The sequence below is a fragment of the Myiozetetes cayanensis genome, unplaced genomic scaffold, assembly GCF_022539395.1.
Source record: "Myiozetetes cayanensis isolate MyiCay16 unplaced genomic scaffold, myiCay2020 scf12, whole genome shotgun sequence".
Classification (NCBI taxonomy): Eukaryota; Metazoa; Chordata; class Aves; order Passeriformes; family Tyrannidae; genus Myiozetetes; species Myiozetetes cayanensis.
The window spans coordinates 2,019,473-2,263,265 of record NW_026086826.1 but is presented as its reverse complement, the minus strand read 5'-3'; the positions used below and the strand labels follow the sequence as shown (position 1 = coordinate 2,263,265).

The following is a 243,793-nucleotide window of genomic DNA, read 5'->3' as shown; positions in this document are numbered from 1 at the left end:
GCACAGCAAGGCACAGAAACGCCAGCAAATCTTTTCAAGTGACAATTATTTACTAACAAAAGCAACAGAAACGTGTTTACCCAACCTGTTAAAACCTGCTGCTGGTTGTACTCTGACTTTTAGGGACACACACATAGAAAGTGCAAGTACATGGAAAGAAGGTAGTGGGTGGAAAACGTGTGTCAATGGTCAGACCCCGGGAAGTGAAAGTGTACATAAAGTGGAATCGCTGGGGAGATGGAAAAATGTACTAAAAGCCTAATTACCATCAGGGTTTAGTAGAGCTTTATGTAAATCCTCTGCACCCTTCCTAAACATTGGGAATGTGACAGCACTTGTTTCACTCTAACCCTTCCCCTAATTCCAAGCACACACCCCGGTGACACAAAGCCCATTTAATAAAATATTTTTGAATCACCCCCCCAAAAAACAGCCACAAAGGAAGAATTGTGTTTAAAAGTACCATAGGTAATAGATAGGATACATTTCATTTTCAGAAACAAGGTGCAGTTTGACTGCATGATGTGCTCTATTCCAGAGCCTGGAATGCACCTGATTCCCTGGCTCCCTGGAATTCATCCTTGGAGCTTTGCTTCTCTCTAACAAAATCTTCTGAAAGACTTTCACTCTAGCTCAGTTTACTTCTACTCCATCATTACACACACATAAAGGCAAGTCAAAGACATTAATTCTACAATGAAGATTCTATTCAAGTTATCTTCAATATTACATTACAGAAAGCTTTAACAAATGTTTTCTGAACACACCCTTTAATTAATATATTTGCTGCGGTCTTTTAGCTAAATCTTACACCTGTTAATCCACTAATTACATTTTTTGCTCCACCAAGTTGTTTTGGTTTGGTTTTTAAACCATGGCCATTAAATTACAAAAATCTACAGGTGAGGACAGATCTAATGCTCACATGTCATTCTGCCTCCTAGGCCAAGGACAGACAAACCAAACCTCTACCACCTCTAAAAGGAGGTTATTTAACCTTTTCTGGAGCTTTCAGCACTCCATATCCCATTACCTCCCTCAGATATTTAACCCTGGGATTACCTAACCTGGATAGATCATCTTTCCTGGAGCTGGAATGATTCCCTGACATGGAAATCTCCTTTTGCACTCTTTAGGACTATTATTGCTTGGCCCACCTAGAGAGTCTGTAGCAAATTTAATGTATTTGCAGCCCATTATTATGTTATAGACTAAACAAGGACAATTCTTTCAGTCCTTCCTTAAAGGTCATTATTGAACTGTCTGTAAATCCTCCTCAAATCTCTTTGAAGCAGAGTAACAAAACCAGAGCCAGCCCATCATCTGAGGCCCTGCCCTGGGTGCTGCAGAAGCATTTCCATCCCAAACTCCACAACAATCCCGGTCATACATCCCAGGAGAACTCCTTCTGTGTTCATTTTGTGTCACAGTTTGCAGAACCCTTGCCCAGCCAATCGTTTCTCACATTTAAGTTTATTCTGGCTCCCCAAAGGTATTATTTTTGTGTTTTCTCTTTACTGAACTGCACCCCAGAGAGTTCAGATCCTTCATCAAACTTATCAAAACCTCACTCTTACGCTTGTATTCCTTCCCAGGCACTCAGTAAATCTGCTTTGTTCTATCACCCAGCTCACAAACTGACAGACAGGAATTAATTCAGAAAATACACCTGCACCATTCACACTCGTGTCCTCCATCCCCAGTGTCCTTAAAGCATTTCATTAATAAGTGATTAAGCAGCACGGCAAATCCTCTCTGACAGCATCTATTTCTGTGTTTGGAGGTTCCTCCTTAGCTGTGGGGGGAGCATTTCTGACTTCCACACCTGCTGCACAGGCAGAGTGTGATTCCCACCCAGATTTCCAGGGGAGGCTCTACCAACCCTCCCCTTTAATTGATGTGTGTGTGGCACAGTGACCCAGTTGTCAGCTCCTCCGATTGGGAATTCGGGTTATCCTGGGATTCTTTCCTGTACCGGAGATGCTACAGAGACACTTCAATTCACACAACCCCCCTCCCCCCCCTCACACCACTAACTCAGACCATCTACACACCCATAAACCAAACCCACGGCCAACAAAAGGCAGGATGTTGCCATTTACACACCAACAGGTAAACTCTCAGGAACGCTCCCTCACTGCCTTTTTGACTTGTACATTTTCAAACCGAAGTGTTTGCTTCAAACAAAGTTTCAATCACCCCGAATCAGCCATTTCTCATGACAAAGAGGCTGCCAAGATGCCACTGCCAACATTCCTATTCCCAAATCCTGGGATGAAGTTCAACAGAGCAGAGAAGTGTTCAGCTCTGCATTTCTCAAGTGTCTTTGATGAGTAAGAAGCTTTTCCAGAAAACTAAACCTACAACGATGGTTCTTCTACAACCAAAGCGGTTTTTGAACCAGCAACCATATTTACAACGTTCTTAAAACCAGAAGAATAAACCCTTAAGTGTCAGTGCAAAGTTTACCAGGAGTGAGTTCTTAGCAGCAGCAGCAGCTTGATTTCCAGCAAGGAACACTTAATTTGGAAACTAAAAAAAGAAAAAAAAACAGCCCTTCCTCACCACAGAAGTGAGAAAGTTTCTCACTTTCTGCAACTTCACTCCCGCCTACAGAGGTGGCAGGATTTTTCCTCTTCGAGGTTTTTAAGGACAAGTTCTACAAATATCTGTCTGGAATAATCCAAGCAGTTTTAAACCAAGCCAAAAGGAAGGGAGCAATAGGTCTGCACTTCCAGCACTGGGAGTGCAATGGAAATCTGTGGATAGAAGTGCTGAATACTCAATAAATAAACTACCTCTTGCAAAATTTGGTTCTTTATGACCAGAGGCACCTGTGTCATCACTTCCCACATAATGCAAAGACTTCCATTTTTGAGAAGACCAGAGCAAAGCAAACAAATTAAACAAAGCAAAAACCAAGCAAGAAAAATCCCACCACTGGAAGCGGGGGCAGAGAGCAAAAACTTTGGTTCCAACTTCCCCAGTATTTCAGAAACACTGAGCAAACATTTCTTATTTCCCTTCTGCAACAAGGTGGTGAAAGAGCAGGGTCTTCCCACTTTTGCATCAACCACTCAACTGCTGCTGGCCAGAAGTCAACCCAAGCACCTGGAATGATGTAGGAGAACCACAACCAACCAACCAACCAACAAATCTTCAAGTCTCCTGGAAATATTGGGAGAGCAAAGCCCTCACTCTGATGAGACCGTGGCCAGCAGGCTGTAATCTCAGCACAGAGTATGCTGATAAACATCAGAGCTGTCACGTGCTGTTCAGCTGGAGAACAAAGCCCTTATTAGGACACATTCCCAAATTCTGGGAAATCAAGAGCTGCTTATCTTTGCACATTCAACCCCCCAGCAGTGCCCAGCAGAAGAATCCCACTCGCTATTTCTCTTTTCCTAGAAGTGGTAAAAATAAGGAGAGCAGCCCCAGGGCTGAACTTCACAACCAAAGCTGTTCACAGGTCACACTGAATTAACCTGCTTAGACCATCTAAGGGCATCAGGAAGTTCCATTTTTCTCCCTGCCGTTTAACACACACCATTTTTCTTCCTTAAACTCCCACTTTTGATTTTAGCAACTACTAATAATCCAAAAGACAGCACAGCCAGGTTAAAAGATGCCTGAAAACAAACCACAAGAGTAACTTGTCAACACCTTGTCTGAAAAGTTGCACTTGACAATGTAAGGAATCACATCCTGCTAATCCCAAAGCTACCAGTCCCTGCTGGATCACCAGTCCTGGGAGCAGCTGGGAGGGGAAGCATAATATCCAACCACAGGTTAGAAATACACCCAAAAAACCATCTTCTCAAAAGGTTGCACAAGTCAGTAAGTTTGTTCTAATGTAAAACACTTGGAGCTTCTCCTGAAAGCTTCAGCAAGCAATCACCGTGTCATTAGTGCAGCACAAAGAACACACCGATGGGAAACCAGCAGGAACAGCCACTGAACAGCTACTACAGGTTGTTTAACAGCAACTGCAAACGTATTTCAAAAATAAAATCTGGAACTCCAATGCCTAAAGAACGCGTTCCTTTATAAAATAATTAGTGCTAGCCCAGAACCGGATTAGTAAAATACCCCAAGACTACAGAAACTGCCAGCGTTGGTGGATAATCAGGGAGGGAACACAAAACACCATAAGGAAGAAGCAGAACCATATGCTCTCCCCTCGGAGAGATCGGGATTAGGAGACAAAGGGGATACTGCTGAGCTAGGACACTTGGGTACCACGGGAATCGTTTTTGCAAACACACGAGAGAGCAGCGCTGTGTTTCCCAAGTTTGGGCGATAGCGGGACACGTCCCAGGGGCTGCAGCGGGAGCAGCTCGGGGTGTCACGGAGATCCCCGCACCCCACACGGCGGGGCAGGAGCAGCCCGGGCTGCCCCGCACACACCCGAGGGTGCCAACAGCGCGGGCAGGGGGGACAGGGCCGGGGACAGGGCCGGGCTCGCCGTGAGGGGGCAGCGAGCGGGGCCGGGCCGCGGGCAGGGCCGAGGGGAGCGGCGAGACGCGGCGAGCGCGGGGCGGGGAAGGGAAGAGGGAGGGAGGATGGGGGTGCGGGCGCGGGGTGATGTGAGGTGAGGCGAGGGGCGGGGCAGGCGCCGGGGCGGGGGCGGAGGCGGCTCCCGCGGTGCCGCCCCCGGCCCGGTTCCTTTACCCGGCGCCGCCGCCATCCCGCGCCCGCTCCCGCGGGGGCCTCGCGAGACTTCGCGCCTTCCTCCTCCTCCTCCTCCTCCTCCTCCGCCGCCCCCCCCGTGCGCGCTCACGGCGCGCGCTCACGGCTCGGGCCCCAACATGGCGGCGGCGCCGCGCACGTGCCGCGGGCGCGCGCACACGTCAGGGCCGGGAGGGGGCGGGGCCGGCGCGCACGCGCGCGGCGCGCGGGCCGGCCGCTGATTCGAGCGGGGCGCGCGAGCCGCCGCCTCCTCCCCGCGCGCGCGCGCGCGGGTCACGTGGGGCTTCCCCGCGCGCGCGCTCCTCCGCCCCCTTCCCCGCCCCGCGCGGGCCGCTCGCGCCGCCGGCCCGGCCCCCCTTCCCCTCACCCCGCTCCCTTCCCTCCCGCACGGGACGGACGGGCCCGGCCCTCACCTGGCGGCCGCTCCCGGAGCGCCGGGCCCGCGCAGCCCCGCGCGCCGCTCGGCTCGCTCCGTGCCGCCCGCACCAGGCGGCGGCGGCGGCGGCGGCGGCGGCTCCGCACAGCGCCTGCTCCCCTCGGCGCGGCGGCGGCTCCTTCCGCTTCCTTCCCCTCCCCCCGCGCTGCGGCGGCGCCCCCAGCGCCCCCTGCCGGCCGAGCGCGCCGCGGGCGGGGCAGGGGCCGGGGGGGCCTCAGCGGGAGGAGGGCGGTGAGGGAGCCCCGGGAGGGCTGAGGGAGCCCCGGGAAGGCTGAGGGAGCCCCGGGACGGCTGAGGGAGCCCGGGAACGGCTGAGGGAGCCCGGGAAGGCTGAGGAGCCCAGGAACGGCTGAGGAGCCCGGGAACGGCTGAGGAGGACGGCTGAGGGAGCCCGGGACGGCTGAGGGAGCCCCGGGAAGGCTGAGGGAGCCCGGGAAGGCTGAGGGAGCCCGGGAAGGCTGAGGGAGCCCGGGACGGCTGAGGGAGCCCCGGAAGGCTGAGGGAGCCCCGGGAAGGCTGAGGGAGCCCCAGGGCTGCTGACCGGGAAGGGCGCGGGCTCCGCGGGTCGGGGCTCAGCCCCGGCCCCCCCTGCCGCTCCTGAGCCCCCAGAGCGGGGCCGCTCCGCTCGCAGCCCCTGAGCGATGCCCGGCGCTCTCCCCCGCCGTGGCTCAGGCGGTGCCTCGGGTCGGGCTCCGTGGGGCACTCCAGCCCTCTGCACTACGAGTAAAAAGGAGCCGGTGGCGCTCTCCAGTTCGTTTGGTGCTGCCTGGTTCTCACCGGTGTGCGATCACCAAGGTACTGCTCACCACCCCCCCTCCTACCCAGGAGCCGCTATGTATCTCTGACCATCTTTAACTATTATTTTTCCTGAATCGCCACCGGTAAAATGCATCTACAAGAGCTTCGTGTGGCCAAAAAAACAAGAGGCTCAAGTTTTCTGCTAAGTGCTAACGAAATTCAAAGAACCTTTCCACTAGGAGCAATTAACAAAATTCCAAATTGCTAGAAAATCCTTAGCTTAACCAGAATATTTTCTGCTGCTTTTAAAACTAGTTACTGACTGTGTGGCAATTCGACCGATCGATGCTTTTGTGAAGGAGAAAGCAGATGTAATAAAACCCTAATTGCCCGAATTGCAAGTCTGGTCGTACAGACACTCCTTCTGCAGAGTCTGCAGGAAAAAAAACCCCGCGGCTCCTCCACTTTCCCGATCGGTTCTCGGGACTTGGAAGTCTTTCTGCTGTGATGGGACTCGCAGCCACACGAGAAGGGAGGGGAATTTTTTTTGTCCCCCTGCCTGACCCGCTCCACAGCGAGAGCCCCTGGGTGTTCCAGCCGTGGGGTGTTTCTTCCCGGTCGTGAAGGAAAGTGAAGGAAAAAGAAGCCCTTGTGCAGTAAGGACTGGGATCCAGCAGGCTTAATAAGACCTCCACCCAAGATTTCCATTTAAAGCTGGAGAAAGCTGCTTGCTTGGAAGCTGGCTGAGGCTCTGTGTCCATTCTGATGTCCCCACTCGTGCAGTCCTTCCCCAAAGTATCCTACAGCAGGATTAAATAATTCCCCAGGGTAAAGGGACATGCTCCTGCCTAGCAGCACCACACTGCCTTCTCCAACACATCTGCACTTCCAGTTGGTCTCCCTTGCTCCTCACACACCCCACCCAAACTAGATATTCACAGTCCTGATTCTCGTGGCTGCAGCTTCCTCTGTGCTGCAGCACCTGCCTTGTACCAGTGACTGGGAGTTGTGTTTATTATGGGCAGCCTGGAGTGTTACCCATTTACAGGGCAGTAACAAATCCTTTGGCCTCATCAGTGCGGGTAGTGGGGAAAAAACACACCAAGCACAAAACCAAACAACAAAACCACCTCCTGTTCTGATCGAGGGCTGTTAGTGACAGCTTTTGAGCAAGTTACCATGAGACAAGGTGGAAGACAGTAGATCAGCCCCCTCCCAAGTCAGCACTTCCTACAAAATCAGGGGCTGAAGTGCTGTTTTATATCCCTGCAGGTCACTGAACCCTCAGCTCGTGTTCCTGCCTGGAGAAGTGCCCAGGACTGCAAGGCCAAGGTTCCTGCTTTCAGCAGCAGCAGCAGCTTCTACCCATCCAAGTAAGACTGCTGAACTGCTTCCCCTGCACTTAGAGCAGATATGTCATCCCCCCAGCTAAAGATTAACCAGGTTCACTCATCAGAACCCAGAGCCACTGCTCCCTGCCCGACTTACAGAAAATAAAGTTACAAAGGGAAAGGTTTTGTTGAGCCAGACAGAAAGAAACAACAACAAAAAAATTAACAGAGTGAAATCCATTTTCTGCCTAGATATGCTGTGCATCCTTCCCCAGGATCACTTCATGTTTTGTTACAGCTCCTGTTCTGCTGCTCAGTCCTGCCTGCCTCATTCTCTGGACAGCCCAGCCCTACACTCTGATTTTTTTTCCCCATTCGTGCTACCACATACACAGAACAAATATGAGAAAGGCTGGATTGCCCTTAAGATCACAATCAACAAAGTGTTCTCTGTTTTCACCTGAAGCAAAACGCTTGGATAAACAATTTTGGTTGGTGTCTAACCTTTAACAAAAGGAAAAGAAATTCTGCCTGGAGACAAACCCCCCTGACTCACTGAGGTGTGGTTTCAGTAGCCAGTTTACAGGAGGGACTACAGGCTTTGTGCCACAACCTTTATTAAAATTTACAGTCTTACCAATTAGTGCCCTGGTAACAAAGTGCACGCATTTCAGATTGTTTTTACTACACGAAATACTACTTGGACCAAGACTTTACAGCCAACATGTCAAAAATAACAATAAAATATTACTAAACACGTAATTGGAAAAAAAATGCAATATGTGGCAAATTGCACATAATTGGATTTGGTCATCTGGTCTAATAACTACTGGAATTAAATCCACTCCAGCCACAAATTTAGAATGCCTGGGTTTTATGCTTATTTTTTTGTTTCTTTTGGGTGGGAACAAGTTAGGGGGAAATAAGTTTTAGCTCTTCATCAAAGAGAAGGAATCTCCAGTCACTGAGAAGGGATAAGCACATCAGACAATTCAGGAGTCTGAGAACCCACACAGATCACTGAGAGCTGACCCTGGCCACTGAAATATTTGATATTCCTTGTTGAAAAAGCAAGCTGCCAATCCCAACAGTTACCTGAATTTCAGAAGTTAACAGCTTCTTTGCATTTTATGCCTGTATATTTAAAACAGCAGCAACCTCATCCAGATCGGTCCAAGAGGTTGCAGTAAAGGAATCTGATACTTATTTTTCTTAATTACATTAATTAGATTATATTCAGTCCCATGTACAACCACTCCTCACATATGAGGCATTCCCATTTAAATGGCTTTTTCTGGTTTCAGCAGAGGCTTCAAAGCCATGGAGATATGAAATGCTAGCTGGATTGCAGCATTTATTAAAAAAAAAATCCAGATTGGAACTTCTCAAACATAAAAGCAGCACAGCAAGAAGGAAGCCCTTTGCTTTTCAGAAGATATTCTTCTTCTTAGTTTTTACTACTCAAGAGTGAGGTTTTCTATTTGCAAACTGAAATACTGCTATCTAAGATATTTCAACAAACTGCATTTTTATTTGCTTCACTGCTGCTACCTGGAGCACGTTGTTATTCCAGTGCATAAAAATCTGACTCCAGCTTCAGGAACACAGCAAGAACCTGGAAGTGCCTGGAACATTTCCCACGTGTGAAACAGGAGTTTGGACTAAATGGGATTAGAGGGGGAGCTGGAAGTGCCGGGGCAGTGTTTCCTCAGCTCCATCAGCACTGACACTGAGCTGTCCCACCCCAGGGCTGTCACCCCTGACAGTGGCAGAACTGTCCAAACACTCCCTTTCACCTCTCCTTCCTCCCTCTGTTGCCTGATGGAGCCCCCTTAGGTATCATTAATACTGTGAATTGTGGATAACCCACATGCAGATGTGTCAGGTCACGGAATATCCCTGCTCCTGTTTTGACTTCCTTGCACATCCCTCCAGGTTCTCCAGCAGGAAAGGGCTCCTCTGTCACTCCAACCCCAACAGCAGGTGTAGTGTGTTCAGTGTAATCCAGTTGGAAATTTCCAGCTAACTGCCATCATCCAGGGGTTTAGGAAGGGGAGATCCCTGTTCAGGGCTCAGCCCCAGAGTGGAGGGCAGGCACTGTTCAGATTGAGGGTAAAAGTGTGACCAGCAAATTCCCATGTCCTGGGGAAGGTTTGCAGAGCAGGAGCCCAGGAATTGCCTCCATTATCCATAGCTTTTCCAACATGTCCAGAAGGAGCCCAGGCAGCCCAGGCTCTGCACTGGAGTGTGCAAAGTCAAGGTCACACAGCGAGTTCACATTACTACTGACCTACTTTAGGAGACAGATTATCTCCACTACACTGCTTGGGTGGAAAGCAAATTAATTACCCTCCAAACAAACGAGGTGAGAGAGAGTGCACTCCCCTCACTGAAAATTATTCACTCAAAGAAGAGTTCACAGCTATAAAAACCAGAGGTGGGGAGATAGAACAGCCTTTCACAGGCCAAGGTCAGCAATAAAGGTCTTATTTCTTGCTTCTAAAGTGTAAACTGGCTGAAAGATGGAATTGAAAATACTGAGTGGATGAACAGTTGCCAGCTGATTAGCATTTTGGGGGGGGTGAGTGTATTCCCTTTGATACAACTGAAAATCTCAGAGCAATCTCCTGGTCCTAAAGAGCAAGTGTGTGCCTTGGTGGAGACAAAACTGCATTCCCAGGGTGGGCAAGGGCTGCATCTCTGCCCACTGGGGTTTGGCATTTACAGACACCCACGGGAAGTTGGGGGAGGAAAGCAACGAATCCCCATGGAAACCAGGACATCTTGGTTCAGCATCTGCATTAACAAACACACTGGACAGAACTAACTGAGCCATCCAGGAAAATATTCATTTCTGGGCAAAGCTATGCAGGGACAATGCAAATGAAAAGCTCTTGGCAGTGTCCTGTGAGACATGAGACAAAAATGTTGTCTCTGTTTCCATTTTTTGACTGCTGACAGTTGAAGTTCTTTCTTACTCTTTGGAATCAAATTATTCCTCTCCTCTGCTCTCTTTATCCTTCTCAACAAAGTACTTTCAGATTTACTTCCTCACCAGGGAAGTTATTCCAAAAATGTATCTTTAACTAAAGCTCTTAATATATTTTATTTATTTTTTTTTCTATTTTCTAACCTGCCAAGATTTGGAAGGCTGATACAAACCCAGTTTGTTTGCCACCAGAGTCATTTCTGTGCAACATCACTGGAAGTGATCTGTCTGTGACACTTCAGAAACCCCCAAGTCTTCTTTTGCTTCCTGCTCTGAATTGTCAGCTCTGGATGGCCAAAGTACAGGGGGGAGCCAGAAAAGCCATCTGCTTGGAAGAATCAGAAAGCCTACTTGTTCTCCTCATTTCCTGGGCAGAAGGAAGAGCTGAAAGGTTTTCAGTGAGAAAACTGCTTAGGCTGCACTAAGCCAGATGTATTTAGAGAATCCAAACCAGAATTCTCTCAGTTCAGTAGAAAATATGAAGAAAGCATTTGCCCCTTTAATCAAATAATCTCTGAGTTTTCCTGTAAATTTCAGGAAAATTAAAAAAAAAAAAAAAAATCTCAGGTTTGCTTTTCCAAATCAATTTGAATTATGAATAACAATCAAAAAAAATTCAAATATCAGCACTATGATTATAAATCAATACCTATAATACTAATTTGAAAGAAACATTGACTTTAGCCCTTTTAGGACTAAATATATCCTTTTAGGACACATTGTGCTGGGAAAAGCCAATCACTGTGTAAGTTCTGAAGCTGAGAAGGAGGATTCTTCAATGATGCATTAGCATAGAACATCAAATTACACCAGACTTCCTAGGGAAAAATTCAGGCCTATTGAACTTTTGCTCCACAAATGCAAACTTGATCCAGATAATGCATATAGAGCTAAAACACCTGACAGCACCAACTCACAGAAAGCTCTAAATGGATATTCCCTGATGGCAGTGAGTGCTGCACTGTGCTGGAAGCTCAGGAAGGTCCATTATCATCCCATTACATCCCAGTAGCTCCCATCTTCTGACACATCTGCTCGGGGAGCTTGGCCAGGAGTCGATTCCTCCCGGCACAGCCCTGTCCATGGCACAGGAAGCATCTCCCACAGCAAACACGATGCCAGCAGGGAGGAGAAACACATTAAATATGTAAAAAACCCTAAATAAATCAGCTACCAAGCAGGTTGGGTTTATTTGTTTTACTAAGCAGATAGACTATTAGCTCTCACCTATGAAACACACTACAAAACTCTCTTATTTTACTGTTCAGTAACTCAGTAGTTGTTCTGCTGTTCCTTTTCCCTCCATTTACACAGTATCTGAAGCACTCTCCCTGATGGTGGGTGTCCAGATGAACAATCAGCTGTATTACTTGCACAAAAAAAAAAAAAGAAAAATCAGAAATGGAGAGAAATCAAGCTTGGAGCTGGTAAATCCCTGACAGCCCCATGCAGCTGTCCCAGGAGAGAGGATTGGAGTTCCCAGCCTGACCTGCAGGCTTTCAGCACCTCACACCTGGATTTCCACACCTACAGCAAGGACTCTGCTGCATTTTTCCCTCCTTGAAATGACATTTCCTGGCACCCAAACACATTGCTGTGTTTCCTCAGCTGGGAACAAGTGAACAAAGAACCCAAACAGTCTGGAGAAAGGCTTATGGAAAACAATCATCTGCCTTTTTGCAGGGTGATGGAGGCACTGCACAAACTCTGCTGGCATCAAGGGTTTAGGATGATGTTTGACTGGGGTTCCCAGACACTGCCAGAATATTTCCCGATTCCTAACAGGCTTCCCAAAGGCAGCTCAAGTCACCACTGCTCGAGCTAAAGCCGAGGCAAATATCCCTGCTCACCTCAGGAAAGCTGGTCACTGATCCAGCAATTCTCACCCTGCATCTTCAGCAAGCCTTTCAGGGAGCAAACAGCTCCTTTTTAACACCCAGTCTTGTTGCTTCTCCCTAAAATAACCTCTCCTCAACCTGTATTTATCATCAAACAGCACTCAGAGGGGAAGAGCGCAGATGAGACCTCAGCACAAGCACAGCACCAAGTAGAGCAGAATAATCACCTCCTGTGCCTCACATCTGATGCTTTTGTTACTGCTGCCCAGCCCAGGTTTTGTTTTGGTGTCCCTGTGCTTTAACTCTTGGTGTGATCTGCTTTAATGCCCCCTGGCACAGAACTGCTCCATTCACTCAATCCACTTTTCTCGGGCAGATTTTACAGGGCCAGTCTGTTCCACCATCCAGACCATCACTGAAAACACTGAGTAAATTCACAAACTTGCTCACCACACTTGATCACTTGCTTTAACCAAGAAAACATCTCCCAGGTTTCCACTTAAGAACACCAGGTAGGAAAAATTCTTCTGTTACCGAGCTTGAGTAAATCAGAGAACCTCAAATCAAAGACAACTTCAGTTAAAATAGGACAGCACAAACCCTGGTTCAGTTTATGGCAGAAAGGACAATGAAAACAGAAATGGGAAGTTAGAAGAGCTTTCCCCAGGCCAAGATCAGTGTTCCCACTGACTGTGGACAAGTCTTACTTGCAGCACTGTGTTTTCAGCTGTGTCCTTGTCAGGTGGGCTGAGGAAGAAACCAAGAGTTACACCCAGACAGAATTGACACCCCTTCCCACCAGCACTTGTATGGGTGTGAGAGCAGCCCCCCAGCAGCACTTCAGAAGGCTTTATAATCACATAACAAATGAAAAACATTTAGAAAAGCTCCCCCCACCTATTCCACAGGTAATTTTGGTTTTTTTTATTGATCCAGTCTTGAATAATGCTGCTTATTTGGTAACAGTATCAGGCAAAACCACGAGCAAGTGCCATTCTGCATTCCAATAAAATTCATTCCATGAAGTTTTGCAATATATACATTTCATCCAGCTCCTGACATTAAAGGTCATCATGCCAAGGGAAATTTGCAACAACACAATCAAACCCTTCAGATTGAAATGCTTATGAATGCAATTCACGAGACCAGACAACTTCATTTTCTGGAATTTATATCACTCACGTCCATAATAATTTTACATTTCACACTTCATGCTCTCAAAGGTTACCCTAGAGAAGACTAAATCTTTTTTGCCACATTGAAGACACTAGCCAGGTTTGGAGAGTTACAGAGGACTATAATAAGATGGAAAATGTAATAAGTTAGGACATTTGCTGCCTAAAACATTCTTCAGCCTACACTAATGTTTGCTCCATTCACACACAGTGTTTGCATGTTATATCCTACCCATCTCACATACTTACAGTGCAAAAGAAGTGACAATTCTTTTTTTCCTGAGCGTTTAGGAAATGAAAATCCTTTTTTCTTTATCACTGCTTGCAGTGCATTTCAAATACACTCCTCCCACAGCTGCCTTTGTCCAGACTGTACAAATCAGGACAGGCAGAGCTTTGTGGATATCAGAAGCCCACTCAGGGATCAGAAGGGTTACTGAACATCTCTAAAATTTGTCCCTGTTTTTCAAGTCTAAGGATGGAACAGGATCATTTCTAAATTCAGAAATTACATCTTTTTCTTTTTTTCCATTGACCAAACATTCCAAACTGTACAAACCACGTGGCTTCCAAAGCAGAGACACAGCTGCTATTCCAAGAGATTGCAATACAGATTTCCACTTATTCTGCAGTGAATGGAATGCCCAGGGAGCTGTGCCTCCAACAGACACCAGGGAATCAAACCTTTAGGAATGCATTTTGGGCATTTTGTAAGGAAAGCTGGATTCCTTACAAGTTCATCTTTCTGTCAAGAGCTACAGACCATGAGTTTCTAATTCAATCTTCTCCTCTGTCTGCAATATATCAGGTTCAGCTGGAGGAACAGGGGGTCTGAGTATAATCTCTGGACCTCCACCATAGATTGACTGGAGAAAATTCCATGTTTCTTCAGATATTTGTCCAGAATCTGCACCTGAAAAATGTTTAAAATTTAATTACTATTCAGAATAATTATTTTATTATTTAAGTCTGTAACAGATACAAAAAGAAAAAAAATAATATGGATTCCAATTTAAAACTGTAAACTGCATTTGTGCTTTATCTTGTACCAACTGCCAAACCCAACTGATTAATAAACCCAACAGATTTCCAAATTCCAGCAAATACACCCAAATTCCCAACTGCTGGACACCCACCTTGTTTGAGCACAGCATTGCCACATTTGGTCACTGCAATCTTGGCATTATCAATGGGACCTGGAGGATCTGGGGTGACAGAAAAAAACAGGAAAACTGGGAGAGCTGAAAACAAACAGCAGCTTGGAGGTTCTGTTTGCAAACGGGAGGAGAAGCAGCTCCTTTGTTCACTGCTTGTCCCTGTCCTGCTCAACAGCACCTTCTGAGTTGGGAAAAGCAGGGTTTTAATTAGGAGCACGTTTTACCAAGGCATTGCTGATTGCAGGAAGTCTTCAAGCAACATCAACCACAAATTAATCCTAATTCTTACCCCTAGCAAAGTTGTCCTAAGGCAGACTGGGGCAGGATTGTAGAACATTTTAGCAGTGTTTCCATTTCCATTTTAAAGGCACCTGAAGTGACATCACCCCAGTGTAACTGAGCTATCTGTGAGTGCAGCCTGTGACACGAGGTCACCTCTCCTGCACAAGCTGCAGCTTTATCTGCCAGTTTGCACAGCAAAATCCATCTCCACTTGCACTTGGATACAATTTTCTGCTGCAGCAAACAGGCAACTTTCTTTCCACAAGTGCCCCATTATCCCATTGCTGGGAATGATTTACCTGCAACCTGTAAAACCACCCCAAACCATCCCCTGCCTTCTGAACTGGAGCACAACTCACCACTGTCTTTGCCCTTCACAAATGCTTCCCACTCTCTGAACCAGTGCATGCTGATGCAGTAAAATGTGGATGGAGATTCTTCTTCTTGGAATGCTCTGTTAAGCTAAAAGGGAAAAAATAAAGCGGTTTTTTTTCTTTTTTTTTTTCTTTAAACCCCTGACTTCTCTTCACAATTATTAACAGAGTAACGTTATGCTGCTACAGAACATTTTAAAACAAAACAGTGTTTTCAAAGAGTTTCTCCACGGTTTTATGGAAGGTTTGTTTTCACTGGAAAGGCACTTGTTTTCACTGGAAACTTCAAAGCACTTTTTTGGTTTGAGAGTTACAAAATTCCTGCCACTCGTTATTTTACCACTCAGACTCCAGCACATAATCATCCAACTCCTGGAAAACACAGCAGCTCCTTGATATTAATTTTACAGAACCATATTTACTTCACACTGAACTACTTACATTTATGTGCCTAATGCCTTTTTTCATAAATTAGAATCAAAGGTTCTGATTACATTTTTGCTGGCACAGAATTATTGTCCTTAAGCCTTTGCCCAGTGTGTGTAAAGAACAACTGCTCTATAAAATAAACACTATAAAAAAGCCATTTGGGAAACACATTAAAAGCACCTTTCCATGTAAATTATCTGGGAGATCACAAGAACATTAGTGCTGCCACCAGGAATGAAGGGACAGTGCACAGGTCCACAGACACTGAATAAAGTCCATTTCTTTTGGGGCTCTCCTGTGCAATCCTGGGAATGCCCTGGGGCCAGTCAGGAACCAGCAGAATGGAGAAGTGTTTATTTTTTTTACCCGAATAAACATTTCCAATTCATTTTTCCTCCTTTTCTCAATTCTTTCAGACTCTATTTGGCAGGTGTGACAAACATACAGATGGTTCACAGCTGGGCCTCCTCCGTATCTGCAGCAGAAGTTAAAAAAAAAAAAAAGGCATTAACCTTGTGAAAAATACCATGCTGAGCAATAACAATTCATAGCTCTTTTCTAAATTCATATTTTCTTCCCTAATACCCCAATAACACCCCACTTTATGGAGCCTTTTAGCACTGCTTTGCACAAGAAAGTTAAATTAATTGGCTTTTTGCAAGCCCTTCCCTCAGCTTTGTGCCTGGAGTATTTTTTCTTTCCTCAGCCCCTGATTCTGAGGTCTGATGTTGCTGCTTGGCACGTTATTTGCTCTCAAACTGCAGCACTGGGTTTTTTTTTCCCAGTGATGGTTCCAAACTTACCTGCTGTACAGATTATCCCATATATTTTGAGGTAGCATCACAACCAGGTCCTCTATGAAGGTAGCTTTGTGTGGGGGAACACCTGCAGCAGGAGCAAAAGCAAGCAAGAAAATCAAGCAGTCAAAATAAATAAAATAAAACCTGTCAGTGAATGCAGAGAAATCACATGAAACAACTTTTACCACAGTATGACTGTATTTACAGAGACCACTCTAAATTTTAGCCTTTCATGAAGCTGAAAAGTTTATATAAAAAAAAAAGCAGGAGCAAACTCCATGAATGGCAAAAATTAAAGAGCTAGAATCCATTTTAGATACTGATTTCAAAAAGCTGAAGGTATACAGTTAAAATGTTAGTGATGAAGTTTTTTCTTTATGCATGTGGACACATTAACAAAATGCCTGCTCAAAATTCCCTTCTTTGCTGTGAGCTTTTGGAATTGCTTCAAACAACAGGAGTTCCTGAAAGCAGGGAAATGTTCAGGAAGGCAGAAAAAGAGGGGTTTGCAGAGCTGAATGGGAACACACTTGTTTAGGAAGCAGCAGGTGAGCCAAGCTGATCCTCTCTGGGAATGAAGGGAGTTTAAAAACAAAACCAAACGTGCAGAGAAGAGAAAAAAATTAGGATAACTTCACACAGTATCATTTCCAATTAGTCAGCTACTACAATATGATAAATAATTCACTTAGAAGTTATAATTTACCTAAGAAGTTACAATATGAAGTTAGCAGAGTCAAATTCCTTTAACTAAAAGAAGTGTACACACCCCCCAGAGCTGCCAAAGTGTTTTGAAATGATTGCCAGGGACAGCCTCACCTCCGTGCACACACAGAAAGTCATGATTTGAAATCGGTCCTGGCTCTGCAAAGGTCTTGAATTTGTTGAGCCACTGCCTGGAGATGTAGAACTGCAGCAGGCTGGGCTCCATCATGTTCAGCAGGCTCGAGATCCTCCGTCTCTCTCTCTGAGCCTCCTCACTGCTCTTCCTGTCCCCAACACACAGAGCACCAGGGCAATTTACAGCACAGCAGGGCAAGATCAAACAGCAGGAGAAAACAAAGGCTGGGAACCCCATTAAAATACATTAGCTGCTTAAATTCAAATCAAAATTATTTAACAAAACCCTTAGAAGTTGGAATATTAAATCCCTTACACTGAAGACGATAACAACGTGACTTCTCACCTTTCCATTTTCAAGAACAGAGTAGCTTATAAATTCCCTGCCATTAAATTACAAGGCAGTAAAACCTCTGCTGTTCCACATCCCAACCTGAAAAAGCCTTTGCACAGTCCCATTCAGAGCTCTAACAACTAAAAACCTTCTGTGAGCAAAACCTCCCCTTGAGCAGGATCCCCTCCCTCTACCTGAGAACGAGGTAACTGCTGGCAAGTTCTAACTGCTGCTTCAACTTCTCTCTCCATTTACCTCACTGGGCTTTATCTGGGCAGGTTTTCATTTTCATTTTAACTTCCTTTTAGCACTGACAGATGTTAAGGACATGTTGAAGGATTAAGTTTCCCTCCAGCACAGGCTTTTCTGGTTGGTCAAATTGCTCCATTATAATTCTTGTGGGGCAGTTAAAAAAAGCTGCCCCCAATGCTTAAAAATGTAGTTCCACACCTGAGTTAAGATGGATCTCAGCCTTTGTTACCTGTAGAAGAGAACATAGGCTTCTGCATTCTGCACTGTGGCTTCTGACACCTCTGTGACGCTCTGGTCATCAAACTCGTACCACAGATTATTCAGGTTGTTGCGACAGTAAGCTATGTAATGTCCACCTGCAGGGGCACAAGAAAGAGCTGGGGAAAAAGAGAGCTGCCCATTTTACTCTGCACTACATGAAAAGGAGGTTAAGTCCTCAAAACCAAACAAAAAACCTCAAGTTTTAAATGGGAGAAACACAGAGTTGTTAGCAGACAAAACTTGGATATCTTCTTTCTTGGATATCTTCTTTCTAACTCAACATCAGCTTTTTTTTCTGTATTTCTGTCAGGGGGGAGTTGAACACCACTGCTTTCAGCATGTCCAGCTGCCAGTAGGTAAATGATCAAGTGTGTGCTAAACTGATGACATGAAGCACCATTTAGCAAGCACTAAATGGAAGTTGAAAAGGTATCCAGGAAAAAAAAAAAAAAAGAAGAAAAACTTCATTCAAGCTATGGAGACCTCAAGTTTGAGAAATATGAGGGGGTAATTTCTATAATAATCTATTAACTTACTGGCTTAAAAGGTCTCTTTCTCCTATTTTCCAAATCTTACAAATACTAAAAGCATCTGGGCAGATGTGACCTTGGCACGTAGCAATAACATGTTTATTCAGCTCCTTACATCACCACCCACAAAGAGCAGTTCCTGCCTGTTTTTGGGGGGTTAAATGGCAGTGATAATCCACCTTTTAAAAAAATTCCTGGCTCCTCTGGGATGGTTTGTAAGCCCTTCTCAAAAAAGGCATTTACCGTGCAGTAAATGGAACCGCCCTCCCAGGGAGGGAGCTCGTACTCACTGCTGGCAGTGCCGTGGTGGCAGATGACAGACAGCAGGTCGTAGGTGACGATCTGAGCTGGGCTGTCCTTGGCCAGGAAGGGCTGGAGATCCAGCCCCTCCAGGGGGAAGGACACGTGGGTGCCGATCTTGGTGGAGAACATCAGCTCGTGGCGGAAGCGCTTGAGATGGATGCACAGGATCTGGGAGCAGCAGGGACAGGCTCAGTCAGGAACTGCACAGGCTGTTAGGTGTTAATAACTGAGCTGTGCCTTTTATCAGCCAGGAATCCTCCTCCCTGTGACCTGAAGCAACTATTCCCAAGCTGTGTGTTCCACAGAGTATTGTTTTGTAATCAATTGTGGTTTCTAACACCGAGGCAGCAGTGAACAACACACCTTTCCTCTTCCTCAGAGCACACACTGCACAATCTTGGCATGAGGGACATTGGTTCTTCCTGATTATTGCAGCCATCAGCTCATACTTTGAAGCCTAAGACTGGATCACTTTTAAAACAAAGTTACTAGAGTTACTTCTAGAAAAGATTTCCAGCCTGGCTGTGGTGTTTAATTCTGTGCCCTACAGTATAAACTTTAGTATATATAATAACATAAATAAAATGTTGTTACTGCCTGAAAGCTGACAGTAACAGCAGGGGAAAATCCCATTCCTGTAACTCTACGTGGCATTTACAAGAGTCGTTTTCTTACAGGGTGAATAATCAAATATTGCTCAAACATTCTTAAACAAATGCCATATGAAGACAGGCTTTCATCAGCATTACAAGCACAATTTACTCCACACAGCTCATCAGCCTTAGCACGTTCCTAATCATGCAGAAAAAAGTGCTTTGAAGTGCACGTTGTAACTGTACCTCAGGAAATTTTTGCACTTTGCAGAATTTCACTCCATTTCTCAACCTAAGCAAAGAGAACAAAACACAACAAAAACAACCAGTGCTTAGCTCTGAACACTTTAAATTTCACTGTGCCAGATCAGGAAAAGTCTGGGCTGAACATGACATCAGTAAACCCAAAATATTTCTGGAACATGGACTAGACATGGAGTAGCCAGGACGATACAAATAACGATGCTTTAGGAGACAAGACAATCTGTGCTGCTGGAAAATTGAAAGCAGCAAACACAGATCATCAAGGCCCAAGGAGCAAACACTTTCTCTTGGCATAAAGGGAAGAACTTTAAGTTCCACGAGAGCTGATTGTTCAGCAAAAGAGGAAAAAAAAAAAGCTAAAAGCTTTTATTTTATCAATCAAAACCAACTCAGATCTAAAACTGTGAGGGCACGAGAAAGAATTCAGCAGATGATTTGGTGTGCAATGGGGTACAGTAAGTCAGTGTTTCTTGACCCCTGCACCTCAGGAACATTAAATTTTTGACAGCCAGAACACAGGATAATATCAAAAGATGATTTCCAACAGAAATAAATGCCTCTTGACTAACAGGGACATTAAAAGACCTCAAAGTTTTAAAACAAAGGTAAAAGCCAACCTACTTTTTACACCTTCCACAGCTGTACATGTTATCACCTGCAAATGTCAGGGAGAAGAAATTCAGCCATTATGCTCCAAATCCAGACAGTTACAGCCTTCAAGTGCATACATTTAAACATTTCACAGGAATTTATCTCTGGGTTGCATTCAATATTTAACAGCTGTAAGAGGGCTGACACAGCAACTACAGAGAAAGCTTCTTAGGTTTTATGTTTTCCACTATGAAGCTGCACAGCATAATCTAAAGGGATGATGCTAAGTAATTTAAAAGGGAAATAATTCATTAGGTCCATATTAAGCTTATGAAAATGACTATTAATGTCGTGGGCTTTGACATTTTTATGAACCTCCAGTTTATAGAATTTCACTAAAGCAAATTCAGACCTACTTGACATTTCTAAAGCAGCTTTCAGGGCATTTCTTATTTCAAATACTCAAGTGAGTGAGCAGCTTACCTTTTGGAAAGGAATGATCCCAAAAGAACAAGCAATGACTGTACAACAGCCTAACAGGTGGCCTCTGCTTAATTGAATCAAGCTAAGAAGATATTAATCATCTTACTGGGATAGGAGGAAAAAAAACCAACCAACCCAGAAGAAAGGTGTTGATGGAATGAACCTCTTACCCTTGAGCTCATCTCTGGCGAAAAAGGCAGCAAGACAATCTTGTAAGGTTACAACTGGACCCCAAAACCAGCTAGGAACACATGAGACAACAAACCTGAAACATCATTGACAGAGAAGAAAGAAAACCAACAAATGTTCTGCCAGAAGAGCAGAAACTAGAATGTCAAAATAGGCAGCTGAAGGAAACAAGGTAAATATTGTTTACCTTTTGAAATATTCCATTAAAAAGGCTATCCAGCCCTGGGGGGCATAGGCTTCTCCACATGACCCTGTCTTGACTAGAGATGTCTGATGGCTTGCAGAGTGGAGTTTAGCAAGATCTTCCTTCCCTGGAATAGGCAAGGACAGATCCTGAAAGGTCTCCAGAGTTACAGACAGCTAAGAAAGGAAACAAATGAAACACAGTGGAGTTAACACAAGAGAAACTGCAATTAAATTCAATTCTCTAAAGTTCACCAGCAGCTACTAAGTCACTGTACAACTGAAAATTCCACAGGCTAGCAAATGAATTATAAATAAGGACATGAATAAGCATTCATTGTCTAATGAAAATTTATATTTGTTTTTTTCAACTTGCTCACCACATTAGCAGCAGGTCTCAGGATTTTAGATCCCAAACAAGAGAAGCAGCAAAGGCACGGAGCTTTAGCAGGGTTAGCTTTAAACCTCAGTGCTGAGAAAGTTGGCCCCAAGGATTTGGATATCCCATATTTGATACAACTGCTTTGGAATTAAAGTGGTCCACTGGGCCATGTTTTTTGAGAGACATGAATTTTGTTAGCCCCAATCTACCTGACAAGACTGTTCCAGCAGTATGATCAGACTTCTGTCTTATCTTTTGTTTGTAACAACAGGTACCTGAGAACTTAGGACAGCAGCAGATATTGAGGAGATTGAGATTATTATTAAAAACTAATCCTACCTAAGTGAAGTTGGAGGGCAAGGCTCTTTCTCCACCCTTGCTGTAAGCCAATTCTCACAGTGTAAATACCCAGCTCCATGAACACCAGCTGTGCTAAGCACTAAGTGCTGGTGGCAGCTACCACAACAATCTGAGTAAACAGGCACAAAACCACCTGTTCTGAGGGATCTGCCCCAAAAGAACACAAAGGCACTTCCTCTCCTCACTCACCCGGTCACAAGTCAAGCACTGCACTGAGCTTATGATGGTGCCATCAAATATGTCAGAGATGACGCTCCGGTACCTCTTGCGCCTCTTCCTCTTGGGGGAGGACACGGCTGGAGCTGGAAAAGGACAGAAATAAAATGCTGCAGGAAATCAAACCACAGCAGATTCCCTTCAGCTCTGTATTGCTGGAAGTCACACATATTTAGGGTTAAATGATGAGCTGAGCCCTGAGTGCTATTTACTAAATATTTCCTAGAAATCACCCCACCAGACTGCCGCCAGTGCCAGTCAACACATGTGGGTTCCTCATGCAGTTTATGGGGGACAAACACCAGGAACTTTGGCCTCTGGCAGTGGAATTCCAACTGCCAGTTTTGATACCACAGCCCCCTGCCACGAGAGTCATCCTGGCAGCAATCCCCCAGGGAGAAGGTCAAAAATCCTGCCTGACACTTCATCTGATCACAGCTCCCCAGCAGGTTTAACCACGCTGGGCTGCAGAGCTCACACACACAAGGTTCCTGTATCCCAACACCAATCACAGGGGTTGGAGCAGAATAAATGTGCTCTGGAGTCCAGCCTAACACCAGGTTATTGAAAAAATCCAGGCTTTTCAACCTCTCCTTGTGCAGGACAGGCTCCAGCCACCCAGTACCCCTTGTGACAGACCTGTTCAGTTTATCTGAAACTCTCCTGAAATGGTGAAGCCCAAACTGGAGACAGGGGTACAGATGAAGTGTCACCACTGCTGAACAACTGAACTTCAAACCAGAAGGATGTCAATGATTGAAGTCCATTAAAGCACTGTCATTCAACATGAAATTAAAGCATTGAAAGGACAACATGAAGATGGTCAGAACTTCTCCTGGCCAGCTTGCTGAATGACAGAGGGTCACAATATTCAAGGTGCATGGGTTTTTGGTTCTGGGGGTACTACATTCTTAATGTTTCTCCTCTCTCCAAGCCACTGCAATTGAGAAAATTGTCTACAAGTGTTATTCCATCCTCCCAAAACAGAGGTGAGTGTTATTCATGCTTCAGGAGAACCAGAATATTACAGAACTACAGGGAGGGATGTTTTATGTCCAGCTTACATAGCGCTCTCCTCTCTCTCCCCACGAGAAATAGGCCATAAAAACCCCCTCAAGAACAGCACTGCATTGTTACACAAGACATGAGGAACAGATGAAAACTGTAAAACAGAGTAATTCATTCCAGGGGGGAGGAAACAAAGGGCCTGTACCTTTTTTGTGGACTGGGGCCAGCGAGGAGCACGATGAGAAGGATTTGGGAGGGCTGTTTGACAAGCGTGTGTTCATCCCTTCTGCTGAGGAGGGGGTTGGGGCTGCAGACACGTCACTCATGTGGACATCACTGATGTATTCTGCAATTAATACTGCCATTATTGCATAAAGTCTAGGGGGGAAATGACTGCAGAATGAACAGACAATGATCGTGTAACCCAACTGACCACACTGCCAGGTGTGACACTCAGGGATGAGGCACCATTTCAGTGCCTCTGAACTCAAAACCCAAAAAGCCCACCCCTCTGGACTATCTGAAACCTCACCCAGTACAAACTGTTGGCTTTTCAAGGGCATTAAATCGAATTCAGAACACCTGAACTGAAAAAATAAACTAATAGGTACATTGTTTACAATCAAATCACCCACCCTGCTTGACCTGTACCTGTAATACATTCCCTAACTCACTTCCACTTCCACAGATATCCTGACAATGGGACTCCTTCAACTGCAGCCCACTAATGCATTACCTGAGAACCTGCTGTGTATCTGCACTTTGACAGTTCCTTGATTATTCAGGAATTCAGTGGTCTCTGAGGCAGTGTTTGTGTCTTTTTCCAAGTCTTCCAGGGAGTTTGCTCTTTTCAGCTTGTTGCTCGGTGCTTTCTCTTTCTGCCAGTCTTTGGATGTGAGCGAGTTGTTGTCATCCTCCTGGATCAACATGGTTGTTTCTGCAGGATCCTCTAACACAGGTTTGAAAAGAGCCTCACTGTCTGCTTTCTCACAGTTGCCACAGGATTCACAGGGCTGGAAGCTGAGCTCTGACTGGCTCTTGTCCTCCTCCATGCTCTCCTCAGCACTCAGAGGTTGGGAATCTTCCAGTTCCACAACCGGCTCTTTGAGCTCCTCGTGCAGCAGATCCATCAGACAACGCAGGAATTCTTGGGCATCCTAGGATTTGGAACAAGGTTTACCATCCTAGGCCATTTGGACTTGGAAGGTATTAAAGTAATTATCAGGAAAAGATGCAGATAATGAAAATGAATTATATATATATAAATAAACTACAGCTGGCTGTTAAAGAATAAGGACCACACATGTTTCCTGCAGCCATTTGTCATCAAGATTTCAATTCTTCTTCCAAAGCCTCAACAAGACTCCCCCACTGCAAGTGTTTCTCCAAAGGGCTGTCTAGAATTACTCCAAGTCTAATCTGTGTTTGGAAACATCTTAAAAGCTGCCAAATTGCACCAGTCCAGGCAGCTGCCTGGCCCTGGGCAACAGAGAATCTGTAACAAAGCAGGTGAGAAAAAGCAGCCTTTTCTGGGCAACCAGTGCTGCTTCTGCTGTCTCCTGGGCTCCTTTTTGGATTTGGGGGTCCATTATTCTAATTTCAGCATTCCCATCCCTCATAATAATTATTAAGCCACAAAATGTTCTTTTTCTTCGAAACTACAACTTTCAGGCTTGAGTTTGGGGTCTGGGTAATAAAAAAACCCTAGGATGCCTACTTTGCTGGCAATCCTTTTACAAATAAATATATATATCTAAAATAATATATATCATTCCTTTTTCCTCCCTGAATATTGGACAATGACTTTACAGCCCCATGCAGCATTTGATCATTAAATATGTGTTCTAATCCTCCAACCACAAGTATGAAGCACAGCAACTGAAACAGCAAAATTCCCTTTAATAAACACAGGTCCCTGGAAGGCACCATTAAGCTTTTCTAATTACAGGGATTGAAATGTTTCATCTCACCCAAAAGCTTTGAATGAAGGGCTGCAAACTGTGTGAATGCAGCAAGGTAAAAGCCTGGAGGATCAACTGAAGAATGCCTTGGAATATAAAATCCATGTGTATTTAACAACTTACAGTTCCCACAACACAGCTTCTCAAACACACAGTGGTGGGTCCTTTGCCCAAAGATGCCAAATGAAAATTGCATATTATTTAATTAAAAAAAACCCCCAACATCATTGGTAGAGAAATATATAAAAATAATCTGTTATTTCTGAACACCTTTATCTTGTTTAACCTGACTTAACCTGCTGATTGTTCCACTTCAGATGATCAGCATTTCAAGCACATCAACTCAAATTTACAGGGCATTTGCTTCAAACAAATACAGGGAGGATGGGCTCTCCAGCTTTAGATTTCTGCCTCAGCTTTTCAGTGGCTTGGGCAGATTTCAAAGACATCAGACAGTTTTACCTGCTGGGAGTAGCCTCGAAACATTGGATTAACAGTTTTAATTCCTTGGAATAAACCAGTAGGAACAACAGATCCAGGCCTGAAAAAAAAAAAGATTTAAATACATAACCATTAAAAAGCAAGCATTTAAGTGGAATTTTCTATCTTTATTTGGAGTCTGTTTGTTATTATTTCATCACCCAAATGATGCAATACCTGCTTTTGTGCCAGAGTTCTGTCATCAGCTTGAGGTAACTCTTACAAATTGCTGGTTTCTTATCTGTTCTGGCTAAGCCTCCACAGTCCAGAAAAAAGTGTGTCAAAGGTGGGCTGAAGGAAAAGAAAAACACAGAAGATTTTTTTTTTTTTAAGGTGGTTAAAATATGAGAGGAAATCCCCATTTCCTCCAGGATCATTTTCCCTACCAGTTGGAAAGGGCCTGTAGAGCTGCATTCATGTAACAAGTGTTTCCAATGTTTTTTAATCCTGTTAGACCTGAAAAACAGAATGAACATGCTCAGCAATCCAAAACATGTTAAGGAAAATAACTTCCTAGAAAATACCTGCTCATCAAAATACTCCTGGAACACTTGGGGTGCCCCTTGTAATGCAGAATTGTAACTAAAAGAAACCCAGGATCCTAAAGAATGCTAATCTAAGTAGGAACAGTAATTAGTGGGTTGATTTTGGTTGACTGAAGCACTGCAGACAGGTGGATTGTATTTCATCCTCCCAGCTTCTGGTGGTTAATGACACCTGCAGATTTTCATTTAGAATATTTTCCTCAATATTTAAGTTTTACCTCACGATTTATCTGTTCAGTTAAACTGTTGCTGTGCTGTCAATGTAATCTCCTCACCCTCAGCTTGTCAAAGCCTTTGTTCTTCTGTCCCCAGTTCCTGCTAACAGTCAGATTGTGCCAAACATTCCAAAGCTGCTCAGTGATCACCCCAGAATCACAATTACAACCACCTGCCATCAGTCCTTTCCTACTCCAATTCTATACCTTTAAGATCAACATACATATTCTTTCTGTGATTATTAATTATGCTATTCATGGCTACTGAAGTGTCACACCAATGAAGTCATTAAATTCAAAATGAAACAGCTTTTCTATGAGGAGACAGTAACATTTCTGAGCAAAAAAAAATCAGCAGGACTGGAAACACTCAGCAATAAACTCTGATGGCTCTGTGCAGTTCTTGAAGTACAGGAACAACCCCAGTTGTTTTATTAGACTGGGGCAGGAAAAGAAAACATACTAAGAAAATCTTTCTAAAACACAGAACCTAAAAATTGAGTTTTAAAATATCCTTCTATCTAAATGGAAATACAGTCCTGCTTCCTGTACCTGAACCTGCATTCTGCCCTTCCAATTCCTGCTACAGAAAGAACAACCATTCTGACTAAAACTGCAAAACAAGAACAGTCATAGGATTTTAACTCCCTGAAAATTTGAATTCAATTTTTTTTAACAGCAGCAGATTATCAGGAAGATATTCTCACTGTGTTTTTCCAGCCTGTAACATTGCAAGGGAAGCTTTCAAATAGACTCCTTTGCTTCACCAAAAGCATTTCAGAAGAAATTTGAAGAACAAAGTTAAAATTAAAGCTGAAGAAGTTTCTTCCTTTCAATTTGATAAACGTCTTAACGTAGACACATCATTTTTTCTGGGACCTTCAGTGCAACTGTATATCCTTGTAGATTATTCCTACAAGGCTACATTCCCCAAAATATTAACAGGACAAGATGCAGAGCTCTGCAAATCCACCCACGGGCTGGAGAAACTAGCCAGGCATCAAACACATGGCTGCATGATTGAAGGGCAGATGGTTAATTAGGGGGTGATGACACAGCCAGAGACTGTGCCAGACAACAGAAGGGACAGGGCAGGCTGTGTGAGCAGGGCCAGCAGTGAGGGGAGGCTGATGGCAGGTGAGTGGAGCAGCACAGTGAGGGGAGGCTGATGGCAGGTGAGTGGAGGAGCACAGTGAGGGGAGGCTGATGGCAGGTGAGTGGAGGAGCACAGTGAGGGGAGGCTGATGGCAGGTGAGTGGAGGAGCACAGTGAGGGAAGGCTGATGGCAGGTGAGTGGAGGAGCACAGTGAGGGGAGGCTGATGGCAGGTGAGTGGAGGAGCACAGTGAGGGGAGGCTGATGGCAGGTGAGTGGAGCAGCACAGTGAGGGGAGGCTGATGGCAGGTGAGTGGAGGATCAGTGACACCCGTTGTTGTGGTTTAACCACTCAACCCCCCCGTGGCTCCCTCCCGGGGGCAGGGGGAGAGCTGGAAGAGTGGAGGTGACACAGGGCTCCATCACCAGCACTGGGAAGACAAGCACCCTAACCCTTAAAATCCCCCTCTTCCCTCAGGATATGGGCTGGAACGTCCCTGTCCCAGCTCCTCGTGCACCCCCTGCCCATTCACTGGTGGGGCTGAGTGAGGAGCAGGGAAGGACTGAGGGTAAGCCCTGCTTGTCAACAGCTGACACATCTCTGTATCATCAACACTGTGTCCATCACAACTCCAAACCACGGGCCCACAGCAGCCACCAGCCAGAAAATTCACTCTGGCTCAGCCAAACCAGCCAAATCAAACCCATGCATAAATTAGAATAAGTTATTTTGTCATCACTGATGGAATACAAACTGCCCTGACACATGCACTGGCATCTCCAAAACGACAGCTCAGCAATCTGCTGGCCAGGTTTTTCCTAAGAAAATGGTACTTTGAAATATTTTCTTTACCATCAAACACATATATCCTTTTCAGAGTGATCACTAAGGATTTGAGACTTCCAAGAAATAATAATTACTGCATTTTGCTTTGATTACCTCTAGTCTTCAATTCATCTTCTTCCACTTCTATATCCAAGTCATCAAACACAGCTGCCAGTGGAATCTTCAGTGTGGGATTACTGGGTATTTTAAAATCCTTGTAAGGAGAAAAAGAAAAAAAGTATTTTTACTTGTATTTGTCACTTTTCTTCTTAATTAAGCTCCTGTATAATTTTACCAACAAATGCAGAAATCATGTGAATTCATTTTGAAATCTCACTGCACATGAGGGGACAACACCAGGGTTCCACAGGCACCCTGAGAAAGTTTACCAAGAAACCCCCAGGCTTTTGTTTTCAGATCAGTATTTTATAACAACAGCTGAAGAATCAAAAAACAAAGCCAGGGATAGAATTCCTCCCCCTTGGATAAAAAAAAAAAGAGCTGACACAGGAGCCACCACACAAACATCAGTGAAGGTGTTTCTGATGTGCCACCAGATGGCTCACTGTGGTTAATGAAGGCAAATTAAACCCTTGGAAGAAAAATGTACAAATAGACAAAGAAAGTATCAGGCAGGCAGGCATTTACTGCATGACAAGCTCTTTCTATAAGCACATAAATAAAAACCCTAAACAAAATGCTTGATAGACTTATTTTTCTGTATATATATATATATAATCTTCTTGGAAGATTAAAGCAGGTTAATAGAACACAAGTTCAGAAGCCTGAACTCAGCTTCATTCCAAGTGACCAGAATTTCCAGACAAGAGAAATTTTAAAAAATTCCAATGGCACTATTCCAGTTGAGCAGCTGGAATTTTATGAGAAAACAATCAGATTACGTTCATATTAAATACTAAACTTTGAAGTGAAAATGTTAAAGGGTATTTCCTCTTTACATGCACTGAAAAGCTGCCCATCTTTCTGTCCAACCTGGGCATAATCACGATCCTAAGGCTGTGTTTAATTAACTAACATGAACTCCCCAGATCCTGCCCATGTTTTTGCTTGGCAATCCCAACTGCCCCAGAGCACTGAAGCATTCTGTCCATCTCTAGTTTGCTCTGTGTTTTCCTACATGAACCCAACACAACATTTTTGTCATTCTGCACCAAAATTTCACCCATTTTTGGAACATTTTCAAGAGCTGGGAGCACAGGTGAACTACTGCAGTTTTGTAACCTTAACTTAACCCTGTGCCTTTCTGTGCCTTACAGTTGATTGTAGATTACAAATTAGACAAGAAGATGAAAAAGTATTGTCAGGAAGCAAGCAGTACACAGAGGCAGGACACAGAAGCTGGGCAATATCTCTTTAAAAAATTCTATTCATTCCTCTCCATTTTCATAAAAAACGTTCAGCCATAGGAACGGAGGAAAAGTCAGTCTCTCTCCTGGGAGAAAACACAATATTTACTGCAAAGCTACAGCTGCCTTTGCCTCGCTGGGTTAAACAATACCTGCACACTATTTTCTTGTGCTTGCTGGGACAATCTGGCACTTGGCAGTGGAGAATGAGATCCCAGCTTCCTGTCCAGGAACACTTCCTTACTGCAGGCATAGCACCAGACTCGCAGGGTGGTGAGGTTGACAGTCAGACAGTGCTTTGTCTCCTAAAACAGACCACAAACCAAAACTGGGATTCAGAAACTTGGAATAATTACAAGCAAGCTACAACTGAGGTGTTATAATTCTAGATACATGACTTGACTGAAGTCAAAGGTCTCTGATTTTACTTCCCTGTGTTACAGGTAAATGCACATACCTGGGAGTGGGTGGTGCTGTGATCCACGTGGGATTCTCCACAGCCAACGTAGGTGCACCTGTTCTGTTGAGCAAGAGATGGACAAGGACACAGAATCAAAAAGGGGTGGCAAAGAGCTTTGCAGAACAGGAACACACTGCCAATCCCTTTAAAATTCACTCCAATGTCAAACTTGCAGACACCAACCAAGAGACATGCACAGTGAGCATTAAAACAAGTACAGTATCACCTAAAGCAAAAAAAAATGCTGCAAGATTTAACTCAGCTTCTCTCACTGATGAGCAGTGTTAGACAAATAATGTGCTTGGAATATATTTTTTGGCCATTTTTATATGTTTAATCATATTATTGTCAACGTGTGTTTTTTACAAGTCACCATTTGGTAAAGATTGTTACAGAAAATACAAAGCTAATGCAAGATCTAAATGGTAAAACACTGAATGGCAACAGCCTCAAACATGACACATTTATCCAAAAATCCCTGTAAGCCCCCACCTGCAGTGCCTATTTATCACTACTGCTTCACAACCAGTTAGTTTCTTCACCTTGAAATGAGAGTTTCCAGCACTACAGAGCTAAGAAACTGCATTGTAGTCACGACATGCAAAATAACTGCTGACTTTAACCACGCTCACTGCAGAGCACGTTTGGCTGAGTGGAGCCTGCAATCTTGCAGCTGCCAATCTCCAAGCAGTTGTCATTAGTTCCTCGTGTGCACGAGTCAAGACAACCCCCCAGGAGGGCAGGGCAGGTTATCTGTGCCAGTCCCCAAGCAGGTTAATTTACACAGCGGAAGAGCGGCTGACCGGGGTGGATTTTCACGTTAAACACTCCCAGGTGTTTGTTAAGTCGCAGACAGTTGACATGCTGGCATCTCACCGGGGCTGTCTAGTGCAAAAGGTGGAGCCAAGGTGCCAGTTCATCCCAGAGGAGCAGTGTGCCAGCACTAAGTGTCCTGCTGCAACTACAAGCCTGTCCTACGGAAATGTTGGTAGGAAATGGAGGTTTTTCAGTGATGGCCTCAGGGCTCGACATCAGAAATGACAAACACGGTTGAAGCTGGACAGCATTTCCCCACCTGCCAGGCTGGTGCACCCCTGGACACCTCCTCCTGCTCCCAGGAGGGTTTTTATAGGTAATTAAACTCCAAGCCATCTAACAAAAGATATTAACTCTGTTTCTTTCTGCCTTCATCTCCCAGCGTTGACAGAAGGAGCAAAATAATCTGATCTCTTTACCATAATCCACTCAAAAGGGCAAAAAAAAATCCACACTGATGAAGTGGATTTTTAAAAAATATTCATACATACACCTAAAGCTTGGCACCTTAGCCTGGAGTTCTTCCTGACAGCACTGAAGGAAAAGTTGCCAAGAAATGAAGTCAAGGCTACAGGGCAATATTTCCATCTCTGGAAAGAGCTGTGAGTCCCAAGAACCCAAGACATTCCAAAATCTGAATTAGCCATGTGCTTTCCAGTTGGTATCACACGTCAATCAGTAGCAATATTTTCAGAGTTCTTTCTTTGGTTTTTTGTGTTTCTTTTGGTTTGTTTTTTTTTTTTAAATCCAGTGAAAATGACATTTTTTGGTAGAAGAGCAAGGCAAAAGCACAGTTAAGACAGAACTGTATCCAGGGTAAAGACTGCACAAAATTTGTGCAGAGTGTGCAGAATGTTTATACAACCTTCTACAAGTGTGAAAATAATTTATCTTTGTTCTGCTTAAGAATAAAAAAGTCAGAGTAGGTATTAGCCTGTAAAAAGTCAGCATTTACTGCTAGATGTTATTGCTACAAATGCTAAGAGAGGCTTATAAAAAGTAACTTAATTAACTCAGGAATATTATTTTTTAAATCTACACACCCAGGGCAAAAATTTAGAAAACCTCCAAAACTTAGAAGCAAAATATCATAACTCAAGAAGTTACTTCTTTAAAAAATCTCATTTTAAGCACATTATTCTTAAATTACAAGAAATAGGTACCCGACGGAGGGTAAATAATTTTAAAAACAAAAGAACTGCAGAAGGACTTTTGCTTTTAAATAATAACTTAAATAAACTGATTGCAACAATTTTATTATAGATTTTTCTTAAAACCAACCCACCTCTAAGCATGCCCAAAGGTTGGGTCCTCTGACTTTACAGTCCTGGCAAGTGCCCTGTTGAAGTTAAACACAAAAGCTAAGTATTATTTCACTTCCCTACACCAGCAAACCACAACTTCAAGACAAAACTATAAATAAGTTTTCATCTTAAACCAAAAAGCTGTTCTTATAAATAAGGCATAAACATATATTACATGGCATTATAATAATAATAATCATCATCATCATCAAAATTTGCCTTTCCTATAAATGTAACATAAAAAGAGATGGAAGTGATAGAACACCAGGGGAGAACCCCACATTTCTAGTTGTTGCAGACATTACCTGCAAAGGTTTACACAAAAAAAGATGCAACATTAGAAAAATGCTGCCCTCCTCAGCAGCAAATTCACTGCTGTTTTTCAGCTAAAGAAATTTAGCACCATGGACAGAAAAGGTTTGACTTTTCATCACCTCCCAGCTCCTAAAAGGGGGTTACAAGATCTTTTTTTGTTCCATTTATTAACACTTGCTTGAACCCAGGAGTTCAGGGAGGGGCAGTTTCTCAAACCCTGTCTCCTCTATCAAAACCAGAACTGTTACCCAAGGAAATCCCAGCAGGAATTCCTTTGTCACAGTTTCTACTGGAAGCCAAAGCAGTTGTACAATGTTACATCAACATCCCAACCAACCCAGTGCTGCAGTGGCAATGAAAATCCAGGGCAGCTTGGTGCTGTGCTAACTCTGGGAACTGATGTTCAACCAAAACATCACCTGCTTTGGAAAATGGTTTTTCAGCTTCCTCAAGTCCAGGATTCTTCCCACGTTTTGGTGAAACCTCCCTGTTCCAGTAGGGAAGACTTTTACTTATTTTTAACATTTAAATGCATCTTATGACTAAAACCACACTAAATTATGTTCCTAAAGTAACTGGCCAGTTAACATCCCAGGAAGAGAGGAAATGGCCACAACTCACGTGGGATTTCTGGATCAACTCCTCTTTTGTTATCTCCCCAACCGACTCCAAGTGTGGGCAGTCACTGCCAGCTGCTGACATGGTGGTGTTTCCTGAGATCCTGAGATCCCAGGGCTGGAATCTTCAGCACCAGGGAATCACCTGCCAGCAGGAGCGAGAATGAGCAAGAACCAATTCCTTACACCAATATGCAACATGTATATAACTTTTAAAACAACGTGTCTGTTTAGAGTAACTTAGTACAGATGACTTTATTAACCCATCCAAACCCTGCTGACTTGCAGGGCATAAAGTAACAAAATCCTGAAAGGAGCAGAGCTGATTGGGATTAATTATTTAACTTCCTGGACTCTGCCACGGCACCCCAAGGACATAAAAATTGCACTTTTCAAGCCAAGTGTGCTGAAGCTGTGAGGGCTCAACTGCAGGAGCACAGGGCTTGCTTATCACAGGATAAGGAAACTTTATCTTGGTTTTATTTATTTACAGAGGCATCCTGGATTCAGACATATTATATATCAAAAGCAAACTGACACTTGGCACTCCCAGGAGCACTCAGCGTGTCAGCCCTAGAGATACTGTTTTACAAATATTATTAAAGCATTTATATTATTTGTATTGGAAAAAATAGGTATGTACCTTCATATATACACTTAAATATATTTTCTTTACATATAAACAATTACTTATCTATAAGTATTACAATATTATTATATATTTAACATGTATATAATCTCATGTGTGAGTGTGCATCTTCATTGGGAAGGAGCTCTGCCCACGCCCCTTTCTGCTCCTTGGCTGAACCTCTCCTCTTTTAACAACCATCAGAAAGACCAAACCACGTTCCAGCTCATGTCCCTGGGGATGTGATCCCTACTCCTGCCCGTACAGAGAGCATCCCTCGTGGAAGTCCAGCGAATGACACAGATTCTTCACCTGGCATTACCTGAACAAAGCTGAATGGCCTTTCTTTCACCCTTTGCTAACCAAATTCTTGCACAGCTCCTTCCATCTGGCAGCACTGATAACTCACTGCACTGCCATCACACCGGTAGCTTAACATCACCCAACTGCAGAACCACAGTTGGTGTAATTTCATGTGCAAGTCTAAAACTGTAGAATTCATTTCAAACCCGTGACTCATCCTTCACCTCAGTCCTGCAATCCCAGGGTAGCCCCTCCCTCGATCCCTGCCCTTCCTCCATTTCACCACTTCCTATTTTATCTGAAGGGATTGCTTATCTTCCTCTCTGCTGCAGCTCATTAGCACATCTACTTCTCCACCAGCTTCTGCCCTGCCTTGACCTCACTCAGAAGTCGTTTCTCTGCATTTTCAGTAATCAAAAACCAAATCAAACCCTACTTTTGAAGTTCCTGCTGCACTGGATTTGATCCCCCCGTTCCAAAGCTGGAGTTTATCTCCATGGCTCCAGTGATATCCTGAGGAACAGAATGCTTTGGGCTGGAAGGGACCTTAAAGATGCCCTCGTTCCAACCCCTGTGCCAGGGCAGGGAAGCCACTCCCCACATCAGGCTGCTCAGGGCCCCACCCAGCCTGGTCCTGGACACTTCAGGGATGGGGCATCTACAACTTCTCTGGGCTACCCTGCTCCAGTGCCCCAGCGCCCCAGCACTCTCCCAGGGAACAATTTCTTCCCAATCCCTAATCTAACCCTGCCCTCTTACTGTTTAAAGCCATCCCCCCTTGTTCTACCACTCCAGGCCCTTTGCAAAGTCCTGCTGGAATTCTCTTGGAGCCCTTCAGGCACTGGAAGATGCTCTCAGGTTTCCCTGGAGCCTTCTCTTGTCCAGGGGACAGCCCCAGCTCTCCCAGCCTGTCTCCACTCGAACCATTCACGACCATGTTCATGCAACAAGCATCTCATCAGACGCTCCCCACGTGTCCAGGACAGAATTCTGCAGCCTTGAAGTCCAGTCTTGGGTTTTTTTGTGTTCCTGTTTAAGTCTTTTCGCTGACCAAAGTAATTTTTTCCCCCCTGAGCCATCAGAGAAATGGGAATCATCATTCAAAGCATCATGACAGCAACTTTATTTATCATCACAGACTTCTGTGGTGCCTCCTGTGGAAGGCCTATTACACAGCCCACAGAAAAACCCCATCAAACACCAGGGGAATTCAACTGATCTATGAAAATTATCTTAGGTTCATGCAGGGAGCCCGGTACCTCCTAAAGGAACAAAACACATTCGGAATTCCTTCAAAAAGTCTCGAATCAATGTTTTCACCTGCCCAGTTACAGCAGTGAACACTTCAGCAGATGTCACAGCAAACATATATATCAAATATTCCACTGCTGCCCCAAATATGGAGCCATTTTATCAGGTCATTTGACAGAGTTCAGCAAGGGAATGATGGCAGAAGATTTTAACAATAAAAGGATTATTCTGAAGACATCAATTGCATGAAGGAGCAATTGTATCTTCGTTAGAGGCTTTTATAATTTTGCCTGTAGAGCTCTGAATAACAGCCTATCAAACAGTAAGTTTAAAGTTCAGGCTCCTTCGTTGCACTCACAGTTATTTTACTAATGATGCACCGGAACAGTTTCATTTAACACATTTTTTTTAATGGCAGCAAGGCAAAAGTGACACACGGTGCAATTTTGTACCTGAACAATTAATTACTCAGAACACTAAAGAGCTCTGGAACTTCAGTAATTATTTACCACACTGATATTCTTCACACTTCAGGAAAAAACTCACCAGCATTCACTCCAAACTATACAGGCCCATTGGAGCTACAGCCTCAGACATATTCAGATTTGTAAGACATGTATTTTTCTAGTAGTTTTCTAATAGTTTTCTAAAGAACTGTGTTCTTTATAAACTTTGGAGAAATCACTTCATCATAACAATATACATGAATAACACCAAACTTGAAACTAGTCTTCTTAGCGTGTGAAATTAAGGTTAATCTTCCCAATTTCTCGGCTTAAATTCCTTTATATTCTGTTGATCAATAGCTGAGGTTTGAATTTCATCTCCCATCCCTCCCCATTTCTACCTTTTTTTAGCCTGTCAACTCTAAACGAGAGTTTTAAAAAAAAATTTATAAAAACGACAACGCCAATCCCAACTCTGATCGAAAACTTACTTCATCTGTTCAGCACAAAACCTGGTATTTTCCCAGCAAACAACAAGAGCACGTTCAGCAAGCTGGTGAGAGATTACCTGCTCCTCCTCCTCATGCACCAAGAGGTGCCCACTCAAGCAAGACACAATTTCCTTAAGCCACTTCCATTAGCTGTTTGGTTTTTTCTTTTCCCTGCCATGAAGTACTGTCGCCAAAGAGAAAGGCCATTTAAAAAAACACAAAAAAGCCTTGAGTCGAGGGGATGCCCCTTCCACAGAGCCAGGCATTTTTTATTTTACATCGCCTTTCCGAGGCACCCCGGCCCTTCCTTCATTTCCTCCTTCCACCGCTCCAAACCCCCACTGCGAAGCCCCTGAGCTGACCTCTATATTCCTAAGAGGATTTTCCCGGCCCGGGCTCAGCCCTCAAGCTCTGCAGGCGAAGCCCACGGTGATTTTCCACTGGGCGATACCCCCGCACGATACCCCCGCACGATACCCCCGCACGATACCCCCGCACGATACCCCCGCACGATACCCCCGCACGATACCCCCGCACGATACCCCCGCACGATACCCCCGCACTTTCCTTCCCCCCACCCGTGCGCAGGGGTAACCCGGGGGGCGAGCGGAGCAATTGACGGGTAAATCGCTGTTTTCAGGGGTCGCCGGTACCCCCCGGCACCGCAGCAGCGCCCGCGGGGATCTGAGGGCTCCGGGGCCGCCTCACGGCCGGTCCTGGCCCGCACACCCCCACCACAGGCCCGGCCACCGCCCGCCGCCCCAGCGCGGCCCTTCCCCTCTTACCGCAGCTCCGCCGGGAGGAAACGCCGCGCCCGCAGCGCAGCCGGGCCCTCAGGGCTCAGCCGGGCCCTCAGGGCTCAGCCCTGCCTGCCTGCGGAGCCGCGGCGGGGGCGGGGGCGGGGCGGGGGCGGTGCGGTACCGTGGCGGGGCAGGGCAGGGCACGGCAATGCGGGCAGGGCAGGATAGGACAATGCAGGCAATGCACGGCAGTGCAGGCAGAGCAGCAGGGCAGGGCAGGGCAGGGCCCGCCCCGCACACACACCCGCACACGCAAACCCGCACACACACAGTCGCACGCACACCCGCACAGAGGCGGGCGCGGCTGCCGCGGTGCGGGCGGGCAGGAGGATTCGCGCCCCGGTCAAAGATGGCGCCGCCGAACACCTCTGCCAGCCCTGCGTGAGCGCTGCCCCGCACAAAGATGGCGGCGCCAGGCCCCGCCCCGCCCGCAGCGCGGCGGGAGCCTGCCCGGCGCTAAGATGGCGGCCGCGGGCTCCTGAGGGCGCGGCGTTGTCTCCTTCTCTGCCCGCCTTCCCGGGCGCTGCTCGCTGTGCCGGAAGCGGATCCCGGCGGTCCCCGGGCAGCGCCGGGGCGGCAGCGGGAGCGGAGGGAGCTGTCCGTGGGCAGGTAACCCAGGGCGGCCCCGGGGAGAGGCGCGCCCGCCTTGGCCGGGGCTGAGGGGCGCGGGGGGTACCCCGGCTGTGCCCGCCGCCTGCCCGCGCTGCGGAGGGCTCGGCGGGGCCGGGCTCTGCCTCCATCGCCTCCCTCCCGCCGTGCCGCGGTGGCGGCCCCTGGTCGCGGGTCGGAGGCTCCGCGTTGTGCCGGAGCCGCGGGAGCGAGCATTGGGCGGGCATTGCGTCAGGCTGTGGGCTCGTTCCTCGCGGTGTGTCCGCCCAGGGACGGCAGCTCCGGGCGGCGTGAACTTGTCCTGCCTGCTCTCAGGGCCGGTAATTCTTCTGGCTGGCAAACACGGCCTTCCGGCAGCAGCGATCTGAGGAGCGGGGTTGTTGCCGCGCGTGATTTGGAGGATGTGGTCAGTGAGGTCTGTGGAGCCCGGGCTCGTCTGCAGGTCCGCCCGCAGCGGGCCCTGAGCTGAACCGGCAGGTTTATTTTGCTGTCTCCTCGCCCGGTCTTGCCCGTACTCAAGAGCATCAATCAAACAAGTCGTGTACCTGTTATGTAAGAGATTCGAGCTCGCAGAAGGAAAACTGTCCGGGGTTTTCTATTGCGTAACTTGGTGTGTATCCTTGCTTTGACAGAGCCTTCCGGAGACCGTCTGTGCTTGCTTTCGAGAGAGCTGCGCTTGATGAGGTTATGGGAGAGAAGGAGCCATGTCAGAAGAAGGGGTTACTGAGACACGATTTTCTCTCAAGACGGCAGCTTTGAGGGTGTTTCATCTCCCCCTTTCTTGGTATTATTCTCTTAACCAGGTAATAAATATATTAGCTAAATACTGTTGCTTTTGTCCTACGTACTCTTGTGATCTTGATGTGAATTAAATTTGTACAGAATGCCCTGGGGCTTAGTTTGTTCAAAACACTGAACTAACATAAGCAGGGCTTTTTGTCTATTTCTGCTAATAAATGCTTAGTACCTCATCACCCATCTGCTCTACCTGCAGTGTCTCTGTGGCTCCATTTTGTAACAGTGCAATGATTCTCACCAAATATTGAAATCCTGGTTTTTTCCTGTAGAATTTTGGGATATTCAAAAATTAAACCTAACTCACTAAATTTTGAATAATAATGTCAAATGTGGTGTGAAATACTTTATAGATTACCAGTGCTGCTTGCCAGATTAATTTGAATGATAATTCATTAATGTAAACCAAAAACCCTTATTCTAGCTTTTGAGTCACTTTTATTTGATGAAGTAAGGGCCACAGTGACTAAACCAAGATTCTTTAAAAGCAGACTGGTTTTTAAACACCCTCAGTCCTTTATGCTGGTTTTCTTTGTTCCATTTGACTTCTGGAAAGATTTCCTTCAAAGGAAATCTCAAGGCTCCATTCATCACACTGCTTCTGTTTACAGGTGGCCCTGGAGTCTGTAATGCAAAGGATGAGAAAAAGAGTTTCTAGTTGGCTGTGCAAAATATGGCCCAGTAGATTTCTTTTTCCCATTCTTTGTATGCTGAATGATTGACAAGAATAACTAGACAGAAGTTTATAATATGAATACAAATAGTATTTTTAATAGATGTTAGTTCTGCTTTCAAAACCCGTTTTTAACTGTTTATTTAGAGAAATGTGCTTAAATACATCTTTTTCCCGAGTTGAAACACCACACAAACGTTGTCCTTAGGATCCTTCACAGGGCAGGAAATTGTGTGGTTATGAGGGGTGAGTTCCTTCTCAATGTTTTTTTTGCTGTTAGAGAATTAATTGAAGCCCTGCATCGTCCTGGCATTAGGAAAATTAAAAAAAAAAAAACAAAAAAGGATTATTAGAAAGTTATTTGCTTAGCAATGTACCTCATAGTTCTTGGTGCTGCAAGCTGGCTCTCAGTGTGAGTATTCTCACCAAAGTCACACTTGTTTTCAGGTAAAGCTCTCCCCTGGGTTGAAGAAGCTCTTCACAGTCACAGCAGTGAGTGCAATATCAGTGATTTTTCTGGCCCATCACTTCAAAAGGAGACGGGGAAAGAAAAACAAGAAAGTGCCCCCATGGGAACCAAATCATCTGGTGTTGGAGTGCACCAAAGCAGCTGATTCAGAAAAAGGTACATCTTGGAAACCCCCAAGCTGGGGTTTTTGTTGTTGTTGTTGCTTTCTTGGAGAGGAAGAAAAGGGCTGTGAGGGGATGGGTGTGCATAGCAGGAATCAACCATTTATTTTCCTTTAATCATAGAATAGTTTGAGTTGGAAGGGACCTTAAAAGGTCATCCAGCCCTGGTGCCCGAGGCTCTGCTGACAGACCCCTCAGAGTGCTTTCTGAAAGGCCACAGGAATGGATGTATCTTAATACTGAGAAATGCAGATGAATTTTTATAGAATAGGGAAATAATTATGCTCCAATGCATAGTTGTTGTTATGGGTAGTGACTGTTCTAATGTGTAATTTTCACACAGAACTCTAAATAAAAGAACAGTTGTTTGCTTCTAAACTGGACTTTATTGAGAAGAGTAAATTCAATTCTCGTTAGAATTGCAAAGGATGTGATGTTTTGAGTTTGTGGGAGCTTGCAATAAAATGAGTGTCTCTCTTAGGTTCCAGTTGTTCCAGCAGTCGACAAAACCTGACCCTTTCTCTGAGCTCTGCCAAGGAAAAAGGATCTCAGTCTTGTATCTATGCAAATGGAGGGCTTTTCAGCAAATACTCTGGTTCAGTCCAGAGCCTGACCTCGGTAAGTGAAAGTGTTTCGAGGCTCCTGAGTGCCTGTTGGCTTGCACTGAACATGCATCCAAAGGTTCCCCTGAGCAAACTGCACAGGTGGCTGGAGATGCTGAGGTGCCAATTGTCCTTCCACAGTAAAATCAGCTTCCAGGCAGATGGCTGGGGTGTGATGTGGTTCCAGGGATCCTCTCTATAACAGCACTTCACAATCTGTGTTTGTGGTTTGTTTTTTTTAAGGTTCAGAGTGCCACCTCTTGTCACAGCTGTGCTTGTGCCAATTCTAATTCCTGGGATAAAGCGGATGACGATGACATCAAGCTTGTCAATATTCCAGTGACTACACCTGAAAACTTGTATTTGATGGGTAAGTCAGAATAGGAATATTCAGTAATGGATGTAAATAACTTCTTGGGTTTGTGGTGAAGTGAGACACAATATTGCTGAGCACATTTACATGAAACAATGAGATGCCCCTTGATGAGGAGTTGGTTGATGAGGAGTTGGTTGATGTGGGGTTGGTTGATGTGGGGTTGGTTGATGTGGGGTTGGTTGATGTGGGGTTGGTTGATGTGGGGTTGGTTGATGTGGGGTTGGTTGATGTGGGGTTGGTTGATGTGGGGTTGGTTGATGTGGGGTTGGTTGATGTGGGGTTGGTTGATGTGGGGTTGGTTGATGTGGGGTTGGTTGATGTGGGGTTGGTTGATGTGGGGTTGGTTGATGTGGGGTTGGTTGATGTGGGGTTGGTTGATGTGGAGTTGGTTGGTTGCTCTCCCCTAGGCATGGAGCTGTTTGAGGAGGCCCTGCGGCGCTGGGAGCAGGCGCTCACCTTCCGCAGCAGGCAGGCCGAGGATGAGGCCATCTGTGGCTCCATCAAGCTGGGAGCAGGAGATGCCATCGCAGAGGAAAGTGTAGAAGTGAGTACGTTCAATCTGCAATCTGGTGCTGCCCTTACAGTGTTTTATTGCCTCGTGTTTTATCACATGAATCGTTTAAAATCAGCGATTCCATTAGCAAACTTGAGAATTAATTCGATTTCCAGTTTGCTGGTGTTGCACTTAAAGCACATCTGACTTCATTCCTTTGGATTTTTTTTTTGGTTGGTTATCTGAAGGAGGGCGTGGTAAGAGAATTAGCATTATTTATTCTTTGGCAATTGCCACTGATGCATCAGTGTCTGCTTGTGGATTATTGTCGAGTTATCAAGTACTTCTCTGCACATAATCCCTTGGCTCATCCCTTTCTTTCATGATTATTTGCTTAGCAAAGGTAGGTCTCAGGAAGGATGATTAATTTGTGCATATTCCCAAATAAGATGCCTGAACTTTGTTCTCCTCCATTCCTATGAACTAAATGCTACAAATATTTTGGAGTGAACAGACACGTGTGGCTTTCATTTCCAGTGCAGTAAACAGGTGATTTAGAAGTATTTTAACATTCAGATTTGGGTTTTATTACACTACACAAAATAAATGTGTGCTCAGAAAAGTGTGTATGCTTTGGAAGTTGAAGTATCCACCTGACTGTTTGTAGGGGATTAATGTGCCACCCTCTGCTCTTTGAAGGCTTAACATGCTTAGATTTTCACAAAGCAGCCTTGCAGACTGTAAATGGGTAGGAAATCTCCTGATGTCTGTCTCCCTGCAGGATATCATCAGCGCTGAATTCATTCACAAGCTGGAATCTCTTCTCCAGAGAGCTTACCGCCTTCAGGAGGAGTTCGAGGCCACCCTGGGGGTCTCTGATCCTGCTGCTCTAGCAAACGATATCGGTGAGTGCTGCCAATTTACAGCCTTTTTGCTTCTACTGGTGGCTCTTGGTGAGGGGGTGGAACTGAAATATCCACGGGGCAGAATTATATTTATCAGTAAGTCAACAGGAAAATAAAAAAAAATCGTGTTCTTGCCATTATTATGTAGTGTTTGATGAAGTGCTTGTATTTTAGGTAACAATGGATTGAAAGGAAAGTATTTAAATATTTATCCAGTAAGATTATTTATCCGTTATTATTTAGACCCTTTTTATAGCGTGGGGGTGTAAGAGTGTTTTAGAAGTTTTATGCATCTTTTGAACTGCCAAACCGTGTGTGGTTTGTCACGATTTTTGTACCAAAAAAGAAAACCAAACTAGAAAGGCCTAATCTGAGCTAAATAATCGTTATCAAAGCCCTTATCCCTGGTGGTTGGAATTTATCACAGTTGTGAGTGACTAAACTGTTGGAATGGCAAACAAAATGAGGAGGTGCTGCCAGACATGCTGATTAAGTACTGATATTTATTGTTATTTGAGGGGTTGGTTTGGGTAGTTGTGCTCTCCCATAATTCAGGTGAAGCCTGTGGGCTCAAAGAGCTGCCAGATTTTAAGGGTGCAGGGTTAGTTTGGCAGGGTTGGTTGTTGGGGCTGGCACGAGGTGGCAGCACTGCCCTCTCTTACCCTGCATCCTCTGAGCAGGGGGGGAGTTAAATTTGGGTGCCTTTCTGACACTTGCAGACACCTGTGCATGTAATGCTTAAGGCAGAAACCCACCTGAATGTTTCATTTTAGACTTTCTGTCCTCAAAAAAAAAAAAAAAAATCAATAAAATGGTATTCAAAGGGAACTTCACATGATGTGCTTAGTTCTTGTTTTGCTTGGTTACTCTGCAAACATTCTACTAATAGTTTAGATTTTTAGGTGGGATAGCTGGATTCTTGTTTACCAAGAGCCTTCTGAGAATTTCATTCCTCCCGGGAATAATCAGTGATTTCTGGAGTTAGATGTGTGTTACTTTGTTATGGATTTTATTGTGCTGGGCAGATGAGCGATGGAAACAAGCAGTGAAGTGGTGTCAAACAATGTATCAAAGAATGCTCACTTTTCCAGAATGTTTTAGAGAGCAGCAGGACATCCCCTGCTTCCAAGTGCTGGGGTGCTCGTCAAAAAGAGTCAAAAAGAATCAGCAAGTCCAAGAAAATGGTGAAATCCCAGTGGTCAAAAGAAATGTAGTACAGCGTTCTTTACACTAAAAGAGGTGAACATTTCTATCAAGTTCTCACTTTCTGCTTTTTCTGGAAAGTTTTCTGTCCAACTGCTGGAGCTCCTGAACCCTCTCTCTGTCCCTGCTTGTCTGCTGGCCACAGGTGCTGCTCCTCCTCCTTTTCTTCTCATACTTGCCCTGACAGTTCTGATAATTACAGAATACTCAGATATTTCTAATTATTCAACTTTTAGCACTGCAGAAGATATAGGTATAAACAAATACATTTTATCCCTGGGATAGAATTCTATTAATGTAATAATTTTTTTTTAAAAATGCACATCATAATTTCCAACTCTGCAAGCTGTTTGTCGAGCTGTAAATGATTAATACAGGCCCTGGAAAGAACTTACATTTTAAATAGGTGAGTTATCATATAAACCAGCAGGATAAAAGAGGATTTCTATAGAAAAAAAATATATTTCTGGACATGAAAATTAAAGAAATAGGTAAGGCTAAACAGTGGTGGGTTTTGTGCTGTTCCTCTTAGTGCTGAGAATCAGCGTGGGGAGCCCACCAGTAATTTTCAGACAACATTAAAAGTAATCAATGCACACATTTGGATTTTTAAAACATTTTATTGTGTGTCACTTATGCAGTTTAAAACAAACAAAGTGCTGGAGCTGCTGCAGGAAAACCCCTCCCAAAGGTCTGTGCTGTGGGAGGGTTTTGGTGAAAGGTTTGTCTGGTTCTTTTTTTAATTTGCTTCTCACACTCCCAGATATGCCTGGCATTTTGGAGAGAATTAAGCACAGCCTTTAACCCAGTGACAAAAAAACTGTTTGAGAACTGATTCACATGTGAGGAACCTTTTTCTCCAACTGCTCTTAAAAAAACACCCAAAAATCAGTGAAGCTGTTGAAAGCTCATTTTTATATATTTTATTAACCCCGACTTCTGTAATGTTTTGCTGTCCATGGATTAATAACTAGATTAATAACTCTATTTTCCTTCCTGCCTCAAAAATGTTCCTGGAAAAATTTGAGTGTAGCATGTTTTATTTGATTATGCACAGGAAATGTTGTGTAATTCTCAGTCTCCAGTGAGGAGAGGAGCAGTTTGTAATAATTCATTTGCGTGTCCTATAAAATAATTTCAGAGTTGGGAAACTTTTTTATGCCAGCTGGAAAACTCCTGCTTGATTTGTGCTCCTTGAAGCACATTACATTAAATTGAATTAAATGACTTACATTAAATGACTTACATTTACATTAAATGATTCATTACTTCCTTGGAGAAGGACTAAACGTTTTTCTGATGGCTGAAACAGAGTTGAAACAGAAGAAATCAGCAGCTTTTTCTTTTTTTTAGGTGTAGAAATGTATTCATTCCTTGAAATGCTCATGTAAAGGATAGAAAGCATTACTAGCTAAGCCTGAAGAAAAGCCCAGAAAAGTGATTCCAATCCTCTTTTTAAAAAAATTACTGCACATTTTGAACACAAATTTTAGCTATTGAAGCTTGGTGAAGTTCAGTAACTGCTGAAAGAAATGGTGAGGTTTCTCAAATTGCAGCTTCTCGGTGGAACTCCTGATTTCTGACTCACAACAGAGTACACTCCAAGTGCAGATGTTTGAATTGGATAGTGTGTCTATCTGCAATATTTAAGATTTCTCTTTAAAGGCATGTTCTCCAATATTCTAAAAATGCAAAGCTAGCTTAGCATGGACGTGCAGTGAAGTTAATGGTGCTGAAAAATATTAGTATTTATAATATATGTGTCTCTGTGTTGGTGTTTGATAACCTGCAGTGGATCTTTGTGTTTCTCAAACCGTTTCAGCAGTGGCTCAAATGATGTTCCACTGTCCAGAGAGCAGCACTGGAGAGCTCAGGGTCACTGAGCCTGGAGGGTGGTGTGGACAGGGATTTACACAAACACTTCCACTGAGGTCACCAAGCCTGTCTCTGCTTTTTGAGCACCTTTGTTGCCGTTTTTCCCCAAGTGTGCAGCTATTTCTACACCCCGGGGCTTGCCCTTAAATGGCACCCCTGGCACTGCCTCCTTTGTGTCCACACCAGGGCTGGCTGAGCCCTCATCTCTCTCACTTCTTGTGTCCCAACAGTGTCCCAGCTGTTCCTGCTTTCCTCAGAACGTGTGAGCAGCTGCAATTGCCTCCTTCCCACACCTCTTTCAGCAGGAGCTTCCTGATTCCCCAATTACCTGGTCAAACTCTTAATTACTCCCTCCGTCTTTTACCTTTCTCTCTGGCCATCGGTTTTAAATCCCTGTTAAAAAAACCCCACATATTCACCTTGATTTAATAACCACTTGCCTGCCTTTTGAGAAGTGATTTATTGGATAGATTTATTGGATAGAGTGGAAAGAGGCTTCCAGAGGCAGGAAGTTGCTTTTTTAATTTCTCCTTTTGCGTGTTCTTGTGACGCATTCTTAGCGAGTTACAGTTCAGAAATTCTTTTTCTCAACTGAAAAAGGATGTACATGCACTTGTCTTCTGGGTGTTTACATACCTTGTGAGTATAAATGCTGGAGAGGCAGGGAAAATCACTGCAGACAGATGGCAGGCAGTGAGGGTGGGATAAGTGGTTTATTTTCCTGGCTGGAGAATGGCACTGTGAGGTTACATCGACTGAGGATCAAGAACGAGTTTTGGCCCACGGGGGGTCAATTCCTGTCTTAGAACTTCTGCTAAAAAAAATCCCTTCTTGCATTGCAGTCTGCTTTGAAGAGGGGCTTGCCTGAAACATTGTTGGGGTTGTTTTTTAGCACTGGCCAGGTAAAACTGTATGTGGGAGCAAATCTGGTTTGGGGGAAAGTTACAACCAAAGCTTCAGTGAACAGTAACAATGGGGGGAGCAACATTTATTATTTGTGTCATTTTTCTCTCATGCATGTGTTTGTGCAGTTGATTGCTAAAATGGGTTTTACTTAAACATGTGGTTTACTTCAATTCTGATGGTTCAAGCTAAAGCTGGGCTTTTTTTAACAAAGTGGTGTAAATTGTCTGGTTCCTTGTGGGATGTGTGGTGAGTGCACAGGTCCCAGCTTAGCTGATAATGCTGTGTGCTGTGGTGGGGCTGGCTCAGGAGCACATGTCGATCACACCAGGCTGTATTCTCTGCTCTATTTAAAGCTGCCCCTGTTCCACTTGTAGATATGTTGGGAATATTTAAAGTGTGCCCATTTGCAGATAGCGTGGCCCCATCAGCAGCTACTCCAGCAGGTGTAGGTAAAGTTGCCATCTATCAGTGTATCAGCATTTGGCAACCTTACTGTGGTTTTAATAAGTTTTCTTAAAAATTTGTTTGGTAACTGGTGTTTTTTAGTAAACTGAAGGTCCAGAGGAACTCTTCATTCTGGGGATAGAAGGTATCAGCCTTTTTTTTTTTTTTCTGATACTGCCTTTGTACATGGAAGTGGAATTACCAACTGCTGGACAGAATACTTGTCTTTTAATGGAAGAACAAAGGATTATTTGGGCTCCTTTTGCCAATCTGTCTCACTTGCTCTGGAGTGGCAGCATCCCTACAGTGTGATTTTTCTGCCTAAAGAAAAACCTTCCCAGAAATCTTGTGTTTAAAATCTTAACCAAGAACATGTTGGATGGTCCCATAGCCTTGTGCTGTGCCCAGCAAAATAATCTTTATGCTGGAACACTAAACTGTTTGTTCTTTCCTTTTTTCTATAACAAATTAGGAAACTAATTTGTAAAAAAAAAAAAAAAAAACCCTACAAAAAATAATTAGGATTGCAACAGGTTTCAGGAGCTGAGCAGCAGTTGCTGATTATTCTTGGCCTTTTCCATCGCCCCAAGGGTGGTCAGAAATGAAAATTTCCTGTAAAGAATAGGGATTTAAACCTGGAAATCAAGGCAGATCCGCTGATTTTGAGCTTTGAGGTAAAGAAAAGCTGTGTTAAATTGTAACCCTGTGGAAGTGTAGAACCCTATAACGTGCAGTTATGAGTAATCAGTTTCCATTTTGGAAGAAGTGAAAAGCTGTGCCAGGGGGAGCCCTAAAAGTGACGTGGAGTTTCCACAAGATCCAGGTCTCGGATGTGTTAATTCAGGTTATAAAATTCACGTTGGGTGGTGCTTTGTTCTCTCAAAATTCAGATTGCAGCAATCCCCACAGTAAATGTGTGTTTGCTCCCCTCTGCCCCAGGAGTGCAGAGCTCCTCGTGCTGAGAGGTCTTTCTATTTTGAGGGCTTGGTGTGGTGATAAAACCATCCTGCAGTGATTCAGGGACAGCTCTGCAATAAAGTATTTTTATCCTTTTGATAATTCCTTGGCTTAAAAAAAAAAAAAGGAAAAGATTGCGACTATCGGAAAATATTCCAGCCCAGTTGTCGAATTCATGGAAAAATTCATCAGCAGATTTAAATCTTGAAGGAAACATTGGATTTGTCACCAGTGCAGGATATCAAACCTCTCTGATATTTCCTAACACTCCCCTGTAGGTGAATGTGCTTGTGTCTGTGGATTACAGGCAGTAAATTGTATTTACGTTCCCTATTTTAGGTACACTTGGTTTTCAGGTGGAGAGACTGAAATGATTGCTTGTGCAGAAGCATTTTGTGCTCTGTTTGCCTTTGCTAGGTGAGACCATCCAAAAGGAGTTGATTTTACTGTTCCAGTATCCATGTTGGTTTGGTTTATTACACCATTTAACGTGTACTCAGCAGATAACATAACTTCATGGACAAAGTCAGCACCTGAATATCTCAAAATAACCAAATTATTATAAACATCACAGAAATTGCTATCATTTCTTTCCAAAGGACGTGGAAAATATCTTGAAGGTTATTGTAAGCATCTTCTCCCAGATGACAAATACTGCAAATCAAGTACATCTCCATTTTCAGGTGCATTTTATTGCCTGTGTGTGTAAACTTAGTGGGTTGCACTCTTAAACTCTTGAAGCGTTCTGTGCTCATGGAGAATGTGTTACTGTCATCTGTGCACCTGCTTTTAAATCAGCTTTTAATCAGCTGGACTACTCTTGTCTGAAGAACAGCATCAAAGTAATAAATAATAAATTTGGTTAGATGTTTTTAAAGACCCTGACCTGCAGTGCATTTTCACTCTGAAGGCAGTAGCAGCTTTGTTCATGTGCAGGTGGGTGAGATGATCCCAGATATTTATGTTAGGGGAGGATTTAAACACATCATTTAACAGGAGCTCTTAAACCCAGAATACTCTGTGTGGATGCCCTGCCCCATTCTTGGCTTGCCATTTTTCTCCTGTCATCAGAAGGTGCCATCTGAAGGGTTGGGGTTGTTTTCTTTTTACAAATAGGACAGAAAATTCCCTGCTTTCCGGTGCCTCCTGTAGACTCCATGTAACGCTGGAGCAGCTGCTTGGCTGGACTAATGATGCTTTAATGAACATTCAGTCAACACTCTCGGCTCTAACTATTTATAACTGTAAATAAAGCTGCTCTGGGCTGTCCCAGCAGCAGGGGTGACACACCACTGTGCCACTCGTGCCTTGCTGGAGGACTGGGACACGTTCTGGTGGATCTGCAGCGTGTTGGTTGGTGCTCCTGTGCTGTCTGACCTGGGTGGTTGTAATTCAGAGCAGCAGAGCACTGGGCCCTGCTGCTCTTGGGGGGCCCTGACCTCTCACAAGTGGATTCCTTTGCAAGGTTTTCTCCTCTTTGGAGTCTTTACAGTCCCTCCTTTCTCCTCTTGCTCTCCTGCTCGTGACGTGTTGACTGCTGTGATTTTCCACTGACGTGGAGGGCTGGGTGGGACAAGAACCCCTGGCTTTAATGGTGACACTCAGAGCTAAAATCCCAGGGAGTTCTTGGCCAGTGAGTAAGTGCTTTCCTTTTTTAAATGCTTCAGTAAGTGCCAGGCTGGCTGGGGAGCTCGGGCCGTGTTTCAGTCAGGGTTGGCAGGAAGATAACACATGAACACTCCTCAGAGCTCCAGCACGTGATGAGAAGGTGAATGCTTCCTGCTGGGATGCTGCAAAGTTAATTTGGGTGCAGTTCCATCTCTGAGGTGGGAGTTTGCTCTGAGAGTTTAGAGGGTTAGCTCTGTACTCTGTCTTACCATGCAAACCCACCAGAGCAAAGGCAGAGAAATATTCTAGACCAGTACACTGGGATGTGGCTTGATTTTTTTAAATCTTGTTTAATGTTCAATAGATAGTTGTTTGCAAAACCTTATAAAGCTAAGATTAATTTCACAGACATTACCAATGCTCTGCATTTTTCCATTTTTTAATGCCCTTAGTCTGACTTTATAACCACATTTTAAGTGCATTTTGAGGCACTACAACCACGAGCCTCGATGGCAATTCCTGTTGTCGTTGTCACATCTGAAACTCTCCTTCGTCCTCTTTGCCAGCAGAAGTGAACCCAAAATAACTGCTTGGCTTCTCCAATCAGTGAGGTATATTTGGGGCTCCCATTCTTGCTGGTGTCCCTTCCCTGAAGGAATTCCAATCCCTGAGGACTGGGATGAGTGTGGGGGCAGTGGCAGGCGCTGCTGGGCGGGTTCATCTGCAGCTGTTCATTCCAGGAGCCTCTTTGTGTCCTCCCTCCTGTTCTGGTGTCGAGGAATGTTCTCTTGCTGTGCTTGGTATGCCCAAATCACTTGCCAAAGGTGTTATTTCACTCAGCACTACCCACCTTCTTTTAATTTTTTATATTTTTGGGGGCATAACCTGCAAATTTTGTGCCTTTTTCTGCAGTAGTTGTGTTTTGTTTGAGTGAAAACACAGATATTCCATATTGAGCTGACTAACATGTTAAAAACATCCTGGCTGGGTGAGAGTTTCAGGCTGCACTAGAACACTTGGAATTGTGAGGTTTTCAAGAAATAAAGATGTATTCAAGGTTTTATCATCTCTGGAGCTTCATGTAAGCTATCACAGGCTGAATGCAAGACCTGCAGAAAAACCCCTGGTGCTGTGATGTTCTGGGCTGGGGTTCCTTCATTTACACCCCTTCTTTCTTTAAATACATGCAGAATAAATTTCAGTTCAGCAGCTCTTCTGTGAAAAAAGACATGAAAAGCAGAAAATGAAACAAATTCCAGTGAAGCTAAAACTTGGGGGTGTTTTTTATTCATGGACTTTTACTTAGAACAGTGTTTCTTGGTGACTGAAACACTGAGCACTTGTTACATAGCATGACCAAGTTAAAAACTTAACAGTGCTTAGATCGACATAGCAAAGAAATATAAGATAGAAAGATCTTCAGAAGTCTATAAAGGAAAAGGGAAAACCCCCTGGGCAAGTGGTTTTTTCCTTCTCCCAGTTGATTGTGGGTGATATTTGAAAGTCCACTTCGAAGGCAGAAAAATGCAGTCCCCTTGACACGTGTTAGTGGGTCGTAAAGAGAATTTACTCTCACAGCTGTCTATGTACTATGTTCAAGTATACATGAAACACACTTTCAAGGTGTAAATGGAATCTGATAAACTTTTTTTATTCTTCTTATTTTAAAGATAAAAACACAGACGTGACGGTGAAGGATAACGGGGATGATTTCTGCCTTCGGGACACGCTGAGCATTGCATCGACAGACTCCTTTGTCTCCACAGCTGAGGTGAGGCTGAAAGATTGCTCTTCTAAAGATTCATCAATCCATGTGAACAGTGAACAGAAGAATCCTGATTTTTTGCTAGTCGTTGTAAGCAAAAATGCATTCCTCTTATGTGGGAAAAAAAAGAAGCTTTCCAGGCTTAGCTGTAAGCAGCTTTTGGGGTTTTTTTTTTGAGCACTGGCAGAGTGTTCCCCCAACTCCTTGACAGTTGTTTTTGAAAAATACACCAGATTTTCATGAGAGAAGAAGCAGTGAGTTGAGGCTATAGTAGCTCCTTTCACTGTGAGCTGCATTTTCCTGTTCATCTTCCTCACCACACTGTAAAGATCTATGCAGAAGGCTTTGTATGTTTTACAGCTTTTTTGTTTGTTTGACTCTGGGGGGGGTGTGGGGAGTCAAGTGGGGCTCCCACTGGCTCAGAGGAGCCTCTGCTGTGGAGGAACCTCAGAAAGTCTCTGGAGCTGGGAATGGGAGTGCCAGGGAGCCTCTGGAATGGTCACACAGGGAAACTTCCCTAGCAAGGTAACACATTTCATCTAATTTTGTCTAATCTTCCTGGATAGGAGCACAGGGGATACATAAAGAAACAATCTTGGGTTATTGCCTGGCAGCTGAAGTCTGCTGCTTGAAGTGTTGGAAGCATCTCCCAGGCAGGGACACGCTTTGTGAGGGAGGAGTGTCTGCTCTTGGGGTCTCTTGAACAGCACTTTTCTCCAAAGAACAGGAAAGGCATCAGTAGGTACATTTTGTGATAGATGTTGCTCTCACATATGCACTGCAGCTCAGCTGCTGAAGGGAGAGTTGCATGCACATTCTCTGCAGTTATCATCTGACTGTCTGTTAGAGGGTCTGTTTTTCCACAGCACAGTCACCTTGATTTAGTCACTCACATTGTTGAGATGCCTGGCATTCGTTCCTGACACAGATATTATCTGCAGAGACTAGTTACTCTTTCCTGTAATCTGCACAAGACCACAGTTCAAGCTTGCTTTAACTCTTGAGAGGAGCTGTAAACCCCGGTAGTTTGTACGTTTTGGTTGTTTCTTTTTTTCCCCATGGACTTTCACAGTGTTTTTGCAGGTATGTGAAGATGCTCAGGTGGCTTGCTTGGCTTAAAAAAAACAAACAAACCAAAAGCAAGCAACCAAACAGAAACAGCCAGGATGCATCCCCTCAGTGGAATCATCATCCTGTCCTGAAGCTGTGCTGTCCCAGCGGGTGCTGAGGAAATGTTGGAGTCAGAACTGGCAATCTAATTGTCTTTACATATCCTGGAAACATCCTCTGCATTCTGATACCTCAGAGCCACTTCTGTCAACTCCTCCTTCCAGGACAAAGTTATGAGGGTGTTCTCTTCCTTTCCAGCTGTTCTGTAGTGCAAATATTTCTGGCAATGAGAAGGAGCAATAACTGCTACCCAGTGTGAGTGGAGAACAGTTCCAGCTCTGGTGTACCCGGGTTAGGATTGACACACCAGAGTCTGTTATTCTAGGCATGATGATAGCAGGTAGCTTCTTGTTCATCTGCTTTTTTCACCTTCTTGTTCTTGCACTAGCAGAAGAGTGGAGTGTTTTCATGTAGGCTAAGAGGGCTGAGCTTGGATTTGTCTCATCTTTGGATTTATCTCAGCTAAGGGCCAAACAGGCTTGTTCTTTCATCACAAGCTCCCTGATTGCAGTTACAATATTAATAGTTATTAATAAACTCCATGCCCTGATAGAAACGTTTAGCAAAGCTTTGAAATCTGAAATGGATACGTGTTTTATGCTGCTGTGTGATTTTTGCCCTACCAGGATTAGTAATTTCTCCTTTGCAGGGAAAGCAGAAGGTGGCACCACTTCTTGTGGTCACATCAGGCTGTGAGTTGTTTGTGTGGACACTCCCTTGTCATCCTTCCACATTGTGCCCTGTTTCAGTGCTGACACACAGTCAGATCAAATTTAGCTCCCTGCCCTGGGGAGGAATCAACTGTCCCAAAGCAAGGCCCAGATGCTTGGATGGCAGGTGACAGTGACACTGCTTGGATGGCAGGTGACAGTGACACTGCTGGGGAGGCAGCAGCAGTGCCGAGCTGTGCTGCTCTCCAACACCCTTAGGCTCTCAGAAGCACTGCAGAAGGGTGGTGAACACAACTGTTTGTCCTAATGAAGTCATTAATACTGTAGCCTGTGGTAAATAATGGCATCTTCTCCCCCGTTTGAGCCTGTGTGCCATCAGCCTGTGTCGATGAAGGTTGGTATCCTTTTCACAGTCCTGCTTTCCCATCTACTGTGATCAGAATAGCTGCCACCCTTGGCCAGAGCACAGCAGGGAGTGTGCCAGGAAAGGCCTCTGCCCTCTCTGTCCTGGCTTCCTTTTTCCATCTTCCTGACAGAAACTCCTCCCTGCTCTCCCTGGCAGCGTTTTCTTGCAGATCTCGGGTGGACCATAATTCAGTTTATTCAGGTTCTATCTCAGGTGTTTTCATTAGTATCACCATCTCCTCTTCCAACTTCCAAAGCCTGTTTCACTCTCATCCTGCAGCTACTTCTGGTGTTTTAAAACAATCTTTTCTCTGAATGTCTTTATCCTTTAAAGGGACCATCATCAGAATGTCAGGAATGCTGAGTGTTACAGTGCAGTGACCTTTTTATTAGGGGGAGCAAGCCAGAATTCCTCAAAGGTCTGGCACTGCTTATTTTGGTTGCATTCGTGTAGGTGGTTATTTTGGTTGGCAACAAGGTCTCTCGATGCACAGCTGAGAATTTTCTTTATTTATTAAGAAACAACTTGTGAGCAGCAAAGTAAATTAAAATTCCTGAGAATCCCAGGCTTTAAAAAACTATTGCAAGGTTCCAGAGGTTTGGTGCTTTCCAGCAGTGATTTCAGCATCTCTTTACTGGCAGAGGCAGCCCTGAAGCTGAAGTGTCCAGAGCAAACTGATTAGCACGTGAACCACCCGTGTTTCAATCTTCAGAGTTCAGTTACTTTGAGAGTTACTTTTTAAAGGCATTTCTAGGCTGTGTTTTTATAGCCTAGAAACACGGGTTTGTTTGCCCCGTGCAGGATATAAAAAATAAAAAGAGAATTAAAAAAATAATTTTTTTTTTGATTAATTCATTTTCTGGTTATTAACTAATCTGAATGATGTGTAAGCTTTTTTTCTTTTGCCCATTAATAATATGATGTATTTTTTAAAAAGTCTGTGAGTTCCCATTCATTGATAATGAAAATCACAGAATTAAAACTACCAATAACAAAAACCTTCTGGGAAGCCTGCCATACAACATTCTGAAATGCTGATGCTTCATCCCATGTGCTTGGGTAACCAGCAGACACATTTACCAGCCAAACAAAACCACGAGTGGGAGGATGTTCCTATTTCTGCCTTCCCAAAGCCTTGCACCATGCAATCATTCTGTGCTCTGTGACCTGGCACTTATTTTCTTTTAACATCTTCAAGACCCAGTAGATTTAACCAGACAATTTAAGAATTTACCTGGGCGAATTAAACAGAAAATCAAGGTTTAAAACTTGAAACTGTAGCTTGCAGATTTTAAGAGTGATGAAGCAAGTCCTGCCAGGTGTGGTGTACGAGTTGAGTGTTGCCCTGTCATTTAAGCAGAGGCACAAAAGGACCCACCTTTCAGTAGAGCAGCAGGAAAATCCGTTGATTTGCTCTTTAATGAACTTTTAATCAATGTTTTGGCAGCTGCCAGAGCACAGAGAGGCTCGGAACACCTTGGGGCTGGACTCCCTGTGCCACTGCCCGCTGTACGAAGAGGCCATGCACCTGGCAGAGGAGGGCAAGATATACTCCCGGGTGCTGAGGTACTGAGTGATGTCTCTTTAACTGTTTCCAAGAAAACCAAGACTTATACTAAAATATCCTCTCCAGAAATCATTGTTTTTAGGAGTTAATCGCACTAGGTTTGTTGTTTTGGTTTTTTTTTTTTTAAGAATTAAGACAGATGAATTTTCTGGTGCTTCTGTTCTGGGTGGTCTTTGAAAACTGTTCTGTTTTGTGCAGGACTGAAATGTTTGAGTGCCTGGGGGACAGTGACTTCCTTGCCAAGCTCCACTGCATTCGCCAGGCTTTTCAGGTAAATGAGGAGAGAGGGATTTGTCTGTCCTGTTAATCCAAACTGAAATCCGTGGCACTGAGTGCACTCTCTCTGTGCAAGCATTTTGAGAACTTGTTCTGTAATTAAATATTTCCTTCTTACTTTTGCATTTCTGTAGCTCTGAGGTGTATTTACAGAGGAACCCCAGTTTTATGATGAGCTTTGGAACCTTTGCACCAAAAGGTTTTTTTAGGAGCTTGCCCACTATATAGATAATTATAATTATATTGAAATGTTTAAGGTCGCTTATCATAACCTGTGCATGAACATAGCTGTATTTTCTGAACCCTTTTCTAGATAATTCTTTCAGAAACAGCAAACAGAATATTCCTTGCTGAAAGTGGAAGAAAAATTTTGTCTGCTTTGATTGTGAAAGCACGAAAGGTAAAAAGCCTTTTTTTAAAAAAAAAAACTGATGTTTTATTGTTTATGGAACTCCTACCAGAATTCACTTTCCACTGCAAATAAGCCAACATCTCTTGTGGAGTTTGCTTGATACTCATTGCTTTTACTTTCCAGAATCCAAAGAAATTTGAAGATGTCTTTGATGAAATGATATATTTTTTGGAACAAACAGATCACTGGGATAACACCGAAATGGAACTTGCTGCTCGAGGAGTGAGTCTGAATTTCGGAAAAGTTGCTTTTACCCTTAATAGGCTCTAAAGCCATAGAATCTAAAAATACAATTTTACAATTCAGAATTGTGGGAAAGGCAGCTCGCTCTTTGTTTGTGTTGCTGATTTAGAGAGCTGGCATCCACCAGTTTAGGACCAGAAAGTCATTTTTTTTTTAACTTCTCCTCTGCTGACATAGTATCTGTAATGCACTAGAAAGTGGTGCATGCTGAATTCCAGTGCTGGAACAGAAACTGGGTTACTCAGATCGTGTTCTCCTTCAACACAGGTGAAAAATCTGAATTTTTATGATGTTGTGCTGGACTTCATACTAATGGATTCATTTGAAGATTTAGAAAATCCACCCATATCGATACAGAATGTAGTAAATAACCGCTGGTTAAATTCCTCTTTCAAGGAAACTGTGAGTATTGATGTGCCATTTTCAGACTGATCCATCTGCAGTGTGGAGATGGTGTGATCAGTCAACAGTAGTGTGAGCATTCTGACAGAAATTCCTGTGTGTGCTGAGACTGCTCTGGTGCTCTGTGCTTTGTATCCTTACAGTCTAAAAACAAGAATAAATCCAACAACTGCAGGATAAAGGCTTTGTAAATTCCAGTTTAGCATCCAGTATAACTGAGTGTGCACCTGAAATACTCCTCAAGAGAATGAAACAGATTGTGTTATCGGGTTTTTCAAAATAGCAATTTAAAAGCTACAAGTCTGGGCCCAAAACACAGAGAATGATTAAACGTGTCAAAGAAAATACTTCAGCTTGTCCTGCAAAAAATACTCTCTGAAGGAGAGTCAGATGAGGACAGGAAGAAGCTCTGAGGGGGAAAAGCCCAGTGCTGATTATCAGTATATTGTATTTCACAGGTCCATATTTGGACAAAACTCCTTTGGCTGAATCTGAAGCTATTGCAAGAATGTTTTTGCTGCAGTGAAAAAGGACATTTCAATGTGTTCACATTCCACATAATATCTAAAATAGTTATTTATGTCTGAGCACGTGCCTTGGTGTAGAAGAGACTGGTCCTCAGTTAAACTAACTGTTGTAACTGTAAAATCAGCCCAGGATGCCAAATTACATTTGAACTGAACTAAAGAAAGTGTTTTAAAGATAGACCTGAGATAACAAGTATGAACTACCTATAAATTCAATTATTTCTATCAGCTGCTGTTTTGTAGTTTTAAACTTTGTGTTATCACAAGACTGGAACTGAGGAAAAGAGATGTCCCCAAAATATACAAGTACAGTATTCTGCAGATGAGTTCCTTTGAGATGAAAAATGATTTGGGCTTGCTTTTTTTTTCTTTTAACAATTAGGCTGTGGCTTCAAGCTGTTGGTCAGTCCTGAAGCAGAAGAGACAGCAAATGAAGGTAAGCTGCCCTTCAGAGTTACGTGGAACAAAGTTATTGATCAGCTCTGGAGAATTTCAACTTTAGACAAGAGGTTTCCAATTGTGGAAATGTAGCTCCTGGGGCCCTGACACCTGTTTTTTAGCAAAAACTGGAACTGAAAAGGTTTTTCAACCTGCTTTAGTGGTGACAGTAATTTCTCTGACTTGTCACCCCACACTGCTATCTCAGACTTTCACAGTCCAAGGTAATTAAGTTCATACCCCACCTGCTTATGGCAGGATTCTCAGCCCATCTCCCTGCATGATCTCCACAGTCAAATCCCATTCAATCCTCCCCTTTCCCCACCTGAAGATGAGTGTGTGTGGCTCTCATGAAGACTCACTGTTAAATAATGGAAATTTAGACTGAACTCGCTGTGTAACTTTTCCCTTTTTACATCCCCAGGTGCCTGATGGATTTTTTGCACATTTCTATGCCATCTGTGAGCATATCAGCCCAGTTTTGGCGTGGGGCTTTTTGGGCCCTAGGAATTCCCTTTATGACTTATGCTGCTTCTTCAAGGTTTGCAATGTTTGGGTTTTTTTAATTACCACTTATCTAAGTGAAAAAAAAAAAAAGCATAAACATTTCCATTTTCCTAAGATTAGGGCTAACAGTAAAGAACCATGAAAAATCAGTATTTTCTTATGAAATGTTTTTAAGCCTAGAACTGTTTTGTGCAAAGTCTCTTTTAGTCACTTCTATCTCAGCACCAAAATGGATGCTTTTGGGAAACACGTAACAGAAACAGCTGCTAGCATTGCTTACCTTTTTTTTCCTTTGTAAGGGAATAAAAAGGTTTTTTTCTCCTTCTTTTTTTCCCCCTCCTGCACTAGGATCAAGTGCTTTTCTTCCTCAAGGACATTTTTGACTTCGAAAAGGTGAGGTACTCGAGCATGGAGAGCCTGGCTGAGGATCTCACCCAGCTGCTGATCCGCCACACGGAGCTGCTGCTGGCCTACCTGGGAGCGGATTCCCTGAGACACGTGGGGGCCTGTGTGAGTGGCCACGGCCACGTCGTGACCGGGGGGCTCTTGGAAGCCAAAGTACAGTGATTCATTAAAATAAATCCGTGGCAAATGCCGGGGGGGTGCTCCTGTCCACCTTTCTCTCTCGTGCTGGAGCTGCCATGGCTCTTGGTGAGCGAGCCACTGGGAATGCATCGTGACACCGAGTGTGGAAAAGGACTCAGGGAGGTTCAAGGTACATCCAGGGAAAGAAATGGGGAGCGTGTTATTGTACATACCTAAATTAATTTTGCAGCCCAGCTGTCGCTGTATTTATACTTCATGTACCCCAGAGCTTTTTTCTGTAATATTTGGGTAAAGTTTATTTATGAGATACTGTACTTTTTGCACAGATGATTTGTAAGTGAAGCTGCTGGAGTTGTTCCCATTTAAAGGCTTTTACAGTACAAGGTGTTTGTTGCAGACTCTCATTGTTAGGTGTCCAGAAGGTGTTTTGACTGGGGTATCTGCAGTCTGGGATTCGTGTGACACGTGCAATAAAGCAGTCACACTCCCAGAGCTGGACATGTTGCCCCTGCCCTGGAATTCCATCTGTGTGGGTGTGAGCAGCAGTTCTGTGCTGCAGTGCAGGAAATGCAGGCACTCTGTGGGCAGGAATCACTGCCAGTGTGCATTTTGTACTTTGTTTTGTTGGAAAATATCTAAACATCACTAAGGTGTTTAAAAAATACTTATTTATATTTAAAAAGCTATGCTAGCTTCACCAATTAACTCACAACGTTTCCTTGTCCTAAAGCTGTTACTACCCCACGTGGTGGTAAATAAACCAATGCCATTCTCAGTCCATATGTAGCATTTCAAAATATATTTTTAAATAAGTGTGTACCATAAGATTTTGTTAATCATGAAACAGAATTGAAGGTGGTGCTTTCGAATTTAAAGCACTTCAGTCTTCCTCCCTTCTCCGTGGGAAGTCAGGTGTCTATTTAAGAAACTCAAATAATTGTTGGCCCTCTGTATGCTGTGGAAGCCTGAACTTCAGGCAGCACAGGCAGGAGGGAACTCACAGGGGTGGTTTTTCCTGTTCCAGGGGTAACAAATAACCAATGATGAGGCATAATCTTTGAATTTCTGTAAACTGAAGCGATGCTTCGTGGTTAGTTTAGGCTCTTAAACTGCACTTACATATGCTTTGCCACACAGAGCCAGCCCACCAGAATCTGCCCTGTGGCAAGGAATACTCCAGGGTAAGTAATTACAGAGCAATTCCAAATATTCAGGTACTTGAGAAGCATGTTGTTAAAAATCTAAGATATCAAAGCAGTCTTTGGCTAGAAACCTTTCACCTTTTGTTGCGAGCACAACCCAAAATGACGATATTCAAGAGGAGGACCTGTGTAACTGAATTTTGCTCCCTTGTTGTACTCATTTGATTAATACAAAACCAATGAAAATGTGTCATATGACTTGTGTGAAATGCCAACTGACTATAATTCATTTAACAGGAAAAAAAAAAAGTATAATTCTATGTGTAATAAACCAGAAATTCCAAATGCTGCTCTTGGCCTGTTTCAAGTTGCTGAGCTTGGCATTGTTCTCCATGCTGGAGTGTTTGGGTTTTTTTAATTTGCAATGTCTTCAGTGTGGGCATGTGAAGTTTTTTTCACCTCTCTCAACTTCTGAGCAGATAAGTACGTTTAAGCTATCTGTGTTTTGGCAGCTTATTGCAAGTCCGTGAATGACATGATATGGAACAGTAAAGGTGTCTTGTTGGGGTCATAATCGATAGGAATAGCTGGAAATTGTAGCAGAGCAAGTGGCATATTCCACAGCAAAGGCACTAGCTACGGGTAGCAAAGGAAACTCTTTGGTCTAATAAAATGATATGAAGAAAATTACACCTTAACACTCAGAAGTGCAGTTTCTCACAGAAGTAAATGTGTGTTGAGATTTTCACGTCATTTACAGAAAGCTCTTGAAGAAAGCCCAGCAGCACTGCCCACGAGGTTATAAATGTTTCCAGATACTTTAAAATTGGCCTTCTGTCAAAAACAAAAGGATTTTTTTTTTTTTTAAACAGAAGAATGAGAAAGTTCTGATGAAACACCAAAATATTTAGAAAATGGCAAAGAACTTGCTAATATCTGACTTGAAATAGGAGCACTTCCATGCACTCCTGGAGCTCTCAGCAGTCCACAGGATGGGGTTGGAAGTTGAACTGATGTCTTTCCCATCCAAAATAAGAAACAGAGGTTCAGGTTATTGTAGGATACCAACAAATACTTGACTCTCCTTGGAACACAGAACTGGCACCAGCTCTCTCAGAAGCTTCACCTGAGCTAGAGGTGTGTCCAGAGAACCTGCTGACAACCAGCCAGGTGGCCTGGGAATTTCAGAAGTGAAAACACAAGTGCCAGAGCTGCACCACAGCAGCGACAGGGTGATTCAAAATCAGAATTTCCACTATAATCTCTACATTTAGGTAGTTATGAATGCCACTTCCCATGCTAATAAGAACAAGCTAAATTTAAAAGCCATCTTCTTCTGCCATAACTGTGCTCCTAAAATCAGAAACGGTGAATGTGTAGGGATTATACACGAATCAAATATTTCTCTAATTTGTAATTTAGTTGTAATAACAATCTCACTTTTAATGTGTTCTTAATGATTATTATACTTTTCTTTTGTAGTCTCTGGTTTCTCTCAAAATGGACGTGTCAAACCAAGTGTCAGAGTAAGATCATTTGTGACCTTTCTATTGCCTAATGAAGTGCAGCTGTGTACATGAAATAAAATATTTCAGTGAAACAACTGTTGCTCATATAACTGTACCTAAAAAACTCGAATTTGCACGATTCTTGAAACCTGTTGCAAAATTATTCAATAGGGCAGGTGTTTTGATCCCAGCTAGCCACCTTGAAATGGGAATTTGCTGCCTGAAATCAACAAAAAGCAACTATGACAGAATTTATTATAGAAATGAAAATAATGTTGGATGGGAACAGCTCTTGGGGCTGTCCAGTTTGAACAAGTGTGGGGTCACTGAGAGCCCTGGTGGCCCTGCCTTTGCTTCAGTGCAGCTCCTCCGAGGGTGGCACTGGGGCAGAGTTCCTGTGCTGCCCTTCAAAAGCCAGATATGTTTTGTCTTAACTTCAGTGGCCGTTGTTTAGGTCTGCACAGCCTGAGGTCGCGTGGTTATTGTCTTATGTTTATAATCCAGCTGAAAGTCAAGCTCCAGACACAATACAAGAGAGATAGGAAGAATAAAGTTCTGCACTGGAGACCTCGCAGTTGAACACGTAGGGAACAAGTCATTTTTAAGCAGGAAAAGGAATGTATTCAGATGTAATAAAACCACGTTCTGCCACTGCCTTGTGAAGTTCCCAGAGAAAGGCGCTGCTTTGAGCCACCGCATCTGCCTCTCGCAGTCTGGCGCTCGGGAGACTCCATCCCGCTCCACCAGCGCTGTCACACTGCTATTATTAGTTGATCGCTCTCCATGTGCCATGAACCGACCCGGGACCTGAGGGCCGTAGGTATGAAACCTCCCCGCGGGACGGGCCGGGCCGGGCCGGGCCGGGGGGCTGCGGTGGGTGCGGGATCTCCGGGACGGGGCCGAGGAAAGCCGCGGAGCGCCGGAGCGGGGCGGGCAGGGCCGGGGGCTGCGGGTCCCGGTGCCCCCTCCCGCCCGCTGCCCTGCGGCAGGGCCAGCCGCCCCGGTTATTTATAGCTCCGCACCGCTTCCAGCCCCAAATTAGCCTGCTGCCCGCAGGGGGGTCTGGCAGCGCGGCGGGCGCGGGGCTGGGCTGGGCTCGGCGGGGCCGGGGCAGCTGCCGCGGCGCGGGGCTCGCCTGGAATGCGGGCGCGCGCCGCGACTTTTATGGAAACTTGCGGCGGCGGCGGCGGCGGCGGCAGCCAAGGGGCGCTCGGCAGCGCAGCCCGCCCGGAGCGCCCCGAGCCGCAGCGCGGGCAGGCGCAGGTAAGAGCGGCTCCGCCGCCGCCTCGGGGCTCCGCGGGCTCGGCTCCCCCGCCCCGCTCCGCTCCCCCGCCCCGCAGCCCGCCCCGCTGTCCCCGCTCCCTCGGCCGGACCCGCCGTCTCCTCCCGCCGCCCCCTCACAGCCCCGCGCGGCGCCCCCAGGCCGAGCACAGCCTCGGGGCTGGGGGCAGCGGCCGCTTCGCACCGCGGGGCTGCCGGGGAGGGATCCCGGGCTGGGGAGGGATCCCGGGCTGGGGAGGGACCCCGGGGTGAGGCGGGACCCCGGGCTGAGGCGGCAGCCGCGGGCAGCGCCGGGGCGGTGTCGCCGCAGCCGAGGCGGGCAGCCGCCGGGCAGCGCCGCGCGGGTGGCTCGCCGCACGGCCCGGGCGCGCGCACGGTCGGGCGCCTCACGGTCCGGGCCCCTCACGGCCCGGGCTCCCCTCACGGCCCGGGCCCCCCTCACGGCCCGGGCTCCCTCACGGTCCGGGCCCGGCGGGTGGACCCGCAGCAGTTTAACCGCAGCCCCGCAGCGGGGGTTGTGTCCCCGGCGGAGCGGGGGACCCGCATCGGGCCATCCCGGCCGGCCGCGATGGGCGGAGAGCGCGGGGTGAGCGGTGCGGGCGGCTCGTCGGGGCTGTGCGGTCCGTAAGAGCCACTTTAAAATCCCGTAAATGCCCGATTTTCGCACAGCGCGTGTCTCCGCTCTTCAGAGGAGTTCAGTTTTGGTCGGTGTGGTTTTCCGCTTCGCTCTGAGGGGATGGCTGTAAGACAGCGTGGGTTGGAAGAAAATATTGGGCTTCTGTGACAGCTTACGAACTATTTATTATCATGTTTGTTTTGGGTAAATAAGGACTTCTGTTAATGCAATAAGCATGGTTAATGAAACGCGTTCATTCGAAAATTAATCAGCAAGTAGCGGTGTGGTAGATAACATAGTACTCTTAACCTTAGATCTCAGGTCTTAAGAGACCTGATCTCTTAGATCAGCGCTTCATGTCCAGTATTTTATCCCTTGTTTCAGTACCTTAATCTCTGAAGTCCTGGCAGTGAAGGCAACAAGAGCAGAGCTGAAATCACACTGTGGGTCCTCAGCTGCTGTGACACAGCTGGGGATGAAGGAATTATAGTATGGGGCAAAATATGCTGATTTTTCTGTTGGGGACTTCAGTTCACAATTTACTGCCACCTGTAATCAGGATGAGCAGATATCGTGGAATATGAAGTCATGGGCCAGAAGATCCCAGCAGGATTTCCCCCTTAACAGAGTGCTCTCTCATCCCCCACTGTGTTTGCTCTGGAGCCTTAACATTATGGACCCCATAACAATAAGAAGAGAGTAAGAAATTAACTTTTCTACAGACAGGGGTGATTTAATTTTTTTAACAGCTGGACCGTGTGGCACTGTTGCAGTTTATAGTGACATAAAGAAACACAGGCATCCCCTATATTAAATATGATTTTACAGGTAACACCATATCTATAAGGACTATTTACAATATGAGACTCTCAATAAACGTTGAAGTGTGATAAATTCAAAGACTGAGGAAAAGGTTGTGCATGAGATTGAATTAGCTGGGTCAGTAGCTGGTAAACATTCTGGTCTTTAATTACCAAGACTTAGCGAGGGAAACACAAGGAAGTGCAGGTAGTTTTGCACTTGTATTATAGAAAATGCGAAGTTTAGACAGCTGGTGCTGATTGTCATAACTCACTGGCTTCAGTGGAGCTGACAGCTTATGCCAGCTCAGGATCTTCCCCTGTGCACGTTAATTTTAGCATCTACTTCAGTCTGTAATTTAGCACAACAACTGGTGGTGTCATTCCAGATCAGCTATGGCAAGGGCAGGAGTGAGGGACATTTCCCCTCCTCTTCCCCGTTCTGTTTAACATTTTGTTTAATATTTTAACACCGTGTGTTCCTCTCCTCAGTGAGAGCAGTGAGTTTCCAGCTCTGACACTGTGGTTTTCTTATATAACGGAGTCCTCCCTGCAAGCAGATCACAAAGGGGGGACAGATGGGAAACGTAACTTAGTGCCACCAGGGGCTTATTTATAACTGCCAGGAGCCAGCAGGAGAGCAGGGGCCTCCCAAAAGGAGGCAGCCCGGAGGAACTGCACCTCTTGGAGAGCCCTGGTTCCATATTCCTGCTGTAAAGAGTTAGTGTGCAGTTCAGGGAGATGCTGGGATTTTGTGTCTCGTGTGAGGATGTTAATCACACCTCTGAAAATCAAGGGTTTTTTTTAAAGGAAGGGAATTTTATTATTTATGGGAAGTCTGTTTTTTTTTTTAATCTGGTTAAAGCTGCACTTTTTTTTTTTTAAATGAATTGAGGACTCTGACCTCCTTTCAGAAATGGAAATTAATTAAATTTAAGGAGATGAATTTTAGGACTTGTGAGCCATCAAACCTGTGTCCCCGTAATGTTTTGGCTTTTTTTTTTTGGTGTTCACTTTATTTTACCTAAAGTAAGGTTTTAGGGAGGCTGCATAAAAAACTGAAAAAGTGCTGTGATCAAAACAGCACTTTTCATATCAGATCATATCAGAGGTGGCTGCTTATCATTTACAGCAAACAAGATACTTGAAAACACTGATTTTATTTATTTTTACAGAATATTTCCAATCTGTTACCTAGTTTCCTATGCATTATTGGTTTTGTATTAAATTTTCATTTTGAGATTTTTTTTTTGTTTTTTGAGTGGGAAGCTTCAATAAGGAGCTCTTACAGCTTCTCCTGAGGTGTGTTGATCTTGGGAAATAAAAGATGAGACTGGATCTTAAGCTTCATAATAGGAGGCAAAATAGTTTATGAGATATCTCTACGTGTTGCCTCAAAGAATAAGCATCACTTCTGTTAGATGAGCTCTGGGGGAAAATTCTTCCTGTATCTGTATATACACCCAAATTAAAACGATAACTGGTTCATCTCAGAAGGGAATTAGTAGGTCAAGGTTTCTTGGGTTGGTAAGTTTATCACTGCATACTTTTGCTGAGCTGTTGGCAGGTTAGGAAGTCACTCTTCTTCCATGACTTGTAGGTGTCGGGAGTTCTTGACGTAGTGCTCACTGCCACAGGGACCCCAGCCCCAACTCAAGGAGTGCTGCTTTTTCCTTAAACCCTTTGGATTGTGCCTCTTGGCACTGACTCCTCTGCCCCCAGGGGTGCCCAGGGCAGGTCCTGCTGCTGGTCCTGCTCCAGGTGCGATGGGCACAGGAGGAGCAGAGTGCCAGCAGGCTGCTATCGTGTTCAGCGGTGCCCTGTGCTCTGTACCCGTATCTCTCAGCATCAAAGCTGCAGGTGGGATGACCTGCCCAGCCTCGGAGCCAGCTGGCCAACCTTCAAGCATATTGAGAGCTGCTGATGCCAACCAGCTGGGCAGTAGCCCAGAGTAATAGCAGATATGGCAGAATTCCACTGGCAGGAACAGATCTGCCATCTCCCAGGCCAACAGCCTGTTGGACTGGCACAGTTTTGGAAGCTCGGGCAGCAGGAATCCACAAGGAAAATTTCTTCCAACATTTGCACTTTTAAAGAAAACGTCAGGTTTGTTATCCCACTGTCAAGGGGTTCAGGCAATTGGAGCTATCAGAGAGGTTCAAGACAAAGTGTTGACTCATAAACATCTTACAAGTAATTGCACAGAATAAATTGTGCATTGGAAAGGCCAGTTTTCCAATGACTTTAAGGTGAAGCCATATCCATTGGTTATGTTGCTGCAGTGAAGATTAGTGGTGACCTTCCCTTGAGTGTTCAGGTGAGATGGAATTTCTAGGGAAAGATTATCCTTGGGACTTCCTGCTCTGCTCCAGCCCTGTGTGAAGGCTCCAAGGTCTCCATGTCCCAGGCTCCTCCAGGGCATGGATTGCACCAGCAGCAAAAGAGAACAGAGAACTCTCCCTAAGACCTGCTTAGAAACATGGGGAAGCCAAGAGATTTGAAGCAGTTTTAAGGTTACACCGATCACAGTAGATGTGTGAGAAGTCAGCTGGAGCTTCCAGAGACTGCAGCCACTGCCCAGGACACAGATGTGTGCTGGAGCCTGCAGGGACCCTGAGACAGGGAGTGCTGATGCAATTCTCTGCCTTTCCAGACTCAACAGAGGTTTAATGTGCTCTTGCTAATCTGAGGCAGTCCCAGTGGGAACTACCACCTGGTGATTTTGTGTTCCTGTGTTCCCAAGGGACAAACTGAAGTGCCTTGGATTCCTCTGTGTGCAAAGGAGGTGTTTGTCAGCTCCAGCTGGGACTGGGGGGGGGTTGACTGTCCGTGCTAATTTGTCAACAAGTGTTCTCCAGAGCATCTCTGTTGAAGCCAGATCTGAAGGGTTTAGAGTTGTAAATCAGGGATGCTCTCCTTTCATGTGGTGTTGGAAGCCCATCCCAGGATCTCTCAGAATTCCACTCAGTCTGTACAACCACAGCAGAACTGGTGACATTGGTGACATCAATGTGTTTTTGAAGAGTCTGCATGAAAAGAACCCTTACCATTAATTCTTTTTAAAACCACATCGAAATTTCCACCTTCACAATCTGCTTGTTAATTCAGAATTAGAAAACTCGAAGAATAAGAACTACTAAGAATTTAACTAAGAACTACTAAGAATTATGGAAATTTAAGAACTTCCATACCGTGAAATCCCTGACTCCAGTTCCTCCAAGCCACAAATGAGCAGTCCCTTCCTTTAAGAAGTTACTTTTCCTTGGTTGCAGTTTTGCAACCCCCCCCAGGGCAGCCAGAGCTTGGCTCTGAGCTGCTGTTTTTTAGGTGGAAATTCAACCCCAATATCTGGGACTATATAGAGGAGTTATGAGCATGAATAGTGAATCATAAGCTTGTTCTTTTAATTCCTGGGGCAGACTTAGAACCTATTCATGCCTTCCAAAGCCTCCAAGGACCAAAAGTGAAACTGTGATACACTGATTTCAGCCTGGGCAACCTTATTTACAGGAAGATGGTCCAAGCATGGTTTAAAAAGGAAAAAGGAAGGAATATAACTACAACTGTTTCTTTCAGGTAGGATCTGAAAGCAATCCTAAAACACCCCGGGTGCAGAGCACAAAGCAGTAACCATGAATGACATTGCACAGAAAACCGAGGTATGTACCAATTTCAAAGGGGTCAAACCATGCAATAATTTACTACTGATGCTTGCAAAAATAGTAATTATCAAAAAAAAATGTAATAGGTGATTATAGTGGAAGTCTGCTGCTGTTGCTGTTATTTTAAGACAGTGGAAGGGGATTTTTAACTAACCTAAGATTTGATAGAGGCTGTGAGTTATGTCCTTACTGTTATCAGAAAAACATGCAGGAGGAAGGCAAAATAAAGGCAACAAAATATAAAAGAAACTTGCAGTGTTGGTGGGGAAATTCTGGACAACATTTCACCTGGGGAAAGGTGAAAAAATATGAAACATGGCATGTTTTCAGCCAGGTTTCTCGGTATTTTTGCTTTATTGAGAGCATTCCTGTCATCACCACTGTAAAAAGAGAAAACTTCCCAGCAGTTCTGAGAAGTGGGAACTCCTCTTGCTGTTTGGGCTCCCAGAGAGCAGCACTGGCACAGGAATGTGCATTTGCTGTGTCAGTATCAGAGTCCTGCAATCTTTGCACTCTGTGACACAAAATCGCTGGGATTCTCTGTTTAAATGTTATTAAACATGTAATTGGAAGTTTTAAATTAAGAAATGCTGCTATTTATGGAAAAACTATATATGGCTGTTGAAGTGTTGCAGAACCCCCCATAGATATTGGATTATTCATCTATGACTTGATCTCTGTTTTAAGTGTTGGGGGCAGAGGGGATTTTGGTGGCTGCTTGTGATTGAAAGCAACAATATAAATCTGTAATTAATGTTTAAAGGCACAATAACTGAGAATTCACACAGTTCATACCCTTAGTTTTGCAGCTGTTCCTTGCAATTACTTTTAGCCTAAGTTTAATGTAATGCTAAATGCTGCTTTGGTTATTTTAGCATTTATTGCTATTTATGGCTGAACTGATGATGGCTCATGGCACAAAGTTCCTGATACCAACTGCACTCCTGTTTTACGTTCTCACATTCTTCCTAATCCGATCTCTCTGAATATTTCTGTCCATCTGCTTCAACTTTCTTTTTCTTTTTTTTTTTTCTTATCTTCATTTCTTCTCTATCTTCACCAAGATTCTGCTCTCTTCATCTAAACCCGTCCCAAAGTCCTATGTGCCCAAGCTTCACAAGGGGGATGTGAAGGACAAATTTGAAGCTATGCAGAAAGCAAGGGAAGAAAGAAATCAAAGGAGATCTAGAGATGAAAAGCAAAGAAGAAAAGAACAATATGTTAGAGAGAGAGAATGGAACAGGAGAAAGCAGGAGGTCATTTTCTTTGCTAATATTTTGTGTTGTTTTGAATATTTGATGTTCTATCTGAAAAATCTATTCAGTAATATTGGGGTTTTATTGAAGTTATAAAGACAGTTCACTTGCTGTGTTTCATCAACCAGATGAAAGAGCTGCTGGCTTCTGATGAAGACGATGACACCAAACCATCCAAAGCAGAAAAAGGTTATGTCCCAAAACTAATAGGTAAGAGAGGCCAGGCTTTAAAGGCCCCATAATTCACCAGATAAGTAGTAATGAAAGTATTTATCAATGTGTTTCACACCCCCAGGAACTGTTAAAGGCAAGTTTGAAGAAATGGAGAAGCAAAGGCAAGAAGAAGAAAGGAAAAGGACGGAAGAGGAGAGAAAGCGCAGACTGGAACAAGATCTGATTGAGAGAAGAAAAATCCAGAGAGAACTGGCCAAGAAAGCACAGGAGGTAAGTGGATGTGACCACAGCAGTCAGGAGAGGTGGGGAGCAATAGCCACGAAAGGAAGTTTTGTATTGATCAGAAAGATTCAGTCTTAAGATTTCTGACAGTAGTGATTTACGTGGGAGATGCTCAGTGGGGTGGAAGTGGGAAATAATGTTCAGAGGCTCTTCACTTCTTTAGAGGAAATCTTTTTGTTAAGCTGTAAAATTGAGTTATAGATGAAACCAGGGAGGCAAAAATGTGGTAGGAATCAGGCACAAATTTCGGTGTCCTATGCAAACAAGAGTTTACAGAGTTTGCTAAATTAATTTTAAAATATTGCTTTTATTTTCCCAACCCTTACTTAGGCAACTCTTGCTTGCAGCTTAGTGAATACAGTTCAGTGATACACGAACTGAGGCAAGCAAGAAGCAGTAAGAAAATGCCACTGGCAGACAAAAATGAGAGGACATTAATGCAGTAAAAATCATAAATCATGAAGATCCAGAACTTTTTATTCCTCTGCCACTTAGTGAATCATCATTGCATATATATGAACAGACTGCAAGTTTTGTCGATGCCAGTAAAGCAAACTCTGTCTTGTGTAGAATTCAGTAAGTGGGTGTCACAGTAAATCCTTTTGCAAGCTGATTGCAGTGCTATGAACGCTGCAGTGAGAGTGAACATCCACATGGTACCCTAAAAACACGGGTGGATTTCCATTTAACCAAACCACAGTCATACTTGATTCAGGTTGGGATTTGTTCTGAGAAATGAAAACCAGGAGGCAGTTTTCAGATAGTCCTTTCTACTAAGGCTTTTAACATTGTTACAGCTGTGCTTTTAACTGGCAATGTATCTACCATAGATTTAATCTCCCCTGCAAGGCAGAACACACCCATGTGGAGTTCCAGACAGTTATGTCCCAGGCATACACAACATTTGGCTTTTTGAGGGGTAGACACTGCCCCGGACATCACAAACACTCCCCGGGCTTGCTCTACTTCTGTTTGCTTTTTTGTTTGCTTGGGTGGGTTTTGCCGTTGTTTGCTTTTGTTGTTTTGTGTTTTACACAATTCTGAAGACTGCCCATCTCAAAACCATTTCTCAGTTGAGCCCCGAGCTGCTAAGATGCTTTAGCACACTCTCTGCAAGGTGTTTGATGTCACTTTGCCTCTCCCCCCACGAGCCAAACTCACCTGAAGCATTCCAGCAAAGGTTCAGCGTGGTTATCATCACCTCTGAATTGAAGTGCTGCCTTCATCTCTCTGATACAGAAAGAATCTCCAGTTCTGTGTTTGCAAACTCTCTTAAGGCAAAGAGCCAAAGCAATGTAATCATGTGAAATTCTCATTTAATAGATTGGTGACTTTACCAATTCGGGGACTGACTCAGCAGCTGAGGTAATCAGATTTTTTTTAAAGAAATGTTCACCTACATTTTTATTCACTTTTGTTCTATTATTGTAATTTGGGTGGGGAAAACTTCGAAAAGGGCACACAAATACCTACTTAAAGTTCAGCCAAGGAGCTAACAGATATTTAGAGTATATGGAACTGTATGTCTGCACTGGAAATCAATATATTGAAGTTTGAAATAGAGCCTGCACTGTGGATGCTTTGTGGGTAGTTAAAAACATCTAAAATGTCAATATTCACTGGTAATGATACTCTAAGTCCTCTGGCTTTGGAAAGAATCATCTTAAAAGCTCTTTGCCTTAAACTTGAAATTAAAAGGGGCTTCTGACAACATACAGATGTTTGAACACATCACTCAGTTAACCTTTTTTTTTTTTTTTAAATTGAATAATTTACCATTTGGATTTTAAGTCTTGAACATAAATGTTTAATTTCAAAAAGCTGGGTCCAAAGTCCTATTGTCTTTCACTAACACAAGAAAATCACACTCCTACTACAGTTTGGGAAAGAAAAAAAACACCCCCCAAAATCCATTCACTTCAACTTATTTGCCAGTGTCCCTGTTAATCGTGGCATTTTGTGGAAAAAACAACAACAAAAAAAGGTAAAATGTATTTTGGCAAGCTGTAAAACCAGCTTTGAATCAGTAACTTCCTTCAGAAAACGATTACTGTGCCTGAGAAATTACAGATTGCTCTCCAGAGCCACTGGCTCGTTCCAGCCAGCGTGTCCTTTGCATGGGAAATGCTCAGACTGCAGGTGGAGTGTGATTACAACTGCTGTGTGTTCCAAATTACACCTGTCCTTTTCCGTCAGTTTTTGTAACTAACAGTTAATGGAAATGTGTAAAGAGATTCAGGTGTTTCCCAGCAGTTGTGTTGAAAGCATAACTCAGTCTCGACACTCCTCAGCTGTTACAAGGAAAGCAGTGAGTGCCTCAGGCAGTGGGATTTATTCTTGTGGTGGATGCTCAGTCTCCTGGAAGCTTTGGTGCTCACAGCTTACAACAGCAGTTCCATTAAGAAATGAGTTTATTTAGAAGTCGAGCTCCCTGAAAATATAATAAATATCTGCCTGGACAGGAAGGGGATGATTCACTGCTAGTTACAGTAGTGCCTGTGAAACCCACCAAGACACCTGGGAAGATGAAAATCAACTGTGAGAACACAGGAGAGGAGAGAGCAGAACAGAGACAGACCCCGGAGGAAGAGATGAAGAATGAAACCCAACTCCTGTCGTTTGTCACGGTAATCCCCCCATCCCAAACCACCCGAATAAGGGCATTGACCGGCTGCAGACCCAATGTCTCATTGCCTCGCACAGGGTGAGGATGGCAGCAGTGACGCCCCCGAGGCTGTGTCCCCCGGCAAGCTGCGGGTGACGTTCGAGGAGCTGGAGCGGCAGCGGCAGGAGCAGCAGAGGCGGCGGGCGGAGCAGCAGGCGCGGCAGCGGCGGCAGCAGGAGAGACGAGCCCTGCAGGGAGCGGTGAGTGCAGCTCTGCCCCAGACAGCACAGCTGCTCTCCCACCCCCTGACTGCACGGGGGGCTCTCAGCACTCTGACAATGCCTTTGGGCAGGGTGCATTTGGGGCCACCCCTTCAGTGACCCCAAAGAGACAGGAGCTTTCACTTTGTATCTGCACTTTGTGGTGCCCTCAGCTTCACAAAGGTTCCCGGCTGCCTGTTTTGTTCCCAAATAGTGCTGCAGATGTTTCAGTGACCAGTTTTTGAGGCAAACATAACAGAATCCTGGTTTTTATTCCCGTGTTTATTTGTAAACATGACAGAAAGAAACGTTGATTACAACTCTCCTCTGAGGAAGAAAGGGTAAAAAAGACAGCTCAGCTCCCTTGTATACATTGACATAATGTACAGTCATGATCACTGGGACTTTGTTCATTCACACACAAACAAGATTAACAAGAAATGAGGTTTTAATCTTCCACAGAAAGTTAGACAATATTATTTGATAGGACTTTGCTAACTTCAACAGACTGCAGTTATGAATGGACATTCTTAGACAAGCAGATCAAGATCACTATATTATATAAACATTCAAGAAATGTGTATTCTACAGAAACAAACCCAAACAAAACCAACACCACAGAACCTCCAGAAAGCTGAAACACAGAAATTCTCAGCTGGTCCACACTGAGAGGGTTCTAGGTTTGGGCAGATACCCAAATTGTAGTTTACTGTTTCACCTCCACCTTCACTTTTTCACACCACTGACATTCTCTTTATGTCAACAATGCACCTTTTTCTTTTTGTTTGGGGTTGGGCAGCAAAGGAGGAGAAAATGACATAGAGTGCCCTTGAAGGCACGGAGCTGTTCTAACTGAGGTGCAGTTCCCACCTCCCACCCTCCTGGACATGCTTTTATTTACCAAGTAATATAAAACAATGAACAAATCGGCTGCATCAAAAGAAATCTTCTAACATGCAGCTTCATCTGCTATGCAGTGTTTGTCCAAAGTTCGAAGTACAAGTTTTTCCCAGGTACTCTGGGGTGTCTCTGAAAGGAGTTTGGTCTTTTGTCCTTGACTGCAGTTTGCAAACCACAGGCTCCTCTTAGCAGGTGTGTTCACTGGAGACAAGCTACAGTGAAGAGATCCCAGCATCTCACTTCCCTTTCTTCAGTGGTGATTAAATGCCTAAAAAGAAAAGAAATAAAAATCTCAATCTGGAATAACAGCAAAGTGTTAATTAATTGACTCAGGTTTTCTATAAGACTCTACAGCATTTTTTCAACTGGTGCACTGCTGAGAACAATTTCTATGCCAACAAAAAACTTGATGATAGAAAGTCTATGAAAGTGATGTAAATAAATTGAATAGGGAGTGATTTACAGTAAAGATCCAACCTTGAGACCACGAAGTAAGTGCTTAACTGTGCAGCCTTTCCTGAGAACACACTGCTGTGAATTACTGTGAATTACACACCCAACAGGTTGTTGAGAACTCCAAACAGGGCACTGAAAATATCCCTTCTCCCTCCCCTGGCTAAAACCAAGACTGAAATGTTTCTCTCAGGAACCAAACTCTTGATATATTTTTTCCTCCGGGAGGAAACAATATATCATTTATAAGAGCTCAGAAAGGAATTACTGGAGTATTTATTTACTACAGAGAAAGTTTTTCTGTTTGGGTAAATCCCTTCTTTTTTTCCTCTCCCCCTTCTCTGCAGGTAAACGAAGGTGGCGATGAAGACTCCGAAAATTCCGTTCCGGAATTCCGCCCTGGGAAACTGAGACTGAGTTTTGAGGAGCTGGAAAGGCAGAGGAGGGAGGAGGAGAAGAGGAGAGCAGAGGAGGAAGCAAAACGCCGCATGGAGGAGGAGAAGAGGGCGTTTGCTGAGGCCAGGAGGAACATGGTATGGCAATGACCTCATCATTTACCTGACATTCCCACTAACTGCAAGGAAGGCTTTAAAAGCTTTAAACAGAGTTAGCAATGGGTGCTTCAGCCCCTTCGTTCATTACTTCACCTCCCCACTAATTAGAAGGTCAGGGGGTAACTAAGCAAGTTCATTCACCCCAAACCCTCACAGGACAATCCCTTCTCTCACCAAGCCTGGAGAGGATTCCAGCTCATTTATCCAACCCAGACATCCCATCCAGTGGCTGTTCCTATGCAACAAACTTGGAAAGCAGAATGTTTTCACTAGAAGGGTTTGTTGGTTTGTTTTTTTTTTGGGGGGGAAAAGAGCAATTCTTTCAACAGCTCCAGGTTTCTCTCCACACCTTTACAAGTGTCCACCAATCACCCCTTACAGCTAAAGCACAATTAATGGCACACCAGTCCCACCAGTGAATTATCCAGTCACCTGGGGCTCTTTGGGAAGGGGAAATGAGGAAAGGCTGAACCCAGCTAATTGAAATGCAGCTCTTAAAGCATTTCAGCACAAAAAGGAACCTGTGGCATTTCCCATCAGAGCAACTTTAATCTGGGTCTCCCTTAGACAAACGCAGAGCTCTGGGACATGCAAGGACTCCTGAAGTTTGAATTCAGATGATCCTGAAGACAAATTTTCAGGGACTTACTTGCTGCAAACTGGGATTTTTCATTAAATAGTTTACAGCTTTGTTTTCAGACTTCACTTTTCCATAACACAATTTCACCAGATGTGCTGATATCACACAAACCAAAGGAGGAATGGGAGGAATGGTGGGGCTGGAAAATTACTCAGAGGGAAAGTCTGGAGGGTGCCCCCAGTGAACAGCAGGATTTGAGTGGCACTGGGCTAAAAAACTGCTGAAAGAGCTGTGGCAAATAAAGAGGCTGTGGGCAAAGCAGGCCAAGGCAGGGATATGAACTGGGATGGCATCAGCAGCAGCAGCAGGCAGTAAATGTTTGAGATCTCTGGGTACCTGCAGGTACCGGCAGTGTCTGAGCAGTGCTGTGGTTCCAGCACAGGGCTCACCAATGCTCTGCATCCCCTGCAGGTGCTGGATGAGGAATCACCAGAAATGTTTAAAACATTCTCTCAAGAGTCCCTCGTGCCTGGGAAACTGGAAATCAACTTTGAGGAGCTGCTGAGACAGAAGATGGAAGAGGAGAAGAGACGCACCGAGGAGGAGCGTCGGCAAAAGCTGGAGCTGGAGAGGCAGGAATTCCAACAGCTGAGGCAGGAAATGGGAGAGGTTTGTACACCCAACAACAGGTTGGGTCTGATTAGTAATTATTAAAATCTCAGGTTAAGAGTGTACCTAAAAACCCCTTTAAGGGAAATGTTCAATAGACATGCTCAATATTATGTGAGAAGAAGGAGAAATAGAGACCCAGCTTTTGAAAACACTGGATATAATGATAATGGCATACTTTTATCACTAATCTAACCAGGGGAATGTTTTTATCTCTTGCCACTCTCAAAGTAAAACACAGTTTCAAATCTGTAATTTTATTTTCCAGTCACTTCTGGAAATCTCCATAGAGTATTACTAAAGCAATTAGACAATATTTACTGGATTGGGAGAACAGAAATCTCTAGTTCCCAAATGAAAATACAAAAATAAAGGTAGGGAAGAGCAAAAAATCCTGCTTTTCCTCAGGGAAATACTGTATTAACTAATGAGGAAAGAAACACAGAGGGCTCTTCCTCCTTGGTGTGTCCGGGCTTTGAAGACTGTTTGAAGCTGACTAAAAATCACACAATTTGCTTGACATTCCAAATGTTTTTAGTTCCAAATGAACTTTACACTTCAATTTGGCTGTGGGTGGCGATTCTTTATTATTCCCTATGGAATGTTCAAGGACATAATTTTTTTTTTGTTAAGCAAAGCTCAAGTGAGTAATAAAGGCTGTGGCTTGTGATGTTCCCAAAGCAATCCTGGGGAAGAAGGGAGGGCCAGGGACATCCAGCTAAAATACACCTTTACCATCAGCCACAGGTCACAAAAGGAGGGAGGAAAATATCAGTAATTAATTACAGCTTCATACATGGCTTGACTACAGGACCCAGAGCTGCCCCTTCTCTTCCAGCCATGACATCCTGAAATGTCATTTGCTTTTTACTGAATTAAAAGAAAAAAAAAGGAATAATTTTATGAACAAAATAGCTGTGTTTTAGAAGATTATTTCACATCATATTGCAAGTATAAAGGTGAATTTCTGGATCCTGGGTTACTCAGTTTTTCCTACTGGTGTCTGGTTTTCTGAGCACTCAGACACAAATGGAGGCATCCTGAGAACAGGGAGGACAGGAACATTCCAGGGAAAAGTCTCTGCTGATTTCAGTAACCAGGAGAACTGCAGTGCTTTAAGTGACACCTTTCTGGGGGAGAATGGGCAGTAAAAATAATTACACATTGTGTGATCTCTGAACAGCTGGAAGAGGAGTGTGAAACTTTTGAGCTGAGCAAAGAATACGAAGAACTGATCAAGCTAAAAAGAAGTGGTTCTATTCAGGCAAAGAACCTGAAAAGCAAGTTTGAGAAAATAGGGCAGCTGTCTCAAGCAGAAATACAGAAGAAGATTGAGGAGGAGAGAGCAAAGAGAAGAGCAATGGATGAAGAGATAAGAGAAAGGGAAGCTGAGAAATTCCAAGAGGTGAGTTGGACTGTGTGTGTGTCAATGATTTCACTGCCCAGCACGCTGAGGATCCAGGAGGGACCACGCTGCTGCTTTCATCAAACTTTGGTATATATTCTAAAATTATGTTTTCCCTTCTTTCCTGTTCCCTCCTTGGGTGCTTGAGGGCATCTCAGCCAGCACCCCTCAAGGGAACAGCACCTGCTTTTCTGCCCCAAATCCTCAATTCACCATCTTAACCTGCAACCTGCCAGCCTGGGGGCTGAGCACGTTCCTGCCTGAGGATCAGCCATTACCACTCCAACTGCTTCTTCTTCTGAGCTCTGATTCCTTCCCCACTGGATGAATTAAATCAAACCCACTACCCAACCCAAACAACCCATCTGCAGCCTTTTCCTCAGGTTCACTCTCTCCTCAGGGTAGAGCACAGGAGGATGCCAGGCTGGAACCTCACACTTTAAAAAAACCAAGGATTGGAGCCCTCAGCCTAAACAATCACACAATGGTCCCTGACCCAAGAGCCCCCTGGGAGCTTTCCTGCCACAACCACGGGGCAGTTCAGGATCCTGAACAACCCTGGACCAGCAGCACTCCTGACCTGAGCCTCAGCCCCTCTCACAGCACTCACAGCCTTTTAGTTCTGAGCTTTTAATTTAGGGATTGACACCAATTGTTTCTGTAAGATCAGCCTGAGGGGTTGAACCCACACCACCACCATGGTGTAAACCACTGAGGATTTACCACTGCCACAAAGTATTAAACTTCTTTATGAATAAAACTTCAGGAGTATTTTCTATCTATCATTTTTGAAATTAATTCTGCAAGTATTTTGCCCTATCCCTGAGATAAACTATGATGACTTTAGACCCACCATTAAACAAACCTGAGGAAAGCCAGGATTTTGTGTGGCTTTTCTCAGTCAAAAAGCACTGAGGGAACACCAGATCAGTGTTACCATCACACACACGTCCCAGGTGGTAAATGAGTCCTGTTTTAACGTTTCCTTCCCAAGGAGGACGACGTAGATGTGAGACCGGCCAAGAAATGCGAGGCTCCCTTCACTCACAAGGTGAACATGAGGGCCCGTTTCGAGCAGATGGCGCGGGCGCGGCAGGAGGAGGAGCAGAGGAGGATCGAGGAGCAGAAACTCCTGCGCATGCAGTTCGAGCAGAAGGAGATCGATGCAGCCCTACAGAAGGTACACATTGCTCAGCCCCAGCTGGCATTTACCTGTGCTTCTGATTGATTAACACTGATGACAGCACTACCAGACACAAAAGGAGCCTTTTACTTGTTTTAGCAGTGCTGGGAATTGCTGAGGTAACATAAATAACAGAAAATTGCATTTGGTGTTTACCCTTCATGGGGTTAAATACAAGGTTTGGGTTGGAAGGGACCTTAAAGATCCTGGATTTCTGACCATTGACATGGGCAGGGACTCCTCTCAGCAGACCAGGCTGCTCAAATCGCCCAGCCTGGCCTGGAGCACTTCCAGAGGAGATCAAGACATGCAAAGATAGGGTGGCACTGCCCCTGCTCCCAAGCACCATGACCTGTGACCAGATGTGCCTCACTGGCACTCACACTGCTACTGCCACTTCAATGTTCTAAACCAGCTTGTTTCAAAACAGAAAAGAGAAGAGGAGGAAGATGAAGAGGGAAGCATCATTAACGGTTCTGCTTGTGAAGATGAGGAGGATCAAGCTCGATCTGGAGCTCCCTGGTTCAAGAAGTCCCTGAAAAACACGTCTGTTGTCGATGGCGAGCCAGTGAGATTTACAGTGAAAATCACCGGAGAGCCAAAGCCTGAAGTGACGTGGTGGTTTGAGGGGGAGATGCTGCAGGACTCTGAGGACTATCAGTACATTGAGAGAGGAGAAACCTACTGCCTTTACCTGCCAGAAACCTTCCCAGAGGATGAAGGGGAATACATGTGCAAAGCTGTCAACAACAGAGGCTCAGCTGCCAGCACCTGCATCCTCACCATTGAAAGTAAGAGTTAGCATTTTCATCTGCCCAATTCTGTCTTCTTTGCATCTTTCCTGTTACCAAAACCTAATTACCTTTTTCTCTGAACCCTTCTTGTATTTTCTAGCTGATGACTACTAATGCTCTACCTTAGCTGGAATCTTTCTTCCCCTCAACCTTCTTACTGCATCATCTCTCTCTCTGATGGGGCCAACTAAAGAAAAGGATATGCAATTATTTGTCATTCCTGCATCACAATAACCTGCAAATTATGAGTGTGTCTGGATTCCCTTCGAGGCAAAAATCAGTTTTAAAGGCTAAAAAAAAAAAATCAATGTATGAAAGATCAACAAAGGAGAAAGCTGAATTAAAATAGTGCTCCCCCAGTAAAGACCAACTGCTGCCTAAGAGAATAAACTGAATAAGCAGCTGGAACTCTGTGTCCTGGTGTCAGTGTGTTGGGACATTCTGCATGAGCACTGAATATTTCAGCTCTTTATCCCACAGGCACTGAACTGGCAAAAGGAAATGTTTACTGATGATGGTCAGACACCCAAGTGCACTGTTTTTAAAGAATTAAAGATCACCCAAGTGCTCACCACTTTCCAAAGAGAATTACTTGTTTCAAAATGGGCTTGCACTTAACGTGCTGTGCCCTGCCCAGCCTGTGCAGATGATAATCCTGCAGCACAACATCTCCCTCAGGTGTGTTGTGGTCCTCACAATACCAACACTGTCTTGGAAAACTGCTGCTTTTCTCACTGATTAAAGGATGCAGGGACGGCTGGTGACATTTATGACTGGCTCAGATTTTAAGTTTAAAGAAACAAGCTTAAAAAATCTTGTCAGAAAGTGCCTGTTTATAATCTTAATGCAATGACTTTACTGCCCCATCTCTAAACATTGTCTCGAGGCCACTGGACTGTTTTTCTCTGACCCCTCCTGACATCAACATCCATGTCACTGTGCCATCACCATCTGACCCTGATTCAGCTTCTTTAGGAGCAACTTTACCAAAAAACCATCACATTTGAAATGACAGGACGTGTGCACAGCCTTGACAAAGCCAAGGCAAGCTGCAGTAAATGAAAGTTCTGCAGTCACTTCAAAAGGAAATCTCCCTGTGGCAGAACCTGCTGCTCTCTGGGCTGTTCCCTACTGGAATTCACTTCTGCCTCGATAAAAAATGGCCCCAAGTTTTCCATTGGTATTTCCCCCACGGGCCATTTAACCAGACCGTCCCTCATTTCACATGGGTGATGCCCATGCACTCGAGCACCAGGTGCTGCAACATTTCCCCTCTGAAGCTGTTATTTCAAACTAACACAGGCAGGGACAGGAGCATAAAGAAGACAAAACCATTGCTATTATTATCCATCAGTTTACATTTATTGAGAAAAAAACCATACAAAAGCCATTATACAGTTAATGTGTACCCATATTACATACAATGTCAATGCAAGCTCAAAACCACATTTTTGTAAAGCATTCAATTTACCTCAAGTCCAAGCTGCATCTCCCTAAGACACTGTTCCCATCACAGTTGCCTTTTTAAGCCAATCTTCGTTTTACACACGGGTAGTTTCTGCAGAGAACACTTTTCTCAGGACGAAAAGGCATTCACATGCACGCAAGAGAAATATTTGGGCACACATAAGAGTTTCACAAGCTAGCTATACTAGGGAAGAGGGGATCCTGGCAATTGTATGCTTGCTGAAAAGCCCAGGCATCCCTTCCTCCCCCCAGCTTCCAGGAAAAAAGCAAAATAAAGAGCTTTTAGCATGCAATGGAAAACTTAAAAGAGTTACTCTGGAAGAGAACAGGGGAGAAACAGCTTCTACCATCCAATAAAATACCACCAGAAACAGATGAAATACCTCAAGGTTAGGCTGTGCAAGTGAATCACGATCTGTCTGCCTGGACAAGTGCCACAGATGGCTGATGATCCAGCTACCCTGAAGATCATCTGCCTGCTGTTGTGGTTTCTGTGCTAATGGAGTACAGGCTGCAGCGAGTGACACAATTCCTACTGAACACCCTGCTGGCTTTTGCAGCTCCTCCCTCTCCTCACCTGCTGCTCAACCTGGGGGGCTCTAAAGGGGGGCTGGGCTAAGTGGGCAACACTTCAAGAGGCCTCCTGGCCAAGTTCACTGCATTTCTAACAAGTCCAGTTACCTTTCTGGCTACTGGAGAGCTCCAACCATCTGCTGTTCTCCCAAGAACTCCGAGTTTGGAGACAGAGGTGAAAAGTGAACACTATCTCAGCACAAACCAACATGTCTAAGGCCAGCAGTGAGAGCTGCAAGTCACACCCCCCAAACCCTGCACACCAGAACATCCCACCTTGCACACAGCACCAACATCCAGCCCACCGGCTGCTGCTTCTCTATCTCCTCCCACAGCCTAAATTAACAGCTGAGAGGCTGGGCAAGGGACTTGAGGAGCAACAGTGGAAGAGAAAAGTACCACGTAAAAAGGAAGTGAACAAATGGCTCATCCCCACACTAAATTCACAGTATCAAAACCTCAATGGAACACACCCTAACCTTTTCTCATGTCAAAAATGAAGTTAACATGTTAAACTACAGATGAAATAACTAAGTGGCTTGAGAAACTGAAGCACAACTTTTAATTTAGTTCCAAAATTAACTTGGCTGTTTAGAAGAATATAACGTGAAATAGATGGTTTATATTATTCAATCACAGTTAAAGTAACAGATTATGGAACATTTATGGTCAAACAAAGAATACTTCAGAGAATGAGCAGTGATCAAACCCAGACTTACACCCTGCCCCATCACATGGGAGACATTGCAGATCTGTCATTTGTGCCACTGTTACCTTGCACATGGAGCCCCTGTACGGTCCATGCTCATCGGCTGCCCCAAACACTCAAAGGTTCCTCTCACTATCTCAGCACCTGAGTCTATGAGCTAGCACTGGGTGCTTGCAGCATCTTCAGCACTGTGTGTGAAAATGAAGGCAGGGTTTTTGAATGCTTTTCTTGGATGTACAGATAAGCAGGACTTTTGAAAGAGGAGCAGCACATTTTAGAAACAGAATCATGAACGAAAAAAACCAAAGATGCTGCTTCGTGTTAAGCTTAAAAAAAAAAAAAAAAGGAAAACCAACAACAAAAACTGAAAACAAAAGCCTGTACCAGACCATCTGTAAGACATATAACATTTTATACTATCAAATATACAGCAATTCAGTAAAGTGTCAAACAGGATACACTGACTGCCAGAGCAATGCAATACTTGCTGTACTTTCACGTGTCAGTGGTGCTCGTTCAGCTCAGCGTGCTGAGCTCACCCTGCAGCATCTGCTGTCCTACCGTGGCAGGAACGAGCACACTGAGTTATCTCCAGGTCCCACTACCACTGCAACACAGGTCAGAGGCAGTGACAGCAACAGCATCAGATTCTGTACAGGAGCTCTTACGGCTTTCATGGGAATTGTAAATGGGAATTGCCCTACTATAAAAACATTTGTGAAGGCTGTTGACATTTCTAACCAAAGTAATTCCTGCATATTTGAAAAGGTTTTGATTCTTTAATTGCAACAATTAGAGCTATTTGAGGAAAAATAACCAAAATTACTTATTCTGATCAAGTTCAATTACTGCAATCTAATAATCTTTTCTAAAAAAAAAAAAAAAAAACATAAAAAAGAAAAAAATACATATTTACCTAGAAATAGAAACAGTTGTTTAAAAACTTAAGACTTTCCACTGAAATGGAACCGTGAGTAACAATGCATTTGGGGAAGCAGCAGATTGCTTTTCAATACACAACCACAAAGATCTCACAGGGACAACATTAATGTACTGAAATAGATTAATTTATATACTTCCTTAGGTTGTGCTTACCTGTTGCTTTTTTGCAGCAGAACCTAAGGTGGAAGGTCTGGGAAGGCACTGTGAAGTATAAATAATTGCACTGTTTGCAATTAATAAAGATTTTATACCTTAAATGAATCAAAATCAACAGCCTCCATTTTGTGACTGATAAAGAATCCAGTGAATTTAATTTTTGCTCAGTTTAGTACATAATAAATGCACCATTCTGTAAGGTTATCTACAAAATACCATGCAAAATACCTGAACTAATTAACTTAATGCCCTACACTAAAGATAGCAAATACTGTCCTAGCCTTTTTCAAGCTACCAGCATAATTCCTACTTTTAAAAGGGATAAAAATAATTCCTTCTATTTCTACAGCACAATACATACATTGCTGATTACCTGAATAAACTACTTCAGTTTTCAAGCCTTAACTTTTACTTCTCTGTGCAGCCACCCTAAAAAATTTAATTCTCAAAGCAACAACATGGTGTTCCAAAAAAAAAAAAAAAAAAATTAAGCAATTAACAGTTATAGAATTATTTAAAACATACCTACATCACTACATATCCACAAACTGGCTGAAGACAAAGACAACTTCTGGCTAACAAGTGGTTCCAAAGACTTCAATGTTACGATATGCAAACTTTAAAAACACTGAATGACAGCTGTCTCAGGAGTACTAATGAGAAAAGCTATTACTCAGAGAAACAGAAACATGATTTTCTTTAGCTAGTGCTAAAAGTTTCAGGAATACTTACCCACAAAACTCATATTATGTGTATGTATATATATATAAGAGAGAGATAAGCAAAGCTACGTTTGTGAACGAAGAAGCAATTAGGAGTTCCTAAGATTATCAGCACTGTATTCCAACATAATATCACACAAGTACATTTTGCATTATGTGGAACATAATTGACAAAAAGATACTGTTGCAGTTCATCCATTTGTCATTCTGATGTACTTACAGTGCAATGCTCCTTGAAGGAACACTCAAGGGTGATAACACAGCACAGTCCTCCTCACCCCTACAGAGCTAGTGCTACACTGGCTGGATCACCTGCACTCCAACAGACAATGCAAGACAGGCTGTAGTGCACAAATCTCACAAATGCAAAGAGCAAACAGAGCTTGTCACAACGAGCATTAGAGCAATAAGAAGTTGCAAGGAGATATATATATATAAAAAAAAATAATCAGTCGATTCAAAATAGTTGAATATTTACAAAACCAGAAGTTATCTGCTCTGCAGGAAGTTCTCAACCACTCCCACCGACAAAACAGCGTTTCGAGGACAGAGCAATTTTCTATCTGCTATGCAAACCACATTGACTTTCTACACTGCATTCAAAGTGGACTACTTTAAACTGAAGGCTTAAGCACATTACACTTAAAAGTCAGTTTTATAACTAGTCTGAAAAAATCCATCAAACAGTTATGCAGGAACAGTTTTGCAGTACTCGTTAAAAAACAAGAGTTATCTGTTACAGCAGCTGCACAGGTCTGAAACAGTGGTCATGGACAAAGGAAATGTCACTGTTAATGCAATGCAAGTTTGCCAAAAGATCACCTTCTGAAACACATGCACTTGGAATCAAATAGAAAGAAAATTAAGGTATCAAGATTACTGGTGCTAGGCAGCAATATACAACGAATGAGAGAGATCCTCCATCTACAACTATTGTGCAAGAGGGGAAAAACATGCTAATGACAAGCTTTAAACTCCACCAGGTCTCACCAGAGGGGGAAAAAAAAACAACTCATTTGTGGACAGGTACCTTGAGTCAGCGTTGCAAATCAATCCTATGACTCTGCAACACCCACATATCCAACTTACCGACACAGGAGGTTTCAGATTATTTATTGTAAAGCACAAAACAGGCATTTTAAAAGTGATAAAGTATACATTGAAAAAGTACATTTATATCACAAAGCATTGACCACATAATTGCAAATACATTTGCTGGAATGTGTACATCTACACTAATACTAAAAACAAACCATTTTTTTTTGTTGTTGTTTTCATTTCTACACAGAAATATTACCTCCTATCAGTAGTGATAGATATTTTGTACATTTTCAAAAACACTATTTTTTTTTTTTAACCAAAATTAAGATCTTCATCAAGGCGTCTGCATCCATACATTTAACAAAGGTTTTTTCCCCCACACAATGAAGCAAATACTGTATTGTCCACTTCTTATTATTGGCCCTGTGCAGAAGAAATACATAAGAGATACACAAAAAGTTAAAGAAAATCCTTGAAATCGAGCTAACTCAGGAGTGAAGCCTTTAAGAAAGAAAAATTGGTTAATGTAAATGGTGGTGGCTTCTTGCATGGTTTTCAAAACCCTGGGAGGAGGAGAAAGTTTTTCCTTTTTTTTTTTTTTTAAAAAGAAAACGAAAAAAACCAAACAACCCCCCCAAAACATAATCACCAAACATACAAAGTTACCAGGTAAACAAAGTTATCTTATTAATTAATTTACTCTGAGAGCTACTTGGCTAGAGAAAAAAAAACAAAATAAAAGATGCACACTCTGAAGGGACAGAGAGCAAGAGACATGCAAAAAAAAAACCAAACCAAACACCTGTGTGAAAGGATCAGCGGGTAGAAAACACTGGGACACTGTACCTGTGGCGCTGGAGGGTGTTGAGGCATCCCCTGCGGGCTGCTCTGCGCGTAGTAAGCTGCTTGTTGTCGGTAATACTCGGCCCACGCCGCGCTGTAATCGGGCTGCCCGCCCGGGGGAGCCCCGGTGGGGGCGGGCACGGCTTGGCCTGTAAAAAGAATCACCTCGTTAGCACCTCGTGGTTTTAAACTCAGTTTTTTTCCCCAGGCTCCTCTCTGCAAGTTGGTTTTGTTGCAAGGCTCAGTAGTTCTGAGCTGTGCACACTTTAGTGTGCACAGCTCAGAACTACTGAGCCTTGCAACAAAAGATGAGTGAATAATCAACTGCTATACTTTAAATTACTCATATTGAGGTATTTAAAGGATGTTGTTTCTCAAGGATTAAACCCAGCCATCTCACTAAGTCTGCAGTATTTCTGTGCAGCCTTTAAATGCCTTAAATACAAATGAAAGCTGAGCCTGTTTTCCAGCAGGGCCCTCAGCAGTGGATGGTTCAGAGGACAAAGGGATCATGCATTTTTATTTTTTGTGGTAAAAAAGCGAGCAAGACACACAAGGCTCTTAAAACATCCCAGTAAGCACCAAGAGAAGAAGCCCTGCACACTCACCCATTTTTTTGTAGTACTCCTCCCAGGCCTTGGTGTAGTCAACCTGCCCTGCTGGTGCTGGATTGGGCTGATCTCCTGAATTACATTAAAAGCAGTTAAACTAAAACTCCTGGGCTTTGCTTCATACAGCACATAAATCATCAACAGAAATGTGCAGGGACAATCCCAGATGACAGCACTCGGATCTGACCCTACAAACCTTTGTGGTAGGAGCTACTACAAATATAAAGTATTAGTAAAAGATACCACAAAGAAATGTTTGAAGTGCTTGGCGTGTTTTCAAGATTCAGGAAGTGCACACCACTCATGATACAAAATGCTACCTAAAATTCAAGTGGTAAGCCTCATCCAGGCAGAAGTTATAATGACACTACTAAACACCACAACTGTAATTGTCCTAAACCCAATGGAAGTGATGCAACCAAGTGTTCAAGCAAATGACAGTAATTTTTAGTTATGACTGCTCTGCACAGGCATTTAGTCAGCCCAAGAGGTGGCAAAATTGTCTTTGGAGTGCATTGCATAACAAATTCATTACCCTTACTACTGCTGAAATTAAGAAAAGCAGGGCTGTAAGCAATAATTTTCAAAGAAAACCAGCTACTTAAATAAATTTACCCAACATATGAAGACAAGAGTAAAAAATAACTGGGCCTTCACAGCTGCAGGAATGAGAAACGTGTCCATGTGAGTGAAATTACCTTGTCCATTAGTCTGGGTGGTAGCTGGTCCACCAGGAGGGGCTGCAGGTGGTGGCTGTGCTTGCTGCTGGTAATAGTGAGCATAATAAGCTGCCCACGCTGCTGAATTGGGATCTGTTCCTGGCTTACCTATGGAAACAGAACAGCACCATTTACAAAAGCAGTACCACTATGAACAGAATGCTGCCCTCAATTAATCCTCTCCTACACACTCGTATTTTCCTCTAAGGGAAAATCCATCTCAACAAAATAACCATGTACATCTTTGAAGTATTTTTTCTGTCAGGTTTCAGAACAGTGCACTGTACAAAATGTACTTTCATTGGGCTGGTGAGACCAAATGACTTCAGAACCCTTACAACTACAATGCCATTCATTACTTTTTCAAGGTGACAAGCAGGAAGAGGCTTTGCAAGTTTAATCAGACAGTCCTGTTAATCAGTGGTAGCACCAAACAAGTGAGTGGGTTCACTCTGGTTATACCCTCACGCTAATGGCACTGGCACCGGTGCAGGAGGCATGCCAAAAACATATTTCTGAAACAGAAGAATACAAAGCTTACTGGGTATGTGCAATGCATGGCAGTTCAACTTTAAGGTAACAGTCAAACACAAACACACAGCATGTTAAGAACCTAAATCCCCCAACATGGCTAGTAAGCATCACTATTTACTTACAGCTTTTTAGTATAACAATGTATATAATTTAGTATAAAACAGTAACATGTGCCCCTCCTGCAGCTATCCCCACGGTTCCTGATTTTATCTACATCTAGGTAAGTCACTGATGCTGTTTCCTAGAGTTTTGTTACTCTGTTTTTCACACTTAGCCTTTAGGAATGGTTTATTGTTACTGAATCACAGATTGCTTACATTAGCAGACTGGTAACCCACAACACCTGAAAATCGACTGTGAGAGAACATCATGTTTGACCCAACCATCACATCTTTGCATACAACACTTGCATTCTTAATTAAAGAGGATTTATTTCTGCAAATAAATGCAGCCAACCGAGGAGAGAATTTCACATAAAGACATGGATATAACTGATACTAAAGAATAACTATACATGAGAGTGGAAATATAATCCTCCCCAAACACCAAATAGGTAAGGCAGTGAGTAATGGAAAAGAAGAAATCCCCTGAAAAAAAGCATTCAAGAAGAAATCCCCAACAATAAAATGAATGCTAAATGAAATACTGTGACAAAAGTCAGATGTAACCACTTCAAATGCACACAGTAGTATCAGCATACAGAAAAAAAATGTTCACACACTATTTGCTTTTTAATTAACACTGCTTGCATCAACAACAGTGGATTTAAACTAACATGTACTATGTTCTAAGGTTACCTGCAAATATCAAATAAGCCATTGCTCGACTCCCCCCCTCCTTCCCCTCTACAGTGGAAGGACAAAAGAGCAGGATTCATTAAATTTCCAAAGAAATCTGCCTGTAGTAACTAGCTCCACTTTCACGGGCCAAGGGCTCTGGAGAAAGCACCTCTGAAAAAAACACTAGAACAACCCATTTGTTACACTGAAATGAGCAACTAAGTGAAAACTGTAGAAAATTCACTCAAATAAATACTTGTCAAGAGAAACATCAACTGCACACAGGAAAACTTCATTAGATTTTTAAGATGAGTATTTATCAAAAAAATGGTTACAAAATCATCAAGGTGACATTAAGAGAGTATTTGCCATTTTTTCTTATGCATCTTTATACAGATAAATTACTTCATAAAAAATTGAAAATATGATTCAAAACAGTCTAAGGTTTTAGCAGTGGTTTTGCATTAAATGACATTTTTTATATGCTGAGACTTGAGGTCACTTTGAATCACTCTACATTTAAATAACGACAATAGGCATTTTAAATACTAACTGGATGCATGCAGAGCTACCTTCTGCAAAAGTTTGGGAACTGAAACCAGAGATGGTTCTTGGAAAAGACACCTCCCTTTTTCCACTAATGACCCTGGGTCAGGAACAGCAGCTATCTGAAAATCCTGATTGCATTGATAAGTTATAATTCAACAAAAACTCCCAGTACTGACAAAGATAATCAGAAATAGATTCTACATCGATGGGTTTCAGAAGAAAATACAGAACTATTATAAGTAAAAATTCAAAATACACAACCCTGACTGGTTTTACTGTATTAAGAGCAGTTGAACAGGGACTCAACAAAGTACAGTAGTATCAGTCTGAGAAGCAATCCTCATAGGTCAACAAAAACTAAAACATAATACAGCATAAACTATGCAAAGACAGATCAGGGAGACTGAGTAGAATCAAATAAACAGTAATTTACTATTAGAGAAAGAAAACACATTCTCAGTGTAAAAACATGAAGTGTAAGAAAACTGAACTGCACAAGAACAAAGAACCAAGACTCTTGCCAAAAGGATCATAAATAGGGATGCAGTACCAATAACATTTGTAAAAAGGCATATTCCAAGTCCAACAATTACATTTCAACATCTCACGAGCAACAAGTGGGAAGTGTCAGATGTAGGCAGAGTGACAAACAGAAAAAGCACAGCCTGAGAGAGGAGCTGTCCAGGTTTCCCAGTGTGACACAAGCGAGCTGTGCAATTCCACTGGCAAGGCCAAGATGGATGAATCGCAAATATACCCACCCTGCAGCGCAGCCGTGCCATTCCTTACCTGGATCTGGGGGGTTGGGCGGCTGCCAGTGTGGGTAAGCATTTCCCCATCCCTGTGGAGCGTACGGAGCTGGGGGACCACTGGGAAAGATCAAGGTGCTCGTCAGTGAGAGCAGAGCCAGGGGGACCCTGAAGGAAGGAAGGGGCTGGGCAGGACTTACTGAGGGGCAGGGCCAGGAGGGCCTGGATTGTAGGGAGCTGGATTGTACGGTCCCATGGGAGCACCGGGACCTGGCGGGCCAGGAGGTCCATGGGGGCCAGGAACGACACCGTGAGGTCCATGGGGAACAGGGGGCCCCAATGGATTCACCGGACCCTGGAACAGGAATGGGACAGAGGTGAAAATAAACCTGGAGGTTCTCCGTTTTCCTGCAGGTCAGAAACATTTCTGTGAACACTAAGAATGCAATCCAGAAGATGTGACTGCTCTTAAACAGGCAATTTTAAGATTAATTAGGCTTAGGTCAGTTAAAGAGAACACTTTAAAGCAGCTGTGGCAGTAATAACTAGAAAGTTATAATTCTTTCAGTTTTCTTGAGGAAGGAAAAAATTTTCCAAATAAAAGATGGATTTTTCCATAGGTTGCCTTAAACCCACAGATTAACATGAGACTATTAGTTTTAAACCAAACCAATATATCTAATCCTGCTAATTAAACCAGTTTGTAATATCAGGTACAAAAATCCACTAGTGAATTTGACTACATGCAAGCAAAAGTGCAATGAAACTGCAGCTGTTAACTTGGATCAAAACTTTACCTGAACATACTGAGACAGAAACTAAACACACAATTTAGTAGCTTTTGGAATACCACTGGTAATCTTTGAACTCATCCAATTTTTCACATTCCCAAAGCAGGCACATTCCAGAACGCATCAGTAAAAACCACACCATATGGCATTGAGGAAAACAACTGGTTCCATTTCAAGATTTTGTTTCTTTTGGTGCATCAAGTCAGGTTTGTATTACTTCAGTATGGATTCTAATTTTTTATTACCAATCATTTTCTGATTAAACTGGAAGTGAAAGGGAGAAAAAGTCTCCATGAAGGAGACTTGGTTCCAGTTGTGTTTAGTTACAACAGCAAAGCAATCAGCAGCTGAACACTCACTCCAATCTTCTCCTCTATGAGCTGTCGTGCATAATCGATCTGCTGGGGGGTTCCACGGATGGTGAACATCTTCATGTTGGGATCTGCGTTAGGTGGAGGGTTCCTCTGCAGTTCTATTCTAGCACCAGACTGTTGGCTTATGCTTTTAATAGTTTCCCCACCTGCAATGCAACATCCAGTTTTTGGGGTGTCCATTAAAGCAGAAATACTGATTCAAAACAGAGAGGAAAGGGCATGGAAGCTGAGGATAAAAGTGACAAGCTGCCTACTTTTACAAGCTGCACAAAAACATTCTAACTATTTTTAAGTTATATTTTTAAATTAGAGACCACAATAATGTTACTCATAACAGCAAAGAATTCCTCCAGTGTTGTCTGGTTTTTTGCTCATGTAAACATGGCAGATTAGAAAGGAATAACAACCAACACACAAGTTATCAGTAAACACAAACTCCAAACCTAAACTCCCTACAAAGCAGTGAGGAAGCACAGATGACAAAAAAGTGCAGAGAGCAAGCTGGATAAGTCCACAATTTTTGCAGTGCACTAAAATCAGAAGGTAAATTGCCTGAACTGGCTCCTCCTCCTACAGGACCCAGAGAAGTTTTATGTACCCTTTGTATACACAACATTTTCAAAACAAGGATAATTTGGCATTTAAAAATTAAAAAAATGTCAGCCTATTTGCTGTGTCTGGAGAACACACTATGAACAGCAGATTAAAATTAACTCAAGTGTTTCTTTTTGAAGCATACGGTAAATTATTTGTAAAAATTAAATTCAAGAATTATTTTAATGAACACAGGCATGGAAGAAATTGCTACAGGGTTTCACTGTAAAAGATTTTCACTGGAATGTGTGAAAATGAGTTTTAGGAGCGAGTCAGATGCAGGAACACTTGGCTTATCCTGAAGTATCAAACACAAAGTAATTAATTATAAGGTACATCATCTAAGAAACTACCAAACGCTACAATGTAACCCTGCACTCATTACTTAAAACAAGGGTTGGATAAATTCAGTAAATTGATGGCCTCCTAACTTTTAAAGTGCTGGGGTAAGTGTTTTGGTGAGGAAAATCTGATTTCACAGCACTGTCTTGCTCTGCTGTAAATTATCTGCAAACACTCGATACCCCTCTGCAGTGTGGCATTTGCACCAATAGAAAAGCTGAGTTTTGTTAATCACAAATACACATATATAAAATATATTGCCTTTGCCAATGATTAATCCAGTTTTGCCAGTAGGGACAATGAAGTTGAACTCCTGTAATCCACCAGGAGGCCCCATGTTCCAGTTGCCTTGGCCTCTCCCCCTTCCTCGACCACCAGGTCCTGGCCCACCAGGGTTACCAGCCTGAAAAGAAGCAGCAACAAATGATCATTTTCTACAAAAATTACCGCAAGCAAGTCATGCCAGCAGGCTACATCACAGCATTTTTAAAGAAAAAATGATTCACTAAAATCAGATAGTTTTGGTAGTTGAAGTATCTTTTTCTGGAAGACCTAAGTTATATTTTAAAAAATGTTCTGTACAACTCTGCACATGAAAGATGAGAGGATGTCAAAGCAGGCAGAAAGTTTCACATGAACAAAGATGGAATTTCTGGCTGCCTTCTGTAAATGCAGCAGGGGGGCTCATCTAAGAATACAAGCTGGTTTAAATGCCTGAACACCAATTACAACCAGAAGTAACAGCATGTTAGCTATTAACACAAGACAACAGAGGCAGCAGCTCTAAAACCACCTCAGGAACTGCCACGACCTTGAATCAGTTTTATCACTTGCAACACTGTAACTGTAAAAGTAAACATTCATATTCCACACCACTTAACTATTTGCTTTAGTTACACACACAAACTTTCTGAAAATCGGAGGTCTTTCCAACAGATGGGCAGGAGATTTGGAATGGGAAATAACGTCACCCAACCTGGACACTGCGAAGCAGATCTGTAATAATTTCTGCAGCGTGCTGACATCTGTCAGGGGGCCCCGTGATCTGGGCTATTCTGTCTGGAGTCGTCCCATCATCTGCAATCAAAAGGAACCATTCCAGTATATGCAGTCCAGTAAATGTGCAGTCAATTCACAGGAGGTTAGGAACGTGTTACACACCTGGCTTGAACTGGATCCGAACACCAGCATCGTTCTGTATCTTTTTGATCATCTCTCCGTTCCTTCCAATCACAATTCCTACAGCAAATCGTGGTATTGGAACCTAAGGAAAAAACCCAAACAGAGCAAGGTGTTGTTGATGCAGATATTCCAACCAAATTCACAGAATGAAAGGGTAACACAGTAGAACAGTAAATCAGGGCAAGACCTGTGCCACTTCAGGCTTTTTCAAGTGTCTATTTTTTACCAGTCACAAGTCTAACAAATACTGGACTACAGTATCAGAAATAAAGCAATCTTATGCACTACAAGTTCTCATAGTGGTAGCAACTGCAGTGGATATTATGCTTCTTAGAATAACTAAAAAAAGTTATAAAGAGTCTAAAACGCAGATTCTAGTAGATGAAACTTTCAGCCTCTCCTTATTAGCTTGTGACTCTGCATAACAGGTTAACTTAAATATCCTTCCATACAGGCCAAACTCTAGTTTTAGTAACATTAAAGTGTTATAGACTTGGCCACAAAAGTGACTTGCTTATTTGACAAGCTCCAGCTGCAACAGTTCAGGACAGCTGGCAGTGCCAAGTCAGCGCTGCACAGCAGGCAGGGCTAGAATTCCAGCAGTGATCAGGTCATACTTACAGCCACCACCACTTCTGAAATCTGCTTAAGAGCTTTCAGCAGTATTACCCAGCTTAACATTTGCAAGTTAACATCTCAAAATACAGTGAACAAGTTTTTCAACCATGCTTACGTCTATCCCTTCATTTCCTCCTATTCTTGACCCATATTCGTTGCGCACCTCTCTAAAGCCACCTTGATCACGGATTAACTCCAGCACCATTTCCTTGGCTTGCTAAAAGAAAAAGGAAAGTTCATTTAGGTCCTGCAACATCAGAATGGATTGAGAAATGCTCTGGATTGTGAAGGACTCCTTACTTGAACTTTGTAAGGGTCTCCAGTTATCCTAAGGGGTTTGTCTGCACCAGTGTTCTGTGGCCCATCTTGAATCATGACCATTTTGACACCTGCCCGCTCCTGTTTGACAAAAGGGAGGTCAATACCCACTGGAATCCAGATTGACACAGTCACATTTAAAAGGTACATGTATACCTGTAACTGTTTAATTGTCTCTCCACCTTTCCCAATAACTAATCCTGCTTTACTTGCTGGAATCATAATTTCTTGGACTGCATTTCCAGGTCCATCACCGTGATGAAAGCCAGGTGCAGGTCTTCCCTTTTCAACTATCTGATCAAGTAATCTTTTTGCTGATCTGTGAAAGAAAACACATATTTATAAACACTTATTCCTACAACTATCACTTGCCCACACCTATTCTCCTTGGAAATTCTTTTTATCTGAAAAGTTTCTGTCCAGAAAATGTACTTACTAACACTAAGAAATAGGAGGCAAACTCAAGAAATTTGCAGCAGCAACTTAAGGAACTAAGTGTAAGATGACAAAACCCCCAGTATGAGAATGCAAAAGGTGGTTCTTTACCAAACATGCTCAACTGAGTTTCCTCTTCAAACATGACCATCACACCTGAATAAAGTTACACTGCTCAAAGCTTGACTCTGAACAAAAGCTGCTGCAGGCCAAGCAAGGACATTTGTACTTGTACCCATCACCAGAAGGGTGGACAAGAGCATTCACCACATGAGCAAGTCAGCTGCCAGCAGAGGACTGTCATCAGGATTTCACTAACATCAGTTAAGAACTCTCCCCTTTAGTTTGTGAGCAGAATAAATTACAATTACAAAGAGAATTCCCCTGAAGGAAATGCCTTCGTGAATGGCAGACTTGAAAGGAGAATGACACCTCCCTTCCCAAAGGAAAACATGTAGCTGCAGGCCCTACCTGCAAACATCACTGGGAGCAGCTAACATAAATAATACCATTATACCACTGCACTCCAGACCTTTCCTAGCAAAGCCTCCACCAGTTGATCTTCAAGTCCCTTTCCAGCATATGTTTCTTTTAAATATATATATACACATTTCTTTTTCAAGCTGAGAACAGTGCATGGTTATGCAATTATTATCTACAACAAAATTTGGATTTGAATTCAAGTTGAAGTTCTACTCTTTCTGTCCTAAAATTCCAAGTATGCTGGGAAATGTGACTACAGGTTAAGGGCCTTTTTCCTCCTGTATATATTTAATTGTCACCAAACTGCCTCTTCAGTAGAGGAAAAACATCTACTATATAAGTATTACATTCAGCTCTAAAAAATGCAGTGTACTGCCCAACCTAACATGCACACACACAACTGGTTTCACTTACTGAACAGACTCTGGTGTTCCAGTCAGCATACATGATCGTTCAGGCAGGCCTCCACTATCTGCAGCCAGCAAATAAAACCAACTTGTCAGTAAAGTCAGAAAGAGAGCAGGAAATTAATCCTATCCCATGTTCTTTAGACCATGACAGTCACAACTCCAACAGACAATTTAAGTGTACCTTAAGTGAAGGCTGAGGCAATGAGAGGCAATGAATATTCTGAACTTTCCACCACCCCCCAGATAACCAAATGTAAAAAGCCACAGATAGTTACCAGGTGCAATCTGTATTTTACAGCCAGACTCTTGCTGGATGCGGGAGATCTGCTCTCCACCTCTGCCAATTACTTGAAGAAAGAAGATACAGAAAGGTTATTTGTATTGACAGCATCTGCTGACATCCTGCACTACACTACAGGACACATCCACACTACTTACTGAATCCAACCATCCCATCTGGAACTTTGTATTCCTCTGTCATCACAGACCTGCAGGGAATGTTTAACCAAAGACAGTGACCATCCAGAGATCAAAGTGGCATTACATTTTTATAGATACCTTTAAGAAACCTTCTGCCCCCACCATCCACCCATTACCCTTACAAGCCATGATGCAAGCACAGCTGCCCCAGCTGACAACACACAGAAACAACCCAAAAGGTTCACGTGTAACACAAATCAATCCCATCCCTTTATTGTGGCACAGAAAAGGCCACTGGAGCATTTCAAGGTTCATCTGCACATCCACCACAGTATGCTGAAAATGTCAGCATCTCATCTGCCAAACCTATCCAAACCATAAGAATAACAGTTCAGGTAAGAAGTGAGTGAGAAGACCACTAAGTTGTAGCTGAGTGATACTCTGTGTAAGGTTTGGATGGTTTTTGTTGGGTTTGAGTCCATCAACGTTCCTTTCTGTTCCCAAGATTATGTCCCTCTCTTTCCCTACAGATCTGCTTCCAACTTCCAGTTATGTTACCCGGGGCTCAATCAGCAAAACCAGCAATGTATTTCCCTTTTATTAAGCTTGATACACAGCCTAGGCTGGGAAGAGAAACACCAATGCAGGTGCCTTTCAAGTGTCTGACTTAGGACTTGCTGAAGCCACATTTCAACAGATCACACAAATACAGGGTTGGTATCACTTTTCCAGGAAAAAAAATCTCAAATTTGCTTTATTTTAGTAAAAACAAAACCTCTACACAATCTGCAGTGCAACTCTTACCTTTGTTGCTGATGCATCGGTGGTAGCTGATTTCCAAAAGCTATAAACAAATATTGTTCAAATTAAATTCAAACAAGTGGTGTAGTTTACAGCTAAGCTTCTGCTTTGGTAACAAAACTTAACTGTATCCGATATTTTGCCCAAGTTGGCTTTTAAGAATTCTTATCAACAGGTTTACAAACAAGCTGAAAACATTCTGAACTGTTGCTAAAACCGACACCACTGCCAGTTTGACAAAGACTGGCTTTGCAAAATAAAACACAACCCCCCAACCACTCTTTTCATCACCTACCAGGACACTTTCAAACTCTTGTTCTGACAATGTTACACTTGTTTAGGGTTTTTGGCAACAAAATAAAAATTACTTACAGTCATTCTGAGGAGCAACTTTCTTAGCATCTGGTTGATCTGCAAAATTAAGATTTTTAAAATTTTTTTTGCCAAGGAACTCAAGCAGTGTTTAAACGTTTTAGTGTGAATTGTAAATTTCCAGTGTATTTAAGCCCCCTTTCCTTTTTTTCCTTTCTTTCTTTTTTTTTTCCTCCAATTTCAGGGAGTTGATCATCTGAATAAAAGAAAGACTCTGAGGAGCACTCAGCACTTGGTTAGTAGAGCTGAAAAGATGTCAGGTTTTTCCATGTTTCTATTCAGTAGTTTAACAAAAGGCAGCTTTCAGGACACACTGTGTGTAGATTGCTCAGATACCCAGTCACTGAAACTCAACTAAGACAAGGAACAAAGTTGAGCTCTGTTGGTTGCTCAAGCTAATGATGCTTCTATAGTAAAAAAAAGAAAAAAAAAATCAAATCCATACAAAAATCAACAATGACTTAAAAGAAAAAATACAACAGTATCACATGGCAATGCAATCTCAATCTGAACGTTGATATGAAATTCCTATCCAAATATCAAGCATTTCATAGCATAAAACTTCAAAAAAAAAAGGTAGATTCAAACAACTACATCACTACTGTCCAAATCCTTTCTGTACAGTGGAGAAATTAAAGGCATCATAAACCTGTATCTGAAAAGATAAGACTTCAGATGCTTCCTTCCCACCCCAAAATAAAGGCTACATGAACCACCATGATTTATGTGCAGCAAAAACTCAGACACGTATTCCAAGAAATATCTGTGTCAATCCAGAAAGATCCACTAGTTTATGTCATGTTTACATACTAAACACAGGTAATAAATAAAAATTCCTGCCTTTAAAAGGAGAGGGCATTCCCTCCCAGTGTGTTGTACTGCTCGGACTTGTCCAAGAGCCATCTACACATAAAATAAAAAGAATACATTACATATATCATCTGAAGCATCATTAGCTCATTTCTGTATATTAAAAACCTCACCTTGAATAGAAAAAAAAAAACCTTTATTGCAGGACTCCTGATATAAAGCCTTAATTACATTCTGCAGACTGAGTTTCAATCCTCTTAAAGGAAAAAAAAAAAAGGCATTGCTCTTTTGTAAGACCTACGAGAACATTTCAACAAATTCAGAGGTTTCTGTCCGTAATTTAGCCAGGATTTTGGCTGGATGGCAAACACATCAAACCCTGTTAAGCTCAAAGTGGTTGCTCCATAGGGGACAGAAGACACACAGACATTTCAGGAGGAACCTTTCCTGCAGTGTAAGGCAAATCCAAAAAGCTGCAACAAGTCACAAGGTTTAAGCACGATCTTATCAGGGTTCACACATGCTGGAGGCTGAAACATCAGACTAACAAAAGTGTCTACAAGGTAGAAAATTGACTTTCCTGTCTTTTTTTTAAGTCCTATGCTTTTACAATGAAACGAAGTAATACTTTTATTTGAAATTGTGCAGTAATCAAGTGCATGAAACTATTGTAACAAAGTATATGAACCAATCGAGTGTAAAAGGTGAGCGCTTCCCACTCTAATTGTAACTCCAGGCTGTAACAAAAACAAAAGACCTCACTGAACATCCCTGTGCGGGCATTTCTCGACCAACTATTTTGTTGCCCTCCACTCCTCAACACACATTTTTTAATTTCCAGCCTTTAAACCACATTTAAAATATTTTAAAACAGGTTTACGTTCACTTCACCTCACAGCACAACAGTTTGAAACAAATTTTCCCAATAAAACGAAAACGAAAAAATATGCCGCGATCTACCAAGGGGAACAAAACGTTTTAATGCTGAGCTATAGGAAAAGGAAAATCGAATCCACCAACACCTGCAACGTTCCTGGCACAGCGGCCGAACTCCCCAAACACAAATGCAGCAGTAACGAGCTCGTACCTCCATCCTCCAGGGGCCTTTTCTGCCCTCCGTAACCGTAGTCGTTCGAGTTCATTGATGTGCCAGCATCTCCTCCAATTTTCGCTGCGATCTAAACAAAAGGCAGACTTTGAGAACCAAGATAAAAAAAAAAGTAATTTTACCAGCTCGTATTTATCCCAGACCTTCTAAAAGACGTAAGGAATTCAGACAATGAAAATTAAAATAACCCCAAAGAGAAGACCGTTGCCAAAAGCAGTTCCACTCGTGGAAATTTTACGAGTGCTTTAAGGAAGGCTCGTGCTCATCCTTTAACAGCAGGGCTTCCTATGTTTTTCTCATCCGCTGGAAAACAACATCGACCTAGTTTCCCTTCAAACTTTTTCCAAAAGGGAGTTTTCTTCCCGCGCTGTTGGAGCAACACCACCGTGTCTCACCGGCAAAACAATCCCAGCGCTCAGCACTCCGACCGCACCGCCTTTACAACGCTGCCAAAACCGCGACCGCTCATTATTAACGGACGGGGCGAAAATTCCGCCCGAGCGGCGACGAAAACACCGCCCGCGGTGCCCACGGAGCAAACGGAGCCGCGGGGGAAAGCGCGGCCGCCGGGGCCGCCCTCGCCACACGGGCCGCGCCGAGGGGGCCGCCGCCCTCCCTCCCTGCTTTCCTCCCTCCCTCCAGCCCCGATAAGGCGCCGCTGCTCGCCCGCCGAGATTTGGGCTCACCCTGGCTGGGGCAGAGCTCCCCGGGCCCCTCACGGCGTGTCCCGCCGGCGCTGCCCACGGCGGAGCGGGGCCGCTCCCCCCTCTCAGGGAGCGGGGACGGGACAAAGCTTTCCCGCTCCCAGATTCCTCCTCAGCACAGCGAGGCGGCAGCTCCCCCCCCCACACCTCAGCTCATCCCCTCGCGGCTCCGGCGCCGCGGCCTCCAGGCCCCGCCAACCCCATTGATTCGGCTCGGGGCCACGTTTCTCGACACGCACCTGCCTCGCCCTCTGCAGCGCGTCCTTAAAGGCATCGTTCACTCCGCCGGCGCCGCCGCCGGCTCCCCCGGGCGCGCCCGCGGCGGGAGGGGGCACGGTGGAATAGTCGGCCATGGCGGCTCCGCCTGCCCACACACACAGAGACAAAATGGCGGCGGCGCGCGCCTCTCACATTCCTGGGGGTCCCCCCGAGCCTCGCGAGAGCTGGAGCGGGATCTGCGCGCGGGGCGGCCCCGCCCACCCGCGGGGCGTCCCGGGGCGGCCCGCAGGGGCTGTGGGGAGGGGACGATCGCGAGGGTTCCAGCGCCGCTGATTGGGCCGCGGGGGTCACGTGGGGCGAGGAGGGTGGGGGGGAGCGGTGAGGGGCGCGGCGCTGCCGGAGCTGCGCGCGGGTCTCGCGTGGGTTGGTTTGGAGCGCGGGGGCGCGCGCGGGCAGTGCCGGGAGCGCGCAGGGGCCGGGCCAGGGCGGCGGCGCTCGGTGAGTGCGGGGCTCGGGGAGTGCGGTTGGTGGCGGTACCGGGGCTGTCCCCCCTGCCCGGCGCGGGGAGCGACGCGAGCGGCCCCGGCGGGAGGGCGGGAGGCTGCGGGGGCCGTTGTGCCGCGGGCAGGGCCCGCTCCTCTTCCCGCCCAGCCCGGCCCGGCCCGCCCCGCCGGGCCCCGCGGGCGCGGCCGCGCTCGCTCCGAACGGCCCCGGGGCCGTTCCGCGGCTCCGCCACTCGGGACGGGCTGTTCGCCGCCTCCTGCTCCGATCACCGCTGCTGTGCGATCTCCGTCCCCAGCGGGGTTCCCTGCCGGGCTGCAGGAGAGCGGGGCAGGGACGCTGTGATCCGGGGGTGAGCTCTCCTCAGCGGGCTGGCAAAGGCTGCACATCTCGATAAGGTCAGGGGATATCTCCTCAGGGGCTGACGGTGCTGCAGGGAGCGGCCGTGCCGCTGCTCGGTCCCTTCTGAGGAGATTTAAAAGTATTACTCGAACTGTTGCTTCTTCTCGGGCTCTCGGTTAACATAAATTTAATTTTTTTTTTTTTTTTTTGCTGTTAAACCGAAGCGTGTCAGGTCTCTTCCAGCCTAAATGAGAGTGTTTTCTTTGTTGTCAGTACTTAAAAAATTGTTGATTTGGACTTTTTGGGGTGTGTGCAGGGAGGGAGCAGCTCTTGAATTCGCGTAAGAAAATACATCTCTCTCGGCTGCCCTCCTTCCATCCTGCGTGTTGGTTCCCCGCGGCCTTAAGATGATGAGAAACGGGATCATTTTAATGACCTTTAGTCGCAGGGCTGCTGAGGTCACGTTATCCAGTCCAGGTAACCCAGCTTTGTGGCGTTGTAGCTCAGAAAGGTTTTAAGAATAACATATTCCACCAAGTAAAAATTCCTACGCGCTTCCAGGCCCATTAGTGTGCATAATTAGAGCCTGCCGATGAAAAAATCTGCTTATAAGAATTAATATATATTTTCTATTAATGGAGGCGGGGCAGGGAGGAGGGGGAGGAAGGGAAGCAAAATCAGCTTGGGAAAGTGGGAATTTAATTCTTTCCTGCTGTTCTTAAGGACTGATTTTACCCTGGAATTATTCCCCAGCCTCTGCGTTGTCGAGAGTGTGACCGTGCGCGCCGGCCGCGCTATGCAAAGAAAGAAATTGAGCAACAGCGGTTGATGACGAGGCGTTTAAGCCACTGGTGGCCACTGGCTATGTCTTTCGTGGCTCTTCCCTGACTGCAGAGCCGTGGGGAGCATCCACTGCTCTGCTTTTTCACTGTCACAAACAAACTGTGCCGCTGATTCTGTGCCAGCTGAGACGAGCCGGTGGCTGTGTCATTGTTTTGAAAAAGGGGCTACAAAAAACATTTCTTGGGAATGTTGATTTTTGCTTTTTGCTTCTATTGGAGGTGATCGCTGTATTTTTAATTTTTAGGGAGTCAGAACATGAAATCCAGCAAACTGAAAGAGGGAAGGTGTATAACACCTACATATAAATACTTTGTCTTTATTTCCCCTGTTCCTGGGTTGTTCTAATGACCTTAATTACCAGTTCAGGAGTTTAAATTCTCTCTGTATTTCCCGTGCTAGCACTTTAACCTCTCTGCTAGAAAACCACGGCTCTTAAGCACTCTTGTCTCCATTTCCCTTTATTAAATGATACTTCTGACAGGAGAAATATCCTTATGGGATTAATCCTTTAATCTCTTCATGGAGTGGGGTGAAGAATCCCTTAGCAGGGCTGACTGCAATATTCCAGCAGCACACCCCAGGATATTCTGTTTTCTCACCTGCAGAAGTTGCTCATTGCCTGCTTTCTCCAATCTGCCTTCGAAAAAATTGAATTTCCTAAATTCTTTTAAAAGGTCTTTCAGTGTTTCTTTTGGAGATTGGAGGAAGGTGAGTCTGTTAACTCAACTTGCTGGATCATGACATCTCTCATGGTTTCCAGGCCACAGTTGTTTGGGTTTTTTTTGTAATCAAAAACAGTGATGTCGAAGTGTGGAACTGTCCAAAATCTGTCCAGAATCTGCAAGGTTACCAGTAGAGAACTCCCTGAAGTAGCTGCTGAGAGGAGATGGAGCTGCATCCAAACAACTGTTGATCTGTCAGGAGCTTTCATATTTACTGCATGTGCACTGAGGTAGAAATTGCCCATTTCAGATCCACAGTTTGGACAATGTTTGGATAACTTTTATATGCTGAGTTTGGAAAAAAAAACCTAAAACAACCAACCCTCAAATCTTTGTTGTTTTAGGCTTACATTCAGTCACGCTGCTTTTCTTAGTTTTGATATGTTTAATATATTGAATCTTTGAAGAGAAACCGTGTAAATATTGCAGATATTTCCCATTTTACTGTTGTGAACCTCATTTCAGGCGTATTTGAGTTCAATTTTGACTGTCTTACAGGTGGGTGTTGAACTGGATTAGGCCAGCGTTGCTTTGGGTGTGTCAAAGGCAGGAGGATAAATCAGAGAACACTCATTTTTTCCTGAAATAAAGCTGCAGGGAGACTGTGGAGCACCCTGCAGGAGGAGTGTGGGGTGAGAGGCAGCTGGATAATATGAGTCAGCACCACCAGTGTCATCAGTCCTCGGCCCTGACTTGTTTGAGGGGGCTGCGTGGTTTTGTGGGGGTGTCATGGGAAGGGAAGTTTGGAGAGCAGGGAGTTTGTTTGCTGTTCACATCTGCAAAACCCCTCCCAGATCGGGGAGAAGAGGGAAAGGCCTTGCTGGGGTAAATTGGGCTGTGGAGCTGGAAATGGAATTGCTTGTAAATGGGGATTGAGAGAGGCAGAGGTGGGGACTGAGGGATTTGGAAAGGGAGAACAAATGAATAATGCAGAAGTAGCTGCAGAGGGTGGAAGTGTCTTTAAATATCCCTCTTTCAGCACAGCACTGAAGATTCAAGTCCTATTAATAAGTGTGCAAATACTTTGTTAAGTTCAGGCAGAATTGATGTTCAGAATTGTCATTTGAAGTGGGAAAAGCTTGATTGCTTTGAAGAGATTGGGACACTTCCCTGTTGCATGGGCCTGATCCCTCACAGTATTCTGATAGTTTAATTAAGTTTACAATTTTATTTGTTCATTTGGGAGTCAGGAAATCGTTATTTTGAACCACACTGTGCATATATCACAGATAAATTTAAAAAAAAAAACATAGAAAGGTAAATCTTTTCTGAGACTGAGGAAGGAAAAATGGAAGAGATGATTGAGAAGCTCTAAATTACTAAATCCCTCCAGTCCATAAAACCGTGATTATGACAAGCTTCTCTTAACTGCAAATCTTCTTAAACTTTACTGTGAGGGTCACGTGCATGTTGTGGGAAAAATAAATGTTTTGCAGTGATTGGCAGTGCTCCATAGGCTTAGAAAGGCAATGAACCTTGCTGACTTAATCTCAAATATCACTCCAAAACCAAAATCAGTCAGTGTAATAATTGGACTCGACGTGAAGGGCAAGAAAACAGGAGATTCTGTAAGCTTCCACTCACCAGAAAAATCAAACCTGCAAATCTGTTGGCTCTGGATTGGTGTTTTCTGCAGAGAACAGGGGAGGGAGGTGTTTTACTCCCCTCTAACAGGTGGCTGTGTGTAAGGATTCTGTGGAATGTTTGGATTAAAAGTGTTCGTTTCCGTGACTGTTTCCTTGCAGCTGTCCTCTAATTCATCACTGGGGTTTGTACTGGGTTTTTTTAGAAGGAGCAGGGAAAAGGTAAAAAGAAAATATGTGGCTTTCTACAGTGATATGTCTTTCTAGGACCTGCTACTGTGCAAAGTTTGAGCTTATACATGAGGGAAAATTTGCATGGAACTCTAGTATTTTATAGTCTCTTAGTGGAATAGCTGCTGAAATTTGCAGAACACTTGGATGTTTTTGTGCTGAATTTTCATCTTGCCACGTTGTACCTTTTTCACCTCTCAGCCAGGCATGCACCATTTCATCTAGAGGAATAAAGCCATTTTAGATATTAGCTGCAAAACACATCTGTTAAACTCTCCCCTTCCACCTTCTTTTCTCAGAACTCTCCTAGGCTGACAAAGAGGGGGGAGCAGCTCAGAAATGTAATTTAGGCACGGGATGTGGTTGGAACATTGGAAAGACTAATGAGCAGCTGTTGTGACTTCTCTTGCAGCAGGTTGTGGTTAACACAACCAGGCCTGCCTGTATTTCTGCCTTCTGCAGGTGAGCTGAAGCACACTCTTATTGACAGGCTGGCCTTTCAGGGGGCCCAGAGCTGTTCTGACATCTCCTGTCCCAGTCCCTCTCCTGACACAACAGTGCAGTGTTCTCAGCCTTGCCTGTAAAAGTGGCTGGGTGGGATTTTAACCAGCACCCTCTGGAAAAAGCATCTCCTGTGACCATCTCCTTTTGCTGGTGTGAGGACAGAGGGATCACATGGGCACAGCTCCTTATTTGGGAGTGCATTAATGACCCTCGTCCTGTTGGGGTGGAATGGCAATTAAAAACACGGCAACCTGGCTGACTCTGCTTTTCCAAGTGGATTTGGGGGCTTTGCAGTTCTTCTCTTCATCAGGGCTGAAAAAAATAGCTCATTTTCTACTGAAAGAGGCTTTTGCAAGAGGACACGACTTCTGTTGGATCCTTAATTATGGAACATGACCCAAGTACTGATAAAACTCCAGATGAGCCCATCAGCCTTCAGTGTAAACCTGGAGGGTCTGTTCATCCTTAGGGAAATATTTCTGCAACGTGTTCTGTTCCAAACTGGCACTGTGGTGGTTTTTGGTGTTTTTTTTTTTAATAGAACAAATGCAAATAGTTTATCAATGATTGTCTTCCCAATGGTTCTCAGCCTGACTTCAGGTTCAGCTCAGGTCACATTTGAGTTGTGCCAGTGGCAGCTTCCCAGGGATTTTTTTTTCCAGGAGCTGACCTGTGAGGACTGTCTTTATTCTACAGGTGCTCTTATTCTCTGCTGCTGCTTTGCTGAGACAACAGGTTATTAATTGTATTGTTTGGTGGAAGAAACCCTTTAGGATTACTCTGATATAAATGACAGAATTGCCACCATGGTTAAGGTAAATGCCAATAAATTGTTCTGAGTGACAGTTTATTTTTTTCTACAGCTGAAAGGCTAAAAGAAGAGCTCTGTTATGCAGCTTCCACTGAAATAGTTATTAAATGAACCATTCTGGCAGCCCTGATGTTTCCTGGGTGAGGAAGAATTGCCAGAACTAAACTTTGTGAGTGGTATAGAAATAAATGCATTTTAAATGCCTTTAAAACAACTCCTTTTGGTGGGGTTTCTTGAAGGAAACTTGGCAAGGATTGTTGTGCCAACCAGTGCTATTTTTCCATTGTCCTTTTTCCTATGTGTTCTTAGAAGGGTGTTTACTGTAAACACCCCTCTTTCACTGAGGTGGAAAACAATTCAGATAAACTTCTCATGGTTTATTTTTCAGGGCTTGTATAATAAACTGACCTGCAGGCAGACAAATGAGGGTCAGAATCTTTTTAAATTCTTTTTTAATATGTTTTTTATAATCTGACATTCCTGCTTTGCTTTCTCTGTCGAGAACCTTGCAGTGCATCTGTTCTGTGGTATTTTTTCAGTGTCCCACTGACACCATTATTGAGTTTCCAGTGTCCTTTGGCAGAGAATTCTATCACTTGTAGAACTTCATTTTATTGTTTAAACTGGTTTCTGCTGGTTGCATTTAGTGGTTCTGGCTTGAATGGGTGTAGAGTATGAAAATGGTTCAGCCTCCTCCTTTCTCCATCATCTGTAGACCTTGCAGTGGTTTTTTACAGACTGAAGAATTCAAGCCTCTCCAGTTGTTTCTCATGTGGAAACATTTATGTATCTTTTAATTGTCATTTATAGCCCTCTGAACTTTTTTTAAAAGATATTATATTTTAATGCTGAGAAAAGTGTAACATGGAAGCCTGTGACATATATAAAGCATATGTATGGTTAATAAATTAATCCTATGTGATGGGTATTGATAAAATATTCAGGATCTGAGTGTGTTGGCACTTGAGAATCTGAAAGGCTTGTCTTGCAGCAGTGTTTCCTTAAAACAATTACCAGAAGGGCCATAAAACTTAATAAATTCACACAAAAACCAGCTCATCTTGGAAGCAAACTGAATACATCCAAAGTGTTAATCTGCTCCTCATCTTAAATATCTTGTTATATAAGCAGCACGGGAAGGTTGGTGGCATGGGAGTACAGTGTGATGAATGTGTGATTAAGTCTAACTCTTCATTTGCAAATTCCTGTGTCAGGAATTCCCTGAGGCTTGGAGAAATTCCTGAGCGATGGCCATCAGAGCCAAAACCAGTTAGGACAAAAAGCCAGGCTTCTTATGTGTTTAACTTAAAGGGGGTAGTTTGGCTACTGTGGTGGGGTTTTTTTTCCTCATTTTTTTGACCCAGATAGGAAACTTAATAGTAAATTGTGCAGAATTTCCAAGAAAATCGACCATTTTCTTGGAGGAGACAGGGCTTCACTTCCCTGTGAGCTGAGAGGATGTTTCTCCTTCCCACCAGCGTGTTCACAGATGTTCACAGAAGTATGCATGGCAGCACTGAGTGCTGGGAGTGCTGGGTTGGTAAATGGTGCAGTTAATAACGGGAGGGAACCTGTGCAATGTCTGGCGTGATTGGCATTGTTCCTGCTTGACCAATCCACTCGAATAAGAATCCTTTCCCAGGAGCTGTGTGGGTGGGAATTCAGATGGCCACTGATCCTCAGTGAGGAGCTGAGAAGCACTTGTGGAATCTCTGTTCTTTCAGGAGAGGGAAGCCTTAATCTGTAGATGACAATACTTTCTGTGTCTCTTTGTGTGGCCACACTTGGGATGTTTCCTTTGGGTTTCTGGTGCTACCTGGTATTTAAGCAGTCGATGGCATTCCCAGGAGGGCTCAGTTGGTTTTTCATCCTGGCTGACCTGCAGAAAGCTGTTGGGTCCCTCCCAGTGCTGCAAAGGTAACGTGGAAGGTTCTTCCCAGTGTCTGCTTGTTGTTCAGCTGTACTAGAGATTGGGATTTAGTCACAGCAGTCAGGTATTTTCTATTATTTTATGGATTTCTGCATAGGTCATTACGTAAATGTAGTGGGAATAATAATTTCCTGAAGAACCCAAGCCTGTAGCTTAACATATAACAAACTATAGTAAGTTTGAAAGTGTAAGTGAAGTGGATATTTCCATTTGTGCAGAGCGTTTCTGACTGTTGGTACAAACATTTCTGACTGTATTGTTACAAAAAGCAATTAAAAAAAATAAAACTAACTTCATAAAATCTGCTGACAGCACCTGCTGTCTTGTCATGTAGACTTTTCCAAATAAAATAGAAGGCTGCATGAATCACAGGCTTAAAATTTCGTTTGGAAGATTCAGAAGTGGTAACAGTATATCTCTGGTGATAGCAGTGTGCCTTTTCGAGATTAAACACTTCAACTTGAGCTGTAAATTCCTGTGGACTCTGGAATGCATGTTTAATATTATAAACATTTTTTGAAACAGATAGTGCCAATAAGAAATTGAAAATACGGGGCTGATGTAACCTAAATATTATTAATTTAATGGCACGTTTTTATGTGGCATTTCCTTTTCTTTGTTGATTATTTATTTAGGTGTAAAATCAGCCCCAGAATCCTTTATGTAAAGTTACCTTTTTACTTCCACCAAAGTTAGCAGGATGTCCCCACAGACAAGTGGGGAAGAATCTGATAAATTTGGTAGTAACTGGCCCATGAGATGTGTGAATAAACGAAGCTTTTCTTCCAGGGCCATTGATTAGAAAGCATTGTTATGCTCTGCAGGTTTCACTGGGAATTTTCTGTTAGCTACATTAAAAAAAAAACCTAATTGTTGCAAAACTAAAACTTTATTTCTGTATGTGATAGCAGCTACTGAATAGTTCTGTAGTGAAAGTAATTCATGAATGGGGTTTGCATGTCCAAGGTCTTAGTGTAAAGTGTATAAAAAGTATAAACATTTGATATAAACCATTGTCAAAATGTTTGGCCTTTTTTTTTTTTTCTTTTCTTCTGTGGGAAAATAATGGATGATCTTTCAGGACACTTTATGATTGTGTCTGGGTGTGCTTTCCTCAAACCACTGTAGACAAATACGCATTTATTCCATTCATTAGTGTGGGTTTGCAAATATTATGATACTTAATTGTGAAAGCTTTTCCCGGGGAGGGATTTGGCTCCCCGTGCCTTGACATTTACGTGCTCATGGGTATTTATAGTTGTGATCTGTCTGGAATTTGCCTTTGTGGTTTTGTTCGCTCTTCAGCTTGTTCTGTGATCTGGTCCTGTCGTTCTCAGTTCTGTTCGTGAGGTTTGAGAGGGGAGGAATGCAGAAGAAATGCCTTAATTTAAAGGGAAAAATGAACATTGGACTGTTGACTTTCTCACTGCATAACAGGAGTACCAAAACATTACCCTAAAGAGCAGGAGGACAGGTCTGAGACTGCCCAGTTGGGCAGAAAATGGTTTTACAGAATTGAGCAAATAGAAGCAAAAGCTGCCCAGATACCACTTGATGCTGGAGTGATGATGGTAACTTTTTTCTGTGTATGCTGGAATGAAATGTAGCTGCTGTGCTTGAAGGCTGTGTAATCAAAGAGCTGATGATACAGATGGTTGAGTCATAATTGATATATCAGTCAGAGACAGTAGACTGAGGAGAGAAGCTTTTGGGTGGGGAAAGTTTTTATCTGTTTTGGTTTTGAGGTGGACTCAAATGCAAGGGCTTACCGACAGAATGCCCTCTGGGGTTTCCAGGTTCTGCTGGAAAAGAGGAACACAACGAGGTAGAAATGTAGAGACTTGTAAAGAACAAAAGAATCCTATAAAGAAGGTCATATAGCACAGTAGGTAATGACTTTACCTGGGTTTGGGGGGGACACTTGTTCAGGCATTTCAACAAAAAGTATTCCAGCATATGGGAAGCAAAATCTTTTCTCAGTCTAGAAGAGTTTTTTCTAGGTGTATGTGGTAACAAGGAAGATAGGACTGTAGCAGTACAGCTGAATATTTACTTGTATTTTCTGAAGGCTGTTTTGTTTCCTGTTCACCTCTGCTTATTTGGAGGGACTGCAGTGCCAGAGGTCCTTGTTGAGGAGAGTCCACGAAGGCTTTTCCTTTGCTTTTGGTAGTAATCCTGAGGAGGAATATGGGATAAAACAACAAAATGAGCAGTAAAGAATTGCAGATATCAGATATTTGGAGTTCTGAAAATCTTTGATTTATTATCTTTCCTTGAAACTGCTCTGATGAGAGAAGATTGGAAGATGTTAAAACTGACCACACTTAGCAGATGGATTTCACTGTCTGAAGAAGTGCTGGTATGATCAGATGTAATTGTAATTAGCATGATTGCTAGATGTCCATCTTGTGCACACTAGTCTTTTAAGAATAATTAATATTAAAAAAAAAGTTTTCCCTACTTCTAAGAGGGTAATATCTCTCTATTACAAAGTGTTTAAAGAACTCAATAAGCATGTGAGAGGAACTGCAGCCTACATGTATTTCCAAAAGATCTCTGGTTGTAGGATAAAAGGAAGGTCTCAATATGGAGAAAAAGAAAGAATATGCTTTCTGGAAGGAGATGTCATTGACTCTTAGAAGAGATGAGATTCCAGGCTCTAGATTCATTCTGACATGAAGATCTCGTGCAGGGCAGGAAGTAGAAGTGATGCAGTCACTGCTGTACATCCCACTCAGAATCCTAAGTAATTCAGTTTTTAGGGAATATCTTACATAATTAGGGTATAACTCAGCACTTAGGCCAGAATAGAGGGAGGGAGAGGATGCCTGAACACTGAGTCACTGTGACTGTCAGCAAACAGTCCCCAGGGAACTGTGGTACAGAATTTGTTCTGTAAGGGTTGCAAATTAAGGTGAAGAAACTTTTTGATTTAAGGAGAAATCCTCGTTATTGAGGCTTTTAATGTAGCCTGTGAAATTAAATAATGTTTTACCAAAGGGAGGGAGGGGATGGCTCACTAAGGCCTGCTTATTGCACTGCTTGAATATCCTTTTGATATTTAAAAGGAGACACATGTGCTTAATATAATATTGTCCAAAGGTTAAAACTGCTCAGTAAAAGCTGTAAGTGAAGCAGCTCCCCAGGGAGTGGGACTGTGCTTCACATGGAATCTGCTCAAGTCCTCTTGGAATTCCAGCTGGTGGCCTACTGCTTTCAGAACTACATAGTGGAGAAAATATTGATTTTAAGGTGTGGGTTTCACAGGCTTTATCTGAAATACAACCTGTAAATTAACTAAAGTAGGACTTTGAAAATAAAGATGAGAAGGTTGATTTAGTAAAAGATGAGCTTTATTCCATGTGGAACTCAGCAACAACTTCCTCCCTCAGCTGTAAAGTTAATTGATTCTGTAACCTTGTGGCTCCCAGTGTGCCAAAAATGCAAGCCCTGAGAGATTTGGTGACAAGGGGAGCTGATTCCTGCTTTCAGTACCCTTTGGCCTCTGTTACATTTGAAATAATATCTGCATACGTTTTTGCTTTCTCAAATACTATTACATAAACTGGAAAAGAACAGATAAGATGTGAGGATTACAGGGAATGACACAAGTTTAAAAAGAGGAAGAAAAGTTCCAAATCTTTTTCTAGTAATCCCTGGTTAAGGAGACACTTTCTGTCTCTTCTGATCAGTGCCTTTGAAGTTAGAGCAGGTTCTAGAAAACAACTTCACATACAATGCTCCCTGAGGCAGAGGATTAATGGGTTTTATTGTTAGAAGGCAGGCAGTTGACCTTAGTTCGTAGTAATAACTTCATAATTGAGCCTAGGAGTGTCTTCATATGGGTAACTTCTAGAGATGGCCAAGGCTGGTGTGTTTTAATACTTTGTTCCAGGGAGGGGTAATTTTTCCAGCTCTATCAATCAGTCTTGAAGTTTATTCCCCTCCTGATAAGTGGGGATAATTTCTTGACCTGTAGCTTTTAGCAGAGATACAGAAGCAATCTTGCAGGTTAGAACTTGATGGTATTTTCCCTACAGAGCATGACAAATACTTCAGTAGTAAAAACAAATGCACAAGAACCAGGTATTTTCCTGTTATTAACACCTCATCAGGGGAAAGGTATTTGCTGTACTTGTCCAGTAATCTTGATGTTTCCTCTTCGGTAGAAGAAGGCTGGGATGGGAGTTAGATCAAAACACAGCAAAACTGTAGTGGTTTGGGTTGTGGTAAACAAAGTGGGGTTTTTTTGCTGCTCGGTAGTCCGTGACTGCAGTCAGGTGGGGGGGGGGGTGGCTTGATTGAATTGTTAAACAAAGGAAGTTACACTTTGTGAAGGTTTGTGGTTAATTTGGGTGTAAAACCTTCCCTGCGCTGCCGGAGAGGCTCCGAAGCCGCCGTGCTGGGAAGGCGCCGTGTCTGTACACACAGCGAGTCGAGCGCTGTAATGGCTGCCTGTGGGCACCGCAGCTCTGGGGCTGCGGGTGGGAGGCGGCGTGGCCGCTGTAACCTCCCCCCGTGGGCGTGGGAGGGTTTGTGGGGAGGGATTGGGGAGGGTTTGGGGGCAGGATCTCCCTGTGCGCAGCCGCCGGGCCGGGGAAGTGACGTGCGGGATTAGTGGTGGTTCTAGAAAGAGCCGAGACGCTTCGAGCGCAGGGGAGGGCGCTGGGCAGGGCCGGGGCTGCCCCGGGGATCGTTCATAAAGGAGCTCCGGGGGGGAGGCAGGGCTGGAGAAACTGCCCCGCGGTTCTGGATGGATCGCGGCCTTTGCTGATTTACGGCGCTTCTCTCCGCTTGGATCCCGCGGCTCATCGCTTGTTTTTCCTCCTCCTCCAGCGTCTCCACCTTGCCGAGAAGACACTGGACGCTGCTTTCTTTGTAGCAGGGGAAAATCTGAGCTCCTCCGCCGCTCAGGATGGGGAAAGATTATTATTCTATCCTGGGGATCGAGAAAGGGGCTTCTGACGAGGATATCAAAAAGGCTTACAGAAAACAAGCCCTGAAATGGCATCCGGACAAGAACAAATCTCCCCACGCAGAAGAAAAATTCAAGGAGGTTGCAGAAGCTTACGAAGTGCTGAGTGATCCCAAAAAGAGAGACATTTATGATCAGTTTGGGGAGGAAGGTATGTATTTCTCTGTATTTTTGTATTTCTCTGGTCGGTCGCTTCCATTATGTTGAATGAGGCAAAACAGAGAGGAAAACACGGTATGTGTTGATTTTTAGGCAGTGTATTTGTTTTGGTTTGTCAGTTTTTAAAATGTAAAATGCATTGCTGGGCTTTAATGCTGATACAGTTGTAATTTCTTATTTTAATTTATTTTTTAAAATTTTATAAATCCCAAATTCTTAACGGGCAAAAAGTTACCAAACAGAAAAAGTTCATGTCACTCAAAACCAGTTTTCTGGATCTCTTATCTTGCACTTTTGAGATGAAATGCAAAAGAGATGTGTTCTTTTTTAAAATTTTTGCCTGAGGGGGCAATCTGCTTGATCTAGGCAAGGCAGTCCTTCTGAGCAGAGGCCCAGGTGTCCAGTCCGTAGTTGTCCTTGGCTTTGTGCCTGGAGAGGAAAGAATTTGGCTGATGTCATGAAATACCAGACCAATTTTTTAGCTTTAATTGTAAACAGTGATAACATGCCAAGAGAATGAGGCCTCAGAAATGTCATATTTATCCTAAAATGGTTATCTGCAGAGGATGGCTTTTTTTTTTATTTTTGACCAACATGACTTTCAGTGTTACGATGGAGCAACAGAGGAAGTCATTAACATCCCTTGCCATAAATGTATCAGAAATTCCACATGAAATAGTGGCTTCCCTCGTGGCAATTGTCTGCTCGTTGCTGTTCACTCAGGGCCATGGTTTACTCTTACACAGGAGGACACTGAAATAATTTGTCACCATTACAAAGAAGGGCACTTTGGGGAAAGGTACAAAGTAGGAATTGTTGGAGTGGTGAATCTGGAGGTGTCTCCTGATGCCTCAGCTGCTCTCTGAGCTCTGCAGTTGCATCTGAGAGTGCAATCAGTAGTTGTAAGGGAAAAGGCAGAGGGCTGGGTTTTGTGGGAAGGAGGAAAGGCTGTGTTTTTACAGCCAGGAACTTGATGTACCTTCTTGGCCAGCTGTTCCAGGAGGTGTCCTTCTGCTGTCACAGATTGAATCCCCTGGTCTGCTTGTCTGACATTACCAGTGCTGTGACAGAAGGATTTATTCCATGTTGCTGAGTACTCCTGATCTGATCTGGTATTGAGATGGGAAGGCATTCTCTTGTCTTACTTGGATACAAAAAACCAAGCAAGGTTCTTAAGGAGACTTTCACTCTTTTCATCTTAAAGGTTTGAGAAAGTATCCTGAAAGGGTCAGAGCAGAAGAGCACTGTTACAAGGAAATAAAATACTTGATTGTCTGTTGGGAAAGAGGCATTGAAGAAAATTGAGTTTTAGCTGATTTTTAGCTGGGTTTGGAATGGGAACACAGGAAGTACAAGGGACTGTCCAGAGAGAATTGTAAAGGAAGTGTTAGCAGGAAGGAACAAGATGTAGATCTTTCCTTGAGGAAGATGGAATAAAAAGAACAAAGCTAATTGAGAACCTTGTTATTTTTTGCACAGAGACATTGATAGTTCTAAGATATTTTATTTGTAGCTGCTTTGTTACTGACAATGCATTGCAGGCAAACAGAGGTAAAACTAATTAACAGTGAATTAATGCTGAGCTGTAGAGACTGTGGGAAATGTTGCATATGTGAGAGTGCATGATTTTCCCCACAAAGTGATCTTGTGGAAGGCTGCAGTTCCCTACAGACTTTGCAGGACTAGAAGAGAACAAATCAAGCAGACCTGTCCTCTGCTAATTTGTTAAAATACCTATTTTCAATCACGTGGAATAAACCTGGCAGTGTCAGGATACCTGTTCTTCTGAAGTCCTTCTGGAGCTTCAGAAACTTTGTTGCTGTTCAGGCTGTTGAGTTAGTGGTTGGTACTGCACATTCTCCTGGTGAGTCCTCACTGAAAAGCAGACCTTTGGCTCTGCTGTAAATATCTCTTTGACTCACCAGTTCTGATATCATGACACTCTATAGTAGCAAAGCTTATACTAATACTCAATTTGTTTGTAACTTTGCTTCTTTGTCCCTCCTAGGTCTGAAAGGAGGAGCTGGAGGATCCGATGGACAGGGCGGTACCTTCCGGTACTCCTTCCACGGCGACCCCCACGCCACGTTTGCGGCTTTCTTCGGTGGCACAAACCCCTTCGAGATCTTCTTTGGGAGGAGGATGCCCGGTGGCAGAGACACTGAAGACATGGAGGTGGACGGTGACCCCTTTGGATCCTTCACCACCTTCAGCATGAACGGCTTCCCGAGGGAAAGGAATACAGTCGGCAGCCAGGTCCGCCGTAAACAGGATCCGCCCGTGATCCACGAACTCAAAGTGTCCCTGGAGGAGATTTACCACGGCTGCACCAAGAGGATGAGGATCTCCCGCAAAAGGCTCAACCCCGACGGCAGAAGTGTCCGAACAGAGGACAAAATCCTCACCATCGAGATAAAAAGAGGGTGGAAAGAAGGCACCAAAATCACTTTCCCCAAAGAAGGCGACGAAACCCCCAACACGATTCCCGCCGATATTGTTTTTATCATTAAGGATAAACCTCACTCTCATTTCAAGAGAGATGGATCAAACATTGTCTATCCTGTTAAGATCAGTTTAAGGGAGGTGAGTTCCTCTTTGCTAAAGCTCTGTATGTTTGAAGTTGTTACAATACCATACAGTGGCAGCTGGGAAGTTTTAGGATTTGGGGTTTGGGTGTCTTTTTTTTTTTTTAATTAGAGTTTTGCTTTTGTCAGTGCATAAACTACCACAACACACATTTACAGTGAAAGCAATAACTTTGTGTTGATAAAAATGTTGTATTATTTCCAAGCTGTTGACTGTAGAGGTGGAAGGGTAAGAGTAAGGGTTGATACATCTTTAATCTTCAAACATTATCTTTCTAGCTAGTGATGATTAGGCTGAAGTGACAGACACATTAACAAATCCTATATATTATGCTCCTTGCTGCTGGGTTATGGTTGCTATTTCTGTAGGATAAAGTAGAAATGCCTCAAGTATTTTCATTGCCAGGAGATTCTAAGTCTCCCTTTTTATGTCATAAGTTATTTCAGTGTGATTTCAAACTACACAGAGATTGATTTCATGAAGATAAATAATCGTGAACAGGTGTAAGAGGAGCTATATATAACAACAAAAATGGTATAGCTCTTTAAAATTCCATTCCAAGTCAAAACATAACTGGCTTTCTGAAGGAAAAGTCAGAAAGGCAACTTCAGAGTTGTTAAAGAGTCTGGAGCCTCAACATAATCATCATTTAAAAGATAATGTGGCTGTGTGTAATGTAGTTTTTCTTCCTAATTAGTGTCAGGTTAAGCAGTAAATTCTTGCTTGCATTATAAGCTCTTTGAGAAGGGAGCTTAATGTACACAAATGATTCTGAACTAAAATAAGTGTGAACTGGGGTGAAGCACTTGAAGTAGTGTGAGGGAGGGAGAAAAGACTATTTAATGTTAACGTGGGTAATACAGTTTCTTCAGAGAGAAAAACCTGCTTGGACTCATTCCATTGTTATGTAAATTGGACATTATCAGTGTAGACTTAGTGTGCTGAAGCTGGAGGAATCCAAATCTCATTATCAGAGATCCTAGTAGTGAAAACAAACTGTTGGATGAAGCAGGAGGTGAGGTCTAATGTTTTAATGCACCAGAATAATTGTTAGTTTTTCTTTGAATATCACAAATATCCACTGAACACAGCTCTGAAATTTGATGTGCCTCTGCTTATAGACACTCAGATGTCCTTGTGCAATTGGATACAGGTTGATAGTGTATTAGAAGAAACCCCTGTGCAATGTAAATAAACAGAAAATGAAACGGGAATCTGTAATTTCCAATGGCAGCTTAGAGGACTGACATCTCTAAAAAGTATGAGGAGTTCACTCTGCTCAGCTCCCTTATTATTTGAGAAGGTCTTTGAAGGACACAGAAGCTCAGTTACCCTCCAGTGGCCGTTGTGTGAGGTCTGTAAATGCAGTGACGCTCAACGGCAGATTGCAGCCTCCTCTTTTGAACAGAGGAATTTGAATTTTGACATCTCAGTAGTGCACAGCAGAAACACTGTTCAGAATCCTGGTCACTTCTAAATAATCCAGATTCATTTGTAGGTACAAAAAACCCCCAAACTGACCGATTTCTTATGTTCCCACCTTTGTTTAGGCTTTGTGTGGCAGCTCGTTCAACGTGCCGACGATAGAAGGAAGAACCATCCCCATGACGGTAAACGAAGTGGTAAAGCCCGGCATGAGAAGGAGGATTATAGGATATGGTTTGCCATTCCCCAAAAATCCCGACCAACGTGGAGACTTAATTATAGAGTTTGAAGTCGTTTTCCCAGATAACATTTCTCCAGCCTCAAAAGAAGTGCTTAGGCGAAATCTTCCCGTTTCGTAAAGTGCAGGACTGTGTTTGTCAACAGATTAAAAATAGGACACTGGAAATGCAGAAGACTGGCAAGTCTGTGCTTTTTAAAAGTGCAATCTGTAACAACTAGTGGAATCTTTGTTTTTTTTGTTTTGTTTTGTTTTATGGGATGGGTGGGGGGGAGTACTGTAATGCTGCATGAGAAGAAAAGGGTTCAAGTACAAGTCATACAGGTGAAAATTCTGCAGTAAAATTTACAGGGAAAACCACTCCTTTTGTTTTACATCTTCCTAATCAGCAAAATTTATTCATTATTTTGCTTACTATAAAATGCAGTAATTTTTTTACAATATTTCTGATACAGTACTTGAGCCTCCAAGTACTTTATTTCTTATATCCTTACCCTGTCTATAACATTACACATTTATACAGAAGTTGGAGATAGTACTAGAAATACACAGATATATAAATATTGAAAAGAGCAAAACATGAAAGAGATCATTTGAGTTTGTTGCCTTCCACTGCACAAAGCAGAGGCTGGCAAAATCAGGTTGGACTCCTGAACCAATCCCCCAGTGCCACGAAAGCATTCTCCCTGTTGTCCCAGAAATGTCAGCACTGCACTGTGAGCACAGGGCACGTGGAATTCCAGGCCCCTGAGACCAGAGGGCAAGTCTGGAACCCTGGCAGTGCAGGACCAAGTTGGGGTGCACTGGAACTGGAAGTCTGTGAGCTGACAGGTTGCACCCAAGCGTTGAGGGAAATGCCACTGCAAGGCCACTCTTACTTATCTTTGGTCATGGAGATGGAAAGATGTTCCAGTAAGAGAGAAAATATCACTTTTCAAGAGGAACAAGAAGGAAGTTAATCAGTTTCACCTCAAACCATGGTAATGTGATGGAAAAAATCCCCCTGGAATGCATTTCCAGCAGGTGATCAGGAACGTTCAGCACCGCTGTACAGTGGGGAAATGTTGCTTGACCAGTCTCATTGCCATCTCCAGTGAGCTTTGGGGATGTCAGGAGAACAGTCCGTGGTGTTTGCCTTTTACATCTGCAGGCAGGCTGATGAAGTACAGGTCAGGTGAAGTGGAAAGTGAGGTGGATTTAAAAGCTGGCCAGATGAGTGGGCACAAAGTGCAGATGGAGGCAAGTCAGTACTGGTGTCCCCAGTGACTCAGGACTGGGGCCAGGACTACTCAGCATCATTAACCACCTGAATTACGGGATGGAGTTTCCAAATCATATGAAACGTGGGAGGAGTGGCTGATGTACTGCCTTTCTGAGGGACCCCAGCAGGCTGGAGAGCTGGACAGAGGATTCTCACCAAGTCCAGCGAAGGGGAATGCAGCTGACCAACAAACTGACTGTGAGCCAGCACTGCAGCCTTGTGGCAACAAAGGCCAGAGCTCTGCTAGCAGATGGAGGGAGATGATCTCTGGCAGCCCTGATGAGGACACAGCTCGAGTACTGGACCCCCCAGCCCTTGGAAGATACAAATTTGGTGGAGTGGCTCTAGCAAAGGATCATCCATGAGAGGCTGAGCTGGAGCTCTGAGCCTGGGGGAGATCTTGGTACCCGATGTGAGAGGATGAAGGTGGAGGAGCCAGGCTCTGCTCAGTAGCTCTCAGTGACAGGGGGATTCCATCTGAAATACAAGGGAACACCTTTCTGCTGTGAGGATGGTGAGGAGTTGCCATCCCTGCAGATACTCAAAGCCTGAGTGGAGATGTTCCTGGGCAGCCTGCTCCAGCTGGGCATGCACGAGCAGGGGTGCTGCACTACCTAATGCCAAGGGGTTTCTGCCATCCTAAACCGTTCTGTGAACTTGGCCTTGGCACTTTTCTCCAGCCAGCGCTCTGAGCCACGTTCTGCAGAGGAGGCCTGGCCCAAAGGTGGGGGGTACTGGTGACAGTGGCCTGGGGAGCAGCTCTGTGCTGCAGTGGAAAGCTGCACAAAGGACCCTCTGAAAGCATTTGGCTAGGGCAGGTGGGCAGAGATCATGCTGAGCTTAAGCATTCGTTATTTTCAGAGGCCAAATTGTACTCCCACATGAAGAAGAAGGAAGAGCCCAGTTCCTAAGGAAAGTTTGCTTAAAACACAAAGTGGGATAGGGGTTGCCCATAAACTTTCATAACTGAGTCTTTTTTTGAATCCAAACATGAGTTAGTTGTCTTTAGAGTTTAAAAGATGCAGAGAGAGATGGAGAGCCCTCTGGAATAGTCTAGTTTTATAATACAGTAATAGGGCTGGTTCCCTTGATTGTGGCATGGTATTGGGGAAAGAAATGCCTTGTGGGCATGCTTTATTACTTGAGTTTAAAACCAGAATACAGTGCTTTAACAATACTTTCAAAGGGGTTTTTGTTGTTGTTGTTTTGTTGGTTTTTTTCATAAGAAAATACGTAAGATTTGCTGTCAGCCTTTTGCCTGTGGAAATTTAGAAGCTACCTGCTGTCTTAGGTAGCCTAAGAAATAGCAGTGTTACAGATGTGATTCTCTGCGGGAGAGTAAATCAGATGGAAGCTGGGATTTAATTTACAATAACTGTTTAACGAGCACAAGAAGCATCCCATTTCTGTTACTCAGAGGAATAGAATTCCTGGGAGATATTGTTCAAATCAAATTTTTTGACTGCAGTATCAGTTGTAGCTCTAAATCCTACAGGGATTAAACAATTGCTGGAGCAGTATCATCACAAATTAAAAAAAAAAAAAAAATTGCTGCTTAGTGCTTCTGCATATTGTCAACACTATATATTGTTTGTTCCCCAAATTTCCATTTCAGCGTGTTCCGTATTGCATTTCTTACCGTGGTTTTTAAGTAAAAAGTGTAAAGTTGGGTTTTTAACATTCTCTTCTGTTTTGTTACGATGGCAAATGCTACAGGCGACACGACTTCACAAGCATATCATCCTAAAATACCTGTTTGTCAGTTCAAGAGCTAATAGAACCGAGCATTTTGTAATCCAGGATCTTGTAATGATAGTCCAACTTGTAAAAAAAAAAGTTACAGCAACTAGGACTATTTTTTGTAACTATCTTCAGGCGAGGGGAGTAGTGTTACATTGAAGAATTGCAGTATCTTGTGTATTTAGAGGTGTATATAGATTATATATATATATATGTATAGCAAACTAAACTTTTCCAACTGTTTTCAAGCTCAAAGTATAAAACTTCTAGGACTGGTATGAAATAAATGCTTGTATTTCTTTTCTTATGGAGAGTTGACAAAGTATATATTTCAGAAAACAGCATGTAGAATTACTTCCAAATCTGAGAGGAAGCATTAATATCTATCTAATCCAGGATTCACAAAAAAAAAAATATTTTTCTAATCAAAAATGTGCTTAAAAGCTATGTTTTAAAACCCATTTGATTATTTAATAAAGGCAACTTGGGAGAAGGAAGCAAATACTCAGTCACCTACTATATTTGTAACTCCTGAAATACATGGAAATAAAATGGTCGTTCATGAAGTTGGGATGAGGAGGATTTTTGGTCTCCTGAAGGTTGTTTAGGTAAAAGTTACTTTGGAGTTCATCCAGCAAGTCTGTGAAAAACCTCTCCTTCTGCAGATCCTTTTTGAATCTCCCCACCGTGGATCTGTAGGGGAACCTCCAGCTGTTGGAAAGTGGGGGCAGAGCTCCCTTCCCACCCTTTCTCCTTTTTGCCAGGCAGTGGAGCTGTGATTGCTGCACAGCAGGCTTTGTGATGCCCCCAGGGGATGGGGGTTCCCCTCTCCCACTGAGCCACGGGAGCTGTGCTGAGAGCTTGTTGGAGCCTGCTCGTGGCATGCTGAACAAATTTACCCTGTTCCCTCCTAGCATGTGCATCTTCTGTGCTAGCCTGACTCACTGGTAACTGAGAACTGACTCACTGGTGATGTCCTTTGGGGGTAAAACAGGTTTTACTCTACCAGTGACGTTTTCTAGAACTTTAGGGTGAAATTCTGTGCGTGTGAATTCGGGTGCTAGACCTAAAAAATACATGGACGTGTAAATAGCATTGAGTCGATTTTCCTTTGTGGGCAGGAAGTGCTAGTCCTCCTTTGCAGCTGCCTTGAACAGTTCTTCCTGTAGTGCTTCCTGAACAAATCCTGTAGAACCAGGCTGTTCATCAGAAGGTCTCTTGCTGGTTGGCACAAACTGGGCAAGGAGCAACACTGAGCTCCTCGTGAAGAACAGAATCTCAACTCTTCATTTGTCAAATTGCTCAGCAATGGACTTTTAGATGGCATTATTTGTTTCCTTCAGGCTTCTCCAGTTAATTGTTCTCTTATTTAAAGAGAGAGTGCTGTTGATCCCCTTGGGCATAGAAGGTATAAGTGCCCCGTGCCTGTTTTGTTTCCCTGGAATTACTGCCTTCCCCCAGGGAGGAGCTACAACAACAAGTTTGTTAGTCAAGCCTGATTGCTTTATCGAGGGCAAATTACCATCTTCACAGCCCTGCTGCCTTACCTTCAAAAAACTCCAGACCCCACCCAGCCCTGAAATACCAGATGGGTACACCATATATAGTGAAACACCCTTTATATTCTGATAGTGGCGTTTCATGTCCAATAATGTGAATGTTGGTGCCACGTTCTCCACAAACTTCATGGCTTTTGCATGCCAGGATTCTCATTTCCCTTGTTTTGGAGTGAGAAACTGAAGAATGAACACCTGTAGTATGCAATATTCTTGGATAGAAGGATGAAACCCATATTTTTCTTTTCCCCTTTTTTTTTTTTTCCTTTCCAAACCCAAGGCTAAATTTGTATGTTCTAGGTACTGCTCTGATTAGATCTGCTCAGAACCTTTGACTCTGGGTTTCCTCACAGCCATTCATTCTCTGTGCCTGCCTGGTCTGACTCCACATGCCAGAATCCTTTTTTTTTCCTTCTGCAGTGGTTTGTCTTTTATTCTGAAAGGCAGGTGATGTGGTAAGGCAGTGCTGCTGCTCTGCAGCTTCCTAGCACATCCCTTCAGAGGAGCTGGATGTCACTCTTCACATCTGGAGTGGATTCAGCACTCCAGTGAAAGCAGGGTGAGTGTAGGTTGGAGCACAGCTGTCTCCTCAAGGTGAACATCCAACTGTACAATATTCTATGGTAGAAAACGAAACATTTCAAATCTGTTAAGTGTTACACTTTTCAAATATTTCTGTGTTAAATACCAGTATTTCAACGCTGGAAATAGGCTCTTAAACTTTGCCTGTTAACCTTTGCTTTATTAACCCTTAAAGATTCACAGATACTCCGCTTACAGTCGTGATAAATAAGCAAAGGTTGGCTGAAGTCCTTGTATACTTCATGGTTCCTTTTATATCCTGGCTGTAAACCTGGTCAATACTAGTAAATACTTAGTACTTGGCCAATTCCTGATCTAGTGAAAACAGCGCGATCCCACTGAGGTGAGCGCAGTTCGGAGCACAGCTGTCTCCTTTTAGGCGAACACCTAACTTCGCTAATTATCCTGAATTAGAGAGGGGGAAGGTGGTGGATTCCTCCGCTGTGGCCGAGGCTAAAGGGTCGGAGCTGCCCGGGCCGAGGGCTCAGCCTGGGCGGGCTCCGCGGCCGGGGATGTTGTGGGGCCGGGCGGGGAGGGCTCGGTTGTGAGGGCTCTGCCCGAGGCTTCCCCTGGCTCGGCCAGGAGGGCTCGGTTGTGAGGGCTCTGCCCTGGCCCGGCCGGGAGGGCTCGGTTGTGAGGGCTCTGCCCTGGCCCGGCCGGGAGGGCTCGGTTGTGAGGGCTCTGCCCTGGCCCGGCCGGGAGGGCTCGGTTGTGAGGGCTCGGTTGTGAGGGCTCGGTTGTGAGGGCTCTCCCGTGGCCCGGGCGGCTCCGCGGGCCGTGCGGGGCGGGGCCGTACCTGGCGGCCGCGATGGCCGCGGGCCGGGCCGGGCCGGGGCGGTGCCGTCCCGGGGGCAGAGTCCGGCGCGGGTGGCGCGGCCTGAGCGCTGAAAATGCTGCTGGGGCTGTGGAGCAAGAAGAAGGACAAGTCCAAGGAGACCTTCAAGCTGGTGGAGAGCGAGGCTCCGTCTCCATCCCCGTCCCCCGCGGCGGTCCCGGCCCCGGCCCCCACGCGGCTGCATTTCCACGCGCAGCTGGCGCACGGCAGCCCCACGGGCCGCGTGGAGGGCTTCGGCAGCGCCCGAGAGCTCTACGGCAGGATCGGCCAGGCCTTCGGCATCGACCCCCAGCAGGTACGGCCGCCCGCACCTCCCTCCGCCTCTGCTTTGTGCCGGGGAAATCATCCCCTTCTTGTTCCGAGCGGTGGGCGGGGAAAGCATCCCCTTCTTGTTCCGAGCGGTGAGCGGGGAAAGCATCCCCTTCTTGTTCCGAGCGAGCGTCACCACCCGGGGAAACACAGACACCGAAACATCCTCGGTGAACCTGCGTGGCACAGCTCGTGGGCGCTGCTGCGCCCTGCTTAAGGCAAGGGTACATACCCAGGATGAAGGCAAACCGGAGGGGAGGGGAGGGGATGTGGTACAAATGCCCTAAATCCCACTAAATTTTTTAAAATTTCAGCTGAATGTGGTGGTTGGAAAGTCTTCTGCTTTATCCGGATGGTTATTTTTAACCTCGCTGTTGAAGTGAGGTTATTTGAGTCTGTAACAAACTCGATTTTTTTTTTTAAAATCCTGCTGCCTTTTTGATCTTTTTTGTTTATTTGATTTTCCTAAGCCACATTCTAAACATTTGTTTGGATAATGATTCATTTGTGTTTGTAAATGCATTGTTTTCTCTTAGTTAAAAGGTAGTGGCCCTGTCAGGTTCTTCCTACGTGGTTCTGTGAACCTTGACCTCTAAGTGGGAAACTGAAACAAAGTGCTGACCTTTCTTTGTGCCTACGTGTGTCTGTACAGCTTTACTTGTTCCCTGCTTTGTTACTGACGTTTTTTTAAAGTTGTGAAGCTCTGAGAGTTTGCCGTGGCCTGAGGCAGCAGCGTTTGGAACAGTGCATTGTAAAGGAAGAGTGGCAATAGCAGCGAGTTCAGTTTAACCAGCTGCTGTTGCATTAAGTAATTAAGAGGTGCTAGTGCCACTGCCAGATCCTCCCAGCTGCTTTCTGACCTGCTGCTGCTTTGTTTGCTTTCCATACTGAGCTGCTGGTCCCCTTTTGTCCTGCTCCGTTTCAGTCATACCTTTTACTCTCCGCTTCTTGTAATTGCCAGATTGTCTTTTATTTTGGTTTCCCTCCTTTCAGCGTTGAAATTTCGGCTCCACTGGCTTGAGAAAGAACAGTGTTCACAAGGAAACTTAATTTGGTATGAATGGTGCTCTCCTGTTTCTCCTGCTAAACGTATAATCTGACACCCTCCAGGGTTTTAGAGGAAGCACCACACGTTTCATGGGCTTGCATTGCCAGCCTTGAGCCCAACTAGAGGAGTTTCTTATTTCTTTTTCCTTTCCACTGTTCCATTCCTGTGTGTTGCTTTTTGGGTCTTTGGTTGGGGTTGGTTTGTTTGGTTTGTTTTGTTTTAATGTGGTTTCTGGTAGAAATGGATGGAGTTATTGCTGGAAGCACTGAACTTTAAATCTTTATGAACTCAGTTGGCTTTAAGAAGCTGAGCTGTATGAAATGAAAATCACGATCAAAAATACTTCCTGTTGTAAAAGTGGCACAGCAGAGTGAAGAACCTGGACCAGAGGGTCTTGCAACAGAATTTTGGACGGGCAAGATGAAATAGAGCAGTGAACAGCAAGAACTGCCAGGAAATGAGAATTTATTTGAATTTATTTGAAGTGGTATTATCTGTTAGTAAAAGCTGCTTTTGGACAGATAGTCTGGTGTTAAAATAACGCCAGAAGCGACATCTCCTCACACTGACAGACACTGGGGTGCTCAAATGCCATTTGTGGGTGTTCCCTGTGCAGGACAGGTGGTGGGAGCTGGCTGTGCTGGAGCTGTGGGCAGGGTGATACCCGAATGCCTTTGCAAACAGGCACTATCACAGGGATCTCCACCTCGGAGTGACCCAGGTGGAAAATAGGGGGGGGGGAAGGGAGGGAAAGAACTCGGTGTGGAGAGCATTCAGAGAACTTTTGCAGAAGTAAATATATTTAATCTCGTATGTGAGATTAGAGGAGTGTAGGCAAGGGTGTTTTAACACGATTGAGAACGAGCTACACTTGCAATCTGTCACTTCTCCTTTGACTTTGCATGACTCATTCCCTCTTTGGATCCCATCTCACGGGAGCAGCTGAGTTCAGCTTCTGCTGGAGAATCCTTTCCAGGTTCTGTCATTGGCTGCCAACAGTGACAAGAGAGGTTTATATAAACACAGTTTTTGTTGCACAGACAATGACAGGAACTTCTGTGCAGACCTGGATCATGAGCAGGGTGGGATGGGGACAGGACAACACAGGGGATGCTTTAAAGGGGTTGCTCCTTCACTCCTGTGATGTTTGCTGGGTATCTCTGGAGGAGTGAGACGTAACAGCAGCTTTCTGAGGCTTTTCCTGTACTCATCTTTCTTGTCTAGGTATTTATTCATCCACCTTCCTAGGTGAATATATCTCAGTTACCCCTTTTGAATCTGATATTTAGCCTGCTCTTCTGCCTGCCTCTCTGACTTTTACTATGACCAGCATTCCTTCTTTTCCTGGTGCAGCGTTAATGTTCTTTTCCACAGGGAGGAGGAGCAGGAGAGGATGTGGTTTCTAGCAATGGATTGCCTGTATCATTAACATGAGTGCTTATGTTTGAGGTAGAACACGTTGTTCCTGTCTTTTAATTTCATTGCTTCAACAGGCTTTCAACAAGATCTAAAGATCTAACATCTAAAAAATATATATCTATAGATGCAATTCTTAACTAACGACACATATGTTTTTGTTTACATGAGTAATAAAAGCGTCTCCCTCTGGTTTTTCTGTGGAGGATGAAGTAGGAGAAGTGGTTGGAAGAAGTATTTATCTGTAGTCTTGGCCATTTAGGATTACTGCTCCACTGTGACTGCTGGGAAATGTAACAGGGAATGTGTTCCCTGTAAGGGTGAAAGTGCAGCCTGGGTGATAAATGCCCAGCACTGCCTGAAGGACAATGTTGGAGCATTTGGTGGTGGTGGTGTGCTCCTGGGAGAGCACATGGCAGGGCTTTAAAGCATTCACAGTAGCTAATCAGGCACTGAGGAGGTGGCTGTTAAAGCCCAGCTGTAGCCAGGCTGTCTCTCCATCAGGTGAGAGGGGAAGGGTTCTCCACGGAGGCTCTGTGGATTTTCGGGTTGCGTGCTCGTAAATTGGCACTTGGGATGAGTTTGTGTGCGTGGAAAGGTGGAGTGTGGTGGGGCTGGGGAGCTGATTGAATGCTCAGTGGCTGTGTCTGTCCCGTGGAGCTTGGGGTTTCTTTCACAGTGGAAGGGATTTTGCTTCTCGAGGGGAATACAGGAAAAGAGAAACCCTGCAGAAATGCAGCTCCCTCTGTCTCCTCCAATAACTTCCTTAGAAGTATTTGATTTAAACCTGCTCGATTTGAACTTTTGTGGAAGACTTCTGACAAACAAGCCACAGAAACTCGGGTTTCTGAACAAAACTGTCCTTGCAGCAAGAAAGAAATCTGAATTGTGTTTTAGAGGAAAGGGTCAGCCTGTGAAATCCTCATCCTCATCACCGCGGTGCTGGAAGTTCTGTTGTATGTGCTTATCTGCTGAAACAAACTGCTCACAACCTCGCCTACAGATTGAATGCTTTCTGGAGCAAACAACTCCCTGCAAAAAACCACCCCCTCCCAGCCCTGTGGCAGCAGTTGCCTGCTTGCTGGTTCCCCAAGCAGTGCTTAAATGTCACACCCGTGTTAGGTGTGATGCTCGCTGTGTCAAGTTTCAAATACTTTTATTGAAATAATTGTATGGAAGAACTCTAATATTCGTGTGCTCTGGGTTTGGAAAAAAACCCAACAAACTGAATGCTTATTTTATCAAACTCTGAATGCATTTGGGGAGGCAAAGTTGCCTACCTGATGTAGTGCCACAAGCACAGCAGAACCTGGAGGAGTTGGTGTCAGTGGGTGTTACATCTTGCTCAGAATTAGAACCCTCATTTCCCTGCCTCTTGAACAGAGAAAGGGATTGTGATCTCTCTGTAAAGTTATCTGAGACCTCAAGGTGTAGGCTTGATGTGGCAGATGAGAACATAATAAATATATAGGATGTGCAGGATGGTGCTGCATGTGCACTTTATATAACACATCATGCAACCCTCTCTTAGCTAATTCAGTTCCTTTATATAACACACACTGGCTTTATTGGCTAATGTGGTCTCTCCTAGTTGAAAATACTGATGAATACCAAGTACCAATTGAAAATGCTCTGTTAGTGATGTTATCTGTGACAAAGCTGTTTTATCAGGCCGTGCACAAGCCCCCAGCCCCTGTCACTGAGAGGAATTTCCTTGTTCCGTGGGCTGCATGAGATACTTCCTTCACCCTGGGTTATCCTGGATACTCTGGGACTGATGTAACACTTCTGATTTATAACATCTTGCTAAAGTTGGCCTGAAATCTCACAGCACTGGCATGCTGAGCTAAAGATCAAATGCATATTAGGGTAAGGAGAGGAAAGACTTAACAGTGAAAATTGCACATTGAATTTTTTTCTCCCATCACTTTCGGATAAGAAAATTACTATTAAAATATACCAAAATTTGAGGGAGTGGAAGCTGCTGTTTAAGTATTTAAGTATATAATCTGCTATTAGGTACTGATATTAAACTTAGGTAAAATCCACCAAAAATATAATTTTTGAATCGACAGGTCTTGGTTGTGTGCAAATAAAGCTGGGCTGTAACTGGTAGATGGTGTAATGGTGCATTATCCTGGGTAGATACATCTTTAGTACATTACTCTCTGCAGATATTTGTTCTAAGAAAAAGCAGTTGTTCACTAAAGAGGATGGAGAATGATTTAAGTGTTATTTTTGACCGGCTGATGCTCTCCCAGCCTTGTGGTTAGCACAGAACTGACTCACAGAAAATTCTGCAGACTTATAGGCTGTAGTGGGAATGCCATCCAGATGAAAGTCTAAAAAGAGCAGCTCTGGATCGAGTTTCTAAATATCACATTTCTGCCCCGCTGCCAATTTTATCTATTCAAAGGTGTGACAGTATTTACTAGAGGATTGTCTGTTTGACAAGGTCACATGAAGGGTGTTAATGTCTAAAAATGTAAAGACACGGTGGTGCTGGTTGTTCGTTGTAGGAACAGTGAACAAAGAACTGAGTTGCTCTTTTAAACTGGCAGAGTTACGTAGAGAGAGAGAGAAAATGAGTGTGTGAACTTGATATTGTCTGTTTGAACTGAATTTTTTTTTTTTTTTAAAGCTTATGCTTAGAGATTGTCACTATTTATAAAATAAAATGCAACTTTCTGCTTAAAACTAGGTGAATTTCTCTAGGTGTTATTACTGCTTGAGTGTTGTTTAACTGGAAGAACATTGCACTAGCTGAGCAAATAAAACTAATGTGTGTTAGGGGTGTGCTGTTACCACTTTCATTGTTAAATAAGGTGTTGGATTGCAGTGGATGGATTAGGTGAGATAGGCAGGTAGCCCTTGAGGCAGGGCTGTTTGGTAGGGTTTTTTGGTTTTTTTTGTTTGTAAAAGCAACTAAGCAGGACCTCCCTCCAGAAACATCATCTCTCTACTAAACTTTGAGTTTTTAAAACCAAACCCCCCACAGTTATAGAACCAAAGTTCTAGAAAGCTCCAGAAACTTAAATGCTCTCAGTGAAATAAATACATTAGTAAAAGTATCCACCCCTCGTTTGACCTGGAACCAATTTAAGCAGGTGGGTGACCTTCACTTCGATTCTTCTGCTGTCATATCCAGGGATATCAGCCAGAAGGAAAGATGAGGCATTTGAAGTGTTCTGGTGTGGAAAACCTTTATCTTTCCTAAGGATAGTGAGGGAAGCTGGGAGGGCAGGAGAGCAGAGCACAGCAGGGTTGAGCTGGCCACGGGCCCAGCTCTGTGCCCGGGTTTTTGGGCAGCTGACTGCTCCCCTGGGACTGCCACCAGAGTGGCAGCACAGATGAAGGACACAGGGTGACATCCTGCTGCTGGTTTTCTTGAGTGCTAGGCTGGCTTCCCACTGTGTCCTCCTTTTAACGTGCTGGCACTGCTTTTTCTACTTCCTAATTTGGAGCTGGAGCGGGCACGGGGGTTCCAGGGGTTCCAAGGGGCACTCTGAAGGAAAACAACATCCAGCAGATGTAGACAGGGAGTGGAAAAGTATCTGCCCTTCCCTGTTGTCCTGTCAGATCCCTGTGCACGTTGCTGGCAGCGGAGCCTTTGGCTGATGGTTTGCTGCCCTGGCTTTGCCACCTGTGCTTCTAGTTCATGGAAAAGACGATCTTTGGGGGCACTCCCCAAGTTCCTCTTGGAGCACAGAGTTCCTCTGGTTTGGCTGCTGCCCAGGAGGAGCTGTGTGGACTCCCTGGGCCCTCCCTCCTCTCCCGCTCCAGCTTGCAGAGGCATTGGGTGGGTGTAGTTACCAGAGCTGCGAGGGGGGATGCTGGGTTTGGGGTTTTCTGTTTTGGCTGGGCTGTTCAGGACAGCCTGGAAGAGCAGAGAGCCCAGAGCCTCACAGGACTGACCAAATTCCTTCCTGCAGCACCATGGTGGCCAAAATCAGCATCTCTGCCCCGAGCAGTACAACTGGATTGTTCTCATCCTGCCCATGCCCAGGACAGCCAACCTCTCCTGTTGAAGAACTACCATAAATGTAGGGAGAAAAAGAAGTGCCTGGTACTCAGTGCTGAAGGGAAATCCCTCAGAAAAACTGATTATAAAGAAGAAATTTGCCCCTTTTTGTTAAGCCTTGCTTTCACTAAACTGGGACAGGGATGTCCCCAGCTCATGCTAGGGAGGGGTAGGAACTAAGCAAACCCGTAGGAGATGACGTGCTCTGAGCTCATGGGGGAGCACATGGAGCAATGCAAAACATTTCATGCTCTCTCGTGACCGTTTTGCTTTGATAAGCTCTTTTTTTCCCCCCATTAAACTGCTTTTAAGCAATGATATTTCAAAGTAGTCCCTCTGAATCCTGTGGAATCCCAGGTGGGTGAATGATGGTGATGGCTCTTGGCTTTGCTCACTCTCACCTCTGGTACAATCTGTTCTGCTTTGGCTCAGGGTGCTGTGTCAGAGCTGGTGTGTTAATGTGTTTGCCCTTTTCCTCCTGCACAGATCATGTTTTGCACTTTGAACACTTACAAAGTCGACATGGACAAGCTCTTGGGTGCCCAGATTGGCCTTGAAGATTTCATATTTGCCCACGTGAAGGGACAGCGAAAAGAGGTGGAAGTTCTGAAAACTGAGGATTTGCTGGGCCTTACTATTACAGACAATGGGACTGGCTGTGCATTTATAAAGGTGAGCCTAATTACCACTGAAATACTTTGTTACTGTAAAAGGTTAATTATTGGTTTAATTGTCCTTCAGAACTACAAAATCTTTTATTATCATAAATATGGTTAGTACAGAATATAAAGCTGCTTTTCTTTAGGTAGATCATTCAAGATTGGTTCAGCTATTTCTGCTGCAGCGTGTCACTCAAAATGAGTTCATTTATTCATTGCTTCTGTGATGTGTAGCAGCTTTACAACGTGACCATTGTTATTTCCCGGCCTCCCCTGAGGTGGTAGGTGTTAGATACTGCTTGCATCTGCCCCCTCCTGTTTTAAAGTGATTTTCTGATGTCACTGATGAGGTGCTTGTAGAACTTCTGTGGCTCATGTGATGATGAGATCATGTTCTCCCAGCCTTTGACTGCTCACAGGGCACAGCCTTTGTGCTGCACCAGAACAGGGGCAAGTTTAGTGCTTTGTCAGCTTCCCAGGGCTGTTGCCTTAGGTAGGGTGAACTAAAAGGATGTGGATGAACACAATTTACCACAGCTGAGTAGCAGCTACGGGCAGTAACATGCACCATATATTAATCATAATTGCTTCCCTTCCCCTCCGCTGTAGGACCTGCAGATAGTATGTTTTGAGACAAGTAGAGGCTGAGGAAATGATGCCACCCTTCCTGCTAGGCTGGGTGTTAGCAACCTTAATCACATTTTCTGCCTTTTTCAGATTCTTTGCTCTGATCTACTCCAATTATCCACTATTAGTGAGGCATTAGCAATTACCTTCGATCACTGCTATCCCAATTGCTGTTCTCATTGCTGTTGTAAACAGAGCTTCTTGTGTGGAGAGCCTGTATTTTCTATTCCTTCCTTCGCTACCATGGATATAAAACAAGACTTGTTTTAAAAAATCAGTTTGTTGGTAGCCCAGAGAGACAACAGCCATCACCCAGAGCACTGCAGAGTTGGAGCAGGCTGGAAAACCCTCCCCACGTTAGCAGGGTGAGCTGTAATGTCCAGTCAATGGTGTAAAAGCTTCTCTGAAAAATATGATTTTCCTCGTACTGGTTTAATAGTAAGCACTGTAATGAAAATGGTGTCATCTTCATGGGAATGCATCAATTTTAGGAAGTTTCTAGGAGCCTTGTTGGTGCATATTTAGGTAATGGATCTTTAAAAGCAGCATAGAAAACACACATGCAAAAGTAAAAAAGCTGCATCTTTTTCATTCTTGGTTGCCTAGGTAAATGACTGAGCAGAGACTAAGCAGTCTCTACTTTAAAGTTTGATAGAATTGTTTTTGTTTGTATACCTATATTTTCCTTAAAAATTTACTAAGTACCAATTCTTACTTAACAATGAATATTAAGTTTACTGATTGGTGGGGTTGTTGGAAGTTGTTATGGGCTGTAGTGATTTTATTGCATTTTGAACAACAGGGGTGATCCATAACCCGGTTCTGGGTTTGATCCATAACCCAGTTCTGGGTTTGATCCATGACCAGTTCTGGGTTTGATCCATAACCCAGCTCTGGGTTTGATCCATAACCCAGCTCTGGGTTTGATCCATAACCCAGCTCTGGGTTTGATCTGTAACCCGGTTCTGGGTTTGATCCGTAAACCATCTCTGGGTTTGATCCATAACCCAGTTCTGGGTTTGATCCGTAAACCATCTCTGGGTTTGATCCATAACCCAGCTCTGGGTTTGATCCATAACCCAGCTCTGGGTTTGATCCGTAACCCAGCTCTGGGTTTGATCCGTAACCCGGTTCTGGGTTTGATCCATAACCCAGCTCTGGGTTTGATCCGTAACCCAGCTCTGGGTTTGATCCATAACCCGGCTCTGGGTTTGATCCATAACTCGGTTCTGGGTTTGATCCGTAACCCAGCTCTGGGTTTGATCCATAACTCAGTTCTGGGTTTGATCCATAACTCAGTTCTGGGTTTGATCCATAACCCAGCCACTTTCAAACCCGACACTCTGAGCTGCAGGTGCTTTTCCTATGAAATCTGATGTTGTTTTGCCGTGCCAAGAACAAAATAGGAAATATTGATCCTCATAGCTTGAAATACAGGCCTAGCAATTGCATCTTGACTGCTGTGACAGTGTGGCTCTGCTGTCTCAGGTCACTTGGAGCGATGATAAAAACTTGGTCGTGGGGGAAAAACGTTTGGTAGGACACAAATAACAGCCCGGGAATATTGCTTGAACAGCTTTGGTGTTGGGATCCAAGGAAAGAAAAGAAGCCAAATGAACAGGAGTTCAACACATAAACTAAACATTAACTGAAGGCTGGTGGGCACCCTTGTGAATGCATTTGGCACCTGGTTTCTGGTGAGGGTGCGACACCCACCTCACCATTCACCACCGGCCTCCTGCTTGGTTTTGATCTCTTGATCTAAATTAAAGAAAAAAGGGCTGGGAAGAGTTAAACTCAGGCTGAAGCTTGAAACTGTGGCATGTGTGTGTGGTGGCAGCAGCATCATCACACTTCCCACTGCCTCTCAGATGGAGGCACATGTGTGGGCACCGGGAGCGGGTTTGGGGACGGCTGTTCCTGCAGGAGGTGGCAACAAAAATACACTGTTTATCTGCTTCTGTCCCACTGTCACCTCACTCACACTCAGCCTGAACAACTCCAGGCTCTACTGAAAAGATGGGCGTTCAGGAACAATCCAGAATGAAATTTCTACCTCTGCTGAATGTAAAATATTGTGCCACGTCACAGCTGCTCTGGTGAACAGCCAAAGAACTGTGGCCTGTGTGGTGTGTGCACCTGATGAACAAATACAGCAGCATGGACAGTAAGCAATCACTGACATTTTCAGTGTGATAAATCACAGAGATATTTTAAAGATTTTTTTTCCCCCCCTCAGTTTTTAAATTCCGCTTCATGAAACTTACAAATACTGACTTCTGTTGTGACCTCTAGACCGGGTGTATTTTCCATGAGGTGGCATTTAGAAGATTTTCTTACTCTTCATTATTTCAGAGGAACTCCTTTGATATACAGCTTGATGAGGAGAATGCTAGTTTAACCACTCAGAGGTGGATCTTATTAAGATTGGCCCTTTATAGGATGTCATTTTTACCAAATAAGACACCTATTTTATGTCCCTGGACCGTACTTGATAAGAGAAAAATTCTGTTCCTATGCTTGTCGATCTATTAAATCAAAATAACCCCCCCCAAAAATTGATTAAACGTTGACATTAGTGTTCAGTTTTAAAGCACAAAAAATATTAACTTATTCAGAACCCTTGATTCTTTTTTTTTTTTCCTGCTGATTTTTTTAAATTTTTTTATTCAGTGCTTCCTAAAATACTTGGATGCTTTTCAAAACACGTTTTATGACAGACAAAACACACTGCTGGAATAACAAGCTCAGTGCTGTCGATGCTGTTAACTGAGGTACTTGAAGCTCTGGTGGTGTCACCTCTGAAAAGGTGTCACCTTTGAAAGAAATGTTCCTAAATTCTGTTTTGCTTCTATTTTTTTTTTAAATGCTAGAGGATCAAAGAAGGCAGCCTGATGGACCAAACCAAAACTGTCTGCGTGGGTGACCACATAGAGACCATCAATGGGAAGAACGTGTCGGATTGTCGGCATTACGAGGTCGCCAGGATGCTGAAGGATCTGCAGAAAGGTCAGCTCTTCAAGCTGGAGCTGATAGAGCCCATGAAAGCCTTTGGTGAGTGACCTTGTTCACTGGGGAGCAAAATCCCCCACTGTAAACACTGCAAGTTTGTTTTCAGAAGGAGGTACCACAGCTGCTCCGTTAGTTTTTTAGGTGTGTATTTCTTTTTTTAATTTGAAGTGGAACGTTTATGAATGGATTTTCTTCCACCTTGGTTTTCCAGCAGTCATCCTGGGGAGGGTTTAGTGTCAGTCTCTTGTTGGAAAATAAGTCCAGGAATCGTGTCATGGATGCATTTTTGAAGCATGGATTACCTCACTGATGTGCTGATCCTCAAAACTCCTTTTACTCAGGGGATCAAAACAGAGGCCGAGTTATCATTTTTACCATCTCAGTTTTTTATAGCCCTTCAAATTTTGTAGCATTTTCCTGTAATAGGAGTTTCAAAATAGTGCTGAATCATAAATTTGTAGGAGGCCTTTTGCACACCTGCAATAACGGGAAGCTCAAACTCACCATCATCACTTCAGCAGCAGAAGTTTTACATGTTTCTTTTTCCAATCTTCTTTTGTGTGTCAGTAGTTCACAGCTAATGCCATACACCAGTCTTGACACTTGGTGTCAGGATAGCAGCAGGAATTGAAAATGTGAGAAATGCAGGGATTTCTTTCTGCTTCTGGTGCTTCTGTGAAGAATGAGGGTTGTGAGTTGACCTCCAAGATGTTTGGATATCAGTTGATAGTCCTGTTAAGTAAATGTGGGTGTTACACATTATGCTAAAGCAGTATTACTGTATGTATTTATTGCAATTAGTAATGCAGCAATACCCTTTTTTAATATGGGCCTGTAATTTGTGTTCAGTGCTGAAAGTGTTACATTATTTGTAAGGGCTGGGGTGAATCAGCATTTGATTGATGACTTCAGCCATTATTTAATAGTATTTACTTTAATCAGGTGATTAAGAGACCTTTTAGTCTGCCTGTAGAGAAGGAGACCTGCTAATGTCGTGGCAATACCTTTTATCTGACACTGAATTAAGAGGCAATCAGAGCTCTGTGGGCAGACTTTTGGAAGGTGCATGTCACTTTTTCCCCCTACAGAAATGAATCTGCAAGCTGCAGCAGGTTAGGACATCCTGCTCTAGCCTTAGGTGCAGTTGGGCTCGAGGCACAAATTTATTCCAGGTGGTGTTTAAGCTGCAGCTGCTGAGAGTGGCCCCAGAGGAGATGAGGAACAAGCTCCAGGTCCTGCTGGACAAGCAGGTGCTGGATTGCTGTTGGTTCCACCTGTGGGACTGCTGGCAATCAAATTGTTGTCCCAGCACGACCTGCTTTGTGGGGGTGTTTGCAGCACTGCAGCAGTGAAAGGTGGCAGTGTTGCAGTGCTGAGCCTGCCCTGTGAAAAGCAGAATAAATCAGCAGTTGGCTGGGGATTTACAGCTGTTATCAAATATTAAGGAACAAACACGCTTTTCTGTAGAATAGGGAAATAAAATCATACAAGGTGCATGTGTTTAAGTGAATGCCACAGGCCTGCTTAGATACACTGGTCAGTGGAAGTCCTAGCAGTGCAGCTGAGCAGATGTCAGAGTTTGAGGACAAGAAACTGTCAGCAAAGCTACACTTAGAATACAATTAACTTAGAATTTTTACATACTTTAGATCTCGATTCGAATAAGCAGTGAAGACAATGTAAGAACCAAAGCAAATGCATCGTATTCTGGTGTCCCATATACTTAGTTCTGCTTGGTACTGTGTTATTTTTGTTGCTTGTCTTGCCTTTTTAGAAAAGCTGGAACCGAGGTCCAGAGGTGGAGCTCTGCCAGAGGCCAAAATCTCCAGAGGGAGGGAAACGCTTCGCCTGAGAACCAAAGGCTGTGCCACTCTGGAGGAGATGGTATGGGTACCTGGGGACCTCAGGAGTTCAGCTTGATTTACCCTTCCCCAAGGTGGGAAGGAAAAACCTGGGTGGGACAAAGACTGCCTTCTGCATGGAGAAATGCTGCTGGAAAGCTGGGATAGGAGGGGGCTGAGGAACCTGGAAGCAGAAAACCTGTGTTTAGGTTTTGGAATCCATCGATTACGCAGGTGAATTGAAGGTAGAGTAGATCAGGGGAAGAAAAAGGGAGGGTGGTTGATGAATTGGTGCCATTTCTGACGCTGCAAAGTGTGTGAGGCCAGTGTAAGGGTTGTTGTTCGATGCTGATTGCATGGGCATGAATATTTGTTAAAGCAGAATTAGAGTTTGGTGAAGAAATGTTATTTGTTCTGGGTTCTTCTAAACCTGATGAGGATTTGATGAAGATCTGGATTGTCAGGAGATGTTTAGTTTGAATGTTTAGTGTGAGCTGTGTGGCTCAGGTTAATGAGAAGAGGGAAAGAGAGTGGAACAACCTGTTTTGTTTGTAGATTTTCTAAGTCTATTCTGGCCAAGATGGGAGGAAGGCTAAATTGTCACTGACAAATTGGTGGTTCCTTGGAAATCTGCATGGATATAATCATACCTTTGCTCTTTCCCTTTGTTTCCACAAAGCCAACTGAAGTTGAAGAAAAAGCAATTAAAAAAGTGGATGAGCTTCTCGAGGCCTACATGGGGATAAGAGACATCGAATTAGGTGAGTTTTTAGCAAACACATTACTGCAAAATGAAGCAATTTCTCATTTTCTGAGTGCAGTCTAAAATTTACTGAGTGCTTTGATCTCTGGGTGTAAATGAGGCAAAACTTGTCCAGCATGCAGTCTCAAAAACTGCAAATGTGTGTGTCTGATAAAAGAATCTTCCTCCCACTTCAATCCTTATGATGCAGTTAATTAATCCTCTATTCCTCACATTATCTCCACGCTGTTGCCTGAGTTTTTTAGCTGTTTGCCATAACTGTCACGCTGTGTTCCTTCTGGCACGTGTTTTCTAGTGGATCTTGTGTCTGCCACATTTAAGGATTCTTAAGGAGAAGTTTTATTTGCTTTTTTTGCCCCTTGGCTTAGACAGACCAAAGTCAAAAATTGGCTGAAGTTGGAATCTGAGATCTTCATCAGTGAAAGGGCAGCTCTTTAGCAAGGGAGCTGACAGAGGAATTGCACAAATTTATCACATTCTCTAAAACCTGAAGAACGTGGGAAAACATGGGATCTTGTGGAACTGCTGGTACTGAGAGAAAGAGGAAGGGATTTATTGCCATGGGAATACCTAACAAAAAAAATAAAATTAAAAATAAATAAAAAAAATCAGACAAGATGAGCTAAATGGGAAGTGATCTTGAAAAGAAAGCTTTCCTGAGAGAGGAGAAGGCAAAGCAGAAGAGAAAATAGGTCTGGCATGAAGCTAAGGGCAAGGAAGCAGGGTTGGAAAGGCAGCAGAGGAATGAGAACAAAAGGAGTCTGAATAGCCAGAAGTCCTTTGTTGGCTGCTCCTGCCAGCAAGAATGTGATTGGCAGGTTCCACTGGTTTTCTCACAGGAAACATTGTAGGTAAAACACTATTTTTCTTCAGTTCAAGCTAGAGGTGAGCTTGCTGGCCTGGAAGAGAGGGCAGAGCTGCCCAAAACTTGTGAGTTCTGTTCTTTAAGTAATATCCAAACTTTCTTATTCCCAGAAGATAAAAGTTGTCCAAACTTCTGTTCCCAGCAGCTTTAATATATATGTCACGTGCTCCTGGAATCCCTGTGCTGAGGTTAGGGAGGATTCCATGTCCTGTCCCTCTCCTGCAGCCTTTGTGTCTCGGCCCAGCTGTCCCTCTGGGAGCTGTTTTTGTCCTGCAGCTGCTGCAGTTGGGTTTTTGGAGGATCCTGTCCTTGCAGCTTCCTTCCAGGGTCTCCAGGCTCCCTGCCCTGCAGGAATCACCAGCTGTGGGAACTGCTGTCCCCTGGGGTTTTGGCTCTCAGGATGGCTCTTGCACAGGACACTGGGAAGTTCAGCTATCAACACACATGGCTGAGCTGATTGCCAAGCACCTGGTAGAGTTTTCCCAAGAATTCCTTGATTTTCTTTTTTTTCTTTTTTCTCTCTCCCCCACAAAGATCCAGTGCCCTTCCTCTTTCAGTGAGCAGTTTGGAAACTTTCAGAACACTCAAAGAAGGAAGAGAGGTCTTTGTTCTCAGAGAGACTCTCCTCTTCCCCACTGGGTGGTTGTTTTGTCCTCCACCTCTTCATTTCCTCCCCACAAGGTGGTGTGAGCAAGAAAAGCTGTCAGGAATCAAAGACTGTAAGGCTCATGTAGCTTCAGTTTGCACCTTTGAAGCCACGTCCCGAAGTTCCAATCTGAGAGTTGACTGGCAAAACTTTGGAATTTAAAAAACACCCACAATTAAACAGCTCCAGGACTCTTCAGCAAAGGAGAGCTCATCACCTGTCACAAATCTGTTCAATTAACACGTGTCAGTTTTTCGTGTGCTGGATGTGATCAGTCACCCATGAAAATGAAATATGAGGGAAAGATTCATTCAGAGGGTGCCAATCACCACTTAGCTAGAAATTTCCCTCATTACTCGAGCCAGATTAGTTGGAAATGCAAGTCATCACAATGTGCAGCTGACAAGTGATTAAGATCTCAATCACTGCTCACTCCCATGCAGTTCTGTTTGTCAGAATCCTTGGGATGGCAGTTCATGTTGCTCTTTCATCTCCCTTAAAATGACACTTCCATGGTGTGATTGAATCCTAAAACAGAGCCCCAGTTTCGAGCCGTAAGTTGGAAAGGAAAAGCAACCCTAATGTCAAATTACAGACAGAATTAAAGGTGAGATAAAGCCCTTCATTTTTGCATAGTTAAGTATCGTGATAGTTTCAAAAGTCTGACTAAATCTACACACAAATCCCTGAGTTGCAGCAAAATGCTTGGAAATCATTAGCGGAAATGCATGCACTTTTTAAAATTTTATTTATTTTTGGCACAGGTTTTTACTTTCAGAGATTTAAATGCTGCTGAGATTTATATACCTGCTGTTGGGATGCACTTTTACCTTTTTACTTCTTTACTCTTTTTTTACTGAAAACTGGATTCAATCCACAGAAGGGACGGTTGGCTCTGGAAATGTGTCCCTCAGCCATTTTATGGGCACAGTAGAAGCTGGGTGAAGGCTTGACTTCAACCTTCTTTGAAACATAAATGTACAATTGGGAGATAATTCAGGTTATTTTAAATTATCTACTTTCTGTTAAAGGAACTTGAACTGTTGATTAATAGGAGCAACTCAGGAAAAGAGTGTTAGTGAAAAATACTGGTGGCATTTAGTTTATAAATCAGTAAGTCTTGAACTGTTATAGACTCTATTTGATCCCAAAAATTCTGTATGGGAGGAAGCCTGGATCAATGGGATCCAACCCCAGAATGCTGCTGATGGAAAAATGATGGCAAAAAGGGCTTCCTGTCCCTCAAGCTGCTTCTCTTGGTTCCCAAATCCGACCCAGCAATATCCAGTGCATGTTTTTAATCTCAAAATGCTTTAACTGGAGTGATATTCTCCCTGAATATTCTGTTTTCTTCTCCTTCTATCACCAGGCTTTCATTTTCCAGAGGATTTAAGGCTTCTGTTAAGAATCTACAGTATAGGACAGAGGTAGAAAAGCTGTGTAAGGTGGATAATAAGAATGGCAGGCAGCAGGTGGCTTTCGTGGCTTGTGCCCCTTGTGTCTATTAAAAGAGAAAATTAAGATTTCGTGAAAGGGCTTTGAAGCCACTTTAAAGGAGGAACTATTTTAAAAAAGCCAACATTGCTACTTTGTTCACGTTCTGAAAACCTGATGTTGAGCTCCTCAGTTAAAGTCGCCAAGGCTTCTAATTCCTTTCATCGCTTTTAAGATTGCTGAACTTTCCACGTTTTATGTAGAAATTTGTCAGGTTTTTACATTGCCTGAACTCCAATAACAAAAAAAAAAAAAGAAAAATAAGAAAATCTGAAAACAACTGGGGGCTCTCTTGAGTGTGGAAAAGTATTCTATTGGAATAATATCCCTGTTAATCACTGATTGTGCAGCTCTTACAAGGTGGGGGGAAAAGGAGGGGAGATGGGAGCTGTGCCTGGCAGAGCATCCCTGAGATCCTGGAGGATGTTTGTCCCCATCCCTCGGGAGATGGGAGCTGTGCCTGGCAGTGCATTCCTGAGATCCTGGAGGATGGCAGTCCCCATCCCTCGGGAGATGGGAGCTGTGCCTGGCAGAGCATCCCTGCCGGCGCTGGGGGTCAGCACCGCGCCACATTCCATCGGCTGGATCTGCTGATGGCAGCGTTCCCAGATAATCCCGGCAGGTCCAGCCAGCCCTGGTGGCGCTGGTTGGTGTGGTTTGCTCGGTGCAGATTGAAGGCGTTTTGCTCTGAGGCTGCCTCAGCTCAGCAGTGACGTTCTGGTTCTTTCTTGGCCAAGTTGAGAGTTGTCCTGATCGTCCGTGCTCAGTGGATTTGGTTTTCAAGTATAAGCTAGTTTTTAGATTCTGGTGGTTTTTATTTGGGAAGCTCAGCCTTAAAGGAGTACTGTTTGAATTAACACTTTCTGTTAATGGCACTTTATTACTGGGCAGTTCTGATTCTTCAGCTGAGTTCTGAGGCTCTTTCATATCTCTTGACCAGTTTATCTTAAAATTGGTTAAATTCTTCAACTCTCTGCTTAAACACTTGCCTAGATGCTCACTCTGTTCATGGCAGCTTTTTTAAGTGTCTTGTGGAACTATATCTTGACATGTTCGGTCTTGTGTCACCTTGAACAGCTCTTCTCTCTCCAGCTTTCTCCCAGTGTCTATCCCAGAGTAAGTTCATATCCTCCTTGAAATCTGGGAGGTTTCACACCCTTCCCCTCCTTATCTGCAGGGTTACTCCTCTGTAAGTACCTCCTCAATGCCACGATGTCAGGGAACACGGAATGGGGTCGATAGGACAGATCCTCGTGTTCCACTTGTCAGGAACAAGAATCCCCCCGTTTAATGCTCATTTCCCATCCAGACTTGTGTGAATCAAGAGTCCCAGGAACTTCACTTTTGTTTCAGGCCAACAAAATAACATCCAATAAATTTATTAAGACTTCCCCACCTCTAGGGCACTGTAAGTTAAATTTGGTTTTCAGAGCTGGAGGTAATAATAACTGCAGCAAACTCGTGCACTGAAATTAATTACTCCTCAGTTTGGAACGGTGTGGAAATCCAAGCAGGACAATCATGTGGCCCACAATAAATGCCTCAGTCCCTTTACTACCTGGAGGTGTTGTGGCTTTGTTTTGTGGGTTGGGTTTGTTTGGTTTGGTTTGTTTGGGTTTTTTTTTTTTTTGTTGTTAACAAAAATAAGCTCAAGTTAATTAAAAATTAAATGAAATTACGTTGAAAAATGAAGTAAATCTGCTTGAGGCCATACCGTAGTTTCCTGAGAACACAACCTCCTTCAGGCAGTTGCAAACACACTATGTCCAACACTTAGCAAACCAGATTTTCACTTTCTTTGTGCTCTACACAGCACATCAGTTGAGCCACATTTGGATTCTGGTTTCCTGAACATTCAAGTGTTTTCTCTGGCCTCATTTACCAGAACTCCTTTTCAAATGCAGGTCCATTATGCAGGCTGTGTGTTGTTTTCCACGTTTAAACCCTGTGCCTTTTGTCTTTCTGTGAAAATCTCGCCCACTTTAACTTGCTGAGATCTGTCCTTCGTTGTTTAAAGGAGAAGAACGCTCAAGTTTGCTTTCTGATCTTCTGGTTTTGATAGAAATTTATCAGGTTTTTACATCATATCAAAGTTGGTGAAGTTGGTGATGACCTGGCACGGCTCTCGTTGCCACACAAGGGTTGTGTTTAACCTTGTTTTTGGGCCCGTCTTGAGCAGTGAGTGCTCAATTAAATACAATTTAATACCGTTAAACCCCAGGGTCAGTGAATTAACAATTAAATCTCTGCCAAGCAAGCAGAAGAATGGGTATAAAGAGCACACTCCAGGGAAGTTATTCCATCTTGTCTCCCTTTCAGCCGCCACCATCGTGGAAGCCGGGCGGGACAAGGGGAACCCCGACGAGTTCGCCGTGGCCTTGGACGAAACCCTGGGGGACTTCGCCTTCCCCGACGAGTTCGTGTTCGACGTGTGGGGGGCGATGGGAGACGCCAGGCAGGGCCGGCTGCAGTGAGGGCAAAGTAATTCACAAATTAATAAAGACATCAATGACTCCATGGAGGGGAATTCGGGGTGCTCCCTGTAAGTGTTCTCACCCCAGGCTCCCTGTGGCCCTGCAAAGGGAGGTTTCCATCGGAACTACGAAGGTGAACCCGCAGTTTTGATGACTGCACGTTTAAAGGGTTTAATTGACACGCTGTGAGGTGATCTATTTATACAGATGTTTTCTTAAAATGATATATTTTTTATTGTACACGCACCTCGATATCCGTATTCTGGAAAGCATTAGATCTCAGCAAGGAGCTTTGGGTTATTTTATCCCTTCAGAGAGGTTTCTAAAGTTGCTGAAGAACCACTGCTATGCATTCATGTACACAAAGAGCTGAGAAAAACCTAAAGCCTGGGGTTTTCTTGCACAGGTTGGTGTGGAAAAACCCCTGCTGTTTCGGCCATGCATTTTACTTTGAGAAATAAATGTTCAGTTTATCCTCAGGGGGATAATTTGTCTCGTTAAACTGCTGGGTTTTGGCATGGACATTGCTGTAGACAAAGGTGGGAAGAAGAAGTTGCCTTGTTTCTTTAGAATGCAAATTCAGCAAAAAAAATAAATAAAAATCCTCTAAAACACAAGAGCTAAGATCTTGGAATGGAAAGGACATTCTGTTTGGATATTACTGAGGTGAGTAAGGAGAGTAGAAATGCTTAAACTGGGCAGCTGCTGCTTTGTTCAGATGCCATGTTATTGTAACAGGAACTGTGGATGAAGAAATGAACGTTAATTTTTGTTTCCTGTCAATATATTTGAGTGATGTCTGTGAGTTGGCACTGCAGACCACAGTGTGTGACTAAGTCTTAATTGGGCTTTGCATATTCTAAATAATTTTTTGCAATCCTGTGGAATTCCCCTCTTGGCTGTGGTTTTTTTTCCCACGTGGAAGCACAGGAGAAGTTGAAGGTGGTCAGACCTAAAGGATATTGTTGTGAAGTCACAGCCACTCGTAATTTGGTTGACAATGCATGACTAAACCCTGAAAAATGTGCTAAACTGATTTTAGGTGTCAGGATTTCCAATTAATGTTGTACACGAGCATTTAACTGCTAATTGTTTTACTAATAAATCAGAGATTATAGAAAATGAAATTAAACAAGAATGTGGGGTCTGACCCAGGAAAGTGTCACAGATTTTTAGTATTTTTATATTTGCAGAAGAGCATAAAATAATAATTATTACAAAAGGGTTTTTTTCTAAGTCACTTCCTTGTTGCTTTTCTTCTGAGGAAAATGTCTTTCACATCTCTTTAAAATAAAGACTATGCCAATAATTTTACACGTTCCATGTCAGTGATTACTTTTGGGTCTCAAACCGTGAGAGTCTGAAGTATCATGGAGAGAAAAAAATCCTTTTTATTAGGATTAGAAATTAGAAAAAATTTCTTTTTATTAGGAATTAAAAATTCTTTTTATTTAGGAAAGGCTTCCAAACTCCCCTCAGTCTTTTGCACCTGTTATAATTAGTGAATTTTTTTTTCTAATTAGGCAATATTGCATGAAGTCTTGTAAATACTGTCCAGTGATCTTTGAGTGGGGATAATCTCCAATTTTATAAATGCTGCTGGGAATGTTTTGCTCTTGTATCTCTGGTCTCAGGACAAGCTTTCACATAATACAGATATTCCTTTTTAATGAGTGGGATGGAGCTCATATATTTTAGTGTATTTAAGAAGTTCAAGGTGTCAATACTGGTACCTCATCACCAGTGGGGGGTGAAAATCTGTATATACCTTCAAACAGGCGTGGTTGGTAGCAATTTCTGTATGTAGAAATTGGATAGAAAATATAGAGAAATAGAAATACAGATAGAAAAATTTGGGCTAATCTCATTAGGAGAAATAAAATTACATCATTTTACAAGAAAATGGCAAACCTGAAAGTAAAGAAACTTGATGGAGGTGGTTAAATTTTATGCAGTGCTCTTTTGGGGCCTTGAGGGTGTTTTATTTTGTGATGTTTTGTCATGTGTGATAACTGCAAGTCTGAATCTTCTGTTGCAGTTGAGCACACTCAGCTCTTGTACAGGGTTATTTTAACTGTAACATCATGAAGGGTCAGAGTGTTGTGGGCCTTGTCATTTATCCTTTAAACTTCCAGGTGGAAAGGAAAAAAGGAAATGTCAGAAATTCCCCACTGGTTTCAAGTTATGTAAGAGCCAAATCTGGTGGAAATGTTTGTGTGCGCTGATGTTGGTAACCAACATGTTACTGATTAGGAAATAAATTGAAATTAAGAACTCCTTCTTTATAAAAAAGTAGCGTGGGAGAGCTGTGTTATGAAACGTTGCCTGTAGCAGATGACCCCTGGGGTTGTGGCCATCCATTTTATTTTGAGAAATTCATGGTTTTCAGTCAGTTTTTCCCTCGGGGGACAATTTGTCTCATTAAACTGATAAAAGAGTGAGATAAAAATAATCTCTGCAGCTCTAACCCTGCCCAGAGCTGTCTGCCTCTTGCCACAGTGGCCTCTCTTCGTGGAGTTCATTTCAGATTTAAATAGTGGTGGCAATTTTACTCTTTCAATCTGCATGCAGAGACTTTGGCAGTCTTTAGATGCAACAGGGGGATTTCATGAAGTCTGGTGTTCATCAAGTTCTGAGCTCATAATCTTAAAAATATGACAGGCCCTGAATATTTTACACTTTTAAAGGAGCAAATTTTGCAAATTGCAGATGTCTCTTTTGTGGCACCTTTAGTGTGCCAAATTATGCTCAGGATAAATTGGATTTTATGCAACCCTATTCATACAGCTGCTATTCAAAGAGCTATTAAAATAATCAGTCTGTGTGGGAAAGTCTTGTCTGCTGTTCAGATTTGCACCTTGATTTGAATAATGCCTATATCCTTATTTCTGTATATTATCTTCTTCACAATTAGTCTGTTCCATCTCTTTTTTTGAGATAAATGCGATACAAAGCTTTGAAAGTCTTGTTCTTTGTGAATTTGAGAGTGAAACATTAATGTTAAAATTACCCTGATTTATAATATTTTGTTAGATTTTTTTCTTCTTCCCTCTTTTTAGTGTGAACTTTGCTGCTTTTCAAATTGACACATTGTTTTTCGGGACAACAGCTCTTGGAATTCTGCATCTCTTCCAAAGTCTGAGTATTGTAGTAAAATGATATATTGCTCTTTTTAGAGAAAAGATCCCTGATTTAATTGATGAAAATACAAACAAATTTACAGACCTGGGAAGTCGAAGGCTTTGATTCGGAACGAGGCAGCCTGAAGTGCAGGCTTTGTCCTCAGGAAAAGCTGCTTCGTGTGTGAGATGCTCTCAGTGACAACCAAAAGGGTTGAGGCAGCATGGATGTAAAGAAAACATCTCTTTAGTTTGGTTTTTTTGGTTTTTTTAATTGAAACAGTTAGGATGTCACAGCTCTGTCAGAAGAATGCAGCTGAATCATTAGTCTGGGGGGCTCTCTCACTTCCCACATTTTCAAACTGTCATAAACTTAATTTTGCTGCAGTATTTGAAATTTTGGAAGCCTGGTGTTCTATCTTGGAAATGAACTGTAGTTTGTTTCTCTTGGGAGAAGAGAAAACAGGTTTGTCTGACCCTAAAGGTTCCAAACAGTGATCCCCCAAGCTTTTCTGTTGTGCTTCTCTAACCATTTCATGCCTGAACTTCTCGTGGAGGCAGAAAGAATGAAGATAAATTCACCCTAATATTGAAAATTTCGATTACTGAATTTGTTTATGTTGACTTGGTTTTTTTCCTGTTTTCTTTTGGGAGGAATAATTATTTATTTTTTTCTTTTGAGCGTGAACTGCATTAATCAACTCCATAAAAGAAAGAAGGTACTTGAATTTCAGATGAGCTCTAATTAGAGAAACGTATTGCACCACAACACCTGACAATATCTAATAATCCAAGTTGCTGCTTACTAAAAGCATTGTTTTATTAAGTACTCCCAAATCTTTTTTTCTTTGTCCTTTTAATAGGGAAATAATTTCCCAGAATGGTGAACAGCCAGGGAGGAGAACTCCTTGTTTAAAGGAAAAAAGCTTTTAAAGGGAGATTAAAAGTTGTGCTTGTGGCACAGGTGCCCTAAAAACAATTTGTGTAATCCTTTCACTTGACAGCCAGGGCACCAATTTGTACTTCATCCATATAAACTCTCTCTGAAATGGGAAAGCAAACACGGGAAATCCACTGCAAGTCGTGGTTCCCAGGCATTCACATCATAATACTGAAATCTCTCTCAAAACCCTTCCCACATCCTTCCCAAACAGCCCCTATTTTCACCACGTGGGTTTTGTTTCCAGGTGATTTTATTTGCTGATTTATTTTTACAGGTGATTTTATTTGCTGAGCTTATGTTTTGAAACCAGTGAGGCTTTTTGTGAGGTATCTGCAGGTGAGTTGAATTTTTAATGATGAGATACAGAAACTGATAAACAGGATAATATAAATTTGTTGGCTCTGTTGGTGATAATACCTGCAGTACTGAGGTACAAACAACCCAATGGATGTTTGTCATTAGCATGTACAATTTTGGTAGTGAACCAATCCTAACTGTGGGACTGCAGAAGTGGAGGTTGACCTCGTCCTTTCTGTGTTAACAAACCAAAAATTGCCTGTTGTTTCATGGCTGGTGTGTTTTCCTCATCTACAGAGTGAACCAGGAAAGGAAGGGACCGACTCTGACCAGAATAAATGTTGTAAAATCACAAGTATGACCTCTTTCCAGGAACAGAAGCATTGTGAATTGAGGTGGAGCTCCAGATAAATAAGCCATCAGTACAAATGCTTTCTCATTTGCTAAAGAAATAGGTAATACCTTCCAATATCAAGGATAAGGGAACGTGGCTTTAATGTCACTTGTCTGTTCAAATATAGAGACCTGTGTGCTACCAACTGAATGTGCAATTTTATGGCAGTTTTATGGCTGGAGTGAATTAAAACTAAGGAAAGATTCCTGAAACTCAGCTCAGGTTGGTGGTTTGGTCCATGAGGTCCAAGGCAGCCTTAGAGGGAACCAGCTCTTCTCTTGAGCTCTTTGCTAATTGTCAGACTGTTGGGCTGGGGAGTTTACCAGGAGACTTTTCAAGAATTGACCTTGGGGATGATTTCTTTTTTTTTAAAAAATGGAAAAGAAGACACAAATGGCACAAATAACAGGCTTAGGTTAAAGAGATTGCTGAGGACACCCACAGGGAAGGATGACATGACTAAAAAGAATAGTGGAATGTTGCCCAACAAGATGGCCTTTCAAATGTGACTGCCAGGATTTTAATAGTTTAGAATGAAAGGTCACCACTTGGGGGACAAATAACTGAGGGAAGCTCTTAACTGGAGAGGCAAGGTGAGAAATACCTTGATGCTCCAGTCATTCACTGAATGGCTGTGACCCACCAGGGGAAAAATGACTCTGGTGTGCATCACAGGGAGGGAGGGAGCTGGGAGGTAATGCTGCTACCCAGGGCAGTGGTGGAGCTTCCCCTGCTCTTTAAACATCAGGCACACTTGGAAGAAAAGGCTTAGTAAGGTGATCACCAGAACCTTTAAAGATCAAACTGAAGATGCTGCATCTTTTGGTACAGCAAACACATCCAAGAAAGTGTGTTAGGATGGCAGAAATCTTGGAGGGGGGAGATCTTCAAGCCAACCAACTGCACTGCCAAAATGATGGGAGTGGCCACAGGCTGGGGAGGATTTCTCACTGCAAATGGAACAGCACAAGGGAAGAGCGTGGGGACAAAACCCAAGCTGATTTCAGGGCAGAATTGTAACCCTGATGAAGAGGGGCTGTGTGATATGGTTGCTGGAGCAGCAGCAAACGAGCTGTGATCCTCCAGTAGGTTCCTTCCAGCCCCAGGAATTATTTTGGCTGTGTTTGATTGCCAGATGTGTGGAACTTTCCCAGTTTGAATCGAAAGGTGGACAGGTTTGGAAAAGGCAGGCAGGATTATTTTTTAAGACTGGAACGAAGGAACTTGCCTTTTTGGACTGAAAGGCAATGTCTGCTGTTTGTACCCTGCTAAACTCACTCCCAATTGCTCCCCCCCTGCGTTTCTGGCCTTTCAGATCTGTGGTTAGTCTCTCAAATGATCAGGGGAAAAGGGACTAGTAAATAGCTTTGGCATTAATCTGTATTCAGCTCCGTGTGGAACATCCATTATTTTTATGGCTGTAGTAAAGTGGATAGCAGGGTAACAGCTGCCTTGGGTTTTCAATTAAATGCATTAATACACATGCAAGAAAATAGCCTGTCTCAAACAGCATTTATAGGGAAGAGAATATTTTTCAGAACTTGTTGCAAATCATTATTATGCCTTTTTTTTTTTTTTTTTAACGTGGCATTTGGAACTGTGAGAGTGGAGTTGCAGGCATGGTGCTGAAAGAATGGTCTCATCACCCCCTCTTTAGGGATGTTATTCCTTGGATGTGAGCGACAGACTGCCTGGCACCTCTTAATATTTCTACCCTAACAAATGCAAGGGCAAAAATCACGTGGGATTTTGGAGCACAGAGGTTGACTGATTAAAGAAAAAATTAATTGCCACCCTGCTATATGATCTGCTTCAGTTGGGGAAGCTTTAGAAGTCATCATTCCCTAATCCAGAGGCATCCATAAGGTCTAACAGTTGAAAAGCCCACTAGGATTAGTACGAGACAAGTCGTGTTATGTGCTTAATTCAGTCATTTCACTCTTAGCACTGAACTCCTTTTATTGAATTGTTTTACTGCAGGCAGATTTTAATCTTCCCTTGCTGAGAACACCTGAATTAAATGAGGGAATAAAATCCTGGATAACCTCGAGCCATTTGGACAGGGAACTTGCAGGATTGGTGTCTTCTTTCTTCCCAGTGCCCCTTCCATCTCCCAGGGTCTCACATTCCACGTCCCTTGGCTGTCCTGTTTACCACGCTGGTCTACACAGGAACAGAGGTGGGTAACAGAAATTTCCAAAATTAGAATTAAATAAGATTTCAAACCATTTCTTTATGCCTCTTTTGAAGTTGTTGTCTTCCTGAATCTTGTCACGTAGGAAAAAAAAAGCCAAAAAATTAAGCTAGGCTGGAGTTTTGAATTGTTGCAAGATATTTATCTATAGTAAATAGTTCTCAAAACATCACAGTAAATAGTTCTTCAGAATCCATGGCAACTGGCTCAAAAGCATTAAAAGACAAACTGAAGGTATTTATACCTGATCCTGTTTCTGTGTAGATAGAAAGCAGATACTGTGATACATCTCAGTGGACAGACAGTGCAGATTTCATGAATTTGGGAAGTTTATTCTCTACAGCCCATCACCATTAATGATTCATAAAGAGGTCATGATTGATGACAGGGTTAAGTAAGGAGAAAAAAATATTTCTATTTACACACTTTGATTTATGGAACAGGAATGTATTTACATTGTCTGGCAAAAGAATATTTTATTGGGTAATAAACCTGGATTTTTGTATCAGGTTTGCACTGTCTGAGGAAGTAGATAAGTCTGCTCTCAAGCATCTGTCCTGAAAAGCACATCATCTAAACCAGGACTAGCTTAGCATGGACAAAATCATATGTGTGATCAACTCTTAGAATGATTTACAAGAGAAAAAAAAAAGTGGTGTATTTGCTCTCAAGCACGTGGGAACAAAGAGATGAGCTCTGCTTTGCCAGGGTTGAGGGAGAAGCAGGTAAGAATTCTCCTCCTTCCTTCTCTGTTAAGATTAACCCAACCTTTTCAGCAGCTGGTTGTCATCACCCCCCCACTCTGCTCCTTTGGGATGGGAGTTTGAGGGGTGACATCACTCAGGCACACACTGTGATATGTGTGACTAATCAGTACTTAACAATGCAACAATTAATTCCTCTGAGGCGCTTTATTTGCCACTTGAAAAATATTCCCTTGACTCCTGGAGTAACTCGTACCCTGCAGGAAAAAATATCTCAGCTCATTAGAGCTGCTCTGCAGTTATCACTGTCAGTGTCTGCACTGACGTCCCTGGGCCTCATTTATTTTAACCTCAGTCTGGTATCTCACCTCTCTTTTTTGTTTTGGTTTGGTTTTTTTTATGACCTGTTGTGTTTTTTTTTTTTCACAGTGGAATTATCTGTCTTGCTGCCAGGCAGAGCAAAGGAATAAACCAGCATTATTAAAAGGAAACAAATAAATTTGGTTTTAAACTAGGCTTTTCTTTTTTTTTTTCTTCAGCAAGCCTGTGTGACAAAGCACAAAAATGGCTGAAGAAAGGAACATCCCTGTGAGTGCTCCCTGTGAGCTCAGTGCAAGGAGCATCAGTGTTTTCCACAGTGTTCTCATTTGCATTTCCTTGTCCTTCCTGCAGATCAGTCCTGCTTGTAGCTTCTCTGAGAATCTGCCCATTTCTTTGGGAGTTCGTGCTCTCCAGAGTAAAACTTCTTGACCTCTTTGCCTGAATCCATTTTTAACACGGCTGATAAAACCAAAAAGCCAATGACATCTGTGTCTCTGAAGGACTGAAAAAACCCAAAACCTTGAGCCTTCTCTTCTAGGATAATCTGCCCACAATAGGGATATTTGGAGTACTTTTTTCCTCCCTTTTTTTTTTTACCAGACTTCCAAAATGAGGTGGTTCCAGCTGTCAGCGTGGCCTGAGAAGCTCGAGGTTGTGTCCGGAGTGCCTGAGGACGGGAGCTGCTGTGCAGGTGGGGTGTGTGGTGTGAAGAAGTGCTGGGAGCCCCCCACATCTGCACAGATGCATTTCTGTCAACTGCTACCTTTGAAAGATTGTGATTGTGAAGGCGAAGCTTGGTGAGCTCACCCTTTGGTTGACTCTTTTGGCTTTATCTCGAGTCAGTGCTTTGCAGCTGATTCCAAATCATGTCAGTACAGTGTCAGGATGAGCAATTCTGCTTAAGAGGCATTGGATAAGATGCCTCTTGGCATCATTGGATAAGATGCTGTTTGTTTGCAGTCATGAGTTGCACTCACGTGCTCATCAGAGGGATTTCCAGCCCTCTGACCTTTCCCTCCTGCTGGGCTTCCACTGAAGGGATTGACTGGGTGGATTGTTGGGCTGGAGCTCAAATCCTGCTGCTGGAGACAAAACCAGTGTTTTCTCTGCTGAGGGAAGGCTGTTTTGGGAAGCAACGACTCAGAAAAGAGCTCTGGGGGTGAGGGAGTTCCCAGGGCAGCGTTACAAAGGTGATGCTTTCTCTGTCTGAACAAAGGGCTAGCAGGTTGTCCAAGCTGTAATTACCCACAGGACGATGGTTAGCAGCGTGTCACCTTCAGATCTGGAAGTTTACTGCTCCTGGAGGTGTAAGAGAGGAGCTCTGAGATGTGGAAACCTTTCTTTGCAGTGGGATCCAGCACAGTTTGTCAAGGAGGAGGAGATGAAGGAGCAGCTTGCCCAGATGTGAAGTGCAGGTTTAATAACAGCAGCACTCCTGGCTGGCTGGCAGGGGTAAAATGAGAGCCATGCAATTAAATTTAAGACTAGGTGGTGGTTTAGATTCCAAGCAGGCACATCTTAAAAAGGGTGAGTGATTTACCAGTGGAATGATTTAATAAAGATTGGAATAAACTTCCCCTTATTGGACATTCTAAAATCTGAACTGGACGCTTTTCTGAAGCAAATGCTCCAATTCTAAAAAGATGAATACGTAAAAGTCTTTATTTTTTTAATTTATTTATTCTGGGGGTCAGAGTGGGAGGTTGTAATGATCCACTCTCTCCTTCTGTTGTGCCAGAAAAGCTGCTCAGTTGTTGGTCTGGGTACTCTCGTCATGTGAAAGGATTATTTCTCCAGCAGGCCCAAAGTAAATCAATTTAACAGAGAGCTCTCAAGTCCACTGTTGTCATTCTGGCTGTTATTCTAAAATAGATGGTGGCCCTACCTCCTCTGTTGCACTGAGCTGGTTAATGAGACAGACAAACTTCCTCAAAACAGAGAAAGCCATGGCAAATTTGGAAAAGAAGTGGTAAATGTTAAAGGCAATTTAATCAGAGAAACGTCATTTAGAACAGGTAATTAATGGTTAAAACCACATAGAATTCAGTTACTTGAAATACCCCTGTTTTGATGCTCCAAGCACAGTATAGTGCAAGTCTGAAAGATCAGCATGTTGCCTTAAAAATAATATTTAATCCTAATGACTCTCACTCATTTGGATGTTCCCAAACCTTCAGAATTAGACAAGTTTCAGCGTGCAGGAGACATTGCTGCAGGCATTTCCCAGCTGGAGGCAATTCTCTGTATTTCTCCCTCAATAAAGCTGTTTTACAGTTTCTGTACCAGAGGACTGTGGTGTTTTCTGTGCCCTTGGATCCTTTCAGATGGAGATGAGCTGGAAACTCTGCTGCTTCCTGCCTTATTGCAACGGGATGCCCTGTTCCTTTATTGCTGACCTTGATTCCTCACCTGCCCCTTTTCTTTTGCCACATTTATTTAGACAGGTTGTGAAGAATGGAGGGGTAATCCCAGATGTGAATATAGCACAGCTCCTTGTGGGGTCAGTGGTGTGATTGTCCAGCTGATTTCGGCACACACCAACCCTCGTAGCCCGTGCTGCCTAAATCAGGGGGCAGGCTGCTCACCTTTGGTGCTGACACACCTGGAGCAGGTTGGGTGAGTCCTTGAAAAGGTATATATTTCCTGAGTTTAGTACAGTGCTGCCTGCTTTGATCCAACTGCTCAGGTTACAGTGAATTCCCAGCTCTCCTGAGAGCCAGATGTGTGCAGGTGCTGTCAGTTGGCAGAATCTGCAGTTGTTGGCAGTGAGAAATTTTTCATCAAGTAATTTATTTAGGTAACCTTTAGCTCCTTTTGAAGAGAAATGCTGAATTCTTCATGGGCTATATGTTTACTTTTCTCAATACTTCAGAGACTGCCAAATATCTGAGTAGAGAAGAGAGTGTCTGTCTCCCAGCACTGTTGGAAAGGTTTAGGAACTCCTACTCAGCAGATCAAAGAGCAAGTGAAGACCCTTTGATTTGATCACAGAGAAAACAGAGGTTTCCTGGTCTAATTCATGTAAAGCACACAGAAGAAAATTCAGTGAGAGAAGCATAAAGTTAATCAAAGTCAATTGAGGTTCAAAGAAAATGATATCTTGGCAGTTTTGAGGTTAATTAAGCATTGATGACGTAAAAAATCATTGGTGGATTCTCCCATCAGCATTTTAAGGTCGAGATTGAATTTTAGAACCAGTGTTTTAATGGAAATATTCAGGGTCAGGCAAGAATAAGAGCAGAGTCATCTTGGCCCTACAAAGAGGTTCCTTTGCAGTTGTTCTGAGTGGTTCTTATGGAGTAGTTTATTTAGCAGACATAGGGTGTGTAAGTTTTAATATGGATTTTTGAGCCTTCCTCAGACAATGACTCAGATTTTCCTAATGAAAAGCAGCAGGAATCCTAACTTTGATGTTTATAAATGTACAGATGTCTATAAACTACAGCTTATGTTTTTTATTAATTGAGTGGAGCTTTTAATTTTAACAACCTGCAGCTTATTTCTGGGCAGACCAGGACACAGAGACAGATGGAACAATTCAGCACAAGCTCAAATAAAAGTGTTAGTCTTGAATATGGGTTGAAGTTTTTATTTCTTAGTAGACAGAATCAGTCCTGTGAAATACAGGATTGATTGCCTGGATCAGACAAATACCATAATTTGTGCTGTACTTTTTTTTTTAAAAAAGCTATGCATATTTTTGTCCTCTTATATTTCCCACAGTGGTGTGTATATAATTAATATAAAGGGTTTATATAATACTATGCTAGTACTGTAAAATTAAAACTAGTGTTTGCTGTCTCATTCCTTATGAGCCATGCTTTTTTTGCCTTCTGGACCTGGTACAAGCTGAGCAAATACTCCGATCTGTGCACAGTGACTGCTTCATCTCAGGTTTTTTTGGGGTGTTTTTTTTTTTTTTTTTTTTTTTTTTTGTTTTGTTTTGTTTGTTTGTTTGTTTGTTGTTTTTTTTGGGTTTTTTTTTGTTTTTTTTTTTTTTAATAACAGACTGAGCAACATTTTTTGCTCTGCTGAGCAAAAGCAGAAAAATTACATGTTATGGGAAAACACCAGGAAACCACAGGCCCTCATTTGTTTAGATTCTTCCATTCTTTCCATTTCAAGGTAAGTGGGAATTCTGTTTTGAAATGGGTGATTCAGAGGCATAATCATTCCAGTTTGGCAGTGGTACCTTGGAATACAGCACAGAATTTGCTGGCATAAAGAAAATAGCCTTGATTATACCCCTGCAACTTCCTTGGTCTTACCATAGCTCTTCTTTTCATAACGTTCTTAGTTTCCTATATTCATGTATATATAACAAATATATATTATATATAACAAAGGCAATAAATTAGACTAAATAAATTTGGTTTGTAGTGCAAATATAAGAGCAAAGAGAGGGATGGATGGGCTGACTCACTACAAGAAGATTTCTTCTCATGTTTTTCCCCATGCATGCAGTGCTGCAGTGGCAGAGCTACCTCTGATTTTATTCCTGCAAGAGCAGAGCAGCCTGCCAAATTATTGTAACCATGCATCAAGTTATGATTTTTCCAGCTACATTTTCTTGCTTTGTTCCATTCCATTGATTTATTGATGAGATGTAGAGCTTTCAGAACTGCAGATACAGTTACCTTGGGAGCCTCTGCTGCAAAAGCCCAGTGAGCTGTTTACCTTCCAGAGAACACAAACTCCTTCCGTGGCTTCACCTTCCACCACCAGGGAGAAGATCAGAACCTGGCAGGTGGCACAGCTTTTTATTTTTTTTTGCCATAAATGCTTAATGTAAGAGTATTTAATTGCTCCTGTTAAGCTTTTTTTTTTTTTTTTTAGTGGGAAGTGAGATGGATCTCAAAATGATGGATGGGGACAGGATTTAATGTGCCTTTTCAGGACACAAATGCGTTGCTGCTTCATCCTCACTCACTGAGGCTCGACTGTCCGTGGTGTTTGAGCAGCTGGATCAACAAATGCTAATATTGACTCTCTTCCTGCCCTGTGGGGCTACTGAGATTTTAAATGTTGAAGGTACAAAACGTTGTTCAAGATACGGCTACATTTGACCATTAGGAAAGAATAAAAACCAAACCAACAATTCAAGAATAAATCACCTTAAGTAAGAGCAGCGTTTTCAACTTTAATTTTTTTCAGTCCCCAAATACTCTGAATTATTTGCTGCTGTTGTTGTGTAATAAATAATTCCTTAACGTGGCTGTCACTGTAAATGGCACCTCTTTCTGGAGTGCAGAAAAGGTTATTCCATGAAATATTTGAGGGCATTATAACTGAGGGAAACCACGAGGTGAGGCATGGGGGGGAAAAAAAAGTGCCTGAAAAATGGCATGGAAGAAATTGTGACAGGAGAACTGTGATGTGCATGAGGTCTGGGGAGGAAAAAATGCATAATTAGAGCATGTATCACGGTATAGAAACTGCATTAGGCAACCTTGAGTCTGGCATTTCTTAACCTCTGTGTGTGGCTCACCTCCTGTTGCCACCTAACAAGCAACAGAGTGGTTATACAACAGATGTTTGATTTGAATGAGGGCCAGGGTTCTTTCCAGTAAATTAAAGGATAAGTTTTCATAACATCCAGCACAAAATGCTGGAGTCTCACTTTATTTCCAAGGTTCTAATCCTATTTTCAGGTGATAACCAATATGCACTATCAATGTCTTGTGCTTCTCCTCCAAGGCCTCAAAATGGTTCTTTTTTTTACAGCTGCTTAACTGAAGCTCTCAAGGTTTCATTGTTTGCCAAAGACCAAACTGAAGCTTAGGGAGAGAGTCTTGGTTTCTTGGCTGTAAGCTGAGTGTCCTCTCTAATGAAATCGTTGCAATGGGAAAAGAATTCTGCAAGACAAATGCTAAAATAGTGTCTGAAGATTGTCCCTGAGATAAAGAACAACTGTATTGTATTCCCTTCATAGGAAAAGGTCAGTAGTTGGAAATTAAATATGAAGTCACAGAATTATTTCCAACTTTAGCTTTTAAAAGCCTGATTTTCCTTTTCACTTAGGTAATGGTTTGGGGTTTTTTGGGTGGTTTTTTTTTGCCATTGCTGTTGCTATAACTTCTGGCTTACCTGGCAGCTCCTGGCAAAAATTTCCTCAGTTTAAAGCACAGGGTTTTCAAAATGTCATGGATGTGCTAAAAGGTGCATTTGCTTGATTTCAACCTCAGTAACAACTCTGTGTATTTGTAATCAAGTGAAAAAACCCCTATTTATGGAATCAAGAACTAAATGAGAGTTTGAAGACGATAATTTTTGCTAATTAATTTAATTTTAGCTCCCTCTCTGACTGCTTTCTCTTCTCCAGCTCTCATGCAATAGTATTATGTTTATTCCTGTTACATTGAGTCTCTAATGTGTTTTCTCTCCAACTAAATGAAAGCTCATTAAAATGGAGCAGAAAACTCAAGGTATGCTCCTGTTGGGTAAAACTCTGCAGAGGTTTTTGGTTCTTTTGTGCTTTGGAGACGAGAATTGTCCGATCCACATCTACCTAACGGTTTTGATCTCATATCCTTATGAACTTGCAAGTTGGTTGTGCTTTTGTGGGCAGTTTTACAGCAGTGCTGTTGCAGAGCAACTTTTCACTCCTGCAAGAGCTCCAAGCAGTTCAGTTTTCAGCCCAATATTTGAATTCTTCCCCACGAGGCTGATCAAGAACTACCTCATCAACAAAAGCATGAGCCAGCTTTGGGAAGAGTTCTCCTAACGTTGGGATGTGTTAAAACATAAAAGAGTTGGGATGTTTTACACCACAGTTTATGTGCACTACACTGTGTTAGACTTCCCAGTGCTAGCAACAATTGCCTCCCTGTTTTATGTAAGCAAATAATCGATTTGCAAGATGAAAATTAGCCACGGTCAATGGCCTGCTCAGTAAATAGCCTGGAGGGTCCTGGAAGAGTCCTCATTGTCCAGCAGCATAATTCTGGCAAAAGATCTTTTCTGTATTATTCTCAGCTCTGCCCCTTTGTTTTTTTCTTAATTTTACTTCAGGGCAATGTGAAGAATCCTCATAAACCAGTTATTTACTCTGTTTGCTCGTTACTCTTCCTGGGGAAGAGATCAAGTGGATAGTGTGTCCTTGCTTTTGCAGTAAAATCAGTTTATAGATCTGGTGACTGTTTTCTTTCATGGCATCACATTTGATATATGTACCATTTTCTCCCCTTTCCTCATCTTTACCCAGTTTTCAGAATTCAATCTGGTTTGTCAGCTGTGTCTAGGATGGGCAGTATTTACCTGACTCTTAGGTAGGTCTGAAAAGCACATGGTGTAAGTTGATTAAGCTATATTGAAATTTCCAAGATGATGATGATGATGATGATGATGTTTTAGAGTCCTGCTTTGTTTCAGCTTTTGCAGTAGTTGATGCAATAGATGTCACCTGAGCTAGTGAGTAGGGCAGTGGTAAATAAGCTTTGAAGTATTTTTATGAAATCCCAGGCTGGATTCAGCAATCCTGTGACAGCAGTATTCCTGATTAAATGGGAATCAGGCTAGATTTGATTATTCATAATTTTTTCCCAAAAAAACCCCAAACCAACCAAACACAAACCAAACCCCAAAAAACCCCTTTGAATAGGAGTGAGGAGCCTCTTGCTGGGATCTTTAAGATGCCATTTTTTTTTTAGGGATGTTGTCCTGGAGGTTGAAAAGACCGAGGGTTTTACAGGATCAGGCTCCTTGTTAAGGTTGGTACATTTTATACTTTGAAATTACAGTTTGCTGAGCTGACTTACCTGCAGTTTTATTTAAAAAACCAGACCCTGTATGTATTTATATTGTCTTTTCATAGCATTAGCAACAAAAATTGACACTGGTCAGTATTAATGAGAAGAGCTGGTAAAAGCTGAGGGGTGAGGGGGGATGTGCTGATGCTGTTGCAGAGTGGGAAGGTGGAAGAGAACATTTTTCAGCAGGAGGATTTGGCTGCATCCAGACAAGATGGCCAATGCCCTTTGCCAGATTTGTAATTTTAATTTATATGATAATATGAAATATAATATATGGCATAGTCAGAGTTGTTTTGGCAAATGAAATGTTTGTTGTTTGTTTTCTCTTTTTTGTGTGTGGGTGTGGGTTTTTTTGTTTGTTTTTTTTGGGTGGTTGTTTTTGTTGTTGTTTGTTTGTTTTTTAATTTTCTATTTTTTATTGATTTAACTGCTTCAGGAAGAGAGACCCAGTGAATCATTTAATGATTGCACAAAACCAGCCATCCTGTAGCCTATAGAGGAACTGGCCCTACTGCAATCTGGTGGGCAAAACAAGCAGCATATTGAAAAAATTACCCCATTACCTCAAGTAACACTCTTTTATTGTCCTCATGATGGTTGTCATAGTAGAAAACAGGAGCATGGCACAGTAGGATGGTCACATTGAAGGTCTGAGGGAGACAAAATTGCAACTGGAGTTGCTTTGTTTTGCCCCTTTATTTCCTCTCAGAAAATGTAATTAAGAAAAAAAATGTGATTATTTTTATTTTATTTTATTTTATTTTATTTTTCAAACCTGGCCCTCTCTATGCCAGCCAGAGGTGTTTGTTATTAATCACAAATACTGCAGACTGGCTTTTTCTAACAACCCCAGACAATCACAGCGGGGTTTGTTTCTGTTCCAAGCTTTTAGAATCATTGTAAATTGTAAATTTTCTCAGCCTGCAAGAAGCATCAACTGGTTTTCATACACCATCCCTGCATTAAGAAGTTGACTCCATGCAAATAAAATACAAGGAAAGATGGAGAAGAGGTGGAAGAAGAGGCTCTGAGACTGTCCCAGGTATTTTCTTTCACTGGGTTATACACCATGCACTAAAGAGGGGATGGCAGTTTGTCACAATACTGTCAGCCTGTCATGACTGTGAAACTTTCAATTCCAAACTGATCACCAGGAAGAAATTCTGGATGTTGTCTGTTCATGGTTTACCTCAAACTGCTTCTTCCTTTCAAATTATTCTTCTCTTTAAAAAAAAAAAAAAAAAAGAGAAAGGGTCATTTCAATTATGCAAAGAGTGACTCTGCAAATGATTCTTTATTTCTTGCACTTATTTGCATAGGAGCATGTTTATGCTCCACTCCCATCGCAGCTGTGGCTGAGGCCACGCTGCATTCTCTGGGTTACAGTTTGTGAGCTCAAGGTAGCACTGCCAAAAGAAATAGGCCAGTAGAAAATAAACAGCACTGGTTTAGTTTCAGGATGCTCTGAATTAGCTGGGCTTTCTTTTCTTTTCTTTTTTTTTTTTTTTAACTTGGGAATATCAAAGTCTGCATCTGGAAAATATCAGCGTGACATGTAAACACTGTGCACTGATTTCACAGAACAGCCTTCACAGAAAACTTGTGGGAAATCAGTTTTATGTTAAAGGAATAAGGATCTAAAGTCTCCTACTGACTTTAGGGCTCTCTGGAGCAGTGACTAACTCTGCTTTCCTTCTTGTAACACGACACGGCCTCTGTTTCCAAACTCAGCGTTGTGGCCAATTAATTATTGTGTAGTTTCCTGATAAAGCCTCAAATAGGCTAATCCTTGGATATAATCCTGGGTATTACTGACAGCATCCCTCATTCCTGAAAGCCTCAGGATGGGCTTTTCCATTTCATTTTTTTTTTTTTTAAAGAAAAAAACCAGATCAGAAATGTGAAATGTAGTAGGTTGTTACTTTTTTTTTCCCCTTTTTCATTAAATTGTGCATGTGAAGCAGCTGGGAATGAAGAAAGGGACATATTTCCAGCTTTAATTTTTTTAGCAAGGTAACAACTTGCAGGGAGTGTAACCATAGGAGAAAAAAAAATCTTTCCTCTTATCCTCTGGGGATCCAGATCAGGGGAACAGAGTCCCTTGGAGGACAGAGATGGGTTAGAGAATTGAGAGTTAAAGGTGTTCTGCTATTCATGGTCAGGTGTGCCAGAGCCCAGTGCTTGGGAAATGCCCTCCCTGTGGCTGTGGCTGAGCCATCAGGAGCTTGTTTGCCTTTTTTTTTCATAGAGTGTAAATGGCAGCCTTGCTTTATGTCATTCCATTCAGCTTCTACAGCAGAGGAATATTAAGAAGTGCAGGGCTGCTTGGGATTCTGTTGTTTTGGCTGAGGTGCAGAACAGCAAAATCCTTGGGCAACGGAGTTGATGATGCTTCTGAAAAAATAAGGGTGCCAATCCTTCATCTCCAGTGGTTAAGGGCAAATATCCACACAATTCCTACAGGGAAACCAACACTTTATATTCAAAATGCAAAAACATGTCTATGTGGTTACTGCTTACTCTGAGCCTTGGCTACCCCAGTCCTTCTTCATAAATCCTTGTTGGACTGTCCCAAAGGGTTAATTTGGTGTACTGATAGCTCAGAACCATCTTCTTTGTCCCGTCCCTCCAGCTCATTCCTATTTTTATACAGCTGAAAGATGTGCTGGCCAAGGGATTGATCCAGCTGCTTAGATACCAAGCTGTGCTCAGGTGAGCGTGGTAACAGCTTTGTGAATGTCCCAATAAAACATGAAAATTAAGTTCCCATTAGTTCCCATCAGAGCAGACTGTAGCTGTGTGTTGGACAGGACAGAACAGCCACCCTGCACAGTTCTCACACAGCACAGGCACAGCCTGTGATGGCAGATGGGTGAGAGGAGCTGGAATAGATTTCCAGCAAGGGAGTATAAAAATACAGTTCAGCTGGGGTAATAAAGACAGCAGCAAGCAGACAGCACTGTAAAGTTCAAAGTTTAAAGATCAGAAAAATGAAAGGGTATTTGTAGTGGCTCCCTGTCAGTGCATTACCAGGACAGTCGTTAAATCCCATTTTCTTGTCACTGAGCTTCACACGATAAAGGGGTTACAGCAGAGGTGGCTGATCTCTGTCAATACCTCTGAGCAAGGTAAATGATTAAAATTACCTTGTGATTAAAGTGATGAGATTTTTTTCTTTTTCTTTTTTTTTTTTTTTTCCCTTAGGTCTTAGGGAAAAGAAACTTAGTAAAACCTGCTCCCTCCAAACTAGATTTTACTGCGCTGTTTCTTTAGTCTTGAAGTCTGCTTTGGAAAGAAAACAGGTTGCTGAACGAGGTAAACAAGTTATCCTTGAGATGCCACGTTTTCAGAATAACCTCTGCATGTTTAAAAATTACTTTAAACTTATAATTATAATACATTTCTGGACTTGCACTCCGAGGCCAGCGTGGAAGAGCTTCAGTGAGCAAGCAGGGGTGTCTATCAGCTGTGACCTCAGTGATGTTGCAACATTCCTGCTGTAAAACCCAGATGCTATCATAGGTGATAAATGCATGTGAGTGGTAGGAAAATATTCAGCTTGTCTGGGCAAGAGCAGCTCAGCCAAAATGTTGAGTAACCAAACGGGGCAAACCCTGACTTTCGGAAAACCAGGACGAGGAGAAGGTGCAAAGGCATCACCTCCTTTCAGAGGAGATGTTCCAAAAATCAGAGGAATGAATTGGGATCTGACCTAAAAACCTACTGGTTTTAAGGACTGCTAATTATTGGCATTTTTGTTGCTGACATTTTGAGTGGCTGGCACATCAGCTGGCCCTTCCAGCTCAGGACACGCTTTCACTTGAGCTCAGAACGACGTGTGCAGATGCATTTTCTCAGCCACCCTGTTGCAGTGTGAGAACAGAGAGCTGCTGGAGCTTGATCCAGTCCAAGAGCTGCTGTGAGAGGGAGAGCTCTGCTGTGGAGCTGGAGAGAGCCTGGGTTCAGCCTCAAGAAGCTGTTCCTGGCCCGTGTCACAAGTTCTGTGTTGTTCGCCCGTGAGTGAAAGTGAAAACTTTGAGATTCGCTGAAGTTTTCCCTGAGGCTTTCAGTTTGAAAGAAGTGTTTTATGATCATCCATCTTTGAGATGAATGACAGTATTTCTGGGAAATAAAGTACTGTTTATACCTAAGCTAAAAACAAACCCAAAGGACAGACCCAGTGTTTTTATGCAGCGCTGTTTAGTGATGCAGAAGGACAATGCTGATGTGTCGAATACCCGATATTTTCACACATCTGGGCCTGCAGATTGTTGACTTGAAGGGAAGACTCTCTGCATGAACGTGTGGCAGAGTTTTCACGCTGCCAGATGAGGATGGCTGGCTTTGGTCTGGGAGAAGCCTGGCTGAACATTCCTGCTGAGCTCGTTGGTGCTGGGCAATGTCTGTATATTTTATGAACTTTTAGAGGGTACAGCTGAGTCCCCACAGACGTTTGTCTTCCCAAAATGGGGCTGAGGTGGAATGTTCTTCAGAACCCTGTAGATGGTTGTACCTGCATCTTTTAGCTTCCTCTTCTGGGTTTGTTGCTCAGACAGGAGGCATTGACCACCCTGGACTAGATCTGTTCCCTGTGACCATCATTTCTGGAGCAAGTTTGTTTGATGAGCCAGATAAAGTAGCACTGCTTCTCCTCCAGGTTATGAAACCAGACAGATAACATGTGGAGTAACTTCAGGGCACTCCTCCAAGGGACCTTGGCTGCATCGAGTGCAGGACATTACTGATGTGTCCTGGAATTTTGATTTAGGGCAGCTTCTGGGAGAATTTACCAAAGCTGATGTCTGAAAACTGAGTCTGTGCACGAGGAGTGTGCACCTCATGTGCTGTTCCCTTCAGAGCAGCAGTCCCCTCTGCCTTCACCTGCTGCACCTCCTGTTCCTCTTGTCCTCCTCAGTCTGGGAGAGTCTTCTCTGCTTTCTCAACACAACTTATCCTTCCGTGGTCACAGCTTGCACAGCCCTCCTGGTTGGGCCTTGCCCTCAGTGACAGTGTTGGAGGACAGATAAGGGCCTTCTGAAAGGAGATGGATCCATCTACATCTCCTCAGACCGTTTTCCAAAGGTCTCAGTCTTTAGACCATCACTTCCTAGGAATTCCTTTCCTTGCAGTGGATTTTATTATGCAGCCCACGTGTGGGGAGGTTTTTCTGAAGGCTCTTTCCTGGAACTCCTCCTGGCTTCACAAGAAGCCAGTTTCACGGTTTGCTGGTTGTTTTGGATCCACTCTGATGGGTCTAATTCTTTCCATGCTTGTGGAAGGAGCACTTGACAAGTAACTTGGGGAGCAGGGTTGGAAAGTCTCGAGCCATCGAGCACATCGAGCCATCCATGCCCTGCCTTCCCAAACATCTGCAGCCCCAGAAGGAAGGACAGCTTGGGTATCAGAGGTGCTGAGCGTGTGAAATGGTGAGGGCCCCACAGTGCTGGGATGTCAGAGGTTCAGCTGCCATCAGTGAGAGTTTAAGTGATTAGTTTTTATTGATGGAATAATTGGGAGGTGGGGAAACACAATTCTCAGCTATATCAGGTTGAGGAAGGAAAAGGCCTGTGGTTAATAGCAATGAATCAGGAGCTTTTCACTTTTAAAATATGATCAGACCCCAGTTTTTGGAACTTAGTAAACTCTGTAAAGGAGATTATGATAGTTGTTGCAGCCATGAATAATTTCATACTTCTGGCTGGCTGAGGCCTGCAGCTGTGATCTGTGTGTCCTGGAGCTCTGGATCCAGCTCCACTGAGGGGAAATGCTCTTCTGAAGCATTTTAGTTTCTTTTCAACAGCAAAGCTGTTGTGTGGAGAAACACATGTTGCCTGTTTTTCCACTGTGTTCTACTTTTACTACTATAATTGTTTACTATATACTTGTTTCACTGCTCATTGTTTACCATGAGCTGTTCAGCCTGCAGCTATGCAACTGGTCTTAAAAATAAACTGGATTTCACCTGCTTTCTCCTTAGCTTGTCCTTTACTCTTCCCATCCCTTCATCTCAAATAAATAATAAATATTTTAAGCCAAGTTTGTATATGCTACCTGATTTTGTAAGAATGTAGGTTCTTCTTGAGTGTGCTAAACTGAACTGGGCAAGGACTGGAGAAGATTAATCTGAACCAAATGTTTGTCTGCAGACTTGCACTGGGAAAACAGAATGTATAAATCATATCTGCTGTATTTAAAGAGTTTTTTGGTTTAAGTTTCTAAAGGGGAGCTACAAAAAGCAATTGCTCCAGAAGCATCTGCCATGGTGTAAAGTGGCCAGATGGAGATCACCACGTTTAAATAACTGGATCTTGGCAAGGAGAGGGTGTGAAAGCTTCTCACCTGTTCCTGTGGTAGATTTGGTTGGCTTTGCTGAAATTTCCCTCCACCAGCCTTCCAAGTTCAGCTGGGGGTTGTTTAAGCTGTGGTGTCTCTGCAGGGAAGCAGGTAAGAAATGCTCCCCTGACCTTGGGCAATATTCTCAATTGTTTTGTCTACATTAAACACTCCAGAGACTTGACTGATTTTTTTGGTGTTGTTGTTGTTTGGTTTTGTTTGATTATTTATTTGGGGTTTATTGCTGTTGGGTTTTTTTTGTTGGTTTTGTTTTGGTTAATGGTTGACCACAGAAGTACATTTTAATTGTAACAAAACTTGTGTACCCAGACAAAGCTATCAGATATTTCGTTCTTTTAAATTGGTGAAAATACCTTTTATTAACTTCTGGACTCAGGTACTGGAATATATATTGTTCTACAACCATTCATGATTAAAATGTGAGCTGTATCTGTTTGATGTAGTGGGTGGGTGAAAGATTTGTTCATGGTAAGAATGAACAAGATAATAAGATAATAAGAATGTGAGTATGAATTTTACAGACCAAATAGTAATAGAGTTAAAATGTAATTTTGAGTGTTCATAACTAGTCTGAGATGATGCCATTTGTCTCAGCTGGAGCAGATGGTTTGGATAGATCACCATTTAAAAACTGAATTCACGAAGATATTTATGAAGTCCTTGAAGAATCCAGTAATTCTTTCCACTGGTACTTCTGAAATGTCCCAGGAGAAAAATTCTGCATCCATCAAATTGCAGCTCCATGGAAAAATTAAAAGATTAAAAAGCGGCTTGCTGTTAACATGGTTTAATAGCTAAACATTTTAGATTTTATGCTGCACTCCTTTTGGTAAAGTAAGAACCTCTTCTTTTTACAAAATGTGGGAATGGAAAAGAAGTGAAAGCAAATTCTCAGCTTTAACAATGAGGTTTTATGATGCAGATTAAGAACCCATGCTCTCAAAAATCAGATCATTGCCTCGTAAAAAGATAATGGGAAATGTCTTCTCTTATTTCAGAAAAGCAAGCCATTATCCAGAACGTTCTTTTTTTCACCTTGTTGTTAGAGCTGATTTTTCACTAAGTGCTACAAAATTTTCTATAGCTATTCAGTAGTTCCCCAATTCCCTAATCCTGCATATAAGGAACAACTTTTAATAGCTTGAAGATCAGCCAGTTTGCAAACACTTTTACCAGTTTGGGTTTTTTTTTTCATGGGGTTTTTAATGGAAAAGTAGGAAAGACTTCAGGTAAAAAAATAACTTCCTGAAGAAGATGGGGAATTGTGGTTTCAACCTGACTGCAAGAGTCAAGTGCTGCACGTGAGACATTTATTGGAGCTGTGCCCTGAAGGCTCAGGGGTGGCTTTGGAATCTTTGATATCCTCTTAGAAGTGTCTGTTCCTGAGGCTTTCACTTTCTCCATTTTCATTTCTGTAGGTGCTGGATTGAGAGGGGTTGGTTTCGTTTCACTGCTCGAATTTTAATTCAGGTGCAAGTCCTTATTTTGAAATATTATTTGGACTGGGGAATGAAAGGTTTTGCAGCCTGTTTTAATTTTCCACTTTTGCTTAATTGGTCATTTTGGCCCTCATTTTCCTAACTCCTTATGCAAACCGTGCAACGAGTTAAAAAAAAAACCAGTAATTTGAAGCTTTCAAAACAATTCCATGTAAAGATTTTGTTGCTACCTTGAAAATGCCAAATAATTTCTTCTTGCTTTCTCAACGAGCTTTTCAAAAACATATATTACATTTGTTGTTCCACTACTTCAAGTTTTTCCTTAGGGCAAGTTTTCCCACTGGTTTAAGTGACGATTTTTCTTGAGAATATTGCTGCAAATCTTTATTTTGTTATTTAAAGTAATTATAATGATTTGAAATCCTGTTCTTTTTTTGTTGTTGTTGTTGTTCCTGTGAAATTTATTGGTAGCTGCATTGTGTAACTCATTCAAAGACCTTTGTTCCTTGGTTGCAGAGGTTTTATGAGCACACTGTTCTTCTTTGAGAGAGGTACTTTTTAAATCTATCTTTGCTGCTGTCTAGACTTCCAGTCTGTGGTAATAAATATATTCTCTCAATATTCCACGTACAGCTTGATTCTTTCTTTCTGTAACCTGCTTGTGACTTGATTTAAGGTTATTATTGTTACATCATGCAAAACAAACCAGCTGTATAAATGAAGTTCTCAGTCTTTATTTGAAAATATCCTCTGTGTGAAGACCGTGCAGGGTTGCAGCAAAGTGCTGTTCTGTAATGCCAGATTAATTAATTAAAAGATAATTAGGAATAGGACACAAAGGCCATTGGAGTTGCTGACTTGGCTCCTTGATTTTGTGTAGTGCATCCTATTACTGCTGATACTGGAAATGTACTTTTAGTACAGCAACAAACAGGAATAAAAAAGATAAATGTAGATTCAGTTCTTTTCCTTGATAAAGGCAACTGAACCAACAGCTTTCCTGGAAAAAAGTTCAGGGAAAGTTAGTTTTTCTATAAGGATGAGCTCCTTTTTGGGGAAAAAATAAAATAAAAATTAATGTAACAAAGAATCATAAATTACAGTTTAGTGGTTAAGGTAATTACAGTTTAGTGGTTAAGGTAGTGGGAGACATGGGTACAGTCACTGCTTTAAACATTTATGTAATGCCCTCAATTTAGAAAATGTTCTCTCTGAAACTCTCCACTGTCAATAAACCTGTGTCACCATTTAACTTTGCAGCCCTATCAGGAATTTCCCAGATTCTTTGAATTGTTGCAGTTTTGTAACGTTCACAGTAATTTATGGTTTGGGGTTGAATGTTACAAATAGTTTTCCTCAGAGTCTGTGTGGGAAGGAGCAAATTAAGATGTGTAATATATTTCTAATACACAGTGTTCAAAGTATACCTGTGTTACCACACAGAAGACATTAGAATTTCTTGTATTATTCACCCCCTGCATTTTTTAAAGTGTGACAATTTTGTGAATTGTTGTGCACAGTCAAATTCCTGTGCTAACATCCTTATGGCTGTGGCTGCATTTCAGCCAAGCAATTCTCCTAAAGAATAGGAAATACATCATTTTCATCATTAAAATGTACTGATTTACTGTTAAAAAAACTGGGAGGAAAGCCAACCAAAGCCTTTTAATGACTTTAAATTATATCCTTAACGTTAGCATGCTACCTAGGAGCTTTATTCTGCTCTTAGTGCAGGATTGGGATGGGGACAGGACAGATCTCAAACCAGAAGGGTCTGAAATAAGAAAGATACATGGAAAGAGGAATTGATGGGGGCGAAAAAAGAGGAAAAGATGAAAGAGGAGATCAAGCTATGAAAGAAAAGTGGTGGCAAACCTTCCATACAGGGCTTTTTTTTTCTGCTGTCCAAGGCATCGAAGGTGAAAATGCAGAGTCTCTAAAATTTGCACAGAACGAAACATTGTGAAGAAGAAAGATGAGAGGATGCAATTCAAGGCAGAAATCTTTGTTGAATCGTGAATCAACTTGATGGCAAAGGGAAGGAGCAGTAGGAAGTTGTGAAAACCCCTGAGAGAGCAGTGCTTTAGAACAGTGAGGAGTTGTGTTCTGACTGGGGCTCCGAGGAGCCACCACATTTTTTTAGAAAAGAGGGGGGGAAAAAAAAAGGTTTTGCACTGTGCAATAATTTAAATATGAATCACAGCTCAGAAGAGGCAAAGCACTTCCCTTGCTGTGTGGAGAAAAGGGAGGGACTGAGGAAGAAATGAGAATGAGGCTTGGGGAATGACTTAGGAAAGCTGGCACGTGCTGTTTCCAGCAGCCCTGGGGGGATGTTCATGGGATAATGGCAGGAGGGATCCACTGACTACAGGAGATTTGGAACTTCCTTGGTCTGAGAAAAGAAGCAGCTGGTCAAAAACTTTCCATGGAGTTCCCTCATCTCCTGTCCTCAGCCTGTCAGAATTTAATTTTTCAGTCTTTTTAAATTTTGATTTTGTTGTTTTCTGATGGGAATTTCACGTGGAGTTGCCTGGCTACAGGATATGGTCTGCACTGAAGGAGTTTCAGCAGGCACAAAGGAGATGCTTCTAAAAATGCTGATAACTGGAGAACATTCAATACAACTTCATTTCAAACACTTTGCATCCTGATGTATTTTAATCCAGAGATTAAAATATACCCCAGGGATTTTGGTTGGAGACTTTAATGCTGGCTTGAATGCCTAATATGCTGTGAAATTGCTCTACATATTTTAGTATGAACTGTCTTTAGTGAAGCAAGAAGGTGGACTTTCAAAAAAAATTATTTCCAAAGTCGGATCACAGTTGTTGGAATGATCTTCCAGGGTTGCAGAAACAGGGAAATTAATCTGGAGCTGGGTACTTAGGTTGTTTGTTTGTTTGGTTTGGTTTGTTTTCCAAATTACTGAGGGTTTGCTGTGTGAAGATCTAAATTGTTTGCAGTTTACTGAAGCTGTGTAGTTATTTATAGTTTAATTTGGTGTCCTTATCTTGCAATTTCAAATCTCTGTATTATTGAAAGTTTTGTGGCGTTTCTTTTCAGAGAACAACTTCATCTTTGTTTGGGAAAGGTGGGCACTGTATTTTATGACTGTGTCATTTTCAGGCATCAAAGGAATTTAAAGGCTAAAAGAAATATTTGTGGGTTTGAATAAGAGATTAATACTTTGCTTCAGATAGGGGATGAGAAACTGCTGGGGAAGTGAGACAGAATCTGATCTGTAATCTGTGCCTAGACAGGCAAATTGTCCAGAGATTAAAAGAATCAAATGCAAAGGGCAGGAGGGAATCATGGAATCATCAGGGTTGGAAGAGACCTTTAAGATCATCAAGACCAACCATCAACCCAGTGCTACCACTGTAACCCCTAAGCCATTAACCCCCACCACCCAGAATGGGAAATGCTGAATGATACTGCTAGACAGCTGAATATTAATAATATTAATGCTCCATGTTACTCTGAGGACAGTGCTCTCAGCTGCTGAATTCACTCCACAGTTTATATGTAGCTCTGTTTGCTATAAAACTGTGTAGATGTTGGGGCCCATCCCAGAAATTAGTGCAGCACCTCCTGAAGATGCCTGTGCTGGTGGCTGCTTAGCTGTCAATGGATTCATGGAGCATGTATTAGCCTCGTGGTTGCCATCCCATCACTGTCCTTCTGCTGCAGGAGGTGGCATCTGTGCAAAACAAAGGGCTCTGTTGTCATCCTTCTCCCAGAGACCTTGTAAAGTGGTAAAACCACACCTGTTCCATTTCCAGACTTAGCATTTACGGGTGGAGGCTGAATCTGTTGCTTAAAGGGCTCGTTAATAAGACCAAAAAGTGGCAATTAAACCCCTGATCTCTTGTGATCTTTGTGCCAGGTGTTGTGGAGTGAGTTGTCCAGCAGGACTGAGCCGCTCTCTGGTTGGGGTTTTCAAACCTCTTCGATTTTCTGGCACACAGAGCCCGTGTGTAAAATGACGTGTTGGGATCAGGCAGTTCTTTTCTGCAACCCCAACAGAGCCAACCAGTCCTTGTTGAGATAGAACATTATCAGCACACACTGATGGTCTGTGGCTGCATCTGCAGGGAGGTGACAGCTAGCTGGCTTTCTTAGAACTGCTTACTCTCTGTTTTCCTGAGCAGTGATGAAGTCAGTACAATGGTTTGGGTATTTTTATATGGTGCACGACCTATTGTTTGTTCCCTGTGATTTTTACATGGCTTGAATTGTATTTCATTGCTGTGTGGGGTGGGTTTTATACTAATATCTTGGAATGATTGTGTGATGATACTATAATGGTTGAAGATTCAGTCAGTGGCTTTTTTCCATAATCATCACAGCAGTCCATCTTATTTCTGCCACTTTGAAATACGATTAAAACTACGTTATTCACTTATTGCTTCAAGCAAACACAGACACAAACTTTACCTTGAGGAAAGGTACCATTCCCCAACTGAATTAACAGGGTGATGCCTTTTTGATCTGAGGAATTAGGCCAAAAACCCACCTGACCCTGGTCCTACTCTCACTGTGAACACATGACAGGTAGGGACAATTCAACAGGGACAAAAACAAGACTGCTTTGACCATGGGTCAGCTTTGAAGTAATAAAACAAACTGTATCCTCCTGCTCCAGACAAACTGAGCTCTGCTTCCTCTTGACCCCACTATGGGATTTAGGCAGGACAGACAAAGACCAAGAGGTTGTTCCTCTCCTTTTATGTATTTTTACACAGTAAGAAAGAAACAATTTCTCAGCTGAGACTGCTGTGGGGAACTGGTCTTAACTTATTGCTCCAGGTCCATATTATTATTTGCAGTTTGGAAGTTTGCTTTGCAACCACAGGCTTGGGCAAAAGTCTCCAGGATGTTGTCCTTTTTGTGTACAATCCCTATTCTTTGTTTCTACTAAAAATGTGTAGTTATAAGTTTGATTGCCCTCACTGTTTGATTACCACATTGTTATGTTACCCTCAAAGAATAAAAGAGAAGATGAATTATTCTTCCTCTTTGTGAAATTATAGTCTACCCTCCTTTTTTTTAAAAAAAAAAAAAAAGCATATCAATTCTCCTGCTGTATGTCCCACCTAAATTTTTTTCTGCATCTGCTTTTGTCTCAGTCTTTTCTGGGAATAGAAAAATAGCTCCTTTCAGTTGATGTCTCACTGTGAATTCTTGATTAGATTAGCATATCAGTCCAGCACTGACAGCTAGGAGAGATCATATCAAGTCAAGAAAGAAAAACTCAGTCCCATAGCAGACCACTGCAAAGCAGCTGCTGATATCATGTTTGAAAACATTCTGTAGATGTTGCTATCTTCATTGAAAATACTTTCTCCAAGTGAGATGGTGCTGTAAGCCCAGAATGCTGTATGAAATTAGTTTTCATTAGCAAGCATCCTGGCCTTTACCCAGCTGTGCTCAGAGCTGTTAGAGCATGCTACAGAAATGCACTCTGTCCAGAACTGACTAAAAGAATCAATCCAAGGTGGCTTCTCTTGATGACAGCCCTGCCTTTAACACAAAAAGACTGATATCTGTCATTTAATGACACACCAGAAGCTAAGAAAAAGGAGCTTTAAGCAGTCAGCAAAGGATTTCTATTCCTCTCGTGGTTTTGTTTTTACTTTCCTTGTTGTATTCATGAAACTCTGGTTTAAATTGCCCATTCCTGCAGAGAATTCTCTGAATAGCCAAGAAATCTGTAATTGTTCATCCTGCATAGTGTCTGGATTTCATTCCTTCTTAGGGTCTGTCCAAACTGAAATGTCTGGCTGGAAGTTGGTAGTTAAGAGGGAGAAGTCTGTGGGTTGAGGGTGGCCAGCAGTGCAGGATAATGCTGTGGGCATCTTGTCAGGTAGACAGCAGTGATCCTAAAAGTGCTGGGAGGCACAGAATAGTGCTGGCACAGGTCCTGCTCTGGATCTTCTGTGGTAGATTTACCCTTCTGTGCATGCAGGGTATTTATCTTTGCAGGCACCTCAGGTACACCCAGCCTGGCTGTGTCCAATTCTCTGCCTACTGCAGTGGTCAGCAGTGGAAGCAGATGAGCACACAAAGCTTGGTGCCTTTCTTCTATCAGAATTGTGTTTGGAGGAGAAGCCTGCTGAGTGCTGGAGCTCTCTTTTCATCAGAGATTAAAAAAAACACCCAAATTAATAATTCCTGAGTATGAGTAAGAGCCAGATGTGCTGCCTGGCTGGTTTTGTCCCTGTTGCATTGTCCCTATCCGTGGGGCAGCTGGCCTTTGCAGTGTGCTTTGCCACAGCTGGGGATGGAATTTTTCTATTAAAGGCAAACACACCGCAATTTAGAGCCATCTTTTCATCATCAGTGCGTTAGTAATGACTCGTGTGCTCAAACTGAAACAATGGAAGATGAAGCAGAGGATGGACAGCACTGCCCCGGTGTTCTTGGCAACCTTTGACTGCCAGGGAATGGTAATGCAGGAGGTGGCCTTTCATTATAAATTCTGACTGAATTAGGAAACGCACTGAGAAGCCTCAGGTTTTTAATTAATCATTTTCATTTGAATGCACTTCCTAAGTGCATTTATTACCTCTTTTTTATTGCTTTCTCAACTGCCTTAATCACCTCAATTGCTGAGGAAGCAGCTCCAGGCAAACTTCAGAAATATCCTTGCAGCAACTTTTCCCCACTGTTTGGCTTTTATTTGCAGGTGTCTGAACAGATGCTGCAGAACAGTCTTTTATAGTTATGTACCTTTATTTGCTGTTTCTTTTATAGGGATATATACCTTTGCTTACTGTTCCTTTCTAGTACTGGCTACACTTCCTAGACAATCACAGTCCTTGTAATATAAAGGCTGATGACAGAATATTGACATTTTTGTCTGGGTTCTCTCTGGCAACATTTGCATGGTTGTTAAAGTGCCTGTTTGTCCACTGTTTTTCTTTAAGAATACTTAATAAGGACTGATGCTATTTCATGCCTGGGTTTCACCATCAGTGCTAACCTGCTTGGTTTCTGTTCCATTAAGTGACCATAGGCTGCCTACTCTTGCTAACTGAAAGTCAAGTGACTTTGAAAGATGGTTGGAATAAATCAAGTGGAAATGTGACCCTGCATTACTTTTTTTTTCTTGTACCCACTACTCTATTGTGCTTGCTGAGGTTTTGTTTTAGGTGATCTGCTACCTTCAAATCCACAGTACTAAAGATAAAGAAGTACAAACTCTTTCCTTTACATTACTAAGTCATTGATCAAGTTTTTAATGTGTCACTGTGTCAAATGTGTCTTTTTCACATTAAAAAAAAGCACAAATAATAATAATTTTGAAAATAGCTATTTAAAAAAAATTAAAATTTAAACTTTCTAAACAATTTAAAGTGTCATCCTGTAATAACAAACATGATACTTTATATAAAGTACTAACATTCTATGTATAAAACACTTCCAGCACCATACACTTAATTTTTTTTATTTGTCCACTAATGGCTAAAATTTAAATAGCCTGTTTATATTCTCTTTTTTTTTCCTTTCATTTGAATACCCTTTCTTTAAATCCCTTTTTAAAAAAGCATTTACCTTAGATAACTTATCATCAGGTATGTTTGCAAATTACAATACTGAAATATCCATCCAGATGCCCTGAAAGGTAAGTGCTGTGTATTTATACAGTACATCTGTACAGCTAAATATATATTTATAGGTGCTACAGCACAAACCACTGACCTATCCAGCAGTAATTCACTTCTGAGGTGAACACAGGCAGCGAATGCAGAAAGGACTGAACCTGCTTTTATGGTTTATGTAAAACAAATAATATTTGGTGCTGACAGACGGAATGGAGTGCTCAGGGCTGGGTGAGGAGGAACGAGAGCACAGCAGAGGAGAGAACACCGAGTGCAGAGGGCATAACTCTGCAGCACACACACGGGGTTTGGAGGATGAGCAATACAACAAACTAATTATGTTCCAGGACAAACAGTGCCTGAGCAGGAGGAGTGCCTCGAGCCCAGCTCTGGGTACATGAGCCCAACTTACATCACGCTCCTGCAGTGAGTAATTGAGCCCCCTCCCACTGAGCTGTCTAACTCTGGTCATCTCTGCACGCACTTGCTGCCCTCCTGCAGTCCCAGGGACTCCCACTCCACTCAAAGCTGCGGACAGTGGGGTATTTTTGCATTTATTTACACGCAGTTAAAAGCCCAGTGGCATTCACAGTTCGAAATGTAGGGGCTCGTCACATTCTTAACATTTAAAAAAAAAAAAAGGAAATTCTAGATTTGGTTTTGTTGCCTGATGGGAATAGAATTTATTACCGAGTCCAAACAGATGAAAATGAAACTGAAAATTTTACATCAATCCCAAATGTTAAAATGTTATTCTGCAAAATAATACGATTGTTTTACCCCTTTATCTCTTCTTAGAATGCTTTAGGAAGTTTCACCTGATTGGAAAATGGCTTTTTTTTTTTTTTGAGTTGGGCATATATCTGTCAGGAGGCACTGAAACACAGCTAAGAGGCTGCAAAGAAATGGGCTGTGTAAATTCTTGCATTAGGGTCACAGTGGTACCCCTTGCTTTGGGGCCTGGAAAATAGGTGAGAACTCACTGTGTGAAGTGGTTGGTTGTCAGCCAGAAGGTTCTCTTGGATTTGTAAATATTTCATGTGCTCTCTCTGCATTCCATGTGACACACATTGAGGAAAGGATGGAAGAGATTGTTTTTCATGGCCTTGCCTGACAGCTTGCTACAGAAAAGTTCATTTCCAAACAGCTATCCCTGTGTTGCCTTTAAGACCAACAGGTAAGGTGACACTTTATCCAGGTGCTAGTACATTTTGTGTGCTAAAGCACTTAAAACCAGACAGAAGCCATTTTAAAAACAAATAATTCCTACATCTGGGCCCCTGCACTTCCCTCTGTGGGAGAAATGAAACAATGGTGTTTTCATGGGGGAATAGAGAGATTTAATGGAGCTATCAGCTATCTTCAGATTGCTGCCATTTCTCCACAGGAATTTCAGGGCTCCTCCAACTGTGATTTTTTTCTGGGTGCCCTTTTAAAGCTTTTAACCAAGATAACCAGAATAACCCACTGGCTCTTAGGTTTTTGTAATAAAACATAGGAGAATGGGGGCCATGCTGTTTAAAGCAAGTAAGTAAAGAGAAATGAAAACTAGAAGAAAAAAATGCCAAAAATTCACACTGTGAATCTCACAGGATTCTTTCTTTTGCTGTTGAAATTTTGGTTTTGCTCAACAGTTTTAAATAGTTGCTTGATTTCCAGGCTTCAGAATTCCAGAGAATAGTCCATTAGATTTCTTGCATTTACTATGTGGGAAACAATGACTTGCATATACACCATTTCCAGTGACCTCATATTTGTGGCTTGTCAGTGTCTCTCCCAAGGACTGGATGACTTTATGTCCAAATTTTTGGAGCCTCCTCCAGTCTGGAGTGTACTGAGCTTTTTTAATGTGCCTGTGTGTGACTAAGTAGGGTATCTGTTGACATGTGTGGATGTGATAGTTACGAATTCCCATTAAACTCAGCAGGATTTAGCAGCTCTGGAAACAAATTATAACTGTTCGTGCAGAGCACTCAAAAATCCAGATGCCCCAAGAACATGAGCTACTGAAGGTGGGTGAAGTTCTGAAGTTCCAGGGCTGCTAAAAGCTGCACCTCAGCACTTTCCACGACCGCCTGAAGAGGGGTCGTGGCAAGGTAGGGCTGGGTCTCTTCTCCCACGTAACGAGCGACAGGACGAGAGGAAATGGCCTCAAGCTGTGCCAGAGGGGGTTCAGACTGGATATTGGGAAAAATTTCTTCAGCAGAAGGGTTGTCAAGCGCTGGACCAGGCTGCCTAAGGAAGTGGTTTTGTCACCGTCCCGGGGCGTTTTCGTAAGACGTGGAGATGTGGCACTCGGGACGTGTCTCAGGGGTGGATGTGGCAGTACTGGGTTAAGGGTTGAACTCAATGATCTGAAAGGTCTTTTTCCAACCTAAATGATTGTATAATTCCTATTGTCCTTGGCTGCCTGTTTTTTTGGGTTTGTTTTGCTTTTCTTTTTCAGATACTTAGCATGTTTTTAAAGACGTCTCTACGTTGAAGTAAATATCTCAACTGACTTGAAATAAGAAGGCTGATAAGCTTAAATCCAAAGAATAAGAATTAATAAGATGTTACATTGGGGAAAAGTCCTGAAATCCGTTCTTGGTGTGCTGTGTTGCCTATTTTTTAGTAAGTAAAATGTTCTCTTCATGGTTTTCTTTGTTTACATAGGAGAAGAGCACTGCCCAAGGAAATGCAGGAGGGTTTGTTTAGAGGAAAAGCAGCTCTCTAACTACTCATATGATAGTGTGAATGATTTAGTGCAGAATGGAATTATCTGGTGAAAGGTAAATGCATTGGAAATCACTGCCTGCAAGCTCAGCTCCCATGAAAATACCTGGGAATGACACACCTAGAAACAAAAGAAAATAGAAACTGGCTTTGTCACCATAAAAATGGGTAGCTGGCAACACAAACAGCATTTGGAGCTGTCTTACCAACAAATCCCACACCATTTTCCCTCTTGCCTGCTGCTTATCTGCAAGGCTGGGCTCTCAGCTCTGCTGACTCCAGCCAGAATCTCGAACAATGGGAAAGCAGTGACAAATTCAGCCACTTACTGCAACTGCCAGGGCCACAGCAGCAGAAGGAAAGGACAAAGCAAAGCAAAAAAAAAAAAAAAAAAAAAAAACAAAAAAAAAGAGCTGGTGCTAACAACAATGACATCTTCAGCTATCTGACATAGTCTAGAGCCTGGGCTCTGCTGCTCTGCCTGCCAGGATGCTGATGGTAAGCTGGCACCCAGATGCTGCAGTGATGGGCAATAAATAAATAACATTGTTTTGTTCACAATGAAGATGAGTCAGGACGCTCAAGAGACGGGGGATGATTCACATTCAGCCCTCAGAACTCCATCAGATGTAAGTTATTTTGCTTGCCCTCAGGAATTCAGTCACTGGGACTGGGAAGCAGATAGTCATTACTGTGTTACTGCGGTGCCTGGCTACTTATATGTTAATTTACAGCTGTTCCATGTTCCGGGAAGCTGTTACTTATTCCTCAGGTGGCTGTAGTGAGGGCAGTGTGAGAAGCTGCATATCCTAAGATGTGTGCCTGGTGGAATGAATCCTTCTGCCATTGCCAGCCATGTGGAAGTGAACACCACGAGGCAAAGCAGATGAATTGCAGCCTGGCTTGTCCTCTGCTGCAAGTGCCTTGCTGGGGAAATATCACCACGATTTTTCTCAGTCCAGAACCTCCTATTTGAATCCCTTTGACATAACTTGGTGCCTTTTTTTTTCTGACAGAATGTCAAGGTCCCAAGCTATGCTTGTTCTTCTCATTGCAAGAGAATCACTCACACGGTAGAAAAATTAAACAACTCTTACTCTGAGAGCAACTAGGAAAGAGTTTCTAGGAAAGAGCTTCTCTGTGGGGTGTCTCTGCTCCTTTTCCTTACCTGGGAGGATTTGAAGGCCGGGTTCTATGGGTAAAAGAACATTTTTACGTGGCCACACTGCATTGTTTAAAAGCTCTTATTTCCTGGTTTTATTACAGCCTTGGCAATTGTGATCAGAAGCAAATGTGTGATTTGAGAAGGCCAGTTCAGGGGTACAGTTGCTGTCTGGCACAGTCTTCTGTTCTCTGCAAACCTTCCCAGCCATGAACACCCAGCCCTGTGCAGAGTGGGATCCAGATGGATGTTTTTGCTGAGTCTGGGATTTTGTTTACAAATCTTTCTACTCTAAAAAAATAATTAAAAAAATGCCCACATACAGAATTGCCTTTGAGTTTCATATTTATTTAACATTTATAAATATTCATATTTAATCTGAATATTAATATTTATTTATTTATTTAATGTCCTAAAGGCAGAGATGCTTTATTTTCCTGCTAGATTTGAACTTCATTTTAACCTTTTCCATTCCTTGGTTTTATTGGTCCTTTGAATATGGGTTTTGACTAATGCTGACTAATATTTTTCAGCTGAATTTCGTGGCATGTTTCCTAATGAAAAGAGCCTCCTTCTGCTTCACTGCTTTGCATTTGTGCATTACAACACAACAGTGCAGGAGGATTATGTCCATCAAACAACAGTAAAACATATTTAAAGGACAGACTTCTCCAGTGCTCTGCAAGCTCCTGGAATAAACTTTGTGATACAGCGTAGAGGAGACAAATTTAGGACACTTTTGACTAAATTTTAGATAGAAGATTTTTTTTTTGGTCTCTACTTGGGATGATGCTCAGGACGGTGTGTCAGGAAAGAAGTGTGATTCCAGCTCCATGCAGCTGAGTATTTACAGGAAAAAATTGTTCTGCATTATGTACCAGTGTATCCTGTGCTTTGCCATCCAGTAGCCATAAATGAGCGCTAAAATATCCTTCTTTTTAGATGCATTTAAATGTAACCTCTCTGTTACTCTATTTCAGCATTTTTTCCTGGGGTCTAACTTTATATCACAGCCATAAATGTTACTCCTGCCAAGTCCCACTTCATTCCCAGGAGCTGTCCCTTGGTTCCCAATTTTGAGGTCATGCTTGTGTGGTCAGTCTCCATCACCTCCACCATCAGCCCTGGAGAGCAGTGCAGTGAGAAGTCAATCACCCACCGCCACCACGGCGTAGAGGAACGAGCAGTTACCACATCAGCAGGTGGGTACATGTTCAGGAACGCTCTGGAAGCTGTAAGACAATCACAGGCTGTTTCTCCAGGGTTGGTTTGTTTGTTTCTCCTGTGTCTGTTCAACACATATTTTTGAAATACTTGTCCTTGCCAGTTCTTCACGGTTGTTGGGTGTGCAAACGATGCCACTGGAGTCAGTTGATATCGGATTTCTTTGCACTGTGCTCCCTGTTCCTCTTTGGAATTCTGCAAGAATAATGCACCCTTTCTTAACTGTCTGTTGGCACTGCTTACTGATACCTGCACAGGAAGGTTTCCTGGTCCAAAGATACGTTCTGTGCTGGCTGGCTGATCCAGCCCACTGACCTGTGTAAATAAAGGTCATTTCTCCAAAAAGCCAGCCATGCTCATTTCTCAGTCAAGATCTGGAGAAAGTGGTCAGTACAGACATTTGATTTCCATGCAGGTTGATTTTTTTTTTAGGAATTTGGTTTGGTAATAGCGACCAGTGAGTGACTTCCTAATTTAAATTTATTTGGGTTTTGTTTTCCATTCGTTCAGCTGCAAAGTTGGTTGGTATACCATCTATCTACAGCTTGCATTGACATTGGACTGCGTTTGCTCCTTGATAAACCACACCAGCAGCACTAATCCTTCTGGATCCTTGATGTGTCCTGGCATTGGATTTAGCAGTTGGGGAAGGACTTTTTTTTATATTGGAAGTAAATGACATATGGCCTCTACCTTTTCTGTTCTGCCTTAAAGGAAAGTGATGCACACACGGTTGTATCTCGCAGAGAATGAAGAAAATGGCTGGAGAAAGGTCAAATTTGTGACTGTTGTACGTTGTGAAATGTACATTGTGAAACTAATGAAAAACTTATGAAATTGGTTTCTACTGAGCAGAGGAAAAGCAGAATCTGGCCCATGGGGAGAAGCTGTAAGTATGGAACATGAACAGCACAATAGCTCTATTTACACAAAGGCTCAGTAAAACAAGCTGTGTTATTTTAGCCGAGTCTGCCCGATTTACCATCCAAACACAACGTTAATGATACATAACTGGCACCCAATCAGTACCACTCGAGTGGAATGCTGTTGTGCAATGCTCTGTTCCCAGAGCAGTTCCCTTCCACGGGGCATTTCCAGCCAGGTCTGTCAGGGAGCTGCGCTCCCAGACGTGCTGGTGGAAGGTGTGGGACAGTCCTGTGCTGTAGTGACAAAAAAAATTAGGATCTATTAATATAAAATGCTTCATCCTCTGACAGTATTTTTCTCCTGCATTTCTTCATTGTTTGTTTTGCAGTTGTATTTCTTCATTTTCTTCCGCTCCTTGTACTCTTGTGGTGCCATACTGATGGCATCCTTTACTATGACCATGGCATTCTCTGGGATATTTTGAATTTGTCAGTATAGTTTGCTGACATGATTAACATGTTAAAAACCCCTCTTGTTTACTCAAGCTGATGCAAGGAACAACCCTGACTCTGTGAAAAGGCTGCATGCTCACTGGCACTTGTGAGGCCATCATTCCTCCCTTTTTTTCTGATGTAACTGGTTTCCAGAGGTTGGCAGGCCTTTGAAAAGATGGAGGTTTGAAAAAAAAAAAAAAACAAAACCAGAGCTGCTTGGTGGAGATAGGCTGCAACTCTGCTCTTTATAGCTCAATAATTCAGTTTAAAGTATCTTAGAATTAGCAAGCTCAGAACTAATTTGGTCATGACTGGGATATCTTTAGGAGGCAGCTGTTTGTGCTGAGTCATTATGGAGCTGCCTGTGGTCCTCCCAAGCTCCATTTTCTGTCATTTTTCCATTAACTGAGACCAGACATACATTTCAGGTTGGTTTGGTTTGTGCAGTTCTGAGGCAGGCCTGGGAGCCCCAGTCTGTCCTTTTGTACCACTGAGGTCTGGAAAGTTGACAGGTCCCCCTGATGGGAGTAACAGGTACTTACCACAATAAATAACCAAAATAATTTGCCCTAAACCATGTTTTTCCTCATCTCAGTCTGGGATCTGTGGGTAAGGGAGAGGAACGAGGACACCACTTCAAATCAGGCTGTGGACCACATTAGAGATTTCAGAGCTGCAAATGGCTCTTTTGTTGTCCCCATTTCATCCCAAGCTGGGTGCAGCACTTCCTGCAGCTGTGTTTGGGTGGCTTTAATGCCATCAGCATCAGCTGTGATTACTGGAAACAAAGTGGTTGAGCCTGCTGTGCCACAAAGCCATTCTGTGACTGATTAGAGACCTGTGGAAAAGTTGCAGGCAACACCTGGACGGTCTGAAGTAGTGAAAGTTGCGCTACAGACTGTTTAATTTCTAGTATTCAAGGTACATCAACCTTATTTCCATGCTGAAGGCACAGCCCCTGACATCACTGTGGCCAGTGAGCCTCCTGGGTGTGCACTGCGAGGAGCCCCACGGCACAATCTGCTAAATTCACACACATTTATACATTAAAATCAGTGTAATCTCTGCAGGACTACCTGAGTGGTACTTTAAAATAGATAATGCTTCAAATCAAGTGCCACTTTGATATCGAAACGCTGCTTCTGTTTGACGTGAAAATTCGTAGAAGTCTCTCCCGGAGCCTTAAAATTAAAGAGGAAATTCATCAGTAAAGCCTTCATTCCATACTGAGATGAATTCAACTTCTCCTTCTTTAAGTTTGAAATTAATAGCAAGTCTGCTTTCTGCTTTTTCAGTGTGATGTGCTGCAGTAACAGCTTGACAGAGAGTGTGGACTGTTTATTCCTTGGGAGCATCTCCAGCTGCTGTGTCAAAGTTCTGGTCCTCCACTGGTAGAACTTTTTCCAACCATATAAACCACAATTATCCCCTGAGGAATGACACTGCAAATATGTTTATTTCATGTCCTTGATCATTATTCCACATATTTTGCCCAGTTCAAAAGGGCAAAGATGTCCTTTTCTGAACAGCTGGTGTCACTGCTGGGCTCAAACGTCTGGATCTGGAGTTCTCTCCACGTGCCATCAGCATCCATGGTCTGTCTGGGGGATGTTGGAGATGTTTTCTTGGTGGAGACATCAAATGGTTCAGGTAGGTTATGCATTTTTAAATACCTGAGTTTACATCCACTGAAATAAGTACAATTAACAGGTTATAGGACTGTAGCATGTATTGGAAATATTTTCAGCCTGTGTCTTCCTAAAGAAATTCTGGCATTGTTTGTGCAACACCTCTCTTTGAGTGAGTTCTGCATCTCCCACAGGTTGGGATAGAGCAGAGCTTTGTATCTCAAGCCCCTGTTTCCTACTAACTTTTTGTGATATTTAAAGACCTTTAGCTGTGTTTTATTTATTTAACTTTTATTTATTTAACTTTATTGCTGTTAAATTTATTACTAGAGAAAGTGATTAACTGGAAAGAAACACAATTTCTGGGTCTTGAAGTTAAATGTCGGTTTTGGGAAAGCTTCCAGATAAGATGGAAGAGAATTAATAGCTGATAGAGGAGACTTTATGTCTGTGTAAAATATTCCTTTGCCTGTTACCCTAATTCCTCCAGGTTATTCTCTGTATCTTTGCTCTTTTTGGTATCCAGAGGCTTTTCCACAGATACAGCCATTTTATTTGTGCTTGTGCAGCACTGACTGTAGCCCTGTTTGTCATTTCTGCCAAACCTGTGTGCAGCAGGTTCCCCAGCAGCAACATCAGGGTTTAGTTCATATACTGCATTTTACAGCTTCATGAATTAAATAAAAATGTCCTGATCAAATGGGCTGTAAGCCTGGCAGGAAGGATATAGGCAACCTGTGTTTATGCACTGCCAAACACAAGCATCTCTACTACTGATTAGAGTAGCACCTTTGGGCACCAACTTACCATAAATATTTGATAGCAGCAAGAAAACTGACTCCATCGTATTGCAGGCACACTAAAAAGGTAGCTTTGAAATACTTCTGGCATTGATCAGTTCTTCTGAACTGCTCCATAATTATTCCAATGGTTCTGTGCACTGAATGGTGTCAACTGACCAGTCCTGCTGATTTTGGGTGCAAAAAGGTGTGTCAGGTGGCCACACGTGCCGACATTTAACTGGGGGCATTGCTATCTCAGATAACTACCAAGGTACCAAATACTCAGATATTTCTGGGTTAGTCAGGGCTACCTGCTGGGTGCATGGTGGACCATATATTGCTGAAGGCTAAGTGGGAAATAATCTGCAACTTAAGCATGAAAATGTATGTTCTACCCCTATATTGTGAAATTCCAGCTGCAGACAGGGCAGACTCCTCACAGGAATTATCACAGAATCTCAAGAAACCACAGCGTCACTGCAGTATTTTTTTTTTTTTTTTTAAATCTGTTCTGCTGTTTATCAAACAACTGCCAAGAAGTAGGAGGCTCTCATCTTGATTTTTCAATGAAATGAAGAAAAACAGTTTTGTGTACATCTTCCTGAACACTTTCTGAAACACTCCAGCTGGCATGGTAATTTCTGAGCTGTTCGGCTCGCCCGACATTCAGCTGCTGAATTGTTTGTCAGCTGTATTCCTTGCATTCATTGTGTTCTGCTCTCCTAAATGAAACAGCTGTGAATGTATTTACGGCCTGAGAAAGCTGGAGCAGTGGTAGAAATCTGCAGTCTTAGTCACTGCTCGTCAGCTGACGTAAAAGCAAAACCAATGGGGAGCATGTGCTTATTCTCCCTCTAGCCTTTAACTCTGCCCACGTGTTGCTTTTTAATTTGGATGGATCAGAGAAGTCAGCATTCAAGGCTTCTGATAATTCAGGTTTCTGAGGGCACATTAAATCCCAAACATCATAAGGACAGATAGGTGGAGACTTCAGAAAATACAACTGCAAGTTCATGGAAGTGGGGAAATAATTTTAAAAAGCAAAAACAAGGATCACAAGTTAACTACTGATGAGTCTGAAATGAAAAAAAAAATTAATGTGTAACGTTTTCAAGTGTCCCAAAATTCTGTTGCCACAAGCAGGCCTTCCCAGAGATCCTTGTACAAACACACTGAAGTTGCTTCTGAAACTTTAGTGACGACAGAGAAAACGTTCCTGGGTCTGTATTTATCTAGAGAATTCCCTTTCTTACCACAAAGTCATAAATGTCTTTAGAATACTTTATTCCTGTGTTTGGTTTAGAAAACAGCTCCTAATTGACAGCAATTATCTCAGAGCGTAACCAAAAGATGGCAGCAGTCCAATATGTTTTCTCTAACGAGTAGGCAGGAGACAGTTTATTTACTGTTTTATGAGCTCTCCTGTGTTATGAGAAGGGAAAGACGCTATGGGTCCCATTTCCTGTCGGAAAGGAAGTGATCCAAACAATTTGAGAGGTAAAAAGTGCTTCACAGTTTTTGTGTAAATGTTAGAGGACAAACCACACTGAGACGAGGCACTTGTCGGACCAAGGAGAAATCTCTTCATTGAAACACTTCCATGCTGGACAATTCCCAGATGGGACTTCACCCTAGAGTGACAAAAAAATCCCCCCCAAAAAAAGAATTAGCTTCCCATAACCTGAGGAAGCGGAGGGATAACCAGAAAGACTGGCTGAGGTGTTTCTTTACCCTTTAAGCAACCAACCTGTCCTTATTTCTGGGGTGGGATCTTAAAACCTGTGTGCTTCAACCTCCCTGGGGGTGTTCACAGGGGGAACAAGACAAGATTAATGGAATGGTCTCCTCGGGCCTTCCCGAAGCCCTGTGAGGTCAGGGAAAAGGTTCCCAGTGACTCCAGTGGTGTGTGAATCAGCTGCTGTCTGGGGATGTGCCAGCAGGGCCTGCAGTTGTGCAATGTGCTAATCTGCACCTTCTGCTGGGCTTGGATTATCAGTGCAGACAGAGGTGATAACAGAACAGAAGCTACAAAGAGAGTCTGGGGGGGAAAAATGGGGAATTAACTGTTTATTGGGCTCACAGCGCAGAGAAATCCCCCAACAATAAAACCTCAAATAACCAAGCCCTTCAACAACGAAGCCCCCACCCCCAAGCATTCTCAAGTTCAAACACCTCACAAATCACAGCACACAACATCTTCCAAAACAGAAAATCCCTTAGGAGGAGGTTTCTCATAATCACAAATTTCCTTACAGGAGATGATTGCCCAACAGCTCTGAAGCAACATTTCCATTATGAGCACAGCCAGCACAAAACCCTGCAGTGTTCCAGGGTGCATTCACTTGCTGCTGCAGATGAGTGAGGTTGTTCCTTTGTAGGGTGAATAGGAATTAGGAACGGGATCCTAATGACTGATCTCCACGCTTGTGATGGTGCATTATCACCCTGTAAATGATTTTCAGATGTTTCAGCAGGCACTAACGCCCTGATATTCAACCAGTGTGATACACTTCGGGCAGCTGAAGGCTGTCCTGCTCAGGGGCCATCATTTATTTTGTGAAAATCCCTTTTCCTTTGACTTAGCATTTATTTTTGGGAGCTCAAGGTTCCAGGCTGAAGTTTGTTTGCCACTGTGTGATATCTGACTCATAGACTTTTGCCTCCTGAACAGAAAGCAGATTGTCCAAAGCAGGCAGGGCGAGTGGGACTTGCTTTTTGCTCCAGAAGGTTTAAAAAGTAAAGCTATGGGAGGAAAGGGTCAAAAATAGCTGAAATGTAATGGAAAATCAACCAGATTTTTAAAACCTTTGCCTTTTCTTTGTGCCTTTTGACTTACCCTGCTATTAGATAATTCTGATTATACGACTCTGAAGTGCTACTGAATTTTATTTCAGAGGGGGGAACATGAATTAATGCTGTTTAACCTCTTGCAGAAATTCGAGTTCTTTCCTTCATGTCCCTGCTGGTTTTTCTTTAGGCAACTGCTACCCATGGCTGTGTGGTAATTAATTTATATGTTGAAATTCAAGGCTTTCCTTCTCAAGAAAAAGCTTTTCTTCTCAAGAAAAGGAAGAGGAGCAGTCCCATAGTTATCCTAAAGCTTAAAGATTATTTAACTTTATTTTTTTCAGGAGGTGTTTCAACGTGAACATCCAGATTTTTTTTTTTTTTTTTAAAAGCAAAAAGAAAAAAAATATTTAGAAATTTAAATAACTTCAGAGGAAATCTGGACTATCACATTGGTCTACATTAAACCCCAACAGAATTAAAGAGGTATGTGAATTTTAATTTAATATTTTTGAATGAACTTTTTCAGGTGAACAATTTAGTTCTCAAAATACACTGTTTCAGGCAATATGAGATGAAGAAAAACATGTCCTAGGACAATTGCTGAACAGGATTTGTTCTCATGGTGTCCTGTTCCACTGCTCTGGTCTACCTGGGGGATGAAGACCCAGAGGGAAATTCCTTCTTGGGAGTGAGCAGGGCAGTGTTAATGCTCAAGCGTCCCACGTTTTTGGGATGGTTTTTCAACAGGAAAAGGTGATGTTCCTCATTTCACGTGATCAGGGAGCAAGATTGTCACTCCAAAGCTGAGGAGAGGAGACTGCCTGGCCTTGGAATGCCTGCAGGTCCTCTGCAACCCCAGAGCCACGGGATCACCACCCTTGGTGACACAGGGCCAGGGTTTTGCTTTGCCTTGACTGTTTTCTGACTCTGGCCTGCTGGCATTATTGAGTGTGTCTGATTTATTCCTGCCTGAATGAAATGTTTTGTTTAATCTCAAACGATCTGTCTTAATTGGCTGAGTATGTGGAAACATTTCAGGTTGGGACAGACCCAAAACAATAACCACTAACTTGTGGGATTTTTTTTTTTTTTTTTGGCTACTGAACCAAAAAAAAAAATCAATTATTTACATGGTTTCTGTTTTAACATCAGCTGCAGAGGAACTCAGTAGGATTGTGCCTTTATTTGAACCTGAAAATCAATGTGAAACATGATCAAAATCAAAGCAGGCTCAGAGGAGCAACCAGGATAGAGAAGAGAGGGTATTTCGCTGGTTTAGATGTATTTCTTTCTTTCTTTCTTTCTGACACACTTGAATTCAAACTGAATTCGTGTTGGAATCTCTTTAAAGTTGACATTATTCTGGAATTCACGGTTTCCTTTGACTGTGTATAGAAGCAGAACCAGAAGGTCAGCTCTGGACATTGAACCTGGTCTTTTTTTAGCTGATGCACTCACTGTGTTTCAGGATAATGTTCACTTGTCACTAAATAATGTGAGCAGCAGGTTTAGATCAGGACACTATGATAGGTTTTTAACTTGTTAAAAGGCAGTGGTTTTTTTTTGGACCAGGGCTTCAGATTTTAAGTCAGCACCAGAGTTACAACTTCCAACCAGTGGGAGCTTCCTCATCTTCAACTGCACTTTCCAGATCAGGTCCATCTCTGGTGGAGGGAAAACACGATGGGGAGAGAGGAGAAAAAGAATGAAAGACAGACAAATAATATTTTGTGCTTGTCTTACAACACTGTAGGAGAGAACAGGAATGGAAATGATGCTGTTAGAAACTGTCCAACACAAATATGGTTCAGGGAGATGAATGAGAGTTGTGGCTTTGTCTTGTTGCAGCAAAGAGTCCGAGGCCTGATGGGAAACCCTCGTTGCCTCTCCTGGAGAGCCAAGCACAGGCTGTGGTTTCTTCTGCCCCTTATGGTGCATTCACTCCAGAAGTGGTTGAATCTCAGCTGGAACACAGGAATTAAAAAAAAATTCCATTCTTCCTTGTCCAAGCACAAATTAAAGAGCTGTAGTTTGCTTTATCTGCACTGGAGAGATGGAATAGCTTACTTAGGTGCTGATTATGAATGTACTCGCCCTCTCATATGAAGAACGTGAAGTAAAGTTAGAAGGTGACGTTTTGGTAAATGATCAATATTATTAATATTATTATGTTATAGATTTTACTTTTTAATTTTTTTTATTATTATTTTAGTGGATGTTGCATGTCTTTTGAAAAAGCTACACTGAAAAGCTTACCAGTCTCAATTACACTTTCTGGGAAAGCTTTCATTAAAAAAAAAAAAGAAAAAAAAAAGAAACTGGTTGTGCATGCACTTCTTAGTCTGTAAGACAGGAGGTCCTGATGCAGCATTATCCACTCTCCATCCTTCCCATTCCCATTCTTTTGCTACAAAGTGCTGCTGCACTATTATACTGGAGGCATGGTGAGAAGAATCTACAACTTCTTTTTCTCCTCCCAAACTGCCTGCAAACTAAATCCCCACTTAAGCTTTACATTGTGAGCTATTTCTTACAGAGAAAAGGTTATTTTAAGAGCTTGAGTCGGTAATTTCTCTCCAATTTTGTTTCTGTGAGTGTCTCCTCTGAAAACAGGTATCCTTAAAAAAAGGAAAGAAGTGAAAGGCTGGCTCACCAAATGCCACACACCTCACTCTACATGCTCTAGATGTAGATATATTTACTTTCTCCAATTCTCTCCATCTTGGTAGATGAGATATCACCATGCAAGGAGAGTCAGGGAAAAGGAATGATTAGGGAAAAGCTGGGTCAGTCATTTGTGAAGTTGTGGTGTTTCCTCCCTCCCTTGATCTCAAAATGGTAAGAATGCCAACAAGATTTGGGATAGGAGAGCAGCATAAGGGCCTCCATTTGATTACTGCCCTCTGGTCTTCAGTTGCCAATAACCTTCACTAGTATTACTGCTACCTAAAAACTTTGTTGGTATTTTTACAGCAAGGGCTGGACTGAGTTCCCTTCTCTCCAGGTGACCAGAGTAGGTTCAGTATCACTGGCAAGGCAATATAGTAATACCAACTCGTCACCTTTTACTCACTTAGAATTTCCTCAGTTCTATTTCCCAAACTTTCCACTCCCAAAGTAAATTACAGGATTAGTTTATTTATTTTTTTTCCTACAGTCATGGTACAATAACTCAGTGAAGTCCATCAATCTCTGCTTTATTCCCTGTTTTCACTGTTAAACAAAAGTGAAATCATGACTAGTTGGCCAAACGTGATACAGTGGGAATAAATATGGGATATTTTTTCAGAGTGTCTTTTGTTTAAGTGCTCCAATATTATTTTTCATAAAAGTCAAGAGAATAATTTATTATATTCTATCACGACTATTCCATCTCGTGAGTGGGTTTTATTTTTAGTGCACGAAACAGGAAACAGCATAAATTTCCAACTTCATAGTTTGTCCAAGTATGTGCTGCCTAAACCAGGCAATAGCTTAAAGGATGAGCCATATAAATGATTACCTAGAACTTTTAATTAAATTTGGATAGTTCATGATTAAGCTGGACAGGGTGCTGGGCCATCTTGCCCTCTTACACTGTGTTTTTACCAAGAAATGTTGGATGAGATGATACTTAAAATCCTTTCCAATCCACTGTTCTATGGTTGGACTATTAACCAGTGGCCTGAGTCATCACTTTGTGCAGTAGTTCTGAACTCCACTGGCAGTAACCAAATGTACAGACTTTGATACTTGGCTAACAGATCTAACAGACACTTTGAAGCTGGGATTAAGAATGTGACAACCCCCCAAAAAACTAGTCATACATGGACATGGATCAAAGTCTGGAACAGAACAAAATATGTGTCTCTCAAGTCTGGATTTCCATCAGCTTTTGGTTTGGTGTTTTTTCTTGTTTTTACCAAATAGGTGTTGGAGAATCTGTGTTTTATTTCCCTCGTAATCTCCCACTGAAAGAAGCCAAGTTTATAAAGAACAGCCTGACATGTGGTTACAATGAAAATATTTTTCTTTTTTTTTTTTAAATCAACAGTCTGGTTTTCAATCGTTCGAATTATCAAAGTTCCTTTGATTTCTCTCAAAGAATACTTCTGAAATTGTAAGTTACACTGGATATTTCTTCCACCTTCCCTTAATGTTGACACTTTATAGGAATTTTTTTTATGTTATAAAATGTTCTCTATTTATTAATAGCATATATATGGTTAAGAGTGTTTAAAAGAAATAGCTCTAAAGGCAAAAATTCTGTGGTTTACATTCTATCATGAAAGAAGGTGTCAATGATGGCTCTTGGTTCAGGGATGGAGGCAAACTCATGCAACAGGTGGGGGATGAGGCAGTTCAGATTTAGAGAGAAGAGAGGAAAGACAAAAAGAGATTTTTGGGGTGAAAGAAAGGACAAGAAAGGCATGTGCTAAATTGTTAAAGGTTTGGTCATACATGAAAACTGCAGATATACAATCTGAATAAGAACAGCTCAGCTGGGCTGATGAACACGGAGCTCTTTTGGGCTGGGCTTCATTTTCCTCCATCTGTTAACCAGGAAACAGGTCTGACTTCATTTTACACGTGAGGATCAGAAGCAAAGAGGGATTTATTTAAGGTCATCCAGGAAGTCTACAGCAGAACAGAGAACTAAATCAGGAATTTCTGAGTTCCAGACCAGTACACTAACCATGGGACAGCTCATTTCCTCTCTGTAGGAGACTCTGCTGCCAAACTGCATTAGAATAGAAATTGCAAAAGTCTCTCTTGTTTACATTTCTTTAAAACAAACCTTCATTAGGACTTGATTCAATACATCACAAATACATTATCAAGATTACCATGAGATGTTTATAAATCCCTAAATCCCAGTGACAGGATTGGCTGGTGATGTAAATGAAAATGAGACCAAGATTCAGGAAAAAAGCAAGTAAGAGTTAGCTGAGGAGAAGAGGAAGGTTATTTGCCGGTGTAAAGAAAAAAGATTTGAAAAAAAAACAAACTCTGAGAAGCTTTTCTCAGTTGGGAAGAACTTGTTTGTGTGATTGAATATGTCAGGATAATTTAAAAGCTCATTTATTATGAAATAGAATCCGCCTGTTTGAATGCTGCGTCTCAACAGATCCCCCGAGGCTGTTTACATAAAAGCAGACAATCTGCCAATGTTCAGAATTTTACTCACTTCCTTCATTTCCCAGTTCTTTCTTAAGAAAGGGGGGGGGGGGAAGGAAAAAGTAAAAAAACTTTTGTGCAATGTTCTTAAACTTACAGAGATCGTACTGTTGCAAGAGCCAAGTGTCGCCCCGCTGCCGTCGTCCACAGAGGATGTTGCTCAAGTCCTATATGGAAACAAACTGTGCTTTCAAACCAAATGAAATAAATCTCTTCATGCTGAGTGTTATGGATTTTTTTTACTGGATTGTTAAGTGTTGTTTAACACCTTGAATACACCGTGTTGATGCTCTTCATTTGCAGAGTTGACAGTTGACAAACAGCTCCTGGATGCGAGTCAGGACATGGTTTTGGTGACTGCACAGACACAATCTGTATCGACCTCCCTTTTTTCCTTAGGTACTCCAGTTATCATCAGATTAAATTCTACTTTCCCCCTCACTTTTAAATGAAGATTTTCTGAGCTGCACTAAATTTTGGTCTACATATCCCCAGCGTTATTCCTTCCACGGCTTTTGCTCCCTGACAGACCTGCAGACTGCTCTGCCTTTCGCCTGGGAGTGAACAGCCACTCATTCATCTGGCTGAGTACAATCCTGCTGAAGTCAATGGGTGTTCTGTCTTTCACTTCCAAGACTCTTGACTTGCAGCCTGTGCCTCAAACGAGCGTCAGGAAGTTCCCAGTGACAGCAGCCAAAGCCGTGGATTGGATTAAATGTGCCTGCAAAGCCGGTGATTCAGCTCTGCTGACACGATGAGACAGGTGAGTGTGTCTTCTGCATGTCCAGTGGCAGCCACATATACTCGAGTCCAAATGCAGGGCTGCTCATGAACTGGCCCCAGTGGAAGGTAAAACTCTTCATCTGAATTAATTTACACGTTTTCTTGTTCAGCTTTTTGTATTATTCAGCAGCCAAAATCTCGGGATGGAGAATCAGTTGAAAGTACTTCACCCTGGCCTTTCTGCTATTTCATAGCCACGAAAACGTGTGTCTTTTACAAAATAAATGTCTGAATTTCTCCTGCTTCCCAAAAGAACATTAAATGTTTGTTGAATGCCTATCAGGGAAATACAGATATAAAAACTTTTAGACACGCACACATTCCCTTCCACTCAACATTGGAACTTACCCTGCCATTATAAATCTGTATTGGGAAGGGCAGATATGGTGCTTACAGGCACCTTTAGGGCTACAGAGCCTGAGCAGGGAAGAGTGAAGCTGTAGTAATGTTCCCACAATATTCTTCTTCACATGCCCCCCATGCTCCCCCCAAAATAAAATTCCATATACTTCCTGATATCTGTTACTCTAAAATTAAACACCACCCGATTCCCTCCTGTCCTATTAATGCATCCACTTGTTCTTCTCTTCACTCCCTCTTCTCTTCTCTTTGGCAATGATTTTCTTTTCTTGGCCAGGCTTTTCACTCCATATAATGTTTTAATTTATTTATTTATTTTTATTTTTTTTTATTTCAACAGAACATATCACATGGCAACAGTATCTGAGAGCTGTTCTCAAAAATCCTTTAGGAAATGCAGGATGATACATTGGGCCAAGGAATACACTGTTTTGTCTTCTGGCAGGTAAGTGGTGATTATTCTAGACCAGCTGTTTTCCCTGTGTTCCTTATCAACAGTTTTGGTACTCCCACAATTAATCTCCAAGACTAATATAGGCTCCAATACCAGAATATTATTTCTCAATTTTATCCATCATCTTGTTTTACGTGAATCTTGCCAATAATTTACAGTGCTGCTGCATCTGTCAAGGCAACTCTTCTGCTGTGCTTAAAGGGGATAGTTCTGATATCTGATTGGAAATGGTGTGGGAAAAAATAAAACCCGAGACTAAGTCCAGTCTCAATCCTTTTTCTTTTATCACATCTTTCCCTTTATTGTTAACAAGGTCAAAACAGGTGCTCATTGCAAAGATTAATTATCAACCAAGGTGCTGATGTTGTAATTCACAGCCTGTTTTCAGTTGTGGCAGGAGAACCTGTAGAGCAGCACTGGCTCCAAACAGGTTGGGCTGCAAGTGGAAAGCTGCAATTTTGGTTGGCCAGCCAAGCGTCTTCCCACCAGTGATCTTTAGCTCAGTGAGTTCCCCAAAAATGGACCGAAATTTGAGTTCTTGGGCTTGGGAACAGGGAGAATGTGGGCACACACTGCAAACTCTGTTTTGCTAAACAGACAGGATTGATCTCCCTGGAATGGGGTTGACAAATTATTAGCTATTTTTCAAGTGTTTCAAGGATGTCACTGCTTTATCACCATCAACCATGATGACAGCCAGGTCTGTGGTTTACTTGGCCCCTTTGGAAAATGAAACTGCTTTCAAATTTTCTGCCAAGACTGGTTTGGAGATTTTGTGCCTTTTCCTTGGTGCTGTGATGCTGATGGAGAATTGGAGATTGTGCTCAGGTGGAGTAAAAGTGAGGGTTGGCTTGGATTATTTCCTCCTGGAAGAACTCTATTAGTACATCAGTGATTGCCACAGAAACTCCCAGGTAATCCACACCACAAGACAGGCAGTTTGAAGATGATGTATTCATCTTCAGCAGTTGTTTATTCTTTTGGACTCTAAAGAACCTTGATGGGAAAAGAGGCTCCACTGAGGCTGTTATTGAAGACTTTATTCACTCCTCCTCCTCCTTTTTTTTTTTTCTTTAAAGAAATTTTCCTGATCAGAAATAATTTCACAGAAGGCAAACTTCTCATCAGCTCTCAGCAGAATTAGGTACCACTTAAGGAGACAGAAAAGTCAATGGAAGAATGAACTACATTCCAAAAAAAGGCCTCAGTAGCTCTTACATGTACCATTTCTCTGACCATCCAAGAAACTATATAGGTTTCATTTAAAAAAAGAACATTTTTAGCTTTGGATGGGCAATCAGTAAGAGACACACATTATTTTAAAGCAATAATTTAATTTCCATAAGATTCAACCAGCCATTCTAGATCCACTGATTACTTCAGTAGGCAGATGATCATGAGAACCACTAAATATCCACTGGAATAAGCACTGAGGTGGAATCAGGAATCCTTTCATGCCTCAACATTTGACTGTGACCCCAGGAGGGTTAATTCTGTGATCAGTTCAGAACACCAAAGGTCATGCACTATCTGACATTTAATCCAAATTTGAGGGAATAGGATGAGATGTAGACTACTGCTGCTCAGACCTGTTGGAATTACTCTTTTCCAAATTTAATCAGGCCCTCTGCTGAGAGAGTCACAACATCCTGAATGTGATCCAAGTGCTTTGGATCCTTGCAGCCTACGGAGAAGGTTTTGTGTGAAGCATGAGAAAACAAGGGGCACGAAATATAAATGTCAGCTCTAACAGTGGCTTGTTGTAGAAAAATTAGGGCTGTGTTAGAATTTTAATTCCTTCCTGAGTGAATTACTCAGACAAATTCAGGCCCACTGGAAAAAGAAGGCAGAAATTCAATTTCTGATGCAGATATGCTCCTGTCAACATCATACACATGGGACAAATATGTATTAGCAGGAACTTGAGCCTGAAGTAACTATATTTCAGCATAATTGCAAGTAGTATGAGCTGATTTAGGTGTAATATTTCATGAGGAATTGCCCCTTACAGTTTACTAAAGCAGGTAATATATTTTCTACCCCTATTATTTAGATGTGTTTTCTAACCAGGGGAGGTTTTTTGGCATATTGCTTGGTTTAAGCAATTTTTAATATTTCTTTTTTTCCTTCTGATGTTCAAGCCTGAACTCTGTTCCAAAACAAAACCAGAATTGTTTTTTTAGTGTTTACAGTTTTCCCCAGACTCGGTAACTTGTCCTTCCCCTTTGTCTAAGTGGTGAGCAGGAGAACCTGAGCATGGACAGGAGTGGTTAAGAGTTCCCCTGAGCTAGAAAGCAGAAATCTGAAACGTAATTTCTGGGTTTGCTATTAACCAGCTGTGACCACAGGCAGTCAGAATGTTAAAATGCTATTAATTGTTCGCCACTAATTAAAGATTAAAGGAAAAAGAAAAAATCCTTCTCGTGTCTTTACAAGCTGTGGTGTTACCCATGGACTCACAGGCTGCTGAAGAGTTATTCATTCTTTGAAATTCAGAAGTCAGACTCCCTCCCTCTGTGCTTACTGAGATTTCACAGGTGGTTTTTCTGCTTGGCTTAAGGCAATATCTATACAGATTGTATTAATTTAGTGAGAGCTGAATAGTCACAAGGTTGCCTATCCCACTGATATATTCTAATTCAGGATATAAACTTGTTTACCAGCTTTCTTTAGCACAGATATTACTTGAGGTAAGCCAACACTGTGAAAATTACTTATAAAACAAAAAAAAATTAGATCATTCTTAATTAAATCTCTCCACAGAGAGACCTCTCCACATCATAAATGAGAGCTCTTTTCTTTTCATTAAGGTGAATTTATTTCTTCATCAAAAAATTATCCTCTGCCAGGAAATTCAAACACTTTCACTTAGCTGAAAACCTTGAGGCTGAGTTCCAGCTCCTGGTTGTGGTTTGTTGTTGAGTCTAAAGTTTGCTTTAAGGTAATAGTGATTCTGGGAAAAAAATAATACTGTAAAAACACCAAGCTTGTTCTAAAATTAGACATTTGCTTGCCTAAGCTGTTGCATTATTCTGTTTTCATTTCGTTTACTTTGTTGTATCATAAAAATTTACTTCTCCTCACTTTTAGATGATAAGGTTGACTTTTTTAATTATTTATCTGCAGCAATGACATATTTCTGCGTCCCTATCAACCTCTAGCTGTGGTGGCATGGCTCAGGGACAGAAATGTTTATCTGAAATGTAATTGTTGGCTATTCTGGGGCTGCTTTTTCACCTAATCAGCTGGCATTTACTTTGTTTGTAACCCAAAGCCTCCTGATGTTACTTGAAATCTTCCTACTGCTTTTTAATGGACTTCAGATTTGCATTTTATTTTATGCTGAAAGAATAACACTGAAGTGTTTTTACTTTGAAATATGAAAAATTGTAAGAGGAGAATCAGAGGAAAAAACACCAGAAAAGCAAATGAACCTGCCTACTTACCATTATGTATTAGAATAAGGTAGAATAGAGCAGAATATTTCAATAGAATAGAAAAGAAGGGTTCTGTGCTAAAAGGATCCTTTTGTTTGTGCTTTTAAAAGCAGCTGTGCTCTGTTTCCTGATGCTTTTGATAATCAGGAACAACTAATATTAACCTGGCTGCCATTTTGTAACAGAACTGGACTCTGGAAGAGCACGTACATGTTGTGACCTGCAGCATTAATTGCAGCTTATTAAACAGAAAGGAAGATTTTTTTTTTTCCCTTAGTCACAGCTTTGAGTGTCCCATCAGTATCTGCTCACAAGAAACAGCAGATCATATTTTTCATTTCTTCACTGAGTGATCAGTTTCAAAGGTCTTTTTCTTCTTGCAAGAGATGCATCTGAAACTGGAAGCATCTTAATTTCCTGCAAGGAATGCCAGTCATGGGGCCCCTCATGGCATAGGGGAAGATGACACTCGACAGGATTGCTTTTATGATTTCGGGGGAATAGATTGCTTCAACCTCTTCTGTCTGTTTATTTATGCAGGTTGTAAATGCTTCAGGAGCAGAGTCCTGTGACTGTTTGAACCACCCTGGCTGTGAAATGAGAATATCCTAATGCTGACAAGTGTTCTGCTGTTACCTGCATCCCCAGAGCCTTCTCTGCAGCAGCCGTGAGTACTGCACTTCAGACAGAGCATCCCCCAGGCTGCAACACCTCCTGCAGCTCTCCTGGCAGGCAATCATCAGGTTTTGCTTCCACCTTTCTGCCACAGTTAAGGGGCCACAAAAACCGGTTCAGAATTCCCCCTTTGAGGAAAAGTACATAACATCATAAAGGACTGCTTTAAATGTGATTTCCCCTCTGTTCCTAATTCTGAATTAGAAGTCTGCTGGATTCGTAGTGAATTTGATGAGTTGCCTTTATCAATAATGTGTATCAGTTCCCAGATTATTTAAATTAAAAGTTGTTCCATTTAACAGCAGTTCACCCTTCTTTTGAGCCCCAATTAAAAGTAATACAGAGACCATAGCTCCCAAACATCCAAAATTACACGATCAAAATGAGAAATGAAGGATGTCTCTTTAAAACAGCCGATCCTAACTAATGTGTTTATTGATTATTCTGTAACTATTTATTGAAATATTGAGAAAATAAGGTGGTTTTTGTTTGGTTTGGTTTGTTTTTTTTTAGTTTGGTTTTTTTTCCTAGTTGATGTTTGCAAAACTGATAAAGTCTGAAGGGACAGATGTCTACATGCTGGCTAGACCAGAAAATAAGTGATGAGGTAATACAGCATGACTACTAGAACTAGTAACGAACTCAGTCAGCTAGGGGTTGTTGATTTTAAATAAATAATTTCTTTCAAGACCTTGTGGAAATTCAGTTTGCACCCAACAGAACCATACAGCCCTTTAGTTTCAAAACCGTCTTTAGAAGTGTTTAATCTCTCAAGCCTTCACATATTAAATCCTTAAACACGAGTACCAGTAAAAAACCCAAATAAATAATACCACATAACTCAGAAACATACAGCAGACATACCCTTTTAATGCATTTCATCCATATAATGGACTTATTTTGCCCATTATGGCATAAATATAATAGGTTAGGACAATTTGAAGGAAATGATTTCTTTATTTAATTTGACTTGAGTAGAATGATTGAAAAGAATACTCGATGAAAGATTTCTTCTGACTTGGTTTTTCAGAGTCCCCATTTTGGAGAATGGAAGAAGAGAAAAGGAGTTAATATGGCTCAGCATTTAGTATAATTTTGTAGGGTTTTTTGTTCTTACATGTTCAAATACCAAAGAGGTGAGTCATAAAAGAGAGCATTTTGTCCCCCATATTAAAAATGAAAGAAAATTACACTGTTATTGTTATGTGTAGAACTGTACTTCCACTCTTGATTAAGCCCACTCACTACAAATTACCCCAGCCTGAACAGGCAAGATTCAGTCAGTAATGGTGATGTGTTTCTCTTCTGGCCATTCAAAAATTTGGGTCTATGCTGGCACAAAAAATGGATACCTTTGAAAGGAGCCAACCCTTGATTCTGAAATATCACATGGAACTTTAAAAACTGTGTTTTAAAAAAAAAAACGTTTCATCTGCTGTTCATGAGTCAGACAAATGGGTACAGAGCTACCACATGAAGCTTCCTATAAATTCTCGATGGGAATGCTTTCCAGTTGATGGGTTCACAGGAAGAACATCCTCAGAGACCTGCTGTGAAGTCACCTTGCTATGACTCCATTTCTCGTCCCTCATTTCTAAAGGGTACAAAGTAATGCATAAAACTGCACATAAGAAACTGCACAAAGAAGGTTCCTGACATCTTCCAAGTGTGCCTTGAAAAAAAAACAACTAAACAAGAAAGTACCAGATATACACAAGGTTTACAAATGAAGAAGAAGAAAGGAAATTATCATCATGCAGTTCCTTCTGCTATAGCCAAGTCAGTCACTGTTTGAAGCAATCAGATAGGGTAACAGTATGTGATTAAGATGAAAGGCTATCTCTGAGCAGAAATAAATGCAAATCAATAAGCTGATGTAATGAGAGGTTTCAATAGCCACTTCTAATATTTAGCATAGGGTGGCATGATCCATTAGTGAATCACTTGACCAATGAGCAGCATCTTCATTTTTATGTTTATGCAAACTTCGCTCAGAACAAATGTCAGTAAGACAGTAAAGAATGAAATGTGTTGTTGATTGTTGTATTGCATATCCTGGCATATTGCAAATATTCTGGATTAGACTGGAAACTTCTGGGTTTAGTAATTTTTTTTCCACTTGGGAGTTTTGTCTGTGCCTCTGGTAGCTGGATGATGGATGCTTGAGCTCCCTCCTCCTCTGCTAACAGGCCGTGATGAGTCAGTCAAATTCAGCTGTTCAAGCAGAGTAGCTGATGTTTGTGGTCTGCCTAGGAAGGAATTGCTCTGCAGGTCTGCTGGTACCTCAGAAACAATCAGTTTGTTTGCTATCAGTAGTACCATCAGCCACTTGATAGCCAAAGTCCTCCGTTAAAGGAATGCCTCTGAATGGACTTCTTAGACTCTTCTTGTGAGAACAAGATCACAGAATCACAGCATGTGCTGAGCTGGAAGGGACCCACAAGGATCACTGAGTCCAACCCTTGGCTCTGCACATCCCCAAGAGTCCCCCTGTGCCCCAGAGGATCATCCAACCCTCCTGCAGCTCTGGCAGCCTTGGGGCTGTGCCCACTGCCCTGGGGAGCCTGGTCAGTGCCAACCACCCTCTGGGGGAAGAACCTTTTGCTGAGATCCAACCTAAACCTCCCTGACACAAGTTCAGGCCATTCCCTCAGGTCCTGTCTCTGGTCACCACAGAGGACTGATCAGTTAGAATAGAAAACCTCTCTTTGCTCTCTGTAGTGAAAAGAACTGCAGTGCAAATACGAATGTCACAAATTATAGCAAACCTTTGTGTGTGTGTGTGTGTGTCCCCAAATTTCACCAAGGAAATTGAGAATATTTCCTGTTTAATCTGTCTACAGCCATTTGCTGGGAGCCGTGCCTTATTATCAAGAAACAAAGAATTAACTTCCTTGCTGATAGGGATGTTTAGAAAATAAACCACCATTATTCATGGCTGTACTTCCAGTAAGACCAAACAGTCCCTTCTGAGATATGGGCAGGTGGAAATCTCAGCAGAAGGATGGGTGTTTGTTGTTATGGTTCCTGATGACCTTTCTTGGTTCCACTCTGCCCTGCTAGTGAATGCCTAGTGGCACACGGGTGTTTTTAACCTCCTGGGCTGATTCGTGGCTTGTTGCAAAACACCATTAATTTGTATTTAACTACCTAGGAATTTCCTCCTTCCACTGCATTGGCCAGTGTCCCAATTCAGGCAACTCATGCCACAGTTTGTGACTGTTTTATGAACTCCTTCGTGGCGAGGCATGAAGGTCAGAGTGGCGGTTATCGGAATGACAAAGCCGCGGGTGAGTTGTCTGCATTCTGCTGAGCCACATTTTTTTTTGTAATGCGAGGTGTTTCAACATATTTTAATGTGTATATTTTGAATATGACAGGACACGGCAAGTATTTTATCCGCCCACCTCAAGAATCAAGCAAACCCAGGATCCTGAGGCCAGATCTTCAAGGAGACACACTGCAACTTCCATTGCTTGCTTCAGGTACCTCCACTCGCCACCTGCACCCCAAAATGACAGAGCATGTGTTCCTACAAAATCTATTGCCCAGCTTGGGCAGAAACTTACTGTTTTGTCTTAACACCATCAAGCCAGGACCTTAAGGGGACGCAACAGCAAGCTTTAATTGCTAAATTTATATGAGCCTTCAAAAGCTTAAGCATTTGTGACATCCTTCATTGTGCTCTTAGTGCCATTTTGCTATGTACATCATCGCCTTCCACATTTTGTGATTGCATTTTCCACACGTAGGTGTAATTAATCCCTAAAGCAAAATTAGCCCTTATCAGTCTTAACTGTTTAAAGAAATGAGACTGCAAATTGTCCTTCACTTATATGTGATTTAGAATCACAGCCTCTCCGAAAATCTGCTGTAAAACCAAGTTAACAACCTCAAAAAAGACATGGAAATAATTCCTCGTTTCGTAAGGAGAATACTAAATAACGCCACTAAAAATACAAGAAGAAGTAGTAATGCTTAAGGAGTGACTCAGACTTTCCAAGACTATAATTTTTCATCTCTGTGTTTCTGCTGTCTGCCTATTGCTTGCTTCAGAACAGAGCAAGCCTCTGCCCAGCCTCCATCACCATCCTGGTGATGGACGTCTTGAAACTCCTCATTTCCATTCGTTTATTTTATTTTTGTCAGCCATATCATACTGAGAACAGCATGTATGCATCAAAAAAAATGTACAGTTTTGTCTGATGTAAATCCCACCTCCTCTAAATTTCCTTTCTTACCTTCACCAGGATATCTGCTTTTTCATTTGAGTAGCTCATTCATCTTGGATAGGTGGATCTTTGACAGAAGTTGCTCCTTGGGGGGGGTGGCAGGAACAACACTAATTCCAGAGGAGGAAGTTCTGAGGCACTGCTAATTTTGAAGAAATGGGAGGCAGTAACTCTAACCCTTCATGGGAGCGGGCACTGTCAATGTCTGTGACCTCAGAAGTCTTTTTTTGTCCCAAACAGTTATGGGCTGAACGACGTGGCATTTAACTGAAGGATTTTCACTGACAGTTTTATTTGACTGAGGTGCCCCAAATCTGATCCTGTATCAATAATTTCCATCTATAGTTATTTTGATTTACTACTTTTGTCTCCTAAATATAAAGACTTTTATATCACTGCTATTTCACTAAATGGAAAGATGACACTTGCTGTTATTATGTACGAAGAAGAAAAGGTTTCCAATGTCTTGCAGCAAGAACTGTGAATATAATAAAAATATACAGTAACTGTTACTGAAGGCTGCACAAGAAATTTAAGAGTAGATGAAAAAAGAGGAAGAGATATTGTTTTTATTTGCATTCTAGCAGCTTTGATGTCGCTACTGCGATGTCTGCCTGTTCATTTGCAGCAAGGTTGTTTGGAGCTGCAAAATTAGTGTTGAGTATGCTCTGGATTAATAACAGGAGGCTTTGAGGATTTGATTACTGCACACTTCATCTGCCAGCCAGCAACATACTTCCTCATCCAGAAGGGTTTTTCACATTTTTCTCCCACTGTTTGGAGTTTGGTAACCAGTGGGTGGATTGCAATTGTCACAGCACATGAGATGTCTTTTTATCTCTAGATATGTTAAACTATTGCTGCTGAATTTAAACCCATTGAACGTGAGCAGGGAATGCTGATTCCTTCATTCAAGTTGCAACTTGGGGCAAAAAAGGGTATTTATCTTCCTGATTCTTGGAGTATCCAGGAGCCCAGAGTTTTGCAACAAACACAAGCTCCTCGACACATTAAGAAGTGCTGAAGTCAGTGAGCCAAGTCGATGGCATCACCTCAGTTCTTCAGCCTTTGAACAGGCAGAGTGACACAGCCTCTAAGAAATACTCCCAGGGGGCTCCTGCACCTGCAGCTTTTGTTTTCAGCCATGTAAGGAGCTCAATCAAACCCCCCTCCATCGTGGTTGATTGGAAAACTCTTTGTGAGATGAAGAGCCACTGCCCTGATGAAGATGACATTAACCCCTCCTGTCCCTTCCCACAGCTCCTGCTCGGGTGTGTGACCTGTGAAAAGGCTGCTCCTTCCTGAGGAAGCAGTGACTCCCCAGCCAGGACACCACCCCACCCCAGAGAAGCCATAATTTCAGTTATTCTTGTACCAGGAGCACACAAAGGTGTCCAGGGCTGAGCTCCAGGCACACCCATCCTGCTAATGCCGATGCTTACCGTGCTCACAGCACAGAACGGGGCTGTGGCACCACGTGCTCTTCCAGCTCCTGTACAGGACCACTCTTTGATGCCTCTTGTCTGAAAAAAGAGATGAAAGTTTATGTATTTACTTTCCTTCTTTCTCCATCTCTGCAGCAACTGAAATGCTGCTCTCCCTCTCTTTGGCAGAGGGTGCACTCTACAAGCCTGCCTTTCCCTTCCTACCCTAACTACATTTTTACAAGCACTCTGAAACAGCTGTCTTGAGGTTTTTCTGTTCCTCTCTTTGTCTTGATGTACCTGATAATGGTGGGTTTTTTAGCTTCTACCTCCCAGACTGCAGGACCTTGGGGTACCAACTTCATTGCTTCTTTTCCAATGGAATTGCCCCCCATTTCAAGAGGGATGGGTGAAGAAATCTGGCTAGGAAAGAAGGGCATGGAGCAAGCTGTTTATAGTTTGAGATCTCCATCTATTTCTGGGCAGGGAAACGTAAAAGAAACTATTTTCCCCTGAATGTTAATGGGCAATAATGTAATCTGAGATGTTTTTATGTTTCATTGTTGTCTTAAAAAATAATTTATGGGAATTTATAGGTCTCAATCAGACCAAGTTGAGCATTTTTGATAAAATGCTCACTGTATGATAAAATGCCAAAATCTGACAACCATTTTGAGGCAGAAGGTCATCGTGTGGGGCTTTTGACTGTCTATGTAAGTGACTTGAAATAGTATTTGAAAGAATGGATTTATCTGGTCTGTATTTCCTCACTGGTGGATTAGGAGAGGCAAACTGTACCCATAGTACTCAAGGTCTGAAGGTAAGCAAAAACTGTAGTATGTTTGAGAATTTTAATTTTTAAGTAATTGTCTTGTGGCACCAGGAATAGTATAACTCAAAGCTGTGTCTCGATGGAAATGAATATAAGTTCTCCATCATTATTTCCCATGACAAATTCTGTAACGTTTAACATGTTGGTTTTATAATTTGACCTTGATTTTATATTTTGGCTTATTTTTATAGACGAGTTCTTCATAAAAATTCCTATTCAGGCCTGCTTGGTAGTCCCAGACACTGATGGATGAAAGAACTTAAGGTAACTTCAAGTTGTAACAGCGAAAGTACATGATTGGATAGGAAGAAGCTTTGACTCTCTGATCTTATCCATGATATCACTAATGCCTGATCTGGACGTGTTCTCCCCGTATTCCCCCAGTGGAGAAACTGTCCAAGGAACACCGTTAGCCCTGAGTGAGCCGGTATGTGCACGGGGTGTGTGTCCAGCGATGTGCTCATCTCCATCCCGGACAGTATTCCTGGGGGGGTACCCCTTCCCCAGCTCCCTGCGCGCTGGCACAGAGCGCAGCTGGGAAGAAGCACGTGGAGAGGGAAGAGATGAGGCTGCGGCTCAGGACACCCCCCGGGCTGTGACACGCCAGGCTGGAGCCTCCTCTGCCCCCGGCACGGCGCGGGGGAGGCTCGGCGGGGCAGCCCGGCCGGGCACGGGTGAGGTGCGGGCACGGGTGAGGTGCGGGCACGGGTGAGGTGCGGGCACGGGTGAGGTGCGGGCACGGGTGAGGTGCAGGGACGGGTGAGGTGCGGGCACGAGTGAGGTGAAGATAGGGACCGGCCCTGGGAGGCGGGCGGGGATGCGCAGGGAGGGCGGGCGGCGCCGGCCGGGCGGGGAGCGGGGCCGCTGTGGGCCGGCCGAGCTCCCGCAGCGCCTCCGTCCGCACCACGGAGCCGAGCGGGGCTGAGCGCCGGTCGGACCGGAGCGAGAGGGCCGGGCAGCACCGCGGCACTTGTGCCCGCCCCGCCCCGGGGCGGCAGCGCTGCAGGGCGGAGGGACCGCGGCTCCCCCGGCACCGCCGAGGGTCGGGCTGGGCGGCGCGGGAGCTGGGAAGGTGGGAATTGTGGGGAGGGAGGTGGGAATGTGGGGAGGGAGGTGCGGTGCCGAGCCGGGCTCCGCCTGAGGACTTTCCCGGCACTTTGCCGGTCGAGCGCTCCCGGCCGACAGAGATGCCCCTGGCTCCGGCGTGCGCGGTACCCGGGGTCGCTCAGTAACCGAGAGACTTCAGCGGCAGTTTGTAGTACGGGTTATTAACGCCTGTCTTTTTCTTTCTTTTTCTCTTCTCTCTCTCTCTTTTTTTTTTTTTTCCCCTGGCTGGGGGGGGGTTGGTTTTTTTTTTTTTTTTTTTTTTTTTCTGCCAGCAGAAATGTCCTGGGAGTAGAGATGGGAGATAAAGCGTAAAGCAACCCGTAGAGTGGGTTTCTGAATTAGGGAGCGTCTCAAAACCAAGTTTGAGCCTCGGCGAGGGCGCTGGGAAGTCGAAGGCTTCGGTGGTGGTTAGGTTAAGGCTTTGAAACAAGAAATTGTGAGAGGAGAATTGTTTGGAAGAGGTTAGGACATTGTTTTGAAAATAAGTGTTTAACAGTGAGAAGAGAAATGGAGTGTGATTATAATCTCTGAATGCTCCAGTTTGAGTATTTCACTTTTTACTGTGGCTGGGCTGACATAATACTGTCATTCTAGGAGTGTGTTGCAAAAGCGTTTGTTTAACGTAGGTTAACCACCAGAATGGTTTGTATGGTTTCTCTTACTGCATGTATGTGAGTGTTATGTCTTTTATACGTTATTTTGTGTATCTTACACGTGCAGAGACCCTGGAGATCCTGTAGGCTATATTGGCATTCTATAATGCATGCAGATAATTGTTTTACCCTGTGACCGATGCGCTTACGATGTGCTGCCATATCACATCACACAGAAAACCGGAAAATTAGATTTGTCCCACAGGCTAACATTATGGAATTTCTGCTTGAAATGCTATTTGAACAGTGGTATGCCTTTTACAGCGTTGTCTGTATTTGTTTTTAATATTGCAGATGCCTTTTGATTGCAAGACTGCTGAAATGCTTTGAGGGCTGCGCCTCCTCTCCTAACCATGAACAGTTCAAAATCACCAGGGCTGGCTGGATTTGGAGTCCTGAGAAACTCAACCTGCCACACGGAGAAAAAAATTTCCGTTTTCTTTTCGATAATCTTCATGACGGTGGGAATTTTGTCCAACAGTCTTGCCATAGCAATTCTCCTGAAGGCATACCAGAGATTTAGACAGAAATCAAAAGCCTCCTTTTTGCTTCTTGCCAGTGGCTTGGTCGTCACAGATCTCTTCGGCCACCTCATCAACGGAGCCATTGCGGTGTTTGTGTACGCGTCGGACAAAGACTGGATTCGATTTAACCAGTACAACATTCTTTGCAGTGTTTTTGGCATCTGCATGGTTTTCTTTGGTCTGTGCCCTCTCTTCCTGGGCAGCGTGATGGCTGTTGAACGGTGCATTGGAGTCACCAAGCCAATATTTCACTCCACAAAAATGACTTCTAGACATGTGAAAATGATGTTGACTATGGTATGTCTGTTTGCTGTTCTTATAGCTTTGCTGCCTATTCTTAGGTTTAGAGCCTACCAAATTCAAGCATCGAGGACCTGGTGCTTCTATAAAACAGAACATGTTGAGGACTTGGAAGACAGATTTTATCTCTTACTTTTTTCTTGCCTTGGGTTACTGGCCCTTGCTATTTCATTCTTGTGCAATGCTGTCACAGGAATTACCCTCTTAAGGGTCAAACTTAAAAGTCAACAGAGACAAGGCAGATCTCATCATTTTGAAATGATCATTCAGCTCTTGGCTATAATGTGTGTTTCTTGCATTTGCTGGAGTCCATTCCTGGTAAGAGCCTAATGTGTTTGCCAATGTTTAATGCACGTCACTGTATATAAAAGTTATACTTTTTTATCTCCAGGTTTTAAAGTGCTTTAGCTGTGCTAGCAGCTCCATTTGCTCGGTGACATCAATTTTAGAGCATATTGTCCGTAATGCATGTACCTGTGCATCTATAAAAAACTTGGTAATTATTCTCCACTTCTCAGCATAGGCAAAATACACTGAGTAAGCTGAATATACAGGGACTGTGAGCACTGTATTTCCAGTGCTGTGAAGCAGACAGTGCTAGCAGAATTGTGGCTAGAATAAATCTGAACACATACTGAGCTTGTCCACAAATTCAGTGAAATCTTGAAGTGGGAAGTTTTTTTAGTCTGTACTGTGGTTCCTATAACTTTTTTTTATTTATGGCAGCCTGTTTGTTGTTATTTTCAGGGTTTAATGCTACTTGTGAACGGTGTTATGGCAGATAACAGTTAATGGAGTGGAGGGCTTTGCTTTATAGAGTCATGCTGAGAAACAGTGGTTGGCAGTGGGTTAAAATCAGCGCTTGGTTTAGCCCTCAGCAAGCTGGATTTGTAATCTGGACAGTTGCCTGGCAAAGCTGCTGTGTGCAGTTGGTGTGCTCTCTCTGCCATCCCACTGTATCTGGGGATCTGCTGTCACTGCTGTGGCTCTCCCTAAGTGCTGCTCCTGTTAGGGCGTGCTCTGCCCGTGAGCAGAGCCAAAGGAACCTGGATTGTGATGCAGGAAAGAATTTGGCAGCTGCTGTTGTGTGATGGCATTATAAAGCTGGTATTAGCTGTAACTCTTTTTAGTGTAGTTAACCTGTCTGAAGAAAATGAGGTTTTTTTTTTAAATACTGATATTAGCCTCGCTGCAGCAGTTGGATGTATCTGGTAGGTAGCATTTAATTGATCCAGTATCACAGACTTCAAGGGGGAAAGTCTGGATATAAATGTGTGCATCACTGAAGTGCACAAACCCTCTTTCACTTCTGTCCACATCACAGAGCATTTTTCTAGTCTTGCTCTGCAGCATAGTTTAAATTCACGTGGGCTCCTGTCAGCGTGGTGGCTGGAGTGGAGAGAGCATAAACAAAGTTGTCAGGGCAGTGTAGCAAGTGAACTTCCTTCCAGTTACTTCAGACACCTCCTGAAGTTTGTCTGGGGCAAGCCACAGAGTGGTTTTTAAGGAGAGAGACTCAAATGATGACTTTACGTTCCGTGAGAAAGCAGCATTAGCCTCTGGTGACATTTATTTTCAGATATAATAATTGTTCTTAAAGGTAGGATTTAATTTGGTTTTTAAAAACCCTTTTTCGAAAAACCTTTTTTAGTTCAAAAGAGGTGCTTCAGTTGTTCAGCATAAGAAGGAACACTAAATTGCAACTGCTGTAGTGGTTTTTTCCACGTTGGTAAAATTTTTTTTAATGCCTTTTGATTTCTATTAATTGTAATATATATTAAATATATAGAAAAATGTAATTTTTAAACGAAAGTTTTTAATGAAAGCACTTCACTACTTTTGTTAAAGCATTTAACTTCATCTGAGTTGTAATTGAAGATGAATTATTATTCCAGGTGGAATTTTTTTTCAGTAATGTGGACAGATTTCTGTGAGAAAGGAAGAGTTAAAAAAAAAAAAAAAGGAAAAAAGTTAGTGTAAGGTAGAATTTAGTTCCTGAAACAAAGTTTTAAGGAAGTGAGCAATTAGTGTTTTAGCCAGAGAGTTCAGTAGTCTGGGAAGTGCAGTGGGATGGGGTCCTTTGTAGGTATTTCCTTTCTTAGCTCTTAGGATCGTAGAGTTTATACCAGTTAATTCCTTTATTTACCCAGTCTTTATTTTGATAGCATTCTGTTCACTGAATACAAACAGAATTATAAGTGTGGTGTTAATTTAGCAAGGTTTTTTGGAGTAAAAAGCAGTGGAATAAAGCTTTGTCAGGAATGTACTGCTCAAGTGCTGCACTGAAGTGATCCAGGGTTTATCAAAGTGTGTGGTTCATGATGAATTACTGATTCAAACGTACTTATCTGATAGATCCTCACCTCTCAGGGCCTTTAATTTGTGAAATGAATGGTTTGCCTTCTATAATACGATCAACATGTACTGAAGTATTTCCTGATGTAAATATGAGCAGGTGTTCGTAGGTGAAATTATCTGGAAAAGGACCTGAACACATGCTTGTTATTGGGTCATTTGCTTCTTTAATTTTTTCTTCTCAAAGCTCAGTCTAGAAGTCAGTGTTAGTCCCTGAATTGTGAATTTTAACTATGTTTGTTCTCCCAAAGAGGACACAGAACAGAATGTTTGGGAGAATCAATTGCCTCAATGTAAACCAAAGCAATTGGAAACCAAACAAACCTTTGGAAGAGAAAGTGGAGGAAGGCAGTGTGGTTTATGCCACATGTGGTGTGCAGATACAGGAGTTTGGACTCATTGTGTGATTTCCTGTCTGATGTGGGGGTTTGCTTTGTTTATTTTCCTTCTGTTTTCAATCTAGTCTGGTGTTACATCCACTGATGCATGTGCAGAATCAGGTCCACCCAGTACTGTAATCCAACCACAGACTGACTTCACTATTAGATTTCCAATTAATTTCATGTTTTTTTCCAAGTGGAGTTAATACTCAGACACTGCCACTGTCCTGTGATAAAATCACTTTTAGATGTCATTGGAGTCCCAGGACCCTGGATTGTCCTTTCTCGTGTCTGGTGTGGAACTGAATTTGACTTCTGCATCTGCTCAGTGGTGTGTGTGTAAATGCACAGATAGTTAACACTTAATATTACATATAATAATATATAGTAGTATAACCAATCACCACCTTTACCTTAAGATTACTGCAGATCTGTAGCATTTTTCAGAAGCAGAGCCCGTGGTGTGGTTTATGTGGAGCTCTGCCTGGAGCTGTTGGACAGGGACTTCCTTCTGATATTTTTTTTTCTTTTGATTTCTTTCCTGAAGCTCCATTTCATTTGTTTCTCAAAAATGAGCAGCTTTTTCAAGTTTCCTGCCACTGTGAGGGAATCTTTCCTTAATGAAGTATGAGAAGGAGGGGGGAAACATGGATCTCCTTTTGAGGAACTGAGAGCAGGAGGGAATTCAGAAAAAAAGGGCAACAAGTGAAATTCATGAGTTTTATAATAACATACATAGCCAATGATTTGCAGAGGCACATTTGTTCTGACAGTCCAAATAATTTAGCTTTGTGGAGGTTAATTGCAGGTAGATATGTTCTGAAGATATTAACATCTCTGCATAGTGTCATCTTTTCTCATCCTTGCTAGAGCCTTAGCCCTTTGCCAGGGGTATGTGAATTTTGCTGGATAAATTTGGTCCCTAGGGGCTGGATTCCCAGAGCAAGTAGCTGGGCTGGAGCATTTAGTGACGAGCACCTCTGATGAAATGGATTGTTATATAAAGCTGGTGTTTGGCTGTGACTTGACATCTGGCCTGTCATGAAACGCCTTGGTTTTGGAGCTGTGTTTGTGTGAGCAAATTCTGACTTCAGCACGTCATATTCTGTAGGGCTCAAGGGATAAACGTATTCTAAATTTTGGTTTTGGAGTAGCAAAGAGAACTGCCTGTAACTGTGGGCAGGAGGGATCTGTTTCAGAGGAGTAGGAACAAATTGTGATATGGAGAAATTTCTAATCTTTCTCATGTGTGGAACACAGTCTTAGCCTGAGAAAAATACTTTTACATTCACATTATTCTTGTTAAGATCTTTTTCCATGCAGTTATCTGATTCATTTCATTCCGGTTTTACCTCCCCTATACAGCAGAAAATAGCCACTTTCTTTTTTTTTTTTTTTTTTTGGAAAGAGCTCAGCTGTTTATTTCACATGATTAAATCAACTCTTATTTATTCAGTTGCATATTTTACCGCTTAGATTAATTTCTGTCAGTCCCTTCTCATGCAATCTCTTCCCTTTCCAATTTGTGTCACTAACTGTGCCTCTCTGAACTTGCTCTGACTTCTCCTTGTCCTCAGGTTGTCTCGTGCAGCGGGGCTTGGTGGCTGGTTTTCCTGCACCTAGGAAAATTGTTCAGCTTACAATTTACTGAGCCAGTAGGAGCTGCTGGAGCTGCTCCACCCCATCCCACCCTGCTTGCCCCACCAGCTGTTTTGGGTGCAGAGTCAGGCTCAGTTGATACGTGCTGATGGAGGTCACTTTGTGACAGGTTTTTCACTAAGTCAGTCCTAGCTGCATACAGTGTAAGGTATTTTGGTGTACAGGGCAGTCTGTGTACATCTCATTTGGGTGTTTTTGCATGTGTAGTCACGTCCACACATGCCCAGTGACGCTTTCCCAGGAGTTCATAGCCCTGTTACCCTTGAGGTCTCTCCCTCCGTTCTTGTTTTCCATCTTTTTTTTTAATAAGCTGTCAGTTTAAATTCCTGTTCTGTTACCTTTTATGTTTAGTGGGCATCAGGTATTAATGCATAATGGGCACCATGTGTTAATATTGCTGGTTGTATTGTCCCTACAACCAAAGAATTACTTAGAAATGAATCTCTCGTGACTACTGGTGGTTTCTCATGATCAGAAAGTGCAGCTGAGGAGAAGCAGAGAGGTGTCCCAAAATGCAGACCCACTCTCTGCCAGTGAGGGCCTTGTCACCTGTGCAGCACAGCCCCTCAGATCTCACTGATGGCTGCTCTGCAGAAGTGTGTTCTTGTCTTACAGGTTCTCAGTCAAAGCTGCAGCCTCTGAGAGCTTGTTGTGCCTGCACAGGCACTGTCCACAGGGAGAGTGATCTTTCCTTTTGAAAAAGAGTAAATTAGGCTTGCGATTTCCAGCCATGTGTTTGTGAAGACTGAAGGAGGAGATACCCTTAAATATGTTTAGCTAACCTTGCAGCTTTGAATGCTGTCGTAAGCTTTCAGAGGGGAAAAAACCACACTTCGTTGCTTTCAAGATTCAGATTTTAAAGAGGATAATCAGTGATAGTTACTAGGCTTGTGCTGGCTTTTGTGGTTGAATTCTTGCTGGAGGGGTTGTCTGCTGACACCCTACAAAGATGGGATGTGTTGGCAGATGTTTGTTGGGTCCTTGTTGGATGCTGTCATTGCATCTCTGAGGATGGGTGCAAGCCCATCTCAGGGGCCCCCTGCTGCCACAGTGGTTTTAGTGAATGAACCAGTTTCTTAGGGAAAGGAAAAAAAGGTTTTTGCCATCAGCAGGCCTGCTGGATACACCTCTACTTCTAGCCCAAAGCATCAACACAATAATGGTTATTTTTGACTGTAGGCAGTAATTTCTCTTCCAGGCCTTGCTGTGTCAGGAGAGATCAGGAGGGGCAGTTTGAATGAATAAAATGCTCACTGGGTTCCTCTGGAAAGAAGAATCTCATGAGTTTGCTTGTCTTTTGAGCTGCACTCTCAGAGAAAGGGCTCTCACTCTCCCTCCTGTCGTGCTCCTTTGATTGCTTGCTGAGTTTCCTAATATATCCATTAACACTGTGCAAATTCAATTACTCTTCTTGCCTGAATTCCTCAGAATGAGCCTCTGATACTCAGGGTTAAATTGCTGAAAGGTTACTGCCATTGCTAATAGTATGGGCCAAAAGGTAATTTGAAATAAATAACTAATTTTAGGATTCAAGAGGAAAGAGAACACTAATTAGAATTGAAGTTTTTGTTAGGCTCAAGACACAAGTGCCTTTCCAGCTTAGTTTCCCCTGGAATAAGGTTTAATCAGCAACTCAGACAATTTGAGTGTGCTTTTGTATGTGCCCATGAAAATATTCCATGGAAAGGATTTGCAGGTGTCTGCAGAGAGAGCAACAGAGTTTAATACACATTTAAAAATTCAATCCACCTGTTCAGATGGGTTTCTGTGATATTAGAAACCCTTGGATAAGATGCTCATGCCTTTTTTTGTGTGTGTTGGTTATAGAGATCTTTCTTTTATTTTGGATGAAATGAAAGGCACAGCTGGCAAATTTCCTCCAGGTTAGATGAGAAATGGAATGAGCTTAGTTTTAGAGTGTACCCACCTGAAATGATAATTTCAGAGGTACTGTTGTGGTGTTCAGAACTGGCCTGTTCCTATTTTCCTCTTTTATAGTACATAGAGATCTTACAGGCCTTATTCTTTCTGAGAAATATGAATCATTTAAAAAAAAAAATGTTTATAAGTGTGGGCCAGGGCGTAGTTTATCACAGAGTGCTTAGAAACTCTATATTAATTGTGGTTATATTTGTAATTCAAGTGTTTACCTCCCTCTCCCAGAAGTCAGGGAGCTGAGCAGCTGAAATCCTCTCTGAACAGGAAAGCAGTGCTGGAGAAGGACGGGACAGTGGTGATGATATGAACCAGGGGAGGAAGAAAGGCTGAGACTGACAGATTGCCCTTCACCAGAGGCTTTGGGGGAAGCATAAATATAGTTTTTGTTATCTGTGTTTACTCGGGCTGTTTGGAAAAACTTACGTAAAGCCTCTTCTGAAAATGCAGTGCCATCAAAGTCCAGTAAGATTGTTTTGGAGAGGGAAAAAGTAGGGAAGGCAGGTTGTGAGTCGTGGGAGAACATGGCATTTTCCAAATAATGTTCTGGTTTTCTTTCGTAGTTTGTTCCTTCTTTATTTTTAAATTTTTAAATTTAAATTAATTTTCAAATTAAACTATGAAGATCTATAAAATTGAAACATAGTTCCAAACAGATGTGGCTTTCACAGAAACTTCTCATATTTTTTTCAGTTTTGAAGTTACCACCTCAAAAAAATCAAAATTTTCCAAGCATCACCCAAATAAATTTGCCATTCGTAACCTCTGGTTATTTATTCAGTTGGTAAATTTTTTGGATTCTGTGCTAGATATTAAAAAGTCAGTTTGACATACATTCCATTGTTTGGTATAAGAGAATTCTCCCTATTTCCTAGATATTACACTTATTCAGGCCTTTCTTACTTGAAAATATCATACACTGCATAACCATCTTTGGAAAACGTCATACACAGCATAACCATTTTTGGATAGTTATTTTAGGAAAGTTTTTTTTTTTCCTGACTATCTAAACGCTTTAAATGGTAAAGTTGTTGCTGAAAAGTCTCAGGGACAAACACACTCACATGGGGCAACTCCAGAAAGTCCTTCCCCCTTGCCAGGTTCAATGGCAGACATCAGGGTGTGATCCAGATTCACATGTTCTGAGAGATAATCGCGGTGTTAATTCACAACTCAAGCTTGGTGTGGTGTCTGTAAATGCTTTCTGGTAGAAGTTGGTTGTCTCAGTAGCACCGTAGAATTTGTTGATGTGTGAGAGGAAGGGCTGAACTGCAGTTTGGGTTGGAAGCTGTGTTAGGACCACCAGCAGCACATGGGTACGTGGGGATGAAGATGCTTGTGCTGGGAAGGACGTGACTGGCTGTGCTCCCATCTGCTTCACTGCGTGGAAAAAGGGGAAGGTGAAGCAGGAAGGAGGTGAGGATCCATGTAAATGGTAGCAATTTGGGTTAGGATTTACAGTTCATTAGTGAATTGGAAATAAAATTGAATCTGTGTTTTACCAGGAGTGCAGGAGTACTGAGAGACAGATCACTCCTAGATGGAGACTTGATTTTTCTCTTCCCTCTTCCACCTGAAAGGTGGTCCAGCTGCAAAACAGTCCCTTTCAATTTATTTGCCAACATCAAAGGAAAAAGTAATTGTGAATTACATATTCCAGCTTGGAAAATATATTGCTAATTTATTAGCCTTGATATTTCTGTTGATGGCTTCTTAGTTTACTTCTCCAGAATGATATAGAGACTAAGTCACTTTAACAAAGGTGATTTAAAAAAAAAAAAACACAACAACGTGAAAGCAACACGTGGTGTCTTCCTTTGCCTCCAGCCAGGTTTTCAAACACTGCAAATCACCAAGTCATTGGGTGACTGTGATTCTAATCCTTCTTCAGCGAGGACAAGAGTGCCAAGGGAGGTTTAGATCAGAAATTAGGAAAACACTTCTTCGTTGAAAGGGTGACCAGGCGTTGAAATGGGCTGGCCAGGGATATGCTGGAATCACCATCCCTGAAAGTGTTCAGAAGGCTGTGGATGTGGCACTTGGGCATCTGGTTTAGATAGAGGTGAACACCGTGGTGCTGAGTAAATGGTTGGATTTGATGATCTTAGAGGTCTTTCCCAACCTCAATGATTCTGTGACATTCTGTGACACTCAAGAAGATTTCATTTTCCCCCACTGTGTATGTTCCATACACGATAAACATTAAATATAATTACAGCTGAACATACCTTTATTTTTTTTCCTCAGATACTTAAACTGGATGTCTGACTCTCCATGGGTAGGAAATAGAGCAGGTTCTTTACTTTTTTAGACCTGTTGTTAATAGAGGTCTTGCAGGCTTGGTCACACATCAAAGCTATCTGCAGTCCTGAATTCTAGAAGAGGTGGAGACCATTGTGTATCGTGACTGACTCACTCTGAATTTCTTCTCTCCCTTCTTTTAACGCTTCTAATATGTGTGGATATCTCTGGATTTGGTGGTACCTGCCCTGAAAACCACTGGGTATGTGACATTCCTCTGAAATCAGGGAGGGACCCTTAGAGAGTTCAGCCCAACTCTTGGGTTCTTAGACAAAAGAAGCACAGAGGAGGGAATTTAAAAAAATGGCCAGGTAAGAACTGGCAGATCCTGCATTCCCTGTGGAGCATCTTCTTCTCAGGTTCTCTATATATTGTGGGTTTTTTCTCCATTCAGACAGTTCTCTTTCTCCCCAGTGTTGTGTGTTATTTGTGATTCTGTATTTGGGCATTTGTCAGGTATTAGTGAGAGAAGTTCTGCTGCTCCTAAATAAATGAGACCATTTATTTAACCATTAAAAATGGGAGGTTTTTTCCAAATGAGTGTAAAAATCTGGAAAAGGAAAGCAACAATAAAGAAGTAATAGATCATTTCCAGGATTTGAAGCTTTACCCAACTGACTCTTAATGGAAGAATAAAAGGATCCCAAATATCTATAGTCCTTGCATCCCTAAATAGTTAAGGAAATAAGGAAACAGGGCTGTCAGACCAAGATAGAAATATTTGGATTATTTAGGAGGAACAAAGAGAGGTGGCCTGGAATGCTTCATTCAAGCCCAACCTGAATTTATGCTACTGCAAAACAGATACAAATAGGTAGTGTCTAAGGGGAAAGCTGACAGAAAATAAAGACTTCTCTTTCAGTTAATGTTTGCAAGTTTATGCACAAAACCCCCCAACACCTTCTGTTTATGAGGCTGACTTCATAATTGCATTCCTGCCTTTTATAGAGCGAGATAATGCCAAAAGCATTTAATAAAATACAAATAGTGAGTATAACGTTTGGCACTTCCCCTTTTTTTTTTTTTTCAGTAATTTTGAGAAGTTCTTGCATACAGAAAAATCTCGTTTCAGGCTGTTTACAGAGGGTTTGTTCAGAACATAGAATCACAGAATCACAGAATCATAGAATTGACCAGGTTGGAAAAGCCCTCTGAGATCATCAAGTCCAACCCTTGATCCAACCCTGCCATGGTTCCCAGCCCATGGCACTGATGCCACATCCAGTCTGTCCTTAAACACCCCCAGGGATGGTGATTCCACCCCCTCCTTGGGCAGCCCCTTCCAATGGATAATCACTCTCTCTGTAAAGAATTTCTTCCTGATGTCCAACCTAAACCTACCCTGGCACAGCTTAAGGCCGAGCCCTCTTGCCCTAAACATGTGTTGTCGTGCATAAATATTTTGTACAGAGGCTAAATAAACTTCTATAAAATAATTTGGCAATCCCAGCTGCCTCTGGTAATTCAAATCTTTTCTGTTGCTTCCCCATTTGGGTTCTCTTTGGATTCTCTTTGTACTGTCTGTGATCCTGACAGGGGAAAGCTCTTCCTCAGGCTCGCTGTTTTTATCAGGATAATAATCAAACTTACACGTTTAAGGATGTGTGTCATGGCAGGTAGTAATCACCATCCTCGATTTACCTGTTTTGGACCAGAACTTGATTTTGGGAGTTAGACACGGATTTTTCCCCAGCTGGATGGTGAGCCAGTGGATCCACTCTTTAATTTTTGGCATTATTACTTTGTCACAGAAGTATACATGAGAGAAAAGGAGATTGCCTTGTCCTGCTGCTACTTCTCAAGAGCTGATCCTGCCAAACTTTTCCACAAGGAATTATTTCATATACTGTTCAAAGTACCTTCTGGACTTTAATGTGAAGGAAAACTTGCTCATGTATTTTTTTTTTTCGTCTACAATTCCTTTTTAATTTGACGTTTTCTATAAAATTACTACGCTCAGTTAAAATTTAAGTGCTGGGCTGAACGATCATCTGGCATACAAAAGCTGAAGATGTGGTTCATGTTTCTCTTCTAGAAAGGGAAAGGAAAACATCAGGGGGAAAACACGTTGCAGATGAAGAACATAGAAAGCATTCTGGGGCATAAGTAGAACAGTGTGTGTGCTAACATTTTGATGGAGTAGTGCATTGCATATTTCTTGGAAGCCCTTGTTTTTACACTGACTTAGAGACTCACATTAAAAAAAAAAACCAGAATGGAGCATGCTCAGCTTTTTTGCAGTAAATGTGTGGTTTATGTACTGCAAGATCTGTGTAACAACGATACAGGCAATTTGCTGTCAGTGTTTCTTTTCTAATAGCTGTTCTTAGGAGATATAAAATGGTACGTAAAATGAGAAGATCAATGCATATTTATTTCTCTCTCCCCCTATTTTGCAGTTTTTTTCCCTTAAAATTTGTGTTTATATACAGAGTGTCATCTTGTGTGATCTCTGGCCTATTAGCAGGCTGCAGCTTTTGTAGCATGAATATGCAAGTTCCAAAAACTTCTGGAAATTCAAAATAAGTATACATTTTTGTGTTTTCGTGGAGTGGGACACAATCAGTAAAGTTCTGCCTTGAGTCCTGTGTGGTTTGGGAGAAGGGGATTTATTTGCACCTCTGGGTTCAGTGTAGGCCTTAGCGACAAAATATAAATACTCTGCAAATACTGAAAAATCCATGGACTTTATTCCATTAATGGAAATCTTCTGAACTGCTTGTAAGGAAATCCAGAGGAAGAGGAAGAGGTTTGGGAGGGTCTGCAAGGTTCCCACAGGGAAGTGGAGCCTGAAGGCTGAGCAGAGGACGAGAATTTCCGATATTTACCCGCTCTGCTTTCCATGCCAATCTCTCGGTGGCTGGATTTTATCCAGTCTCCTGAAGTCAAGGGTAGAACCTGGATTTAGAGCTTAGGTGCTGAAATGCATCAAAGTGGCGTTTTTTGTCTTATTTCCTAGCCAGCTGTGAAGTCTGCTGCTTGTTTGGACCGGCTGTCCTTGAGGAGCAGCAGGAATGTGACGGAGCAGCACAGCCACCCAGCCTTGCTGGTTGTTCTCCTGGAGCCCCGACTGGAGGGGAAATGAAATTAGTGCTGTTTACCTTTGGAGAGTGGTGAGAAGCTTTGGAGCTTTCAGTTTGTTGCCCTGAACTTTGTTCTCGGGGGCAGTGGCAGTTCCCCAGCGCTAGGAGGGAGACTGAAGAAGTCAGCAATTTCAAAACGTTCCTAAAAAATCTTCCATCGGACTTCCTGGAGCTTGCAAAGCGAGCCTTGGTTTTAGTGAGGCTTAAAATCGGACAGAAAGTATGGAGAAGTTTCATGTGTTAAGTCCTTGCTTGGCACAGATTTGATTTCTCTTTATTTTTAGGGACAGGGAATTCTCAGGTCTTGCCTTAAACCAGTAAGGACTAATATGATTCACAGACATATCTTACAGGCAGGTACCCTTGGTTTAAAAAATTGCTTTTAGAGTTGTGCTTTCCTAAGCTCCTTTTCTAAAGAAAGTTTGAATTCTCTTGGTTACATCATGGGATACTTTCTTTTTTTATTTCTTTTTTTTTTTTTTGCAAACCAGAGAGACAAACTACAGCTGCTTTCATATAAACACTGAATAAATCAGCAAAGTGCTACTTGGATTCTTACATGTCTAAATAGGTTAGAAAATGTCATGGGTTACATTTGCTATTTACCAGCTGGAGGTTAATTTTTTTGAGTCATACTGCTGAATCTGCATGGGTACGAACTTGTGGACATCACAGGCAGTGAGATGTGATGCAGTTGTGTTCCCTTTCCTGCTTCCCCATTTGGGTACTACTGGCTTGTTCTGGCTGGCCTTGTTCTAGAAATCAGCAGATGGTTTTTAGGGCGTAGCCACCTCTTTGCACTGTTGGTGCAGTGGATTTCAGTTGATTTGCAGTTTTGTGATGTATTTTCTCAGAAGATATGAAAGAGCCTCCAGTACAAGTCTCTTTGGGAGTGAGAAGCTCTCTCACCTCATACTCAGAGGCTGTGGTGGTGACATGTACCCCTGCTCTGCCACAAGTGTTTTAGGATAAAAATGCTCGTGCTCGAGGCTGGAAAAGGCAGATTCTCTGTCTTAGTCCATTTCTGTATGGAAATCTCAGCCTTCAGCACTTCAGATATCTGGGATGTTATTTTATGTCAGTTGCAATGATAGAAGAAAGGAAATATGCTTTTAGTTTCTTCATAATATTCCCAAATAATGCAAGTAGTATGTCTAGAAAAATCTGTATTTTATGAAACAAAATTAGCAGTTAATCTAGGTTTTATCTTATTATTTCAAATACAGGGGTTCACAGCTGAATTGCTTAAGCAAGTGTCAGTGTACATAAAGCTCCATGTTCAGGAGAGGTAACTTGAATGTTCTGGATGAAGCTTCTCCAAGTGTCAGGATCCATAAATTACGTTTCAATATTCCTTACCCTGATTTATTTCATGTAAATCCATAATCAAAGCAGAGCTTTGTTATGTTGGCCCAGCAAGTTGAACAAATGAATAGATTCATTTAGAGGTGATTACTTCCAATTGGAAAGGAATCTCACAAGTTTGCTAGGTGACATGAGAGAAAATAACACAGCTTTACAAAATCTGGATGGCAACATCAACTGCTGCTTTTTTCATGAAATTGCCTTGCATTTGGCATTTATAAAGTACAGAATGTGAGAGAGGAACATCAGATGAGTTTTGAAGTCCATCAGGAAGCAGATTAGGAAGCTGTATGTGTGGATGAAGTCGAGAATGAGCTGTGTGGGATAAGGATGTTGGTCTGGGAGCTCTGTTGAGCTGCCATTTGCTGCTCAGTCCTCCTTGAATAATGAGTAAGGAACATTCTGAGTTTGGCTTGTGGTATTAGACCTCTAATAAATAAAATGTGGACTGCCCTGAAAAAACATCCCATGCAGAAGCCAAAGGGGTTGTTCAAGTTTGGGTGGGCTGCTGATGTCAGAGAGGAATGTGCCCGGTGGTTGTGGGGTGAAAAGCAGATTCAGGGAACTGGCTGGTGTTTGTGTTGGCTTGGTGCTCAGACATTCCTCCTCCTCCTCCTCACACCGGTTCCCAGCTGTGCTTCTGCCAGTCCCACCAGCTTCCCAAGCAATGTTCCTAGGGGATTTCTTTGCCTCTCCCACAGATGCCATACAGAAATGGGCAATCAAATGCTTAATCAAGCAGGTTCGGTGTCCTTTTGTGCATTCGCTTCGTTCCACTCGGGTTTATACTCAGATGTGGTGACCTGTGAGCTGTAGGTAGGGTCTGGGAATACAGAGGAGCGTTTAAAAAGGAGTAAAATAGGTTTGCTGGAATGTTGAGCTTTAGTTTTCTCTTATCATTCGTTTTAGGGTTTTTTTGTTGCTGTTTTTTTTTTTTTTTTCCAGTGTACCTTTTTGAAAACACAGCTCTCTGCACTTGGACAGACTGACCCTACCTTTCATGGCCCAATAAATCAGTGTACCCATAGCATCAGTTGTAAAATACCCTGTTTCTTGGTTAAATAACTATCACTTTAAAGGCCTTGGAACTGAAAGCCTTACAGTGTTTCATCTTTCTACCAAAAAAGTCTTCATGTGCTTTGAACATTAATAAGATAATTTACCACCTTATGGCAGATTCCTGGCTTTGCAGGTCAGGCTCTCCTCACACAGGCACTCAGGTTACAAACCCTCAGTGGCAGACAGCCTGGAAAGGAGGTCTCTGCAGAGCAGGGGGGTCAGGCACAGCTTGCTGGGCTGGTGTAGCCCTTGGGTGTCCTCTGCCACCTGCAGTCCTGACCAGCTGCTCTGGAAGATGCCTCCACCACGGGAAACTTGGCTCTGGTGGTGTTCTTGCTTCTGTCCCTGTGCAGCACCTCCAGAGGTGAATGAAACCCATCTGTGTCTCCACTGGCAAGAGGAGGGGTATTGGTGGCTTTTGTCACCATGGCTTAAATTTTCCAATAAACCTCTAAATCCTGTCAGTAAATTATGCTCTGTTGCAGCTTAAAACATATGAATCTTCTTGCTGAAATCGAGCTGCTTTATTCCTTATGCAGCCTTTAATTAAGAAGATGTGAAAAAAACCTTTTATAAAAATGTTCTGACCTACTAGTGGCCTCTGCCCTTAAAATAAAACCCATCCCTGGAACAGTCTTGGCATGCTTTGTTAGCTCAGGTTCTGGATTAAGTTTTTATTTCTTGCTTAAATCACTCCCTGATTTTGGAGGGTATTCCCTGGCTGGTTGCCATCATCTGCTCCAAGTTGAGCAGGAGCAAGTCAGCAGAGCCACATGTGTGTCCTGGGTAAAACATGAGAGGATTTCTAGGATGGTAAATGTTACGTGCCTGGAGGTATTTACACTGGAACTGGGAGGCATTGCTGCTGTGAAGATGGGAGACGACGCTGAAACGGTGTCACTCATTTACCCGCTCTCTTGGTGTATTTTTTTTTTTTTGACATGTAATTTTAAAATACCCCATTTGCAGGTAATTTATGACGCGTGATTCTAAACCCTTCCGTTTCCAGGTGACCATGGCCCGAATTGGGATCAGCGAGGGCCGCTCCGGGGAGACGTGCGAGACCATCCTTTTCGCTCTCCGGATGGCCACGTGGAACCAGATCTTGGACCCCTGGGTGTACATCCTGCTCCGCAAGGCCGTGCTGAGGAACCTGTACAGGATCACGAGGGGCTGCTGCGGCGTGCACATCGTCAACCTGCACGTGTGGGAGCTCAGCTCCATCAAGAACTCTCTGAAGGTCGCAGCGATATCCGAGTCGCCGAGTTCCAAACAGGTGAACCTGCAGCCGCTCAGCTCGATGGGACAGTGAAAGTTTGACACAGCCTGTGAAGAGACGGTGGAGGCAGCACCTTGCAGTGAATTCCAAGGCTCGGTGGTTTGGCACATGTTTTGAATTGTCAGTGGTTTGATGTTGCTATTCCAAGAGGTGCCCTTGAATGTTTTAATTCTTTCTGGGATGCGTCCCTTCCAAAAATGGGAGTGGAGTGATAAATCATCCCTTCCAGGTATTGAAGTGAACGGGGCTCCTTATAAAACTCCCTGCCAAACCCGTTGCCTTAGAAGGTTTCTTAAGACTGGATGCAAGTGCAAAAGTGATTTCCAAGGTGATTTTTTTAAAGGAGTAGATTTTAACTACCAGAGGTAACCCCAAATCCTGTGCAGAATCACTGCTTTCTAGGATAAAGTCCAGTGTCCTTTCCATAAGGGCATTCTCTGCTTCTAGGCATTGAATTTACCAGCTGTATATATAAAAGACATTTTGCTTGTGCCTAGTTTATGAAATGAGCCACTTTGCTTGGTTCATTGACTTGACCTCTTGATTATTCCGTGAATTTTTGGGAGAGCTGCAAACTTCCATCAGTGCAATTGTTCCTTTCAGCTCACTGACAAAACCCAAGGATTCCCGTGGGAACACAGGAGCAGATCAGCTCAGCTTGCTTAGTTACATTTTCAGATTCATCTGTGAGTTTTTAGTCCTTTCAACAAATTTTGATGAAACAAACAGGCATAAAGCAGTGGTTAGTCCGTAAAAATAGGTTTTCCCCTCCCTCCCAGAGCTGAAGGACAGTTCTGGAAGTGTTCCCTTAGTGCATATACTGAAACGCTCACGTGGTAGCTCTGCTTCATTTGTGAAAGGTCACGTGTGTCTGGTGAAAATGTGTGTGACCAAATGGACAGCTCTGCAGGGGACTGCTCTGGGAGCAGGGCTTTGCTTGGGAAAGCTGAATGCTCAGCTTTTGCAGGGTCTGTGTCTGAAGAGCTGAGCACATTCACTGTATTTGAAGGTACCAGGAGGTTTCCAGGACTTCACACAGAAGGCTCTTCACCTTTGATGCTGCTAAAAGAAGCTTTGGTTTTTGGGACTGTGTGCTGTTCAGAAGCAAAACATGAGAGGTGGTGTTTTAGGATTAAAAGATCTATTTTTATTTTTATCTACTTAACTTCAAATAACTACATTAGTGAAGTGTTGTTATGTTTGAACAAAGTAGTTAAAACCAGATTTCACCAAGAAGACAGTCTGAGGGACCAAAACTATTCACAAAGTACGAATTCTTGTTGTATGTGAGAATAGTTTAAGTCAGAAAATAAAAAAAACCCAAAAGGTTTAAATATTTCTTTTTTTTTTTTTTAAAGCTATTTCCTTTTTGTTTTAAAAAAGTTGAAAGATAAGTGGGTTAAATAACCCTGTAACGAAATGGCTTCGTTTACCCTAAAGAATTCCTGCGTGTGATTTATTTTCTCAGTCGTGGAGCTGATAAGCCGTGGACAGAGTTGTTGCTGGCGTAAAAGTTCTGCCCTGTTGCTTCTCGCGGGTTCTGCTGAAACCTGGGGGCGTTCAGTCAGTGCTCGGTTTGGCTTTTTCGTTTCGTGGGGCGTGATGTCAGTGTATCTGTTGATGTAAATTATTTGTTCCTTACGGGAGATTGTTGTTTTGGCAGCCGCAAAAAAAAAAAATGTTGGCCGGTAAATTGTTGAGGTGTTTGCTCGGTGAGTGAAGCTCGACAGTGTTGTGTTTTGTTATGTGAGTAAACGTAGCCCGTGTGGTTCGTACTGGTGGACTTGTGAACCAAACAGAAGTTTATTTGTATATGTGATTTCTTATATTTTTGTGTACTAAATACGTGTTGAATGTAAATTGTAAAGCCTCATTAAAGTTACCAAACTGTGTCCTGGGAGTTGTGGTATATTTTTGTGCAACAAAACAGAGATCCAAAGTTGTTAAAAATAATACTTGTGACAAAAACCCTCACTCTGGTTTCGAGGCAGGAGGGGATAGGAGGGGTTAGTGTTCCAACCCTGTGCTGTCAGGTGAGCAGCCCAGGGCAGCTGGTGGTCTGGAAAGGTCAAGTTCTGATGACACATTCTCAGGAGATGCAGATAGAAGTGGAGCTGAGGGAGTTCAGTGCTTGGGACAGAAGGCATTTTTAATCCAAATACCTGCCGTGTTTCACATACACTGTGAAACGTCCTGGAAAAAAAAAAAAAGCTGAGTTTTGCTGTTAATATTTTGTCTTGCTGAGTGATGTGATGGCCTGCAGAGGCAGCTCAGGGTACAGCCACCCTTGGAACTGTTACCACTGAAAGTGATTGGATTATCACTGTATTCCATCTCACAGGAGAGCCAGCAACATGCTGTGCTGTAGGATTAGTTACATATTTTATGGAATAGGAGATTATTAAAAAAAAAAAACAAAACAGTGGGATGGCTTCACATTAGGATGTGAGTATTGCCCAGGCAGGGAGCAAAGGACAGTCTGATTAGCAGTGTGCTGATGGTCCCTTCAGAGGCTGGGGAACGACCTGAGCAGTCATGAGCTGCCTATTTACTGCTGGCAATAATTAGTGCCTCCAGAGCAGGCAGGGGCAGTAAGTGCTCTGATGGGGGAAGAAAGTGAATCTCATTTCTGACTAATGACCAAAGAAATCCTCAGGGTGGGAGAATATTTTAACCTAATTGGGATCTTAAGCAATGGCAGGCTGTATAAGGGAGCACATTATCCTAAAATGAGGTCCCAGCCTGGGTGCAATAAACGTGCTGAAGCAAAGAAACCATCAGTAACCAGTTGCTCATCAGAGGGATTATGCAAATATCTGTGGTTTGTTACCTGGATACAGAGACAGAGAGCAAGGTTCGAGGCCTTTTAGATCTGATTCTTGAGACAAAGTGTCCACCTTGTGTGTTTATTTTCAGATATCTGTACATAAGTGTTTTTATTCGTTCAGGCTGATGTGTTGGGAGCAATTTCAGGAATGGCAGCATGTACCAGTTTTGTAGCCATGGAGATCCTTTGGAACAAGATGTTGGGACCTTCTGGATGTGCCAATACACTGCTCCAGGATGTTCTTGGAACAGCACTCCACTGACTAACAGACTGGCACGAGATTTAATTCTCAAAAACTTGGGTCCTGGGACAAGTGCACCAATCCCAAGGGGAGTTACAACACCTGGTGTGACTTTTGGTACATCCTAAAGACAACCCAGATGCTTTTCAATTCAAACTTCTGCAACCTGCCACCAGGAAAAATGGCAAAGCTTTCACTTCAACAAACAATGACTTTCAATTAAGTCTTGCTGCATAATATTGAGGGAAGTATTTAATCCTTGAACAAACGTTGTTTTCCTGCTGAATGTGAGTTCATTTTGATACTTGCTAGGAAATTTTTAAATACTAGTAGTGTAATGCTGTGTAAAAGGTGAGATAAAAGAGGGGCTGGTTAATATGAGTAGTTGCATCAGCACTTGCTGATTATTACAGGATTCTTAACTGTAACTCACAGATTAATTAACTCATTAACTCATACCTTCTCCAGGCCTTTCCAAGCTTCCTAGTTATTCAGACTTATTAGGTCACAACTCTTTTGGTGAAGGCTGAAAGGCAAGGACAGTTGCAGATCTTTCTCATCTGTTCCTGGTTCTTCCTTGGTAAGTAGGAATCCATACTCTTTCTGGTTTTCATTTCACTTTAATACTGTTTAATTCCATCCAGCTCTGGAGAAATGCAGTAGCCTGATGGCTTTTTCGAGGTGATTTATGTTTAGAAGGGGTAGGCAGTGCAATCGAGGAATATATCTACTGGCAGAAACGTGGGGATTTGATCAGAGAGCCTGAAAACTCTGCAAACCCTAAAACATCAAGTCTTAGTACAGTTTATTCATAAGAAACAAGAAAATAAACATAATATTTGCGGCAACTTACAGGAAGGATTAATAACACTCAAAAATGTCAAAGGTCTAGGCAATCACAACTGTTTGCTGTAATAGATCTGACCCTCCTCGTGTGGGGGGAAAAAAAGGCTTCCTGTAAACATTCCAGCAGCTCCAAATGATGGTGCTTTAAGAACAAATCTATTTACTTCACTTGGCCCTTTTCTCTGCTGCCTCCTGTAAACAGGGTGATGTCTGAAGCGATTGGACAATGGTTAAACATCCAAAATATAATTTCAGAAGCAATTTTAAAAATGTGTTTATAATTAGGATAAGTTAAAGAACGGCATAGATATATGAGGGACTTTGTTTCTTAGCAACACATTCGTGGAGCCTTTAGAAAAAAAAAAGTCCTGTGGTTGCAGGATTATAAACATGTATCTATCTAGCTGTTTAATTTCAGCACCATGGTTGCAAAATGAAATACCAGCTACAGAAGTTTACAAAGATAAATCCATTTCTTATTTTTTGAAAAAAGTCTACTTCCAGTAGGAGGTTGAATTCTTGAGGCAAAAAATTGTTCTCAGTAAAACATCTCTACCAAGTAGCTACCATTCCCAGCAGAAGTTTGTGTCTGTGTATTTACTTTCTCCTGAAGGCAGCAGAAGAAAAATCCTTTCAATTCCCTTGTAAATTATAGAGAAACTGTTTGTAACCTGAAACAGTTTCTTCACTGGATTGGTTGGTTCAGTCCTGTTTTTGCTTCAGACACACTGAAGGCAGAGCTGTGTGGAAGGGAGGGCTGCAGCAGGACACTTGGACGAGTGAGAAAGTCTGAATTTAATTTCAGGATTCAAACTCTTTTGGTTTTATAACTGGTAGTTTCTAGGATGCCTAAAAAAACCCATGTGCTGTTTGCTGCTCCTTCTGCTCCGTGTGACACAGGCACAAGGGGAAGATGAAGGAGGCAGAACTTCAATCCACGATTGCCTGAAGCAGTTCAACCACAGCTTCCTAAAACAGTAATTCGACATTTGTCATCTCATTGAAGAGAATCTGTTTTGTCTTTTAAACTGACAGAGGGTAGATTTTGATTAGAGAGTGGGAAGCGATTCTGTACAGGGAGGGTGCTGAGGCACTGGCACAGGTTGCCCAGAGAAGTTATGGATTGTACCATAGCCAGTGGTTTAGATTATTTAACCTGCAAAGCTGGATAGAATATTCCATGAATGTTAGAATTGTTTATATTTTTATACAGACATGTCAGTCTTTGTCTGTATAAAATTGATCTTCTGTTCCAAGGCAATATTAATCCACTTTTTGTGAGAGACTAAAGTGTTTGCTGTGGTGTTTTGTTGGTTCAGTACTAAGGAACCCATAAAATGATTTTTAAGGTGTTTGCAATGTTTACTATCACATTTTATTTGGCATGCCTACTGCCAACCTGTTCCTCTTGTATTCACTGTCAGAGTTCACACTGACTTTGACAGAACAGTTTTCAGTTCCAGATTTGACAGAGCTGGAGCAAAACACTCACTGCTTGAAGAAATACTGATATATTTTGAAATTGCTTCCTTCTACCCTATAGCTTGCAACTCGACACATTTGCCCATGTTTGGCTGGTGTGTTCCTGCTCCCATAAGTGTCATGTTGGAAAACAGTTTATTTCCCAAGAAATAGCTTATGTGCCTTCAGTGGTCTGAAAGGAATATGATTTGCAAGTACAGGTAGGGCAGCCTTGTTTTCTCCCCTGAACCTTTGTAAGCTATTTCTGAAAGTTCTGATTTCAAAGAAAGTAAAAACAACTGTCGAGTGAAAGGGAGCATCATTCGTATTTAAGAAGTTACTTTTGTTCTTAAAACACTTTGGGTCATCAAGCAGAAATTATAAATTATAGCTTTTTGCTGTAATTAAGCAGGGATGGTTCTTCCAACTTGTGTACCTCTTCCTTATTAAGAATTATCCAACTCACTGGAACTGAGAGGATGATATTTTTATCGAGGGGGCAAAAAAAAGGGCCCAAAGGAATTATTGCAACAGGGATATCCCAATAACAAAATACCACCTACCACGTCAAAAACCCTATTTTTGGTCAGCAGTTTGTGCTGTGTATTGTCATGCTAGTGCTAAAATGTCAGTAGTTCACGATAATGGACTGAGCTCAGGGTGGTAATAGGTAGAAAAAATAAGATTCTGAGTCAAAGCCTTGCTTAAGTTATGTGTGAGTGCTGGTGGCTCCTGCCAGTGGAGTAATTAGTGTTGTCTGTCATACAAACTGCCACGTTTCCCTTAGTTAATTTTTCCTTCTCAGACAGAAAAATTAGAAGGGCCATTTTAATTTCAGAGCTGTGAAGTGAGTAAGAGGAGACTCAGCCCAGGATGTGCGTGTCTGTGCACCACATGTTTTCCCCAGAAATACACAGGATTAACAGTAGTTTTGCGGTGTGAAGGTTCAGCAGTGAAATATTAGGATTATTAGGAGTTGCTGATGATTATTCAGAGTCATTATTTGCATGCATTTGTTGTTTTAGTCCGTAGAAAAGGCTTAGGAAATGTAGATCAAATCAAGAATGATGTCAGACTGTTGAAAGTGTCTAAGTCTGATCTCAGTGCTGGTGCGAGGCTTGGATCCCGTTAATTGCGAGTGAGATCACAGAACATCTGGAAAAGTCCTGGATGACAAAACCAAGCCAATAGAACTTCATAACAGGTTATAAAAAAACCTCGAGCTTGGTGTTGTCTGGTGTGCTTGTTTTCAGAAAAGCAAAGAACAGATGGGGAAAGTTGTGGCCTTCTTGGATGGACGAGCTTAGTCCGTATCTCCACATCTTAGTCCTTGTCATCTCCAAACAAGGCCAAAACTTGGCTGGGGGCAAGGGAAATGCTACAGAGGGGGTTAGATGACAGTGTCACATACGTGCTGGCAGAATCCTGGCCAGAAGAGCCGCCCTTTTGTGATCCTGCTCCTGCCAGGAGATGTGGAGATGTGGGATCATCTCCTGTCCTTTGCGCGCCTCAGGTTGTTCTGGAGAGACCCCAAATAAATCCCACTCACCGTGTTCTTCTGGGTGATGCTCCGGTGGTTGGGATGTGATGCATCAGCAGAGGCAGGACTGGCCCGAGGAAGCTCTTTGGAGGCAGTGGGGGGACATGGCTGGTCCATCTGCTGTGACATGTGAGCGTCCTCGGGAGGTCCTGCCGGCCTCCAGCATCTGCAGATCCACTCTGCAACTTCCCTGGTGAGTGAAATCTCTTATTTATGCTCTGGCCAGTATGAGAAAGGTTGGTCTGAAGCCATGATTGTGAAAAAAGGAGGGGAAAAAAATCAGTCCCCTAGTAGATTTTCTTCTGAATAACAAAAACATTTCACTTGAAATACAGTTGTGTTAGAACGTGCTACCCAGAGGGCAGCACTAGTGATGCACTCAGTTCCTCAGAGAGAATGAGACCACCCAAGGGTAATGACTAATTATAAATTTTCTCACTTACCTCAAGTCTGGCTATGTGCAGTCAGAGCAAGGCAATTTCTCCAACAAGCCCGTGTGGGAGGTAGGGACAGCTCTTGGGAGCAGACAGGAATTCCTCATTTACTTCAGACACTTGGGTTTCCTGCCCTAGATGACTTAAAATCAACCTACCACGTGGTCAGCAATTCCTTGCCAAGGGATTCAACCAATGTGTATCAGTCTCAGAGAGAGGTGAGGAAACAGGAGTGAAAAGTCTACATAAATTCAAGGGATATTAGCATTTTCAATGGAAGGCATTACTGCTACTTTTGTGATTTTGAAGAGAAATTAAAGCAGGTCTGAGGGATCTTGTGATGGTATTTCTTATGTTCTGCTACCTGATATGGGAGAAATTTTCATTTTGTTTGTTATGAAAGCATGGCTCATTTCTGAGAAGACCTCATCCCCATATATATAATAAGAGTGCCCCTTCAAATTCAGATTTACTAAATGCAAATGGTGCCCACATTGAGACTGAACTTTTCACTCTCATGGAAAAACAGTGTAATCTGTAATCATATCCTACTGCAGAAGGAACTACTAGGAAAACAGCTTTGCTGCCTTTACCTGCTTTTTCCAAAAAGAGCAACAGTGAGAGCACGAGGGGAACCAAGGACTGTGGTACTGATAAAATGACTTTTATGAGCTGTGCTTGCTAATTCTTTTTTTTTTTTTTTTAATTCCCCCGCAAAACTAACAAACATTTATTACAGCTTGCAGACAAAATGAGAAATGATAGTGGTCACACTCCAAAAATGGATTCTCCAGTGTCTTTTCAAGTTGCCATAACCTCTGCTACCAGCTCAGAATGGCTTGTTCTGATTTGGGGATGAGTTATACTTACTGTGAACTGTGCTGAATGATTCCACTGCTACCAAGCTGTGATTATTCACATCACAATTTTTCATGAGTGCCTCGTGTCTGCTCGCCCTGCTTTCATCTCTCAAGTAAACATGACAGTCCACAACTGCCCAGCCTGCCTAAGATAAAAATAAATGTCTGAGTAGCCTTAAAACAATGATGTTCAGTCTCTTGTGCTGAAGACAGTATGTTCAAGTTTTGCCATCAGGAGGAGAGGAGGGTCTGGGTGAGTTCTGAAGACACTAGTGAGAATTCCTTCTACTGACACCTAGTTCTAATTTATTTGCATTCTGTTTTAACAGAAAAAAGTTTCCTGAAATTACCTGAGAGGTGTGATAGAGATTTATACGAAGTCCAACTTCCCATTCCACTTCAGAAGCCAAAGATGGCTGAAACACCAATTACAATTTTACTTTTTCACTTATTATTTGGTGTGTAAATTCAAGGGCTGTCCTCTGTTGATGTCATGTTTGGGGTTTTTCTTTTCTTTTTTTTTTTAATATGCAAAGAAATGTGGCTTTTGATTTTCTTGAACGTTCAGGAACATATTTGAAGCTGTGGAGATGTTTTTTAACGATGATCACCTCGTTCCTAATGTCAGTCTTCTCAGTGAGAAGATAAAAAGGATTTGCTTTCAGTTATATGCCAGTAAATCTAAAGATGTTTAATGATACAGCAGGAAAAACAGGCGAAGGGGTTCACATGGTTTTCATTTTTTCAATATGATTCAAACTCAGCCACAAAAAAACCCTGTGAGCTTTTATAGTTGAAAGGCAAAAGCCCTCAGAAGATGCAGGGCAGTATTTTTAGGGCTCTGAAGGCCAGAGAGCTCTTTTGACATCCAGCCTCGATCAAAGTGAGCTCATCTTGTTACCATCACAAGCAACTCTGCGCTCTACAGTCCGTGTGGTGAACAGAACAGCATTTACTTCTCATGCCTGGAAAGTAAAACAACTTGAAAGTAAAAATCCTGAAAGTAAGACAAAGGAGAGCTTGGTCTCCACTGCCCAACTTGTGGTTACCTGGGAGGGAGAGTGCAGTTTGTGTGACAGCAGATTTTGAGAGTTCAGAGTCTGAATTTTGGGGACAATAAGGAGCTGGAAGAGAAACCTTTATCTGTGTGTCCTTAGCAGGATCCTGACTGCTGCCAGCACTGTGCATTCACCTCAGCCACACTTTCTAAAGCACTGACTTAAAACTGTTTTCATCTGCTTTGGAATAATTTGTTGAAGGCAAGAAATTACTTAATTTGAGCTGGTACAATAAAGATAGGTATGTAGATAGGTATTAATACGCTTTTAAATTGCCATTAGAGCGAGGGAAGCGTGATTAAATCTGCAGAAAGATTCAGTCTTGGGTTTGATTCTCTTCTCACGGTGATGTAAATAAAAAAGCATTTAATGGAGAAAGAAAACCACACCAAATAATGGAGCAGGAGTAGCAGGAAGAGTGTCTGTGCCATGTGAAGCCTTGCAAGGCAGGCATGTTGTGATGGAATCCAAGAGGTGGCCTTGCAGTCAGTCAGGAAATCGGCTCAAAATAAATGTACGTGGTTCAAATGAACACGAAAGAAATAAGTGTACTGTAAAATTGACCAGTTCTGTGTTTCAGCTGGGTTAAAATGATCAAGCCTATGTGCAATCACACATCTAAGTCTTATCATACAAATGATAACAAAGTCATATTACTGAGGAGTAGATTTAATAATGGCAAGAGAGATAAGATTTGCTTGCAAGTCCTTCTGATGTCACCTGATACAGACCTCTTGTTAGGCTGTGTTATGTGGGGCAGGAATTTAGGTTAAGTTCAAGCTCAAATGGCAGAAGAAACCTGCCTGTCTTTGATTATTTCTTTTCTGTGAATATGAAACAGCAGTAAAATGTTGACCTGGAAGGAAAGAGCAGGCAGAAACACGGATTATAAAAGAGTGGCAGCCAGGCTTGCTGAGCAGATCTGTGTATTCTGTCTTGGGATCAGGCAGGAAAACAGGACCTCAAAGTGGGCAGGTGGGTCACAGTCATTCAGGGTGGTGCCATGAGCAGCTGCTGGGATCAGGTTCAGGCACTGCCATCTCAGTCCTGAAGAAACTCTGTGGCCCAAGTGTGATGCTCATAATCACCTACTCCCCCCTTTCCTGCAGGGGAGGGAGTGGTGAGCTGGATCCTTTTGTCTGACAATGGATTCTGTGTCCCTGAGTCCTCACAAAGGATGTTCTTTGTCTATATAAAGTGTTTGCAAGGAGGTGGCAGCCTCGTCTGGGGGCCCATCTGTGACGGTGAGAACTCCGAGCACGACCAGTTGCACTTGCTGAAGTTTGAACCATTGACCCTTTGCTCAAAAAAGTCCTGTTGGATGGGCTTCTGAGGGGAGTCTTTTTGGGAAAAATTCAACTGGAGCAGCTCAGCTGCCTGTGGAGATGGGACTGGGGAATGATAAGTTATTTGGCTCACAGCCGGTGGGAAAAAAAGCTGAGGATTGTTCTGTGGTGCACATGGACATGCAGGGTAAAATTTGGCTGCAAAGGCTGCCTAAATTATTAGGAATTTTCTGACTTCTGAGTGCTTCGTTTTAAAACCTGCTTGTTTATATAAAATACATGAATATAAGAGTCACCCTGGTACTTTTGTTGCTGCAGAGGGAAGAACAAAGCATTTCTGTCTTCTGTAAAAAGGGTTCTTCTTTGCATCATTTTAGCCTGACATATTATTATCCTCATCTGAAATAGTTTTATTACTTGTGTTGTAAGTTCATCTTGGAAGGTTGTTTTGACTCTGCACTGGTTTCAATTTTCATTTAATTGTGGGCAATATTGACCATCTTTTTACTCATTTATAATTGGGAAATCTCATGGGTCAGTGTGATACTTTACAGTTGTAAAAACACAGAAAAATGTGTTACAAAGTATATTCCTGTGCTTCATGTTGTGGCTGAAATGGCATTATGCTTATAAAGGTCTAGAATTATTAATGATTGTCAATAGCACTTTTATTAGAGTTTCTAAAATTGTAAGAGTTGATCAGTTATTTATGGGATTTAGTCAGATTTATTAATATAATTTAAAGTTCTTCTCTCTGAGTGAGGAATTCCTATGAGTTAGGCATTAACTGAGCTGTCTTAGTAATGCACTTGTCCAACTAGTAATTACTTTTCTTTTATCAATGTCAAAACTTTGTTTGTGAAATCTAAAGGATTTTGTCTAAAGACACGAGGAAGGACAGAAAGAGGCTACTCAGTGCATAATTTATGAGAGATGACATCTTTTGGTTGATCCATTTTACTTACTATATATTTGTTATAGCTTTCATCCACTAATGGCCCACACTATTTTCTCTTTTGTATTCTATATCACATAATAATAAGTGGATTATCTGCTTAGATCTATTTTGACCCCAATAGCAATAATTTTGCTATGTCTGTTTGCTTCAGATTTTGTTTGTTTGTTTTGGTTTTGGCTCATATATCAGCTTTCAGGAGAGCGTACAGATAAAAAACCACAACCCCATCCCAAACCCAAACCAATTAAGCGTGATTTTTCTTTCCCATCTGCGTTTACAATCCCAGCAGGATGAAGTTCATAGCCGAGCAGATGGAGACACTACAAACTATCACTGTATCTGCTGGGTTTTGAAATGATGACAGGGTGCTTAAAGCCCAGACAAGGCACTTGTGCAGCCAGAGCCTGATGGGGAACTGCAGAGAGGCAGTGGAAAATTGTTACCCGTGGAGGAAGATGGAATCACAAAGTGCTGCTCTCCAGTGGGGCCATCACTTCATCCTGTTTGTTTTGCTTCAGTGATAACATTTTCCTGGTGGAGAGGAGCAGCTGAGGTCTGCCCATGATGCTGTGAACGGCTGGAGATGTGCTCTGTGACACTAAAAAAGAGAAAATCTGCTGCTTTTTCCAAAGTCCTGAAAAGGTCCAGCACAGAACAAGAAAAGCTGTTGGTCACACTTTCCATCTGACCCACAGGTTGAATGCGTAAAAGAGGAAAATCCCTTTCTGTAAAATTATTCTCAAGTATGCCTTTAAGCATGTTACAGCAATTTTAGGATGACTACTGAGAAATTCTGAATTATGTAAAACCAACCAACCAACCAACCACATGTTTATGTAAAACAAAACAGAAAAAAAATATTTAGGCCTGGTTAGTGATGCAGAATATTTTACTGGACACTGTGTCAACATGTGAAATGAAGGGAGGTTTGGAAATTTGACATGATATGTAAACAGAGCTGTACCAGGGCAGCTGTAAGGAAATGCTTTCTTCATCCTCTTTGAAAGAGAATGGGAGAATCCAGCATGAAATTGCTGTAACCTAATTTTATTTTGGGATTCTTTTGCATTGGCTGGAAACTATGGATCCAATGTAATGCTGTCTTTGTGTAGTGTCTGCATAATAATGTTCCTGACAAATACAGGCCAGGTAGGGTGTGGGTAGGCATGTAAGAACTAAAGCTTTACTGAGTGCATACCTCTTCAAGTTTCACGTTTTAGAGGGTAATTCCCATCACGAAGATGATTGACTGGGAGATGTCACACGTCTTAATTCTTGTCTTTGCCTCTCTCTGATCTCTTGAACGTGTGTGTTCTCTGTGGTGGGTGAAGTATAGGTGCATTGGTAGGCTCTTGGAAATGCTCTGCAGCTGAACTTCAATGTGATATCTACAAAGATTTGTGAAATGAAGTTCAAATGGTTCCTCTTTGAAGCAGGTGCAGGGATCCCCCAGTTGTTGCACGTGCAGCAGTGCATGGAAATGTTGTCATCTGGGAGATACCTGCTTGATTTTCTTGACAAACTAGGTAGCTTATGTTTTTAAGGGTGAATTTTTTAAAGGTCAAGGAGTATATTAGTAGGTAAATCAGAAAATATTGGGCCAACATAGTCTATTACATTGATCTGTCAGTGTACTTGTAATGCTGTACAAACAGCTTTTGATTTCCTGACTTGTTATGTGTCTATAAATGCGTAACTTGAATTGTTGGTGTTCTTAAAACAAACAGTTTTATCATGGATTTTTGGCAGAAGATTGTACGTGGGGAGAAGAGGGAGAAAAAGTCTGAATTTTTTACTAGCAAAGATAACGAAAACTGTGATTAAAATTAATTTCTACTTAAACCCAACACCTTTTAATGATGAAGTTTCACATATAGTAGCTTAAATTTGCTAAAGGACTATGAAGAACAAGAATGAAAAGCAAATATGAAACAGAATAGAGAATTATGATCACCATGGTTTCCTGTATAATTCATGTGGTTCAGGACCTGACATTTCTGGATATTGCCAATAAGAATTTAGAAAGACCATGTAGTGTTGCTGACTTTCAACACCTTTTCATCCTTTAAGAATAACAAAGGTCCATAAGTAGGTAAGAGGTGGGATATGTTTGTAAAGCAAATAGTTTACCTCAACCATTTTCGAGCTTGAAGAATATGAAACATAAGCTGGAATATTTCACTTGGAACTCCTGAGTGTACATTGGGAATTTAAAGAAGAACCGTGGCATTCTAAGGAATAGGTTCAGACTTCTGTTTTCGAGTGGTACTTCTTTCCTTTACAGATGTTACGTGTAAAAAATGTTCTTGGGAGTGTTTTAAAAATGTAATGTTTGTTCTCCTCTCTTGCACCTCTTCTGGTGAGTGATTCTGGTGGATGGGGTTCGGTAACTCAGAATCAGTATGGACTTGGACTCTGTTTTAATGCTTTTTCTTTTTTTTTCCAGCCAGCCCCACAGCTTCCCACCAGCAGTCCTTTAAAGGACCTGTTCCCACATCTTTGTTTTCTAAGTACACACAATGCTAGCAATTAGAGGCACAGTTTTAAATCCTTACAAGCACTTCATTACCTAAATTACCACTTAATGTACCGTTAGGGTTGCCTTGCCACGAAGGAGGAACTGTGATGTTGCTAAAAGAGCCTCAGAGCTGTCAGGAGAAGGGAAATCTTCTGCTCAGTGTTTAAATACTCTTGTTCTCACTTTGAAATCACCACCTCTCAATCTGCATCCGTGTCCTCCTTTTGTCTCAGTTCTGTGTGCCTTGACAGACTTTGGTGTTCTGTATTCACTACAGCAGTATCAGCTTTAAGTATTAACTTTAACTGCAGACCCCCATTAAGTGGATTTTATTTTTGCATTCCTTTCCCTCTGTATTTGCATTTTCTCCCTGATGTGACTACACGTAAACAGTACACTTCTGTTTTAAGTTTTCAGTTAAATAAGACTTCAGTTACCGACACTCTTTGCCTTGGGAGAGAGAGCTTTGTAGCTTTTGCAGTTTGTAAAACCTTCATAAAGATGGTTCAACTAATTCCGTCAGAGAGCTGGAGTAACACATCTCAAATGACACTGTGCTGAGAGTGCCTTAAATTCATGCCCCTGCATCCCAGGGTGCTATCAGATCTGGCAAATCCTTCATTGTAGTTCCTCCCAGGTTTGAATCTAAACTGAGGCTTTAGAGTGTTTCAAAAACCACCTGCTAAAATGCGTTGGTGGACAACTTAATTGTTTATATTTATCGTGCAGGAACAATACTATGGATTCCAGATAATGAGAGGTGGTAGAAATCTGCAAAGATCAGTCATGATCTGGAAGCTTTTTGGCGCTTTGGAGCGTTCCTTCGGCCTGGGCGTTTGAGTCTGCTTGATGTGAAGCCAAGAATGTAAGCCTTTAAATTTAAATGTTGTGCTGCCTTTCAGATGTAGTCCATTTGGCTAAATATTATTCATTAGTTACTGTGAAAAATTCCTTGGAGTTACTGTTACTCTTGTTATCCTTTCTGTTTATGCTGCAAAAACTCTGTTGATATTCCCAAATACTTGCAACGTGATAGAATCCTTTGAAGTTTTTGCATCTTTCCCCAAATACAGCGATTTGTTCAGTGATTTTTTTTACCCTTCTGTTTGGTTTTGCAGTCTTGAAGATTGAAGTTCAAATTTCTGTCTTTATATCTCCCACATTATTTTGAATTCTTTCTCATCCTTGCTGTCAAGATACCACTCAGCCTTCCAAACTTGACTAACTTTTGCTTGCCAACAAGTAATTCTTCAGATTTCTAGTCCTTCTGGATGTCCTGTGGTAGACCCAAACTGTGTAACGAGTTTGAAAGAGCTCAGCTCCACAGAGTCTTTGCTTTTCAAATAGCCACAGTTTACTTCCATTTTATACTTTCTAAAAGATCTCCTGTAAGTTTGAGTGTGTTGTTCTCACGTCTGTGGTGTGATGCCTGATGTAGAGGCAGTCTTTTGTTGCTGCTAATTTGTCCATATTTATCCAAATAAGTGATAATGATCGTTCTGCAGGAAAAGCTAGCTCTGAATTTCCCTTCTCACAGAAGCTTTCTCTAGAAGGAATAAATAAAATACTGGATTCTAGTTGCAGTCTCTTATAACCAGTGAATGGTAATTTGATCAGGTGGGCCATGGGCTGTCCTTTATCTTCAAGAATAAATAAGCAGAATAAACTACAAGAAACTAGGTAATGCTCTTTTGCCAGGTTTCATCAGCTCATGACAAAGTGAGATACAGTTGCCTGGTGGTGGTTTAGCCCTATCTTAGTTTCCAAATCACGGTGCCATCTAAGAAGTAAACTTAGAACTTCCCTTTCACTTCACTGAACTTCTGCTGCTCCATGAACAATGACCCTTTGTTATTCCTGTTTCAGTCTTCCTCTGCTTTCTTCTGCTTTGCCACAAATTAAAAAGAATTGGGAGGAATTTGGGATTCTGTAGATAAAAAAAAAAGTTTGGAGAAAATTTCCAGGGCTGCCTGCAGTCTGCTTGAACTACCAGTAAGGTAGGTAAGGAGCAAACACAAAAAAACAGTGTATTGCAGTCTGGTGCAAGGAAAAAAAATAGAGGAAAATGTGAAAAGTAACCTATTAATTGCTGAGAACCAGAGAGCATCAAAGAACCCAATATAAATATAAATATAAATATAAATATAAATATAAATATAAATATAAATATAAATATAAATATAAATATAAATATAAATATAAATATAAATATAATTGTGTGCTTTCTAGTTCTGTCCTTTCCAACTGAGGCAGGGAAAGGACTAGGGGAGAGGAGAAAGCCATGTGAAGGCTCTGGGAAGAGGATGAGGATGGAGGGTGCTCTGGCTCTGTGGTGGCTGTGCTGACTGACACGGAGAGGTGGGCAAAGCAAAACCATCAGCAGGACACAGTATTTCTTTGGAACTGAAATTTTACTCTTTCCAGCCCAGGCTACAGTCCCATCAGTTGAATATCTCCTGCTTGCTTGAGACTGAAGAAGCAGCTTCTGTTTCTCACACACAAATCCCTGTGCACATAATCTCAGTCTGAAGAGAAATTAATGGCACCTCTTGTTCCTCCAAGTCGCAGACAAACAGTATATCCTAATGCTGTGAGTCAGATCTGATGTCCACTTAAAAACAGGGAATCATTTCAGGAAGGAAGTTCAGCTGGAGGATGCAATTTTTCATGTTTTATATTCCCTTCCTTAGGATCAGAGCAGTAGCTTTAAATAAGTAGTTTTTTTGGGAGAAGTGCTATTAACTTATTAGTAAAATAACAGTTTCTGCACCTGGCAGGTATTTCCTATTTACATGTTGTGAAGGGAATCTTTGCATAACTTTGATTTGAGATCATTGATGCAGGAGGACAATTTTAAAACAGTAGAGTTTCAAGAAGGATTCAGACGACTCACAGTAAAGACACTGGGCTCATTTACTGAATTCTGTGCCTTATTACTGGCCTGAGAAGGGCGGGATAGGATTTGTCATGGCTGGAGAAACCTCCACTCTGTCAATGAATTGGCGATAACAAGGTTCACACATCTCATCTCTGAAAGAACTGACTGGATGCAGATTAAATTCGTCTTTCTGGTACTTCAGACGGTATTCACAGAGCCCGAGCTCTGCAGCCTGACCTGCGTGCTTTAAATGGCTGTAAGAAATCTGTTTGTGGATTATTCATTGACTGGAGAGGCACCTCATGGAAGTGGTCTATTCAACGGGGGCATTAGGATAAACCAATTAACACATCACAACCTAACGAGCAACGAGACCAAACCAATTATTATGTCATTAATTAGCGAGGATTAGACTAAGAGGTGATAAAGTGCTTTTCACCTGCTTATCACAGTGCCCTCTGTAAGGCGGCATCGCTGTTCCTGAGGGAGACACTGATGTGCTGAGGGTCAGTAGCATTAAATGGGAAATGAAACACGATTCTCCTGGGGCTCAGTCCTGTGCCCTGGGCACAAATAGCCCAATTTACACTGAGATGGCTGACCTTTTCTAGGAACATCACTGAAAGTGATTTTTACACGGAGAAAAAAATGGATTGCTACTGAAAACCGTTTTGACTTAATAAAACCATTCCACTTTGAATTCTTCTTTTTTTTTTACAATCGATAATGTTTTGTTTCCAATTACTGGAAAATTACTCTTCAGCCTTGGTCAGAATATTCAGCCGTGAAAAAAAAAAAGATCTTTCATTTATTTCAGAATAGTTTCAAGATGTCACAGGTTGACATGGGAAACCCAGATGTTTTTAATTCTGAAAATTGAGAAATAGAATTTGAACAGGAGAGTTATCTTGTTTGATGTGCATCCTCCGGAAGGAGGATAACAGAACATTCCCCAGTTCTCTTCCAGGCTGTAATTTATATAAAAAGATGAGCAGAAACAGTTTTTGGGCATCTGTGCAGAGCCTTAGGAAGACCTTGAAGAAATCAACTATTAAATCCCCTATCAAACCTCTCAGAGTAAATCAGATAACTTGCATTCTTCGCACCCTTCCTTAAATACATCTAAGGGGAACTGCAAAAACAGCTTAGCAAAATATGATCTCAAAAATTGAGACAACAGTCAGGAAACGCTGCCTCGAATTTCTTTTTAAAGGTGTCTTTTTTTAGAACTTATTTATGTTTTTCTTACCCAGATCTGTGGGCTGTGACATAACTTGCCTGCCACGCTCAGCAAACAACAGGTGTGGAGGAGAGCACTAAAGCTGCAGTTCTGGTGGTGGTTGGTGAAATGGTCCTCACCAGACCTGAAGCAGGAAGCTTTGCAACCTCTCTCAGCTCTTCTGAAGTCGGGGACAGAGCTCTGCCCTCCTTGGCTGCGAGTGTTCCTCTGGAAACACCCTGCTCACAAACGAGCTGCGTGGGGAACGTGTTCTGACCACTTCATTCAAACGAGGTAAGCGATTTTTCTCTCTTATATTTGAGTGGGAATCTGCTATTTGGGAATCTGTTCGATTGCATTTGCAATTTGAAAGCAAAGACTGTTAAAATGATCCCACTTGTGTGTCACATGGCATGGACAGACACACAGATCACTTCTCTCCTGCTCTCTTGGTGGTTTCTTTACATCCTCTGTGCAGGAGCTGGGCCGATGGCTAACACAGTGCTTTTGAATGAGTTGGCTCTTTGTGCTTCCCAGGGAGCAGCAGTCTGTAAATTCAGCTATAAATTCTATAGATTCAGCCATAGGTCAGTGCCTGTGGAGTCTCCTCTCTGTGCAAAATCCCTTGGGGTTTAAGAGTTTGGTCCTAGGATTGCCAGCTGTCCTGCTGAAGGCTTTGGGATGCTCCCTGCAGTGGAGCAAGGTGGGTGCTGTAATTCATGTGTTGTGTTCAGGAGCAGATAGCAAGATGTGGCAACAGCTGTGAGGGACCAAGAGTAAACAAACATATTGCCATGAGCCCTGGCCTTAGGATCCTGATGGAATAGGTTTAACCTGAATTTTCTGTGAATGTTCTCTTTTGGGTGACATTGCCAAACTTGATCTTTAGAAGCAGCATCCGTGATGTACCCTTTAGATGTTACCTTTTAGAAGTTTGCTGTTTGATTAAAACAGAAGAAAAAAGAAAAAGAAGTTGACCCAACCAGCTAACCTGAGCAGGTTTTTTTTCCTCCCATGTCTGTGGAAAAGGGAGAAAGTAGGACATTCAAACATCTGTTTTAACATGCTGGAGGAGGCGAGGGATTTATGTATATAAAGCTTGTGCTATCATGTGCCTTGAAAGGCTCACTCGACCATTTTAAGTAACACTCGAGTAACACTTCAACAAAATATTTTCCAGCTGTTATTTCTGTCTCTTCACTTCAAAATGTTATTTCTAGCAGTATTATTCCACAGTTCTGTTGTAGTCGCTGTGAAAACCTCTCACGTTCTGCTTCTGCAACTTTTCATTTTACCTACTGGGTTTTTTTTTTTCTTAGGTAATCACAGAATAACGTAGGTAGGAAGAGACCTCAGGAAGTTGCCTGATCCAAACTACCAGTCTAAGTAGGTCTGACTTTAGGTCAGGTTGCACAGTCAAATTCTGATTATCCCCAAGGATGGAAATTGTAACAATAGTGTAAAATGCTCTTTGATATCTGTGGTGTTGGACTTGGGCTGAATGTGTTTTAGCCTGAACTCAGCAGTCAGGTGGTCACCAAAGCTGGGATTTCTGTGACCAATCTGTGCCTTGGTTTAGACCTCAAGAAGAAGCTGGATTTTCATAGCTGTGGAGCCTCAAACAGCACGATGGAACAGGAGCACTCAGGATTCAAACAAGGGGTGTTTTTCTGTAAAAAAAAACATTGTTGTGTAGTCCACTAACACCAGATTATTGTGACAAGGCACTTCTGATGCACATCTCAGTACAGCTGTGTGTTGTATTTCATGTTTGAACTTTGGAGACTTCAGTTTCACTGGGATGTTGTTGTAACTTTGAAGAGCATCCTCGTATCTCTGTCTTTTTACTGGCAGCAATTAACCTCAAAAATAAGGTTAAATGTATTGAGTAACAGGACTCTGCCATATAATAGTGTAAGAGTAAAACCCATTGGGATGTGCCTTTTTTATTTCTTTTTTCTTTTTACTTTTGGTAGATTATGTACTTGTTGTGCACGTCTGTGAGGATTTCGGTGCAGTTATTTTACTTCCTGAAAGAAGTATTCTAGCCCAGATGAATAGTCTATTAAGAGTTTATTTCTACTGGCTGAATTTACACATCTGAAATTGTTTAAACACACATTTTAGCTATATGAGTAGTGATGTATATGGAAGATGCATACAGAATATTTGGATTTAATAAGTCTTTTTCTGCTAAGCTACCACGAATTTCCATTAATGCATACAGTTCCCCTAAACTAAACTATGATAATAAATCTTTTATAGAAGAACTAAGGTGAAGGGTAACACATTAGAAATGTTGCTATGCCACCTCTCTGTTACCATAAAGGAAGAGATGCCAGAATAACTTCAGGCACAGAATCTAACTTAAAAAAAGTTAATAATATATATATTTTTTGTGATATCTTTGTTCTTTCAAAACCACAGGACGTGATGTTTCAAATGTAAAGCACAAACTTTGCTTTCTCACGTCTGTTTTGGAGTCCTTTGTTTTCAGATGCTCATTTTAGCAGTGCACAGGGTTCTGTGGAATCAATCTTATTTCTCAACATTTTTCCTCCTGGGAGAGTTTTGCATCAGCAGGGTGCAGTGAGGAGTGGGGCTGAGCATCTCATATCAGGAAACCCATTCAATTTTACTGTGACCTGTATTGTGGGAAATGTGTGGTCATGTTGCTTTCCTAATTTCTCTTTCCTGCTGGCTTACTCCCAAACCTGATTTAGGAAGAGCAGATTCATCTGGAAATGTACTTTTTTTTTTTTTTTTATCGTTGTTCTTGTTTTTGCCAAATTTTCAATTAAAAGTGTTCAGCAAGCCAAGAAACCTGCCTCCCCTCTCCTCTCCCCCCTCTTTTTTTTTTTTTAATTCAGTATTTATAACATTTTTGCTCTTTGCAATATTTTTGTACTTACATAGCCTCACTTTATGCATACACACATAAATATTTGAGAATATTTTCCGTGTAAAGGCTTGATAGGAATAGTTCATAGTTCATATTTTTTTCAGAGAACAGAAAGGGATGCCAAAGCTCCTCTAATGGGACAGCTATGGAGTTTATGCAAGAACGAGATTCCAGTCCTAAAGAGCAGAGAAAGGCCTTAAATGTGGATCTTTTCCACTCTATATGAACAAACTACCACGTGGAATGTATAAATCAGAATATATAAATCTGTCTGATCAGGAATCTCTCTCTTTTAGGAGAAGGGATTTGGCATTAATGAAGATCAAAACCTTAAAATCCATAGTGAGTGATACTCTTGTCCCTCACCAGCTGGACTTATTTTTCCCTTCTTCTCCCCCATAATTTGTTTGGCCCTTCCTAGGAAAACAGGGAAGCTTTTTTGAGGTAGTTCAGGTTCCCAGTGTTGTGAAGAGCAGTGCTTTAAACCCAAAGCATAGAATAAGAGCCTCAGTACCAGCCTGGGACTGGTGACTTTCACTGTTAAATGAGCAAAGGAAAATGGGATTTTTCACACACAAAAGAAAGCTGCATAAGTTAGACCCTGTCTGGTCTCAATTTGATCACTGAAAAAGCCATTCAGGTGTTCTCTGATCATTACTTGTAAGTTTTTGAGGTAGAATTAAGTCATTTGAGCTTTTGTGCTCCCTGTAGGAACCGAAGCATTTCCAGAGAAAAAGACCTTAATGTGAATCTGACCTGTGGCCCTTCTTAAAATGTTTAAAATGAGAAAAAAAGGAACAGTGAACTCCTCTGTCATCTTGAAAATGTTTAGGGCTGAGATGTGCTTATGAAGCACTTTCTCTCTGCACCTGGAGGAGAAAGGGTGAGTGGGCTCTTTGTGTTATCTCAGGGTGAGAACCCAGGAGTATTTAATGGAGTGGGAAAATGTCTGCTGAGCAGGGAGGAGGGATGATTTCCCCCCCACCACGTGTGATGTGGGACACGTGACAGCAGGGAACTTGCCACAAAAAAAGTTACAACTGGGAAAGGGAAGGTGAAGAGGGAAAAAGGAGCTTGCTGGGACTGGCACCGTGACACTCACTGGGCAGTGCACAAAGGAGTGCCTAAAACACCTAATGCAAGTGAGGAGATGCTGCTCTGCTTGAACACTCTTCCAAAAGATAGCTAATGTGAGGGGGTTAGGGCAAATTAAGTGACTTTGTAAAAGTTTCATCTCGTTGCTTTATGCAGAAGTAATTAGAAAGGACTAAAACTAAAAGCATACACCCAGATTTAGATGAAGTTTCACTTTAAACCCTGAGATTTTATGGTGTGGATTAAACCATGGAATTGCCCATGGAGCCAGATGGAAGATGCATGCAGAATATTTGGATTTAACAAGTCTACTTCTACTAAATGACTGTAAATTTCCATTAATGCACCCAGTTCCCCCAAACTCAGCTATGATAACACATCTTTTATAGAAGAACCAAGGCAAATGATAACACATTGGAAGTGTTTTCTGTGCCACTTCTGTGTTGCCATAAAGGGAGAGACAGACAGTTTCTGCAGAGCAGTTACCTGCTGCCCAGTCTCAGTGCCAGGTGGTAGAAGCAGTGTTGACACTGAAAGCAGGATCCCAGCTGGATGGACTGCTCTGGTATCCAACACTTCCTTGGGTAGTTTGGGGAGGAATCTGTGGAATTAGCATTTAGTGGTGTAAATGGAAGGACCGAGAAGAGACTTTGAGAGCTTAACAATGTTCTGAAATTCTTCATTCCATAAGATATCTGGGAAGTGCATGTTTTTGAAAGCAGTGATTAAATTGATGTAATGATGATCCTTCTTGGGCAGCTGTTTAGCTCTGAGGAATGGTACAGAATATACTGGAGAAGTGAGCCAGGAGCAGAGGCATGCACTTCTCCAAATATTGACCCCAAAATATTTCCCTTTAAAACTCTGGTCTCTGGCTATAAGGAAGCTAAAACAGCAACTGTGCTGTTTCAAAGCTATTGGATTTTCAAAGTGCTTTTTGTTTTTCTGGCACAATTAAGTCATATTTCTGAAGAGGAATCATACAGTGAAGTGCTGTACATTTTACTGTGAATACTGGATCTCAGAAAAGTAAATCATGGTAGTATTGGGGTTTCTACTAAGCTTTCCAACACAACTCATAGAATCATACCCTTTATTAGTAGTAGTATTAGTATGCTGTGATTCTCTGATGTCTTTTTGAAGTTCAGTTTCTTTCAGTCTTCCTGACTGTGAATCTACTGGACAGAACAAAAAGCAGTCTGAGACTGAACCTCGTGTTTGGCAAGGGAAATAATTTTTCTATTAATCTTTCCCTCCTTCCTGTCAATTCATCTTCACCTCCAGTCTCCAGAGATGAGCAAATGGTGCTGTTTTGTACAGACAGACTCAGGCACTTCACTCAGCCACATCAAAGAGATCTAGCACTAGAAATGAGTTCCAAGCATCGTGGCTCAGCCTCACTCTTTTAGCCACGCAAGTTCAGAGTGCCCAAGAAGACACCACGAGCTCAATTTTGACATGTTTTCTTCACTCCTGAAACTGGGCTGGTTCATCTTCTTACTTCTCAGCTCTGGCAGTCAGAATTGCAGGGTGATACAGGGGGACACTTCAGTTCCCTGAGCTGCAAGGAAGAAATGCTTGGCACACCTTAGGAAGAACTGCTGTGAGGAGCAGGGTGTTGTCCTTGGACCCCGAGCTCTGCAGGGTTTCACTCTCACCTCTCTTAAAGTGCTTCTCAAAGGAGATTGCAAGATGTCTGTGGAATCAAACCTTCACCAAAAATGATGCCTTTTATCTAATCATGGCCAGACAGGCAGCTAAATAGGTTAATGCGAGAACACTGAGAAAAGAGAGTCTGGAAAGAGAGTAAGGACATTTATTGCAATTTAGGAAGGATATCTTTGAAATATTGAAACCAGAGGGTTCCCTGCCTCCCATATTTGATCTCCATTAAAGGCCTATTTCAATCTCAGATATGTTTCAGGGCTCTATTAAAATTGTGTGCCAGGAACTTAAGACAAAAATCTTCAGTACATAAAAGGAAAGACTTTTTTTCTTTCTTTTTTTTTTTTTTTTCCTGTAAATGGCAGCCTAGCAAATTAATTTTTGGCCCTGAAAGTCAGATTGTGTTCTTTATTTCTTTTTCATTACCAGTAACAAGCGGTCAGCAGGTCAAATTACCTGCTCCAACAAAAGTGCATAATCTGTTTTGATGGTCTGGGAGCATCAAAGCAGGAGCCAAACTGGGCTGTCACCAGGCACCACCTCTGATATATACGTATATAAACTCATATATATATATATATATATATACACACACACTCTCATATGTATATATACTCCTATATGTATATATGTATGTAACTTTTATTCAGAGAAGTGAATGTGGCAATAACAGTGCAAATAATTTTCAAGCAGAATCCCCTAAACAGCAAGTCATTTTACAAGACCTGACCTTGAAGGTGTTCACAAAGACATGCTGTTTTGAGCTGGCTGATAGAACAAGTAAAACTTCGAAGATGGGGATTTTTAGAAGGCAGGCTGCAGTTTTAACACGTTCCAGTGCTTCTGAAAAGCTGTGATGTTTTTCTCAGGAAAGCACAATAATCACAGCACACCAAGACAATAGTAATAGATATTGTACAATATTTTGACAGGCTGAACTTCACTGAAGATTCAGTCAAGCTGCTTAATTTTCACTCTGAAGTTCACTAACTTATGCTACTTTCTTGGTTATGTACTTATATTAATTTTAGTGGCATTCCTCTTGATTTGTGCTGTAACAAGGAGAGACAGCGTGCTAAGCATAATGGTTCAGTCAAAAAGTGTTTTCATTTGGTGCTGATCAAGGATGAGAGTGTATTCCACTGTGCCATGGTACTCTGGTGTGCATCCAGAGCACATCCCAACCTCCTTTCTCCCCCATTCTCCCTTGTACTGTGGCTCTCTGTCAGTATGGAGAGAGATTCTTCTCTCAGTGGAAGACCTGTGATAAAAACACCACCATTAAAAGAAATAACCTGCGAAGTATTGACGTGTGCAATATGATACAGTGTCTTGTATCATTCAAGACATCATGAAAAGCAATTAGTTTCAGTGGTTTCAATGAAATGTTAGCTCTAGTTGCCTGTATTAGACAGTCAT

The 243,793-nt window shown here is 42.6% G+C and overlaps 7 protein-coding genes and 1 long non-coding RNA gene across 36 annotated transcripts; 6 read left to right on the top strand and 2 right to left on the bottom strand.

Moving 5' to 3' along the window:
- Positions 1-5,705: 5,705 nt before the first annotated feature.
- LOC126635743 (uncharacterized) lies at positions 5,706-10,610 on the top strand. 2 transcript variants are annotated; one of them, XR_007627773.1, is made up of 3 exons: positions 5,706-5,920; positions 7,136-7,236; positions 10,336-10,610. It is a non-coding gene; the product is annotated as an uncharacterized LOC126635743 (long non-coding RNA). The 2 variants fall into 2 exon arrangements; XR_007627774.1 differs by lacking the exon at positions 10,336-10,610 and adding an exon at positions 7,493-8,171.
- Positions 10,611-12,921: 2,311 nt separating this feature from the next.
- USP33 (ubiquitin specific peptidase 33) lies at positions 12,922-37,079 on the bottom strand. 4 transcript variants are annotated; one of them, XM_050307218.1, is made up of 24 exons: positions 36,932-37,079; positions 33,032-33,172; positions 32,077-32,130; positions 29,973-30,035; positions 29,668-29,820; positions 28,263-28,362; positions 25,855-25,924; positions 25,646-25,759; positions 25,451-25,529; positions 23,764-24,184; positions 23,233-23,373; positions 21,993-22,105; positions 21,066-21,238; positions 20,860-20,954; positions 20,237-20,270; positions 19,598-19,643; positions 18,746-18,926; positions 17,894-18,020; positions 17,058-17,227; positions 16,242-16,323; positions 15,805-15,913; positions 14,995-15,097; positions 14,333-14,401; positions 12,922-14,109 (listed from the first exon to the last, which is right to left on the bottom strand). In XM_050307218.1, the coding sequence occupies exons 2-24, from the start codon at positions 33,110-33,112 to the stop codon at positions 13,952-13,954; spliced, it is 2,736 nt and encodes a 911-aa protein (XP_050163175.1). In that variant the 5' UTR covers positions 33,113-33,172; positions 36,932-37,079; the 3' UTR covers positions 12,922-13,951. The 4 variants fall into 4 exon arrangements, with proteins under 4 accessions (XP_050163175.1, XP_050163176.1, XP_050163173.1 ...); XM_050307219.1 differs by having other exon boundaries at positions 20,860-20,930; XM_050307216.1 differs by having other exon boundaries at positions 20,860-20,964; positions 21,067-21,238.
- A 327-nt stretch (positions 37,080-37,406) lies between these two features.
- On the top strand, positions 37,407-60,697 carry MIGA1 (mitoguardin 1). Of its 3 annotated transcripts, none has more exons than XM_050307243.1 (16): positions 37,407-37,555; positions 38,188-38,358; positions 39,471-39,648; positions 40,135-40,271; positions 40,499-40,625; positions 41,039-41,175; positions 41,906-42,029; positions 50,693-50,793; positions 54,482-54,600; positions 54,800-54,872; positions 55,191-55,277; positions 55,413-55,511; positions 55,800-55,934; positions 56,844-56,897; positions 57,324-57,440; positions 57,755-60,697. In XM_050307243.1, the coding sequence occupies exons 2-16, from the start codon at positions 38,260-38,262 to the stop codon at positions 57,971-57,973; spliced, it is 1,806 nt and encodes a 601-aa protein (XP_050163200.1). In that variant the 5' UTR covers positions 37,407-37,555; positions 38,188-38,259; the 3' UTR covers positions 57,974-60,697. The 3 variants fall into 3 exon arrangements, with proteins under 3 accessions (XP_050163200.1, XP_050163202.1, XP_050163201.1); XM_050307245.1 differs by lacking the exon at positions 37,407-37,555 and adding an exon at positions 37,885-38,028; XM_050307244.1 differs by lacking the exon at positions 37,407-37,555 and adding an exon at positions 37,955-38,107.
- A 293-nt stretch (positions 60,698-60,990) lies between these two features.
- Positions 60,991-79,894, top strand: NEXN (nexilin F-actin binding protein). 14 transcript variants are annotated; one of them, XM_050307228.1, is made up of 14 exons: positions 60,991-61,422; positions 66,876-66,958; positions 68,026-68,217; positions 68,346-68,427; positions 68,513-68,661; positions 69,997-70,038; positions 71,136-71,300; positions 71,377-71,538; positions 73,239-73,424; positions 74,497-74,694; positions 75,878-76,099; positions 77,094-77,279; positions 77,713-78,073; positions 78,177-79,894. In XM_050307228.1, the coding sequence occupies exons 2-14, from the start codon at positions 66,932-66,934 to the stop codon at positions 78,188-78,190; spliced, it is 1,986 nt and encodes a 661-aa protein (XP_050163185.1). In that variant the 5' UTR covers positions 60,991-61,422; positions 66,876-66,931; the 3' UTR covers positions 78,191-79,894. The 14 variants fall into 14 exon arrangements, with proteins under 14 accessions (XP_050163185.1, XP_050163190.1, XP_050163195.1 ...); XM_050307233.1 differs by having other exon boundaries at positions 61,404-61,422; positions 66,880-66,958; XM_050307227.1 differs by lacking the exon at positions 60,991-61,422 and adding an exon at positions 61,734-61,865.
- FUBP1 (far upstream element binding protein 1) lies at positions 71,792-98,653 on the bottom strand. 9 transcript variants are annotated; one of them, XR_007627772.1, is made up of 22 exons: positions 98,472-98,651; positions 97,508-97,598; positions 95,611-95,649; positions 95,242-95,281; positions 94,456-94,505; positions 94,293-94,364; positions 94,022-94,079; positions 92,846-93,008; positions 92,672-92,770; positions 92,487-92,588; positions 91,733-91,835; positions 91,548-91,648; positions 90,833-90,974; positions 89,621-89,781; positions 88,671-88,825; positions 88,511-88,590; positions 85,839-85,967; positions 85,138-85,212; positions 84,533-84,678; positions 82,866-82,957; positions 81,921-81,968; positions 71,792-72,706 (listed from the first exon to the last, which is right to left on the bottom strand). XR_007627772.1 is itself a non-coding variant. In XM_050307224.1 (20 exons), exons 1-20 carry the CDS (start codon positions 98,583-98,585, stop codon positions 72,689-72,691), a joined length of 1,938 nt encoding a protein of 645 aa, XP_050163181.1. In that variant the 5' UTR covers positions 98,586-98,651; the 3' UTR covers positions 71,792-72,688. The 9 variants fall into 9 exon arrangements, 6 of the variants coding, with proteins under 6 accessions (XP_050163181.1, XP_050163180.1, XP_050163183.1 ...); XR_007627771.1 differs by lacking the exon at positions 71,792-72,706 and adding an exon at positions 79,417-81,013; XR_007627770.1 differs by lacking the exon at positions 71,792-72,706 and having other exon boundaries at positions 79,417-81,968.
- Positions 98,654-98,820: 167 nt separating this feature from the next.
- DNAJB4 (DnaJ heat shock protein family (Hsp40) member B4) lies at positions 98,821-118,868 on the top strand. 2 transcript variants are annotated; one of them, XM_050306882.1, is made up of 4 exons: positions 98,821-98,949; positions 110,755-111,044; positions 113,061-113,635; positions 115,189-118,868. In XM_050306882.1, the coding sequence occupies exons 2-4, from the start codon at positions 110,834-110,836 to the stop codon at positions 115,420-115,422; spliced, it is 1,020 nt and encodes a 339-aa protein (XP_050162839.1). In that variant the 5' UTR covers positions 98,821-98,949; positions 110,755-110,833; the 3' UTR covers positions 115,423-118,868. The 2 variants fall into 2 exon arrangements, 1 of the variants encoding a protein (XP_050162839.1); XR_007627740.1 differs by lacking the exon at positions 98,821-98,949 and having other exon boundaries at positions 110,590-111,044; positions 115,189-116,988; positions 117,073-118,868.
- Positions 118,869-121,286: 2,418 nt separating this feature from the next.
- On the top strand, positions 121,287-141,764 carry GIPC2 (GIPC PDZ domain containing family member 2). Its single transcript, XM_050307069.1, has 6 exons — positions 121,287-121,570; positions 128,556-128,741; positions 132,229-132,409; positions 134,142-134,251; positions 134,888-134,969; positions 140,296-141,764. The coding sequence occupies exons 1-6, from the start codon at positions 121,331-121,333 to the stop codon at positions 140,448-140,450; spliced, it is 954 nt and encodes a 317-aa protein (XP_050163026.1). The 5' UTR covers positions 121,287-121,330; the 3' UTR covers positions 140,451-141,764.
- Positions 141,765-153,274: 11,510 nt separating this feature from the next.
- Positions 153,275-220,486, top strand: PTGFR (prostaglandin F receptor). The gene is made up of 18 exons (XM_050307047.1): positions 153,275-153,453; positions 154,147-154,360; positions 156,072-156,131; positions 157,094-157,215; positions 176,501-176,649; positions 177,386-177,560; positions 179,328-179,682; positions 183,574-183,715; positions 188,489-189,152; positions 189,873-189,977; positions 193,964-194,090; positions 195,129-197,388; positions 197,479-197,583; positions 200,778-200,850; positions 200,971-201,265; positions 201,969-202,154; positions 202,641-203,167; positions 218,317-220,486. The coding sequence occupies exons 17-18, from the start codon at positions 202,700-202,702 to the stop codon at positions 218,617-218,619; spliced, it is 771 nt and encodes a 256-aa protein (XP_050163004.1). The 5' UTR covers positions 153,275-153,453; positions 154,147-154,360; positions 156,072-156,131; positions 157,094-157,215; positions 176,501-176,649; positions 177,386-177,560; positions 179,328-179,682; positions 183,574-183,715; positions 188,489-189,152; positions 189,873-189,977; positions 193,964-194,090; positions 195,129-197,388; positions 197,479-197,583; positions 200,778-200,850; positions 200,971-201,265; positions 201,969-202,154; positions 202,641-202,699; the 3' UTR covers positions 218,620-220,486.
- The last annotated feature ends 23,307 nt before the right edge of the window (positions 220,487-243,793 follow it).

Excerpts from the sequence above, each read along its gene's own strand:
- NEXN (XM_050307228.1), top strand. The coding sequence starts at position 66,932 with ATGAATGACATTGCACAGAAAACCGAG. Across the intron at positions 71,301-71,376 it reads AACTCCTGTCGTTTGTCACG|GGTGAGGATGGCAGCAGTGA; the intron begins GTAATCCCCCCA and ends TGCCTCGCACAG. Across the intron at positions 71,539-73,238 it reads GACGAGCCCTGCAGGGAGCG|GTAAACGAAGGTGGCGATGA; the intron begins GTGAGTGCAGCT and ends CCTTCTCTGCAG.
- MIGA1 (XM_050307243.1), top strand. The coding sequence starts at position 38,260 with ATGTCAGAAGAAGGGGTTACTGAGACACGATTTTCTCTCAAGACGGCA. Across the intron at positions 40,626-41,038 it reads TGAAAACTTGTATTTGATGG|GCATGGAGCTGTTTGAGGAG; the intron begins GTAAGTCAGAAT and ends GCTCTCCCCTAG. Across the intron at positions 55,278-55,412 it reads TGATTGTGAAAGCACGAAAG|AATCCAAAGAAATTTGAAGA; the intron begins GTAAAAAGCCTT and ends TTTACTTTCCAG.
- DNAJB4 (XM_050306882.1), top strand. The coding sequence starts at position 110,834 with ATGGGGAAAGATTATTATTCTATCCTGGGGATCGAGAAAGGGGCTTCT. Across the intron at positions 111,045-113,060 it reads TGATCAGTTTGGGGAGGAAG|GTCTGAAAGGAGGAGCTGGA; the intron begins GTATGTATTTCT and ends TGTCCCTCCTAG. Across the intron at positions 113,636-115,188 it reads TTAAGATCAGTTTAAGGGAG|GCTTTGTGTGGCAGCTCGTT; the intron begins GTGAGTTCCTCT and ends ACCTTTGTTTAG.
- GIPC2 (XM_050307069.1), top strand. The coding sequence starts at position 121,331 with ATGCTGCTGGGGCTGTGGAGCAAGAAGAAGGACAAGTCCAAGGAGACC. Across the intron at positions 121,571-128,555 it reads TCGGCATCGACCCCCAGCAG|ATCATGTTTTGCACTTTGAA; the intron begins GTACGGCCGCCC and ends CCTCCTGCACAG. Across the intron at positions 128,742-132,228 it reads CTGGCTGTGCATTTATAAAG|AGGATCAAAGAAGGCAGCCT; the intron begins GTGAGCCTAATT and ends TTTAAATGCTAG.
- FUBP1 (XM_050307220.1), bottom strand. The coding sequence starts at position 98,585 with ATGGCCGACTATTCCACCGTGCCCCCTCCCGCCGCGGGCGCGCCCGGG. Across the intron at positions 95,650-97,507 it reads AAGGCCCCTGGAGGATGGAG|ATCAACCAGATGCTAAGAAA; the intron begins GTACGAGCTCGT and ends TTAATTTTGCAG. Across the intron at positions 90,975-91,547 it reads ATCTGCTTCGCAGTGTCCAG|GCTGGTAACCCTGGTGGGCC; the intron begins GTTGGGTGACGT and ends GCTTCTTTTCAG.
- USP33 (XM_050307216.1), bottom strand. The coding sequence starts at position 33,112 with ATGTCAGCAGCTGGCAGTGACTGCCCACACTTGGAGTCGGTTGGGGAG. Across the intron at positions 23,374-23,763 it reads GATACACAGCAGGTTCTCAG|AATACATCAGTGATGTCCAC; the intron begins GTAATGCATTAG and ends TATTAATTGCAG. Across the intron at positions 16,324-17,057 it reads CTTTCTGTGTGTGCACGGAG|GTGTTCCCCCACACAAAGCT; the intron begins GTGAGGCTGTCC and ends CTCCTGCTGCAG.
- PTGFR (XM_050307047.1), top strand. The coding sequence starts at position 202,700 with ATGAACAGTTCAAAATCACCAGGGCTGGCTGGATTTGGAGTCCTGAGA. Across the intron at positions 203,168-218,316 it reads TGAAAATGATGTTGACTATG|GTGACCATGGCCCGAATTGG; the intron begins GTATGTCTGTTT and ends TTCCGTTTCCAG.